The 288358-nt window shown below is 42.9% G+C and overlaps 1 protein-coding gene across 1 annotated transcript; it reads right to left on the reverse strand.

Annotated features, from left to right (window-relative positions):
- Positions 1 to 33890: 33890 nt before the first annotated feature.
- Positions 33891 to 162071, reverse strand: SEMA3A (semaphorin 3A). Its single transcript, XM_087969182.1, has 17 exons — positions 161258 to 162071; positions 111747 to 111904; positions 108281 to 108343; positions 96916 to 97035; positions 73809 to 73902; positions 68779 to 68898; positions 54069 to 54211; positions 53551 to 53665; positions 53373 to 53442; positions 52474 to 52618; positions 49209 to 49428; positions 46819 to 46910; positions 45409 to 45450; positions 42802 to 42959; positions 40121 to 40188; positions 36815 to 36957; positions 33891 to 35000 (listed from the first exon to the last, which is right to left on the reverse strand). Exons 1-17 carry the CDS (start codon positions 161370 to 161372, stop codon positions 34545 to 34547), a joined length of 2322 nt encoding a protein of 773 aa, XP_087825308.1. The 5' UTR covers positions 161373 to 162071; the 3' UTR covers positions 33891 to 34544.
- Between the last annotated feature and the right edge of the window lie 126287 nt (positions 162072 to 288358).

The following is a 288358-nucleotide window of genomic DNA, read 5'->3' on the forward strand; positions in this document are numbered from 1 at the left end:
CAACGTCTCCTTTCAACATTTTAAATTCTTGGCAAGTTAGCTTGATAATGATACCAATGACAGAAATTACAATCAATGTATCGATGATTATTTCTTCATGATATTAACTGCGATGTCATTTCTTATTATTGAAGATGAAATCTGGGTCTATGTATTGGATCAGCAGACCGTTCTTCCCAGACAGATCTGGGGTTTTCTTTCACTTGTGCGATATAAGGAAGTCGTATATCATGCATATTTTGACTTCCATTATCTGCAAAACGTACAGATTGTCATGGCCTGCTACGGTCATGTATATTAGGAGTCAGCACTAAGTGGCTTTTTATTTGTCTTGGCTGGAAGTTAGGTATTTCTGAAATTTATTCAATAAAAATGTCAACCGACAGTTCAAACATTACACCTGCTGGAAAACCCGGCAGTGGAAGAAGAGCAGCTGTGGTGACCAGGTCTGTCTGGTGGCAGAAACAAGGGGGCTTTTCTGACTGGAGGTTAGATCAGATTAGCAGAGTTGGAAGGAGGGACCTTGTAGGTCATCTAGTCCAACCCCCCGCCCCAGCAGGAGACCCTACACCATTTCTGACAAATGGCAGTCCAGTCTCTTCTTCAGTAATCTTACGACTCAGATGCCAGGAGCATTGCTTGCTCTTGGAGAAGAAACAAGGCCGGGTTTTAGAAGGGAAAGTCTGCAAATGGAACACTCTTCTTCTTCTTCTTCTTCTTCTTCTTCTTCTTCTTCTTCTTCTTCTTCTTCTTCTTCTTCTTCTTCTTCTTCTTCTTCTTCTTCTTCTTCTTCTTCTTCTTCTTCTTCTTCTTCTTCTTCTTCTTCTTCTTCTTCTTCTTCTTCTTCTCCTCCTCCTCCTCCTCCTCCTCCTCCTCCTCCTCCTCCTCCTCCTCCTCCTCCTCCTCCTCCTCCTCCTCCTCCTCCTTCAAAGGACATATTGGCAGAGCTTGTGAGCTGATTCCTTCAACAGCCTTGGTGGGTTGCTGCTCCTCCAGCTATCCTTGGTGCTGGCAAAGGAGGTGCCCCTCTTGGCCAAGGAAACTCACAGCCGGAGCAAGGGTGAAGGAGGAGCTGGCTGGGCAGTCAAGTGCCTCCAGCCGCAGGTTCATCTGAATGGGAGGAGGCCTTTCAAGTGTCTTGAAAAGAGTCACCTTATTATTTCCAGAGGGCCCAGAAAGTTTTCTGCCCCTCTGAAGTCGAGAGATACCAAATGGGTAAAATCTTTCCATCTCCCTCCCTCCCCTCCTCCTCCCCGCAGCAGGGCGTTCCTCTGATCTTTGCTGATGTCTTCAAGCAAATCAATTCAGTCGTTACTCATTGGCAGCATTTTCTCCCCCTGGACTCAAGGATGGCTCAGCTCTCTCTGCTTACCTAACAGTTCTTGTTTTTCACCCACTCAAGGTCCTACAGTGGCTTAGCATCATGCGTGAATTCTGTTTGTGCGCAAGGTCTCATTTCTTGCCTTTGTGCATCCACAAATAGTTTTACTGGAAGAGACAAAATGGACTGTAACTGTACCAGGGGTGTTTTAGCCAAAGGTATGACCGGTGATGTGCTGATACACATACAACTGGCTTTGCTGGCTCTGTTGCCACTGCCTCCCCATGCTGGTGGCTGCGGAAGAGTTGATTGGCCCACTGAGGATCGGGGCCCAGCTCTCCTCTCAACCGGCATGCATAATTCCAGAAAATCGGCTTTTGCGAGCACACCAGAGGGCCCAAGCAGCATCGCCCTGTGCAGGCAGGCAGCTTCAGAGTTTGGAGCACAAGGGAATCATTCGTGACGGTGCGTGATGCCCATTGAGGCTGCCTTCCATTGCTACGCTCCTCAGAGGAGTTGCTTCACAGAGCCCCCTCTTTATGCTAACAAACTCCCTCAGCAACTGGTCCATCCTTACCCCAGGACTGTAAAGGACGGAGTCATTTATCCCCTTCCCGTTGCTGATCTCCATTCCACAGAAGCAGCAGGTTCGCCTCTGGAGTTTTGGCTCCGTTGTTTGCAGTGCATTCAATTTTCCGAACCTTTCAGGCAAAGAAGTGGGGGAGGGGGGGCAGGTTTGGGAGACGTGGAGATTAAACTGGAACCGCCTGCAGAAAAGCAAGCAAGCAAACCAGCTCTGTGTTCGGTCAGTCTCTTTGGCTTCCCTCCCGGGTTTGATTTGAGAACTTTTTATCAGGCAGAACTGAAGTAAATTGACAGAGAAGAAAAATAATTGTAGACCTCCAAGCCATGCCGCTGCCATGTCATCTTAATGAAATGAAGGATTAAAACTCCCAACAAACCAACAGGGATCATTTTTAGAAAACTTATTAACTGAGCAAGCAATAACTACCCAACCAACCAGTGTGTCTGCCAGAGCAGGGCTGGCTTCAGGGTAAGGATAAGGCCTCATCGACAGAAACAGCCACAACCAAGGAAATCCACAGCAGGGCTGGCTTAGATGCTGGCCGAAATGCCTGACGCCTAACGCTTGGCTGACTTCCTTCCTTCCTTCCTTCCTTCCTTCCTTCCTTCCTTCCTTCCTGTTTCAAATGCCACCTGCTCCTCCTGGAAAAATAAGGAATCCCGTTCTGGGGGTAGCATGTAATGATAGCCCCCCCCCCCCCACTTTCTCTAACTGACTAACCGTGGGGTGCTAGGCCCCGCATCTGCAGGGAAGCCAGGCCTGTCGAGCTGAAAGGTGCAAGGTTGCTGCTGGGGGTGGGGAGATGTGCGAGGACCCCGGCCTGGCCTGGCCTGGTTTGTGTCCTGGAAAGCTCTTCACAATCCGCTCTCCCCTTTTTTTCTCTTTGGCCTCGTTTTCGGGAACCACCTGACAAAACCTCTGTGTTCTCAAAGAAGCCCTTTCCCCCCGCTTGCCTTCCCATCGCCCTTCTGGGAAAAGGCCTTAAAGGTCCATAAAGAATCAAAGGCGGCCAGGAGCGGGCTCGGCTCGGTCCTCCTCCATCGTTTTTAACTGCCTTCTGAAAGACATTTCAGGAGGAACAGCGACTGCCGCTCAAGAGTCCGGCCTCTGCTACAAAAGCCCGGACACCAGAGTCATCTTGGCAGAGCTCAGGGGGGGGGGGGATTTGAAAAACTCCCCGCAAAATTGTTTCTAAAAACATTCCATCCTTTAAGGCTAAAAATCTTGTAAAAACCAATGCGGACCAAAAGAAACGGTCTGTCCAAATTATAGGGAATGTTGCACATCCATTCTTGGATTGTGCGCCATTGTTGTTATTTCACAAGTACACTAATTATTGAATGCCCAGGGTGGATATTGAGTTCAATAAATCATTTTAAACAATTGTCAATAACATAACTTGATCTCATATTATTTCTGAATCCGTTCATTGTTTGTTTGCTTTACAAACACTCCAATCTATACAACTCTGTATGGATTCTTTTATTTTCCTTTAGTAATATTTAGTATTACCTGATAACATAACACCTCTCCATCCAATTTTCTAGGTTTTTTTTAACTCTTTAAATCTGATTTTAAAAAAAGTAAGTTCACCCATCATCTTAAAAACAAACACATTTTGGTTGGTTTATAGGAAATGTTTTCTCAGCCTTCTTCATCATATATTTGACTGATCTTCTTCTTCTTCTTTTTCTTCAGCGTTTGTCTCGCGCTCTGGCGAGGTCCGCTAATGTCCTTGAGTACTGCTTCCACGCCTCTCTGTCTGCCACGTATGTCGGGTCTGCCTTCGTGATCTCTAGATCGGCCTTGATCGTGTCCATCCAGCGTTGCTTAGGTCTACCACGCGGTCTCGCTCCTCCGACAGTCACCTTCATCGCAGATTTGATGATGATATATAAATATTATATATTACTTTAAAATATTAAAACTGATGAATTTGGAATCGATGTGGATATGAAACTTTGGGTCTCCTCAGAGGTTGAAGGGCCGACTTTGGAAGAGTTGTGGTTCAAAGCAAGTGAACATGTCAGTGAATTCAAGGGGTAGATTTGGCTAAAGAAAAGCCTCTCGCTGGTTAGGGCGAATTTCTTTTTGGCAGGTGGAACTAAGCAGAGTCAGTCCTAATTAGGGTTAGATATTCCATTTAAGCATCCAAGTGGTAAAGTAGAAGATACACCGCTGCTCCCTTTTCTACGATCCACCTGCCTGCAGGGGAGCCACGATCTATTATTCATGGTTCTACTGACTCTTTGCAGCTGCAACTGCATCTTCAGTCGCTTCCAGTTCCAGTCCTTTCGCTTCCCAGCAGAGCAATGTTTCAGAGAAACACCATCAGCAGCAGTTCCCCCACCCGCTCCATGCCCAGTTCTCTGCACCAGTTTCCATTCGTAACAGAATCACAATGTGTGTGTGCGTGTAAAACAGGAAGGACATGGCAGGCAGGTCCTCTCATGTACATTTCCTTTGTGGCGTGCTTGCCAGAAGATTTATAGGGTTGCACAGCCCACCCACCCACCCCCGATCCAGAAGGTATTTGGTCACCACGATCCCTTGTGCTAGAAGTCAGTGATCTTTCCTGTTGACGTGGGCTTTGGCTCAGGGAAGGCCCATCCTTTGTCTTCCACGAATAACTTCCAGCTCTTGTCACTTCTCCTTTGCTTTAAATCATTGCAATAGCAGCCAGCTGAGGAAGGTTTGTTTTAGGAACAGCTGAAAGGAGATGGTAAATGTCTCTGAACTCTGTAACTGTGCCAGAGAGAGAGGGAGGGGGAGGGAGGGAGGGAGGGAGGGGAGCCCTGCCACGGGATGCATTTTTATCAAGAGAGACTTTGAGAGAGCTTCAAACGAGAGAGCTCGACTCCTTCTTGGATGGATTTCCCTCCAAAATAACCAGGCAGCGCTTTGATCGCCCCAAACACCCAGCATTTTGCCTCCCCCCCAAGCCACAACTCTTGAAAAGGCCACATCTGCCTTCAGGCTTGGCTCTACCAAAACAACAGACCTTTTATGACCGTACACCATATAACAGAATATCTAGAATAATGTGATCCTAATTATTTTCAAAGATTTGAAACACTTCTGAACACATGATCTTTGTAAAGATCCCATAACTCAGACATCTCTAGCGTGTGCCTTTCTCTCCCAGCTGGCTAAAAAAATGTTAATTTTTGTTTATAATAGAATGGACAGAAAATTAGTAGGTGTGCATTAATGTGTAAGGAAATACCTTGATCCTCAACTTTCTTTTGTCAAACTTGGTTGGCAAGCAAATTATTCCGCAGAGGAAAGAAAGGATAATCACCGAGTTTTAAAAAAGAGCAGCTGAGACGGCAAAGTTGAGGAAAACCCAGATAATTAGGTTTCTTCCTTTCCATGGAGATAAAGCAGCTGCTGGCTTAGCTGCTGTTCCAGTTATATCAGCCCTGCTTTATACGCAAAGGCAAAATAGGCCATTGTGTGTTGTTGTTCTTGGGGAAAAGCAATTAAGAAAATGCTCCCAAAATAGAAGGCACCACCACAAGCTCAGCAAAGTCATCTCTAGCTTCTTTCCCCCCCCGAAGATGGCATTCAGAATCGATCCGTCCCAGAAATAATGACTTTCCTCGCTGTTTACAGGAAAGCTGCACCGTTTTCTGGATCCGCCAGACAATTTGCTTTCTCTTGCAAAATGTTCATTTCAAGGCTTTGGCTGGACCATGAAGTGCAAAGGCCTGAATTGATTCTGGTGGAACTCAAGACTGGGAAGTAAAAGCTGTCCGTAGCACAGAGCCCTCCTAGAGAAGACGGGGGAGAGGAGCCCCCCAACTAGACAGCTGGGTTAGATGTCAGGGCATCCAGGTCGTGGGTGTAGCACCTGGGCAAGTCGTGTAGCACCTGGGCAAGCCTCTCAGGACATCCCAGCAAAGGATGGATTCCCATCTCCCTGCCATTTTGCATCATGGGTGGAAAGTCACAGATTTCTGACGTCTAAAATGTTCCAAGAGATCAAGAGGTGGAGCCCAAAGTCCTTAAAATCCAAAGCCGGTTGAACTTTTTATTTTATTTTTTATTTGTTTTGATTTGTCAATCGCTTACAAGATAATAGGTATAAGTATATACCTAGTTACGAATACATGAAATGGGTACGTATAAGAAAAATAAAAGAAACAATAGGACACAGGGACGGTAGGCACGTTGGTGCGCTTATGCTTGTGCTTCTCCGAATGTTGACAAGAACCGATTGCCAGGGTAAAAGAGAACGGGGAGAGGTAGGGGTTCCTCTCTCTTGAGAATTGCCCTTTTGCTTCTGGATCTATGAGTGGATCTGAAAAGAGGAATGACCAGGGCAGCCGGTGAGAAGGTGGGGGGGCTGGAAAGGGGGCAGAGCAGAGAAATGCAGGTGAAGAAATGGAAGCAGAAGAAAAGGGTGGGGGGGGAGAGAGAGAAACCTGGAAGGAGACGTGAGACCAGCTGGACAGGAAGCGAAATCTTGCAACTGTATTTCATGGGCGGGGGGAGAAACTGCACAGGCTACCCAGGTAATAACGCCAGGAGAGAGCTGGAATTTTATCTGCCTCTCCTCCTCCCTGTCCTGGCTTGTATCCTTTGATCTTATCTTTTGGGAGGACAAATTCTCGCTTTTCGCAGAAGCTCTGGCACGGTGCAAGCCTAAGTGATTAAAACTGTCCTCTGGTTGGCCCTGCTTTCTCCTTCCTGGGAAATGCAAAACAAACTCCCCCAGGAGAGTCTTAAGTTCCCTGGCATTTATGGTCCTCCTGGGGTTGCTTTCTTTCTTTCACAACAATGGCTTTGCCCAGCCTTCTTTTTCTGTCTGTCACTTTCATGAACCTTCAAGCTTGTTGCCAATGAATACTTCCTGTTCCTCTACATACCCAACTTCTTCAGCTTGTACTGTTTATGCAGAAAGGTGGCTATAAATCAGACTGAAGGCCTAAGGCTGCAGGCCGATGGACATTGGCCTGAGAAGAGGCTCTTTTAATAAGATGTTAACCTCGACAGAACCAAAGTGCATCATGGAATATGAATGATGGGGTGTTAAAACCAATCGTGAAAACAGCAGCCAGAAACTCTTCCAACTCTAATGGAAGCTACCCCACACCATTCCTGGTCTCACTGCAGTGTGACTTTATGACAAAGGAAGGATATACGGACTTTCTCTCCCACCCAGATGGTTAAAGTCGCAACTAGCTAACATACGGATGAGCTACTCTAACATTCTGGGCTACCCTGGCTGAAGGAAAACTCCCTGGGAGGACTAGCAAAGGCACCCATTGAGCATACCTGACTCGCTGGTCAGATGCAGCCAGGGAAACCCCTTGCAGCATCCTATTTTGAGCGGGGAAATAGATGTATTTTCAGACTAGAAATGTGCCTTCTTGCCTGCTCAGCACTTATGGAAATTCATTGCAATAAAGGAAAACAGGCTAATCAAGGCTAGGCCCATCTTATCCTAATGGAAAAGACTGCAAAAGCCTCTCTCCTCTCTATGGGTTTTTGAAAAAAGAAACATTTTCTCGTTTTGGAGCCCCGTGGAAATTAATTTCACTCAGGAGCCAAATTAATCCCCGGCCAGGACTTGGACTGGAGGAATCCCAGGAAATCCCAAGGCTGTGGCTAGACTGGAAGTTGGAAAATTTCCCAGACGGCAACAGAAAAGCATCTCCAAGTCGCTGCCAAGAATTTCGCATGGATTTCACCCGTCCGTGGAGTTCCCCAGGAGCCGAGCTCACTTCCAATGAAATGGTGTTTCGTTCCCTAAACAAATGAAATGGAGCAAGCCAGATGTGTGGCTTGAATCCAGTGCTGATAGGAGGGGGCCTAGGGTGGCATCACAATACAACTTTCTGGAGAAAACATGAATTTGATGCATAGCAATTGATATTCTATTCACCCTAATATTTATTGATCAATTAAATCCATACTAAATGTGTACACCAAAAGATCAACGCCAAGTTATTCATCTTTGTTCCTTTGCAACCAGCCTCAACCGGGGACCATCATGCCAGTTAGTTCCAGAATATGGCCCCAAACAGCTTCCCTACAACCAGCCGTATCCAATCATACCCTCACAGTTACAGCTACAACACCCACAATTCATGACATGCACCCTTTCAATTGACACAACCCCCCAAACTCTACTGCAACCTAATGGTCCTCAGGTTGTTATCCCCTTTTCCTTGGGGCTCTAAGTCAGCACCCCCCAAACTTTCTGACATCAGGGGCCGATTTGAAGGAGACCATGAGGGGGAACTGGGGGAGAGGGGGGCAGACGAGCACTCAACCTGGATCCAGGGCACGCACAGCTCTGCACACGCACCGCTCACCTCCAGCTGTGCCGTCCAGTTTTTAATGGGCCACAGACTGGTTACCAGTCTCTTTCCTAGGGATTGGAGAGCCTTTCTCCAAGGCATGGCCATCTATAAGCTATAGCCATACTGCTCTCCTAAACACAGCAGGGAATGTGTAGGTGAAGCACCTATATTAGCTGTCAGTTTGGATCTGCGTGGTTTTCTACCTTTTCATGTCACTTCTGCTGACTTTTAAATGGGCCTCATCCATGTGAAACGGCACGAATGCTGGTCCTGGATGAAGGCTTTGTTCATACCCCCAATTACATGCTATTAATAACATTCTACGGTTTCCTCCCGCACAGTGCTGAGTGTTCCGTGATCTCCTTGAATAAGGCCCACGTATAACTCTCCTTTGTATCTTTGCCTGCAGGGAACGTGTAATGAAAGAAGCCCTGGGTTCTGGCTGGGTGCGCATCGCGTGTCCCACCCTCTGCATCCTGCCCGCCCTCACAAGCATGGCGGCAGGAGCCTCTTCCTCCGACTCACCTCAGAAAAGCCGCTTGCTTGGCCTGCAGTTCTAAACCTTCAGAGTCACCGGGGCTCTGAATCGGATTTCACAAGGACCCTCCCGCTCTCATCATCCTGCAAGTTCAGACAATAATAAGATACAGAGATAGAAAAGCCCCCTTTTTTTAAAAAAAAACAGGCAGGTTCATAATCCTCCCCTAAGGAACGTCCTGGCTTGCAAGCAGCTTCTAAGGTTTTCTTGCCGCCCTGACCAGCTCTCAGCACAGAGCAGGCTTCTGATCCTAAATCCAGAAAGCCTCACATGACTTTGAAAGGAATCAAAGAAAGATCAAAAAGGGCGAGGAAAGAAAAAAAAGTTGAAAAATAGAGGGGGAAAAAAAAGACGAAAGAAGTGGCATCTCATATTCCTCACGGAAGTCATAAGGGCGCATATTTTCAAAGTCTCTCTCTGAAGAGGGGCAGAAGCCGCTGGCTCAAACTCGGTCCGCTTTGGCAGAGTCAGGACAGAGTTCACCACCTTCCCGGCCCAGCGGTCAAAACGTTCTGGAATGTTCCGCCTTGGTCTAGAACCTTGTTCCTGAACCCTCCAGGCTGCCTTTCCAGGGCTGATCCCCTCCTGGCCCAGGCAGGATAGGACAAGCAGTTGTGAAACTGGAAAAAAGAGTCCTTTTCCATCGTGCATGTGATTTTTTTTTAAATACTCAGTATCTACACATACACACCAGTTAATATACAGACAGTTTTCATTTAGTGACTGCCTTGTACACAATGACCTTTTGCAGTGAGGGAAAAGTAGCTTTGTGAGCAATCCCAGCATTTGCAACCTTCACAGCTCGGGAAAGGAAAGGAAAGCTGGAGGGACGTTGTAAGCACCTTCATGGGTTTCACTGAGTAAATGCTTTGCTTAGCAACCAAGTGGCCGGTCCCAATTGCGGTCACTAAATGAGGACTGCTGGCACTCGGCTGAAGACACTTCCAGCTCCCAGTGTCACAAAGCTGAGTGAGGGCCCTAAGCAAAGTTTCTCTTGCCTCGCCAAGGAATAAAGTGCCTCAGAGAGAAAGATTTTCTTGAAACCTTGACTTTTCTGTAACTGAAAATCACAAAGGGACTGAAAACCATGATGATGATGACGATGATGATGATGGAGAGGATAACAACAACAGCAACATAACTGGCAAATTATGCTCAGGACAAAGAGGCAAATAGCAATTGTTTCTCTTTTTTTTTGCCATCTTTTGCTGTTTTCTACCCTAGAATCAGGGGTCAGAAAAGGCATGTAAATCCCACCCAGATTAGCTTTTGACCTGTCAGTTAGTCCTTCGGCTGGGAAGCAGCTCTGATGTGAAAGATGGCTGGTTTCTCCTTTGACGGACATCAAAAAAGGCCCCTCAGATTCTGGTCTTAAGCAAAAGCCGCCTGCCTCTCCGCTCCGGCACAAAGCAGAGCTGGATTCCCACCAGGCTTTTAAAAGCAGGGGAACCAGGGCTGGCTCTCCCGTCCAGTTGCTGGGCTCAGTAATGGATGTCATGAGGATGGGTCTCCTTCTTCAGGGTCTGGCTGCACTGGCAGCACCGGTGTTTGTGTCAGCAGGCGGGAAAGGCCACCCCATGGCAGTGGAGAAGTGGGGCAGGGAGGGTCCTGAGGCCGCCCAGGGCTATTTTTCTTCTGTTTTGTGGCTGTTTCTGATTTCATGCATGATATTATGATGTGCTTACTACAAGTGCTAAAGCAATTCAGTGACGTACAAAGCAATTTAACAAGTTATTACGGTGATATTTATTATTAATAATAATACGTTTTGTGCCACTGTTTTCAGTGTCAGATAGAAGATAATGTCAAAGCTGCTCACTGCAGGGGGACAGTGGAACATAACTTAATCCTTTCCTTTTTCCCTCACTCCCCTGATAATAAGTGATTTAATAATTCATGAATTTTATATTATTTCTAACAATGTATTTCTCTGCAATAATGCAATACTTGGCAACTTGTCAGATATGGTGCAGCTGAATAAAAAAAGCACAAGATATAGGATAACTGCATCCATTTCCTTTTATTGCATTTTTACTATTTTATGAAATTATAAAAGCTTCCCATAAAATTTACTAGAAGATTATTGGTTTACATGTATACTGATAATATCTTAATATATTAGCATGTTGGAAGGTAATTATTTAGTGTTACAGTGCTCAGATAAGTGTTAATTTTACCACTGTTGAACACTGTACAATGTCAATGCTTAGCTGCTACATTTCTTAATTGTGTATATTTGTATTATTTTAAGGCCCATTTTATGCATATTTCATGTGCTTAGTATTTTATCCTTCCCCTCCTCTTAATTCCCTAATCCTTTGTGTTTTAAATATTTGCTATGAAACTGTAGAAAGTGCTGGTCAGGGACCAAGGACTTGATGTCACTGTTTATTCAAAGTATTTAAATACTGTCCTTCACCAACCATCTAATATAAAGATTATTCCACATAATATCAGAGTGCAAAACCAGCACTTAAACAAAACCACCTGACACGGAGACAAGAAAGAAGAGGAACATCTCCAGTTGTGTCTCAGCAGAGCCACACGATCTCTGTCTTCTGGTAAGCGGCTCTCTTGGTTCTGACCAGGTTATTGGAAAACAGGCACCGTGAATCTGCCCTTTGTTAGGCCTCATTTAGGGGCAAGCCTGGCGTGACAACCGGGGGTCCAACTGCTGAATCAGGTTGACCACGGCGGAGGGCCCGGCAGGCGGGCAGAAGTAGGGAACTGTTTTAAATGAAAGAGGGAACCTTTCCCCTTCTGCATGGCAGCCCTCCAGGTATTTGGAGGCTTCTATCGTATCTCCCGGCATCTTTTGTGAAGAAAAAAGAAAGAAAGAAAGAAAGAAAGAAAGAAAGAAAGAAAGAAAGAAAGAAAGAAAGAAAGAAAGAAAGAAAGAAAGAAAGAAAGAAAGAAAGAAAGAAAGAAAGAAAGAAAGAAAGAAAGAAAGAAAGAAAGAAAGAAAGAAAGAAAGAAAGAAAGAAAGAAAGAAAGAAAGAAAGAAAGGGGGAAAATACCATGATACCCAGATCCTCCAACTGGCCTTGCAGGGCTGGGGCAGGGGGCCACTTCTGACCGAGCGAGCGGTCGCTCTGACCCCAAGTGCAGGAAAGATGAGGCCAAGGCTTCCGGGGAAGAGATTTCCAGGCTGACAGCCACGTGGCATGGAGGGCTTCAAGGGCTGGACCAGGACTGGGGAAACCCTCCCTCAGCTCCCCCTCCGGAGGGAGGGAGGGAGGGAGGGAGAAAACCTCTGATGAGATGCTGGGGGGGGCACTTTGCCCCCCCCTTCTCTGAGCCCAGCCTTCCTCACAGGCTCCTCTGAGCCTGGGAGACCCACAAGCAGACAGAGAGAGGCCTCTAGGACAGAGCCCTTGGGGACTTTGGTTCACTGGCTTTAGAATATTGTATTTATTTGGGAAACGGAGCTATGTAATCCTTGTCGACAGGAGCTGGCTGTAAGCTGCCCTACGGGAAACAAAATGCCAGGGGTGCCTACTTCGAAAATGACACGGAATATTGCATTTGGTAGCTTGGGGCATTATTTTTTATTACGAGGCATATTTTTCATTCCTATTAAGATATTCTGTTTTATTTGGAAGCTTTATATGCCGAGTTTATGTTAAAATACAAAGTTGACTGATATGAGAAATGTTAATTGTGAGAACGAAAGATCCCTATACTTATTTCTAGGCTGTTCAAGTTTTTTTCCACATGGCTTATTCCATAATAAGAAGGTTGACCCTTCTATGACGAGTCTATTTAATGACTGGAAAAAGCACCCAGGTTGGATAATATCAAGACTCATTCTCACCAGGCCCTCCTTATACCGCTCTATAGTTGGGAAATAATTACAGATATCATAAGCTTTGGCCAGGATGGCCCTTCTTGTTGGCGTTGTGGTTTGCCCGGGTTCTCTCTTTGTGGTGTGGAAAGGGTGCCCTGTTTCTTAAGAGGGACATTTGCACATCCTGATTATGAAGTACTTGGATGATCTCATTCTGAAGACCCAACATGACACATTATTGTCAATGTCTATTGTCACCCTGTTTAAATAACACCCATTTTTTGGGGTGTGTGTGGGGGCTGATTTTGTAGACAGTTTTCTTCTTTCCAAGCAACTGGGAGGTATCCAAGCTTTTTGTTACATTGCTTTTCAGGCGGGGTCTACAACAACTCACTGCAGCCAATTCGCCATGCCCAACTCGCTGCGGGACAAGAGTTACATTAATATGGAAGAAATCGTGGAATAGAATCATTAAAAAAAAGATGCCAAAGGAGAGACAAAATGAAACCTGAATGACAAAAGTTAAAATATATTTTAAAAATTATTTTAAATAATTAAATTGAATTGTTGCATTGTCCTGCAGGGAGCTGGCCACGTCAAGTTCTCCCACTTCAAGTCAGCTGCCCTGAGTTGTCCTGTTCTGTTCAGGTGGGCCGTCTTCTAAAAACTCCCCTCTGTATCTTAAAGCAGCAATAAAGGGAGATGCTAAACTGCCTGGCAGATTTGATTAACGGGCAGCTGTCCTTTGCTCTGAACCACACCGGATGCCTTTTCTGCTTTCTCCCTCCACTTTTTGGCCTGCCTTACTTAAGGGGAAGACAGAAACAGGAAACGGGAGAAAAGGATTTTTTTTTGCTTCAGTAAGTATTCTAGGAAATGCAAAAGGCAAGAGCTTTAGTTTCCTGGAAGACAGATCAATGGCCAACCAGCCCTTGGACATGCAACGGACGCAGCCTCAGAGTCCATCAAGGCTTCCCAATGCAGCCCTGTGCGCTGTACTCAGACAGAATTTATTTGGGGGAGGATTAAAGTCTAATAATGGGCATATTAGCCCCAAGGCCATTGGTTGCTGCACCGCACTGCAGCCTCAGAACTCAGCGGGACAGGATCCCAGGAAACGAATAGAAGAGGAATCCTATCGTGTGTGCCACAAAACCACCCCCAGGCCCCCAACCTTCCCTCGTCCCAATCCCTGGGAGAGAGCCAGTTCCATAGGGCTAAATTTGGGTGGGGTGGCGGGAGAGTTTTCCATGGGGCAGAAGTCACTCGGGAAAAGGTGGGCCTCCAAGAAAAGGGAGCTCAGAGGTGTGTCGGTCCCTTCCCAAGGACTTGCCCAGCTGGAGCCCAACTGAAGCTGGGCAACTTTTTTGTCTGTCAGGGGCTGAGAACATTCCTCAAAGCATCCCTGGAAAGGATCCCCCGGCCTCCTCCTTACCCAGGGGAGCCACCAATTGGCCTCCTGCAGATGCACCGAGTGGTGAAGGGGCTTCACGAAGGCTCTAGAGACGGGTCAGCAGCTTCACTCTTCCTCCTTCCCCTGTGGGGCCTTCCCCTTGGGTGCTCTTGTGGGGCTTCACCTCCGGAAGCCCCTCAGTTCCTCCTTGGAGCTGCGCAATCCCAGAGCCACCTCAGAGGCACACAAGGGCCCCAGCCAGACAGGGGACGGCGTGTGGCGGAGCCCCTGGGCCAATCGATAGGGGCCTGTGGAGGATGCCCTTCCCCTGTGGATCTCGTGGTCAACAAGGGCCTCCTGCGTCTGGCCTCCATGGACCTCCTCCCTGACGCCCGCAGGCCAATAATTCCATGGGGACAGCTTCACAAAATACGTGTGGATTGTTTAGCCTTAGGAATGCAAGGTACACGAATATGTAACTACAATAATATTGAAATGTTACCAAAATGACATTATTATTAAAGCAATATAAAACACATGCAAAAGAAAGAAAGAAGGAAAGATCTTGTGAGACCAAGGATTCTGTTCCTCAAAGAACAAATGCTAGAAGCTTGTCTTCCCTTCCATTTCTGATATCAGAAGAAAGCAGGAAAGAGAGAGAGAGAAAAAAATAATAATCTTGCTGATTAGAACCAGAAAGAGCCTGGGAAACGCAAGGGCTTAATTTGAGTTTTTAGAAGCTGCATCACTCCCCTTGGGAGTAAACAGAGGCGATGTGCCCTTCTTTATTCTTTGACTTTGTTTACTAGCTGTTTATTTTTCGGGCACTCTCTCTCTTCAGCCAATTGCTTAGATTATTTTCATGTTTAGGGGGATGAGTACATTGAAGGCAATTCTTCTCCAAGCAAAACAAACAAAGATGGAATTTTCAATTCGCTACCTTTCCATCTTTATTTTAAGAAAGGGCTGGAACTAAGCAAATATTAGGGTAGCAGAATGGGTTTCTCTCCCCCCGTGGCTTAAGGGGAAACGGACCTTTTTTTAAAAACATCTCCTCTAAACTGAAGCTCGTTGCCCAGTCTGCTTTCTGTTTTCTCATCTTCAGGGGCCGTGGCTGTGGGGCAGCTTGTTTCTTTTCCTACTTTGAAGCCTAAAGCTGTTTTCATGAAATATTTTTATAATACCCAGAGACAATTAGGCAAGTGATAATGCCCTAGATTTATATAACACTGTGCTGGAGAGTGGAATTGTGCAAAGACGCGTTTATAGGCCTTGCCTATAAAATGAACCTAACCCCAAGGAGGAGCCTCTCCTAGCACCCTGAAGGCCTTGGGAGGGAAACCCACCTCAGTGAAATACGCGCAGACTTGCCTAGTGGGCAGTAAGAAAGGAGGCGAAATCAAATGGACTCTTCCAAATGGTGGTTTAAGTTCGGTGTGTTAAGTGGAGCCGTGAGGCCTGAACTTCCTCCCTGAATGGAAAACAGATTAGGGCATCTTATTAAGCCAAAGCCACTGGGATAAAAGAAGACATGGACGGGGGGCATTTATGGGATATTTGCATCACAGGCTTTCCCCCAAATACACGACAATGCCTACTGTTCGTTTTCCAAATGCCTTGAATTCAGTGCTGTATATCAGATCGCAGTTCCAGGTCACTTGCCAAAAGTTAACCAACGATGTGGCCCTGATAAGGATTAATTACGCGATATCCAAACCAAACCGAAACCTACGAGCTCTCAGAAGCTCTCAGTGCAGAGAATGCCAAAGGGCCAAGGGCATGAAGCCTTTTTTCGGTGGTCCTGAGTCAAAATGAAATGGGTCGAACCGGGCAAGTCTTCCTCCTCTTCAGGAGGAAGACAGAGATGCACAGCTGCTATCATGCTATCATGTCTCCCCTGGTCCTTCTCTTCCCTAGACTAGCCAGGCCCAGTTCCTGCAACCGTTCTTCATATGTTTTAGCCTCCAGTCCCCTCATCATCCTGGTTGCTCTTCTCTGCACTTTTTCTAGAGTCTCAACATCTTTTTTATAATGTGGTGACCAAAACTGGATGCAGGACTCTAGGTGTGGTCTTACTAAGGCTTTATAGAGTGATATTAGTACTTCCCTTGATCTTGATTGTATCCCTCTGTTAATGCAACTGAGGATTGCATTGGCTTTTTTGGCTGCTGCTGCACACGGCTGGCACCTATTTAGATGGTTGTCCACTAAGACTCCAGGATCCCTCTCACAGTTACTGCTATTGAGCCTGGTTTCATCCAGTCTATAGGTGTCCTTTGGGTTTTTCTTGCCTAAGTGTAGGACTTTACTTTTCTCTACATTGAATTTCATTTAGTTAGATATGGCCCAGTGTTCTAGTCCATCAAGATCCATCTGAATCTCGAGCCGATCTTCTTGGGTGTTGGCTATTCCTACCAACTTTGTATCATCTGCAAATTTGGTAAGTTCCCCTTCTATTCCCTCATCTAAGTCATTAATGAAGATATTGAAGAGTACTGGGCCTAAGACGGAACCTTGTGGCACCCCACTGCTTACTTCCCTCCATGTAGACTTAGACCCATTAAGGACTACTCGTTGAGTACGGTTTGCCAGCCAGTTGTGAGTCCATCTAGTGGTGGTGCTATCTATTTCACTTTTTTTCTAGCTTACTAAGAAGTAGGTTGTGGTCTACTTTGTTGAATGCCTTGCTGAAATCTAAATATATTATCTCCACAGTATTTTGCTGGTCTACTAATTTAGCCTCAGACCCTTTCCTTGTCTGGCAGGATTACCCTGAAGAGCTTGTTCAATCAAAGTCTCACCGTTTAGCCGCGCAGCATGGGTCTTTAGCGCATGCCTCGAACACGAGAATGATAACAGCGTTCAGAAGCTTTGGAGTTGTGCTCCGGATGGCACAGGACGCATTTCCTACCCTAAATGAGATCTTGTCCCTAACGGCACTGGAGTTCCCTCCCTTCAGCTGGCTTGGGAATTTCTGCCTCTTCACATTGGGCAAAAACGTGAAAATGGATCTGATTTCTAGCTACTTGTTATTAAAATAATGCCTGCGCACTTATCCCACTGTTCAACATTTGGCTTTCATTATTATAGTTGGAAACAAATAGGAATTTTAGAGGGTTCTTTCAAGCAGGTAATTTCACATTTGTTTTTTTTTCTCTCCTGCATGTAGCAGAAAATATAAGCGTAATTTATGGGCAGCACTGCAGAACTAAATTTCAGCCTGCAAAGTTTCCAGAAGGAAATAATCCACCAGTCTTCATCGCTTAAATTCCATTTCATTTATTACATTAATGAAATTGTAAGCAAATATAGAAAAGTCTGCATTGGACTGAACCTGATCCAAAAATGCCAGATTTCTAAGATATTTATATGTTTGTGTAAGTGATGAGAGTAAGAGAGAGAGGTGGTGGGAGGAGAAGATGTGGACAATATGTGCTGCTAGGATCAGTTCTTGTGTGTGTGTTTGATTGGACCGAAGCCAGTTTGGTGTTCATCAGGCTAGAAAGCAGGAGGCCATTAGTTTAATCCCCTCTTAGGCACAAAGCCAAGTGGGTGACCTTGGGCCAGTCACTCCCTCTCAGCCCCAATAAGCAGGCAAGGGCAAACCGTTTCTGAAAAGCCTTGCCAAGAAAACCACAGGGACTCATCCAGATAGTTGTCAGAAGTCAGCACTGACTCAATAGAAAGAAAGAAAGAAAGAAAGAAAGAAAGAAAGAAAGAAAGAGAAAGAAAGAAAGAAAGAAAGAAAGAAAGAAAGAAGAAAGAAAGAAAGAAAGAAAGAAAGAAAGAAAGAAAGAAAGAAAGAAAGAAAGAAAGAAAGAAGAAAGGAAGAAAGAATTTAAAAGAATAAGATTAATCTGTTACAAAAAATATCTGGTGTTCTACACATTCCTTTAAAACAACCATTATTTGGTCAATTTTTGAAATACAAAGTGTATATTATACTGGAATCTTGGACATTCAAGAAAATGCCACACAAGTCAGGATGAAGGCCACAAAGCTACCCACCCATGTAAAAAAGAGTGAATAGATGAAAGTCAGATTGGTGCACATGAAAAAGAGAGGGAAGGGAGTCAGCAATGCAGTCAGACTTAATTTCCGATGAGAAAAACAAGGAGGAAATTAGCATTTCCCCCTTAATCTATGGGGAAAACTCTCTTCTGGAAAGGACATTATATTAATAGCTCCGTCCTGATTGACCTGGTTCAAGGAATTAATTTATTGCGCCCCCTTTTCTGCTCACTTAGATTTATGCTCCTACCCAGGGAACCTTTCGGTTGAATTCAGGTAGTTCCAAGCTTCACTTATTTGGGGAGCCTAAGTTTCCAGAAGGGTTAAGGTAGAAGCTGAGACATGTTTGCTCATTCACTACAAACCACCAGAGATCTAGAAAACGACATGAATTAGATGTTTGCTCTCCACCCCTTGACTCCTGTCAACTACTTGGACACATTCATGGCGTGCTCTAATAACCCAGAGTGGGCAGAACTGGTTTGCCACTGCCTGCCCCCACCCACCCTCTGTGTGTATTGTGTGTGTGTGTGTTTGTGTGCGTGTTCGGTGTCAAGATCCAAGCCCTGGAATCCTCTGGTGGCCTCCGATCCCAGACCAGGCTGGCTGAGCATTTTCAAGACAGGTGAAATTCGGCAAAGTGCTGCCACCTAGCTGACAAAATATGAAAGCTTACGTACATACAGCCATGTCACAAATACCTTGGCCCTTGGCTTCCGAAGCAGAGTAAGCCATGCTCCAGCATATTGTCCGTTTAACAACAGTCCAGGATTATGGTGGCCTCAAAAAGGCTGCTTTGCGGGGGGGGCCCTGAGCCTCTGCCCCCCGAGACAGGAGGGAGCTGAGCTCTGCACAGAGGGTGGAGGGTCTTTGAGCTGAGAGGAGGAGCTGAGGGGGACTTGGGCAAGTGGGGGAGGCCCCGGGAGGCCAGGCAGAGAGCCCAAGGGAGCCTCCTGCTTGGGCTTCATCCCAGGGCCCCCCCAGCCCCACTTGGATTGTCCCCCCACTCCTCAGCTGCTGGGACGGTCTGCTTGCCAGCCAGCACTTCCACAACTGGGAGGGCCAGGATTGCGGTTGCTGGGAGACACAGGCGGGTGAGCTTCACTCAGTGCCTGAGAGTCTAGTTCCAACTCTGGTCGTAAGTCGAGGACCACCTCTGTGTCACACATATTGCTGGACAAACTGTTAAAGGACTGAGACACACACACACACACACACACTATGCTAAGCAATAATGCGTGTTATTACATCTGGTATAATGAACGTTCATTTTGTGAGCCCAGCATAAGTGAAGCTGATTGAGGATGAATGGCTGAAAATCTTAAGAGAGCCGCCACCCTCTCCCGGAGTTCAGCCGAGGGGGAGATGGACTTCCTCCTCCTCTTTGAATGAGGGTGAGACAGATTTTAACCCAGGTGGTGTTTCCAGGCGGGTCTTGAGACCTGATGAATAGGCACGAAAATACCTTTCACGGAATCTATTTTATCTGAGTTGAACCCAATGATTCAGACATGATTTCTTCCATTCAAGCCTCAAACAAGATTTGAATCTGTTTCTCACTGTAGATGAAACATATCAAAACCATAAAATCACGAATTGCCAGCTCACATCAATGGTTTTGTCTCAAGTGAGAAGCAACTTCTAAGAGGAACTGAAGGCTCAGGCCTCCCTCCTTCCCCTCGGCTGGCTTTTTCCTTGGACATTTGTAAGGGTAGATGTTTTGAAGAATCAAATGGATGCGATTTTCAACACTGAGGAAGGGCCATAATCCTTTCCCCATTCACTTATGTGCTCTAAAGGACAGCCTTGACCTTGTGAAGTCCTCTCACATATGACCCATGCTGTGTGTGTGTGTGTGTGTGTGTGTGTGCAGGAAATGTTATTGCGGTGCAGGTATCAGGGTCAAGTGAGAGGCTGTAGGGAGCCTGATAAGGGCAGACTTCAGCAAAGACACAAAACTTGAATGAAAGAGGATTTGGACATGAATTGGTGGATCTTTTTTGTGGGGGGCTTGGCAAGACCTTCCTATCCCATAGCTGCTTCCCAAAGATCGAGGCTGAATATGCTTGTTTTGTCCCCCTTTAAGCAGCAGAGGATTCTGAAATTGGGTAGAGCACCTCACCACCATGAAGGTATTTCTGTGTTCTGTGTGGAAATGTTAAAACATCTGCAACTTTTTAGTTCTAAAAGCAAGTGGCCAATTCACAGGGTAATTTAATTCAGACCAATCTTTGGAAAAGACTGAAAGAATGAGTGTCCAGACCAATCTCTTCAGAAAACATTTTGGGAGCTAAGTGGCATCTGATAAAGGCTCCCTGCTTCCAAGTGTTCATAATATTGACCATCTTTCTAAATGACGTGCAGTTCCAGGCTAGTTTTTTTGGCATAAATTATAGAAATAGAGGCTATTAACTATATGAGCCCGTGGTGTTTGTGTACTGCATGTGTTGTTCTTATGTAATAATGTGTTAATTGAAGGCAAGATTAGGTACATGAATCACCCAAGATCTGCTTTGCACTGTTGATTAAATTCAAATCAGCTTCAACTCACCAAATCAAGTTTGATTCAGGCCATTGGTTTGGTCCATAAAATGTGCCCCGGGCAGAGGTCTATATCAACCCACACGGAAGAATTCTGAATTCAGGTCACCAGATCAATCAGAAGACCAGTTGATCCTCAACAGATAAGCCAGGACTAACTTTAACCAAGTTACTTTAACTTTAACTGAGTTCCAAGACAGTTCCTGGTTCTGATGGGGATTCAGCCAGATGGAGATCAAGAAGCCCTGTCAGGCGGTGTCTGCATGGGGTCTGTTTCGACTGATTTCCCTCTAAATCAACCAAGCGGTGCCTGGTCAGCCTGTCCCCTGACAGAGAAGGTGGGAGTCCTAGAGGAACCCTTACCATTCAGCTGCTCTCTCCTGGGTTCCCCCCGACCCCGTGGTTGGAATGGTCGGCCATGGAGGAGATTTCAAGGGGTGGAATCACTGGTCAGAAGACAAGAAGAAGAAGAAGAAGAAGAAGAAGAAGAAGAAGAAGAAGAAGAAGAAGAAGAAGAAGAAGAAGAAGAAGAAGAAGAAGAAGAAGAAGAGGAGGAGGAGGAGGAGGAGGAGGAGGAGGAGGAGGAGGAGGAGGAGGAGGAGGAGGAAGAAGAAGAAGAAGAAGAAGAAGAAGAAGAAGAAGAAGAAGAAGAAGAAGAAGAAGAAGAAGAAGAAGAAGAAGAAGAAGAAGAAGAAGAAGAAGAAGGAAGAAGGAAGAAGAAGAAGAAGAAGAAGAAGAAGAAGAAGAAGAAGAAGAAGAAGAAGAAGAAGAAGAAGAAGAAGAAGAAGAAGAAGAAGAAGAAGAAGAAGAAAGGGACTCACAGATCTTAAAATAACCCTCCAGTCATTTCGGAAAAGTTCCTGGTATTCATCACTCACCCATTTATCGGGATCCAAGTAGCTCAGCTAATTCATTTTGATCCCTGCAAGGGGAGGAATATTCTGTTTTTCTGTGGTGTTTTATTATGTTTCTGTACCATAGTAAATATTGTTGTAAGCTGGGCGGAGTGCCTAAGCTGTGGGAGAAGAGAAATATTTTACATGAACACTCAAACAAAACAGTTGCCGGCTTTGCCTGTGCAAGCTGTCTTTCCAAGGGATGTGGAAATGTCTGGCCAAGGGGAAGAAAACAGGGCCAGCGGTTCAGAGAGGAAAGAAGCAGTCGGGGAATCGATCTAGGCAGACGGAGAAGATTCAGAAACAAGAACCCAGCTAGGAAATGTAGAGTTGAGATGCTTTACAGGTATGAATTTCCGCCTGTAGGAATACTTGTGAGTAAAAAGCCCACAGGACTTGTGGTGGTTTCATTTTTCCTCTTTCCATCCCCTTCATTTTCACTCCTGTCTTTGCCATCTGTTACCTGCAGCCTCCTCTGACAGGGTCTTCATCTCAGCCAGGACATCTGTGGGGAGGCGGTGAAAAATTCAAGATGGCAGCCGTGACCCTTGCCCGTCAAAGCCCTGCCCGTTTTCTTTGGCCTTCTTTGGACAATCCCACCCTCCTAGCTAGAGAAGGGCTTGTTCAGGAGGGTCCGTCAGCAGCCCCCTGAATGAAGCTGCAAGGGGCTTTTTTATGCAAAACAATGCCCCTCCCCCCCCAAGATGATGGGTGGGAGCAACAATAGGGATTTTGGGGTGGGGGCTTAGGACTGGCACCTGAGAACCTGCCTCCCCCCTATCCATGCAGGTGTGGTGAGTTCGTGCTCCTTTCCTTTCCGTAGGTCCTCTGGGCCAGGCCAGGCCAGGAAACAGGCCCTGCAAGGATTCCTCTACTGCTATGGAGTAGGACAATCGCCTCCTGGGCATCTTCCAGAACGTCTTCCTTTGCTCTCCTCCCCTCCCCCTTTCCCAGGGCTGAGCTGTCCTTTTCTTCTTTCCTGCCTCCCGGGTGTCTCTTGCATTCCTTCCTCCACGTAGCTCTGAAGGCCTCTGCATTAGCCTGCATTTTGCCATTTTCACTTGGAGGGCAGGGACCCTCAAGGCGAACCCTGGGCTCTAATTGGCCCCTTCTGACCTCTGTCTCCCGGTGTGCCCTGCAGTCCCCCGGGTATATGTGTGTGTGGGGGGGGGCAACACTTGCATGTTCAAGGGGGAAGAAGTCAAGGACTGGGATTGGCAGGTGTTGGGAGGGTTTTGTGCAGCGGGAGAGCATCTGATTGCTTTTCCTGGGATGAATTAAAAACCTGCAATGAAATTAGCCTTATTCGTCCATGGCAGCTTTTGTATACTTGCTGTCTCAGACCACTAAGAAATTGCACCACCGATTTGCAGTCACAAAAAAATCCTGGGAAACCCCCCAGAGTGAAGGCCAGAGTTATCCACTCCGATCTGCAGAAAGAAACGTTTTTGGACCGGACACGGATGAGCCCTGGAAGCCGGCCCAGGGGCTGTGGGAGGCTTAGGCTGGGAGCCTATGGGCACAACAGAGCCCTCAGCTCCCCGTTCCCCCTCTCAAGGCAGCAGAGGTTGGAGGAGGGAATGCATTTCTCCCCATATGTTACTTCAGAGTATCTGAGAAGGGCTACAAGAGAAGCAGAAAGTCTTCTGTGCTAAACGTTGATTTTCTTCTTAGACAAAGCTACATTTTAAAAAAAAGATTATGGGCAAAGCCGAAGAAAGCTGAGGATTTTAATGCACTGAGGCTATCTGGCTTACATCTGAATGATTTTCATTCTGTCTTGGTGGATTTCTGCCAATTTCAAAGTCTGATAGACCCAGACTAAATAAATATAACAGACCATGTAAAGTGGGCAGTTATGAAAACGAATTAAGAAATAGCTCCCCTATTACATCATAATAGAGGCTAGACCAGGAAGGATTTGGGTTTTGCTCTTCTCTGTGCCTTCATACAGTTCACTTCTTCCCCAAAGTGTAACTGTATAGTATCATCTATGTTGAAATCTTGCAACCCAAAAACAAGATTTGAGAGATGGGAGGAAGGCTAAAACTTAACATTCCCTTAGATCTCAGAGGGCAACCTAGTTTTCTTAAGAGAGTTGGCTTCAAATTCTTTCAGCTGCAGGTTGAAACCTAAAGCTAATATAAACTAAAGTCACTTTTTTGTTTCTGTTAAATCAATTTCAATTTAACAATACTAGCTTTATAACTCGCTCATGCATTTCCACAAGGGAAACCATCTTTGTACAGTGATGTCCCCTGGCGGGGGGGAAAGGTATTTTGGGGTGTCCGTTCTACTCCAAATGTTGGTGTGTTGAGCTCTCCCACCACGAAGGGGCCTTCGACACCTGCTGTCTCAGACCGATTTCCCCTAGTTAGGTGAACCTCTCTCTGCTCAACGTTTAACATTTATTTTCAGTGAAAAATTTAATTTAAAGCACTTTACTTATTCCCTCAGGTTCCATGCTTCTGAATTTATGTAGGAATTTATAGAGGGAAGGTATATTAGTATAATAATCTAAGTTATATGATGATTTACTGCTTTGTTTTTGAATCTTTTGTTTTCCTGAATGCTTTGTTTTTGAATCCTTCTTAAGAAAATTATTTTATCCTCCAACTTAATCCAGCCCCCTGGACCTCTTCCAGCCAGCAGGTCTTTCCTAGCTTCCCCAATTATTCATGCTATATACGGTAGGAGAAGTGAAAAATTGGTTCTGAAATATCTCCACAGATATGTCCAAAAAGGGTACAATTTAAAGGGATATGAAAGGGCTGAAAAAGGATCCCATGTTGGTGGAGAAAATAGACATAGATGGATAATGCCGGATTAAAGTGGAAAGCTGCTGAACTATTGATCTGTGTAAAAACCTGTAAGTTTAATATATCAACTAGATTTTGTTTGCTAAATTTCTCTTCCTCTCGTTTTTCTTCTCCCCCTTTCTCCTATCATTTTTTAATCATTTTTATTTGTATAGATTGCTTAATTTAAATTTGTTCTTGATGTGCATCTTGGAAGATTGCTTATGTTTTGCACTTTTTTTGAAATAAAGAATAAGGAAAAATAAAGCTAACCTTCTGCTCTATTTTCCCATGAAATCCCAAGGATTTCTTCATGGACAACCTATATACATGGACAGCTGGCTTTAGCATAGAATAGAACAGAACGGAATTCTTTTATTGGCCAAATGTGATTGGACACACAAGGAATTTGTCTTTGGTGCAAATGCTCTCAGTGTCCATAAAAGAAAAGATACATTCGTCAAGAGTCAAGAATCATCAGGTGCAACACTTAATGATGGTCATAGGGAACAATAAGCCATCGAAACATACTAGGAAACAGTCAATATAGATCGTAAGGATACAAGCGACAAAAGTTACAGTCATACAGTCACAAGTGGGAAGGGATGGGTGAGAAGGAGTGGTGAGAAGATTAACAGTAATAGTAGTGTACACTTTGTAAATAGTTTAAGAGTGTTGAGGGAATTATTTGTTTAGCAGAGTGATGGCTTTCGGGGAAAAACTGTCCTTGTGTCTAGTTGTTCTGGTGTGCAGGGCTCTATAGCGTCGTTTTGAGGGAAGGAGTTGAAACAGGTTATGTCCGGGATGTGAGGGATCTGTAGATATTTTCCCAGACCTCTTTTTGACTCATGCAGTATTCAGGTCCTCCATGGAAGGCAGGTTGGTAGTAATCTTTAAAGGAGGTAAGAGAAGTAAATCAGCCCCTATGTCAGCCATGTGTTCGTTGCATTTTAAATTCCTTAACCAAAGCTTGCCATTTATTGCTAGGGAGAAGAGAAAACCCCGAGGAGCTTTGGGGTCACAACAACCCTGCTGGGAAATGGGTCTGGATCTGGGGTAGGAGCATGGGGGGGGGTGGTGGTCTTGGCAGTCCACAGATGTTCACGCTGCAGGAGGGCTTTCTCTTCTCTTGAGGCCCATCCTTGCTATTTGAAGTCGTTAAGGAGGACTTAATGGAAATGAAGGAAGTCCTTCAATTGCCAAATCGAATTAAACCCTCTAGAGCCACAGGGAAGCCAATGTCTTCCTTTAGCCTCTTCAGCCTTGTTAAATAGAAAGAAGGAAGGTAAAGAAGAACCAATCTCTATGAGGGCTTACTTGTTTTAAATGCTCGAGGATGCGCATGACAGACAGAATTAAACCTCTGAGGATCCAGTTCATGTGGCCATTTCATTCAGTCCAGTAAGCCGTAGTAGAAAGAACATCTGGAAATGCCCAAAGCTGCACGGCGGAACTGCTGGACCCAATGTTTTTATTTCCAAATGTTGGAAATGTTTTAAAACTGCTTTGTTTCCAACCTCAAAGTTAAATTTGCTGCTGGCTAGAACCACGAGATGGCAGGCAAGCACTTCTCAGGCGAGCTCTTCCTTGCTGGCGCCTGAGGAAATGCCTGCTTGCCCTCCGGAGGGAGAGGGACGGTGGCCCGAGGTGCAGGTGGCCCAAAATCTCTTCGGAACTCACAAAAAAAACACCCGCTCAGATTTGCTGCTTATGGGAGTGGCACAAACGTCAGCACTGAATGTTCATCTGACCCAAAGGTGGTGAAGAAAGGGGAGCTTGTATCCTGCAGAAGCAAAGACGATTCTACATTGTCTTCCAAAGTCTGACAGCCTGAAATGTCCTTTTTTCTCTTAGGGTTGGAAAGGAAGAGGCAGAAGAATTGATGGGATGCTTCTCCACCCACCACCATCATGCGTATATTAAAGACTTAACTAACCTTTAACCTATTTTACTGCCGCTCCGTGGCATATTTTAGATACTGCCATCCTTTTTTTGTGAGGCAAGTTTTATCATTCCCCTTTTACTGGCAGACGAAAGGGAAGACAAAGGCACTTCTGAAAGAAGCAGGAAAGGTTGCCTCTCAAAGGCTGGCCGGGAGTGGCTGCCCACCACTTGAGCGGGGGACGGGGACTTTCAGGTCTAGGAGGCGCCACACTTTTTTTTTTCCTATTTATTCCCTTTTATTTATTTATTTTTTATTTATTTATTTGATTTGCCAATTGTTTACAAGATAATAAGTATAAGTGTATACATAGTTGTGAATACATGAAATGGGTACATATAAGAAAAATAAAAGAAGAATAAGAGAAACAAAAGGACAGGGACGGTAGGCACGTTGGTGCGCTTATGCACGCCCCCTACAGACCTCTTAGGAAAGGGGTGAGGTCAATAGTAGACAGTCTAAGGTTAAAGTTTTTTGGGGTTTGGGGAAGAAACCACAGAGTCGGGTAGAGTATTCCAGACATTGACCACTCTATTGCTGAAGTCGTATTTCCTGCAATCAAGTTTGGTGAGGTTAACTTTGAGTTTGTATCTATTGTGTGCTCTTGTGTTGTTATGGTTGAAGCTGAAGTATTCATTGACAGGTAGGACATTGCAATGTATGATTTTATATACCATGCTTAAGTCAGACCGAAGATGGCGTAATTCAAGGTTTTCTAGTTCTAGAATTTCAAGTCTGGTGGCATAAGGTATTCTACAACGAGTAGAGGAGTGGAGAACTCTTCTTGTGAAATATTTCTGGACTTTCTCAATTGTGCTAATATCAGATACGTAATGTGGGTTCCAGACTGATGAACTGTATTCGAGTATTGGTCTAGCAAATGTTTTGTATGCTCTAGTTAGTAGTGTGATATTACCAGAGAAAAAGCTACGTAGGATTAGGTTAACAACTCTTAATGCCTTTTTGGCTATGTAGTTGCAGTGGGCTCTAGCACTTAGATCATTAGAGGTGAGTATTCCAAGGTCCTTTACAGAGCTTGGGTCATCAACAAGGTCTTGACTATTCAGCTTGTATTTTATTTTCTGATTTTTTTTGCCAATATGTAAGACAGAGCATTTATTTGTTGAGATTTGGAGTTGCCATTTGTTTGACCATTCAGATACATAGTCAAGGTCTTTTTGTAAGGTAGCAGTATTGTCTGTGGTATTGAACAGCTTTACATCATCAGCGAAGAGAACGCAATTGCTCTTAATATGATCACTCTTAATATGATCACTTCCCTGTGACCAGAGATGAAGGGCCATCTGAAAGGCTCAGGGAAAACTCTGGTCTCTACCAAAGATGGCGTCTCTGATCAGTGACATTTACAAATAAGAGTTTTGTAAAACAAGACGTGTTTGTATTTATGAGGTTCCCTTCAGAGGTTCCCTTCTGTTCATAAGCAATCATTCAGAGCACTGAATTTAACACCCAGGTTTTCAGTTCACATTTTTCACAGATCTCATTCGAAAACAGGGAAATGCTGCTCAATGTCAAAATGTTGTTGAACTCTTTCAGAGCTCTTTTGATTCAAAGAGAGAATTGTCTGGAGGAACAACCGAGCGCGAAAGGGCAATCGATAATGGCCAGTTGCTTGTCTTTAGTGCCAATGAATCCAGCATCCTGGTGAAAGCTGGAGCCCCCGAAGTCTCATTCATTTCCCAGTTGCCTTCAGCAACGTTTCGTTCTTTCCATAGCAACTCACAGCTTCCTTTCAGGGTCTTCTGTTCGTTTCCCTCCAAGGGCAAAGGCAAAGTACAATCAGCAACACGCAGCATGTGTGTGTGCGTGTATGTTGTAGCCTTTGGAAACGTGCAGTGATGATATACACTTCCCTCCAGAAGTTGTGGAGGCTTTTAAGAAGAGGTTGGGCAGCCCCATTGTCTGGAATGGTAGAGGGTCTCATGCTTGAGCAGTAACTTATTTTAATACATTCCCCCCACCACGGGGAGGTACGTAGCAGCCGCCTGAGAATGCGGGAACTCTCTCTTCCTGGTTTGGGCACCCAAAAGAGCCACCAGAGAGGCTGGAGGAGGCCCCTCCGGCTGTATGGAGTTAAGGGCAAAGCCTCCCCCCCCATTCTATAGGCTTTCATGCACTGCAGGCTCCCATTAGGTTTACAGGGAACATTTCTAGGTAAGCAGTCCAGACAGCCAACTTCAAATATTTTGAAGACATGTTTATTTAACAACCAAATACATGCTAAAAGAAATAATTTACAGCAGCAATTTCATAATATTCTCCCTGCCCTTCCTGGATTCTTTGCTCCCATCTGAAATGGAGCAAAATAAATACAGAAGTGAAATTGTTTGTTGGCTGATGAGGAATGCACTTTGTGCCCTGGTACAAAACAACTGGAAAAACCTTTATACGACTTTCCCACCACAGCTGTCCTACGCTGAAAGGCTAAGCCCTGCCTACCTCTCTCTTTAGGAAATCCATTTGCAGCTCCAGGGGCATAAGGCCGGCTGGCTGCAGGAGGCCGAACTGGTCAGCTGGCACTGCTGGCTGTTACCATCCCTGCCAGAAAGCATTCTTACTTAAAGGAGGCGGAATTCACTTTATTTCCACTGAAGAAAATGGACCCAATCTGCTTCTACAGCCTCAAACGAGCATAAGCAAGATTGAGAGCTACTCAATATATATGCAATTTTACTTGATGGCAAGTTTTGAAGAAAACGTAATTTTTCTATAGTTGATTCTAGAATGCTGCCACCCTGCAGATCTGCACCTATTTTTTCTTTGCAGGAGGCCTCAGGGAGGAACCCCCAGTGGAGGCAACAATTTTTAGGACAAATCAAGTCCACTAAGATGTTTTCAGATCTCCATTGTGTCTGGGAGCACTTTGTGGGCCAAGGATTAAAGCCTGTTGCTTTTTAGGAGAACGTGGACGGTGTGAAGCCACAGGGAACTATTCTGGACTCTCTAAAAAGTGAACCTTGTTCAGATACGCACTCATTAGGGGTTGTGAGAGTGTAAATAAGGAGCCCCATGCAGTCAAAATGAAACATTTTTAAAGACTGATGCACACTTACCTGGGAGCGAGACCTTTTGAACTCAATAGGAAGCGACACACATCATAAATCCCACTGACTGCAGCGACCCAAGTTTTCTGTAGGAAGACATAACTAGAGTTGTGTGTTGCAATCCGTAAAACCTTAGCAATCGTCTCAGCCTGGGTCTGGGACAGCCTCCAGGGCCTTCAAACTCTCCTCCACAAACCAAACAAAAAGTCTAGTGACTTTAAAAGGGGAACGTAAATTAAGCAAGAAATTATCTCCATATGGACGGGTTCCACATCTCCAGAGGGGATTCTTGTTCTCTTTTATAACGTGAAAATAACGCCAGTATTGTTTTCCAAGAGCAGAACATGTTTTGCTGTGATTAAGGGAGGGGAAAGTTCCATTGTGTCCTCTCTGGTGCCGCCTGGTATCATGGATACAGAGACAAGGAAGGCCATGGCTGCTCAGAAACCACTTTGGGGCATGGATTAATTTCCTGGACCTGCACTCGACCCAGTGTGGTTAGGAGGGGCAAGGAGAGGCGAGCCTGTCTGGCCTCAAGACAAGGTTTTCTTCCCTCCAAGAGCAAGCAGGGGTCCGGAAGGCATGTGGGCACCCTTGGGCAGCTCCATCTTGGGTGCCAATGGCGCCCATCCCTGAATCAAGGGGGGGGGCTGCTCAGGAGCACTGGCGCCTTAGATCCTTGAACTATTGCGATACACTCTACGTGGGGCTGCCCTTGATAGCCACTGGGAAGCTGTCAATTGGTCCAGAAGGGGGTGGCACAGGTGGCCATGGACATTCTTCGTTCTGCCCACGGAGTAACTCTGGGAGTCGTTTGGGCTCCCGTGAGGCTCCTGGGTGTGATTCAAGCCGCTGGTTGTGACCTTAAAGCCCTCAGAAGTGGGACACTTGCAGGTGGGCTGCTCCGACTGACAGGTCCTGCCCTTCCCATCCATTCTCAGAGGGAGGATGCAGCTCAGATCGCTTTGTTGAAACAAGGCCATCCTATGCAACCCAGAAAGTGTGTGTGGGGGGGTCTTCTCCATGGCAGCCCCTGCCCTTCGGAAGGAGGAGGTTCCCCGGGACATGTGGATGCCCCAAACCTGGAAGCCCTTAGGAAGGCAGCGAAGGCCTGGCTCTTCTCCCTTTGGGCTTTGGGATCACAGTGTAATTATTTAATTTAATTTTTTATTATTATTTTATTATTTTATTTTATTGCTTTATGTGTTTTAAAGTGCTATCTTATTGTGTATTAATTATTCCTGAGTTTTTATACGTCACCCAGTCACAGAATCTGAGTTGGAGGATTATATGAATGAATGAATGAATGAATGAATGAATGAATGAATGAATGAGTCAGTTTTGGAGGATATGAGTGCCAATGAGGATATGACAACCCTTACCCCACTATGGTTTTTTTTAATGTTATGTTTCAAGCCTCTACTGGAAAATCTATGAAGTAACAGTAATATAGTGTTCAATATTTATTTAAAATTAAAAATACGGAATTTATATCTCTTAAGAATTAAGTTATCACTTGAATGATAAAATCACTGTAAAAATGGAAAGGAAGTGAAGGAACCTGGGTACGTCAGACTATCACAGAACCCTAAGCACTGTGGTATTTCAAATATGCAGGCTAAGAATTACGACAGTGAAGTTTTAATTTGGAGAGAAAGAATGTATATGTTTTTGTAAAAATTCCAGCAAAATCCAGATGAATTAATGCCGGTGGCTGAACTTCCTGCTAGTGCAATGGAAAGACCCAGCAAAAGATGGATGAGGCCACACAAATAACACTCTGGCAGCTTGGAAAGGAAATGAAAACAAGTTAGGAGTCTTTAAGAAAGTATGAGAAAATTGCAGAAATGTGCCAGGCAAAAGTCAGAAATGAAAAGTCAGAGAATAAATGAAGGTTAGAAAAAGAACTTTTAGGAAGACTATGAGAGGTACGAGATCATTCTTTGTTTAATGTCTGTACTTCAGAAAGTTAATTTCCAATTGGCTGTACTATTTTCTTTACACCATTTTAATAGAATGTAAATGGTTTTAGAATTAGCCCATTTGGAAAATGCTACATTTGGCTGTTATTTATTTTCAAATGACTTCAGAAGCACACCGGTCAATAAGTAGTTCAACAACCACAACCACAACAGTCCCAGTGCTGACATGAGCCATGGGCATTGGGTCTAGGATCCTCATTGGACTAATACACAGGGAGCCACCAATGCCTTCTCTTCTCTTCCCGATACGAGTCCAAATTATGTATTAGGCATGGCCATGAGATCCATCTGTTGCTAATGGCCATTCTACCTGGGGAATCAAAGGTTGTCCCATTTGCACACTTTTCCCCATGATGGCTTGCCATTGAGTCAGTACGCTCAGCTCCACCATCTGGGGAGTCTGCCTTGGCCAGCTGAGGTTTCCCCTTCCCCTCAATTGGAGGAAGGGAACTTCCTTCCAAGGGGGTGGGTGAGGCCCTGAAGAATGTGTCCGTGTCTCTAAGGGGGACAGGATCCAGCCCATGCTGAGGGTCTGGGACAGATCCCACAATGCCCTTGTGCCCAGCAGGATGGGATCCTCATGAAAGGGCCTCTTTCCCATGTTAGGAACAGTGCCCTGAACCGGGGAAGGAGCATTTGATCCAAGTGAGAAGACTGATGCCCACGGAGACATCTAAGCCAAGAAGCCAAACTTAGGTGTTCATGTTAGGGATTGTGGTTCTCCAGCCAGCCAGGAGATCTTGCTGAGTCCCCCCTTGCAGGTTCTTGGGGGTTTCTAGCTGAGCAGTAAGTTCACAGGAATCATCATTTCACCTCATGGCCCACCAGTACATTATACAAGGACGAAGTTCACAGGTTGACATAACTACCGCACCTGTGGCTCATTTGGCTGGCAAGGAGTGAAACAGGCACTCATTGAGTAAGACAGACGCTCTTCAGCAGACACAAAACCTCAGCCCACGGGGAGCTCAGGCTGCTGCTTTGCATGATTCTGCTGCAGTTCAGTCCAACATGTGCATGAATTGCAAGCTATTTTATAAAGAGAACTATAGCTGACTTCAAATATTGAGTTAAGGTACAATCAAGTTTCCGTAGCTTATTGTGTTTACTGTGGTTTAAACAACAAGCCACCATTAAAACCATGACTGAGGGCGATGGGTGAACTCACAACATTTCATCCACACAATCAAATGTCTGCCTTCTCGAATCTGCTCCTGGGACCACATTTCTAATCCTGTTTAATCCAGTAAATTCATTGCAAACTCTGCCAAAATAAATTGGTTAGGTTAGGACTGCAGAATAGTCGTGTACACACACACACCACACACACACACACACAAAATAATATTCACATTCAGATTTAATTACTGCAACTTAAAATGCCTGCTGAAGAATAAAAAATATGGTGCATTTTGTCATTTTTTTAAAAAGCTCATTACTGGAAGATACATCAAGATTTGTAGAGTTAGCCCTCCTGTTCAAAAACTGCTGATAGAAGTTATTTGTTATCATGAGAAGTGCAGAGCAAAATCTTAATAACTTTTGAAATTCTCAGTACACTTTAAATAATCCAAACAGGTTTGCAAGTTCAAGCATTAATACAGATGCTTCCTGTATTCAAAATGTATGAGATTCTGGGAACACTATTTTTGGAAGATCCAAAAGAGATGCCCAAGGAAAAAAGAGTATACTGGGTTTGGTTCAAAATGAGCAAAATTTGGATAGATCTACTGAAATCAGTGGAATTTTTATTAGTCATGATGAATTGATAGTAATTATAGAGAGGAGAAACCTTGCATCCATCAATGCAATAGTGCAGTTTCTAATTTTAATTCACTACAGGTCAGTGCATTACACACTGCACATTAGGGTAGATATGACATATGGGATGTTCATCATGTTTTACCTTTCTTAGGGTAGCTTGGACAGGATCCTAGTTTTGCTAACTCAGTGGTTTACAGATTTTTAATCTTCAGGGAATTCACCTTTGACCCCGTGTCACATCCCAAGACATAGGATGTGTCCCGTTTGCAATGATTATTTCAGATCAAATTTTCACGCATTAACTTGGATTTGTGTCTTATCGCAAATATGACACAATATTGCCTGCTTCGTAGTGTGGGCAAGCAAGTCTGGTGCTTTATTAACTTGAGGGATATTTTGCTTCTCTAGACCAACTGAAAGCCACCGCTATAATCTGTCAACAAATCAAGGATTTTTCATCCGACGGTGTTCTATTTTTCCCATCCATATAACAAGATCATGAGCAGAAGAAATATTTTAATGCTATTCACAGTCTTTCAAAAAATTTAAAAAAGAAAATATACAGCTTAAGTCATTTGAGTTTCCCTTCATTGTTTCAATCGGTTTCTCTTTGTATCAAAGCATAAGATAAGACGAAGAAGCACAGGCTGAACATGGGAGAAATGAGGGAAGAGAAATATTCCACGAGGCAAAACCCTTGTCAGAATAGCTCTGCTAAGGAACTAGATAAAAGGTACTTATAATATAAATCACCTGCAATTTAGTTGAGTTTGCTTATTGTTTGTCTCAATTTCATAAACGGGGAATTAAAACTGAGCAAAAGTAAACCTGGAGCTTTTTTCCTAATTAAAAAAACAACAAAAAAAAACAACAATTAGAATATCAGAATATTATCAGACAAAAAGCCTATTCTATTCCCCACCCCCCAAAAGAGCTATCTTTGACTGCATATTGGTTGTGGTATATTTAAATAGTTGTTTAATAAAATACATCTTTAAGTCAAAGGTTAGGGAAGTCATCAGTAGTAGGGCCAGAGTAATCCCTCTGCTGTTGCCACGGCTTCAGGTAATGAATGGTTGAGGTCCATGTGACTCTAATTGCATACAGTATTAATTCCATTCTTCCAGCACATTTATAAACAAGACAAAAAGGGTGTATAAGTCTTGCATACAACCAAGTGTGAAGGTTCTGTCTCTTAGCTTTCCAAAACCCATGCAGTTCTTCAGTCAAGTTCAAGGGAAGGTCCCAGAGAGCATTTTCTCTCCACATAATCCCTTTTCAAAATGGCGGCCTGACCGATGATAGCCCTTTTCACTTCAGTCCAAAGAGAAATGCCAAGTTCATCTCACTGCACAACCACAAAACCATACGCTGGTTTCGGAGTCAGCGTATGTTCCAGAAATGTCAGGGGTCAACGAGACGAGCCCAATGGGAAATGTTTCAGCAAACTGGGCCCATTTTCAACCAAGCAGAAATCATTCAAGCTTCCCAGCTCTTTGTAAACATCCACGTCAATGCCATAGAAAACGTTCGTCTGTATTGCATCTCATTTCCAGTTATGCAAGGCTTCACTTGGATCAAAGGGTTTGTTTTTGGAGGTAATTGTCGCTCAGACACTTCGTGGTGCCCTCTCAAACTCGTGGGTCCTTCTGTTCCTACCTTTCTTATTTTCCTGTAGATGCTTCCACTTGTTTGGGTTCACCTGGGCATTAGCAGGTCTCTGCCGGCGTTGTTTGCGGTCCCGTTTCCACACCTGCTCACAGAATTCATCCATTGTGTTTAGGTTGGGATGGTTGATGAGCTGCATGAAGTCTCTATACCACACTTTCTGGATGGGCGTCATGCCGTTGGAGGCCTCCTTGACCTTGGCGCTGTCTCCTTCTTCTTCCCTATGAAGAAGCTCTTCCAGGTGTTCCGTGTCTATGATCTCCAAGGTGACCTTGAGGAGGGTTTGCATGAAGCCATGCTCCACAGCGTAGCAGAAGTAGAGCCCCGAGTCCTTCCGCTGCAAGCTCCGGAGCAGAAGACCTTGCTCGGTCCGGATCAAGCGGTCACTTGCTTTGATCTGTGGAGAAAGAAAGAAGAATGTTCCTGTTCAAGCAGGGAACCCCCGTTCTGTCTGAGTCTGAAAAGAAGGGCCTGGAACTATGTTCGGCCGTGATGGGCTCATTGGATGAGGCTTTCTACCGCTCTAGGCTACTTCTCAGGCTTTTTTGAACAGAAGAAGAAGGAGGAGGAGGAGGTAGAGAAGAAAGAAAGGAAGGAAGGAAGGAAGGAAGAAAGAAAGGAAGAAAGAAAGGAAGGAAGGAAGGAAGGAAGGAAGGAAGGAAGGAAGGAAGGAAGGAAGGAAGGAAGAAAGAAAGGAAGGAAGGAAGGAAGGAAGGTACTTGGATAGTTCAAAAAATGAATGCACACTAGTGTTAGAAATACGTTTCACTTATTCTATATTTATGGACACGTTTAAACAATAAATAAACCAAATTCATTAGTAACATTGTTGTGATGCTGTTCTGCATACACAATAAATGATCAGAACTACCTTATTTAACCCACTGAATGTTACAACATCCATCTTTAATGCGAAAAGAACATTTGAAAGCAATAAAAGCATGGTGTCAAACTAGAGACAAACAATCATGGTAATAAATGGATGCATTTATTCCTCCATATGAAGTCAGAGGAGACCTAATAATCAAAACAATCCCTCTGAGTGACTTTCAAGCTGGGCTTGCAACCTCGCAACTCCTACTCCTGGGTTCCCCAAATAAGGACATTCCAGGACGGTGGATTCCTACTGATCTCAGCTATTGTGGAGAATTATTTTTCTTCCTCTTTCCTCCTTTTATTAACAGTATATAAAACAAACGAACAAACAAACCCTACAACGTTATAAAAGAAGGGAGTGAAATGCTCAGAATTCTTGAAGTCCTCGCATTGGGAAAGTTACTCACCCTGCAAAACACCATTTCTCTCCCTTTTTGTTCCCACTGTTTCATAAGCAAAATTAAATTGGCAAGGAGATACGTCTGTGTATTTGGATTAAAGCAGCTACAGTGTGTATTTGAATCAATATATTCCATCATGTTAAGATTTATGAATAGAACACATTCAATCCATGTTTTCCTTATGGTTCAGAACAAAATCGATGTTCTGTGATTGATGTTAATCGTTGATGCCATCCAGACTGATGGGATTCTGAGTTCCATCTTGAGTCAACACGGAACGTCTGTGGTTGATGGGAGCCTTGCCCAACACATGGAGCGGAAACAGAAAGACGGCCTATTTTTCCCCATGGTTTATAAAATGAATCTGAGAAGACTTTGGGAATCTAGTCCCACAAAAAGCGTAGCTATTGCCAAGCAATGAATGAACTATGAATCCTTCATATAAAATAGGGGTTTCTGCCTTTTACAATTGTTTCCTTTCTTCTTGCCTCCGCCTACTTCCCCAGCTCAGGCAAAGCTCTCTAGCTTGCTTGGAAAAGGGGCTTCCCCTCTACCAGTGAGGTGATGGATGATGGGACCTTCCGGGCTGCTCAGCCCCCTGCATTCTCACTAAGCCCCCTTGGAACACACAGAGCCCACCCGTATTCTGTGGGCAACCGGTCTGTGGGGAGACGCGTCAGAGACGACTGCCGAGCAGCTTCCATCACCCAGGAGGAGAACTTCCTTCCCCAGTGGGAACTTCTCACTGGACGTTGGAATGGACGAAATGAGCAGCTTTTATCGCTGCCCTTGCAGGATGCAGGATAAGCTGGTCTCGGGCTAAATGGAAGTTCTCAGAGGGAGATGAGATAAGGGATGGTGATGATGATGATGATGAAGAAGACCATCAGAATTCATGGGCCGAGGGACACAACCTTTGAGCACCTGCTCTTACCTCTTCTTTCCGCTCCTCATTTGGCTTCTGAAACTGCCAGTAGACCAAAGCACGTTGGGATTTTGGGCTGCACTCCAGGAAAGTACTGCTGTTCTCTACTCCATAGATAATCTTCTCTTCCAGCCCGGTCCCGCTTGGGTTATCTGCAAAAAGCAGTAAGAAGAGGCGTTATTTAAGCTGCAAGATGGCCACCTGAGGTCCTCCAGAGCCCTCTGTACGTGGAAGAGGACTCTGCCATCCAGGGAATGTGGCTGGAAAAAGAGCAAATTTGGGTCTTGCAAAGCAGTGATTCTTTGCAACAATTATGTACATCTGACTTGGAAAACGTGTGTGTGTGTGTGCTTGTGGGTACATTTCTTCTTTAAAAAATAAACAATCAGCTCCTGGTGGCTTCATAAAAAGCCCAGAGACACTTTGCCACTACCTTATCCTGGGATGTTTTTCAATGTCTGTGCTAGGAGCTGACTAGATGCCACAGAGGCTGCGGCAAATAAAATCTAGGGTTTATGTTACTTACCTCATCCCTGGAATAACATAAATCCAGGACTTGTGCTACTCTTGTCAGCCAGGAGCTGCCACAGCTATAACTTGATGCTGTTTGTAGAAGGAGCGACCTTGATTGCTACCCACTCTGGACAAGGAAGAGAGGCATGCAGCAGGCCGGGATCCGGGATTAGCTCTAAGCAACCAGTTTCAGTTGCTCTGGCCAATCTCCTCTGGCCCATCGTGGACATTTGGCTTGCTTTTCAGGGCAGATGGGACACCAGAATTAATTTGACCAGGTATTGTCCCGCCAGTCCTTGTCACATCCTGAAAACAACAGGCCCAAGGATGTTCAGCTTGTTTTCCAAGCGTGGAGCAGATGCCCTTTGGAAACAATGCTGGTGCTGTGCTGCATAAGGACACAGGGCCTTGGTTGCTTCGGTGGCCCCTGGGGACATTATGGTGCTCCCACTGCTTCTACTGACCCGTTTTGCATGGCTGAACCTTCCCCCCATTCGTACTTTCAGGAACCACAGGACCACTTGGGCATTTGCCTCCCGTTGCCCATCATCCCACCTGCCAGGATCACCCGTAGCGGGAGAGCCAGAGGAGCCCACGGGAGGTGAAGATCAGAAGGTGCCCTGTGGGGTCTTCTCAGACCCTGGAGACTCTCTTTGATAAAGACGGCAGGAGCTCCGGCTTCACCTCCGAGTGGTTAAAGCAAGCCCACCGCAGCCGAGGCAGAGCTGGAAGCTGAAGGCATCCAACAGAATGTGGGAGTCGGCCAAGAGGCTCCTTCAGCTGGATTCTCTTCTCATGGGAGGGAACAGCCCCAAAGCAACAGGGGCAGCGAGCAGGACATTCCTTCTGCTTCACCCTGAGTTTCCTCTTAAGCCTGTCCCTGGTTGCTTAGCTGGTCCTGATACAGGTGGCAAACCCGCCCTTCCAAGCACCCCCCGAACTCTCCCTACCTGCCCCCTTGCAGGCAGCACTCGTTCAAAGAGGCAACAAAGCCAGGGGGATCCCCAACCCCTTTCATCACCCGGCCTACAGTAGATGAGGCCAGCCCTATTCCCTGCCCTCAAAAGAGGTAGGAGAACAGCCGTTGATAAGTGGCAGGATTTAGGCCAGCCCTTTTCTGCCAGCTCCCAGGTGGACATGAGTTGTGTGTTTGTGTCTGCCACGAGGAAGAGCCCCCCAGCCAGCCTATTTCAATGGTCTGGGGTCGGCCATTTTGGAATGGCACCGAGGGCTCTTTCCGTTCCCCTGGTGCATCTTTGGCCACCCCCGAATCCTCCTTGGCCCCTGAAAGACTCCCGCCTCAATGTTACGCAGACTGAGGCACGTCTAAGCCCATTTGCTTGGCATGGCTGGCTTTGCATGGGCTGGGGCCACTTCCCTGTGGCACGTTTTCTGTGGCTGTCATTTGTCAGAGATGCTGGTGAATGCTAATCCCAAGATAAAATAGTTAACCTTTGCCCTGCCCCTTGGCTTCCACGGGGTCTTTCTTCTTCTTCTTCTTCTTCTTCTTCTTCTTCTTCTTCTTCTTCTTCTTCTTCTTCTTCTTCTTCTTCTTCTTCTTCTTCTTCTTCTTCTTCTTCTTCTTCTTCTTCTTCTTCTTCTTCTTCTTCTTCTTCTTCTTCTTCTTCTTCTTCCTCCTCCTCCTCCTCCTCCTCCTCCTCCTCCTCCTCCTCCTCCTCCTCCTCCTCCTCCTCCTCTTCCTTCTGAGTCCATGGCAGGGTCTGGATCCCAGATTATCTTTATTAATGGCAGTCTCCTGGGGGCTTTCAGGAGCCAAGAGCTTGGCAGTCAAGGCCTTTTCAGCCCTTACGTTCTCCGAGTGGAAGATAGGCTGCCTCCTACAGGGCCATCCATTGTAGACCCCATTGGCGGTGACCCACTTTGGCAAAGAAAACCTGTTTGTTACACTGCCGTCCCAGGAGGAAGCCAAGAAGCTGGCCGGCTGCTTTCATGTCGGTGACAGGCTAATCCAACGTATCACCTTAATGAGCTTCAGCTTTCAGAGCCCAAGGAGGGAGAGTCTCAGGGAAGAAACAGCTAAGCAAATCAGCCGATATTAAACCTTTAGGGAGTCAGCCATTCAGATGTCCTCACTGTTTGTTCCGGGATGCAAGTGGGATGACTTTTTTTGTTTAAAAAAGGCGGTTGTTTGGAGCAAAACTGATTCATTGGAGAGAGATGGGGAGGCGCTTGGAAATCACCAAGGGGGAAAAAGAGTTGAAAGGAAGAATTAGACACAGCGATGTTCAAAGGCAGCCGGCAGTCGACGTTCTAAATCTTGGACCAGAAGGATCCCTCTGTTCCCGGATGCTGTGACAAGCCTTTCCTCGACTTTTCTGCTCCCTGCCTTGTTTGCCTATTTGCCCACCTGCAAGCTTCCTCTCTCGGCTCCCCCAAACTCAAGTCCTGGCATTGGGATTGATCAGCAAAATGTGGCAATGGCCTCCTTTATCCGGCAGAGGGGGCTGCTGCATTTTGCAGAATGCTTTCCTTCTGAATTGGAAGGTGAGGACAGGGAAGAGAGAGCAGGAGGCCTCTCTTTATGCCTGGGATGACCTCAGGGAAGCAGGGAACACACACACACACACACACACACACACACACACACACACGAAAGAAATCAAGTCGGTTGGAGTTATATCAAGTTAAAATGCAGAGAATTGAGGGGGTGGGTGTGTCACTTTCCCCCCTATGGATTTCCAGGAGACCAAAGTGAAGAGTCCGGTCAGCTGTTTGGATCCAGCCTCGTCCAGCCTTGTGAGCTGTGTCCGTTGTGGGTTGACCTTACAAATCCGAACTCACCGGGATGCTGGAGGTCTGAGCAGTGGGTGAGAGGGTCTCCATTCCGGATGTCCTGTCTCCTGGTGCGCCTGCAGGAATCGGGGGTGGGGGGAAGAGAGAGAGAGAGAGAGAGAAAACCACACTGTTTCATCACATTCATGGCGTTTGTGGCACTTTTAAAAATGAAATTGACATTCTAGACTCTCTCTGCTCCAAAATGCAAATGGGCCACAGGATGAAGCCTCATTCGCCCAGTAAACGTGTCAAGATATTCAAACAAAGGACACATTCAGGAATCTGATCCAATGCCAAAAAACGGAAGAATTAATCCATCAACATTTGTGAAAAAGATATTATAAATAATGGCCAGGCAGGGCTGTGCTTAAAAATCAATGCTTCCGATTCATTATTTCTAGGAATATTCTAGCCAAGACTGTAAATGTGTTTTGTTTATCACAAAAGTTACAGGTGGATCTGTAGACAGTTGGATCAATAAGAGCACAACACGCACATTCGGTGTAACTTTTATGAATGTACAAATAAATCTAAAGTGCCTCTTCTTGCCTCTGAAAATAAGACCAGCCAAGCGTTCACTAACTCAAGTAATTTGATTTTCCCGCTAAAGGAAATTCCATTAATGTGTCCTAATGTCTCCTCTCTTTGGTTCTTGTTCTTCTCCACATGTCCCCTGTGAACTTCTGATGAAGGAAGATTTCCCAGTCATGGGTTTGCGCTTTCTTCTCTGGCAAGCATTCTCACACGAGGATCTAATCCAAGAGAGGCTCAACCAGGGTACCACCTTTTCCTATATTCATTTTAGTTTTAGGACCTAGTATGAACAGAACTAGATTGATAAGCATACTCCATCAAAAATGAAGGCGTGCTTATTTAAGAACTGTCCTGTTCATGGAACAGCCTTTTCTAACAGAGGTTTCTTTGGGCTTTTCTGAAACTCTAAACTCCCAATTTGAGGGCATCCTTTGCAAAATCTTTGTCTGTTAAAAGAAATTATTGGGAACATAGGAAGTCCTGAGCACAATGATGAGCTACAAGAGGCTTAATTAAGTTTTGTTTTGAAACTTCATATGTTATTATTGTTTTTGAAAGAGGATGTTGCAAAAATAATTTAAAAAACAACAACCACCAAACACTGTTCCTGTTCAGGCTGCCCCCTGTTGTGTTCCTATTGAAAAAGACCAGAGACACAAGATCCCCGTTCAGTCCCCACAAGTGGAACCTTGAGGAAAAGGAGAGAAAACAAGGAGGTTGCTAGAAGCTGAAGAAAAGGGAGACCGAGCATATTAGAAGGCAGTCAAAGGGAGGGGAGAGAAGAGAGGACCAAGAGGAGGTGGGGGGGGGGGGGACTGCAAAACCTTGAAATCACGTCAAGAGTCAAAGGCCAGGAAGAAAGGGGCACAGCTCAGGCATCCTTGCCTTTTTTTCTGGAAAGCTTAACAGATGTCAGAAAGAACATTTTGTCCCATTGTTTTAAATGGAACTAGAACATTCATTAATTGCTCTGGAAAATATTGACCAACATCCAATCCCCATGCCACTCCTTAAATTAGCAAAAAGGATCAAATTGGTTAACAAATAAGTGGTTGTTTTATGCCCATGCTTACTCCTGCCTTTTAAAGACAGGTTCTAGTTTTAAGTTGTGATTTTTTTAAAAACTTTTTTCTCTTCATCTTGGTGTAAGGTTTTTGTAAGGCTTTTCTCTGAACGGAGTGTATTGATTTCTGAAATAAATAAATGCAAAATTCCACTTCTCAGGACGGTTCCAGAAGAAGCCTCTTTTCCTTTATGAAAATAATTATATAACAATCGTAAATAAGGAAAGGCTTTGTCCGAAGGCTCTGATAAGCAGAAATTCATGGCATGAGTCATAGTTTGAGTTAGTGACACAGGAACAGGACTCAGAGCTTGGGGATCTTCCTAAGGAATCATGTGGATTGAGGCAGGCGGATTTTTCCATGGTTGGCCTAGCAAGGCCTGGTATGGACAAGCAGGATCTGCAAAGCCCAGGGCTGCAGGCCCAAGAAATGTCACGATGATGATGATGACCCTTTTGTGATGGAAGCCCCCCCCCTTAAACAGCACTTGGTTCCCACCCACCCCCCAGGAATAGGCCAAGCCTAACGGAGGGGAGAGGAGGGGACGGAGAGGCCTGCGAAGGATTTAAGGAGCCAGCAGAGGAAAGTCACCAGGCCTCCCTGCTTTCTCCCCTTTGCTGCTTTTTAGTTGCTTCAGTAAACAACAAACCCCCTTCAGCCCAGAAGCAAGGCGGCTCCAAAGAGACAGTCAAGGAGGGTGCGAGGACCTGGCCAAGGACCTTTGGGGGAAAAAACACGTCTGATGTGACATTTCCAAGTTGGCGCATCCCATGGCAAGTGGGGCTGTGGAGGGGCGGCCCACAAGAGTTTGCCTCGCCTCCACCGACTATAAAATGAGTTGTGTGTTTCTTTCCATCCACGTTGCCCAGTTTACTGATGTGCCAGGCAATGGCGCTCCTGGAAGAAACGAACCACCGAATCACCAGGTATTGGCACTAAAACTAAGGGAGGGTGAACTGGAGCCTTGGTGGTTTATGAACACCGCTCGTCACATGGGTGTCCCTGGCGCAGTCCCAGCGCTCCCAAAGCTGCCCAGAGCAGGCTGCCCGTGGGACCGAGGGAGCGTTGGGGTCAGATGGTCGGACTTGCCTCTTGGCCGTGGGAAAGTAGCGGGAGCAGGAAGCGCCATCCCAAGCGCAATAGGGGTCCCTGGCCAGGCAGCACTCTGCACAGGCTTTCCCGTAGACGTCGCAGCGGTGCAGAGGAAGCTGGGAGACTCCGACTGCCGAGCCGATGTAGAGCTGTTGCTGCAGGGTTGGAAAGAGAAGAAGGAGGCAACCGTAAAGTGCTCCGCGGGGCCAAGGGTTGCACTCAAGGCTGTGCAGGAGCAACTTCTACCACGGTTTCAGGCAACACAAACAATATATATTGTGGGACTTGTAGAATTATGCAGCTGCCCCTCCCTCCCAGAAAGAGAAGCTCCTAATTTTTTAATGGAAGTGGAACTCCACAAGGAATCTTTTTGCTCATTATTAGAGGCAGCAAACAAGGCAGTCGAGTCTACTTACAGAGGTCCTCCTCCCCATTTTTATTTCTCACCCATCAATCCATCCACTGACACGCCATCCTGCATGGTGCACCCAGTATCTTTTAATCTGCTTTATTGGGCTTCATTTGAATGTGTGAGCTCCGATATTCAGGTGCCAAATGCTTTGCAGGCTTCATTTCAAGCCAACCGCTGCCACCTGCAAATTACTTCATGGAACCAGAAATTCGGAGGGCTGTGCAGGAGCAGATTTGCAGAGATAACCTGCCAGAAGAGCTTCGGACTACTTGGGGGCACAAATCTTCCCCTGGTCTGCAGCTTTTTAAGTCAGCTGCTCCTCTCCCTGCCGAGGCTTACTTTGGAGAGGAAATCCAAGCCCTGCACAGCCCTGGAAACAAGGGAGGGAAAGGCCCTGGGCTCAGCCCAGATGCCTGGAAGCCCCTGCAGGGGACCCTTCACTGCTTCTTCCCTGACCACAAGGAGAAAAGCAACTCTTTCAGCCAGTGGGTGGAAATTCACCCTAATATTTTGCACACCACGAGATAATAAATTCATCATTTCATCATTTCATCCTAAGAAAGTTTCCTCCTTCCCGGAAGAGGAACGGCGATGCACCGAAGACTTTGAAACTTCGAAGGTTCTGGAACAGGAACCAACCTGCTCTCCAAGCCCCCTTCGGTGCAAGCGGCGGGTGAGGCCAGAAGCCTGTCAGAGCGCATTGCATGGCTGTGCGGCCAGACTGACACTTTATAGGCCCCGCTTTACACACATGACTTGGGCCTCCGTAGATGAAGGGCGCTTTAATGCTGGGGGGATTTGTTTGCCAGAGATGGGGGGGGGGAGAGCGTAATCCCTCCTGAATACACGGAGAGAACTTGGATCGGAAAAGCCGTCCTTAAATGCAGGGCTCCACGTTATACACGAAATCGGCTCTTTTAAAAAAGAATGTGGAAATAATCAAAAGCAGAGCACTCTGATATTCACACACGCACACACCCTTGGCACCTCAGCAAAGTCTGCAGCATAGTTTTTTTTTCTCTCACAATAGCACATTCATTTAAATCTCTCTCTCTCTCTCTCTCCCTTTCTGCAGTGGAAGAAATTCCAGACAAAATACTTCATGTCAAATACATTCATTTTAGACAGGTTCCTAATGTTGAATGGGGTTTCCAGCACATTTATGATCAATACATCATAAATCATTATAATCAAAGTCAATAAAAGAAAGACGTTCTTGCCTTCTTAAATTTAACACGGAAAAAAAGGATTTGTGGTAACACTAGAAAGGACTCTGCAGGCCCTCTGCCTTTGCCTGCCAAAGACCCCAGGATAACTCTCCAGCAACCAACCCTCAGCCGGCCTCCCGAGAGACGCTCCCAACCATTAGGGAATCCTGCCCTGCAGCGAGTCAGAAAACACCACCTTTTGGTGACCCAGAAAGCAACCCCTCAAGGACTAGCCTTGCCTTCTGGGAACACCCCGCATGGTGAAAGGTTGGCGTTCTTGAAAAAGTTAAACAGAATAACAGAGTGGGAAGGGACCCTGGTGGTCTTCTAGTCCAGCCCCCTGATCAAACAGGAGAATCTATGCCATTCCAGACAGCCTCTTCTTAAAAGCCTCCCGGGATGGAGCAGCCACACCTTCCGGAGGCCGTTCCACCGATCGATTGCCCTCACTCTCAGGACGTCTCTCCTTAGTTCTAGGCTGTTTCTCTCTTTTCTCATCTGCACTGAGAAGCAAGACCCTGATTCTGCTTGCAGGCCAGAGGGCCTGAACGAGCCCTGACCGCAAGGGTTGAATGTCTGACAGGGTTTGCTGAAAGGGGGCCCTTCCACATTCTGGCCTCGGTGCCCTGAACCTCATTGAAAGCGAGTCAATCGGGGGGCTGGGAAAGAGGGCCCCAATTTCAGCTGAAAGGCTCTAAGGTTCGTCTAGGACTGGGAAACCCTGATACATAAACAGCCTGGGGGGAAAGAGGATGCGGCTGCTTTAAGTACATTAAAGTTAGTGCAACCCTTACAAGAGAGAGAAGGCTTGTGGTTTCACTCTTAGGAAGGCATAGGAACGAACGCTGCGCTTTCTTGCTTATAGGGTTCCATGTGAGAAATCACAAATATTTATGAAGAGGAAACAGGGTGGGGCAGAATTCACAAGTAGGAAGCCAAATTAAGCCCTCTGAAAGTTCAATAAATACTTCAACAAATACCTACCTGCTTCGTGGAAATCTTCATGGCTGAAACAGGCGTGGGTTCCTGAAACAAAAAATAAGAGTTAACATCAAAGGTGATTTAAGGAGCTGCTCTACTTAATGGGATGCTATCTGGATGTCTTAAAACATTTGCATTGCATTTGTGGTTGCTATGGAGGTATTCAAAGGTTCCCACAGTGAAATTCAGTGTATCTTCTTAAGTTAGAGGGTGTCTTTACAAAGCAGGTAGGCAGATGCATCCCTGAGGCTTACAAACTGAGTTTCAGCAACATGGCCCTGCATGGCGATGTCTCCTCACATGGGAATTTATCTGCTTAGCTCACTGGTCCCGGCACAGGGTTCGTCACATGGGGGCTTCTGGCAGGAGCCCCCTGCTTGGACTGAATTGGCTTCTACCCTTTTAGCCTTCCAGAAATATGGAAAAGAGTCTGTGGGTAGGCATAATGTGGCTGCGAACCCCAGAGTTATGATGGGAAATAAAAGCAATCAATCAATAAACCAACAAATCAATACCATCTCCAGGGTAAAAATTCCCTCTTTCTTTCTTTGTTCACTGTGACTTAGCAAAAATAAGTTCCACCTTATTAGGATTTGTAAGCCTCTTGCAATGGTTGTTTCCCTCAATGCTACTGAAACTGGTAAGAGAAAAATGTAGAGGAGGAGGAGGAGGAAGGCTCAGGGTCACTTCTTTCTGGTAGAAATGCAGTGTTGAAATTTCAGGGCTAGTCTAAGTATTAAGTTCCTTAATTCCCTAATAGCATTAGGACGTAGACTTGATATGAGGCTTCATGTGGCTCTATAGCCCTCTCTGAGCTGTTTACAGAGTCAGCGTCTCCCTCCCCCGCCCCCAGACAATCTGTGTCCTCATTTTACCGACCTCAGAAGGAGGGAAGGCTGAGCCAACCTTGAGCCAGTCAGGATCGAACTGTCTGGCTGTGGGCAGAGTCAGCCTGCAGTGCTGCATTCCGGCCACTGCAATTGCAGCATAGATATATTTTATTCCCCTCCTTTTCTTGCCAAATCTTTCCAAGGACCTCGGGCCAGTTTATATAAATAAATCCATGTCTCAGTATTCAAACTGGGACTCTTAATTGCTCTGTCATGGGAGCCCTCCGACATCTGAACAACGGACCTTCCGCTGCACCCTGGCCTTAACATCACTCGCCCATCTGTAGAATAAATGTTGTATATTATTTTTGGGAGTGAAAAGATGGGCAATGAGACCTTCAGACATACAGATGATTTCAATTGCAAACAGTTGTATCTTCTGGCCTTTTTTACATTCCAGCAAACGGAGGGAAATAGTGTCAGCGCTAAATACCCTCGGTTGGGCCCGGCCTTCCTAAGCTCCACCTGCGGCTACCTGGGCAGGCAGGCAGCAGGGGTGGCAGCTCACAAAATTTCCCCTCACCCGAAAGACGGTGATCTCTTCCAGTAAGACTTCCTCCAGGTCATGCCAGGTTTCCTTTGGGATGGAGACCACTTTCAGAACAGTTCCAACATCTGAAAGAAAGAAATGAACATTTTTGTTTAAATAGGAGGACTTCTTAAAAATTCAATAGATATCTTGTTTTTCACATTACAATTAGCATCTTTCAGAAAATACAGTCATAAACTCTATGAGTTTGGCAGTTTGATCCTGACCGGCTCAAGGTTGACTCAGCCTTCCATCCTTCCAAGGTGGGTCAAATGAGGACCCAGATTGTTGGGGGCAAATAATGCTGACTCTGTAAAACAGCTGAGAGAGGGCTGGAAAGCACTGTGAAGCAGTGTATAAGTCTAAGGGCTCTTGCTAAGTACTGTTTACACTTTAGGCTTGATTCACAAGGCACATTAGCAAGTGATGTAAAGTATGGAAGAAATAAGAACATTTAATGGCATCTTCCAAAACATCTCAGGATCTACCAGCTAAAGAGGACAGAGGGAATTCTCTACAACCCAAAGCAGTAACTGACATCTAATTAACCACGACTCCCATTAAAATACAACAAATATGATGCATGTGGGGTACAACATTGCTGAATGCAGTCCCTGGGTTGTGCAACAGCACAAAATACAAATAATATTTAGGTAAAATATTTTTTTTAATTTAATACATTAGAATTTAGAAAACAACAACATAGCATTCCAGGGTAAAAATCTACCCGAATCTGTGGGAATCAGGGATGAAAAGACGATTCATTTTCTGAAATGAAGGAGCAGCAGGGAGAGAATCCTATTCTTATACTTGTAAAACATTTTCTGATAGCAGAAGGGATCGCGTTGGGATGTGTTCCTGCATATTTTAAGGAAATTCCGTGATGATTATTTTATAACGTCGGTCCAAATTACAACACATTACATATTAGAGCCCTGAGCATCTGAAATGAAACTTTATCTGCCTTCAGGATCAGCTTCTTCAGCTGAGTAATTTTTCAAGCAGTTTCATGCCACTGAATCAGTCCTTTCTTCTCAGACCAGAAAAGTGTTTGGTGCATAACTTAATTTACAGGAGAGACGTAGTGTGATGAACGCCCGTGTGCTGACAGCGGACGGACCCAGAGTGCACTAGATCAGGGATCTCCAACCTTAGCAACTTTAAGACTAGCGGACTTCAACTCCCAGAGTTCCTCAGCCAGCTTTGCTGGCTGAGGAACTCTGGGAGTTGAAGTCCACTAGTCTTAAAGTTGCCAAGGTTGGAGACCCCTGCACTAGATGATCTTTCTTTACTTCCCCATTAAGTTACAAGTGCAGATGGAGGGACTAAAAGGTGCATTTGCTGGAGAAGATGAAATGAACCTTTGTTTGTGTAAGAATTCATTTTAGCCTATTAATTTAGCCCGCAATTCTAAACCCAGATACCTAAGAGCACAAGGGCCCCTGCTTCAATATAAGCAAGTAAGGACTGAATGGAGTGGAAGAGAACAGAACGGAATTCTTTATTGGCCAAGTGTGACTGGACACATAAGGAATTTGTCTCCAGTGCAGAAGCTCGCAGTGTACATACAAACAACAAAGTGATAGGTGGTTTATCATAAATCATAGTTAAATCAGTAGGCCTACGGGGTCAACACGTATTCTGAAACCCTGATTTTGTTATGTAGTTGGCCACTGGGAATCTGTTTCCTGCAAAACCGCTCTGGAGAGCAACCCTTCCGGCCAGCCCTTGGACCCCATGAGGTCGGCCTCCATGCAGATCCCCGTGCAGGCGCTGTTGCCTTTCCCTGCCCCCAGAGGAGAGAGAAGCGGCCTCCCGTTTTCCTGGCTCGAAAGGCCTTTCTGGAGCCTCAGGGCTGGAAGGGAGCTCCAAGGCCTGCCAGGACAACCATCCAATTGATCTGGGCAGCAAAATCCAATTGACCTGATTCTATTCAGTTCTTTGAATGGAACTGGAGCATGAAATGAAATCAGTTAAAACAATCCCAATGATTTGTATCCATTTTCTGAGCCACATCACCACATAAATGACATTGCCCTAATAGACGTTTGATATTCATACACTTATGATGTAAGATGGTTTAGATCAGCGTTTTCTCAGGGGAAAAAAAACCCGCTTTGTGCGTTGAAATGTTTGCTTAGTTCTCATGCTTTATCACCCTTCCCTTTTAATTAACCCATTGCTCAAAGAACCTCCCTCCCCCCAAAAGTTTCATTGTAGGCACACGGGGCCCCTTCCAGAAGGAAGGACACAAGTGGGATCTTCCTCACTTTTCTGCTCCTCCCCCGGTTTTCTCACTGGGTGTGCAGACTTTGGTATTGTTTTTGCCTTTCACTTCCTAGCAGGTTTGCCAGATGAAACAGGTGAATATCAGTCAGCCTCACCTGTGCCAATGAACAGGACGTCGTACTGGCCGTCTTCTGCATCTACGCGATCAACCACGATTTGTGTGAACTGATAGTCCAAATCTGTCTTGATCATAATGGGCCGATGGTTGATGGGAAAGACAGGGTTATACATGGCCGGGTGGCTTCTTGCAAACGTGATGACTTCATCGGGCAAGTCCTTGGTTGAGTCAAAGCCTCCGAAAGTCTTACTTGGACACTAGTGGGAAGAACACGAGATCGTCAGCAGGAAGGCGGCACCCAGACCATGGGGGAGGGGGAGGGGGGAATGCCCCATTTTACTCTGCTTCTCCAGCTCTCCAGATGGCATCCAGCAGCAGCTCAGATGCTCAAGGAGCCCATTAACTATTGCGACTGCGTGCCAAGGTCTTTCTAAGAAGCCGAATCACTGTGGAGGCCAATTTGATTTAGTAATATGACTTGTGTTAGGGAAGTTAATCCAATTTGGAATTTGGATTCAATCAGTTTCAAACTAAATTGCTAGGCTTTCTCCCTTTATGAATTCAAATGTGCGACTCTTGCAACGTGCTTGGCAATTTCTGAATTCCTAATGTGTATATACCGCTTGAAAGGCAACATATAATTAAATACTTTTCCCCCTTTTGTTCAATCATGTCTGACTCTTGGATGCTTCTTGGACACAAGCCTGTAGATTTCTTGACAAAAGAAACTTTTTTGAAAATAGTTTGCCCTTGCCTCCTTCCTTGAGCTGAAAGAGAATGGCTGGCCCAAGGACACCCAGCAGGCTTTGCTGCCAAGGCAGGACTAGAACTCCCGGCCTCCTGGGTTCTAGACTGATGCCTCAACCACTACACCAAACTGACTCTTATAATTAGATAATAATCTTGATCAATTCAGAAAAAATATAACTACAGACATTGTCTTAGTTCATCGGAGATAAAATTAATCATACACATATTGACCTATATACCACCCACAAATACATATCTTCCTACATTTTATTTATTCCTTTATTTATTTATTCCTTGTCATGTTTATGTAGTGTATATTGAAGGGGGTGACCCCTTGAGAGCTATATGCAATGAAACTTCATTTTAATGTATGTGTTGTGGTTAGCTGGCAGTAGGTGTGGACAGCTGAGGAGAGCGAGGACTCAGATGAGGGGCCAGGACCATTAGGGAGTGCTGCCTTCAGAGATTGTGGGGGCTGGCAGCAGCGATGAGGAGGTTCCCGAGGAGCCTGTGCCAAGTGCAGGGCTGCTTGCAGGAAAGAGCAGTTGCAACAGCATGGGCGACTCGGGAGTAAGGCTGCAAGGTAATGGCCCCTCCTTCAAGAAGATAAAAGCCAGCTGTGAATCGGATGTTCTTTGCAGGAAGCAAAGATGTTTTGAAACTCAGCCTCGTGGACATTACAGTATCTCAAGTTGGTATTTGAAGACTCTTGTGTTGTGAAATATTTCTTATCTGTGATTCTTGGCAGTCTCGCACAGTTTTGGTGAGGTTTGTGCTTATCAAAGCTAATTAGTTTGCAGCAGTCTTTTAACTGGGGATTTGTAAGAATCATTAAAAGGTTTCTGTTCCCTTTGGTTATTGTTTGTCTTCTTGGAAAAGGGTTTGGGTCAGAACAGTATGCTGATAAGTGTATGTGTAAAGTGACAATAAAGTTATTCTAAGTCTAATTTCTAAGCCTTCTAACAAAAAGAAAAAGAGGTAGAAGAGTCCAGCAAGCCAGTTCTGTATGTTTTATTAAGTGTTGGGCATCAGTTCGTACTGAGATAGCCAATGTTTATTTTAGCAACATTGCAATGTTCCTATCCGTTGGTGACTATCAAAGCTGGGAGAACTTCAGACCAAATGCGGTTAAAGACACAGAGGCTGCCCTTCCTTGGAGAACTCGGGAGCCCCATTTCAGCACTTACGCAGCCAGAACAGGGGGAACAGCCCCTTTTTCCAGGCTTCTCCCTGCAGCTGTTTCCTGCTTAAGGGGATTCCACACGGCCTGTCCCCAAGGCAGACCCTAATTTTCCAGATGGAGTGCAACACGGATTGCTTGCATTAATTAGATAATGATTAATTGGAGTGGATTAATGTGCGTGGAGAGGATTGAACAAGGAAAGTCATTTAGAAGCACAAGGAGGTATTGACCAGGCAGTGGGAGAGCCACATGCAAGAGCATGTGTGGCTAATGTTCTGAATTTTTTTCATTTGTTCAATGACCCAATTTTGTAATTTAAATGATCCAGTTTTGTAATTTACAAGCAAGTAGATGCTCATTAAATGTTAAATTTATAATAAAAACACAGTGGGACTTCCCAAAGCGGGCATTTTCTCTTCCCATGCCTCATGTACAAGATGAAAACCGTCTGGCTGATACCCAACCTTGCTTCTGGTGTTTACCACAAGTGGCGCAACTGTTCTGGATTCACCTACTGACTGACTGATGGGATTGATAGGCAGCCTTTCTACTCTGCTGGCCAGTTTTCCAGCTGAGCTTAACTCTTTGCACCTGGATGCTCTGTCGAAGGGGTTCCCATTACTCAATGACTTAAAGGGGTCTAATAGTCTAATAGTAAGCAAACAACACTGTGGAACTTGGTCGTCTCCCACTGGGAAGCAGCTTTGTTTTGGGCTTAATAGAGAGACCACAACTAAGGAGCCTGGGAAGTTAAAAACAACAAAAACAACAACTCAGAAGAATACAGTAGCAAATCACTTCCATATTGCTGCCAGGACAATTTCTGATTAAGTCCATAAAGTACCTATGAGTCACGCTCAGCTCCAAAAGACGGCTTGCTTTCAACCTTTTCTATAGAGTCAAATTAAAACCTAAGTTGTCGACTGTCTTGTGCCAGCTGTCTGTCAACCCATTTTGAGGCACCAGGTGAGCACAACAACCCCGCTTCGTGCTCAGCTACAGACATTCTTGTTTCATCTAAATTTCAGGCTAGTTTTCCACAAAAAAAAATTTATTTTCTGGAAAAGTTGGCCCTAAAGGCTCCTCGAAAGCAAGGGGTGGGGGTAGAAATCTGATAAATGGGAGAGCAGCAAGAGTCGCACAGACCTTTTAAAAGGCCATCTCTTGCATAAAATATATAATTTGTAGGATTATTGCCTTCAAAAGGCTATCACCCTACCTTTAAGCAGAGGACTTCCTAAAGGCTATGGTTTAAATGTGGGGCTGATCCCCCCAATTCCATTTAGTTAAAGTTATTCCTGATGTCCCAACTCAACACCAAGTAACCCTTCTGCCCCCCCCCCGATTCTCCAGTAGGAAGCGCACTTACGGTTCCTGGCCGAGGGTATGGCACCCGTCCTTGGTAAGGGACCCACTGGTAGTTGGGGCCGTCTCTGTGGGCGTAGGGGCCCAGGAACACCCGCCTCACGTCGGCCATGCTGTACATACAGACAGCAGAGCCCTTGAAGATATTGCTAGCATTGGGGAAAAGCAGAAGAAAAAAAGTTGAGGCATTTCGTTTTCTAAATTAAGAAGGTTTCAGGAACGTCCCCGTGACCCGCATGGACACAGCATTATCCTCATTTCTGTCTGCCTGCTTGCTTGTTTGCCGTTGCTCTGGTTTTCCCCCCAGATTTCTTTTTCACTTAAACCAGTGAGCCTTACTGGTCCTGCTCCCATATCACTCTGGGTACATGGAAAGATGGCTTTCAGGTTCAGTTCCCTTGAGTCATGGAAAGCCACACAACCAATTGACCTCATGAATCTTAAAAAAAAACCTTTGGTGTTGCTTCTAGTGTACTGTATTCTCCCAACATCCCAAACATTTATTGGAAGTAAAAACTTACATTTACTCTACAGTGTATCTGTGTGCTGTTTGTGTGTTATTCTTCACTGCTCTCACTACGTCTCCCTGTATGCGCTCATTCTCCTAAGGGGGAATTACCTCAACAGGATGTATATCTTGGCAATGAAACAAGACAATGTGAAATTTGTGTGATACAACATCTGTCTATGAACCATGCACCCTTTTGTACTGTCCACACTCTTTTTATGACTTTCCATAAGAAAACTACAGTTCATGAACCTATCAACATTGCCTGGATTCTCTCAGTTCAAAGGTTAAGAAAATGCCTCCCTTTTTTCCCCAAGCCTCACCTAACAAAGGAAGGTTCCCAAAACAGCCAAACCCTGTAAGGTCCTGTATAAATAGAGCAGCAAGCAACATACCTGGAAGTGGTAAAGACTGCATAGATTATTGGGTTTTTAGGATCTTTTGAGTTCATTAGAAACACATCCTCTGTCAAGAAAAGGAAGAAGGAAAGGCAACTTGGTCAATTCTTAATAAAACAAATACAGTAGCTGACCAGAGAATAAATCTGTATTCACAACTGGCTCTGTCACTTACGGAGTTCGTCGAAATGGGTGTCAATGCCATTAGGTCCTGGCACAGAACACATCAACCGTGCTTTCAAAAAAGTTGTCCACTTGTTAACAAGGCTTCTATGTCCTCCAAAGTCATTCTATCAAATAAAAATTTCACACCAGAATTTTAAGAGCCTCCTGTTTGTCTCCCTCCTGATTGTGACACCTAAAATTACAGTTTTAAGACTTGACTTCTGCTTTGCCTAATGTCCATGTGGGAGACTCTCTACACTGGAGGAACGCCTCCAGAGTAAGGGCAAGCAGAACATCAGAGCACAAGTTACTCTGGAGTTCTTCATCACAGGAATTCTCCAATGGCTTTGCTACCACCAAGCCAAGATGAGCAGAATTAGTATAAAAATTGAATTGGGAGACCATATGAATTGAATAAAGGAATGAACAAATAAATAGTAGACAGATAAATTTATTTATTATGGCCATGAGATTTCAAAGGGGTACTTTATTTCAGACCTATTTTTTTGCACCTGACATGATTTATACCTTACAGATCTGTCCTATTCTGGCATGCGTGGCTTTTCCAGAATGTTCCCCATCGATTGCATTTTCTCGGAAGAAAAAATATATCTTGTCATCTTCTGGATTGTCACTTTCAGGGATCAAATGAGCAGTAATAAACCTGGGATCTGTAAAGGAAATGCAAAGTTTATATAGAGCATCAGGTGTTTTCACACAGAACCTTAGGATCTTTCAAACTCTGGTGATGAAGTTCACAATGACGTTTCTCCAAAACTCTAGAGTTTTCTGGAATTTACTGCTGTTGGCTTTCATGGCCAGTATCTCCAGGGTATTGCTGAGCTTCAGAGTTTAGTGATACTGGTCTAGATGAGAAGTTTCTATAGACCATTTGCCTCTGAGGATTTAGCTGATGAAACATCTGGAAATTTCTTCTCTAGAACTTGATTACCAAACTCAAAATCCCAGCACTAAGCACTAAAGCCCAACAGTGCCCAACTTCCTGGAGTTTGTTTATTCCCCTATATATTTAACTTTCACCATATTCTTGGACGTTATTTCAACCATGATTGATATAAATGACCTGGAAAGAAATGGATGAAGTTTTCAGGACTATGCAATGCTTCATATTCAGTTCTAAAATTGATCTTACATTTCCCTGGCCGAAGAGACAGCAAATACTGTAAGATAATTTCAAGTGTGTGGGAAAATAAACATTCTTTTTGAGGAGTTCACTTCTCATTAATTCAATTTTAAGTCTGAGAAGAATCTGACTATGATTTAAGCGCTAAGGAATTGAGGGGAAAAGTTTCTATGTACATAAGATTTTTAAAAAAACTATTCTAAATTGGACTGAATTCTCATAGTACGAATATAAATAATATGATTTTCATGGATTTATATGGGTTTCTTCAAGACATATAATGCATGTAAAAACATAAGTACAAATTATGGCGTTCTTGATGCTCTCTGAGCTTGGTTGTTTCCTTGCAGAGTTTTCGTTACCCAACTAGGTAACATCTTCAGGGCTGTATAAAAGCTTTTTGTAATGAGAATTACAAATAACACTTGGAATCTGCACAACAGAAGAAAACAAATGAGACACCAGGTAGGTTGCAAACCCATCTTTACAGTAGGTGAGTTTAATTCCCTTATGCACCATTTATTTTTGAGCACCTCTGTATAGGACGGCATTATTAAGCAGATGGGCTCCTTAGCTCTGATCTGGCTCTTCTCTTGAACTTACAGAAACTTAATGGCTCCAAATCTATATAGGGTGTTTCAGCCGGCACGCTTAGTGGCCCCATTTTTGCCCTGTTCTGTTTGATCTTGATGGGCTGTTGAGAGTTCTAAGCAACCTTCCTTCAACATTTGGGGTATGTGGTTTGTGGGAAAGATTGTTTTGTGCATTTCAGAGACTTTTAAGAATCTTCTCCACCATGAAAAGACTTATTTGGTTGTTTATTGAAGAGTTTCTATTGTACCCCTTTCACAAGATCACAAAAGCAATAGCCAGTCAAATAAAACCACAAAAGCAACATCCATATGAATAACATAAATCTTTAGTCATTAAAAAGTCAAACAGAAAAGTGAAATAAGGCTAAAAACAACAAAACTTCTTTTATCCAGACTTCTCTTTCATCAGGTCTCTTTTCTCTATATGGCCAATCAGATTATTTTGTGGGGTGGGAATCCCACTTCGGCTCTGTTTCCAGCAACTTTCCGTTTCACTCCCTTTAATCCTGATCTTGTTAAACTGTGTGTGTGTGTGTGTGTGTGTGTGTGTGTGAGAGAGAGAGAGAGAGAGAGAGAGAGAGAGAGAGAGAGATTTGTAGAACAATTTATCAAAGTAGACTACAGCAGGAGTAAGGAGCTGTCAATTATACATCAGCTTTCATCAACCACACTAGACTGCGGAGAAGACAATTGATTGATATGTATTAAAAAAGAACCAACCCAATAAAACAATGTTAGAATTACAGAGTTGACAAAATCTTTCCCCTCCCCAGTTTCAATCTGTGGTGAAGTGTGCTAAAAATAACAAAGGCGGTTTTTAAAGCAACACCAACCCTTCTTCGACATGATTAAGCCTGATCAAAGGAGGATGAAGCCACCAGTTGCTTTTAAGAGCAGGCTGGTGAGTTTTCTCAGCTCCAGCCGGCCTCTGATCTCAGGGCAGAGGCTGGAAATAGAACTCGGCTAAGTTTAAGGGAGAGAAAGAAATACTAAAAACAAAGGGGAGGGGGGGGAAGCAAGCAAGACGTAATTGTTTATCGTTGCAGTGGTGGTGATGATGATGATGGATGATGATGATGACGAAGATGGTCTTCTGGCCAGCAGATGCCATCTCTTCCGTCTCCTTGCCAGGGGTGGGCAGACCCCAGTTCCCACTCCCCATAACTAAATAGCCTATGAAAGAGAAGTTGCCTCCCAACAGTTTCTTGTCCAACATCAGTATCCTGTTGAACTCTTTGTTCTGCCCTGGAGCATTTCTTTTTCTGTTGCAATGATTAAAGAAAAAGCAAACAAAATACTCCTCTCAAAACTACGATGAGATATCCACACACATATATATCAGCATGTAAATCTCCCAAAACATTTTAATGAGGGAAAACTCTTTTATGGAAAGCTATCTGCCAGAAGGCTAAAACTTGTAGGTCACTACCAAAACAATTAAGATAATTCATTTTAAAATTATTAGCTCATGTGTTTTATATTATTTCAGTCCAATGGAGTGAATGTTTAAATGCTACAAACAAGTGTTGAAGTAATAAATCCAAATCCAAATCCAAATCCTAAAAAGCACATTAACAAGAAAGCTTGCATCTATTCATGAACTAGTGCAATATGAAACATCTGACTAAAATCAAAGACTGTCTCCAGGGAATATGAAGTTAAAGTGATATAGACCTTTAAAAATTCTCTTCAAACAAAGCAAGAAATAGTGTTGTAAAATAAAATGCCATTTAGAGGCTGTCTGAGTCCTGAGGGAAATACAAGGCAAGACGCAAATCCTGAGCAACCCAAAGTCAAACAGAAAAGCCACCCAACGCTCCAATCCTCAACCTATATTATGATCCGATCAAGTGGATCTTCTGTTAAAATGTCTCACCATTTCTGTTCAGAGTAACATGGCGTTACTCTTGAGGCAAATACTGGCTCAAAATATTCCACTATTCAGGAGCTATTTTCAGATTTATTCTTGAGAAAAGCCCTACTGAATTAGAAATTGCGAAAGACCAAAAATAGAATTAACAAGACCATATTTGTTTGCTTGGAACCAACGGTTGTAGCTGTTATCAGGGGGAGTGTCATTCATGTACAATTAGCCAAAACTCCTTGGTAAATGTATAGTGAAGGGAGATTGTATACATATTTCAAAGTAATATGAGCATCTTTTCTTTTGTTCTAATGCTTCTTATGAGAAGGAAAAAAAAACTTCTTTCCTTGGAAAATTGACAAACGCAAAGCTCCATATTCAGAAAAGCCCATTAAGAGGAAAGAAAGGCGAAAATGTTGAGCTGTGGTATAATTAGCAGTTTTCAAGGCCTTTGTTCTTAAGCAGAAAACAATAGTTTTGATTCTCGGTAATGACTAATTATACGATGAAGTGAAAAAAAATGAAGTGTGAAATTATATGTAATTCTCCAAGTAAATTAGATTCCTTACAAAATAGTTCTTCTCAGCTGCTCAGCCTGTTTAATTTTAAGGAGACAATTTTCTTTGCCACGTAGAGATCAGGAATCCAAACAAGAAAGGCAAAGAGGAAATCTGAATGTGTACACAGAACTTTAAAGAATTTGGCCAGGGCCAAGTTGATCTTCAGGAGTGAAAGGTCGCTGGATTTTTGCATGCAATTTGGCGAATTCAGTTATTGTAGCAAAGGTCCGTAACCTCCTTTGGTGGCTCAGGTGATGTTTCTCAGTGGGCACCACTGGATAGTTCACTTGTCGTCTTAAGAATTGAGAGTGTACACACAATATGAAACAGGCACCCCATATAGAGAGGAGTGCCCTGTGTATGATCTACTCGGTTGCCTCCCATATATGCCAACAATCTACCCCCAGCACTGACCATCTCCTTTTCCTTCAGCTCTGCATGCAATTATAGTGGCACAAAAAAGACAAGAATGCCCCAAAACAGACCAATAAAAGAGACATACAGAATTTAAAATTCAGAAATACCAATAGAACACAACTGTTAAATTTAAAATACAGAACAAAAAGAAAACAAAACGATCTGAAATAATTAATGACAAAAAAAAGGATGTCACCCAGCTTCTGCAAACCGTGGCCATTGCAGGAAACTTGGCAACCTATTCAGTGAGCCTGGGTAGCGCAGTATTACTGAGCCGGCTACTGCTGGCTCAGTAGCCACAGCCAGCAGTTCATTCCTGACCGGCTGAAGGTTGACTCAGCCTTCCGTCCTTCCAAGGTGGGTAAAATGAGGACCCAGATGGTTGGGAGAGCAAGAGGCTGACTCTGTAAGCCACTCAGAGAGGGCTGGAAAGCACCGTGAAACAGTATACACGTCTAAGTGCTTTGGAGCTATTGCTAATGGTTTGTCTGAATTAGGTGCTGTCGAAGGAAGATTCCAATTTCTTGATTGAAAGAAAACTAAGATTTCTGAAAATTGGGCTTATGAATGCCAGACGTCATGGGTGATACAATGGGAAGCCCAGCAATACACTGGCTATTGACCCTACCTCTGTATCCTAGCAGAAGCCCAGATAGTTTTTGTGTAGGAGGCCAGTATAGTCTCCATAATAGGTAGTTCGCCTGGGTGAGATATGCAGGATCTCACAGAAGTAGCTAGGAAGGGTCCACGGAGAAGCTGCCATTTTGGCCCTGTCGGTTTGGGAGCCTCAATCCCAGACCCTCCGTTGGAGTTCCATTAAGGTTTTGTCTGGGCCCAGAGGCACCAATACCTTGGGTGAGAGACTGTTAGATGCTAGACTGGAATCAAGAGGCCTGGTCATGCTCAGAGAGCCAGTTTGGGGTGACGCTGAAGGCGTCAGGCTAGAAACCGGGAGTTCTAGTTCCGCCATAGGCACGAAGCCAGTTGGGTGATCTTGAGCCAGTCTCTCTCTCTCTCTCACCTCTAGGAAGGAGGCAATGGCAAAGCCCCTTCCGAACTCTTGCCATGAAAACTGCAGGGACCTCTCCAGACAGATGTATGTGCACACGTTCTGTTGACTTCTTCACCCGGGTGTTCAGCCCTGGAAGATCATCGGTCATGGGAATGACTGGTGCTGCTCCTAAACAGACTGAAAGCTGGGTGGGGGGAAGCGTGGGGGGAAATGCACTTAACCCCTTCAACTTGAACAGGAGTACAAAAACTAAACTGGCTTTGCATCAATACCTGAGATCATGAAGGGTTTTCAGGCGAGGCGGAAGGTGGAAGGGAAGTTCTGCCCAGACAAGCAGACATGAAGTACTTCTACACCCGTCTAAGCACTGATTCTTTACTTCCCGATGTTTCGTTTCAGATATATTTCCTCCCTGTTCCTTGCTGCATTTTAAATGTTCAATACTTTGTAGAGACAAAGACAGCTACGAATCTGGGATCACATTGAATATATTTTTGTGGAGCTTATAATTAATTTTCGCAGCTAGTGTAGACAAATTTGACACAAAATCTATTAAAGGAAGATTAAATCCATGGCAGAGTAAAGTTTGAAATAAGCTCTGCTTGAACGATTTTGTTTTGCTTTCATTATTATTTTTTACACTAACTTGTCATGTAACTGAAATTCATCACAGCATAGAAACAACAGTTGGCAGAAATGAGCACAAAAAAATAATCTTCATTACCCTTCTTGGTATTCAGTGTTTTTGCATCAATTATGACAGCCCTGCTTGGTATTCATGTCGACAGAATGTGTAATTTCCAATTTAATTTAGCAGTAAAAATGTGAGGAATAAACCTCAGTGTTTTAGCTTGCAGTTTCATTATTTATGGATGGATCTCTTATATTGTTGACTCCCCCCCGCTAAATATATGTATGTATGTATGTATGTATGTATGTATGTATGTATGTATATGGGAGTGAGGTTAATTTGGGCAGAATTACCCTGAAAAAGAAGGAAAGAGAGTTGGGTGCCTGATCGCTCCATCCATCTTCCTGTCACTACAGGTGTGCTCTTCTTCTTTGTACTTTAAAGGTGAATTATAGTTCACAACAGTCTGTCTTGCACAAACCCTGCTGCATTCTTTGAAATCTTACCACTCTCACACCTTTGTAGATCCTCTAATATGGGTGAGTTTTCAGTGTTCGTAATCGGGGTACGTTGGCCTCCCGTTTCCCCAGAGGAAGAATCCCTGGGGCCTTGTCATTATTGAGGGAAGGCTGGCCCTGGTCTGCTTGTAAATCCAGGATGAACAGCTTAAGGGGGAAAATGATTTCAACAGATTCCCTTTGGAAAAATACATTTAGATCCAACAGATGGTGTTTGATTTCCAGAAGAAGAGAGAGGAACCTGCCCCACTTTACATCGAGGGGGGCTGTGTGGAAAGTTTCCTCCTTTAAATTCCTGGGAGTCTACCTTAACGAAGATCTCACCTGGAAAATCAACACAACCCAGGTGGCCAGAAAGGCCCAACAGAGACTCAATTTCCTCCGGGTCTTGCAAAAGAATAAAGTGCAGCAACGACTGATGGCCTCCTTCTACCGGTCCACAATAGAAAGCATCCTCCTACATTGCATGACGGAGGGGTATGCTGGCTTGACAGCCGCCGATAGAAAGACATTACAGAGGGTGGTGAGGACAGCACAAAACATCATGGGCTGTTCCCTGACACTCCTAGATGACCTTGCTAGGGCTCGCTGCCTTAGAAGAGCGAGGAAAATCCTCAGGGACGACTCACACCCCGGCCAGTCCTTCTTCACTCTCCTGCCATCAGCTGCACAAACAGGCTGAAGAACAGTTTCTACCCGCGGCTGTCAGACTCCTGGACGGAAAATACCTTCATGTCAACATAGTAGGATGGACTTGTGCAACAAGGTCACCTGGTGTAATGTGAATGGGACTGGGTTAGGGACTTCTGTCCTCGCTGGGAGTTGTGTTGGGGGGGTGCATGAAGAGAGCCTCAGCCAATCTCATTGTACACATGTTATACTCTGACAATAAAGGTAATAATAGTAACTTCTCTCCAGGTGAGGACCTGGGCGGTTCCCACAGAAGCGCCGTCCTGTCAGGCAGACCAGGGACTGTTGAGAAACTGCCTCTCATCATCCCTGGGAAGAGGCCTCTCTCAGCAACTTTACCTTCACTGACCAGCTGTCCGTCCTGGGTACATTTTGATGCCAGGGGGTTCTGCATTTCAGCCCCCCCCCCCATCGGAGGCAAGGGAAACAACGGAATGGAAAACAGGCAGCAGCCTGGCAGCCCCCACCCACTGTAGATCAAGTCCCCCTTTTTAAAGATGAGGGAGGGCAAATTGAGACTTAAGGATGGTTAAAAAAAAAGGAAGGGCAAAGCAGAGAGGGAAATATAAAATAAAATCGTTATTTAGATATAACTAGGAATCCCACCTCCCAGATAACACAACTAACAGGGAAGGTTTCTGCAAAACAACAACAACAACAACAACAACAACAACGAATCCGAATGTTGCAGCCCAGTTCTTTGGCTGTGTGGAAAAAGTAGCACTCTTACAGGCTAGAAATGAAGGGGTTATTTTTCTAAAGTGGAAATATTCCTCCAGATAGGTAATCACACTGTCCTCTTCTACTTCATTTATCTTGCCGTTAAAGTAATTGAAAATACGTTTTCTTTACAAAACTGAGACAAGCTGTGCAGGGAAGGAAATAAATCACCAGATGCCTCATCCTGACAGCGCCACTGTGGGTGAACTTCCTGGGCTGTGAAGTGCAGCAGCAGCGTAACTTCCAACCACTGTCAGACCATAATGGAAAAGTCTAGAGAGAGACGGGGCTCCCTGCCATCTTCCTCTTAGGCAGGACTCTGACTCTTCAAAGCTCACGCTATTTGCCTTTCCACTCCCATATCTTCTTTCTATCACTTCCCGCGATGTTTTCCATCCGATTCCTACTTCTTCTCTTCTCATTCCTGTCCTCTGATTTCCTGCATGGGACCCCGGTGGGAGCCTTTGATCTCCTTGCCAATCAAGATAAGTGTATTTGCACACAAGAGGGTTGGTGGAGCACATCCGGGACCTGCAAAGGATGCTGGGGCTTTCCAGGAACAAGCCACAGCTGCATCTAAGGTTCCTCTCCAGTATCATTGAAGAGGTGTGGACTTCAACTCCCAGAATTCCCCAGCCCTCCCCCGGGTCGGTGCTAAAGTACCATATAGAGCTTGGAAATTTTGTTTGGATTCACTCAGGAGAATTATGGGGAGACCCGAAGCATCTATATCTCTACTATCGGATAATAATCCATACTCCAAAGAAGAAACTATATTAAAAAACACCTTTCTTTCCATAAAATCACACCAACCTCAATACATTCAATGAAATTATGCAATAACAAAAGAACCCCTAAAAACACAAAAGAAATGAATGATATATACGCCTTTAACTAACTTGCAGAATGAATGATGTGTGGAATTATTTTCATAATTATTTTAATATAGCAGGTAGCTAGCAATTTGAGCAGTTGGGGAATACAGTATCTTCTCTTTAGTAAACCTCGCAACAGCCCCCAGAGCCTGAAGCTACGTTAGAATTGCAATTTTATGCCCACTGGTTTGCAGTCGGAAGCCACGGGGCTCTCCAAACCTGGGATTTCCCAGTGGGGAAGTGGGCTGCTGTTTGAACAGGACTGGCGGCTTAAGGGGGCTGCGTGTGTGCCCCATAACGGAGCTTCCTCAGTCAGGTGGTTTGATTTCTGGGCCTCCCCCCGGGAGCCAAGGGCTTTCCTCCTCACCCCTCTCCTTTGTGGCCCATGCGCTGTGGTCTGATCGCCCTTGACCTCCACCACGGCGCCTCCGAAGGAGCGTTTGCTTCCCTCCCTTCACACCCTGGTCTCTCTTGGGCAAACTCCCTCCCAAAGGCTCTCCCTGCGCCTTTGTGCCACATGCGCTAATCCGACTGTTGCCCTTCTACGCGCTCCGGGTTGATAATCAGGCTGTTGCCAGGAACGGATGAATTTGCAAACGGGCCCCAGTTTCCACAGAGGGAGAGCTCCAGTCCGGAGACTGGAGTCAGCAGGAGTGACCAGGCTGGGAGAGGAGTGGCATTCCTGGGACAGCCACCCTTCCAGACCCTTCTCTGTGCAATTCTCCTCCCTATTTCCCACCCCACACAGACCCTCAGCTGAGGCAGTCGGCTGTTCGATTCCCATGGCCACGAAGTCCTGGGAGCAGAAATCCTCCCGCGGAGGCTGGGTCAGGCCATGCCTCCTCCCTGAGAGGCCTGTCACAAGGGGGCAGAGAGAGCCTAAGGCCCATCAATGTCTCCTCCTCCTTTGCTCAGCTGGAAGACCAACCTCGGGGATCGGGAGAAGCTTCTGGAGGCTCTGTGGGCTCCCAGCCTCTCCTCCAAGGGAAACGCCTCCACTCTTCTGATAATCCCCTGGAAGGCTGATTGAGGCCTTCCTCTTTAGGAAAGGGCTCGTTCTGAGCAACCATTCTCTCTAGCTTAGTTAGCTTGATTAGCTGCAAGTTGTATTTTTCCATCACTGTGTTTATTTCTTTGTTCAGTTTATTTGCCACCTCCTTTGCCTTATTTGATAGAACCGGGAAAGGCAGGAGGGTCCCCACCCCCCTCGAACCACCTGGAGAGAAAAAGGAAAGAGGAGAAAGGTTGGGATAAAAAGAGAGGTGTCAGCGCACACACTTCTGAACCATTTGGGGGCAAAAAAAGATGAAGGTTTTTATCAACTATATATGTAGCTATAATTCTAATTACCTCTTGGCCCACTTCTACATCCAAATAAAGGGAGTGCACAATTCACAAGTAAGTTGCAGAAATGTTTTTGGACTTCTGCTATTCGTTAAAGCTTTGTACCGTTTTTTCCAGATTTCAGTTTGAAAACAAGATGTTGCAGCTGCTTTAAAGTTACATTTGTTGTTACTCGAACATAAACATCCTCCTGCGACAACAGTTTTCAGCCACAAAACTCTGAAAACTGGCAGAAAGTTGCCTTGTTGAGCTGCCCATTCCTCACACAAGGCTCAAAGCAATTTTTTCTGAATTAATTTTTTCAAGTCTGCACAACCTGCACTCTTGACATCTCAGATTTTTCAACTTCCAAACAATTTCCAGACATTAGGGGTGCTCAAAAGTTGTGACAGGCCTTGGGGATTGTAAATAATTTTTGGTTACTTTAATATAATTTAGATGTGCTTGGTAATTTTGTTTCTTTCATTTGAGTTCCAACCATCATTTGCTTCTTCTTCCCAGAAAGCTTTTGAGCAGGTCCCACGTGAGCCAAATTAGCACTGCACCGATTTTTAAAGCTATTTGAAAACTGCTAAAACTGTATTTTAAAATCTTTAACCTATGGCAATCAGCTATGTAGACAATACTAGCACTAGCATCCCATTTGTGTTTCTACTTATCTGTGTTTGTGTGTGAAAAGAAAATAGGTGAGCAGGGTGGCACAGAACCAAGCAGGGGACTTTATACTTAGCGAAACAGACAGAACAGAGGGCATAAAGGTTGTACCTAAAGCTAGAATTCTCACAGGGTACCAGCAAAGGATTGAAACCTAACCGCCCTCTTTCTACAGCTTCCTTCCTGGGGGGTTTGATAAACGGTGCATGAGGCTGGAAAAACAAAAAGCCCTTACTTTTCCCCCGGTGTGAATGGTATAATACCGGAAACCTTAATCTTACTAGGTATACTTTGCTTTTAAGGCTAGCCAAACCACCAGGAACACACAAACGGGATCCAGATTTAGATGGATGGATGGGTAATGTTTCTGAGCTGCCAGGCACCCGGGGCTGCACCCGTGGCTTCTCTGGGAGACAAAGCGCTTGTTGAATGAGGATCGTTGGGGAGAATGAATTCCAAATGTGGTAAAGGAAAATTTTTCCACTGAGCCTTTGGCTTTGTTCTGCAACGAGAGAACATGGCTGCAAAGTGGCTGGCCTGGCGAACTCAAGCCATGATCAAACTGGGTTTCCGGGCCCACTTGCCAACAGTCCAGATGTGACGGGGCCTTCTTTATCCCCCCCCTATTCTGTAGCTTCTGTTGCTGTTGCTTCTAGTCCTGCTTCTTCATGCACGTCATGAAATTAATGAAAAGCTGCAGGGTTTTTCCCAACATTTTCCCAGAAGGGCGGGATCTACTTTTTTCTGGTTAACTGAGAGTCGATCCATTGGTTGAAGCAGGTGTTGATTTACTCCCTTGTCACCTGAGCCTGGCATTGTGGTTTGAGAGAGAGAGACTGGCCCAAAGTCACCCAGCTGGCCCTCATACCTAAGGGGAGGGGGAACCAGAACTCACCGTCTCCTGCTTTCTAGCCCTGGTGCCTTACCCACCAGATCTAATTCATGTTTAATGAATTCAACGAGTGCTTATCCTTAGCTACTACTAAAAGATATTTTCTGTGCCCTGCACCTTCAACGTCCACTTGGACAGGGCTGCTCTCAGTACAGACCAGAGGTGGGATTCAGCGGGTTCTGACCAGTTCTGGAGAAACCAAGCAGAAATTTTGAGTAGTTCGTTGAACCGGCCAATCCCACCTCTGACTGGAGAGTTTGCAGTCTCCTTCCCCTGCCACGCCCACCAAGCCACGCCCACAGAACTGGTAGTAAAAAATTTTGATTCCCACCACTGGTACAGATGACTGTCATTGGAGCCTGCTGTAATTTAGCATTTATGCAGACCACAATAACAACAACAAAACTTTATTAAAGACCAGCAAACCACAGTAGTAAATTGCAGTAATATAATCATTAAATGAATCGTGCAAATCTCATCAGGCCCTTAGCAAATTGTCCTTCTGTGATGATGTCCAGGTTTCTGACAAAATTTCCACAAATTATTTCCCTTATGATAACAATCGCAGTGTGGGGCAGTTTGAAATGTGTAGGTGAGCATTGCCTGACTTCCTACCATGTATCACTACCTTCTTGAACATCAAACAGTGGGTGCTCTTTCTTGTTTGCCTGATGATGACCTGATGCTTTGAGGTTGGCTTAACCACCACAGCAACTGAGAGGAATAAGCTCATAATAAGCTCCCAAATGTCCCACGTGTCCTTTGGTAGGAAAAAAAATGGGGGGTGGCCCCCAAAAGACAGGGAGCTCTGGCACTTCCTGAAAGCTCCCGCCTTTTAATAAAATGATTTAGTCTGAAAAAGGTGCTACCAAACTCCTGGTTTCTGCCCCCACAGAAGATTCTCCTCCTAGGACGACCAACTGAAACAGCTAATTTGATTCACGCCTTATAGGGACTCTCCATGGCAGACAAACTGATGTAATTGCTGGCAACTCTGTTCTAGAATGGAAGCGGCAACCCAACCTCCCACCAGAGAAGCCAGGTAAGAACATTATTCAGATGACTACAAACAGCAACAATAGACAGGCCAGCCACACAACACCATCCATAATAAATAAATAAAAGTATACCTGTGCAACTTTATCAAAAAATGTTGACCATTCAACCCAACATAGCACAACCAACACAAGCTATGAAAAGGATGACACTGCCATACATCAAGAATGTCTCGGAAACAAACTATTGCAACCACAGGGCATCAGTGTAGCACACAAACCAACCAAAGCCCTCCAAAACATCTTAAACCAAAAGACCCACCAGCCCAAGAAGAAAAAACCAAGAGCTTCTACAACATTGTAAAGACTCTTACAGCCACTATGTAGGACATACTAACAGGGAAGGTCCATGTACACCAACCAGTACTCAGAAGATACGTCATAAAGTCCTTAATCTCACAACACATGGACAGAATCAACCATAATTTCACCTGGGAAACTGTGAGCACCCTAAGCCAAGCTAAATCCCAAAACAGTCGGGAATTCCTAGAAGTTCCTAGAACACTGACAAATCAGTGTTCAAGCTTACACACCAGAAGAGTCAAAAAGACCTCCTCACCAGCAACCAACACCCAGAGTAGCAAAGGTTTCCACTGGGAGCAACACCTGGCAAACAATCCAGCAAGCAGTAAACAGCAGCCTAATGAAGCAACCACGAATGAGAAGACAGTATCTCCACCTGCAAGAAAGCAAGGAAAAACCAGGAAACCACCAAGCTCAGAGAGCACCCTGGACCTCCCAGTTCACCTGAGCTGCAGAGAGTCTCTTCCATGGGTGCCCTAAAGCCTGCATTGATGATGATAAAAATTAAAATATCGGCAAAAAGGAATGGTTCTCCGATGCGTCTTACACACACACACACACACACACACACACACACAAACCTGCCCAGAACTGTTCTTTTTCAGACACCAAGCAGAGCCACATGTTTGGCAGAGATTCACCGTTGTTATTTATATTACATTAGCGCCTACAGGGCTCCCAATCAGTGGGTTTGTCATCTGGCTCAGGTGCTGATTTAATTAAAAGGCTTCCCAGCTTCTTTAGCTTTCTAAAAACAAAACTTTAGAGTACAAGTCCACAGCAATTGCAGACTTTCTTTGTAAGCACACGACAGCCAGGGGTTTTCAAAGATGTGGCTTTTATACTTTATAGACTATCAGCTGGAAATTTTGAGAAACCCAAGGGTGCCCAGACGAACTTGCACATAAAGATGTGGCTTAAAGCAAATAAAATTCACATGTTTGGAATGAAAAGGATCAGTTGCAAAATGTAATAAAAATGTCAGAATAGAGATGGCAGGTACTGAACATCCCACAAGACATAAAAACTCTCATGGAGTTGAACCTTCGTTTATTTCCTTTATTTTACTCATGTTTAAGGGTAAGTGTGTGTGTTGAGAGCGAGCGAGAACAGTCAACAGTTGTTGGCTGCAACTGTGTGGCAGCTGGTGGGGCTTTTTGAACTCCTGTTGGATGCCATCCTTCTAAACCTGATCTTCTCAGGGTGCCTGAAACAGGGAGCCTGCGGGGGAAGTGAAGCAGAAAGCAAAGAAAAGATATGAATTGAGAGGAATGGTGAAGTCTCCGGTCCTGGAGCTTAAAAGCCCCCTTCGCTCCCATCCTGAGGTGTGATTGAGTTACGTTCAGAAAAAAAGATCCCACTAATTCTGCTGTATGGACTTTCAGAACCAAATGTCCCCTCTATGCTCAGGCTGGAGCAGTTTTTGAGAGCTCCCCTTTCTCCCCTCCCTTTTGGCTGGACAGGAGGTCAGCTGTGCCCCTGGAAAGGCCTCTGTTGGGAGGACCTAGAGGCCTGTTCCTCCATCCTGCATGCAAATCCTCTTCCTCAAGAGCCTCAAGATGGAAACGGACTCCAGGTAGGTGACAATTCCTTCTGGCTGAAGAAGAAGAAGAAACGGACCTATTGGACCCATCCAATCTTTGCATGTCAATGAGAGTTTGTGTGCAATATACAATGGCTTTGGGCCTCATGATGGAAGGCAGGGAAACCAACGCATGTAAAGTCTACCTCCGGTTGCCAGGCCAACTTCTGAGACCAAAGCAGAGGTCCACAGCAATGATGCTTATGCGCTCTCTGGCACCAGAAACAGCCCTACAAAGAACATAGAGGCCACGATCTCCATCCACGGCTCCCATTAATTTCATGGACCGCTTTAATATTGCACCGCCGGTTGATGCCGAAAGGAAGTCAATAGTGCTAGAATTTGGGGAACATGAAGACGATATAGAGGAAAAAGGAGACTTACCGTTAAGCCACCGGGAATCGTGCTGCTCAGTCCGGATCGGGTGGTGGTGCCCCAAAGTGCGGAAGATGGCAAAGTCTCTCCCCATGAAGTCTGCCGCTGTTCCCGAGTAGAGCTCGCCATCTGCAACGTTTCATGGAATTGCACCAGGTCAGAGTCAGCAAAGGAGGGAAAAAGAGGCTCTTCTCGGGCGCTTCCCACTGAAAACCTCCGCCGGGGGGTGGAGGGGAAGCACCGGTCTAGCTAGAGAGGCACAAGCCCCTCTGGAAAGGGAGAAAGGGACTCTGCCATGTCCGGCTTTACTTACAAATACTCACATTTATAGAGCAGAGAATGCATATTAATATGTATATTTATATTAGTGTAGCAAGCTAATGGCTACATCCTCTTTGCCTCCTCCCACAAAGCAAAGAGGGAAAACAAACTGGAACCGGAGTTGGTTCATTTTGTTTCGACCTTTGAGCATTAAAGAGGGGATAGAGTAGGGTAGTGTCTCTCTCTGTGTGTGTGTGTGTGCTTTCACGACGTACACTGTGAAGTGAATTGACTGCCTATTGAAGTCCAAGTAGTCAGTTTTCATGGCCATAATGAATGGCCTGGACAGCATTGGAGGTGCTTTGGGTGAACCAACCAGCACATGAACTCCAAGAGATGCTCATGTTTTCCATGCCAGTTTTAGAGGCTGGTGTGGCTGCCGTGCCTGAACAAGCGGCCGTCTCCTGGCTGGTTCAGTTTTCAGATAGTCTGCAAAATCCTATGAGAGGAGACGACACGATGATACAACGGGAAGAACAAGGAGGTCAAAGGCAGACAGAAGGCAGGATGATCAAACTGAGTCTGCATCAGCTCCCAATTCATCCTTTTGGTTTCTTTATCTGCCACTTGATGTTTTCAGAAGGAGAGACCGTCCCTTCATTGTAGCCCTCGTTAAGTGTGGCGCTCCAGCAAACACCTCCGAGGCCTCTCTTGGCCTTGACTTCACTTTGCCTCCATTCCCTCGTCAGCCTCTCTCTCTCTCTCTCTCAAGAGGTTTGGGACAAATCAATATAAATCAAGGGAAAGTCAAGAAGATTGCTTTTATCACAGAGCTGTCAAAAGTGGGGGAAAGGTCACTCGTGTGTGTGTGTGTGTGTGTGTGTGTGTGTGTGTGTGTGTAAAACTATCCTGCACAATCTTGGGCTGTTTTATTTGCTCTACCATCTGAGCAGGGTTTTCAAGGGCTCTCTGGCCATGGAAGGGGACAACTTGCCTGTGTCTGTCTGTCTGTCTGTCTGTCTGTCTGTCTGTCTGTCTGTCTGTCTGTCTCCCTTTGGCATCCTTTCTTCAAAGGTTCTGTTCCTCCATTTCTTTGGTATGAGGGTAACTCTCGTCCCATGGCGAGTTGGCCGTGGCGAGGGCTGGGCTGGGCTGGGCTGGGGAGTTTGAAGGCGTTGGTCCCCCTCATTTGCAGGCAGCAACCGGATTCAGCAGAGGGAGGCAGCTTCACTGGGGCCTCTGGGTGGTTCATTGGCTTCGTTAGCTATGGGGGAGGCAGGGAAAGGGACCGATCTGGGGCAGCCTTTCCCACCGAGGGTGCCAGTTCCCAGGTGGGTGAACCAACTCCCAGGCTGGGGAATTCTGGGAATCCTGTTGACTGGAGGACCTCCAGAGTAGGAAATCTTCTCAGTCTCTGTCTTCCCTTTTTATACACTTTTATGGGGCTCAAAAGTCCCAAACGGTGCCTGACTCAGCCAAGATCCCAACCGGATCGTTACTATGGATCTTTGTTTCCAATAATCCGAATGAATAGCTGGAAAGAAATGAAAAGCAGCCCCCTTTCTGCTACTTTTGTAGCAGAAAGAGTTTCAACATTATATTCTATAGTCTATTCGAGTTCTGGCCTGAGTTCCCTATAGATAACAGATAATCAGAGTTGGAAGGGACCTTGTAGGTCATCTAGTCCAACCCCTGCCCAAGCAGGAGACCCTACACCATTTCTGACAGATGGCAGCCCAGTCTCTTCTTGAAAGTCTCAAGCAATGGCGCTCCCACCACTTCTGAAGGCAGCTTCTGTTCCATGGGTGGATTGTTCTCCCTGTCAGAAAATTCCTCCTTATTTCCAGGTTGAATCTCTCCTTGTTCAGTTTCCATCCATTATTCCTTGTCTGGCCTACAGGCGCTTTAGAAAAATTCCCCTGCCCCTGTGGCTGGATTGGAGCATTTTAAAGGTTTTATTGGAAAATGCAAACAGAGACATTGGCATGCAAACGGTAGTGGTGCCTTTCCACAGCCCATCAATAATAAATGGCAGCTAAACAAGGCCTCCTAGCCATTTATTTCTCATCCCAAACTGGGGGTTTTATAGCACGGTTGAAATGAATGAAAATCAGTTGCAACTGCACCGAGGAACAGATATTTTGAATTAAATAAAAGCACTACAATTGCACTAATTATAACATATTTTTAAAAATACGTCTGCTCATTATATATTTTGAAAAGACTGCAGGGAACAAATCAGCGATTGACTTCTCATGAACTTAAAAGCAAATAAATCTCTGCTGAAGCCCATCCAGCTGTTCCCTGAGACACACAGACATGCCAAAGGGAGGCGTTGATAATCAAAGTGGGATTTTAATTAACTTCAAAATGTATCCCCAGATTACTGACTGGAGAATTCTGGCACTTGAACTCCAGACGTCTTCAAGGTTGAGGAGGCAAGCTATTTGTTAAGATTCATCATCTTTGCCTCTTTCTCATAACTCTTTGCCTTTTTTAAAACGAGGGAAATATTTCCAGATTTTTAAAAAAAATCAAAGCAGAAGGCCAGGCAACCACACTGCCGTATAAGTGTAAGTGCAGATGAAAAGCTAAACTCTGTGTACTTCACATGGCAAGGTGCCATAATGGGCTTTGTGCTGATTTTGCCATCCTATTTTTTGTTCAAAGTCAATCTTGCCTGAGAAACCACACCACAAATCTTTGCTGCTCCAGGCGCTCAATTATACACCTGTCTTTAAAGGAGTTTCTCCCTCCTACCTTGAGTAAATCCAAGCTGCAAGTTAATGCAAAGGGAAGGGCTGTATTTTAAAAAGCTCCCTCTGGGTAGTTCCCAGAAATCATTTAACCTTCTGAACGAAGGCAATCTGCTCCACACTTCCCCAGTGTCGTTTTTAAAAGCATGAAGGATTTGTTAAGACACAGAATTATTTCCTTTTCTTAAGTGCCACATTAAAAAAAAAAGCAAGCCTGAAATCCTTTTCATCTTTCAAATAACATCTGGAGGAGAGATACTTCAACTTTCCTCCTGATGCTTAAATAACATTCAACTATGAATCATTTCTGAATTTCCTGTGCCTTCATGGTAACCTCGTACCGGTTGGCAGTGGGCGCTCTCTTCCCACTTCCCTCTTAGAGGCTCCAGATCACAGCCGGCCTTTCCAGCAATGGAGGCAGTCAAGATCCTTACAGAGAGAAAGGAAACCCAAGGAGGCGCACGGCCTTAGGTCAGCCTGTGAAAAGCAACTTTCTGTTCGCCATTGTGAGCAGGGAGTTGGCTGACAGGCAGTCCTTGGCTCATGGCAACAATTTCCCTTGTTAAGTGATGCAATCCTAAAGCATGAGCACATCATTTGGCATTGTTTAGTGACGGCAGTTCCTGCAATCTTGGTTGCTGTTCTTAATCGAATCCCAGGGTTGTCAGGTAAGGCCTCCCGAATGACTTGCCTGCCGAAGTTGTGGGTGCTCCAACACTGGAGGAAGAGATTGGGCAAGGGATTGAAATGGTAGAGGGTCTCTGAGCAGGGGGCTGGACTAGAAGACCTCCAACTCTGTTTTTCTGCTATTCTGAGGCAACAGCCTGCCAGCTCCCCAGAACCAAAGACAGCGGGAGGCCGGCAGGAGCTTGCAAGTCGCAGGTGGTTTGCAAGCAAGCTGCCAAGGAAGCAAGAGGCCACGGAGGACCGATCCAGTTCAAGGCGGAAGACTTCCTGAAGGCTCCCATCCAAGCACCAACCAGCTCTGATCCTGCTTAGCTTTTCAAGATCAGCCAACTTTGAAGAGGGGCTGCCACGTAGGTGGGCTTAGAAGAAAACAGCCATGATGAACTAAAGTGAAGCTCTAGGCTGGGAACCAGCAGGGTGAAGTTGAACTTCCAAGCCCAGGTTTCTGATTGACAGGGTAGCTTAGTGCTCTCTGTTACTGTGAAGTTGGAGGCAGCTGTGAGGGAGCCAAAGAGGATGTGACGTAGCTGGCAGTTAGTATTGGAGCCTCCAGCATGGTTTTCTCCCGTAAGTTAGCTTTTGCTTTCATTGAACGGGGCCCTGTACTTGGGATACACTAGGGCTATACCTGTAAACACTGTGTTGCCTAAAAGGCCCTTTGGGAGGTGCAAAGCTCTGCAGGATGGCTGCTCACACTCTAGTTCAAACAGAGGATAACATTTGCACCCCATGATAAGAAACACACGCTCATCTGCAGAAACCACCGATTGCTGTGGTGGGGCATGTTTTAATTGGCAGCACAGGGCAGCTGAGGAATACGGCAGCCCAGCTCTCCCTGGGAGGCTCTAAGTCCAGGAAACAGACCCTTCTTCAGAACCTGCCTAAGATCCTCCCTTCTCCTTGCCGTTTTTATCCACTTCCATCAAAAGGCACTTGAGTATGGATGTGGTCTCTAGGCCAGGGGTCTCCAACCTTGGTAGCTGGCTGAGGAACTCTGGGAGTTGAAGTCCACAAGTTTTAAAGTGGCCAAGGTTGGAGACCCCTGCTCCAGGCACCCATTTATTCTCCAATACATGCATGTAGCAGAAAGGCATTTACTTCTCTTTTTTTTAACCCAACCTCAGATCTTGAAGGGGCTGTGAATGATCTGGTTTGTCTTCAGACACTGGATGTAAATCAAACTCATTTGTCCCTGTTCCAAAATCTGAAATCTGAATCAGATCAGAGCTGTCTTGCACCAACTGGGCCCAATAATTTGAAGGAACAGAGGTAGAAGTTTTGGTTTGTGAGTGTGTGTGTGTGTGTGTGTGTTTAAAACTACTTTATTCTACTTACCTATTAAAAGAGAAGCTGTCAGAAGTTTGGGGTCATAAGGGCTTTTTCCTCTGCCATTTTCAAAATGTGAATCTTCCAGCTTGAAAATGTTGTCCTGTTGAGAAGAAGGGAGAAGCAAATAATTGAGCTTAGCAGACTGATTACTGGAGATGTATAACTTATAAAAACATTTGTGCATTTATTTTTAATCCACCAGATAGCTATTGTTATTTTTCTTTCTTATTCTTTCTTTCTCATTTGATGTATAATGTACTAGATAACAAAGCAAACATGACTTCATAAAACTTGGTGAATTGCTTTCGGTGACATCTTTCTATTCCTTTTTAATTCTCTGTGAAACCTAAGTCTCTTTTCTTGCGTGTTTCTGCGAAGTGTTTTTTAAGTTTCTGTGAAGCAACCCTTCTTATATTGCTTTCATCATCAGTTAGGTTTGATGTGTCTTCAAACTCTATTTAGAGACTTTTCAATATCTACACAATTGCGCTAATGTGTCTATATCAGAAACGCATGTCTTTATTTCAAGGCCAATCCTGCTTTTGAGACCCAGGGTTGGGCGATGGAAAAGAAAAGTGAGTGGGAACTGGGGAGCCACTTTGGATCCCCTCAGAGCAGCCTACCTCATATGGTTGATGTGAGGGGTAGAAAAGGAAAGGAAATCCCCTTTTCAACTCACCAATTTTTACAAACAAATTTGAAGACACCCAGGGGGCACAACTCCAATAATGTGAAATGCCAAGATCCTCTTTGGGGCAAGGCGTGACTGAAGATGATTGAAGGCATGAAGAGGACGCAACAAGAGAGGAATGGGACCAAAACCTGGGGAAGTCCGAGTCCCCCTCTTGCAGGTGTGACCCTGTCACACCTCCATCCCTACTTTCCACTGTCACAAGGCAAGAGGGACGCCGGGATGGGGAATGAAGAGAAGAGCAGCAAAGAAGGAGAGGGGCTTGGAGGTGAATCCTATGAAGGCGAGAGGGAAGAATCGGCCGTGTTTATATTAAAGAAGGCACAAAGTCAGCCTTTCCATCCTTACAGGGCAGAGCCAGTGGATTCATTCTCCCAGCATTTATAGAGAGAGATCCACACTCAAAATAAGGAGGAATACAGAAAAATATTTTTGCATACAGAAAAAATAGATCTACAGAGGATGCTATAGCCACCACTCTTCACACTGCTCTGACTCATCTAGAACAGCAGGGGGGGCTATGGGAGGATGGTTTTTGTGGATTTTTAGTTCTGCGTTTAACACAATTCTTCCACGCAGACTAGTGTCTAAACTTCTGGACCTTGGACTTTCTAATTTAATCTGCCTTTGGATTATGGATTTCCTGTCTGGCCACTCACAGAGGGTCAGATTAGGTAATGATACCTCTTCAGCCCTTATTCTTAACACTGGTACACCACAGGGTTGCGTGTTGAGTCCCTTACTCTATACTCTTTATGTGCACGACTGCATTCCCACTCACGCTAGTAATACTATTGCTAAATTTGCAGATGATACAACAGTGGTGGGACTCATCTCCGGGGGGGGATGAGTCTGCCTACTGAGATGAAGTGAACTGGTTGCTTTCGTGGTGTGGAGACAATAACTTGGTCCTCAACACCAATAAGACCAAGGAGCTTATAGTGGACTATGGAAGGAGCAGATCAGACATCTAGTCCTTGCTTATCCATGGAGACCGAGTGGAGCAAGTGGCCTGTTTTAAGTTTCTAGGTGTTACTATAAAAGAGGACCTGACCTGGGGGGGCTCACATTGCAGCCCTGGTCAAAAGGGCCCATATACTACCCGAGACTTCTCAGAAAACAGCACCTGAATGAAAAACTGCTGGTGACCTTCTACTGCTGCACCATAGAGAGTATCTTAACTTGCTGCACCTGTGTAGGGCTTGCCAATTGCACAGTGGCAGATAGGACAGCATTCCAGAGAGTTAATGTCATTGCCTAGAGGATCCTGGGTTGCCCTCTCCCCTCTTTGGAAGAGATTTATAGCCCTCAATGCCTTAAGAAAGTTCAAAACATCCTCAAAGATCCATATCTCATCCTGGGCACCCTTTTTTTGGAACTATTACCATCTCGCAGATGGTACAGAATATTAAAAACAAGGACAAGTAGGCTGAAAAACAGCTTCTATCACAGGGCAGTAGCTCTTTTGAATTCTGCTGTATAGTGCAGTGTTGGTGTGGTGTTGGGATTGAATGTGTGGAGGGTGAAGGATGTGTGTTGCTAAATTTGGAGACCTCTGGTCTAGACTTAGGAGGATCTCCAAACATGTTTATGAAGTATCTAACAAAATGAAATTCAATGTAGAGAAAAGTAAAGTCCTACACTTAGGCAAGAAAAACCCAAAGGACACCTATAGACTGGGTGAAACCAGGCTCAATAGCAGGAACTGTGAGAGGGGTCTTGGAGTGTTAGTGGGCAACCAGCTAAATAGGAGCCAGCCGTGTGCAGCCGCCGCCAAAAAAGCTAATGCAATCCTAAATTGCATTAACAGAGGGATACAATCAAGATCAAGGGAGGTACTAATACTGCTCTATAAAGCCTTAGTAAGACCACACCTAGAGTCCTGCATCCAGTTCTGTTCACCACATTACAAAAAAGATGTTGAGACTCTAGAAAAAGTGCAGAGAAGAGCAACCAGGATGATGAGGGGACTGGAGACTAAAACATATGAAGAACGATTACAGGAACTGGGCCTGGCTAGTCTAGGGAAGAGAAAGACCAGGGGAAACAGGAGAGCATCTTCCAATATTTGAGGGAGGGGCTGCCCCAGAGAGGAGAAGCTATTTTCCAAGGGACTCAAAGGCCAGACAAGGAATAATGGATGGAAACTGAACAAGGAGAAGTTCAACCTGGAAATAAGGAGAAACTTTCTGACAGTCAGAACAATCAACCAACGGAATAGAAGTTGCCTTGTGGGAGCTTCAACCCTGGAGGCTTTCAAGAAGAGATTGGACTGACATCTGTCAGAAATGGTGTAGGGTCTCCCGCTTGGGCGGGGGGTTGGACTAGATGACCTACAAGGTCCCTTCCAACTCTGATTATGTGTAGAAGTAAACATCTAAGAAACAAAAAAGCGGGGAAGGCACACATAGAATCCATGGGCCAAAATAAAAGGGCCAGATTAAAGAAATTTGAATGAGAAGAACCAACCAAAGGATCTGGGACACCTTAAAGAGCCAAGGAACATAAGGGTGGGACACAAAATACATCCATCGAGAGAAAAGCCTCAGATTAAAGGTTACAGGATGAAAAGAAACCAAACCAAACTAACAAAGCCTCTTTTAAAATCTCAAAGACTAGCAAAACTATTTTGGTTCAATGATTTTGTGGATTGGAATCAACTTCAATAGATGAATCAAGTGCTTTGCTGAATTACAGCATAATTTTATATATCTATGTGGTTAGGGGCAAAGGATTTGCAATATTATTCATTTTCCTTCTCGTTCCTGTTTAAGGATGATCTTAAAATGTATTATTCTCTTTTCTTCCTTAAGACACATTTGGTAAAATCACAGGACACCCCTGGGACTGTGGTCTATTTCAGGCCAGAGATAATAGATTGCGTTTTTGAATATTTCCTAGAAAAACAAGTTGGAATGAGTTACTAAAAGCTCTCTTGTATGCATTTTTCCTCTCTTTCTCTCTGTATGTAAAAGATAAAAAAGAGGTGGGGGAAGCAAGGAAAAACGCAATGATGTCATCACAAAAATGGTAGAACTTTTATACTTGACAACTTTATCAGAAGTCATGACATAAATACACCACTGCACAATCTGGATGATAATGTCACAATGCACAACTTGTCACTGAGGCATTATCTTTTTTAGCTATACACACCCACACACCCCTACACACACACACACACACACACCACTCACACTGATTTGAGCAGCAGAATCTGAGCTTTTGGCTGCTGGAAGGGAAAGTAAAAGTTGGTAAGTTTGTTAGTAAAGAAAATATTTAGAGGAACAAAGAGGCACAAAGGTACAAACTTGCCTTATATTGTATCATCCCATTGGTTTATCTTACTCAACTTTCCCTAACTTGATATTCTACAAAGTAGTTGAAACTATATCTCCCGGAATTCCCAGCCAACTGGGTCGGACAATCTTTTACCCCTGACATCCACACTCTTTAAGTTATAGCCTTAGTGCTACCGTTCTTAATCACTGTCATCAATACAATGGTTCCCATTTTTCTTCTTCTGGAATAACCTTATGCCTTTCCCTTCCTTCCTTCCATACCATCAACCAATCTTTAAGACCTGATGCTTATCATTCAGCACATAGTCAACATCCAACTTTATTTGATTAATAGCAACTTTATTTTTAAAGTTTTATATTTACCAACTGTATCTAACAGGGTTGAAGCAGCTGAAAGATCAGATGAAGTTCTAGTCAAAATTAAGAAAAATCAATGTTCTTTGAATTCTTCATGGGTCAGGCCACACCTATGGTATTAGATCCAGGAGACCACAGCATGACCTGATCACTGTCTTCAAGCAAAGGGCTGGACTGTGTTATGTAGAAATAATGTGGAGTTTCCCCAGAAGATGGAAGAAGGAAGAATGGAGTTAAATTACAAGGGTTTCAGTTTATCTGAAGCTGTAACACTAAGAGTAATGGAGCTGCCTTGAGAGGCAATGGAGGGATTGAAAGACAGACCATAGGACCAGCTGCAGTAACATCTTCCTACATTGGTCCCAGGATTGGACTCCCAGGTCCTTAGAAGGAGCCTCTCCGATACTTCCATATCACAGTTCTGCGAAATTCTGAACTACCTTTCCTGCTCACTCAGAAACTGTAACCTATTTTATATGCTACCTATTTTCTGGAATACAAGAATATGGTTTCTAGTCTTGTTCAGCCCTGTCTCAATGAGAGCCTCACCACTGCACACACATGGATTTAATTTTGTAGTAAAATCTAGAAAAGAGTTTTTGTAGTTTAGTCAATTGCTCCTAGGGTAGTAAACTGAACACGATTACTTGACTAAGAGGCAGGATGCCCTAAGTAGAAAACGTGGCTTATCTCCACTTGATAAGCCATTGAAATCGGGTGAGAACAATGATAGCTGGCACCCCTCAGCTAGACCACCATTCTGTCTGGCCAGGGCTTCCTTGCTCACCTTTGGGTTAGTAGGCAACTAAAAGCATTACATTAGTGATTGAACTGAGTGGACGTCGGTGCCAGAAAACTCCACTTAAGACAGAAAGCAAGAAAATATTTTCCAGGCTCTCAGATTAATCATTCAGGGACCTGCACTTCTAGATAGGATGTTTTGGAACGAATTGCTTCTAGTAGATCTCTGCAAGTTTTCATAACATTTTGGCTCCTTTTAGAGCCATAAATGTCTTACGTCTTGATTCCAGAGTGTGCGCTTTAATACACTCAATACTCCTTTGGGACATGGAGGGAGATGCGCTGTTCTTTGGTTCCTGGCCAGTTTTGGGGAGGGGGGCTGCTTGGGGAGAGGAAGGAGCTATGCTTGGGAAGCGGAGGGAGGACTTGGCAAGCGGAGCTGATGAATGGGCCCTCTGACCCAGCAGGAGGGATAACTCACCAATTGGTATAATCAAAATATTTGATTGGTTTGAAATATTTCTGAGTCGTCATCACATTTCTTAGAATGAAGTGCTTACATTTAGGAGATCATATCCGAATAGAGGATCTCCTTCTCCTTGTACATGGATGCCCAAGGTGATCTCACAGAGGTGGAGTCCTCTAAAACTGCGGGAATGTCATGCTAGATTTGACTGATTACTAAGGACATCAAAAATGCCGTATCCCAGGCATCCCAGACATAAGATACCATCAAGAATATTGAACAATTCTCAGAGGACGCTGAGGATTGGAATCTCTTTGTGTAACAACATGCAGGCTTGTCATGTATAATCTATCACCTCCATTGCTTTCTGCTTCCACACAGGAAAAATCTCTGGAAAAATAAATGCTAGGCTGTAATGAAATGTCTGTTTTTTATGTGCAAGTTATTAAATAGATGGCAGATGCAAGCAATGAGATATGCAATCGTCTCTATGCCTGACTTATTAATCTTGTACTGTATTTTTCAAACTACATTTCGAGAATTTATAAAGTATAATTGTTTTACAGAGACTATTCTTATGTTAATCCTGCAGAATTGTAATGATTTTCAACTGTGATTCTAAACATTAATATCATTCTGTTCCTCTTTTGCCCTTTAGATTTCCTGCAACCATTAGTTTAGTTTAATTTGCTACAGTCAAATAGACCAGCCTACAGAAGTTTTATTCAAAGATACAATCAACTTTCTCAAAAGGAGAAAACTTCCAAATGATCATAAATCGTGCCTTTAAAATGTAGTTCTCCACCAGTATTAGATTAAGTCATGTTAACCAAATTTAGACATGCAGGATGGCTGATGGTGCAAATGTTGCCCTATGTTGCCCAGGTTTTGGATGGATAAAAAAATAAAATACAGGTTCCTTGTCTGATCACTTGGTTTTCTCTGAAAAATGGACAGGGCAGGAAGGTTGTCATTAGTCATCAAGGACAACTCACATGGCCAACTCGTCACAGAATAACTCTATGCAAGAGAATTCAACAAATGCAAAAGTTAAATGAATCTCAATGGTACCAACAATAACAAAGAAAGTCAATCCAGAAAAACAAGAGTTACAAGAGATAAGTTGGCCGTGGTGAATTGTCATACCTGCCTGTGAGCGTCACTTTAGGTAAAACTTTCAACCAAAACTTTCAACCAGGCCAGTGAAATATCCCATGTCCTCTTTCGTGTGTGAAGCCTTCAGAAATCACACTGTGATTTCCCCTTGGTCTCCATCTCTTCCATAAGCTTAATGTACCTAAATTGTTCAGCTGTTCCTCATGGGTCTTCATTTTGAAACATCTCCTTCTTGACCTGGACTTGCTCCAGTGTATTGTTGTCTTTTTTTCCAACTAGTGCTCAGAAGAGTAATTCCATCTCAATTCAAGGTGACACAGAATGGAGCAATTCTTTGCCAGGATTCATGGTCTCCATGGTTGTCCTAATGTACCACAACATAAGCATTTGCTTCTTTAGCTGCTAAGTCCCACTGCTAAGCGCATGGCCTTGCTAGAAGAATCCCAAGGATGTCGTTTTCACACATCCTTCTGTTCAGCCAGCTCTGCCCCATCCTAGCCCGTATCCTCTCCACATGCCTAACTTCACATTTCTCCTTGTAGATTCTGTCCTATCAGCCTGCCTTGTTCTTGTTTGAATAGTTTGTCTTCTAAAATGTTGGCTCCCAGAATTGGGTCATCTGAAAGCTTGACCATTTTCCTTCCAACAAGCTTGTCTAGGTCTTTGATAAAAGTGTTGACCCTCACAGGATCCACAACAGAGCCTGAAAATGCACATGACTCTGCTGTCTCCTCCACACTTAGGAGGAGCCATGACCAAGAATGTTGGGGGCCAAATGGGAGTCCATCTAACGTACGACCACTTAGCCATCATTTCACTCGATTATAAAGCAGAATGTCGCAAAAGACCTTCACTAAACCCTAGTAGCCTCATTCTCCTGATCCACTAAACTAATAACTCTATTAAAGATGAATCTGGCACAATTTATTGTGATAAATCCCTGGTGGCTCTTGATAACTGTAGCATGCATCTCCAAGTATTTAGAAAGATGCTGCTGCTCATCAGAAGGCCTCGCCTAGCCTAGCATGTCATTCCAACTAAGAGCAAATCAGATATAGCAAAAACGTGTCTTGTCTCCCACATTTAACTCATGACCACACTAATTTACACACAGTGTAATACATGAGCTACAACGATCCAAATAAGGGAAGTGCCAATGTAATTACTTTAATAACCTGCAATGCTAAAAAGCCATAAATCAGACTGCAGATTACTCAGTTCTTTGAACGGAGTGGCTCCAATTATATGCCCCCCAAGACTGACAAGCCTGCCTGGGAGGGAGGGGGGCTCTCAAGAGGGGCCCCAAGGACCTGTGAGTCACCAGGTCCACTTGAGTGCAAACCCATTTATCACTCCAGACACCCACTTGCACCGTTTGTGGCTCTGATGCTCTTACAGTTCTGTAGCAGAAATAATTTGTTTTTAACACAATATATTTAACAGCTTTTATAATATTTTGTACAAGAGCCAACCTAGTGCAGGAGTGAAGAAACCTGAATTCAGGTCTTGCCATAGGAGTTATTTTGGTTTAAATTTGGAAGTTGAATAAATTATGCATTTGCAATATGATCATCCTAAATTTTGTACATCAAGCCATCAAATGGGAATGGCTATGACTACCTGGTTTTTGTTGTCTGACTTAAATCTTAAATTGAGCTCCCTCTGAGTTGTAAAGAGAGATCTCTCCTTTTCTTTCCCCTTTTCAAAAAGAAATAATAACTTTCCACTAATAATTAGTATTGTTGAAGTAAAAAACGAGCTATGAAAAATTGACTGCATTGTACCCTTCGAGATGTATGTTCCAGCAGACATAATTACAATGTCTTATTTGACAAGTTAAAATTACTCTATAGAATTCGATTTTAAACAAGCTTATAGATTTTTTTCTAAGAACATATAAATGGTTCCCTTCTGAATAATAGAGCTGGCTTATGCAGTAAAAGATGTATTTTAGTGGACTCTGGACATATTATATTAGAGATTTGTTCCTGATTCAGAGGTCATATGAATAACTGTATGCATTGTAATAGATTTAGGTTATGAAATGAATTACAGATAGAGATTACAACTGACATTTGATAACACTCTCATGATAATCATAGTAAAAGTGGCCTGAAAGACATATTTCTAAAACGTTTAACCATATTATTATTATTCAAAAGTCTGTTTTTTCTTTTTGTCATCTTGTCAGAAAAAAAGTCTACTTATTCAAATTGTGAGAAACTATTATTAGTTTTCTGTTCTGGTTTATTTTGGTGATTGATGAGATGAATAACATTACATCTGCATTATTATTTTTGCTGAGCCCATTGTCATTGATTTAATCTTCTTCCAGTTTAATTGTAGTCCCATCTCACCCTTGGCTCTCTGAATTTCAGGACTCCGGATTCTCAGCTAACAAGGAAAAATTACCACCGTAATACAAGTTATTGAAGTTTCTTCACTTTTAAATCAAACTCATCTTCTTCCAGTCCAGTTTCATTCGAAATATGTTCTTCTGTGATAGATTGCGCAGCCTAGTCTTGTTTCTTTGCCAATCTTTGGCTTGATAAATATTGGCGATTTGCATGAATTTTGAAATACAGAGCTGGAACATCTGTTATGTCAAATCGATGCTCACTTGTGTTTTAATACATTTAAATATGTGTCTTGCAATCACATGTCTCTCACAGTCTTGTGTTTATGGGATGTCTCAAACAGTGTCAGCCTTTAAGAGTTGGAAATATAACATATTTGAGGTACCATTATACATATGATTTGAATTTGTTCTATGGTTGCCCTGTCTTGATGAAATACTGGCATGATTGTTACTACAATTTTTGCAAGAAAAATAAAGCTTGATGCAGTGTTTACGTAATTTTTATGTATCAAAATATGTAACTTATCAACTTAGGAAGGACTTTAGACATATCAAGCCAGAAACGTAGCAGAAATGATATATTGCATTGTCAGCAAGAAAATGGGACTTAAGTGCCTTTGAAGACATGTGTTTGAACAAGCTGATATTTATCAATGAAATGGAAAGACTAATAAACAGGGGTCTGTGTGGACACGGTTTAATTGGCTTTGCATATCAATCTGGGGAGGGGGGGGGAGGAATTTGTCTATGTTAATGTTGTTTTGTCATTTGCTGTAGTTCTTACTTTGTATATCTTTCCCTTTGGACAGTGAAGCAATAAAAACAAACAAGGGAGACGTACAATCAAGAGACCCTGAGAAGAATGTTTGGAACCGCAGCTGAAAAGACGCTTCCCACCCCTGGTCATTTGCTTCGGAGGCTCCTCTGTTGAAACAAACTGGGTAGCTGGATCACAATTATCTTTTTCTGCCTGTTTCATATTTTCCCCAGAAGTTTCTCATCTATCCTGTTTTGACAGTTGTCACTGATGTCAGAGGGAGGAAGAGGAGGAGGAAGGAGGAGGAAGATAGGAAGATAGAAGGGGGGCTGAAGTGGAAGATAAATCAAACCAAACACCCCCGTAACCCAGATAGAGGGAAAGTGGTGAAAACGAGATGCTCTGGCAGCAAAGCAAAGGCCGCCTTGGGTGACCCAAGGGCCGGTTGAATTTGTGTCGGTCCCCCTTCTCTCTGGACCAAGACTGCACCTCACCCCTCAGCCTTCCTCCCTTTGACAGGCAACTCTTTCCAGTATTCAACTACAGGAAGAGTCGATTATGAAGTGACAACCATGTTTTCTCTAGATAGCAGCCAGCTATTCTAATCTTATGGCCCAACTGTCTTTTTAACCAATTTGAAAAAACACCCAAATCCTCCACTCTCTAATCATTGTGGGAAAAGACCATCAATGGCCTTGGCCAGATTTTTCCATTCTTGAGAAGGCGCTTGCTATTTGGAACGTAACCCCCCCCACCCCAAAGCTACATCGTATTATTGCAAACTTTGTTTTCTTTCTCAGCAATGGTAACCATGGTGGTAGCAGAACACCACGCTTGTTGCCCCCTGGAAAGGTGTAGTAAAAACAAAGTCAGCACGAAGGCAGAGCTTTGATGGTGCTGCTGGGGCTGCCATCTTGATATCTGTTTATTTATCACGTTTCCAAACCGTCCATCTCTCCTAAGTGACTCTGCAACTGGCATCCATTATCCTCGCATTTGTTATCTTGTGAACATCCGCAGTGCATAACCAGCACACAGGAGAGCTGAGGACCCCAAAGAAGTTATTCTGCATATCTTGCTTGTATTGCTATCATTAAGTAGAAAATTACTCAGGACTTGCTCCAAAAAAGCACTTTAGTTTTAAACATAGCTGTAGAATTAAGTCACATTCATGAGTTCCTTGGCGAGTTACACAAACTGTTGGGTTAACTACTGCTCAAATTAAGCCTCATGGATAATTGTACTCACACAAAAAGTGACCCATCGGTCCTGTTTTCAACCATTCCACCATTCTTCACTGACCACCCAACCACATCGCTCAAATGGAAGTTGAGAATTTCAAAGCCCTTCAATGTCCTCAAAGTTTAACGCCAAAGAATTATTTTCCAGCTGGACTGCAGTCCTAACTGCACACCGCACAGAGGAAATTTCTCAAGGAAAGTGTAAGGGTGGCAGTTTTGGGAGAGCACAGAAGACTTTGCTGATCCAACAGGCTCTTGCAGCGATCCACCTATTCTTTTTTACTTCCGGTTGTTCTCCTACCTCTTCAGATCACCACCCGCTCCCCTGTGTCAAAACTTGAAGCAGGCGCTAGTCAATCCCACTGTCATCAGCTGTGTCATGATGCCACCCTCAAAACCAGGCAAGAAGGTCTTAGGCTCCCCTCCCCCCGTGGACACTTTTTCACGCTGTTTAAAAAAAAACCCTCCATACTTTCTCTGTCGCGAGACAGGCAGGAAGGACATTGGCCTGTAAAACGGATTCTGTACCAAGAAATATTCCTGGCAGATTTCAGAAAGAGAGCCCCATAAGGCTAGGGTTAGTGAGCAACACTTCTCCATGCAGAGAAGCTGCAGTGAGAAACATCTAAGATCCATTTCTTTCCATTTCTCTTAAAAGGAAATGGTGGTCCTTAAGCCAGTTTAAGGAGGTGACAGACACAAAAGCAGAAGGAAAACAGCGGGGGAACCCATTCACTGAAAGGAGATTTCTTTTAAATTCCTTTTCCTCCTGCAAGCTATTGTTGTGAGGAGAAGGAGAAGAGACAAGGATTGCAGTAATTCGAAAAGCAACATGTTACTTGTGAAATCCGATCTCCTTTTATAATAGCAAAAACATTATGGGGCATGTAGCAGCCATTTCCAAATGTCCTATCAGAGGCAGCGTTTCATTGTAGAGCTTGAGTTAGGGAGCAAGTTTCTTAGTCAACCATCTTTCCTACATTAAGTGAGTTAAACATTATCCAGATTGCTCCCAGTTCTCTCTCCATTGGCCTATGATCGTGGTTATCGGCAATAGTGGCCTGATCTTGACTAGTAAGATGTCTATATTGGATAGGAAAATGAAGTCCTTTTCCAGGATGCCAATTTTTTTTTTGTCCAAGAACCAGAAATTTGTTTGTCTCTTGACTATGTTCCATTCTAAAGTAGATATAGATTTTGCTTTTTCCTGGAATAATTATCAGAATTCTCACAGGATTTAATATGGTCAAGACTTCACCTTTGAAACAAATATCACTTTGGTTTTCCTTTTAGATACTTACTGAGTATCACAATTTAGGCAAAAGCAAGAACCCGTAGATGCCTCCAGTCCCCGAGGTGTTGCCTTACTGACACTCTTCAGACATCTGTTGAAACTATTTAGTATGTCTGACATTTTTTTGATACACACAGAACTCACAAAAATCACACAAGGGCTTATGTGAGAATTCAAGGTCAGCCATGTAACTTTGTTGGATTGTGTAACATATATGGCAGTATAAAAACACGTTGTATCATCTTCTTACTCCAACTGGACTTTATTCCTGTTAAAACTCCTTACGTGTCGATTCCATCACATTGTTATTTTTCTTGCATTATGTCAGCCTTAAGATCGGCAGTGGTGCTTTGGGGATAATTATATTACAATTAGATTTAAATTAGATGTAGACCACAAAAGTCCAGGCAGGCACTAGAGGGCACAAGATAACACTTAGAGATGTTGTTTTATTACCATCTCTTGTCATTTGGAGTTTGGCAGCTCTTTTCTTTTAGCCAACTTTGAGGCTATACTGTCAAAGAAAAAGAAAAGAGAAAAGACAATACCGACCATCTGGTCCAGGAAACATTAAAAACCTCCAATTCGCAGCTTTTATTGAGAGGGAGGGTCTTCAGGGCATTGGATAAAAAGTCACTTTGGGGCTTCAAGTGAACCATCCTGGCTGCCACCTTGACTTTTTAATCTGAATCAACATATTCCAATGAAGCCTTTCCCTTCTGAGCACCACAAAGCCATTTGAAATCCTCCTGCAGAGCTTGGCTGTATGGACATCCATTCTTGGCAAGGCACTTTATGTGTAAACCTTTTCCCCAGACTAAGACAAATAAAACAGGCCAGATCAAAACTCTAATGATGACATCACCAAATGCAACTCGCCAGCACATATTCCAGAGGCCTAACGTTTTAAAAGTGAAAGTCTCCCCCCCACCTCCACTGGCTGGGAAAAGTCACCTTCCTTGATTTACTTCTCTCCAAAACTGAACTTCATCTTTCTTCTCTTAGGGCTTTAATGCCCATTATCTCAAAACACACACACACACACACACACACACCCCTCAAGGAAATGAGCCTCGTCTTCAAAGACAGCTAAGCATCAATCATGGCCAAGGAGAGGGAAGGCATTCAGCCAAAGGAAGAGACCCCATAAAAATGATTCATGAGATCCTTTGGAGCAAGAACTCTCCACCCAAGTCAAAATATTAGGGCTGCCACATGGACATGTGCCGGTACACTGGCGGTGAAATAAAGGATCGGTGTTATTTCTCGGGGCAAAACTGGACATGATGGAAACCAATCCCTGAGCTGGGTTAACACAGGAGTCAATATGAGGCAAAGAACGCAGGCAAGTTCCAGCCTGAACAGTCTGGGAGACATGAATTCTCTCAGCTTTTCATTTTGCAACCAGGTGGGCTACGTTGCTCCCCTCCTGGGGCTATAAAACAGAAAATACCCCGGAAGGAGGCAAGTGGCTGAGACAAGGCCGTTTCCACAAGGGGCCCAGCTGGTGTCTTCCTCATATACATCTTTATCTCCGCCTCAAGATCTGCCTCTCTGCAGCTACGTGTTTCTCTCTGTAATTTATTTATTATTGAATCTAAAGCCCCACTTTTATGCTAATACTCAAGGCAGCTAAAATACACGGAGAAGATAGAATACAAAATACAGCCATGCAATCAATGCAGTTAAAGCCAAAATCTGAAATCATCTCATTCATTCATTCATTCTACATGGCTACCAATTCACCAATTCACCAATCAACAGATGAAAATAATTCATGGAAAAAATTGCCAATGCATTGAGTTATCATAATTGTTTCAGTTAACAATAATTATCTTGTTGTTATTAGCCAGGATACTGCCACTGAGAAAAACTATACCTGTAGAAATTTTCATGTGCCGATTTCATTTTCAAATGGCTTAATAAACTCTTCAGACAGTTCAGCTAAAAAGAAATATTCTAAATCTGCCATTGGTTAATACTGTTATTAGGACAATTCACTCTATCATATAAACTAAGTTCAAACTTTGACAAGATTTACCTCAATTACCAAAATAATAAATCTATGTAAATGTGCAGTATTTTATGCAAGATGATAATGGTGATTTTTAAAAATTTAATATAATGTTTTGATATTGTTAGATAAACTATCCTTTTCTAGAAATTGCATTATGTAAGAAAAATTACTGCTTCATTGTCTTAATATTCTTCTGACTGACTTCTAGGAAAAATGCATCTGGCTTATTTGATTCAATATTCGGATTAGACATTATATTGGTTTATATAACTGCTTCTTCCTTATGGCTATAAATGGGTATTATACACTGCTCAAAAAAATAAAGGGAACACTTAAACAACACAATGTAACTCCAAGTCAATCACACTTCTGTGAAATCAAACTGTCCACTTAGGTAGCAACACTGATTGACAATCAATTTCACATGCTGTTGTGCAAATGGAATAGACAACAGGTGGAAAGCATAGGCAGTTAGCAAGACATCCCCCATAAACCACAGACCACTTCTCAGTTCCTATGCTTTCTGGCTGATGGTTTGGTCACTTTTGAATGCTGGCGGTGCTTTCACTCTAGTGGTAGCATGAGATGGAGTCTACAACCCACACAAGTGGCTCAGGTAGTGCAGCTCATCCAGGATGGCACATCAATGCGAGCTGTGGCAAGAAGGTTTGCTGTGTCTGTCAGCGTAGTGTCCAGAGCATGGAGGCACTACCAGGAGACAGGCCAGTACATCAGGAGGCGTGGAGGAGGCTGGAGGAGGGCAACAACCCAGCATCAGGACTGCTATCTCCGCCTTTGTGCAAGGAGGGACAGGAGAAGCACTGCCAGAGCCCTGCAAAATGACCTCCAGCGGGCCACACATGTGCATGTTGCTGCTCAAAGGGTCAGAAACAGACTCCATGAGGGTGGTATGAGGGCCCGACGTCCACAGGTGGGGGTTGTGCTTACAGCCCAACACCGTGCAGGACATTTGGCATTTGCCAGAGAACACCAAGATTGGCAAATTCGCCACTGGCACCCTGTGCTCTTCACAGATGAAAGCAGGTTCACACTGAGCACATGTGACAGATGTGACAGGGTCTGGAGATGCCATGGAGAACATTCTGCTGCCTGCAACATCCTCCAGCATGACCGGTTTGGCAGTGGGTCAGTAATGGTGTGGGGTGGCATTTCTTTAGGGGGCTGCACAGCTCTCCATGTGCTTGCCAGAGGTAGCCTGATTGCCATTAGGTACCGAGATGAGATCCTCAGACCCCCTGTGAGACCATATGCTGGTGTGGTTGGCCCTGGGTTCCTCCTAATGCACAACAATGCTAGATCTCATATGGCTGGAGTGTGTCAGCAGTTCCTGCAAAGTGAAGGCATTGATGCTATGGACTGGCCCGCCCGTTCCCCAGACCTGAATCCAATTGAGCACATCTGGGACATCATGTCTTGCTCCATCCACCAACTCCACGTTGCACCACAGACTGTCCAGGAGTTGGGGGATGCTTTAGTCCAGGTGTGGGAGGAGATCCCTCAGGAGACCATCCACCACCTCATCAGGAGCATGCCCAGGTGTTGTAGGGAGGTCATACAGACACGTGGAGGCCACATACACTACTGAGCCTCATTTTGACTTGTTTTAAGGACATTACATCCAAGTTGGATCAGCCTGTAGTGTTTTTTTCCACTTTAATTTTGAGTGTAACTCCAAATCCAGACCTCCATGGGTTGCTGAATTTGATTTCCATTGATAATTTTTGTGTGATTTTGTTGTCAGCACATTCAACTATGTAATGAACAAAGCATTTAACAAGAATATTTCATTCATTCAGATCTAGGATGTCTTATTTTTGTGTTCCCTTTATTTTTTTGAGCAGTGTATTTCACCCTACAACAGCCTCTTCTAAAAGGCATCACGACTGAGTAGCTTTTTGGATAATAATCAGCACCATTTATCATTACTCTGAAATACTTTTTTCCCCTTTTTCTTTTGAAAAGCATAAAAGAAACACCACAGACATTTCATGGTTTTGGCTAAAACTACCTAAGGAAAAAGGAAAGTCCCTGCCATTAATCTGACAGGTCTTCTATCCAGTTAGTGTTGCTCTACAAAGTCTCCAGAAAGGTGAAGGCTGAGTCATCAAAGTGAGGACATGGAAAAGAGCACTTGTGTATGTGTGTGGGGCATCTGTCTGAATTATGTGGCCATTTGCTTTCCCCCTTTTTAAAAATACGCATCTGGTTTATATCGTCTTTTGCAGAACTCTTGAACACATTTTATTAAGGGGCTGATTACATAATCAAATTCCATTGATTAAAGTCATTCTGATTTAATCTGTGGAATTGAACATAGCCTTCCAGATTTAATCTGCTAAATCTCTTTATCTGGAATAAATCAGAAGAGACAAGCCAGGAATCTCCTGTAATTCTGTTCTAAGACTTCCTTGTGATTTACAACATGTTACATGTGGGCCTCTTTCACAAGACTACAGAGCTGTATGATAACACACCTTCCTTCTAAGGGGCGGTATGGCGAACATGGTATTTCAAGGAATGTTAAGTCATATTTGTGGTTCCTAGGGATCAGCATTTGATCTGTTGATTCACTAAATCTATTGTGTATACGTAGGAACTTGGCAGTTGAACAAGAGGATCACACCAAAGGATGCAAGGATAAAGGAGACAGGACTGGATTCCAAGGGTTGAGGCTTATTGGTGATTAAACCGTTTCTTTCATTTAAATAATCTATCAGAGTAATTGATGACCCATCAGATGGATAACCGAGTGTTGTAGAAAGACCCCCAAGTCACATTAATTTTCAGACTGCCCACTGGTCACCTGTTATTTCAAACTGTATAATTTCTCGAAATGTATTTGAATATTAATATAATTTCTTTCCATTTTGAGTTGAGAAATGCATAAACACTCTAATATAAGGCTTTAAACTATTTTTATGACAATTAAAGAGCAAAGAAAAGCCTCAAAATGAATCTGCATAAGTGATGTTGTCCTGCCTGCCCTTTGGTTCTCCACCGTCTGTAAGGGCCCCAAAATATCGCCCATTCATCCCAGAAGAAAAATAAACCTGGTGCCACCTATTCTGTATCCATGGGTGCTTTCCCCAGAAATAAGTCACAATCCATGAGTTAGCTCCATCAATAAACACAAAGAGAAAAGTCATTACTGAAAAAGTAACCGTTAAATAGCTAAGTAATCTTCAGTACTGTAATTATCCCATATCTGAGCCATGCATTGTTACCCTGCCCTTGGATACAACCTGAGTGAGTTAACCTGAAGGTGAAGGGCAAGGCAATCATTAGCATTTCACCCTGCAAGGGCTCTTCCAAGCCTCTGCAAAGAGCCCTGGACGGGGTTGATGAATTATAAATTTGCAGCAGGTTTTCCACTGAGCTCTACTGCAAGAGTTCAGAATGGAGTTACCTGTTGACTAAAATGTAGAGTTTTGAAAATAGGTACACCTGTTCTGAGTGTGAAAGCACAAAAGGTGGGGGGAACTCCCAACAGGGCTCATGAAGATGGCTTTAAGATGGGTTGCACTCAGCCTATTAAACAGACAGCTCAGTTTTTACTGCATATGATTATTCACTGACTTTATCTAGTTGTGCAACAAATGGCACCAGATTTCCAAAAAAAAAACCCTGTTGATATTTATTGATTATTGATTGCTTAGGGCTGAGCTTTGATCACATATTTGTGGCTGCCATCTTGACTTTTTTTTGTCCCCAATGAAATACTATCAATACACTCTATGTGTTTAAAGCACGAGAATTAAAATCCAGTGAATTATTTGCTGTTGTGCTTTTCATCTCTCTCTTGATTTGAACTCCCTAGTCTCTTTTCCCATTAACCTCCCACATAAAGGGATCCTATTGGGTTTATAAAAATCTCTTTTTCTGAAGTCCAAGGTAAATGCTTGCTTATGCTCAGCTGGGTTATTTTTGCCAAGAAATAAGCAAATCAATAATTGAATAAATCAATCCAGAGTTCTCCCTCAAGGCACAGATGAGAAAGCTCAAAACATTCCATTTTGGAGGCATGTTGTGAAGAGATCTGTAATGCTGGGAAAGATAAGAAAGGAAAGCAAATCAGAGGAAGGAGAACATCAAGGCGGATGGATTTCAGCCCATCCATGATGGGTGCGCCATTGGAAGAAGAGCTGAAGAGTCAATGCCCATCGCATGGCCTGTATGCCATCCATCACCCTCCGTTTCAGGCCGTCTTCCTTCTTCACAGGGAAGAATCAAGCCAAGGGCAGCTTGATTTGTGTTTTCATTTGCTCACTGAGGGAGAAACGTATTGGCAAGATAAGTCTAGGACTTTCTGCAGGAACCAGGCTTGGCAAGGTTTGTTGCTCAACAGATGTACTTAAAATCTCCGTCTTTCTGGCTCTTGGCTTTTCTGAATATCACTTAGACCAGAAAGTTCAGCTCCTCTTCTAAACGTTCCAGCAATTATTTCCCAGTCATGATCACTGAGATTACTGGATGTTGATCGGTACATAATCCTTTATGAATTATGAAAAGCAACATCCACCAGAAAATATGGTACTATCATTTAAACTCAACCAGGGTCAACAGGGATCAGTGAAACCTGGATGGGATTGTACCAACCTGGCTGTCCACTTCGGCTAATGGAATCGCATGAAAGTGCTGAGAAGGCGCTGTGTGAATATAGAAGTGAAGAAACCGGGAGACTGTGAATTCTAGCTCCATCCTAGGCACAAAGGCAGCCAGGCGACTTTGGGCCAGTCCCTCTCTCTCAGCCTGCGAAGGAGGCAAATCCCTTCTGAAAATCTTGCTATGAAAGCTGCAGTGGCCAGGAGTCAATACTGATTTGAAGGCACATGCATGCACACACCCACACACAGAGTAAGAAACGCTCAGCCTCCTTTAATAGCCAGAGTAAATATTCGGCTGTGAATCGTGGTGTGTCCAGCTACCACCAACCAATAAGCAGCTTCCATCCTGCTAAGGTCCCTTCCAACTCTGTTATTCGGTTCTATGAGTATACATTTTAACAAGGAAATGAAAATTAGCTGCATGTTAATGTGTGTTTGTGCGTGTGTGTGTGTGTGTGAGAGAGAGAGAGAGAGAGAGAGGAAGGAAGGAGTGAGACAGGATTAATTTCTTCCCTCTTTGTTACTATGGTGCCTTATAGACATCAGGGACTGAGAAGGCAAAGAGTACTTGACGGGTTTCTCTCTACAACGATTGATTGATCAATCGCCAGGAATTGCTTTCCTCATCAGTTCTGTGCTCTGTTATGTAGTTGCCAATTGGACCTGGACAACCACCCTCTATTCTCCTCCCTTCCCAAAATTCCTCCAAATGTGAATTTTGCATCAAAGCAAAGCTGGCTGGGGGTGTCACAAGAGAGCCCAGCATTATTTCAGAGTGGCCAGGGTCTTTTCCTCCCCGCCCCCTGCCAAGAGATGAGTTCAGGCCCAGGGGACCCTAATAGGAGACGGTTTATGATGATGCTTTGATAATTGGTGCTCAGTGGCTTCCTTCCTTTTATCAAGTCCGCTAAGACTCTGAAGATTATTCCTTATTTCGGCGACTGAATGAAAGCCACCCTGGAATTCTCTGACAACAATGAAAGATATGAAAGAGGATTCTTGGTTGCGCGATTGTGGTTCCCCTAAAGGAAGTGGGGAGAGCTGAATACCGTCAAAGAGGTAAGACAACAGGCCGAGCTTCAATGGCACCACTGAGGCTGCCATGCTGGCTTTTTCTGTTGACCTCAGGACAGCCCTGAGGCGTGTCACACCAAATATTTTATCTGTTTTCATTCAAAATAATCATTTTAATCTACGTAATGAGTTTGGACCGGTGTGTTCTTCATTTGTTGACCACGGGATCAGCCAGATACACATCTGTACACATTTGCCAATGCAGACACAACTTCCTGGTCAACATTTGGAGGCTCTTTGAAAAAAGTTGGCCAAATCGTAAAATATTTTCCTAAGAATTTCTACCTCAAATTAAAGGAAATTGCTAAAAAAAGACCATCCCAAATTCTATGGAGTAAAAAGACTTGATTTATTTTGCATGCAATCAATCTTTTTCTTTTTTTTTTTACTATTATTGCTTTTTCATATCCCAACTTCAGTCCTTCGTGAATGGCAGAGTTAACACTGGCACAATTTCCTCGCTAAAATTGGAACGTAAGGGAACAGTTGCAACCCCGGCTCTCCTTAAGCAATCTATAATTCTGAAGGATGTGAAAGACTTTTCGAAGCTGATGAATGTCATGGGGTTCATTTAATGGCATATAATTTATCTTGTCAGGCACACTGATACTTTCCCAGCTTCATTGCTAGAAATAGTTTCAGTACGTATAAAACCCTTAGGTATAATTTGAACAGCTTGTGCTATGTACAGATATGCCAGTTAGCACAACTGCACAAAACGGATGCAAGGATGGAGATATTTTGCAACAATAGCTGTCTTTTTATTTTTACCATTAATATAGAGGTGCTAATCGTCAAAACACCGAATATTTGAAGTGACAAATAGAACTTCTAATATATTCATTCGGAAAGATCCAGACCTGATCCAGAGATGGGAATGTGAATTGCATTAACTTCTGAGAACTGCTAAAAGATGTATTTCTGAGGGGTCAGTGGGGATTAGGAGAAACTTGCACCATTTTTGTGCTGTACTAAAAATAATTTGCCAACTTTTTCACCAATTATTTAACCCAACCTTAAGGGGAAAAATCATTCCAGACCAAACAGTATGGATAAATTAAAGATATAGGAGTAAATCTTCATGGATAATGTAATGCTAACATATGGAAACATTCTTCCTGCTTGGGAAAAAAATACTTTCTCTTCTCTAATATTTATTTCTATAAATTGTTGATTAATTATCAGCATTCATATATTCATTTATTGGATTTGCACACTCTCACACCTTAATTATCTCTGTTGAATTGTTTTAAATAGTTATTTTAGGCTTGGTTTTATTATTGGTTATGCAGTCACATATATGAGACAGGTGGCTATATAAATTTGATAAAGGAGAAGGAAGGGAAGGAAGGAAGGGGAAGGGAAGCAAGCCATTCCTTTGGGATCTTTTTTCTCTAAATTTTCTCACATAACTCAACATCCCTAAGGGGGTAGTTAGATGAGAAGGAGTGAGTGGCCATTGAGTGGCTGAGAGTGGGCTTAACCATAGCACCGTATACACCTCTACAGTAAACATAATGGTAGTTATATACATTGTGTATTTTGCATGCTCATAAAGTATAAAAAATAAATGATCTTAGCTTGTCATTTATCCATCAACAGACACTACACCTGTGATTGATGTGCATGTTAAGGAACTAAGTTAATTAATGTGTTTCCCAGATCCCAAATGAAGTACAAAGAATAAAATTCTATTTATGCAGCCATCAGCCACATTCTCAGGGTGTGTGTATGGGTGTGTGTGAGTTTGTCTGTGTGAGGGACAATTGATAATTAACAAATAAGTATTGAAGTAAAGCATTCAAGCATGTAACAAGAACTTTTGCTGAATTCCTATACAATAAAAGCCAACACCTAGAAATAAAGAGCCCTAAGGAAAAAAGGGTTTTAAAAAATAATAGTTTTTATATATATATATATATATATATATATATATATATATATATATATATATATATATATATATATATATATATATATATATATATATATATATATATATGGAAAAATAATCTTCACAGCTTTTAATATGTTAATTTTTCTGCCAGATGGTAATCTGATGTTTAAGTGATTAGGCACAGCCTTATTCGCTTGAATAATGATATTCTCTTTTTTTAAACATTAATTTGCAATCTTGAATGTCAAATCCATAAGATGGCTGCTAATATCTTAGCAAGTAACTGCTCCATAATCATTAGCTGAAAAACAGCTCCATAAATTAAATGGCAAGCCTTCCAATGAAAGATTAAACTAATACAGAATCTGAATTGTTCTTGAAGCCGTCACTGCAAAGGTTACATGGGAGAAAGGCGAAACCTTCCTTTTTTTGGTCATAACTGTCTTCCTGAGCTGTGATTAATCCTTACAGGAGACGCTCATGACTTAGTGGCAAGAATTCTTTGCAAAGTTTCCATCTTGTCCTCTTATTTAACTCCCCCGACAATAAGGACAGTTAAATAAACTAGAGCTTGTTTGTAGCTTGTTGAAAGAATAAGAAGCTGGAGTTCTTATTTTGAATTCCAAGTCAGATGAATGGATCCAGACATTTCTGTTGAGAGGACCAAGATGGGACGAAGCAGGATAGCAACAAGCATGAGAGGCTGGGGATACTTGATTGTGGAGCATGCTCAAATAGCTACGCGTGAATCGGAAATGGGGAAATGGACAGGCGGTTTGGCAAACCAGTTGGAAGGGTGAAACTTTTTAATGAGTTCTACATACAGACACTAAACCTGATATAAGAAAGTTGTCTCCTGGGTGCAGTTCAACCATGGACAAACTTTCACTGCCAAGGTTATAGATATTCTTAAATTGCTTGCATGGGGCTTAAAAGCCTTGAACTTGGGTTAAAATACAGAATTATATGGATGAAATAGGTATTATGAGCTTCCATGCTTGAAGACTCAACCCGCGTTTTTTCCAGTCCTGATTCAGCATTTCCACCAGGATTGCACTCTGATAGAACCAATAACAACGAAACAGATTGTACCTTTGCCAGTCATTAATCAAAACCATGTCTAAAATAACTGACTTGGGAAAAAAAAGGAAGACTAAATTTAGGTGTCCTCCTTACCTCAGGATGGCCCCCAAGCTCAATGTACGTGCACATAGGATGGAAAGCTCCAGTTCCACAGACGTACAAATGGGTCTGGTTGTAAGTTTTCAGCACCTTGATGAAGTTAGCACACTCTTTCTGCAGAAAAACAACAACAAAGCAACATAAAATGTTGATTGCTTTCTTTTACTTACATTAGTCACCCAGAGTAATTTTGAATTAGGTGCCCTTGTATATCAAAAAAGTGGTTCATATTAATTTGTAATATTGTAATTTAATATTTACTACTTAATACCATTTGGAGGCACTGTCATATCCCCTTTACACAAAACTCAAGCTGAATTTAAAAAAATCATCAACTGAAATAAAACAATATCATAAGGAACATTTATAGCTATGGTAACACAAGATATTTTGAAAGGGAATTTCCTATTGACCAATTAGGAGGTCTTGCAACTGCTTAGAAATGTCACAAGAACAGGGGATTTTTAGACCTCATCAAGTCCTTGGCCCTTTTAGACTTTTAAGAAAAACTGACAGCCCAACAACAGCCAGCATAAAGTTCCTCAGGCACACAAACATGGAAGACTTGAAGGCCTATAGAAGACATAAAGTTTGAGCCAACTCTTCCTCGGTCAAGTTGCTAGTGAAGCCACAGATTCCTGTTCCTTACTGGAGGAATGTCCACAGGCGAATGAGAGCTTACAGAACAAGCATTTTATACAGAGCTCTCTACTTCCTTTGGCATGTAAGGTAAATTGAGGTTTTGATACATTCATATATTCAGCTGTGAGTCCCAAAGAAAGTAAAATGAAGCCTGCACATCTGCAAATCAGGCTGTGGAGATTTCTTTTTGCATCTTCACCCCAAACCCCAAAACTATATAAAGGCGGAAATAGATCGTTCTCAAGTAAAGAAGCCGCTTTCCTCAAATATTGGACCCTGTAGACTTTCTCTGAAGTGACCCAGATGGCAATCAGAAAAAAGGGAGCTCAATCAATGTGTGGAACAACATTGTTTTTGCTGCTTCTTCCAGATATTTTAATAACCTTCACAGTTCTGTTCTAACTCTGATTTCACGTGGCCCTTTATCGAGGCAGGAAGAATAGAATTTGCATTCCCTGTATGATATTCTGATTGCATGTCATTGATTTGTTATTTTTCATCGCTTTCTGAAGGCCTTTAGAAAAAATAGTTACTCACGCTGTGATCTGTGTAGGGGAACATGTTATTAGATCGATTAAAGTTATAATTAAGAATAGTACCCAAAGATGTGGACTTCTTTTAAAAATAAGCCATAACCAAGGCCCTACCTGACCTTAGCTGACCTTGTAAAACAAAGTTTTGGAAGTCGGGAAAAACTCACATCCCAGAAAACAAGGCCCTGGCAAACTCCCTTTCCCATTAGTGCATTGCCAGGATCTGCCTTCAAGACCCTAGGCGTACAACTTAACCCAAAAGGGACAACACAAGTATGCACAAGGTTTGCTTTTCAAAAGGTCCTCACTGGTGTTTGGTTTGTTATCTGCATTCTGCCCCCTTTCCTGAAGGCTGAAATCCATGGCAATTCCACCCGCTTCCAGGGAGAAGCTGACTAGTTGGCTGCTTGCTTGCCTTCCCAATTCTTTGGTAGTGATTCATGGGCTCTTTCCATTTCCATAGCTACCACGAGGTCAACCAGATTACAAACAACGTTAGACAGCATGTGAATGGGGCCCCTGGCTAGCTACGTCCATCAATGTTCTTCTGTTACTGTCAACTCTTTGGACTCGGTTAATGCCAACACTTGACAGCAAAATATGCATCCCCACCCAAAATATGTCTCCCCTCTACGTTGCACCCTGTTTTGGCTATGGATTATAGGAATGAAAGAACTGATAAAGCTCTGAAAGGAACTGGTAAGAGGATCTAACTTTCTACAAATAAATGCATTTATTTACCATTGAAAGCTTCCGCTCAATCTCTCATGGATGAAATCGCTTTCCTGCGATTCCCAGATGCTGTTTTTGCACCCCGCCCCCATAAACTTTCAGCTCTACTGGAGCCAAATAATGACCAAAGTTAATAGATGCAGTTCTTTTAGTCGTGCTTTTGTAGAGCATTCAGAGGTTAACTGGTGAAAAAAGGTTATGGCAACTGTTTCCCCTCCACCATGGTAATAATTTGTTCAAAGGGACACTTCCCCAACTTCCTAGCCAAGTCCATACTAAATATCAGTAGTATAGATCTATAAAAGTCCATTCCTTCCAAGGACCCCATGCAATTCATCAGGAGGCCCTTTGTATGGTCTGTGGAAACCGAACTCAATGTGGGCGGGAGTTCAGTTCCGATCAAGGCGAACCTTTGCAGAGCCTCTATGTTGTCGCTTATGCACATCTCCAATAATACCTGAGTACAGATATTCTTATAAATGACAATGCACAAACGTCTCACCAACATGATTAACTATTTCACTTTGACCAACCATGTGATTTAGTGTTTTATAGTTATTAAGGGTTTTGTTTTTAATTTATAAGGATGTACATGGCTTCAACTGACTTGGGATCCAAGAACAGTTCCAGCCTTGTACAATGTGGTTGCCTTCTAGTTGGGCAGACCAGCTTCCCAGAACTCCCTGGCTAGCATGGTCAATTTGGGATTCTAGATGTGAAATCCGTTCTACGTATCTAGAGGACAATCTGGTTGGAAAATGCAAATTTGCATGGCCAGCACCCACCTTCTGCATATATGATTGAGCAGAGTGTGTGCAGAGAACCCCTCTTCCTTTAAGGTGCAGGAGGGAGAGATAGAAGTTGCGTTATTGTCAAGCCTCCATTTTTGAGGTTTTATGTGATCGTGACTTCTCTCCAGGTGGGGGAGGGGAACAAATTCTGTCTGTCTGTTATATTTTCCACCAGGATTAGTACATGTCTGCTTTCCTTCTTATTAGGAATCATCAGATGCACATAGCTAGATCCTATTCTGTGGCATTCAAATCTTCCACCACGGATTGAATTTGTGAATGATTGCACTGAAGTTACACAACGTTAGTTTTAACATTTATCTAAAAAGGATAATATAAGGATCCTAAGTATTACAATATAAATGGTTGTGGAGTTAATCAATGAAAGATGTTTCTCTACTTCCTGTTCTGTGAAAAGAGCAGGATTCACCTACAGAAATTATAGGATTTTTCTAATCAATTGGCAGGCGCCCAATTCAGTTTTATTCAAAGAAATAAATTGATTCAATAGTTCAGTTAGAGGATTTGATTGAAAGGAAGAGTCAGTTAAATCTACTTTAACCTGAGTTGCCAAATCATTTTTTTACAGCCATATTATCCATCTAGTGATTCAACAGTCATATTCATTGGGAGGCAGAGATCAAACTACATGGGTACAATAACCATTTAAATGCAGATGGATATTAAACCTAATTAAAATTGTGTTTGTTATGTGATTGCCAAGTGGTATAAGAAAGCCACTCAGTAAGCAGATATTTCATTAAGATATTTCAAAGACTCTGCCAATTTATTAGCATTCTTCCTTTCCCTCCATCAAATACTGCCATGATAATATTTAGGCATGTCTTAGCTGTGAAATTTGGCATTCAAAATTATTCTCAATACTTGGGACAAGGCATGTCAGCTTTAGTGCAAAGCATCCACTCAAGTTCTTGGCCCTGAGCCTGGAACAGCTCAGCCTGTCTCAAACTGGGTTTTTCCAACTGTTACTGCCTTACCTTCAAGGATATTTGTCCTTAATGGGAAAACCAGGGACAGCGGTACAGAGCAGTTGAAATAGGCAAAATGCTGGCCCAAATGCAGGCATCCAATGGGCAACACAAGCACAGAATTTGGAAGTGCAGGGATGCCTGACACGGTGCTGGTTTTGAGTGAGGGCCCTTCAAACTACCGCAGTTGTATAACTGAGGGATGCTACAACCCGTCATAAATGTGAGCTCTCTTCCAAGCCCCCGAAATGCAACTTCATCATCGCATGAGGTGACTGTGGCAATTGTAACTTCAAGGATAAGTTGTAAGTAACTTTTTGTGATTTGTAACTTCAAATGATTGTTAAACAGTTGGTCATAAAGTGATGGCTCAGTTCAAGAGTGTTGTTATATTTGAGGATAAGTTAATATGCCATCAAAAGGATGGATGGATTTGCCTCCTTCCAGCTGCAATTTAAAAGATGCTGGATGGTTCAAAAGTCATTAAATGATGTTAAAATGTCTACTGTAATTAATATTCAATAAGAAAGTAAAATAAACAAGAACACAGCTACCCAAAAATACAGTACCTTAAAACTGCCCAAGAACCCAGCATCTTAAAACCATAGACCGAACCCCAAATAATAGATTCAGTAAATATATGGCAACATTCACAGAGTATATTTAGAGCTGATCAGATATATTGGAGGAAATGTTTTCCAAAGAAGCAGAAAAACAATGCCTGAGAGATGGGGAGAAGGCATTCATTTCAGGGCAAGTACAGGCAGAGTCTCCAGAAAGGTGAAAAGTGGAGCTAGAGGGGCTTCTCATACAAGGCCATTCAAGCCCTCTGAGGAAGCAAATGGCACCCGGGGCCCACTGGGGGCTGTGGAAGAGGAAGCCACAGAAACCAGAGCTTCCTTCTTGCCTCACAGAAGCTCCTGGGAGTGAAGCTGATGTTTGGGGGGAGGGGGCGACAACTTGAGGAGGTATTTTTGGAGTCTGACACCTCTCATTTTAAGTCTCTCTCTCTCCCTCCCTCCCTCTCTCTGATTTAAGTGTTTCCTGAGCAAAATCACTCAGGTTTATCTTTCTGATTTCTTGACACAAAAGAGCTTATGGGAAGATTTTTCTTTCTAAGTATTGACTCTGCCCATTTTAAATTCTCCCAGATAAAGGGAGAAACAGAAAATATATATACAGGAGATAATCCACAAAGACCTACGTAAGAGAGACAATAGTTGATAACTTTGATGTCCAACATTTCCATTTACAGATCAATCAAATGAGCTTCACTGAACATCATGTTACAAAGTTAGAAATTGTCTGTAACCTCAACTGTGATGGACCCTCTCCAGAGAGAAAGAGAAATTCCTTTTGAAATCAAAGAAATTAAGCTATAAGGAAAAAAAAAAACTATAATTGCAGATAAATGCAATTCATGAAGGGAATAACAACTGCAATTTTGGCTTATTATATTGTGTGACTCCAGATATTAAGGTTCATTTAAAAAGCCATGATTGCCCAAATCTTAGGTGAATGCAACGAGCACCTTGACCTAAAGCCTGGCCCTTGAAAAAAAACCTGGGGTGTTGTGTATGAGTGTGGACAATGGGGTATTGGATGAGCCTTTGCCCGGGGAACAGCACAAGGCTTTGGGTCAATGCCTACCAGACACTGGTCTCCACCAAGCGACCTATCCAAGGGATCTGCACATGAGGTCACTTATGCCACTTCCATATCGCTGGCACTTCTATCCTCTAATCTCCAAATAGCCATTTGAAGCCAGGCCACAATTATCTTCACTTCCACTAAAAGCCTCTTTAAAAGGGGCCACTGTGGAACAATCTCTCCCGCTGAAACAGCGATTAGCAGGAAGGGCAAGGGAAGAGCACCAACCTGTCCACAAGTAACCTGCCTTTAAATGTCTACATCTAAGCAGAAAATAATAGTTCCCGTAGCTGCCTCAGAAACCGATCGCGTCAGTAGATGAATTCAACTAGCTTTGTGAGATGGGACAAGCTGGGCCCTGGTTTCTGTCAGGTAGAGGGGCACTTAGACAAAATCCACCTCCATGCCAGAAATTCAGAAGAAAAGAAAAACCCATTCTCCCCCTGTCTTCTACTTCCCCAAAGGAGCAAGTACGTTGCTTTGTTCCTTTGGATCCCTTCTTGTGACAGTTGATAGAACACAGGGCGACTCAAGGATGCAAGATCGGAAGATGTGGAGAGACCACCTGGCCTAGAGAATCGCCAAGAGTCGGATGTGACTGAATGGAAGATATCGATATCATCATCATCATCATCATCATCATCATCATCATCATCATCATCTTGATATTATGTAGGCATGGCATAATTAAGCAAAATTCTGCAGCCTCCTCCATAGAAGACAATGGGCTTGCTTTAACTTTATCCTCGTCTCCTCCCATGTTCTGCTTGGATCATGCCTGATGCCATGTTAAGGGATTCCCCTGGCAAAGTACATAAGGCAGTTTTTGCCAGCCTGACCAGGCTTATAAAACACTCAGGTTTTGCATCAATGAGCCAGTACTTTTAATCCCAAGGTGGTTTCTACATATCCGGTAAAGATTTCCAGATGCAGCCATTTGCGATAAACGCACTTCAAAGTTCTCAGTCCAAAAGGGAGGGGGGAATTCAGAGTGTTGAAAGAGAGCAACAGATTGTGAATCTCTGCGAAGCAGTTGCTTAGCAATGTCTGTATGTTTTCAACAAATACCTTACAGAAGCGCAACAATGAGCTTTGCATAGACTTCCCTACACAACTGTAGAATGTTTAAGGCAACTTTGATTTTGCCTTTCCTTATTTTCCCACAGGAAAAATTAGAACAAAACACCTTAATAGAAGGAAGTTTAAAGTTTCTCTTCAATTAAGATCTGGCATCAAGTCACATTTGTTTAAACAAGAGTTGCCAAGTTGCTCTTTCAAACATGCCTCTAAGATCCTCAGAGGTTCTAAAGCTGTGGAAATCAGTTAATCCAGGGGAGACTAAGCGAGGCCGGAACCAGAGGTAAGTTTTATTGCAACAGAGATGAGGTTACTTGGCCTCAAAATAGAAAGAGCATCAATTAACCCTTTGCTTGTATAAATCTACACATTTTCTTTTCTTCACAGTACAGTCAATGCTTTTAAAAGTTAAAGATACTATCTGAGACATCACCTGACTTCAGAAAAGTGGAGTGACCTTTGCAAAATCAATGGGATTTATTTCTGAGTAGACATGTACTTGTGCTCTAATTGTACAAAATTATGGAAACCTGCATCATGTTCACATCAGGAGCAATTGGGATTGAGGCCATGCCCTGTATGTGAATCAGGCTGGATGAAATAAGTAAAAGCATTAGCTTCTTATCTCACTAGAAGGACTATTGGAAGCTTCCTTCTGCCCAAGTGATACACAGACGACAGAAGACCAACAAGAACCGTCAAAGTGTTGGACACCATGTCATCCCTGGAGCATCCACGAAGCTGGGTCCTGTAGTCCAGGCTTCTTGTTGCACGAGAAATTTTACCCTTGTGGGTGCTACCTTACACATCTGGTCACCAAAAAGGGTATATAGGGCACATTCCTTTCAGTCCACGCGACCATCAAACAAAGGATCTCACCCACCCTGGCCAGTTCTCCAGGTGTGCTTAGATCTTCTCACACAAAGACAGACAGGATCCAAGAGGAACGCACATCAAGAAGGAGAATTATCCCCACAAATAGGGTTTGTGGTAGAAGTAGGATCACCAACATGATCACCAACGTCCATTGACGGATATGGCACAAGAAGAAGAAGGAGAAGAAGAAGGTAGAAGTTGACATGGGATTTTAGGGGTTGCTATGACATTGCAAAGGTAATCACTTTGATATCCTGAACTGAAAGATGTTTGAAGGTCCAGTGGAGTTTGTACAGATGGTGCACGGATAATTTTTACTTTATACTTAAGCCGAGTCACAAACTTGAATTGCGTCTTAGATAATCTGCACAGCCCATATATAGTTACAGTGCCTGCCATCATATATGGTGCAAGTCGTCCTTACTCTCTGATGCATCTCTCTTGTATCTTTTTCAACTTCTTTGCAAGCTGTGTGAGCCTCCTATTATGTAAACATCCTTTTGTAACAGTCAATTTTCTTGAACAGCAAAGTTAAACCTCCTAGTTACACTTTGGACAATTTAACCTATGATAATTGTTCTGGACAGAAACCCCGAGTGGGTCACTCAGCTGTACTGATTCTTCCCAGGCTGAAGCCTGTAAGGTTGGACATATTTTATATTTCTTTGTTTTTCTCTTCCTAACACTGAAAGAAGCCGCAGTCCTGAATTTTGTGATGACTCTTATTATTTAAGATGGAATTAGAAGAACATAGTTTCCTATGCAGGCATTGACATATTCTCATAACATTCTGAGCTTAGCACATTTTAGGGATTAAGAAGGCTGGCACTAAACCAGGGCTGACTTCATGGAAAGAACAATTATAGCCACTTCCCTGACATCACGTTCAGACAAGGGCCCTCCACTGACAATCTCAGAAAGGAAGCAGTGCATGTGTATTCGTGAAGCAGTAATGGATTTCAGCAATCACTTTATCATTTAAAAAGAAAAGCCTTCAGATCTTTAATACAAAGCCTTCTCTATGTATATTAGTTGGGTCAAGTCCAACTCCGTTTATGAAAAGCATCAATTTCCGTCACCCCCCCAACCATTTTGGGTGCAGTTGACTTGATGATGAACTGAATCAATCCATCAATTTGATTTCCTAAATCCGTTTGAAGCTTCGGATCTGATTCAGAGCATTCATCATCTGAAGAGCCCTAGTAGATATTGTAAACAATTGTTATAAAGCAATATTTATAAATGTTCCATAGAGGAACCCAGTAATCTTAGATTCAAATTTCTGTTCCACGTATCTGGGGAAACATTAGTTAAACATGAGGATTTTGGCAACTAAGTGCAAACATAGATTCAAAGAGATGAAAGACTCTTAATTTACAGTGGATTAAAGGGCAAGTGCTACATCTGAATTATTTGTTCTCATTTTATTTTGGAAGCAGGGTCTGCAAAGATCAGAAACAAAGACTGCGAGACGGCAAAGGTGAATATCTTGGCTTAACCCACAAACCAGTTCCCTACCCCCAAGGAAAAGCATTAAGATCGTCTGGCTTCTAATTCTTGGTGAAAGAAAGAAGCTCCACTTATTTTCCTTGCAAGAAAGCACAAGAAAGCAGGGGCCCAGGGGCTGTGGGTGTGTGATGGGTGTGTGAGTATGTGTGTATGTGTGTGATGAATTATGAACGATGACCAACTCTGAGGCCTATTAAATTGGAAGGCAGAATATAAATATGCATAAGATTTGTATGCATGATGCACAAGTTGATCAGTGCCAAAGTACCTCCAATTTTTCATTTCTGAATGGCCAATTCCAAGGTTTTCAGTGTGTGCCCACATGCACATGCACACTCACACAAACACACAAAGCATAGGAAAAAAAAACCTCATAAGCACTATAGATGCAGCAGAGGTTGGCCACTTCTCTATAAATAAGAAAGGATTTTATGAGTTGAAACCTATGCACTTTGAATGTTATGCATACATGATTTTTCTGATATTAATTCATTTATAGTCAACTCACAAGGCTGCTACTATAGAGAAAATGGGTATGTCTGCTGGGGTAGCATGAACTTAAGAGAGAGGGACTGGCCAAAGACCACTGGTGGGGCTCCCCTGGTTGACGGGTGACCAGGATTTAAGTCTCTCCAGTGCCCAGTCAACATCAAATCCTTTGGAAGGATTTGGGAGTGCCTGTTTGCACAGCCAGAAATGTTTCTTTCTCTTGGGCTGATTTGGTACAATGATCTGATTCAAGCATCTGGATCAGATTGGATCACTTTTTATGAATCAGATCGGAAATGTGGGTGAAATGGAATCAAATCAATGACTCAAACTGGAATGTTATTAGCACACACCCCAGTACAACACAAGGGAGCACACTGGATAACGTTTCCCACAGAGGTGAGCGGTTGTATTACAGAAATATGAGAAACGGGGTGGCCCATCCTCATTTTCATTTCCTCCCAACTGTTAACTCTCTTTTCTGGGGGAATAAAACCCTCCGTCTGCACTGTCGGGGAGCCTCCCTATTTATCAGTGTCTGGGGGGACCCTTGAAATGTTAGATCCCAACAATATCCATTTCATGGCACTCCGTGATTGACGTTAACGGGGAAGGCCTGAGATGGACTCCAGCAGAGGGAAACCACAGCCTGCTAGCCAGCATAGTTGCCTTTCAATCTCAGGTCACGACTGAGGTTACCCGTGGGGTTCATGCACCCTACGCACGTCGTTACAGTTAATATTTGTTTTGTATAAGCAATAGTACGGCTGCCAAGGGCTATGGCCGAGAAAGTGGTTCACTTTAGGACGGTTAATAATTGAGGTTCATAATGACTTCATTTAATTAAAAAAAACATTAACCCCCCCCAAACATCTGTGATGTATTAACTTCTAGACATTCAAACATATAGAATACTTATCATCATAAGAATACCTTCATTATATTAATTTAAATGTTCTTTAGGCCATATTTCCCGTTTTCTCCTTGATAGTAATGAAAGAGAAAGCCTATTGAATATTACTTTTTATTTTTTCCTTGGGGGCCAAAATGAAGAATTCATTTTCTTTATTCTTAAAACTTGACCTTGCAAAAGACATTGGCTCTTGCTTGTTCTAGGGAAAAGCAGTTGGTTTGGCTTAAGTATAAGGCTCATTCTTCTTTAGAAGTTAACCCAACGCGATCTTTAAAACAGGGGCCACTGCATTATTTATGATATCCTTCCTTCTTTATTCAAGGGATTTTTTGCAAATTCTTTCTGTAGATATAGATCAGCTTTGCCATCTTAAATACTGGACTCCTGATTCCGAACCACATTCTGATTAATGACTGTTTCACTTATGGCTTGAGACGGAGCAGAGATTTCTGCCAGCTGCTATTATGAATATTTTACCAAGCCACCTCTAAAGATTCACTCAGGACGACAAGCTCTAGGCTGCCTTTTGCTGTTGCAAACACAGTGATTTCCCCCCCTTTTGTTTTGAAAGGATGCGTTCTGTTTCTGTATAATTACAGTGAATTCCATCTCTTTATTTATTTATCATCCGCCAGCATGACAATCGCACCCAACAGCTGGACAATTTCCTGTATTATCTAATGGAAGGGTTGAAAAAATGGAGGAGGAAAGAGTGGTGGTATGAGAAAGAATGCGTAAAACAAATGTTTCCCCCCCCTCACACACTGGTTCCAACCACAACGGGAAGAAGGAAATTATCACGGGGAAGGCATTGTGTTCTTGTGTTCTTGTCCCGGGAGGCCCCCGAGGCCTTCAAAGCTGGCCTCACAAAGGCCAGTCTCTTCCAGGGTGGCAGATTGAGGGCCTCCGCTGGGCTACAGGAACCAGGTCAGGCTCCTAAGGCGTCTTAAATAAGGGGACAATTATATGCTCCTTCCCTCGCTCCATTACATGGTGAGAACAGCGAGACTGAACGGTGTCCAAGCTTGACCCAACATTTCATTTATTTATGGAAAAGGCAGCCAGGGAGAGCAACCCAAAGCTTTAAAAAGGCCACAAAATACTGACCAGCCTAACGGAGGAAAAAGTGGGAGAGTAAAGGTAAAGGTTTCTACTTACCAGAACATCTTTTCCAGCCCACTTGCATTCATCCCGCCGACTATGAGACACAGGCCAAGCAATCTAAGGGGGCAAAGTCAAAATGGCATCATGTCACTTAGCAATCCAGAGCTGTCATCTTGTCCCAGGAAACGCGGCTCTTTGGAGGGTTAGATTCCTTTCTCTAAAGGAAACTCCCTTTTATGGATTGGTTTACTTCATTACGATAGGCCTGCCCTGCTCATCTCCACATCCTACTTGGCAGGGTTTTATTTGGATTTTTATACGACTGTATACACAGATACAGATAGAGATGTTTTTCTTTCCTTAGAAAATGGTAGGTGGAACAACAGAGGGGGTGTTATTTTAAATCCAAGATTGTCTTGTTTTCCTCGATGGCCTAGAACACATCATGTCATGCATGACACACCGCATTTTGTACCTTAACAACCACAGTAATAATTTATTTATAGTTAGAGAGCAGATGGCCAGAATATAGTACACTCAGGTAAAAGAAAAGAAAATAGGAAAAGGAAAAATTATATAAAATGATGCAAGCAAGGAATAAAGTAAGTGGACTATTTTGTACATGGACAACATTCTCCCTCTCTCTCCCACTCCCTCTCTCACTCTCTCCATCCATCCATCCACCCAAAACCCACTACAACACAGTGATCCAATGAAATTTAGAAATGTCATTTCTAAATATGCTGGATATTTCTGAGTTGTGAATGGAAGATAAATACCAACATAAATAGAGGACAAATTAATTCTTTCTTGCTGGACTGGGAAAAAAAATCTGACAAATTTGGAAAGCGGAAGGTTAGAGGGGATGGGCGTCACTTGTCCTGTGGAAGAAACCGTTGTGGCACCAGCATCTCCCACTGGCTTGTCGGACTCCAGTTACCCTAAACTCAGCGGGCGTGGAAATAATGGAAGATGCCATTCAACAACAACAACAACAACAACAACAACAACAACAACAACAATAATAATAATAATAATAATAATAATAATAATAATAATAATAACCACTAGAAGTCAACTCCTGCATTAAAGATGCTCTGAGGTTGTTATCCTGATGGGTTTGTCCCAACTATTCTACAACGATTCAAGATTTCACTTCTGGTTATGTTTGGGATTAATTCTTAACAATCAATTTCATCTTCCAGTGCAAAAGCCCCCAAGCCCCTTTTAGTTAATTATTTATGTCTTCTGAAAAGCTTTTAAAATTGCACATAGAATAAAACATGATCAGATTTCAACGTCATGCAATATAAATGGGCTGTGTGGTTGGACTATCACCTTCATCTTAAATCAATGTGCAGATAAAGCAGGAAGAAGTTCATTTAAGGTCATTAGGCCAAAGGATAGCAAAGGCAGGGGCAGGTTTCATGGTGGATTTTGTGACTGCAGCATCGCTAACAAAATACCCGAATATTTTCAGGAAGGCCTGAAGCTCTGCTGAAGGAGGAGTCTAGGCATCTTGAACAACACTGTGTAAAAACTGCAAATGGGGCCAAGGACCAACGATCCCAATTGGTTTTCTTACATCCAGTATCTCAGTAAGGAACCAGGGCACCTTCCCCATCCAAGTCTATGGTCCATGCATTTATGATCTGGGACCACCACACAGGTGGGTGAACAGAGAACAGCGTCCATGTGTGAATTCACCCTAAATTGTTTATCCCCCCCTTTTTTTTACTTATAGCAGTAGTCTGTTTCTCTAATGATTCCAGATGTTTCTGCATGACATCCTGAGCCTCACAGAACATCCAAATAAACAACTCACTTCTTTTATGGCTGCTCTTGAGAGAATAGGAAATTGCCAATTTTATTTGGATCTTGATCTTCAGAAAACACAAATCTTCACTCAGGACTTGGAAAAAAAAACTTTATCATGCAAGGAATTAATGGGTCATGGATTAATGCAAAGCAGAACTTGCCAGTTTTAAAGCAATAATTCTTGATTGAGGATTCATGAAAATATAGTTATGCTATGCTTATTGTTAATGTTTTATTTACACGTATGCTTTCATAATGAAATGGCTATTAGGTTCCAACCTAAATCCCTGTTTTCAATCAAATCCAAATTGTCCATCATGTTGTTGCCACCAATATTCCATGTAAAATGATTTATTCATAGCTTTGATCCTCTGGATGGAAGCACCTGAAGTAATACAATGAAGAATTAAATCAGATTCGTTGTCTTTATACGATTTAGTGCTTTCAACTCTCTCTGGCCTTTATCATCCGTATTTTCCTTCTGTGTGTGAACAAACTGGGTTTTGAACTTTTGACAAATGATCACCATTCACTGGATTGGATGTACATAAATTAATCTGGTGCCCAACGTCAGGAGCTGATGAAGATTAAATCTATGAGATTCCCAGGATGCTGTTTGGAGGCTCCTGGTGGATGAAATGGTTCTTTCCTCTCCCTTGAAATTTTGTGTTTGTTTTCTCAATGGTTACAAAGGGAACCCCACTGTTCTGTCACCCTTTTTGCCTGAATCAACCAGGAGTAGATTCACATTTGCAATTTGATTCAAAGAGTCCATCTGAATGTTGTGATTCAGCAGTCAAGTAAACTCAGCTGAATAGCTTCAATTGTAGAGTTGGAAGAGTTCGCTTAGACATCACCTTTTCCCCAACCTCCACTTTGGTGTAGGATCCACTAGAACGTCCCTGGCAGGGCATCTATTTGCAGACCTCTCGTAATGGGAAACTTGTCTCTGTGGGGTGGCTGTTCCACTGGTTGACAGTGCAGGCAGTCCTGGAATCCTGGAAGGGGTCTTGGAGCTGTCCAAGGCAGCAGCCCCAACCCCACCCCAGGCAGACAGCTGTCCAGTATGTTCTGGAGCACCTGGAGCGATGGAGCACTCACAATGCTGGGGAGAAAGCTGTTCCCCTGGTGAATTTTTCTCACTGTCAGCACATTTTTCCTCAATTCCAGGTTGGATCTCCTCCTTCGGACAAATCTCTACCCAGCGAGAAAGTTCTGAGCCTTCTTCTTTGTAGTTTTAACCCACCAGTTCTTCTCTTGCCCTCTGCAGGGGGCAGAGAACGAGTCTTCTGAGCAATCTTCGGGTATTTGACTCTACAAGTGTTGGGGTATTTGGGCAAAAGTCCATCTAATCTCTGAATTACTTTGGATGCACTTTTTAAAATTCAACTCACCAAACCAATTCTGCAATTCGGTCTGAAGATCCTACTCAAACTTCAGGTGAAATTCCAACTACAGTGATATAAATGTAGAAGACCAAAGAGAAAAGGAAACTACTGCATATCCTGCTCAGCTTTTCCTTGTTCTGCATGTCTTGGAATGGGTTCACGCATTCTACCCACACCAAATCATTTTTTAATGAGCGTTTCTAATGTTGCAAATGGACCTGCGTAACCAAGTGGCTCAAAATTCAGCTTCATACCCCATCGGTCATCTTACCCCCATGGACATACATCTAAAGATGAAAAGAGATGAAAAGTACCGTTTGAAAATCCTTGAAGTTGACTAGGTTGAAAGAAAATATGTGGTCCTTTGCTCCCACGTAGAGTCTACTCCGTTCCTCATCCAAAAGGAATGTGTGGTAACTAGAACTATTGACCAGTCCATGGAAAGTAGCTATATTGCTGGATTCAAACATTTCTGTAGGACAAAAGAAAAAAAATATTGTTAATGTACAGAATAATGACCTGTTCTAATAAGTAAATAGATGAGTAAGAACCATATAGAGCTGCTTCATTTATTTATGCAGCATTTTTCAGACCTCTGTCCCTTGGTTAATAGCCATTCTAGAACCCAAAACTGGAAGAACAAACTCCAGTTTTAATGTGCCACTATATTAACTTTTCTAAAATGCATGACATTTATTGCTGACTGATGCACTGAATTTACAATTATCCTTTGATGCAACTTAAACTACTGCTAATGGGATAGAAACTGTTAGATCTGGAGGAGTGGGCACAAGGAACGGAGATGAGGCATCGAATAGTGACTCAACTCTTTATTAGTGACTTCAGAAAAGGAACGGGGCGCTTGGGCAGCAGCAGCTCCTTTTATAGAGCTGGCTGCTGTCACAATGTCCAATGATTTAAGTTTGCCGCGCTGGAAGCGTCCAATCAGCGGCGACCCGCTGTCAGCCAATCAGATTAGTCAGAGACGGCCAATCACGATCTGCTAACTGCGGGCCAATCAGAAGTGCAGGATTACGAGCCTGCTGTGGAAGTAAAACTGTTAGGATTCAAAACCAATGCGTTTGCTTAGTTCGTAACAGAAACATTCTCCACTTGCCCATCTAGGAGGGCAGGGAAATGCATGCCAAATCAAAAACAGAATTCTTTATTAAAATGAATGATTATTTATTTAAAATGAAGGAACGGTGGAAAAAGAGGAGGATACACTGCAGAATCCTTTGCAGTTGTTAGCCTTCCCAGGTGAATCAGAGAAGAAACATGACCGGATGTCCTAATTCTATCTCATTGTGAGAATACATTCATGGGATCTTGCAAGGACAAATCTCCTGCCTGCCTCTTTTACAGGCCGAGGCACTCTGTGTGTATGTGTGTGTGTGTGTGTGTGTGTCCCCCTTCTCAGCCTCTTTTTCCACCCGTTGTTCAGCTCTGGGCTCTGCTACCTCTTCCAGACTGTCTGAAATGCTGTCATTTCACTCATCCCTTGTCCGAAATGGTCTAGGGAGGCTGGACTAGAAGATCTCCAAGCCCCCTTCCAGCTCTATTCTGACTGACTGACTGACTGACCGACTGACCATTCCCTAAGCAGCATCTCCTCACCTGGTTTCTCGAAGTCTTTCCCACATATCATTGCATCAGTGATGCCAACAATAGAAGCACCACAAATTTGGTATATATCAGAGGTAGTATCCAGCAGGTTCTGACCAGTTCTGGAGAACCGGTAGTGGAAATTTTGAGTAATTCGGAAAACCAGTAAATCCCACCTCTGACTGGAAATTTCACAGTATCATTCCCCAGCCACACCCACCAAGCCACACCCACCAAGCCACACCCACAGAACTGGTAGTAAAAAAAAAATGGAATCCCACCACTGGTATAGAAGTCTGCAAGGGTCCTGCCTATACAGTTTCCTTCTGACCCAGAGATGGATCATCAAATGCTGTTCAGCTCAACGACAGAGGAACCTTAGTCTCTTCTGCCATTGGGACATAGGAAAGACCCAGAAAGAAACTATGCACAAATGAGCAGCAAATAAGCACAAGAACCTCTTCACTTCCAGAAGAGAAGATCACGAAGAAGCCTTGAGAGGCCGCTTCCATTCAAACGCCCATCTAAGCAAAGTGCAAAGATCTACACACTTCTTATTTACTGTACTTTTTGGTCTCTGTAAACTCCACATCCACAGCCCCCCCCCCCACCCCCACACACATACCTAGCAAAGTAGGACGCACAGTCACAGATCATGAACCAATGCCGTTTACATGTTTTGTTTTGAAACAAGAACTGGAATAATTCCAACTACTTAGAATAACAGGAGCCAATATTAGATGCCTGTGTTAGAACTTGCTTAATACCAGCAAGTGGTAGCTGCCAGTCACACTAATTTTTCCATCATCATTGCTTTGCCTCAAGATATAATACTTCTCAATAAATACGATTATGAAACTGCAATGGGGTTTTCTGAAACGATTCTTTCACAACATGTACTTTTTGAAATGTTCAGGGTTTATTTTACTTAAACTACAATATAGGTGCAGCCTTTCTACCTGTTGATGCTTCATTGAATGACAGGCTGCTCTTTTGCTTCAAGTTTCAATCTTGTTTCTGTCCATGTAAATTTGATTGTTACCATCTCTCTGAACATTTCTTTAATTCATCCGAGGGACCGTTTCCAAAAGACAAGCAGGTATAAAAATAAATCTTTTTTCAGTCAAGCTAATGCAGAAAGAAATTTGCTTGTGTGTTGACAATTCCTGAATCTTTTTAAAAATAATCCTTTCCCTAATGCTTTTTTCATCCACTGTTACATCCACTGTTACAAAAGTCGGAAGGCTCTCCTCCATCCTCTGTAGCCAGGTATTCTGCCAAAGCAAGCACGTCTAGTGACTACTAAAAAGTCAAATTTCACTTGAAATGTGAGATTCAAAGACAAGATAAATTTGATCAAATAGATTTAATGCAACCAAAACATGGGCATTGTTGTAATACAGAAATACCAAAACACCTATCTGTCTTACCCTTTAGACGAATGGGAGAACAACACAGATGGTGGATTCATTTGAAGGCAATAGAGAACATTTCAGATGGATAACACCCAAGGTTTCATTGCACAACTGTAAATATATATTTTAAAACGCTCTCCCTGAACCAAACCAAGACACATAGTACAATGGGGGGAAAAAACAGCATAGCACTTTTACTCCATCTTGTAAATAGTAACAGTTAAAAAATATTTCCAGAGTAAGTTCTTACTAAATATCAAGGAGTCCAGCACACCTGAAGATTTAATCTTTGGGCCAACAACTTAGTCTCTTTGGGAAAAATAACATGTTACCTGCAACTCTTCTCCCAAATGAGCCTGCTTAAGCACATTTTAGTAAAAGTGTGAGACATGAACACACAACAACAAGATTTGTAGAGGTGATATATAATTGTCTGAATGAATCCCGCGTTCAGTATCCAACCATGCACTGAGTAGCCATCCCTCCCGGCTTTGCCATTTACAGAAAACAAGTTACAACGATATTTCAAACCTACATTTGATGCATCAAATGGATCTGAAGATGGGATTTAACTGAATGTCCCTTGAGTCAAATTATCCCTTCGTGCTAGGAAGCTGAAAAAAGTGAATACCTCATTCTAAATAATGTTCTAAATGGCTACTGTTGTTGTTGTTGTTGTTGTTGTTGCTTGGTAACGTTGCTGTGTCATTTTTTTCCTGTATTCTGTTCAGTCCAAATGTGGCTCAAGCAAATAAAGGCAAAATTAAAATAGTAATAATGTGCATTTGTAAAATATCTCCAAGTATAGCTTCACAATTATCCTTGTGAAGCAGCTTGAGCTAAGGAAAATACTCTAGTATAGAGACCTTTGGTGAACTCCATGGTGGAAACCTAAATCTATCCCTATCCTAATCCCACATAATCCAGCCACTCCAGCCCAGCCCCCCGTGGACCCATCTAAGGTGAGCATCCATATGCAGAATATAGATTTTCATGGCCTCTTCCTACTTGCCCTGGTGGTCAGAACCGCCTGCCTCTGTGGCTGGATGGATTAGATAGCCCTCAAGGATCATAGCTTTAAATTGTCTTAGTGCTACGTATTTATTTTATTATTCTTTGAACATTGTTCCAATTGGGAGCACTGCTGAATCCTAGGATGGTGAAAGAATAAGTTAATTATGCACCAAGTGAACAAATGTTTCCTTTTATCTACTCTTACTTTTCCACAATTCAGTTTCATTGACTGGCCCTCGTTCAAGAGAAAGCCTTCTCCCTTATGAATTCGTCACCTAAACAGGATCATATAAATCCCCACTATGCAATGAAATCCCAGTGTTGGAAGCAACCGTAGAGTTTAACCCTCTGTAGAGTGCAAAATCCATTAGAGGTCTCTGGAAATAACCATCCAGCCTGTCTGTAGGTTTCCAGCAAAAAAAATATGTCACGTAGCAGCCTATTTCATGGAGTGGTAGGTTGTAGAGTAAGGAAATTCTTCCTGACAGTAACTTCCTTCCTTCTAGTTTTAACCCACTGGTTTTGTTCTCTGTCCACTTCCTGGAACAACCTTCTGGATATTGGAAAAGTTCTGTCGTATCTCCTCTCAGTTGTCTCTTTTGTAGACTAAACATGTTTGCAGCATTCCAAGGTCATGTGATTGAAATTTGTGACACTTTTTGGCAATTTCCAGCAAAAAATATTACAATGGTTTAAGCTGAATTTGCACTAACAATGGCACGACTCAACTTAGGGCAGCATGAGTCAACTTACCACTACATGACTCAACTTATGTCCACAATGACTTACAATGGTGTTACAGACTCTGCTCCCAGCTGTGATTGTAAGTCAAGGACCACCTGAGGAATCTAGCGATCCCTGGCATTTATTAGGACTGAGGGAGGGTGGAGATTCTGTGCCATTTCAGCAGGGTGACTGGAGAAAGATAGAAGGGGAGGTGAAGCTATAGTATATTTTAAGACTAATTCTACCATGGACAAATCCCAGATTTTTTGTCTCCTCATTGACTCCAACTGTCAATAATGAGAAAGCTGGTCCACCAGGCTGATATTTTTGAAAAAGGAAGTTTTGATCTAAAAAGCGCTATAAAAACTGTGAAAATGACGGAAGGGAATAGGAACACACTTTTCAGATCTGTGTATTTATGTACATGCATATCAGCTACAGTTTACCATTCATTATGATTCAAAAAAATCTCACCTGCATACCAGTTCATGGCTTAAAAGCAGATTAGAAAATCAGAACCAAACAGATGCTTGTCAAATAGAGGCAGTTGGATCAGGGCATCATAATTTCAGGGCCTCTGATCCCATCTCACGACCGGGATATTGGAGGCAACCTGATCCCAATCGGGGCAGGGCTTCAACTGAAGACTTGACACTAGAGAAACTCATCTTTGGCGCATGACCCTCCTTCTGGAAAATGGTGCAAATACCTCCGATAGCAGACTCAATGGCCAAAACCATGGATCCGAGCCAGAATCCCTCCCAACTTTACAAATTCTTAGCAATACTTAAGTCTCTCCTGGATATCCTGAGATAACTAAAATGACGTAACATCAGGCAAACCCTGAGAACAAGCAAATTAATCCGGACTGATGCTCTTCCCAGCTCTCCCCTCGGTGGGCTCTATTGTTCATTCGGGATAATCATCTCATCACTCATCTAATAAATGCAGGCAGGGGAGAGACCTTTTGCAGCTGTTCAATCCATCCCTGCTTTCATCCCACCTTATCATCACAACTGCCAATCATGAATTACTGAAAAGTAGAAAAGAAAAAAAAAGCTCACATCTGCACCGGACCAAATTGATATGTAAACTTGATTTTTAACTTTTGAGACAGGCAACCATGCTTTAAAAATTCATTTATCATTGATATTAGCACAAGAATAATTTTTGGTGTTGGTAAAACTATAGGTAAAATAACACATCTCAATACTGATCTGAGAAATCATGCAAAGTTATAAACAGGTAAGTTTTGTTGAAAGAAATACATGTAATATCAACATAAAACACAACTTTCCTCTGCTTAGCCAGACCCAGCCTCGAAAAAAATAAAGACAGAACAGGAAATGCAAAATGTGAGCAGGAATTTTAACCAAAAGTAGAAAATCAGGAAGGATGTCATCAGGCCCCCGAATTTACATCTAGCAAGTGCCAAAAAAAGGAGTTTTGCCATTGATGCTCAGAAAAAAACTATGTACCGTACAGTCATTTTCCAAGCCACAGCAATTTCCCAAAGAGAATGCAATTATTTAAAAAAAAATCCACAAAATGTAATCTTAGTAAAAGTCCCATAGACCGCAAGGAGCTAAACAGAGAGCAATGATACTTCATGTTGCAAGCATCTGTTGGATCAGGAACAAAGGATGCTGTTTGGCAGGGCTGGGGAAGTATTCATGGACAACCCCCCCGGGGGGGGTTTTCAAAGACATCGAGATCAATTGTGCTATTGAAGCCCCGCCCCCTTTTGTTGTGGGAGGGGCTTCCATCACCTGGTCACGTGGGTTTCTAACGCCCCCTCCAATTGCCTTGTCCTATAAAAATGGGTTCTACCCCCTGTCCAAGCTCTGCTTTATTTCAAGCTTCTTGTTAAAAATGATGCTGAGTCCAAGGTATGCATCATAAAATCCCTTTGAACAGAGAAGTTACGTTTCTCTACAATGTCAAATCCAACAACGATGGCACCGTTCAAGAACTGGCTTCCATTTTGACGTCAGCTCCTGAATTCGATGACTCTTAGGGTCTGAAGTGCTGTTTTTCCCACTGGCTATACTTCAAGGCAAAATTTAATTCTTTCTGGGTTTCTCTTCAACTTCTGGTCATTAGAAGAACATGTCTAGATTACGGTTTTTTGCAATAAAAAGAAAATGCTTCCCCCCCCAGTTTCCCAAGCTAACTCTGGGATTTGGTGGGCTCCAATTCAGGTCTGGCTCATTTCAAGATCAGTCCAAGTCAGCTAGAAGTTGACTGTACATATGTACGTATGTAGCAGGAAATATAACACGGGGATCAACTTCCTACTCATAGTGTAAAGATAGAGGGAAAAAAGGAGGAAAGGGGACTGGTGTCTATCAGGATAAGCCAGCATAGATCTGCTTCAAAGTATATTTTAAATAAATGCAAGGACACAAAATCTGAAGACCTCTAAAACAATAAGCAGAAATTAGAAGAAGCCATTCCATGCAAGATCTGTTAGATGCTTACAGACACCGGAGCCCCGTCTTTTTTGACTCTAATGAACTTCTCATCCACACCAATCTCAAGTAACAACAGGCCTATGTCAGAGTGAGGCACACCCTCAATGTGCCCCTGGAAGGTGGTAATAAACACATGACGTTAAACAATGACTGCATTCATATATTTCATTAGGCCATGGTTGTGTAATCATAACTTCTTGAAGAGAACACAAAGGGTGAGGTTTTCACAACATACTTAGCCATCGGCCATAATTTACAAGACAGGGCTGAGATTTATTCAAGCTGCTAAGCCATCTTCACGAACCAGACATTGTGTTACATAAATAATAGTTTAGCACACAATGAGCAGATGTGCTAAGATCCCAAGGTTTGCTGAGTAAACTAAGTCACATAATCTGCCAAACCATAAATTATGATTTGCAAGCCACAAGGACTGAATTTGGTGAAGTACACTAAGCCAGAATAAACAAACCATATTTCACTTAGCACAATGGGGGAACCAGGTGGTGTTTCCATACTGAGTAGACAATTTAATGTTTGCCTAAACCTTGTATTATTTACTTAATGAGTAAATACACTGGAATCTCTCTGGAATCTTAATCATGCCTTCAGAGTTCAACCATTCCTTCACTTTCCATGGATTTAAGAATGGATTTCTCACCTTTCACTCAGAAATTATGATTTCCTTTATTTTTAAAGCAAAGGATCAGATACAGGTGCATAACAGTGCTTAGGCATCAAAGAATTCATGCAAAGACAATAGCTATCAGTCATGGGACATAGCAGCCAATCTTGTCTGTCTGCCTGCCTGTCTGCCTGTCTCTCTCTCTCTCTCTCTGCCTGAGACCTCATATATCTTCAAGACTTCAGTAGCAACACCCTTTCTCAGGTTAGTATCTTCTTCAGCAAACTCCTCTCTCACCTACCCAGCAGGAATTACTGAATTACCCCAAAGGCCAGGTGAGACAGATCTCTTCAGAGGCTTTTATTATATTCTCCATTGCAGCAGAAAGGAAAAAAAAGGATGAAGGTCCATTGTGAAGAGACAGAGAGTTATGGCTAACGTTGAGATAGTTCTTTCTAAATCAACCCACTCTACTAATATATTTTACTTGCAATTTATGGAATTCTGTTTTCATTTATTGGAATACTTCCTCCTAAACATCTCTGGAGTTGGTCAGGGTGACCCCGTTTCCTTCCTTCTTGGTTGGTGCACCAGACAGACAGCAAAGAAAACCAGGGACACACAACTGGATGTAAAAAGGATCAAGGCCGAAGGACAATTATGGTAATCGCCTATTTGTGGTGATTTTCTGCCACATAGTGTTAACCGCATACTTCCTGCCTTGTGTACATCGTGGCTTTTAAAGAGGTTTCGGCTGAAAGCTTTTGTTTCTTTCTGGATCTGTATGCGATCAACATTCATCAGGCTACATATACATCAAATATTACTAACATCTGGACTTTTTTCCGTCTTTTTTCATAGACATGTAAAAGCCAAAACATATGATAAATAGACTCCTACAATACATCTGTTCTTGGCCTGCACCACTTCAGAATGAAAAGGAATCAAATCTTTGATTGCTTTCCCATATTTTTAAAAGCTCTTCACACAGGAAACTAGTACATTCTAAGTTATTATTATTTGCTATAACATGCTGGATTTTGTTTAGTATATGCAGGATCTTTTTAATGTTCAATCCATTTCCATGTCTACAGTCAGGTGAGGCAGAGCCCACATGTAACTCAATCACCCCCATCCACTGGAATCGTATTGATCAACTTTAAATCACTGCTAAGGTTCCAGTGAAAGCTGTATATTTGCAGAAAACATATTGTACCAGGGCATGAGAAAATATATGTTTCGTCCCACTGATCTGAATATATTTTGTTCTAAACATTAATAAAGCTTCCAGAATAGCAATTTGAAACTTTAGATTCACACTCCTCAAATTATTCTTGCACACCCAGGAGTGAGAAAATGAGCCTTCTTCAGACAACTTTGCTTCCAGACAAGCTTTAATTATACAATTTCCTTGTCTAGTTTACATAATTAGGTTGGGTGTGGAATATTTAGATAATTATGTTTTCCAAGTCCAAGGCTAAATATAACATACTCATATTGTTGACAAAATATAGGTCTGATATCATGGATCTGCAAATCACCTGAGCAGATTAGGGGCGTCTGGATTCTACATTCCTCAAACTCAGAATAACTCTGGTGATTTGGGGAGGTTTTGAGGCTTCGGAGAAAGGTGTATCCTGAGGTCAAAATGGAGCTGTTTCGAGTTCAGAACAATTCTGAAGTGATGGCAGCAGCTCATTTTCTGTATGATGAAGCAGCTGTTTTGAGATTGAAAAATGAGTTTTGAGCATACATTTTGAACTCAGAACATTTCACATTCTTCTAACATTATTAGGGGACTAGAGTCTAAAGGTTTTACGTAGGCAGTTGGGAGCTTTGTAGAAGCAACAAATGGTTAAACCCTTCCACCTCCACAAGTCATCCACCAGGGTTTTCCATAAAACAAACACTAGGATAACTCTATTGCCTCTTTGATGGCACATTGGAGACTTCTTTATCGAGAAGGGTCTTCAATATTTCTTTTCAGTGCTCTTCTGTTAAAGTGCAATGAGAAGACCTTGAGAGGATCTTCAGTTTCCCCTCGGTACCCTTTAAAGAGGATATTAAGTGCCCCCCACCCCTTCCATGTCTCTCCAGTGATCTGAGTTACCAAATATATTCTCCAGAATTGGTTACGCCTTTATCAAAGGATGCACCTTGCAGTGTTTTTCCTTTGACTGAGCATTCACTTCAATCTGTACTTCCATTGGGTGGAAGAAGAAAAGTCAAATGCTTTGTCTATGGAGGTTCTCAGCCTTTCAGGTCCTGGTTGCCACAAAGGGGTTTTTCAAAAGGCCACTGGACTTCCTTTCTTCTTTCCCTGAAGACGTTTTGCTTCTCCTCCCAGAAGCTTCATCCAATAACTGAAGCAGCTTCTTGGATGACAAGCAAAACGTCTTCAAGGAAGAACAAAGGAAGTCCAGTTTGCCTCTTGAAAAAAAGCACCTTTGGGACAGGTGAATGTTTCCTTCACTCTCCTTGGAAACTGACCCGAAAGCCAGTTGTCCATTTGGGGATAAATATCTTTTGGGTCTGCCCCCTCCCCCCAAAAATGTTTAAAACAAATTTCTTCCAGTTGAAATACTAACATTTCTCTTTCTCCCCTTTCCTCTCTATTAAAAGATCCATCAACCAAAACTTACTGAAAGAACGTACAGAGCTTTTACTCAGTATGAAATACAATTGATCAATGTTTCAACCACATGCACAATAATGCACTGAGAATAAGTAATCTAAAGCTCTTAGGATGTTTAAAATATACAAATCTTTCTGATGTTCAAAGCATTAATTGTATCTGAAACAACAACCTGATTTTCTCAATCTATAAATGTACCTCAACTTTACACAAAGCTGAGCATAAAAAATGGAACATTTTAACTGCTATTACAAGTTATCTAAGCAATTTAAACATTCCCTCCTTTTTTATATACTGAATGATATAGAATAAGGTAGCAAAGAATCCAAAAACCAATATTTAATTTGGAGGGTTCCAGCATTCAGTTTGGGGTGGCAAGAGAAGATTCATTCAATGTCATGTCTAAAACATGTCCATACCATTTGTAGGAAAGTTTAGCATCTCTTCTGTCAATTCCATTCTCTATAAAGATTTTCTCCTCCACCTCAAGCCCATTGCCTCCAATTGAAATATCCAGGATTTAGTAATAATGGACTCTGTTATTGATCCTAATTTTTAAATGTCCTATTAAAGCTACTGCGATGCAGTTTGGAATAAAAATATCCTTAAGAGGGTTGCAGATTTACAACAATATTTCATTTGTTTCCAGAAGTTGTTCCAGGAACATGGTACAACTAGAGAACTTGTGCCAATCTAACAGCACTTATGTATAGCCAGGAGGGAAAAATGGCTAAACAGAGTAAAGGTAAATAATACTAAAGGAATATACATATATAAAAAGTTTATATTATAGGATTAAGGTGAAATGTGATGACAGTAGCAGTTAGATTCAGAGTCAAAGAATTGCAGCTTTGTCATCACATTCCACCTTAATCCAATGAGATAAGCTTTCATAATTGGGTGAATTTGTATATTGGAAGAGAAACAAGCTAAATAAAAACATTTATTCCTGTCTCGGCCCCTCCCATGCCTTCATGAAAGCTAATCCACTTACTTAGCCTTTTTAAAAATACCTCCGTTCTGCATTTTGCGTGACTCTTATGGAAGGTGGGCTTCCCTCCCTCTTCCTTCCTCCTCATTCCACCTTCAGGCTTTTTGGAAAGGTGGGGGGGCCTCCAATTTATTAGGCAGGCTACATTCCCTTTGGGGCACGAAGCAGGAGTGGGTACTTGAAAGGAAGATGGCCAGGTCCAATCTCAGACTGTGGATTTAGGAACAAACTGAGATGCTGGCAAATGGGCTAAGATTCGTTTGTTGACTCAATCTGTCTATGGAGGTTCTCAGTCCTCCAGGTCCCAAAGGGTTTTCCCAAAGGGGCTTTTTTCCAAAAGGGAGCTGGACTTTCTTTGTTTTCCCTAAATAAAGTCCAGTTGCCCTTTGAAAAAAGCACCTTTGGGTTGAGTCCATCTGCTGTGCATCTATTTGATTCAGAAAAACCAGGTCAGGGGGAAGTTTGCAATGTAATTGTCACCTGGGACTACCTGACCTGAAGAAGCTGACTGCCAGCCTGACTAAAAACGTGATTGGGTTTGGACACTCTGCCGAACTATGTTTTAATCAAATTTCCAAATGCACAGCTTGGTAGGGCTTATTCGCATTAACCCTCCAGCCCCCCTTTGAAAGCCCTCCCCCTCCTCTCAGGCTCTCATGCTCCAGGTGTGATGGCCACCAGCAGAAGAATATCAGCACAAGCTTCAAAGAGCACCCAGAAGCCGCAGCCCTTGCAAAACTCGGGAGTGCAACATGTGGACAAACGTTAGGGTGTGTGTGTGGGGGGGCCACTCCAGGATTCCTTCTCCAGTTATCTAGAGGATACGGATTTACAGAAATAATTTTCAAAACATGACTTGTTCTGCAAATTGGCTGCCCGCTGACCAGCTTTGACCTCCCAGCCATTAAACTGACCCAATAGTTCACTGAAAGACATATATTAAAAAAAGCACAACAACATGTATCATCTCTTATGAATCAACATCCAGAGGAATTTTGTTGCTGCTGCTAATTACTGTGAATGGTTACAAATGTTGATGAAAAAGAAGTATTTTAAAGGACAAATAAAATGAGTGAAAAATGTAACAATGAGAAATTAAAAAACAAATTTATTTTAACACATGTATGATCTTTATAAATACCTTATGATGGGGTATAGTGCCCAACCAGACACTGAAACAAGTGAGGAAGATATTTTGTGAAACTGAAAGGCCAATGTAGAGTAGAGTAGAGTAGAATAGGGTAAGGACAGAACAGAACAGAAGAGAATAGAACAGAATTCTGTATTGGCCAAGTGTGATTGGACATGCAAACAAATTTGTTTCCAGCTGCAAAAGCTCTCAGTGTACATATAAACAACAAAGTGATAAGTCATGGATCATAAATCACAAGATACAAACAAGTGGTAATCATAATATACCAGTAGGACACTGAGAAGGCGAGAAAGATGAGAAGATCAGATGGATAGTAGCGATATAGCTCTACTACATGGGTAAATATCTTTAGGCATAAGACAACCCTGTGGGAACGAGGTGTTTAGCAGAGTGATGGCACAGGGGAAAACTCTCTTGGTGTCTAGCCCTATAAGTGGCTTCTTGAGGGGAGAAGTTCAAACAGTTTATGTCCAGGATGTGAGGGGTCTGTCTGAATTGGAGATGGATGGAGACTCGGCCCATCTGAAGAGCGGCAAATGAAATGTTGAGGGCCAATTCCTCCAAAAGTTCGGCCTCACTAACGTCTAGACAAGTTCCAAAGGGGGTTGCGAATTACAGTGAAACAAACCAGCTTTCCTGTTCGGAGGTTCTTGCCAATCTCCTCTTTCAAAAGGACACTGGGGCCTTTCCTGGATCAGGCCCCCACCAAAGGAATCCAATAGGAAATGTGTGGTTCCTATTTCCAATGCTCCGAGGTCCCATTCACACACCACATGAAGGCTGGACCCACCTAGCTAGTCTCTGCAGCTGTTTTGAAGAAGGGGCTTGCCTGCCACACAGGCCAAGTCACGACTGCACCATTAACATGTCAGCAACTGTAGCCTAGGCAGACACGTTACTGGCACACCCACCCTACAAACACCTGGAACATCAGTGCAGTCAAAGGAGATGGGAATCAGATGGGACAACTGCAGGGTTTTCATTCGTGAACTGAAGTGGAGAAACCTTTCCTATCAGATTTACACGAACAATTCCAACACTGTTATTCTGTTGATTGACAGGGTCATTACAGTTACGTCTACCTGACCCTTGTTTTGCCCCTCTTATTGGGAACTGAATTACAGATATGGTAGTTTTCTCTCTCTTCACTCCATGCTACTTAAAATGATTTAAACCTAAATTAGATGGGATTTTAATGCTGTCACACCAGCAACAGAGAATGATGTATCTAATACATATTGATTAATTAATAAACTAAAGGGGATACTTTTACACTAAAGATGTTTTTTTAGTGCAAACCTTTTCCACATTTCATTTCTACAGTTGCTGCAGAGCACAACTCCTGACAGGATGGGACTTGTAATCCAAAAATGAGCTAAGGGTAAGAAGGCTCATTTGGACAAAAGATAATGATAATTTTAGCAATCCAGGTAAGCAGCACTTCTGTAATCATTTTGGAATATTGTTCCTTGGGGATGTTTTTTATTTTTTATCCTACTATTTTACTCCTAATATCACAAAGGCAATCCAAATGCTTGCTAGATTTTGGAACCTATCTTGCAAAATGTTCCATCTCCAACTAAGGTCCAAATAACTTCTCCAAAGTATCTCTTTGGATATTTTTAATATTTTATTACAAGTATAAAAAGATATTAAGTACACCTGCAAAAGCAACTTTGGGGTACAGCCTGTTTTTTCAAGTTGGTTTGGATGTACCTCTTTTTGCTGGCTTTCAGAAAGAGGGTTCTTTTTTTACACATTTTGGGGATAGAGATGTTGAGTTGCTCTTTCCTGTAATCTGGAGATTTGCAAGTGCAGAGGTATTTTCACATCTGGTGCAATGCTTTCCATTTTAGAGTATGCGCTTTTTAATCTCATTTATATGTAATGTAAGCCACAGTTAGCCAATTTCCACTGAGTGGTATAGAAGCCCTGCAAATAAATAAACAATTATTCACAGAAATTATAGGTTGAATATTCCTGAATCAATTCATCTCCTGCTCCAATTTGAATCTCTTCCTCACTTCCTAATTTGAAACCATTATGTCTAATTTGACTCAAAATTGAGTCAGGCACACCTGCAATTCTCTTCAAGGGTTGTGAGGAATTCTGAAAAGAAATATTCAGAACAGTCACTTAAACCTCATTTCACACTTAAGACTTTAAGTGTCCACAAAAGCTGCTTAAGGGCTCAAGAGGAGATTCAACCACTACCCTAAAGTGCCTGGAATATTATAATGAAAGATTATCATCCCAGCTAACCTTTACAATCTTTACATGATCCACAGAATCATTACGCACAGCTTCAGGATACGAGACGCTCCCACCATTGGTTCTCACCTTTCCACGCAGGCTTTAAAAGCTTCACTGTCACACAACGCTGTTGCTCCTTCCAGTAAACAGGCTCTGCCTTAAGATACGAATTGCGTTACTGGCCATAATCACCTAGTTCCTCTCAAGAAAGCAGCTTGAATTTTGAATGCATGCGATCTCAGCCCCTCAAACTCACCGTGTAACCATGCTTAGTCCGACACGGCTGTCTGAAGAGGATGGGAGTCAAAAAAGTCAAGACCACCCTACCAAAGCCCCCCCCCTTTTTTTAATAAAACCTCACTTTTGGTAACAATGACAAAATCATAATAAAGATAAGGAGTATCTCTCAATCACCAGAAAATGGGCACCATTAAGATTAAAAAACCGACCTTCCTCCCCTGGCCCAGCAGATAGAAGGGCACAGAAACAACACGGGGTGAATGTAAGACTAGAAAGAAGCAAGATAACCACCATCCAACAAGGAATTCAAACTAGTATTTTACTAAAGAAATATATTTCAGGTTATTAAGTTGATTTTGATTATTTTACAAATTTGTACGTTGTACATTCACCTTGGAACAAAAGTTTCATTCATACAAAATGTATATTCAATATCAAAAGAAAACAGAAAATCTAAAGCCAACCGAAATGCTTGAAACAATCAAATATTTAAAATTGCAAATATAAATATAATCCATCTTTAAAATATAAATTCTATCTGCGCAGATAAGAAATTCTAATGCTTACTGAAAATAATACAATAATTGGCCAACTATTACTGACTTTCCCAAGTTCTCTAGTTTCCCTGGGATTGCTGCCATTTTTCTTGTTTATTTATTTGTTTATTGCATTTTAGGTCTAGATCTCCTCCAGAACCTGAAGCTCATCCTCCCCCCCAACAATAACAGCTTGCAATGTAGATTTTGGGTTGGGAGAGAGAGAAAGAGATTGTCTCAAAATCACCCAATGACATTCCAGGGCTGAACCCAGGTCTGTCTCATGTTATAACCACCCCCTAAGGGCTCTCCTGGCTGTTTAGAAGGGATCACAGAAGGGGCTTTAGCAGTACTTTTAGAAAGCTATTTGAGGAAGAAGCAAAGAAACAGCCAGGGAGAGGAGAGAATTAGCTGTTAAAATAGGTAATCCAATACACTGCAAAAAAAAAAAAAAAAAAAAAAGGGTTATAAATCACAGTGTCAGTACAAGAATAGAAAAGCAAGTATCAGTGAATATTAAACATCTTTTTCCTTGGCATATCAGGATTCCACTGCCGTTAATTATGCACACATACTCTTCAAACACCTTTTCGTTCCATTGGAAGCAAGAAGGTTTTGCATCTTTTTTTTGATCCAGAGCAACTTCCAAAATCAGTTCAGGATACTCTAGAAAAAGCAGAAGGACAGCGGCTTGACTGACGTGACTCTCCTCAAAAGAAAGTAGGCACAGTTGTTCTGGCTTTAGCTTTAATATGACAAAACGTTTCAGATGATGCAAGTGTTCGAAATAACTCTTGAAAATCCACATAGCGGCCAAATAAACTGCTAAACAAAGAAGCAAACACACTGGATTCATTTCCAAGCTGAGGATAAAAAAGTTGCCTTCTCCAACACTGAGAATAATACCCAGCAATATTTTGACTAATCCAGCATCCAATTTATGCACCTTACTTAACTTATCATCATGTAATCAACTTTCCTTTGATAATTTCAGTAGCTAGAGCTGAAACAATGTCACATCGGATTCTACAACAAGTTTATGTGTTGAAGCAACTTTCCTCCAACTCAGCTTCACTATATTTTACCAGTGAGGTGAAAATTGCCATTTCCTGCTCTTCATACTTTGGATTAAATCCATGCTATAACCGACTATGGACTACCTCTTTCTACAGGCCACAGACACAAAAGGATGTTTGCCAAGGCTGCCATCCTTGAACCAGAAAGCCAGAGGATGAAGATGTTTCCAATAGCTGGTCCTTTCTCTTGGTCTCATTCTTCTCCTTGTCAGTCCAATTCTTTGAAGCTGTCACCAAGCCCCCCACCCCCCCGCCCAGTTGTCAAACAGTCCCTCTTTAAGCACACCCAGTGGAGTTTGGTATCAAACTCCTAGGAACGAGCATCAAATATTCCTCCTTAATTGTTTGTTTTGCACCATGAAATTCAATGGAGGCCCAAGGCCTGAACATGGGACCAAGGAGACACGTGTCCTTCTCAAAGGGAAAATCCCTTCCCCTTCACAGTTATCATCCCAAGAAATTGTGGCTGGGCTTTCCCAACAGAGGGAGGCTGCTCGTTTGTTAAATGTTTGTGTGGATGCTGGCATCCAGAGAAATGGTTCATTTGAGTATATATTGTAACGTGCATTAAAGGGACATATTTATGTAATAAGTGAGGTTATCAAGACCTAAACTTGTATTGACTCATATGTCTTGCATTTCTTCTGCTACCACCATTACTTGGCCCCTCTTCTGCATATTTGGCCATAAACATATCAATTATCTCACCTATCTGCTATTTTCAGAAGAGGGCAGGACCTGGGCTCACCTGTCTTGGCTTTGGCTACCAGCCTGGCCAGTTCTTACATAGAGCTCCACCAGGAAATGCCCGGGCTCAGGGCTGGCTTAGAGAGTGGAAAAAACCATGGAAGCCTGTCATAGGCAACCTTCTTCTCTGCTGCTGCCAGGAAATTGCTTGGAGGTGTCCTTGAAGGCACCAGCAGTTCAATTCAAAGGAGAATTTATCTTCTTTATGTTTGTTAGTAGCTCTGTACCAAAAAAGGGCCCTGTCACTAACACACAACTGGAAAGAAAAGTGAATTCAGTATTTATGCCAGCCCTTTGAGACAATCCAGGCAGGGAAGTAAAACAGTATTCACTCATGCTACCTGGGTTTTGGTAAGTTTACAGTAAAAGAACCTTGCAAGCCTGAAAGCTGTAATGCCCCTCCCCCTACCTTTACTTTCCAAAAAACTAGGAAACCCCCCCCCCCAGACCCTGATCCTCCTTTGGGGCCAGCTTTTCTCTTCTTCTCTCTTCTCTTCTCTTCTCTTCTCTTCTCTTCTCTTCTCTTCTCTTCTCTTCTCTTCTCTTCTCTTCTCTTCTCTTCTCTTCCCTTCCCTTCCCTTCCCTTCCCTTCCCTTCTCTTGGCTGGAGGCCTCTTCTTCCTGCCTAGTCCCAAGGTTATTCTCATTGCAATGTATGAAAGGGCAATTCATGCAGGAGAAGAGCAGAGTCAAGGAGGCGCCAGAGAGGACAGCTTTGCCTCCTTCTGTGAGAACCAGCCAGGGGATGGGTCCCGTTACTTGGGCATAAATGCTACTCAAAAGCCAGAAGAATTGTGACTTGTGGAGTTGTGGATACATCTACACTTAGCAGGGATGCCTTACAACTGAACCCCAGCCAGGATACCTTAGATAGGGAAGGTGTCACTGAAGAAGATAATGGACAGGCTGTTAGATAAAGTTGTATTCTATTATAAGTGCTTATTTTATAAAGGCTGCAATTTTCTCACACCTGAAAAGGCAACTTTAGCTCTCTTTCTTCTATTTATGTGCAGCTCATTTATTTTCGAGAAAGATTTAGTTACCAATGCTGAACCCTATCCTCAATTGCTCCTAATGTGGGGCCTCTCTAGGTGCACTGAGATTAGTAACCTCAGATAATGGATACAATGAACCTCCTACAATTAACAAGAGAAGAATCACCTGAATTTATAACTGTGAACTTACTTTCTAGGTAGGTAATCTCTCTGCCTCTTTATGGATAGTATTAATCAAAGTGATTCCGCATATTACTGAGTTTTAACTACTGGAATTTTAGTCACACCCAAGGTGGGCAGTTAAAGTTTCACTGTTGGAAGTACAACTCCTCATCTGAGGGACAGAATATTACAGGGAACATAGAATAAACCCATTTTGATTCCAGACCATCTGTTCTTGGAGTCAGATCATGTCTGAAACATCCTGAACTGCTTCTGGTTCTGGAATGTTCACTTCTGGAAGATTCTGGATCACACAGAACAGCTGGATCAGAACTATGTTGGTCAGAAACATAAAATTCCCTTCCTGTCCCAGAAACTGGACATTTTCCACAGCCCTTGGGGCAGTCCTAACACTCCTGGATGTGAGGTATTTGGGATTCATTGGAAAAAAAGATGATTAGAATAATTTCTGGCTATCAAGAGTACCTCCTGTGACGGCGACATTGTCCAAATTCATGCTGCTTTAAAGAGACTAACGAGGCCGAGGAGGCCCAAACTGATCGGTGAGCACGGTGAAACGCCTCGTTTGGCCTCGGTGAACTTTCATGGGGAAGCCAGTTTGGCTGCTGAGCACATGTGGCTCACCGAGGTTTCTGCACACCCACCCTCCAAGCACAGGGGCTCGTGGATGATTGGAGCGAAGTATTGTGGTTGTTTGCAGCAACAAATACAAAGGGCCATCACTTCACTTTTGAGTGACACTTTAGCCAACCATAGGTGAACCCAACATAGAGAAAAGCTTATCTGTTTTCTGGCTGCCTGTTGAGCATCAGGTTTGTGAGCTAGATGGCAAAGTCCACGACACGCCCAAGAGCTGAGCTCAACTGAGGGAGGTTGGCCTGAGAACGTGTGTAAGGACAGCTGCTTTCTTGGTTTGCTTCTGGCCTGTCTGGAGACACCTGTTGGGTTCTGCTTCTTTAGCTGCTCCTCAACATTTAGCTGTGCTCCCTGATTTAGGTCCGATGAGATTTAACACCACAGAAGGGATGGTGGTGCAAATTTATATTCTGCTACCACTGCAGGGACACAGAGAAGTCCAAAGGAACCTTTTCAGGTTGTCAAAAGGCTGACTGCAGTTTGGCCTGTGGGCATGAAACTCCGGGTTACTTTTGCTTGAAACTTTCCTTTCAAGTCGCCCAGTTCTGCATCAACCTGAATGGAGTCTCAGGGCCTGTCCAGTTATAATGGACATTTTTCAGTTTGTATAGCCTGAAGGTATGGAAAGAGTCATTAAGAGGCATGAAACCTATAACTGGAGTTGGAGTGATGGAGTGAAAGTGTTACCTCAGGCAGCCTTGGGTAGCTAGTTTACTGATTGATTGTTCTTATGGCCAGATGAAAAAAAAAATGAATTAAAGGTGAAATGCAAGGTCTATTTTCAAGATAAAATAGATTAAAGAAAACACAGTAATGAAATACATATATACTAAACACAAAGTTCAATGTTCAGATACCTTCATCCCCTTTACATAATACCTCGAACTTCTTAGTGTAATGGATTTTTAGCTGAACTCCCTTTGTCTATAAACGTAGCAAGTTTCTGCTCACAAAGTAAATGTTACAGCCAAGGAGGAAATGGGATCTAATTCGCAGAGTGCCTCTAAGGTCTACTCCAGGCAGTGGATTTGCAGAAGAGACCAGCTAGTAGTGTTTTACTTAGTGTATTATTGTTTTTTTTTACAGTCAGGATAGAAGAGAAGAGTCATAATATTCTACCAGAATAAGTTAATTTGACATGGACTTCCTTAGACTTTGATGGAGTCTCAAACTAGGTGACCATATCTTGTGAACCTTGCCTAAGCTCAAAAACCTACAGTAAGGACCTATTAAGTATTTACCAGGGAATTCCAGAACTACAGGTTAGATCGTGAAGTTTAAAAAGTTTTGTTTAAAGAAAGGCCTCCTTCCCTAAAAGAAGTGCAAGGCCAGCCACTTCTGTGAGTCTTCCACAAAACCTCCACGGATCTGTCCCAATGGGCCAAGCTCAGCTGGACTCAGCCTATACATCTGCTCGGAAGGAAAATATTCTGCATTCTCCCCATCAATTTCCCATCGCTTAAGGAAGGAAAGATGCACATAAAATGCTGTTTTCCAAACGGTACAAAAGGCAACAAGGAATGCTGCTTGGGTCCCATCAAAGGATCACAGGAAGACTAAGGCAAAGGGAAAAAAATACATTTCAAATGCATGCTTTTAGTTTCGTGCAAATATTGACACTGGGATTAGATTCCCGTGGAGTAATAATCAGAGACACGCTCCTAATGCTCATTACCTTCATTGTTTGAAGCGAGACTGTGGGATAACACGAATATGACAGAAAAGAGAAAGCTCATTAAGAGCTCCGCATGAAATCATTTCCCTATGGATCATCTGATTACACGGACATTTCTATCATCCAATTCCCCATTAAGTGCTACCAGCTGTTTCAGGGACTAGTAAATATTATTTTGACACAAGGAACCCAGACCTTCCATTTAACCCCTGGACTTTGTCTGGATGTATTGAGCTTGACACACTTTTGCACAACTTCATATTTCTGCATGAATCCCTGCACTTGCAAAGCACGACTGGAACCCAAACACCTTTTGGAAACAGAAAGAGGCATTTCCAGGTGCAAACATAAATAGCTATCCAGCTCTCTCTGCCAGGTACATGTTGCAACCTGGGTTTATCATCACCTTTATAATTAAATATATCCCAGCATATGCCAGAGATACAAATTGTTAACTCACTGTTACAAGAAGGACTCATTTTTCATCGGTGATTATTTAACTGTAGGCCTGAATAAAAGTTTCATTTCCAGATTTTGTGCAAAACTTGTTAAACTAAGTTGAGCAAAAATAATGTTACACATTGCAAGGTGTGATAAAAGTGTTTTCAGCACCCACAATGTGTGTTCCGATCTTTTTATTTTCAGGGCAACTTTTTTAAAAAAATTGCTTTTCACTATTCTAAATATCTCATTGTCTATCAGCTAAGGAGTTGTTAAATAATTCTTGTATGTTTTGCCACCCAGATTAAATGACTGTCAAGGGGCCAGCCATCCTTTGGTCCCTCGACTGCACAGTCATAGCAGCCATTTTGTACCTCTGGATATTTCTACTAGCACAGCAGCTGAATCCTTGCTAACTATGCTTCTAGTCTTGGTTTAAGTTACTTTTTTTTCAGTTTTTCTGTGTCTTAACACGTTTACAAACCCAGTCTGTACTGCAGGAATCTAGAAAATGGGTAACTGGGTTATGTGTGATACGAATGTTGCCACTGAATAGTGTTTCTTGCAATTTTGGGCCCAGGAGAAGAAACCCAGGTCACCCAAGTCTTCAAGTGGCACATCCTGGTTCTAGGCGCCCATCACGGAGTCTAGGTAGGACAACTGAAACTATTTTGCACAGGCTCCAAACTTCAAAGTAGAAAAACTTTGAAGGAAGGAGGGAGAGGAGAAAGACAATCCACTGCAGGGTATTTTGAGTTGGTGCTCTTTTGGTCTGTTGGATATTCATCATCCAAATCCAATATATTTGAAGGACACCAGGCAAGAGGGCTTTCTTCTTACTTCTCCCTGAAACAAAGGACTAAAAATGCTAGAATAAGCCTGCAGAGAGAGAGAGAGAGAGAGAGAGAGATATGGTCCTGCCACCTGCTTCTGAAGGCCTGTGAAGGGCCACTGGGTTGCCTGTTGTTCACTACCGGGTTTTAGAAACTCTGCAGAGACTCTGTCTAGGGCACCCAACGTTATCCCTTCTTCATGTAATAATTAGCGCTGAATTTAAAAGCTAAATCTTCCTGTGCTGATTAAAACTGACATTTTAAAATCATAGTTACAGTAACCATGATATCATCCTTTTAACCAATCTTTCCACGGTCTAAATTATCTAAACATTAGATCATTAATAACCTCTAGTCAACACTGTATAAATTCCACTGTATCAAACTACCATAATATATTATGCACGTCTTATAACAACGTAATAAAACAAATTTAAAAGAAAGAGAGAGAAAAGAAACACAAAACCTCTTGGCAAGGGGCACTTGGAGCCCTCTTGATGAAAGTGAGCTCCAGGTCAGGCTTGCCTTCACTGTCAAGAAGCCTTCAGAAGTTTGTATGCTTTGTAAACTGACCTCGATTAAATTAAATTTAGCCTACGAAGAAAAGTCAAGAAAACTCTCCTGCTTTGTGCCTCAGATTCATAAATAGGCAGCCATATAAAAATCCCTCTGATCCTGGCAAGTCCAGAAAAACTATTACATTTCATAATTAATGTTGCCCCGCAGCTTCCCTGACATCCATCTGGCCTTTCAGAAAGACACCGAAGCTCATCTTATCAGGTACCTCCGTCATGACAGAGTGGCTTCCAAAGGACACACGTGATGATGACAGACGCACATCATCTTGTGAACCTCATCGGGAGGGCGGTAATTTAGGGCCGGTTCATTAACACACACACACACCCCCCCCGGAGTACCTCCTTCCTTCTGGCAGTTGTAGATCCTAGAGAAAACCCATGGCACTCAATCAAGAACAGGTGGCAATTGCAGAGGGGACAATCTACCCTCAGTCTGAAGCCAAGGAGGAACGGGAATCTATGGAGTGGAGTGGGCTATTAGTCAACCGTGGCCACTTGTGAAAAGATCAGATTAGAACCGGTTAGAGTTGGAAAAAAAAAATTAAAGTAGTCAAAAGAACATTTGGAATTGAACAACATTAAGTCAGAATTTGAAAGTAAATTGTGTGCTAATGATGATCCTGTAATTGCTAAAATGTATAAACTTTTATTAAAATTTAAAACGGAAGAAGAATAAGAGCGTATGACAAAGGGGGCTGCCAATTTTGGTCATGGTATAGTGATGGAACATGTATTTTTGGAAATTCCGTGCCACCACAGTCTGGATGAAAATGATGGCTCAAGGTGGAATGCTAAGCCCTGTTTTGGATGGTGGTTTTCAAAAGATACATCAGAGCACGTGAATGGGTGATGCTTGTCTGCAACTTGGCCTTCTAGCAACTGTTCCCACACGCTCTGAAGCACCAGTTGAGAATGAATCTGAAAGACTGCGCAGACTATCTTTCTACAGAGTTATTCTTTCAACACCTATTCTAGACCTTTTAACGGCTTCCACAAAAGCAAAATCACAGGCCTGATCCACAAAAACACACTGAGACATAATGGAGACCTAGAAGATGAACAGACCTATGGAACAGCTGTCCTGCCCTACATAAGAGGTACTACAGACAAAATCAGTAAGATACTACACAGGCATCACATCAAGACTGCCTTCAAAACAGACAGAAAAATAGCAGCCATCCTAAGAAACCCCAAAGATAAAATTGACCTGGAAAACCAAGGCATATATGAAGTCCCCTGTGCATCATGCCCTGCCACATACATTGGACAGACCAATAGAAGAATAAGTACCCGCCTGGATGAACACAAAAATGCAGTAAAAAAAAGCTGGAACACACTTCCTCACTAGTCCAACACATGAAAGCCACAGGTCATAGCACTGACTTCAATGGCACCAAAACCCTAGCCACTATAGAAAACCCCAGCTACAGAATTATCAGAGAAGCCATAGAGATTGAAAAAAGATCTGAAAGCATGAATAGAAGAGATGACTCCACCAGACTGTCAATTAACTGGAAGCCTGTACTCTCAAACAAAAAATCTCCACACCACAAGCCAGGCAAACACCTAGGCACAAACAGACACCCCCCCCCCCCATACCGCCAGCTCAAACACACCCCAACCAGGCACCCAGATGAAACCTAGCTTCCTAACAAATGATAGCCATCCATTTACTCGGAGCCAAGCTGCACTAAAAGCCTCCAATACAGCAAACACAATGTTGCCAGCCAATCAAGACAAAAATAAGCCACAAAACAGACAGAAGATATTAGAAACACCAATCAAGCAGAACACAGCAAACTCCAAGACCAATAAACACAGACCAAGACTCCCAACCAATCAGGATGAAGAAAAAACCATTCTGGCACAGCAGTAGGCTAGTCCCAAATTTAAAATTGAAACAACTGTGAAAGTCTGACTCACAGACGAACACTATACAGAAGCCTGATGATGGCAGATGAGATTCTGCCGAAACGTTGCTACAACTTTAAAAGCACAACTATAATGACGTGGGAAAATACCCGAACAAAGCTGAATACCATACATGTAAGTACTCGTGAAAACTTAAAAAAACATACACACACAGAGACATCTCTTTAAATAAAAGTATTTCCATAAGAACCTTTTTCATATCATCCATCAATATGAAAACCATCAGGCCCAAATTAACCTACTTTGGATATTTATGCAAAGATCTGGAAAAGGTGCTAATGCTGGGAAAGCTGGAAGGAAAAAGGAGAAGAAGGGCAGGGCAACCAGGAGCAGAGGGAATGGGCTCCGTTTCGGGCCCAGGAGGTCAAGGGACTTTTATTCCTGGAGAGGATCTATCCATGTGGTTGACCCTGACTTGACGAACCCAACCGATCAATCGAGGGTCCTGGCCCTGGTCTTCGGTACCTCCAGCTAAAGCTGTTGACCTTCCCAGTCTGCCATTTCTCTGCCATTTCCCATGGAGCACACGTGGACGCTTCTCCTCTCTTCACCTCTGGCAAGGAGAGCTGCAGGCAGGAAAGGACTCTTGTGCAACGCTGCCACATCTGCTTGCAATCGAGTTCTCCCTGGGAACAATCAAAGGACCCACAAGCAGGAGGCCAAAGGGATCGCCTGGGGCCAAATTACTGGGAAATGCCACCTGAAGAAGAGGAGCCAGAAGAGGAGGAGGCACTTGGTGGGTCTCTGCTCAAATGGGAGGCTTTGCAACCACAACATTTCTGTAAGCATTGTATGTCTATAGTAACTTTGGTTGGATGCCCAGGATTGCTCTTTGTTTTATATATATATTTACAGTGTGTATATATATATACTGCATATATAAAAACAACAATCCTGATCTGGCAATGTTAGTTGCAGCTCTGACCCCCGGACTTGTCACAATGAATGATTCAGGGAGGCCAGACATGCAACAGGTGAGCCTGCAACTGAGAAACTTCAAAGGATCCTCAGAGTATCTGTTTTGTTGCAAGGAACCAACAACAAAGCCCGGCCATATTTCTTGGGCGCTTCCAGTCACAAGAAGCTGGAGAAACAGACAGTCTGTCTTGGCAGCTTCCCATCCATGCCTGCAAAGTGCGAACTGTGCATGCACCCAACGGCACTTTATGTGTTCCCCTCCCAATTGCAACCAGAGTGGACTTCAAATAAAGACATTAAAACCCACCTCGCCCACTCCGAGAGAGGCACGTTTAAAACAGCTCAGTGACATCTTCTGCATTAGCTAACTCTGGTTACAGTTTCAGGACAAAGGTCACTTTTTCTAAGGCTTTTGTTTTTCTTGCCAGATCTGCAAAGCTTCCCTGTGCTGCCTTTCCAACTTGTTTGGTTGCCTGTTGATCCTCTTTTGCAGAATCTAGACTGGCTTGGTCAGCCTCTCAGTAGAATAATAGCACCCACTATTAGACAGACAGAAACAAGAAACTGAGCTGTAATTTTTTTAAAAAATGCAGAACACGGAGTGAAAGAAAGTGATGTTATTTTAGATTAGTACCTAAAAGCCATTCAGGAGAGTGAAAGAAAGCAAATACGGTTTCCTCAGCCTGGCTGCCAGTAATGAAAAGGTTTTCCTTAAGTTTATAAAACGTTGACCAGCTTTGTGGAGCTAAATGTGATTATCAATCTGCAGCTAAAAAGAAGCATATGTGGCAGAAAGAAGTTTGGCTTGTGTGATGAGGGGGCCAGTTGTGCTCATATCTTGATATTTAATTTATACTTCTCAGTGTAACCTAGAATGCACTTTTCTATTTTTTTTAAAGATATGATTAAATTCATGGGGGGTTTTTTTAGACACAAGAGCTTAAAAATGCACATGTTAAGAAAAAGTGCATTCAGAAGCTGTTAGGTCAAATTATGAACAAAAATTTATAATGCTAAGGAAGCATCATTTGCAAAAAAAAAAAAGTCCCATTCATGTCAGGAAACAATAAAGATATGCATTAAACCCAAATAAATGCTCTTATTATTATTTTTTAAATTTTGCAAATCAGTGCAGAAAAAGAGCAAATGTAGATGCAGAATTCAAGATTGAACAAAAAAAAGAAATAAATAAGCCAAAGTATTGTGCCTGTGAGAGCTGGGCTAAAGTGCTGTATGTCACCTGTGGTGAAAGCTCCCTTGGAAGGAAGAGCTTGCTCCTTCCCTAAATAGCTGCCCCAAATAAAAGCTGCTCCTTCCAGAATAGCTCGGCCTTAATGGAACGATTCCACCCCCACCTTCCTCACTGCTCCTTGCTCCTCCACAGACCGGATGGCCCAAGGAACAACCAAGCTGCCAGTTTCAGGAGACGGTCAAGTCCCAAACGGTGAAAGGACGGAGGCTTTTAAATAAGCCCCCCCCCCTCCTCCCCCCCCCCAGCACTGCGCTTGGTTGTGCCATCCTCTTTTTCCCTGGTAATATTGAACTTCTCCTGTGGGGTTTCTTTGCTGCTTCTTTGAGCCTTTGAGCCAAATTCTATTCCAGACAAAAACAGCCAGACTCCCAGACAGGGCTGCCCACTCTCACCCCTGCTCTTCTTATTATCACCAGAAGCATTATTAACGCGAATTAGACAGAACCCAGACATAAAAGGATTAAAGGTTAAGAAAGGAGAATATAAGTTGCAAGTGTTTGCGGATGATATGATTTTTTTTCATTGAAGAATCAATAGAAAGAGGACAAAAAATGATGAATGAATTAGAACAATTTGGAGCAGTAGCAGGACTAAAAATTAATAGGAAGAAAACAAAATTAATGACCAAAAATTTAACAGAAAAACAGAAATTAGAACTAGAAGAAGTTATAGGAATACAAGTGATAAAGAAAGTTAAATACTTAGGAATATGGTTGACAGCACATTGTAAGACACTTAAGGAAAATAATTATGATAAATTGATGCAACAGGTAAAGAAGGATTTAGAAACATGGGGCAAGCTGCAACTTTCATTATTAGGCAGGATCGCTGCTATTAAAATGAATATTCTTCTAAAATTCCTCTATATATTTCAGACGATCCCAATCAAAGTACACAATTTTTTTTTGAAGAACTTAATAAAATAACTGTAAAATTCATCTGGCAAGGGAAAAAACCTAGAATAAGCTTAAAGGCAATGCAGGATATGAAGAGCAGTGGAGGGCTGGCACTTCCAAATTGGGAGTTGTATTATAGTGCAGCCTCTTTAGTATGGTTGAAGGAATGGGTGAATTTAACCAATAAGAGAACATTATTCTTAGAAGGCCATGACTTACAGAGGGGGTGGCATGCTTTTTTATGGGATGTTGGGAAAACTAGCCAGAAATATTTTCACAGACACCTAATCAGAGATTCATTATTGACTAATTGGAAGAAAATACGGAAAAAACATTATTTAAAAATACCAATTTGGATCTCAACAATGGAGGCGATGATTCATCCAAATAATCTGGATATTACTAAAATGATTAAATATAAGGACCTATTGGATACGCAAGGAAATCTGAAATCGTGGCAAGACCTTCAAGATCAGGGATTAAAAATTGATCAGTGGGCATATCTTCAAATTCAAAGTAGATATAAACAGGACAAGAAAGAATTTGGAATTAACAATAAACTCCAGCAATTAGATAAAAATTTATTAGGATCAGGCAAAAAATATATAACAAAATTTTATAATTATTTATTAGAAGTAGAATTAGAATTAGAAGAAGAAATTGTAAAAGGGAACATGATAGCCTGGAGTAGGAATATAGGACGTAGTATCACCATAACAGAATGGGAAAAGGTCTGGGGTAGAAATAATAAAATTACAAAATTGGTAGCATACAAAGAAAATGCCTATAAAATGTTTCATAGATGGCACCTTCCACCTTTGAGATTAGCGAAGATGCACCCCAATATGAGTCCGAATTGGTGGAAATGCAAAAAAAAAAGAGGGAACTTTCTTCCATATGTGGTGGTCCTGTACAGAAGCTCAAAAATATTGGCAGAAAATTAGAAATTGGCTGGAGGAAATGACAAGAGAACAGATCGAATTCAAACCAGAGTCCTTTCTATTAGGGATCTGTAATAAACAAATCCCCCAAAAAGTGAAATATATAATAATACATATTTTGACAGCGGCCAGATTGGCTTTTACACAATGTTGGAAACAGCCTTATGTTCCATCAGAGGAGATGATTATTCAAAAAATTTCAAGTTGTGCAGAAATGGACAAATTAACCTTGGTGTTAAAAGATAAAGACATTTCAATATACTACAACAGCTGGAACTGCTGGTACAAATGGATAGACCAAAGATAGATTTCACACTAAAAGGCAAAAGAGGATAGGATAGAATTGTAGTAGTGATATACAGATATATGTAAGGATTAAGTGTGTATATGGCATAAAATAAGGATAAAAAGGAGGTCTCACAAACTGTTGAAGATGAAAATATTTTTAATTGTTTTCTATCTTTTTCTATTTTCTTCTTTTCTTTTCTTTTTCTCTCTTACATTTATGTATGTGTTGTTGGTCTGTTTTAATTGTAAAATCAATAAAATTTATTTTTTTTAAAAAACAAACTGCCAGATTCCAGCGTCTGTGGAAGAGCCACAGTGACATAAACTCCCATTCACTTAATGGACTTTTTATTTACACCCCATGAAGGCGCCCAGGAATGTCACACTGAGTGGAGAGACCTAGAGGTGGGCGAGGGACTTCAAAGAGGACACATCCATTCTGTGTGCACAATGGACTTCAATGACCACATGGCTCTCCATTAATGAAAGCCAAAACAATTAACTGTAGTCAGTCCCCACACCACACAATTTTTACAAACACAAGAAGAATTCTGAGAGCCAACGCCAAGAAAAAGCATAACCACAAATGTTTGAAGGCAGAACCACAAAGCTAAGTTGTCACAGAAAGTTTCCTCCTTCAGGTCCATCTGCAAATTTTCCTGGAGTTACTAAAAACTAGAAAAACTAGAAGCACAACCTGAACACACAGAGGGTTATCTTGGGTACCAAACTATGATTTGGGGGAGTCATCCATATCCACTGATATTATTCAAGGAGTAAAGTAAGATTGCAGTCTGCTTTTGCACACTATATATTCTCAAATTAGGATGTAAGATTTTCCTTTTTCTCTTTATGGGAGTTTTTTTTCTTGCTGGTTCAACTTGTAAAGTAATGTAATAACATAAAATTGCAATCCAGTGACAAAAAGAGACTTGGTTTGATTTGAAGCCAGCTAGAATTTTACTGGGTCACTTTGTCCAGTTATTCTTTTATTTGAACACTAAATGAATGAAGAAAAATATGACATTTATAGCCAATGGAACCTATCTTTATCTACGAGGCGACAGAAGAGGATTCTAGTTTCAGGAAACTATCTAGAATATCTGTTTAGTCAGAGAGAAGGCCGAAGCACTCCAGGAAGGAAGACTTCAGTTGCTTCTCTAAAAAAAATGTCGACTGGCATGTAGGGCAGGAAGAATCTAGCCATAACCAGGTCCCTTCACCACAACTAAAGTAGCATTGTGGACTCTCTGGGATAATTACTCATTGGCCTGCCAGCCAAGCAGAAAGATTCCCCTGGACCAAATAGAGGGGAAAGAAACTGCATAAGGCCCGTAGCTGAGGTCTCCTTTCCTCTGATGAGCAAGATTCCGGTCCAAAAGATGGAACCAAGCTTCTTGTAACATCTGGCTTACCAAATGGACCAGAAAACAACCACAGCTTTTCCAAAATACCATGTCTTACAGTTCTGAAGATGAATCCTACTCAGACTGTAACTTTTGTTCACCAAAAAGTGTGCCTGGCAAACTCCTCTGAGTGTGGATTGCATTAAAAAAAATGGGGAAATATTCCAGTCGTCTTAAAACTCTGGTTTTTACACCTACGGCTTAATTAAGGGAAGAAGGCTAAAAAAATTGCCTTGGCAACTGATTAATTTATGTGAGATCTTCCCTTCAAATTACTATTCTTGTGTTAGAAGTTTAATACAGATGATCATTCCGATCTTGGAAATACAGTAGAATATTTAGCATTTGTTTGTGCCGGGTTGCCTGGATAAGAAACCTGAAAGGTCAATAAAAGGTTGTGTGCAATGATCTTACAATGCAGGAATAACAGGCACACGCCACCATTTCTAACAAAAGAAATGCAGTAGCCAAGCACGACACAAATTCTAACTCATACGATATTCCTGGCGGTAGGAGCTTCACGTCCCTCAAGTCCCGAATGCCTTTCGAATGAACCAACTTCTGGAAAGCCAAGAAACTTGCCATGAGTTCAGGGGCCCCTCAGATTTAGAGCAGTTTTTAGTTATTTATGCATCCATGAAGAGAATTCACAATGGGATGCCCTCTGGTTTACCCCCCCCCCCCCCAGATTGAAGTTAACAGGCACATGGGAGTATTTAAAATGCATCATATTATGCCCAACCTCAGAGGTCTTTTGTCTGATATGTGCAACCTTCCTTAATGAGCCCTTGGTCTACATTTGTTGTTGTTGTTGTTATACAGGAAAAAAGTGTCCCACGTGAAGTCAGAGACATCAATTCGAGGCAATGGCCTCACTTGTTTTATTTCGCAGAAGACTTCAACACTCCATATCATATTCATGTATCTATGCAGGACCTGAAGTCTCCATAAACATCCACCGTATTTACAATGTCACCCAGACTAAGGATGACATGGTAGCAGTATTTGAGGGGCAGCCACAAAGAAGGGGGAGGTCAATCTATTCTCCAAAGTACCTGAAGACTGGACAAGAAACCATGGATGGAAACTAACCAAGGAGAGAAGCAACCTAGAACTAAGGAGGAATTCCCTGACAGTGAGGACAATCAACCAGTGGGATGGAAGTTGCCTGCAGAAGTTGTGGCTGCTCCAACACTGGAGGCTTTTAAGAAGAGGCTGGACAAGCGTTTGTCTGGAATGGCATAGGGTCTCTTGCTTTGAGCAGGGGGCTGGACTAGAAGACCTCCCAGGTCCCTTCCAACTCTGTTCTGATGGAATATGGCTACTGTATGGCAAGATCAAGCCTCCCTTGATGATTTATCCCATTAAAAATTACTCCGCTGTGAAGTGGCCAGGCATTGCCTTGACAAGGAGCTTGATGTTGCCACATTTTACTTTATTTTAGGATATTGTGCACTCTTTCCTCCTCTGGCAGCTCCCATGTGCAGCCACTTTCTACCGGGAGGGAGAGAGCAAAGAGCCACCTGAGGGACGCAGAACCCAAGCGCTGAGGCAGCCTTGATCTGCCCCTGGGTGGGTGTTGGGGGTGTGGGGCTTGGCAAAGCTGCTTCAAAGGAAGGATTCTCTTGAAGCAATGCGCCTGTTTGAAGTTTTGCCCGCCGCCTGCATCATCAGCTCTTCTAGAAGAGCCATTGTTCCAGCTGAAAATGCCCATGAGCCATTTCCATTCCTGGAAACCCTCATCCCAGCAGGACAAAGCTAAGCTGCACAAAAAGGCTGAAGCAGAGAGGAGAAATACGGACTTTACACTTCAAGCCCTCAAAATCTCCCTCGTCCCGTCTTTCATTCTGACATATCGTGTCAGAAGCATTTAATTGATCTCAGATCATTTTTTCCTTTCCCTCTTAGTGGTTCCCCCACCCCCGTCCACCGGTTCCATCCCCCCAAAACGTTTCTCACCGGGGGAGAAGCCGAAGAGATTTCTCCTCCAGATAGTTTGGGATTCTCCTCGGCAAGGCATCAAGCTTCATACGCCGCCTTTTATTTCCATGCATTGGGAGGGACACCCCGCTTGGGTCTCTGAAGGCTGGGGTGAACACACAGAACACGCAGCTTCCTTCCAAGCAACACACGGCTTGCCACTTATCGTTACTGCAAGGCTCCGTGTATCAGGAAAGGAGACAAATGGATGAATGCAGGCATTTCGGAAGGGGGAAAGCAAGTCTCAGCTGCGCCAGGTGGCCCACCTGAAGGGAATATTTCATAGCCCAGGTCCATTGCTCCAGCTCCAACTCCTGGAAAAGGTTAGATTCACCGGAACAAGCAGATGTGGCTTCACATGCAGCTGCTCACACAGCAGGGGATGTGAGCCTTACAGGATGGTTCCTATTTGTGTGCCTGTCTGATGCCTGTGTGTCACAGCCTGCACCCCTGAACCAAGGGAGCTACGGGCTCTGTTTTAGGAAACAGTGGGGTTCCTCTCCCCCCCCCCAACATCTTTGCTTGTCTGGAAAATGTGGAGAACTGAATTAAATGATATTTTGAAGAACACCCTAAAAAGAATTAGGATTTTTCTCCAGATAACCCCAACCTTCTGTTTTCTGGAAACTACGTTTTGAATTGTACCTTCCAAATGATGTATTCTTAGAAGCAGACTCATATGTTAAAATAGGACATTCTAGCTGTAAAATGACTAAAAGAGCATTTAAAAATCATGCATGTCAGATCCTGGCCTCTAGATGACCTCTTGGGTGGAATGTACCAGTTATTACGAGTGTCTGAATCATCCAACATCTGATTTGAATTGTGTGTTTGATGTAATGTCAAGTCCATTGGATTTCTATTATTGTTTCTGTTCTAAGCATTGAACCGATTCACATTTTTGAATCCATTTGAATGGTTAATCTCAAAAAAATATGCATGCATCTGAACAAAAGTCCACTAATTGGTGGAATTAGTGCAAAGGCAGCAGACTCAATTTGATGATTCACTTGAATTGTCTTCGCATCGGAGCTTTGAACTGAAGCTTTGCAGCCTCAGTTTACTCAAAACGTTCCCACAGCCACTTCTCCAACCACCGTGTCTTGGTTTTCTGCACTGATTTATAGTTGGACAGATGGATGTACGCATGGCGGAGAGCCACAGTTCTGTAGGTATTTATTATTCTGCCAGAAAGCTGAGTGTCAAGGCCTTTGATACTGCTACACGTCATGCTTTGATGAAAAGTGTTCTACTACTTGTTTGAAAGAGAACACGCCATATTTCACTCGGTAATTGAATTTCCAAACTCATCCAAACGTCTAAAACTGTAGTTATTTGAGCATGTTGGCAGGTTTCCTTGTTATTTTATAGAAAATGAAAAGTTGATTAAAACATCAAAAAGGCCAGAGAAATAGGAATGGCTTTACTAAAGGATTTTTAATATGATCATGTCACCAGAATACAGAGGAGAAAGTAGTTTAAAACAAGATTAACTGCCATTACTTCCTTTAACCCTGGCATTTAGAAGATGCTCACAGCTGCTGTTTGAGCTGTTCTGGTGCTGTGGTTTCATGTCAGTTTAAGCCTAAACCAGTTTAAGAAAGTCCTGCCTGGAATGAGACCTTTTGCCAGAGTCTTCCAAGGTATATAATGTTGGTTGCAGGCTAGCACATTTTCCCATGGGACAGTTTCTGCTACTCTGCCCGCCCAACTTTGTGTTCTGTAAACTCATTTTCCTTCTGTGGAAGGATTTTAATATACACGCAGACCTTTATAACAAAATAGATGGGAGATACTTCCAATGTAATCTACTGGATCCCCTCCAAGGATTGTCCTTGTGACTATGTAGGACAGATGAGGAGGAAACTAACCACCAGATTGCAAGGACACAAGCGAGTGCTCAGACAAGAAGACCCGAACTCATTGGTAGCCTCACACTGCAATGAACAAGGACATACATTCAATTTTGCAGCTACTAAGATTGTCGGATGAGCAGGGACAAAAACAGCCAGGGAAGTCATTGAAGCCTGGGAAACGGGTCCCTCAACACTCAGTCAACAGGAGTGCTGATGATTTACCACCAGCCTATCAAGTTCCTACTTAGGAAGCAAAGGCTTGGCAGCACAAGGAAACAACAGCCATCAACATCCCAAACAAGAACTAAAAAGCCACACACAACAGGCACCGTGTAAATGCCACACCCAGAATAGCTCAAAGCACACGCTTTGCTAGAGAGAAGTTCTCTGAGGATGGGCTCCAGCACGAGTCCGAAAGTTTGGAAGACTGAACCTCTCTGGTCCCAGTGACCAACCCAGATTGGATCCTGCTAGATGAACATGCATGCAATCGTGTGTGTGTGTAAGCGTATGTATATGTCTCACTGGCAAAACTAGCAGAATGAGACGGATGTTTCAGTACCTGTTCCACTTTGTGTTTTGATGCCTCCACCCTGCACACCTGCTTAGCAAAACCATTATTGTCCATGACATTTTAATGTCACCATTGCGAAATCTTCAGATAACTCAGGTGTGCCCTTCATAGAGCCAACACCAGCTTCTCTGAGATTCCATGGATATCTTTTTTCCTTTTTAAAGAAATAACTTCTAAGAAGGCAGACGGGGATATTCTGCATTCTTCTTTCAAACATTAGAGGTGATCGTGCTGAAAAATCAGAAGCCTGGTTTAATTGCTCCAGATATTAATTTAATTGCTCCTGGTTTAATTGCTCCAGGGGGCGTGCATAAGCGCACCAACGTGCCTACCGTCCCTGTCCTATTGTTTCTCTTATTCTTTTATTTTTCATATATGTACCCATTTCATGTATTCACAACTATGTATACTCTTATACTTATTATCTTGTAAACAATTGGCAAATCAAATAAATAAATAAATAAAATAAATACCATGGCACAGGATTCTGGAAGGGAGAGAGAGAGAGAGAGAGAGAGAGAGAGAGAAACCTGTCCCATTTCTAAGCCATTTAGACTCGGGTCTCTTTGCACAGACATTTCTATGAGTTACAGGTTTATTACAATTGATTTCACACAGGAGTGAACCACAACAGATCTCTTGCAATATTAAGTTTGATGGGTCATAAAACAATCAGGTTTTATGATAGGTAGAGATCCAAAGGATGACATGACATGAAAGGAATGTTTTCCATTAGGTATGGGGACCCAAATGAGCCACAACCTAAACCTGCATAAGAAACATACTTGCTCTGCACCTGATCTCTGTGACATCTGGAAGCCACATCTGAAAGGAGAGGGGGAAAATATTTTTGACTCCATATAAAGATCCATGACATTTTTAACCATTTAAACTGCTATAATTGAAATGAGTGACTTCCAGGGTTAAGAAAATGATAGATGTCATTTTCTACAATCACAATAACGAGTTGAAACTAGTCTTGGTCATGTGCAGATTCAGTGAAAACAAATTTATTTATTCGAAACAGAGATGATAGGATGGAAATAGCCTGATCTATTGCAGACAATGCCTCTTCCTAGATTCAATAATTCAAGCATTTCAAGTCAATTCGTCAAACTGGGTTGAATCAACTTGGAAAGTTGATTCAATGCAAAGCCTCATCTGAATGGTCAAATCAGTCTGGATCCTCTCCTTCAAAATGATTCTCCAGATCAAATCTTTGTGTGACCTTCATCACTTAAAGAAATCCTGCACATGAGAACGGTTTTATTCCATTGAGTCATCTCAACAGTTGAGACTCAAGGTCAGCCCTGGCTGATACCCGAATAGAAAATAATCCCAGAGATAGAGAGTTGACTACGAAACCGAAAAGAAAACTCAGAAAACAAAAAAAGAGCAAACAATTTCTTCACACAAACGGTCTCACCAGTATCGGCTGGAAAGCAACGTTGCCTTTTAAGTAAAACAAACATGACTTAGAGCCAATTTTAAATTTTGCTGCTCATCCCAAAGGACTTGACTGTCAGATGTGCTCCCATCTTTTTACACATATGTCAGAGTAATGTCTTGAAGAAGCTGTCCCAATATTGAAGAAGACCTTTCAGATTTGAAAGTACCAATCAAGAAGAAGATTTGTAGCTCAGGGCTGACATGAGGGGTCCTTGGTGCTCTCTGAGCTGGGTTGTTCCCTTGCAGACGTTTCATGAACCAACTAGGTAACATCATCAGTGCTAGGACCAGTGTTGCTTAGTTTGGGTCATGAAACACCTGCAAGAAAAGAACCCCGCTCAGAGATCATCAAGGATCCCCTCAGATTCAGAAGTGTGGACTACTTATAAATGGGAAATACTCGCTAAAGGCACAGCCCAGAAGCCTCTCAATGAGTGACTTTTAATATTTTAATTAATTTGAACATAGCTTGCCTCTTTGACATGTTTCATACTCTTTTTATGTGTCTAATGTTTTTTTGCATACCACTCTGTGAGGCAGATGGGAGGTTCTTAAATAGGATAAATAAATAAATGAGTGTGTGTGTATGTGTGTATGTATGACATTCTTCAGTAGTAAGCCACATGCTTTGCATGTATGAAATTTCTGGCTCCATTGGCAACGTTTTGGGTTAATGGATTTGTGCACAATGACATCGGTTGTTACCTGGAAATGTTGGGGACAGGCAGCCGTTACCATCTGATGGTGTTAAAAGTATTGTTACAGGATGTAAGCTGTGGCAACCAAAACTGCCTTTTGCAATTGACTTTGATTTTGTCAATGCCAATGGGTGTTCAAGAGGAGCTCCAGTTGCTCCAGGGTTGCACCCAAAGCGCCCATGACTGTTGCACCCAAAGCGCCCATGACTCTTTATCCTTCTATTTGCAGGTCTTTCAGAGAAGACAACACAATTCACCTGAAGAAGTTTCTTGGATGACAAGTGAAACATCTTCAAGGAAAATTGAAGTCCAGGTGCCTTTTGAAAAGGCACCTTTGGGGCAACCCTGACCTGGATGATGGAGAACCTCCATGGATATCTTCTCCAGTTCTCTCTCTTCTACTCCACCATCTCCAGGCATGGCCACATCCATTACCCAGAGTTTCTGCCTTCCTTATCAAGAGTTGCTAAGTCTGGGGTGTCGGGGGCCTGCCTGTTGAAGAAAGAAGAAGAAGAAGAAGAAGAAGAAGAAGAAGAAGAAGAAGAAGAAGAAGAAGAAGAAGAAGAAGAAGAAGAAGAAGAAGAAGAAGAAGAAGAAGAAGAAGAAGAAGAAGAAGAAGAAGAAGAAGAAGAAGAAGAAGAAGAAGAAGAAGAAGAAGAAGAAGAAGAAGAAGAAGAAGAAGAAGAAGAAGAAGAAGAAGCTCAGATCAGCCCAATATAGGTGAGAAGACGCTTACTGGCTCTACTAGCAACCTGTGCCAGAAGGACAAGCAGATAATTGTGCACTGGTGGCTTGCCAGGGAATCGAGGAAGCCTCAGTGGAAGCAGGCAGGCATCCCTTGGACACTCCTCCCACCTTCCCCTCCTTCACCTGAGGGAAACAAGATGCTGCCGGGTCTCCCACACGCAGAGAAGGAGGCTGTGCCTAGATTTACGGCCCTGCCATCCCCGAAAGGGAGACCCTCCTCAAGCTGAATGCAGCTGAATGGCCCTCCTGCACCTCACCTGCCTCCCGCTGGCATTTCCTCTGGGCCTCCACTTCACCACATCTGCTGGGGGGATGCCCTGAGGGGGCCTGCCTGCCTCAGGCCTGGAGAGCTCCAGGACCAGGGCCTTGTGTGGGAAACCTTAGCGGGGTGGGTGGATTTTCCATGTTCGCATTCAGAGAGCATTTGTCCATTTTTAACCTGTTCCAGGGACTTCTGGGATCCCTCAGGCGCTGAAGAAGACTGCCTCAGAGAGAAGGCCCCCCAGGGAAGTTATCCTTTGGCGGCTGCAAGGGGTTTCCCTCAAGTTTCAGCTCTTGTGGCCCCAGATAAAAGAATAAGAGAGAGCGGTGGACCAAGTTTCGTAAAAGTGGAAACATGAAATCGGGACAATCCCACCTGGCCCAAAGGCACCTTGCCACTCCCATTATCCTTTCTTTGGGTCGCATCTGGATTGCATCTAAGGCACCTCTGCCTTCTGCCCTGCGGATGTGCAACTGTGCAAAAGTGCTCTATTATTAATAATGCACACTATATCAAACATATTATTAACAGCCACTGAGTTATATTGCATGCACACACACACACACACACTCACGCACACACACAAATGTTCCTCTAAAGCCGAACATGCCTCTGGTCCCCCCAGCCTATAACAAATGCCATCTGGCCGTGATGGACTGGAAGCAGGCAAAAAGTACAGCCGTTCAGGAGCCTCTGCAAAGAAGGAACCCCCCAGCCCCCTCCCCGATGGCCTTGTTTGTGGAGGGTGTCCGTGGGTCTCCCGCCCTTTGCTCCTTGAGGGGGGAGCTGCCTTTGCCCCAGGCCTCTGGGGAGAGCAGCATAAGAGCAACCCAAGAGGCAGGAGGGACCTCGTGCTGACTAGGAAACCGCACAGACCTCCCCCCCCTCCCCTGGTAAGCCATGGGGAGGAACATGCAGGGGACCCAGGGCTGGGCTTACTGACACATGTCAATCACTTGTCACCCACTTCAATGGTGCTGGTGACCTGGAAGTTAGAACTGGTTCTGGGTCAGCACCAAAGAGGCAAAGCAGAGCACCAATGGCTTCAGCATGGAACTCAACGACAGCTATGCCAGCATTTGGGGTGGTAAGAAAGCATAATTAGACTATTCAACATCACAGGCAGAAATGGAGAGCAATGGGAGTTGTGTGTTTTCTTCTAAAGATCAGAACTTCAAGCACTGAATAAACCATATTAGCTAATTCTCACATTGAATGAAGCCATAAACTACGGAATTCGTGGGATTATGCATCATGCTGAGCTTCCTTCCTCTGCATCTCCCTCCCTCCCTCCCTCTCTCCCTTCCTTCCTTCCTTCCTTCCTTCCTCTCCATCTCCCTTCCTTCCTTCCCTTAGTGTGAGAACCATTTCACAGGATTAAAACACATACAAAAGAGATGAAATAGAAAAGAGCAGCTGGGAAAATGAAAAAAAAAAACACACCAATATTTTACATGCTCAAGAAAGGAGCTAATGTATAATTTTATACTGAATGGTTGTCATGTCCTCATGGATCCTTTTGAATATCCCTAAGTAGGGTGTACTCATAGCTCACAAAATTGTCCTGGCTGCATATTGGTAGCATTGCTGATAATGTTGGCAATTTATAAACCTTTTGAAAGTATTAGCATAATAAATCATAGGGTTTAAAATATTTTTTATTCTTACCAAAATTATATTTTATGCAGAGTCTGAACTGAATATAAAAGTGACTGACTTGTATGAAAAAAAGATGATTTGATTATACAGAAGGAATGAACGATGACTGAATTACAAAACCTGTCCATGGGGAAAGAACGAATGGGAGGAAGGGGGAGGCTGAGAAAATCGGGGCTGACGAGATCCTGGAAGGGGGAAAAAAAGAGCATTCAGAGGTTTGAAGGAAGGGCAACATGGTGAAGAAGAGCAGAAGGAAGGACAATTCTTCCTTCTTTAGAATACTTTAGAAGAAACCCTCCCATACTATCACCTCTTACAACACTAGACAACACCGTATCAGCAGTAGAGACCTTCACATTTTTAGGTTCTACTATATCACATGACCTAAAATGGACACCTAACATCAAAAACGTCATCAAAAAAGCACAACAAAGAATGTTCTTCCTGCACCAACTCAGGAAGCTCAAACTGCCCAAGGAGCTGCTGATCCAGTTCTACAGAGAAATGATGGAGTCTGTCATCTGCACCTCTATAACGGTCTGGTTTGGTTCTGCAACCCAACAGGACAGACACAGACTTCAGAGGAGAATTAGGACTGCAGAAAAAACAATTACTACCCATCTGCCTTCAATTGAGGACCTGTATATTGCACAAGTCAAAAAGAGGGCTGTGAAAATATTTACAGACCCCTCACAGCCCGGACATAACCTGTTCCAACTCCTTCCCTCAAAATGACACTATAGAGCACTGCACACCAGAACAACTAGACACAAGAACAGTTTTCCCCCGAAAGCCATCACTCTGCTAAACAAATAATTCCCTCAACACTGTTCAACTATTTACTAAGTCTGCATACTATTAATCTTCTCATCATTCCTTATCACCCCTCCCCTCCCACTTGTGACTGTAGGACTGTAATTTTGTCGCTTGTATCCTTACGATCTATATTGACTGTTTCCTAGTATGATTCAATGGCTTATTGTTCCTTATGACTATCATTAAGTGTTGCACCTGATGATTCTTGACAAATGTTTCTTTTATATATATTGAGAGTCTTTGCACCAAGACAAATTCCTTGTGTGTCCAACCACACTTGGCCAATAAAAAAATATATTCTTTAAAAAAAAATTCACAAGGACAGGAGGGTAAAGTTCAAAGGATGTTTTCTTTTTATCTTAGTTCTTTTGGCTTTTTACTTTACTCTTTTTCTGCATTTAGCTTTGTTTACCCCCAAAGTGAGCAGTATAATGGCCACATATGTACATTCATATTTGGGGTACAAAAATAGGGGTACATAACTCCTTAGATGGCAGGGTGAGAGTTCGAGTCTTCTACGTTTCTTCGCTGCCATCTGCTGGTCGCCTGGATTTCTGCAAAATGGACCTCTTGGCTCTCTGTCTCAGGGCCTTCAACGTGCCAAGTATGCTTTCCATTTGGAGCTGAAGCCCCCCCCAGATTATATTTCTATCCAAATGTTCTGGTATTAATAATATATATGTGTATATATACCTTTGGCCCAGTCACATCTTAAAGCAATAAACCTAGCGGTGTATTATGTCCTGGAAAACATCTGTCAAAATAGGTTTGCTGCAGAAAACAGTCACATTGGTTTGACTTCTATCTCATTAATATTCTTGAAGTACCAAGACTCTTTTGGGTATATGGGGACATATACATACATACATACATACATATATATACATATACATATACATATACATATACATATACATGTATGTATGTATGTATGTATCTTTGGTTATTCGGGTTTTCTCCCGCATAAAATTGGAAGTATCTAGGTGACTGTTTCGATGAAGTCTCATTCATCATCTTCAGGCTTGTGTCTTCGGCTTTGTGCTTCTCGGAGTAATGTGAGCTTGCAGCTGCTTCTTCCTTTTAACTGCTAGTGGGGGTGTGACTTGATTGGGTTGGGGCTTGGAAAAAGAAAATATAAACGCCCACACAGCATGAATAAACGAGATGATACCTCCTGCCTACCAGCCTTTTGGAAACCTGCCCTCATGAACAAATGAGTACCTAACATGAAGAATGACACCAGACCCACACCCATGAGGGCCACACAAGATGCTACCACCACACTTCCACGTAGAAAGCAGATTCACACCCACACAGAAGTTGAGACACAACCACGGACCAGAAGCCGTACCGCAGCAGCATCACTACCCGCTTCAAACCCCTCCGACCCATACATGAAGCAAACGGACACCCACCATGAAGATGTGGCACGACCACGAATGCGAAGCCAAACAACAGGATCACAGCTCACCAGCTCAAATCCCCCAGCAACTAAGACTAACCTGAGCACAACCAAGCCCCCACCTGAACAGAACACACCCCCAGTCAATCAGAACACAGCCAAGCCCCCACCCAATCAAGTCACACCCCCACTAGCAGTTAAAAGGAAGAAGCAGCTGCAAGCTCACATCACTCCCAGAAGCACAAAGCCGAAGACACAAGCCTGAAGATGATGAATGAGACTTTGTCGAAACGTCGCCTAGATATTTCCAATTTTATGCGGGAGAAAACCCAAATAACCAAAGATCCACATACAAATACCCGAAAACCTCAGAAAACAAATACACACACACACACATATATATGTTTTTGTATCTTTTTGTGTATGTATATGTATATGTATATGTATATGTGTATGTGTATGTGTATATGTATATGTATATATATATATATATATATATATATATATATATATATATATATATATATATATATATATATATATATATATATATATATATATATATATGAAGGAAGGGAAGAAGGAAGGAAGGAAGGAAGGAAGGAAGGAAGGAAGGAAGGAAGGAAGGAAGAAAGAAAGAAAGAAAGAAAGAAAGAAAGAAAGAAAGAAAGAAAGAAAGAAAGAAAGAAAGAAAGAAAGAAAAAGAAGAAAGAAAGAAAGAAAGAAAGAAAGAAAGAAAGAAAGAAAGAAAAAGAAAGAAAGAAAGAAAGAACCGATCTGGTACTCAACCAGCATATGCTGCCTTCCTATTTAAAGATCAGGAATGCTCAAAACAAGCTGTCAATGTCTAAATAGGGAGATGGCCCACAGCAGCTACGGGAAAGCCTGTGGCAACCTTCTCCCCCATATCAGCCTTTGGGAAAGGAAGAGAGAGTCCATCCAGCTGCATCTTCACCTGCCCGACCCTCCACCTGCTGCTTGGGGAGGCTGGCAAAGCCCCCAGTGACAGTCTCTGGGGGCTCTGCAGGAGAGGGCAGGAAGTGCTCGGGGTGATGCCATTGGGAGCCCTGTTGGAGCACCTGGCTACTCAGCATCCTCCCCTGGGCTTCTATGTCCCACTTGCCATTGACTCCCTCCTTCCATCTACAAGGCGGAACCCGCTCGGAAAGGCAGCGTTTCCCTGGTCCTCCCACCCCTTCCAGTCAAGCATCCAACCCAACTGTGGGAGAGACCTTGCAGGCTTGGCGCTCTCCCTGAACGAGGAGCTGTCTGCCTGCTGGCAGAGGAGGCCTCTCCCTCCACGGACGGGTTGGACCAGGGCTGCGGCTTCCCAAAGGGCGACTCAATGGAAGAGCCCCCCCTCCCGGGTTTCTCTGGGGATTATTCTCCCCCCGCCCCCCGTTTCGTAGTCTAGCCTCAACTCTGGTGGTCCCCCAGCCAAGCTGTACCGTCCCTGTGCCCATTTATTCATACCCATTTCCTGTATTCTTACTCATGCTTATACTTACATCTTGTAAGCGGTTGACAAATCAAATCATGAATCAATAAATAAGCTCCTGATGGGCTCCTCCTGAGCCTTGGAGGCCCGGCATGGTTGGTCAGGTGCTGCCCCCTGCTGTGGGGGATGCGGATATTACTCCACCGCCAAGCAGGGTCTCCCCGGAAGGGTTAAGGCTACCCCAGCTCCGCAGGAAGCACGGATCCTGTCGGGTAGGTAGCAATCGTGGAGAATATGGGCAGCTCTATTGGGATGAAATGTTGGGGTGAACAGGTGCATTTGTTGAGCTTACAAGTGTTTCATTGCCAGACGAAAACTCTGTGGAGTCTCTCTGTCCTTCAGGGCCTGCTTGTCCCAAGGTGCTTTTTTCAAGAGGCAACTGGACTTTCTGGTTTTTCTTTGAAGACGTTTTGCTTCTCATCCAAGGAGCTTCCTCAGCTCTGACTGGGTGGTGGGGAAGGGAAGGGTTGATATTACTTGCGGTGCTTTTAGAGACTTGTTGACTTCCAAGAGACCCCCAAGGACCCCTAGAAAGGATGCAAATGACCAGCTGTCTACTAGGAGTCAAAATCCTTCCATTCCCCACTGTCCAGTTGGACCTGAAGAACCTCCTTGGATGAGAAGCGAAAGGTCTTCAAAGAAAAACCGGGAAGTCCAGTGGCCTCCTGAAAAGGCACCTTTGGGCCGTTGCCAAACTAGCTAAAGTGGCCAGGGCTTTGACCCAAAGGAGAGGAGGGGCTGCTGGCTTTACAGGTGGCGGCTGGCCCAGCCAGAAAAAGTCACACGAATCACAGCATCCACCCTGATCAAGACAGATGGGACAAGCTGCCCCTTGTCTTTGCAAAAACACCCAATTTAGTGAGCAACAGGATTCTGACAACCTCGTAGGTAGGAAACTTTTCTGAAAAGGAAGAATCCAAAATTAGATCAATGAAACCTGCGGCTTTATGACGAGCCCTGTAAACGAAGTAACGGCTCTTGTTAAGGGAACTTGCTTTATTTTCACGGGCCTCTGCTGTCTCTCCCTGCTCTTGCTCCAAGAGTTTATTCTCTGAGGAAACCAGGACAGGTGAACGAAAGGCAACGGGGATAGAAAAGAGGCCTCCCTGCCCCCGTTTTCCAGTCAATTGTCCTGGAATTGGGCAATCAAGAGCAACAAAATGGCTATTCTCAATCATACATAAAACACAGGATAAATATACAAGAAATTAAAAAACAACAACACCCAGTTGAGTCAGGCAGACGTGAGGAAGCTTTTTGTTTATACATAGAGAATCTGAGCAAAAGTTTTTTTAAAAAAAGGACCAGAAATATTCTCCAGGCGGGAAGGGAGGAGGGATTTCAACCGAAATCATCTGAAGGGGATGCTTGGCTCCCTTTTTGTCCTGAGGAAAAAAAAAAAGGGAGGGGAAGCAGGCAGGCGGTTCTTCCTGGCTGGCTGTGGACAGAACTCCAGTTCTGCTGCCACTGGGGGTGGGGTGGAGTGGGCACCACCAGGGACGGGAGTTTGCAAAGCCAGGATGAGATCAGATGCAGCAGTGTGTGTGTGTGTGTGTGTGTGTGTGTGTGTGTGTGTGAGCCGTCCCACTTGGGCCCCGGCTAATCTGACCGGAACCCTCCCCCCAAAGGAAGGCCTCCGTCACAACAAGACGGGCTAATGGTTACGGGACAATGGTGGTTTGGCGACTGCTTCAGGCAGCAACTGCGTGAGGGGGGTGGGAGAGAGCGGGAGAGAGGGAGGGAGAGAGCTCCAGTGGGAAAGGAAAGGGCTTCCTTTAGCTCCCATCTAGCCATGGTTAAGGGGTGAGGATTAACAGAGGCGCCTGGGAACTCGCCTCCTTTGCTTTCCATCGTAACTACTTAGCCACCCACAGAGCCACATGTTGCAAGCTTTACGGGGGGCCTTTGAGCGCCTGATGGCATTTTTGCCATGCTGGTTACCCAGATTTGTTTCTAATGCCTTAAATAACCATGGAAGCCGCCCAGAGAATGTTGTTTCCTATTGGGCAACGAGGAAGATGGGCTGCACTTTAGCAGGGAGGCCATTCTGCACCTGAGGCAGAAAACTGAACGGCACAAGTGTGGAGTGGAGGAGACCTGGCTTGATAGGAGAAAATATGGGGGGACGGGGGGGGGGGGAGAAATCTGGTGTCCTTGTGGACCAAAATTAATCAGGCTATAAAGTAGCAGAAACAGCATTTTGGGATGCCTTGTCAGGAACACAGAGTGCCGATCCCAGGCCAGTGACAGTCCCCTTCTCCTCTGCCTTGTCTGACCCACCTTGGAGGGCTGGGTCCATTTCTGGTCACCGGAGTTCAAAAGGGACGGAGACGAAAGCGCAGCCGCTTCAGAAGGGGCTGCCAGGAGGGCGAGGGGATCAGGCGCTCTGGAGAACGGGCAAGAGGAGCAGGACAGCCGAAGGGCAGCCACCCAGGAGAGGAAGGTGGCTTGTCTCTGGCTTCCCCTGGAGGGCAAGACCAGCACCAAGAGCTTCAAACTACAAGAAAGGAAGTTCAGGTTGGGTGTCAAGAACTTCCCAACTCTACAAGCGATCAGATGAAAAGGCCAGGGGTTTCTAAGAGTGTCCAGTCAAGTGTCAGTGATGCTCAGGTGGAATCCTTCCTCAGAAGTTTCTCCTAAGCTCCATTCCAACTCCATTGTTCCCAGGGGTGGGATTCTACCAGTTCGCACCTATTCGCTAGAACCGGTTGTTAACATTCTAAGCAGTCCGGAGAACCGGTTGTTAGAAGAAATTACTGGCCTAATCCTGTAAGGAAGGCAGGATGGAAACATTCTGGTGTTGCTTACAGAAACTGCCTCTCCGTTAACCCTTATTACGTTCTTGACAGGACTAGACTTCCTGTCTCAGGAACTTCTCTGGAGTTTTTTTCCTCCTTTGCTGGTACTTTGCTTGTGTGGACTGACCATTCAAACTTACAATGGCACTGAAAAAAGTGACTTATGACCATTTTTCACACTTATGACTGTTGCAGCATCCCCACAGGCATGAGAGGCCAGACGAGGAGATGCGTGCCTCGATGTGAGTGATATTGAGTTGGCCATGCCCAGTCAATAACATGACCACCAAGCCACGCCCACCAACTAAGCCACGCCCACAAAACCAGTTGTTAAAAAATTGGAATCCCACCCGATTGTTCCGTCATGACCTTGTTTCCTGGAGGGGAGGATGGTGATAATTATGGTTCCCTTATTTCTTCCCTTCTATTATAGCTGCAGATTCACAATTCTGGCCTTTACCTCAGTGGGTTAAAAGCAAAAATGCTAAAAACCCCTTCAAGTGAAGCTCATGCTGATGCTTTCACAGACGTCCCACGGGGTTTTCTTGGCAGAAACCCAAAAATATTGGGAACCCTCACCCAAAATACTTGCCTGCATATAAAATGCTGTAGTAAGAAAGCAGTAACTGAGATAATGATGGTTTGGCATAGTTCTAGCATACACATGTACAGCATATGGATGTGCCCACACATACATGTGTTGGATTCACTGTTTATTAAACCCACAGGCCAAAAGCATCCTGCCAGTAGCCAAAGGGCCGTGTTTTCCTATTGTGAGTAGCAACCCAGGAAGCCAAATGCCACAGTTGTCCCCAGGGGTGGGAGCCCACTTGGCCGAGTTGTCGTGCTAAAACTCACCATGATGCCTTCAGCACATGAATCTGTTGCTCAACATCTCTCGGCTAACATGCAGGCTGCTCAGAGAGAGAGAGAGAGACGGAGAGAAGGCTGGGCTTGTTCCACACAGAAAGTATTCACAGTACGAAGCATGAGGACTATTCATTACCCCGTTTTATTAGCCAGTGTTGCTTAGATTCTCATCCCCCAGGAACTCCATATTTATGGCACTTTGACACGGCTTCCCTGGACACCCAACCTCATCTCCGAATAACAAAACCAGGACAACGGGATGTGATGCGCTAATCAAACCACCACATGCTTAGCATTAGCCCCCCAGGCGCCCTCCTTGCCAAAGCCTCTCTTGCGCTGGATCTGAACCTGCGCAGACCAGGTGTGCTCCCAGGCAGGTGCCATTACAAGCCCCAGCTGGCCATCCTGCTTGATAATGACGGATGCCCCTCTCCTCCAGGAATGTCCCAGGGAAGCAGAAGGTCACACGGTCTTCTACTAACCTGTGTACAGTTAAAGCTTTTGTTTGGGGACTCGATCAGGGGATCAGGTAGAGCCCAGGATCTCATTTGTGCTGTGACAGAGTCAGACTGAAGAGGTTGGGCAGAGTCAGAGTCAGCCTGGAAACTCAGCAGGCATCAGTAGACTTTATAACGCTGCCACCATTATTAAGCTCACTGCTTGGGGGAGGGGGGGGGGGTTACCCAACTGGTAGTCATCCAGTTTTAATCTACCTCACAGGGATGTTGTTGACCGTCCAATACTAAGGAACGTGCCGGGTCCAGTTTATTCCATTTAAAATATTTTGTATGCGCTTCTTTCCAAGAACTTCGAAGTGGTTTAAAATAAAAGCACAGCTGGGAGGGCTTAAAAGATTGAAAAAAGGGAAAATAAGTAAACCAGGTAATGTAATTGTAAGCTCATATTTGGGGGAGCAAATCCAACTGGATGTAACTCAACTGTTTCAACTGGAATGTGGTTAGCAGCAGACTGCACACTTCCAGCTAGATGTGGAAGTTGATCAATATTAAAATATAATGGCGGAAGCCGTTATAAAAAGTCTTTTAAAAAGTCTTCAAAAAGTAATAAAAACGAGCGCTATTGTGTCGGGCATCAAAACCGAGCTTAAATCGCAGCAGAGCAACCCTGGTCCGTTTTAAATGGGGCTTAACCCCAGATAGCGGCTCCTGCATCCCCTCACCTGAGAAGGCCGCCCCTTCCTCCACCTGCCCGAAGCGCTTGGGCGGAATCGCACTGCAGCAGCGGCAGCGGCGGCGGCGGCGTTAAACAGAGGCGGCAGCTCCGCAGCAGCCGCGGTTCTTGTTAACAGATTGTTTTTAAATCGACAACTTTAATCCCCTGTCTGTGTAATTGCATTTCAATAGGAACATGAAAGTTAATTAGATGAGAAGCAATTAAGTGTCTCTTTAGAGGAACTTAGGAGTTTGAACATCGGGCAGCAAAAGGTAACTTGCTGAATTCATTTCTAGGGTATACTTAGCCGCCTCTTCGTGGCACTTTAATTCTCCTTCTTCCAACAAGGACAGGAGGCCGTTTTACGCAGAGACGTTCGCGTGTAACGCGGCGACACACTCTCGCTAACCCCCGTTCCTCAAGTCGGGCACGATCCACGCGCTTTTTCCCTGCTCACACGCAACGACCACGCGCTCTTAGCGCTGCCTTCTCACCGGCAGCCCCGGCGCCCTTTTTGCACAGCCGGGACTGGAGCGTCGCCCCTCCCGCACCCTAGGAAAAGCACGCCCACGTGCACACCCCCCGCCCCCGTAAAAAGGCGGCGCGGAAAGCAACGGCGGAAGAATTGGGCAGGCGGCTCCCGAAAGCCGAAGCAGAGAGGGGCGACCCCAGCCTCAGCCGGCTCCCCTCGCCTGGACCCAGGGGGCCAAATAAAAAGGTCGCCCTTAAACCAACACCACCTCTCCACTCCGTAGGGCGACTCCCAGGTGCTCGTGCAGACAAGGGGGCGGTGGGGGGCAGGGACAGCCAGCACCCAGCCTTTTCAGCCCAGCAAGGAGGGCGGGCACAAGTGGGTGAGCCCCGAGCGGGGAACTTGTGCAACGGCGCCGCGTCAAGTTGACTGCAGGCTGCAGCCTCCCTCCCCTCCTCTTTCCCCGCCCGCTCCCCGCAACTTCGGCGCAATTCACACACACACACACACACCGCGCGCCGCTCCGTCCGACGAAGTGGGCGAGCGCGCAGCCCCCGCGCCCGCCTGTCCTTCGCCCTTTGGGAGTTGGGGGTCCAGCGCTTCTCTTCGGCCTCTGACCGAAGGCTCGCGCCGTTCCCATCGGCGCCCCTTCCCCACCAACTGCCCCCACGCCCCGCAACCGTCGTCGATCGGGACACCCGCGGGGAAGGCCGGCTGGGTGGGTGGGTGGGTGGGGGGACGGAGCCGCAGGGACAAAAGCGCAGGGAGGCCCCCTCCCTCCCGGCGGCTTCCAGCCCCGGCCTCTCTTGGTGGCCTCCCATCCCAGCGCTCATCAGCTCCCGCCCTGCTTGGCTCCCGGGAGCGGCCGAGCTCGGCCCGGTGCGGGAAGCCGCGTGGAGTTGCTCCGGCTGGGCAGCCGAGACTGCCCCGAGACGCGCCGGGATGCCAGGCAGGCGAGGGCTCCTTTGTCTGCCCCGGGTGCGCGCTGCTCGCCGCCTCCCGGCAGGGACCCCGCCAGCGCCGAAGCCGGACCAGGCGCCTGGCGAAGAGCAGCCCCGGAGAAGCCCCTGGGGATGTGGGGGGAAGGCTGGGGACCCACCGGACTTACCTTTGTAGGACAATCTCAGCCGCGGCCCGGTCTTCTTGGCCGCCTGGCCGCGCTCCCTGCCGGCCAGCATGAAGAGTCCCAGCAGCAGCGAGGCCACCTGGGCGGCCCGGCCCATGGTGAGGCGGCGGCTGCTGTCCGTCGGGCCGGTGCCGAAAGCCGCCGCCGCCGCCACCCACAACTTCTGCCCAGAGCCCCGAAGGCGGCCGGGAACAGGTGAGCCGCCAGGTGAGCGCGGGAAGACGGAGGCGCTCAGGGCCGGCCCATCGCCGCCGCCGCCGCCCGCCTTCCGCGCAGTCCCGGAGCGAGGCTCAGCGCCCCACCCGGAGGGGCTCCCGCCCGTCTCCTCCCCAGCGGCGGCGGGCGAGGAGCCCCCGGTGCCCAGCGGGGAAGGAGCGCAGCTCGCCCGGGGCTCAACCGCCCGCCTCGCTCGAGGCTCGCTCGCTTGGCGCTCCGGGGCTCCTCTCCGCCGGGGCTCGGCGGGCGCAAAGCCGCTGCCTCCTCCTCCTCCTCCTCTCCGGCTTGGGTGGCGGCGCAGAGCAGAGCCGGGCTGGCGAGGCGCGGCGCGTCGGGCCGGCAGAGCTGCAGCCCCGCGGAGAGACGGGCAGGCGCGAGGAAGCGCGGAGTTTCCCCGCCTCGCTGCTTCGGCTCCGGCCCCTTCCCGCGCGCCTTCTCGTCGCCTGCAGCCCCGCTCGCGGCTCACTAGGACGGCGGGCGGAGCGCAGCCCGCGGCTCCTTCCCCGGCTCCCCCGAGCAGATGCCGAGCGCAGCTGGCAGCGCAGAGCAGGGACCGCGCGGAGAGGCAGGCGGGCACCTCGGCGGTGGGTGGACCGGCGGGGACCCGGCCTTGCTCTGCCCTCCTTTCCCCTCCTCCTCCCCCCCCCTCGTCTCTCCCCTTTAAAACGGTGGGGGCTTCTCCTAGAAAATGAGCCGCCCTTCCGTGGCATCCATCGATCTATCCCTCTCTTTATCTATCTATCTATCTATCTATCTATCTATCTATCTATCTATCTATCTATCTATCATCTATCTATCTATCTATCTATCATCTATCTATCTATCTATCTATCTATCTATCTATCTATCCATCTATTATCTATCAATCTATCAATCAATCTATCTATCTATCTATCTATCTATCTATCTATCTATCTACCTACCTACCTACCTACCTACCTATCTATCATCTATCTATCTATCTATCTATCTATCTATCTATCTATCTATCTATCTATCATCTATCTATCTATCTATCTATCTATCTATCTATCTATCTATCTATCTACCTACCTATCATCTATCATCTATCTATCTATCTATCTATCTATCTATCTATCTATCTATCTATCTATCTATCTATCTCTCTCTCTCTCTCTCTCTATCTATCTATCTATCTATCATCTATCTATCTATCATCTATCTATCTGTTCTATCCATCCATCTATCTATCCATCATCTATCTATCTGTTCTATCCATCTATCTATCCATCCATCCATCCATCCATCCATCTATCCATCCATCCATCTATCTATCTATCTATCTATTCTATCTATCTATCCATCTATCTATCTATCTCCCATCTCTTAAAAGGCACAAGGCTTTTTAAGGAGGCTACAAACTCCAGCAGGGACAATCGGAGGGTGAGCTGAGTGAAGCCGCTGCTCCTTTCCTGAAGTCTCAGCCAGCCTTCCTGGCCAAAAGCCCGTCAAGACAGAGGAGGAATCCAGTTGGTCTAATAAGTTGGACAGGGAAGCCTCCAAGTTCTTCCCCTGCCCCGTTCAAGCCCCTCTCCCCCCATCCTTGGCTCCAAGCAGGAAAGGCAGAGCCAATCACCTCCTCCAGGCAGAGGCCCAGGCACACCCAGAGGTGCAGCAGGAAGAGGGGCTGCTGGGGGTCTTGCAGGGGTGGTGGAGGGGGTGGGCTGTGATGCACTAGCAGACCCAGGCTTCCTTGCCACCTGTTGCACTTGCGAGAAGCCTCATCGCTTCTCGATGGGAAATGCTGGGAAGGGGGTTTTCCTTTACTATTTTTGGTTTCCTAAGACAAGAATTGTGTTAAAGCACCACAGCAAACACCCAAAACTTTTTAAGGCAAGGCAACAGCTTTTAATGGCACTTCCTGGACTGTTTAGGGACTCCTGGTTGTGTGTTGCCCTCCTCTCACTAGGTGGCAGCACTGGGCTGGCCTCACCTGAGCCCAGACAGGCCAGTTAGGCCTGGTTATGGGGGGGCGCCAGGAAAAATCTCACAGCTGAAGTCGGGATGTCAAAAGGGAGGAGGAAGAGGAGGAGGAGGAGGAGGAGGAAGGTCTAGCTGGGTTTCTTGATCTTGGCAACATTAAACAATTAAGCTGGGGGATTCTGGGAGTTGAAGTCCACACAGCTTAAAGCTGCCCAAATGGAGAAATTCTGCTGGAGGGACTCCCAGGAAAAGAGCATCAGGTCGAATGCAGAATTTTCTACTTTTGGATCCCCAGTTTTTCTAAGTGATACACAGCATCATCAAGTATGCGAGAATACTATTTTCTTCTAAACATGTTTATTGTTCCAAAATCTACACATGTTTTACTCTAGTTACGTAGCGATTCCATTGGACAGAAGGTTACTCATATAAGCAGGCAACTTCTCCTGATTTAAAACATCTTTTTTCAACTTCCCTTCTCAAGGTTGCAAAGCTGTACAAACAATTTGATTTTTCTTAAAGAAAAGCCTACACAACAATGAGAATATTGTGACCAGCCTCTAAAGCTTGGCAGCCCACAAAACGTCAGGCCCTGATCTAGGTTTAGAAAGAGGCAAATATCGATGGGGTCCCAGGAAGAAATGATGTAGCAATCCAGCTCACGAAAAGATCGGGGTGCCCACTGTTGAAAGATTTGCAAAATAAAGCGTCTCTTGCAGCCACCTGTCACTCAATGGCCCTGATGCTCTGAAGGCTCACAACCTGGAAGCCTTCAACCATCACCCACCTGGGGCCTTCCAGAGGTTGGGCTTCAACACCAGCAGGCCAACCTGGTTAATGCCCCGTGGCTATTTAATCCGGGTGAGGATTACGGGGGATACCAGTCCGACTTGGGCTGTTTTGCACCATCCTAAAGGACGCCTGTCTTCTGCTTGATCCGTATTTTATCTTCTGTGGATGTCAGGCAGAAGGGAATGGCCAAAGTGGAGGAGCAGATGCCCAGGACGTGCTCAGAGACAACGGGGTGGATGTTCACTGCTCTTTAAAAACGTCCCTTGTTTTTAACCATGTAAAAGTCTATCCACTCTAGTTTACTTTAGTCTGGAGGCCAAACAAAGATGGAGCAGCTTTTTCAACTTCCCAGCAAGGACTTAATGGTTCATTTAGGAAGCAACAGCAAAGCATTTTCTCCCGGACACTTAAACTCTCTAACCAGGCACCCCCCAAGCATGGCAAAGGGCCCAAAGGCCCCTCCCTGCAGCCCCCCTTCTAATAAATCGGTAGCTCAGGGCAGACAGGAGGGGCCTGGGCACTTCCGGAACTGGGCTCTTTTCTGGCACAGGTGATGTTACCTAGTTTGGGTGACGAAATGTCTGCCAGGAAAGGACTCAGAGACCACCAAGGGCCCCTCAGACCTCCTGCTTCCGCAGCTGAATCCCCAGCTGACACACTGGGCAGGGTGAGCAAACAAGATCCCCAATGGGCCCACACATGGTAGTCTTGGCCATTCTCACCTGTGTTGCCTTTCTGGGCTTCCGTGCTCATCCTGCAGCCGGGCTTTAGCCCTGGCGAGTGACCAGAGGCGCTGCCCCCTTCTCTGCCAGGGACGCAGAGGGAGCCGCTCTCTGACCCAACGGAGACGGTGAAATGTAGCCTCTTCTTGTCATCCTTCCAAGAAAGCCCAAGGGAGACTTCAGCCCATTGTGACCGCAGCCTCTCTGATGGTGGGGGAGGGGCAGAGGGAATTCTACTGATTGGAGAAAAAAAAGGAGGACCCGGAGCATCTTTAGTGGGAGAGCCGCCCAAGCGTGAAGGGTTTTCTCCCGGACTCGTCTCCTCATGGCCTGCCAATTGCCTCTCCTCATCTTCTTTGGGGTGAGGAAGGATTGATGGGCGTTGCAGCCAGGCAACCTACTGCTGACTTTGGCTAATCTCAGGAAGCTAAGCAGGATCAGGCCTCTTTCACAGGCCAGGAGGACATTCGGGCGCCAGGCTAGATTGGGAAGTCAAAACAGAGAAGCCCAGAAGCAAAAACGTGACAGGAAATCGTTGCTGAGAAACCAGAGCGACCTGACAGAAGTTTTTACGTGTTCTTTAAGTTCAGCCTTCCTTGAAAAAGGAATAACCTGAACCACACCCAAAAGAAAGAGAGAGAGAGAGAGAGAGAGAGAGAGAGAGAGAGAGAGAGAGAGAGCTCCAAAGCACCCCACAGTTGACACACCTCTCTGGCTATTCTGTACAGGCCTCTCTCACACCTGTGCTGTCCATGACCGGGGTGGTGGTGGGGTTTAAGCACGGAGAAAATGCCTAAAACCACCCACTGGGTTCCTGGGAAACATAGTATATGAAGCAGAATCCCCCCCCCCCTTTGAGATATAAATAGCCGCATTCTGTGCAGGACTGAAGTCCCTGGTTGTGATACAGCCCTTCCACACACCTGGGCATTTGGGTTCATTTGCCTCAACAAAGGAACTGTAGAAGGTCCCTGGGTAAACCTCTCTCTCTCCTCCTCACGTGTTCCAAGGGCTCTTAGCTCTCCTTGCAAGCAAGTTACTGCCTCCTTGCAATCATTTGATCTTCTATGGGACACAACATAAGAAAAAAAAAAGGTTTTTTTTTTTTTTGAGGGGGGTGGAGGGGAAGCTTTCTTGCCTGTGTCATCTGGACACAATTTCTACCCAGTTTCAGCAACCAGACAAGTAGCTGTAAGTCGTTTTGGCTCATAATCCTGATGGTTCTAAGCAACTTATGCCAGACAATGTTTTTATTGTGTTTTTTCCCCCCTGAAGCCAGCGGGTTTGAGATCATAGTTGTTTTTAAAGGAAGATGTCGGAATTCTTTTAAAAGCCTTGCTCATAGTCTCTGTTTTCAGATGGCAACCGTGTCTTAAAACAAGGCTGTAAGATGAAGCAGAAGCTCCGGCGATCTCACCAACGGAAGGAAGCTCAGTGTTCTTCTAATGACCGAACCTCCTCAAAAGAGAAAGAAGGCAGCCGTTCACTTAGCTTTAAATAATTTAGACCACAGGGGGGCAGAAAGTTCCCTTCCTTCTGCCCCACGTCAGCGAAGTACTTAAGCAGATGCTTGGCATTCAAAACCAGGCAAGGGCCCTTCGGCCGCGAAGCGTTTCCCAAGGTGACCCGTTGAGCGAAGGGCAGAGAGAGAGGAAGGGAAGCCTGGCTGGGCTCGGAAAACGATCCTGGCCATGGATCCACTTTGGAACGGGACACAAGAGGAAACCACCAACCGGTGGAAGGAAGGCCTAGTGAGAAGAGCAGGGACCGGGCTGGCCTACGTTCAGGGAAGACGGACGTTGCAGGTTGAAGTTCATTGAAATTAAAGTCCCCTCTGGCTCGGCTGCCAGCACTGAAATAAGTACATTCGCGTTGCCTCCGAAAATAAAGAGCTGGGTAGAACTTATTCCAGGAGTTCTGGAAGGATCCACCCACCACCTTCAAAGACTTTCGCCTTTGAAATACGGACACATCGATGCCTGCGGATTATTTAATGAAATGGCTGTTCCAACCCTTCCTGGGAACATACAATCAACGTGGATTTTCATGAGGACCAGGGGGATGAAAGATTAATAATCCCTTTCCTTCTCAGCTGCGGATCCAACCCCCACCACCACCCTGCCCCCCCCGTTTCCATTAGCATCAAGATCAGCTTGACAGCAGGAGGGGGGGCAGGGTCCCTTTTGAAGAAAGGGTTCAACCTGCTGTGGTTAATCTGCAGCCCCAATGAGCCTCTCCCCTTCTTACACCCCTGCTCTTGCTAGAAACTAGAGAACGGAAACCCTGGTTGCTGGTGATGTCTGAATGGCCTCTGAGTAATCCCTCTTGCCCAGGTCCTGCCTCAGCTTTTAGCTTGTTTCCGGTAGCAAGAAATTTCGTTCCCCGTTTCCCAAATATCTCTTTATCTTAAATACTTGGGAAGATGGAGAATCACCAATGGGTGTGCAATCCATCACTGTGTGACAAGCGGTTGGCCTAGAAACCAGGAGCTGTGAGTTCTAGTCCCGCTTTAGGCATGAAAGGGGCTGGGTGGCTTTGGACAGCCCCTCTCTCCCCAGCCCAACACACCTCACAGGGTTGTTGTTGTGGGGAAAAGGAGCAGCAGGAAGAGGAGGTGGTGGAGGGAGTACGAGGTATGTTTGGTGCCTTGTGTTATATAGGAAGTAATAAAGGCAGGATAAGAAATCCATCAGCTGAACTAAATAATAGTTAAATGCTCAACGTTGTTTCTGAACGAATCCATTTTCTGGACTGACAGGAATATTTGGAACCACGGGCTGGACTTGCGCAACATACACGGAGACACACACAGAGAAAGACCTGCTCTAGCCAGGCTTAGCCAGTGAAGCCACCTAATCAGCTCCATTCTCCATTCATCACAGTTAAGCCCGTTGGCCGAGAGGATTGCGGGCAAGAGCCTCGGAAAGGGCCAAGGGGGGGGGGGGCCTGGAGCGAAGTTGCCCCCATCGCTTCCCTCCTCCAGGCTCAGCCCAACAGCTGCACTTCACCGGGTGCCTCCCCTCCCCTTCCGGCCTCCTCCAGCTGCTCTCAGACGGCTGGTTCATGATGAGCATCTTGGAAAAAATCCGCAGAAAAATTATATAACAGCTTGTCGTTACCACAAGTGCTTTCTGTAGCTGATCTCTTTCCTAGGCATGATGGCGAGGGAGAAAATCTGTTTAATGAGGCCTTTTCTGGTGTGGAGTATTGGAAAGAGGGATTCCGTCACTTTAATTGTGTGTTTGTGTGTGTGTGTGGGGGGGTGGGCACAAGAGTGTGCAAACCAAAGGAGGCCATACAATGAGCTAAAGGCAGGTAATTGGCATAAATTAAATCTGAGGTCCCCAAACTGATCGGTCCCTAATTGAGGTGGGGGAACCTGGTAGGAACAGGTGTGGGGAGTAAAGGGAGATTGTTCAGGAAAATCGTTCAGAGCAAACTTTTAATAACGTGAGGTTTTCTTGAGCCAGTTTAAACCAAAATAAAAACAAATGTGTAGGTTGGCAGTGTGAGGTGTCATTAAAAAAAAACTTTAGACTGAAATGATATTTCTATACATATTTCCATCTTATCCTATCTCTTTATGAGAAGCTTTTTTAAAAAAAAAAATATCCCCCATGCTGAACAGTTTCTGCAACCAACTGGGGGAGAGAGACTTCTGTTCCTTTGTCTCCAAACAACCTGTGAAATGGAGGTTTTCAAGGGAAACCCAGGCAAGAGGACGGAAGCCTCTCCAGGGAAGTTATATAACAGCAAGGGGAACAGGTGGATGGGCTGAATTAGTCATAAAATGACGAAAACGCAAAGGACGTATAAGCTTTGTATCAGACCAGTCACTGTTGTGTAGTGTTTTGCAATTACACTACCCAAAAGGGGTAACAATGAGGCTACAACTTGGAACTAGCATCTTCATCAGGAAGGCAATAGACAGTTTCCTCTTAGGGCTTTGAGGTCAGTGAGGATCACAGCTGAATAGCTTTAACTTTTAAAAGTTGGAACCCCCCAAAACATCTGAGGAGGCATTTAAAGAACAGCTCATTATTTCCACCTTGGGGTTGGTTGAGGTTTTGGATGCCAAGGCATGTAGATGCTCCAGAGAACTTCAGGTTGAATGATCTGCCCATCCGCCATACCATGAAGCATCTATTTTCCCCACCCAGAAGCCCAAAATGGGGATCTGCAGCCGAATTTTGCGATAAGACACATTTGGTTTAAGGGGACCAGGGATGTCCACAAAGAGAAGGTCAAGATGGGTGGCCACCATCATGCAACTAAAGCTTTGCCTTTTAAAAATATATATTACAATAGAGCTGCAAAAGAGCAGAGCTTGGTCCACATGGTTTGGTCACCATCTGGACATTTTTGACTTCTCCAACACTCCTAGCTGGCTCTGTGTGGGGGGCCCTTTTACTAGGGGTACCAAATGCTACCAAGAGTTTATGGCAGCCTCTGGAATATTGAGAGTGTTCATTTCAGGAAAGAGCCCGAAGAACTCAAAGTGATCCAGAAAAGGGCAACTTAGGTGGCAGATCATTTGGTAACTGAATTCTAGAAGAAACAATGAGATAAGCAGAGTGAGAAGTGGAGATGATTTAAGACGGAGGACAAGAGTTACTTTCAAAATTCAGAAGGGCTGCCGTGGAGAAGAAAGTCCCTCGGTCTAAAAACCGTGGTCCCTGGCTGGGAATAGCGTGAGCAGAATTATCAAGAAAATGGAATTTTGGGAAACATTAGGAAACAATTCTTAGGAATAAAAGTTATCCGGGGTAGAGGTGATTCAGAATACTTGTAGAATTGTCCAGACATGGGTGAATTATAGTTCCTAGATAGCATTCTCCTGACCTTGGCAGAGTCCTTTCTGTTGAGTTGAGAGAACTTAGGAAGGAATCTCACAGATCCTTCAAACACCTAAAATTATTGCTTTTTTACTTTTCCTATTTTCTCTTGCCCAGATGGACATCACAACATGTGAGTACAAAAACAGTGGTTTGGGGATTCAGTTTGTGTGCAACACGTCCACAATACATAAGGATACTCTACAGGTATAGATGTTTTACCTGAAAAGGTAGAGTCTTTTTTTGTGTGTGTAGACTGACTCCATAGCAACTGGTTTCCTGGCAACCAACCATGCTGATTTTGGTCTGCTCTCACCTATTTCTGGGGTGTTCTCTGGTTTCCTAACTTTCTCACCTGGAATATGTTGATGGTCTCCCATCCAAGCCAGAGGCAAATGTTAAACATATATTCCTATGAAATAATCTTTTGAAGTGTTTCTCTTCCACAGTCATACCCTTTAACTGGGTTTCTCCAGGTTGAAGGTAATTTTCAGTCATTTGATTAGCATTCTCTCCCTGTGTTAAACTTTTGATTGTTTTTGATCGAGAACTGTGAAGGGTCATTTCTAAGAAAAACCAAAAAGGATTTCCACAGTCATAGACCAAGATCTTAATCTGCATATGTTGGCCATCAACCTAAGTTTCTTTAAACTCATTTCATAGATAATACCAGGAGATACCATCGAATCATATTAGATTACACAGGCCTGGAACCAAAGAGAGCATTAGAGCTACTTGTTCTGCTTGCCACACAAAGTTATCCCAGGGAAACCACCATAATAAGGCTTATTGGTCACAAATTACAGGGAATGTGAAAACAGTCAGAGTCGGAGAAAGCAGCCCTGTCTTTATGGCTTTCCCTGCCTTAGGGACTGAGAGTAAAAAAGAGCAAAGCCATCCAGTCCAAGCTCAACCAAATCATTAGTGGCTGTGTAGTTATGGTGTAAAACAGAATGTTTTCCACGCAGCCCTTAAATTTATCCCAACTGGATTCATTTTCCCCAACATGCTGCTTTTGATACGTGTTGAATCCCCAAAACATCTAGGGAAAAGGCTGAAAGAGAATCAGAGGTTGAAACTTTCCCTGCAAATCACAAACTAGCCTTCTGTGCAAGTGGTCCCGGTGAAGCCGGCCTAAAGAAACGGGACAGCAACTCCATCTTGCAAAAACAGCCTCTTGCAATCCAGTCTGGGATGCAGACAAGAAAAAACTGAATCGTGTTTTGAGGAGATTTCTCAAGGGCCATCCCAATGGACTTGACTTACTTTAAATTCATTCATCCAGCTAGCCGTGTTTGTATTATGCATGAGATACAAATGGACTGGTTGATCCCATCACCTAAAGAGGAAGGTGCTGTGGGACACAATTTGAAGAGTTACCAAGGGATGGGGGCCAGAATAAATGATTCATCGTGGGCTTGAAGAAGGTGACATCCACAGTGAGGTGAGGGAGACATTTCTCCATCAAAACCTGAAAACAGATTGGCTGTTGGTGTCCAAAGGCCATTTCAAATGTTACATATTCTGACCAGACACAGAGAGAGAGAGGGGGGGGAGAGAGAGAGAGAGAGAGAGGGGTGGGTGGGGGGAATACCAGAATACTTTTCAGAGAAGCAATACAGAATCTGGATAGAGAATAAAGCATGAGGAAAAACTGCAAGATTTCCCCACCTCACCTATCTTTGGTTAGGGTCAATAGTGGGATTCAAAAATTTTTACTACTGGTTCTGTGGGTGTGGCTTGGTGGGCATGGCATGACTTGGTGGGTGTGGCTTGGTGGGCGTGGCAGGGAAAGGATATTATAAAGTCACCATTCCCTCCCCACTCCAGGGGAAGGTTACCACCAGTTCTCTGAACTACTCAAAATTTCCGCTACCAGTTCTCCAGAATTGGTCAGAACCTACTGAAGGCCCCCTCTGGTTAGGGTTATCTATAGAAGTGCAAGGTAGTGTGTGAATGGCCTTGGGGATGGAGGGGAAGAGGTCCTGCCCTAGGAAACAATCTGAAAAGAGCGGAAGGAGTCCCCAAAGCATCCATGGCCAGAAGGAGGCGTGTAGAAAGGACACGGCCTAAGGAGTCAGGTGTTTAATGTAATAGTTGCCAGTCTGTACGCCTTGCAAAATTCTGTAAATGTAGCCTTACAATAAAGTGAATTTAGTGGAGGGTGGAGCTGGCGTCGTGACGATACGGCATGCGATCTTGGAGGTCTGAGATCGCTGCCAATATCTTTGCTCCTGGACAGGCCAAATGGATCTAAACCGTCCCGAAGAGTTGGTGAATGTAAAGAGCGCATCCTGTCGATCCCAGGGACACTGCAAAGTCCCTGGTAGATCCAGGAGAAGCTCTTTTTGCCAGCAGCAAAGAGGCAGCCATTAAAGCTGCTGAAGTTGGAACAGCTCTGAAACGAAAGAGAATGGAAAGAGAAAGTGTGCCAGTTTGGTGAGAACTTTTTCTTTACTTTAAGATTTGAAAGGACACCCTAAGGAAAAGAAAGAATCTGTAAAAGTTTTGACAGAAGTGATTTAGCAGCAATTTTAAACAGGAAATCAAAGTAATATTTTTATTTATTTATTTTTCTCATTGCTGGATTTTCTACACATGATTTTACATTTTGAAACTGGACTGGTTTTTTTCTTCTTCTTCCACCTATTCTTTCTCTGCTTTTTGACTTTATAATATTCTAGGCTAGTCATCTTTTTTAAATATCTTTTTCCCTTTTTAATTAATTTTTATTATATCTTGTTTGGAAAAGGAGGGGGAAAGTGAAAGCAGAAGAAACTTTGTAACACTGCCAACTAGAGGCTTGGAAATATTCTATTTCTTTTTCTTGACCAGACAAAGCTGAGAAAGAACTGAGACTTTTTTTTCAAGGACTTTGAGCCTGTTTGATAAGATAGAGGGAAGAGCATGGGAGAGTATTATTGCAGGTGCTCTTCTGGGTTTCTATCAACAGCTGGAGTCTGGTGTTGAAGCTTATAGAAAAAAAAGATGATAAGACTCTGGAGAAGAGAGTTATAAACTTTAACAAAAGCCTTGGATAACCAAACAAGGTGCAGTGTGCTCTTTCTACTTTTTTTTAAAGCTGGGCTATTTCTTACTTTAACAAACCCCCTCCTTACTAGCTTACTTTTTGTAATAGCTGTTTGGATTTTTGGCTTTTTGGAACTTGTTTTTGTTTTTTAAGTCTAATTTTTATGTTCTTATTTTATTTTAAAGGAAAAGCTTTAGTATTAATGATTTCCTTCCTTTTTTTCTTCTTTTTAAGGGAGTAGTCTCTTTTTTCTCTCTCCCTCCCTTGTATTTTTTTTTCTATTTATCTTCCACATTGGTTTTTTTTGTGGCTTTCTTTTTTTTCTTATGCATTCTTTTATACCTGAGACTTTTTAATTGGATTAAGGTGTTGAAGAACCTGAAGAACTTTTCTTTTATCTTCTTTAGTTTTTTATTTTCTACTTTTCCGCCTTTTCCAGGATTAACAATTTTTTCTTTTTTGTGAACGCTCAATACAAACAATGTTACAGCAAAAAGAACAGGAAAAAGTGACCCTGCTGATGATTATGCAAAGAATTCAAAATATTCAAATAAGAACAGAGAATATTGAAAAGAGAACAGAGAACATTGAACAAAGAACAAAGAACAGGAAAAACTGATGAAAAGGTGGAGAACATCCAACAAATGATGATGAAGTATGATGAGAGATTCCAAAAAATTGAAGAAGAAGATAAACAAAGAGACAAGAAGATTGGAGATATTGATAGCAGATTAATTGTGGTTGAACAAGATAAAAGTGGGATGTCGAGATGGGAGATGGACAGATCAGAATTTTATCTGATTCCAAAACATAGAGGAAGAAAAGGGACAAAACCTAGCTGAGACAATGATAGAAATTTTGGCTGAAGCTTTGGAAATAACTAAAGAGAAGATGATGGATGGAATAGATGAGGTTTATCGAGTCTTCACAAGATATGCAATGAGAAATAGCTTACCAAGAGAAGTTCACATCAGATTTACAAAGAAAGCCATTAAAACGCAAATATTGCAAGTGGCAAGAGAGAAAATATTGAAATATAAAGACAAGGAGATTTCTGACCAAAATGCTACTTAAAAAAGAGGTGAATTATAGATGGCTGATTCCAGAAGGTTTAATGTTCACATGGCAAGAACAGAGACATAGAATTGACTCAATTGAGAAAGCTGAATTATTTTACACAGAATATTTTGGAAGGAAAGAGGAGGAGGCAGAAAAAGAAATGTCACTAATTGAATTCCAAGAGGACTGCCAAATGGCGACTGCAAAAGAAGAAGGTGCAGTAGGCGGAAAGGTGGAAGTCAAAGAACAACGTGAACCAAGATCTACGAGAGATGCTAAACCTAACTACAAAATATAACCATGGAAGAGAAAAAACTGATTACAATTAACATAAATGGACTTAGCTGTTAAAAGAAGGAAAACTTTCCATAAATTAGAGAAATTAAAATTTGATATAATCTGCCTACAAGAAGTACATATCAAAAAGCAACATGAACAATTGCTGATACAGCCAAAATTAGGGAAAATATTTACTTCTTTGACACAATGCAAGAAAAGAGGAGTGGTTTTATACATTAAAGATATTATCCCAGCGAAATTGATCTATACCGATGACGATGGAAGAATATTAATGGTGGAAACAATGGGCAATAATATGAAAACACTTCTGATTGCAATCTATGCCCCGAATGACAATCAAGAAGAATTTTATAAAAAATTACATATGAAAATAATTGAACTGGACTATGCTAATATAGTTATGAGGGAGATTTTAATGGAATTGTAGATAATAAACTGGACTATACAGCACAGAAAACAACAAAGCATAACAGAAAGACTCTCCCTAAATCTTTTTTAAAAATGATAGATGAAATAATTTTTTTTTTCTGAAAAATTTATTTGGGTTTTCACAAAAACAAAATACAAATAAAACATCTTTTTTGAAAATAGCATGGTCCCAGGTTATTACTTCTTCATACAGACACAAAACTCAATTTCATGCTCATTTTTATATTCTATTCCATATCTTATTACCATTTTATATTTTCTACATAGTTTTTCCCCTCTTCTAATTTTCTCAACTTTGTTTTGATTATCTCAATTCAAATCATTATATTTATACTTTTGCCTGTCCTGTTACAATTTCACGTTATCTTTTCTTATTAAACAATTTTTTCCCTGTAGTTACCAATTAGAGTATGATACCTTTATATCCTTTAATTTTATCCATTCAAGCTCTTATTTAAGCTTCAATGTATAGCTTTAAGATTATAGCATTCAATATAATACATAACTTCCAATCAAATTCTGCTTGGTACATTCTTAAAATAGACACTATATTCTTAAAAAAGAAAAAAATTATATATATATGTAAATAAAACACATTCCATTCCAATTCTATCACTAATATGCATTAAAATCTTAACATCTTTAACATTTCTTTTCAATTGAATATCATACTTCCTTGGGAACACTTATAAACTTTCCATAGTTAATTCTTCCCCTCCCCCCATATTTCTCACTTATATTTTTATAAATATAAATAATAATTAAAAATGTTCCCTTTTAATTCTCTCAGTCATTTTAATTCATTTATTTATTAACAAACATTCCACTGCATTACAATAAATATTTTATCCATCATCATATTTTCTAAAGTTATTTCTATTTGTAATATAACAAAGCTATCTTATGTACCTTTGCAGAATCCCTTTTACAATTAAATTTTCACCCATTATCTCTAAACAAACTTATAGTTACAAACCTTATATCTTTTCCCTGTTTCTCCATTTCTTGCTTCTGTCTTTTACAACTTCTTTTCCCTGCCTTCTTCCCCCTCTTCGTCTCCCTCCCCTTTTTACCCCCTCGTCTCTCTACTTCTAACTCTCTCATCTGTAATCCCCTCTTCTGTTGCTTTCTAATATTATACTTATCTTTCAAATTGTTCTTCTTTTTGGTTGTTTTTTCTAATCTTAAACCTTTCACTCCCTTTTCTCCCCCCCCCACTTAAAATTATTTGATCATTAAAGATGGCTTCTTCTTTGTCCCAATCTTCTTGTTCTGCAAGCGTTTCTTGTTGCTTCTCATAGTTCCAGATCTCCATTTCTAAGAATTGAAACACGAAGCCAAAAGGACTTCTCCCTTCTTGTGCGTCTTCTTTCCATTTTTTAAGTTCTGTTTTCAGTTCTTCTAAGAGTGATACCATTTTAAAAACTTTTAAACAACCACCCAGTTAATTTTAGTCATCTAGATGCAAAAACCAAAAATCACCAAGTAATCCAAATAATCCAAGGCTGTTTCTGCTTGCTTCTTTTTTCCACTTTCTCTTCCTGGGGTTCTATTATTTTGTTAACAAGTTTCCATTAAAATGTATCTTTGAGGAATCTTGTTAAAATTTCACTGTAAGTTCCTTTTAATTACAGTTCCATTCCTTAATTCCAGGCAGTCTCCTCCATTTTTCCAGATCCTGCCCTTCTATTCTTGACAAAGAACATGCTATCAAGACAAAAGGAAGAACTAGTGGATCTATTGAAAATTCAAGTCACGAATAAGATCAAGTACTTGGGGATACATTTGACAGCAAGATGTAGTACACTAAAAGCAAATAATTATATCAAACTTAAGCAGCAGATAGCGCTAATCTGGCGAAATGGGAAAATTTACAACTGTCATTAATGGGGAGAATATCAACAATAAAGATGAATATACTACCCAGAATTTTATATTTGTTCCAGACAATTCCAGTTTTAAGGAATGGATAACATTAAGAAATACTAGATTGTTGACATTAGAAGGTCATGATCTGTTGTTGGGGTGGCATGCTTTTCTATGGTATAAAGGAACTAAAACACAGCAGTATTTTAGAAGACATTATATACGGGAGTCTCTGTGGTTAAACTGGGAGAAGACTAAAAGACAATGTTATTTGAAAATTCCAGTCTGGCTATCGACTATTGAAGCATTTTCTTATCCTATAATATATAAAAAGGAACAAACGGTTAGATATGGGGAAATATTGAATGAAAAGGGTGAACTTAAATCTATGCAAAAATTAGAGGAACAAGGTATAAAGATGAATTGGTTTTCATATGTGCAAATACATTCAAGGTATGATAAAGATTCTGAAACAGAAGGTTTCTATGATAAGCTGACTGACTTAGATAAGATTTTGACAGGTACTGATGAAAAGGTAATTAAAAAATTGTATGGATATTTATTAGAAATTAAACTAGAAGAAGAACAAGTTAAAGAAACAATGATTGCTTGGGGGAAGAATTTTGGATATGGGATTGATCTAGAGAAATGGCAAAAATTGTGGTCTCAAAATTATAAAATGACAATGTCAACAGCATATAAAGAAAATTTGTATAAGATGTTTTACAGGTGGCATTTTCCCCCAACAAGAATAGCAAGAATGTTCAAGAACAAATCGGAAAAATGTTGGAAATGTCATCAGACACCTGCCTCATATTACCATATGTGGTGGACTTGTGTGGATGCTAAAAATATTGGACTAAAATCCACACGTGGTTGGAAAAAATGACAAAAAAGCAGATAGATTTGAAACCAGAGATATTTTTATTGGGAATTTTACCTGAAATATATAGTAAAGAATTGAAATACCTGATTGTAAATGTATTAACAGCGGTTAGGATTGTATTTGCCAAAAACTGGAAAAATGAGAAAATACCATTACAGGAGGAAATCATTAAGAAAATATTGGAATGTGCTGAAATGAGTAGATTGACATTTGAAATCAGAGAACAAGATGATAAACAATTTTATAAAATTTGGGATCTATTCCACCAATGATTAGACAATAAAACATGGTAATGAAATATGTAGATTCTTAGAAAATAATAAATATATAAAGATGTATTCTTTTCTTATTATATCTACAAAATGATTGTAGGATAGATTTGGGATGATAATATGAACTGTCATAAAACAAATTAAGTGAAATATGATTATTTCGTAAAACATGAACGAATAAAAGTATAGTCAAATGATTGATTAACAATGATATTAATGTATTTAATACTTGATTGAAAATATGAGAATATATACAATGTAATTGTAATTGAAGACTACGAAATGGAAGCACAAAACAATTTGTAAACCAACTGACACACTGTATGTATATATATATGGAAGATGGCTTGATGTTTTTATGTTTTGTTTGTCTATGTTTGTCTTAAAAACCAATAAAAAATTATAAAAAATGAATAAATAAAGTGAATTTAGTGCATCTGGTCGTGTTGCCTGTCTGGTTTACCTGGCTGAGAGGGACGGAAGGGGAAACACTTCCAGATTTCTGCTATTGCAGTAAAGGAGAACATTTCATGTGGCCTCTGTCTTTTGACTGGCCAACCTTGAAGGATGGACAGAATGAAAGACGGTGTCATTGTCGTTGTTGTTTGGAGCTTCCTTGCCCATTTCTGTCTGATCGAGCCTTTCCCGCGACAAGCGCCTCATTCCCACCACTGTTTGGGGGCTTCCGCCTTCCCCCCTTCTGTGGTTCATCCCTTTGTTCGCCTGGATGCCTGGGAGACGCTCTGGGAGGGGCTTTCTGGAATCTGTTTTAGGGGGAAACAGCAGCCATCTGAAACATTTACCTAAAATCGCTGTCATTCAAATAAATAATGCAGACCAAACGGTTTGAAATAGGAGAGTAAAATGTTGAGGATAAATGTTGCGGTGATGTACAATTACCACTCAAGCCATAGCAGGTACCCCTTTTCCTCTCTTCACTTATGCAGCTGACAATAGTTATGCATCGTTAGTGCTAAAATAAGAGGTCTTGAACTAATTTGCTTCCATAAGAAAAAAAACAACTTTTAGAGTCAGAGTTCAGGCTCATGTGCTTTTTGAGTTAATTTTTTTTTTAAATGGCCATGATCTGCTTCCTCTGAGTTTTATGTACATCTAATTGCTGATTATACTTATTTGCTCCTGCTAGTTGTTATCTGGACAGACTCTCTAAATATAAAAATTGAGTACCAATTTCCTTACAAATTCCATTTTTTCCAGATTGTTTTTTTAAAAAAATAAAAATACATCTGCAGAGATACTATTCAGGTTATGGCAAAGTTTACACTGAACCCCCTCAATGATGATTGCCAAAAACTGCAACAGCATTTTTATTGCATTAAAAATGTCAGACATTATTAGTTGTATTATTAGCAGAGCATATTGAATGAAGTGAATTTTTGCATCCAAATGTGATGTTCAACAGTGAGAATCCTTGTTTATTATTAGAATTCATATGTATGGGATATAGTCATTCTAATCTACCTTTTTGTAATTCTGCAGTTTTCCTATTGTCTTATTGCTTCTTTATATTTGATAGTTGAGTACTATAAAGTATAATTTTAGTATACACTAAATTTAGTAACTTTACTATAAAGATGTATCTTCTGATAGATCTTGCTGTATCAAAAACTACACATACTGTTGTATTTCTTGCCTCTTTGCACAGCTCTTGTGTGCACCAACACCTACAGAAACTGAGTTATTCATATTTTGCTACAGCTACCCTTATGGGATAGAAATCCATGCAGAATATAGTAAGAGGCACAATTGTTTTGTTGCTACTTCAGAAACTGAGGAAGGACTGCAACTGAGCCCCTGCAAACCACAAATTTTCTCTGAGCATCTCATGACTTCAATCCAAGGTTGCTCTAGGCCTACCTAAGAAGCCACTAGGATGCCAGGGGGCAACAGGCCATCATCTGGCAGCTTGATGTGAGGGCATAGAGATTCTGCAATGAGCTAACCGGCAGTGCTTTTCTTTAATAACTGCCCATCCTAAGAACTGAGTCTTCTCTTGTTAGGTCCTTGGATAGCTTCCTGAGAAATGGGGATAAGGAATCAAAACATTTAACAGAATAACAGAGCGGGAAGGGACCTTGGAGGTCTTCTAGTCCAACCACTGCTCAGGCAAGAAACCCCATACCATTTCAGACAAATGACTGTCCAATCTCTTCTTGGAGCACCCACAACTTCTGAAGGAAAGCTTTCCCACTGATTAATTGTTCTAATTATCAGGAAATTTCTCCTTAGTTTGAGGTATTTTCCACCCATTGCTTCTTGTCCTGCCCTCAGGTGCTTTGGAGAATAGTTTGACCCCCTCTTCTTCTTTGTGGCATCCCCTGAGATATTGGAACACTGCTATCATGTCTCCCCTAGTCCTTCTTTTCACTAGACTTGGCAGACCCAATTCCAGCAAATGTTCTTCAAATGTTTTAGTCTCCAGCCATCCACTCATCATCCTGGTTGCTCTTCTCTGCACTCTTTCTAGAGTCTCAACGTCTGTCTTTTCCAAACCCAGCCACCTTAGAACTACCATCAGTCTATCCAGGCAGGAACGAAGGCAAAGAGTCTGAATTATAAGCGGGCACCTTGGAAAAGCAACAGCTTTAAACCTTGGATGGTATGCAGTGCAGCAGATATAGATATATCCACCGGTCAGTTGGCTCCAAGTGCAGGAGCAGAAACACAAAGGCACTTTTACAATAGAAAAGGGTGTAATAAGAACCAGCCGTGTTTTAGTTTCTCTGCAGAAATGGAACCGTCCCCTCCCTACACAGTAATATAATAAATCTGAAACCTCCCCAGACATGGTGGGACTTCTCCATCCCCTCCCCACTTTATTTAATTTTCAGGATGTTTAAATCACCTTCAATATTTTTTTAAAGAATCCCTTAAGAAGAGATGCACTTCAGTGGAGAGCTTTGGACAGGAAAAAAATACAAGGGCTAACTTATATTAGAGGAAAATGTTGCCCACAGTAGAGAGACGTCTACGTGCCTAATAATAATTTTAAATATATGAAAAATGTGGCCCAAAGGATCAGATCTAATTAACTATCCTTTATCATCACCAGAGATCATGATTTCAGAAACAGAATCCTGGTTGAGGTCATCATAAATTTCAAATATCATTTCATGGTTAAACTGGATGTTAACCCTAACCCCTCCCCGGTTCCTCAGTCCATCTGCACAGCTGCCCCTGGTTTGGATCTAAAGAGAAGCAACGGACCCTGGGCCCTGGCCATCACACTTCACTAGATCCCACCGCATCATAGTTTGTGATCTGTACAGGAAAATGCAGCCTATCCACCTTCTAGTGGGGAGGTCTTTATCCTTCCCGAAACAGGAGGCTGCATGTGCCTCCTGTCTGCCCCCCACTCCATCCCCCCAAAACAACTTTTGGTACGATGTTGTAAAGAGAGCATTCGGCCAGTGTCTCCAGTGCCTGGTTCTGTGTAATCTGGCTCAATCGCTTTGTTTATTTGTTTGATTTACATAACTGCCCACCCGCCATAGCTGACTCTGGGGAGCTTGCAAGGTTGAAATGCAGACGATACCAGAAACCAAGGCAATAATTGTGCAAGTGTTAAAACATGAAAATCCTAACCTTGGGAAAGTCCATTTGGGCTACTGGATCCACTCTTCTGCTCACTTCAGGAGACAAAACACAGCAGGGCTAACAGGTAGCTCAGGGACGTGGAGGCTCAGTGGCTAAGATGCTGAGCTTGTCAATCAGAAACGTTGGCAGTTCAGTGGTTCGAATCCCTTGCGCCGCATAATGGAGGGAGCTCCCATTCCTTGTCTCAGCAGCTTCTGCCAACCTAGCAGTTCAAAAGCACATAAAAAAATGCAAGTAGAAAAACAGGGGGCCCTTTGGTGGGAAGGAAACAACAACATTCCATGCACCTTCGAAGGTGTTCAGTCCTGCCGGCCACATGACCACGGAGACGTCTTCGGACAGCGCTGGCTCTTTTGGCGGAGATGACCCTGAGAGCCGGAAAGGACTAGCAAGGATGTGCGAGGGGAACCTTTGCCTTTACCTTTAACAGGAGGCTCTCCTTCGCTTGAGGACACCCAAGGGGTGTCAGCTCTCTAAGGTAAACCAGGCGGGAACCACGAGTAGTTAGACTAATGCTACTTTATTGTGAGGCTCCATGAACAGAGACCCCCGCAAGCCTGAAGGTACGGACATCCTCCATTGCTTTTAACTGCTTGCTCCGTTACGGAGGGTCCTTCCTGAGCCTCTTTCTCTGACTGTCTTTGGGGCGTCCTAGGCAACACCTCTTCCCCCTCGTCTCCCTCCCCCGAGGTCATTCTGTTACACCAGGGGACTCCCCCACATCTCTTTGGGCACTTTAGCCCCAAAGCCTCAAACTGCTTGCGCTCTGAAGACTCTTCCCAGCGTTTTCTGCAACCTGCCCTCCATTATCCTGCAATCTGATGGAGGAGAACAGGAGAACCCCCACTATGCGCCCCCCTTCGAGGTTTGACATTGTCCTTCATCTTCTCAGAGGTTAAAGAGGCCCACAGTCACTCAGTCTCTTTTTGTAAGACGCAGCTTCTAGTTTGGATATAAATTTAACCAATCACTCCGTCTTGTCGATGGCATCATATTAAATGGCTGGCATGACACCCATCCCTCTAAGGGTGATCAGTGCTGTCAGTGGCCTTTGGCAAACCCATTTGTTATTTCAAGGACTTTAGTCACTGGTGACCTTCCCAAAGACTGACAGGTGACGGGGGATCAAAGTCCTTGGAAGCCAATCGTTGCCACTCCTCTGCTGTCAGAGGGGACCATGAAGTCACCCAGGGCTGAGCTCATCTTGAAAAAGATGGTTTCAGAAAAAAAACTATCCTGTAATCTGCAACTCTTACACTGCAAAAACACATGGACTACACAACTCGATCAGGGCAAAGCAATAGACACAATCTACATAGACTTCTGTAAAGCCTTTGATTCAATGGTACATGACAAACTACTCCTAAAACTAAAATCTTATGGTATCTCTGGACATCTGCATAATTGGATAGAAGCATTCCTGTCAAACAGACAACAAACGGTCAAAATTGGGAGTGTCCTATCAGATTCTGTACCTGTCAACAGTGGTGTCCCCCAAGGCAGTGTTCTAGGACCAACTCTTTTCATACACTACATAAATGACCTCTGTGATCATATCAAGAGCAACTGCGTTCTCTTCGCTGATGATGTAAAGCTATTCAACACCACAGACAATACTGCTACCCTTCAAAAAGATCTTGACTATGTATCAGAATGGTCAAACAAATGGCAACTTCAAATCTCAACAAATAAATACTCTGTCCTACATATTTTGGCAAAAAAAAATCAGAAAATAAAATACAGGCTGAATAGTCAAGACCTTGTTGATGATCCAAACTCTGTCCAGGATCTTGGAATACTCATCTCAAATGACCTAAGTGCTAGAGCCCACTGTAACTACATAGCCAAAAAGGCATTAAGAGTTGTTAACCTAATCCTACGTAGCTTTTTCTCTGGTAATATCACACTACTAACTAGAGCATACAAAACATTTGCTAGACCAATACTCGAATACAGCTCATCAGTCTGGAACCCACATTACGTATCTGACATTAGCACAGTTGAGAAAGTCCAGAAATATTTCCACAAGAAGAGTTCTCCACTCTTCTACTCATTACAGAATACCTTATGCCACCAGGCTTGAAATTCTAGACCTAGAAAACCTTGAATTACGCCGTCTTCGGTCTGATCTAAGTATGGTATATAAAATCATACATTGCAATGTCCTACCTGTCAATGAATACTTCAGTTTCAACCATAACAATACAAGAGCAAACAATAGATACAAACTCAAGGTTAATCGCACCAAACTTAATTGCAGGAAATACGACTTCAGCAACAGAGTGGTCAATGTCTGGAATACTCTACCCGACTCTGTGGTTTCTTCCCCAAACCCCAAAAACTTTAACTTTATAGACTGTCTACTATCGACCTCACCCCTTTCCTAAGAGGTATGTACATAAGCACACCAATCGTGCCTACCGTCCCTGTCCTATTGTTTCTTTTATTTTCTTATATGTATCCATTTCATGTATTCATAACTATGTTTATACTTATACCTGTTATCTTATAATTGCTTGACAAATCAAATCAATCAATCAATCAATAAGATGGGAGCTTTGCTGAGCTCTTAACAGGGGAAAGTCTGTGGCATCTCCCAACAAAAGCCCCTGAATGAGCCAAGCTCTTCTAATGAAGTGGATTGGAATGGGCCTCTCTGAAGGAGCTTAGGAGTCAATTGCCTTTGAAGGCCCAGATCAGGAGACCAAACACCCCCAAAATCTGACTGACCATTGTTAGAAAACTTAATTCTGGGTTAAGCAGACTTTTGCCCGCTGGACAAAGAGGGCTGCCCATTTTCCCTTCAGTTTTTCTTTCTTACAGATGCACAGAGAAAGAGAGGCCCAGCATATGTGTGTGTGTGTGTGTGTGTGTGTGTGTGTGTGTGTGTGTGTGTGTCCTGACTACATGGGGTGTGTTCTTCTGATCCAGCGGTTAACTGAAAACAAAGACAAGTGGGCTTCTTTTGCTAGAAGTTTGACTGTGTCAGGATTTATTAGAAAATTGACAATATATTTGAAAACAAATACCAAGACTGGATTCAAAATGTAAGTAACGAAAAATTCTGAGGTTTTTGGTTGTTTTTTAATGAATAGGGCAAAAAAATGGTACAGTGTGGCTATGATTTAAGTAACCTCCTAAAACTGAAATCAAACATGGGTTCCAGGGCTACGTTGACTAAGATCAGCAATGGTGGTTACTTGGTATTAATGAAAGCTTTGCTTTACTTATACTGGGAACTTAAGGATGCTTATGCTTAACTTTGTGTTTTAAATTTATGTGCCAACCATCTGACTGTCAGGTGCCTCTGGGCAGCCCACTCCATCCAGCAAAAATACAAAACATATTGTGTGCAAAAGCAATGGCCACAAGCAAGCCATGATATGTTCTTTATGAGTCTGGCCATATTAACCCTCATTGCATTTTCTGATGAGACAATGGAAGAAACATAAATTTTCACATTCACGATTAAGCATCTGATTCATATTTCGTTACGTCAGAAGAGCAGTGGCATAAATGCCAAACTATTTGCTATATTCACAAAGAAAACGATGGGGACCTTTTGAAATATTGCAACAGAAATGGCTGCAGCTGCATTGAATTTCCACTTGCACAAAAAGAGACCATAATGAGGTGGCGAAGCAGAGTTTCTTTGATGGCACAAAGTCTGGAATTCACTTATAATCCATCTTGCCTTAAGTGTGCTGGCAAGATTAAGAGCTTTGAGGTCATTTGTGAGATAAACACAGGCCATGATTGCATTGTCGGAGTAACTGACAAAGGAGGAACATGAGCTGCAAGGGCGGAGACGCCAGCTTCAATGGACCAGCACGTGGTGTCAAGAGAAAATGACAAGGCCACCACTGACCAAATTCATCTCGCTCCAGTACAACCTCTGGGTGGACATCAGGGTCCCATTATGTGGCTTTGGTCTTTTCTGTCCAGCCCATGAAGCACTTCGGAAATGACTGCCAAGAGAACCTCAAGGGCTTGTCTCTGCACCCACCAAGATTCACGACTAACTCAAAGGCACCAAGAAGGAAAAAGAAAGAACAAAAAATAAACAAATGAACAGCTGTTCAGAACAATGTCAAGATGACTAACACTGACAGTAAAAGAAAGGTCTAAATTAAAAGAAAATGATAATAGCAACATTATTTTTAGTGCTCTGGATTGATCTAAACTGTGTTTTCTCCCAGGAGTCTTTGTCAGTAAATTCAGGGAAAATATTAGACTTGTGACCTCCTTCTGTTAACTACCATAAGCCAAACGTCTGAGAAATATTGAATAATGAACTTTGTTTCTCCATGCAATGGGCTGTTACAGCCAGCGTTTGGAAGTATGGAAGCAATGCCCACAGTTTCCAAATCTTCTGATCCAATTCTCTGGCCCCATTCAAGCAAGTGGGATTTATTGGGGATTTTCAAAGAAGTGAATTAATGGGAGGGGGTTACAATGTGAAAGCAAGGACCCCCTCAGAGTAACAGGTTTTAACAGGTAGCAAGCCTGCCCACGTTTAGCACAGCCACCAAGAGCTTCTGCCGTAAACTATGTAGGAGGAGGGCAAGGTTAGCAGTGGTGGGATTCCAATGTTTTTTTTTACCACCGGTTCTATGGCTTGGTGGGCGTGGCAGGGGAAGGAGACTGCAAAATCTCCAGTCAGAGGTGGGATTGGCCGGTTCTCCAAACTACTGAAAATTTCTGCTACCGGTTCTCCAGAACTGGTTAGAACCGGCTGAATATACCACCTCTGTATGTTAGGCTATGGTAGCCAAAAGGCCACCATCAAAGCTGACACCAGCCAGAGCATAGAACAACTCAAGGAAGAAGAGCAAGATCGAAAGAGGTGGACAGCCCTGGCCCAGAGAATCGCCAAAAGTCAGGCACAATTCAATGGATAACACAATCAGCCAAAATTCAGAAGGAATCTGGTAACTCCTGCATTGGAGTGGATTTAATCATTCCATTGGATGAAGTGGATGGACTGAAACGCACAAAAGCTTTTAATTTTCTGTTCTTTTTTTAAGTTGGAATAGAGGCTACCAAATTCCTTCTGCTGTAAATAAGAAATTGCTTGGCTTCAGGTTGTGAGTCTTTCAGAAATTCAGAACTGTAAGCAAGGAGGGTCTTTCTTTCACTGTTCTGACCTCTGTAACATTTGATTTACAATGCTTTCTCTGCATATACTGTATATATTCAGTGAATGTCAATACTGGTTTTCTTCCACAAATTCTGGCCAGATAAAACGGTTCAAACTGAAAAAGCATTTATGGGCAATGTGGACTGCCTGCCAAATATTGTAGCAAACTATAAATAATTGATATTATTTTATCTTTCGATATTTTTAATGACAGATTTTGGGTTGTTTGGTGTTTTTTCTGGCAAAACAATAGTATTGATAAAATAATATTTTGCTTAAGTGCAGCTGACATTTATACTGCATTCTGTACATACTGAGCCAAAATATAAACTGGGCAAGAGAAAAACATGTTTCCAAAAGCGAAGAATTCTGCCATTCCTACTTTAAAGTGATGGAGTTAAGCAGAAGGTAATTTTTAGGCCTGGTTCATGTGTGTTACGACTGCCAGATAGCAATAGCACTTAGACTTACTGTATATACTGTTTCACGGAGCTTTTACAGCCCTCTCTAAGCGGTTTACAGATTCAGCCTCTTGCCCCCAACAATCTGGGTCCTCATTTGCCCACCTCGGAAGGACGGAAGGCGGAGTCAACCTCGAGCCGGCCAGGATCGAACTGCTGGCAGTGGGCAGAGTTAGCCTGCAATGCTGCACTCTCACCACTGTGCCACCACAGCTCTTATAATCAGGATGAAGATATTGAACATAATGAATGATAAGAATAATAATGAAATAACAAAGTCTTATAAGAACAAATATAAACACTGAATGGATGGCCAGTTCATCCAGTCACAAATACCTTACTTTATTGCTTAATATAATAATATAATCAATATGAGATGATATATAATATATAGAAGAAAAGAAAAAAGAAAAGAAAAGAAAGGAAGAAAAGGAGAGAAAAAGGACCTCACAAAAACAAAGGAAGATGGGACAAGAGAAATCACAAAAACATATTGTGGTATATATCACTCAGCTTCATTTTCAAACACATCTTGTCAGCCTGGCAAAACATTGGTCAGCCCGTCTGTTGCGCTGACAGAGAAGCAGCTCAGAGGGAGCAAATATTGGCAATTCAAGACTGTAAATCTAAGGTGGCCTTGAGGCTTTTTTTGCTGCCTGCCTCCATGTTCGACACATTTATAATCCTCCGTCTAGCAATAAATTCCAAATGTTGGGTACATAATCACGTCTTTAAAATATATCGATCTTTGCAATGCCACATTAAGCCAATTTAAGCCCAAATGGGACAATAATAAGGTCCATGTGAATCCCATCATCCATTTCACTCTTGCAAAATAATGAGGCTGCTGGCCAGAAGTTTTCAATCCTTTCCTGAGAAATGAGATTTTCTCTGGATGGGACGTTGCGGAATTGAATTGCAAAGCCAATTTTGGTCTCATGGTTGAAGGTGCTGGCCTGGAAACCAGGGAGTTCGACTCCTGCCTCAAGCATGAAAGCCGTGGGTGATGTTGGCCCAGCCCAGCCCACCTCACAGGGGTGTTGTTGTGGGGAAAATAGAAGGAGGGCTGAGTTTTAGGTATGCTTGAGTTACTTATAAAGTAATGAAGGTGGGATAAAAATCACATAATAAACATATAAGTCCAGTTTAAGTTTGGAGAAATATACTTTATATCCTTTAAGAGTTTTAGATATTAATGTATGAATATGAGATATTTCTACTATTTCTTTCAAAATTCTGGCAAATAATTGATATTCAGCTTAGTAATACTCTATTTGTTTAAAAATACTGGGCATTTAGAGTAACCCAAATCACCTTACAATACTGATAGGCACTTTTGGGTTACTTTAATAGATTTTTTTTTTAAAAAAAACAGATTTTATGAGATTTACCTCCCCGCCTTACATAAATGAATTAGAAATGGTTCTAAGACGCATATATAAGAGGATGGACTCAGGAATTATTACCCTATGTAGGACCTAATCTATTGTGAGTTCTTCAGCTAGAATATAAAATATAATTGAAAATATACTGAATTGTAGTAACTACAATAACCTCTGAATTTTTTTTTAACTGATGGAAAAGAATGAAATTTAACAGGAAAAACTAGTTGACTGGTGAAGAACTCAGCAAGAAAATGAGTAGTTTTGAAAATGACTGAGCTAGCAAATCTGCATTCTTCTTAAAACCCAAATGCAAATGGCGCATAATCTCACGGACTCCTGTTCTCTTGTCCAACGAATCCACCTGTATTGAAATCCAACCTTTTGCTGCATTGTATTTCATGCAACTCCCTCCCCTCCATCCCCAGGTGCTTAATGTAACCCAGAGTCTAAGTGAAAGATGAAGAGAATCAGTCCTTTGATCCTGGCGATATCACTTGAGGTACTTTCTGATTCTCTTGTCAGGCTGAAGATTGGGCTGCTTTTATAGATTACCCTAAACTAATCCAAATAATGACTTTAACACTTCCATATCTCACATAACTCAGGCATTGGATAAGCACAGCCCAGATGGTGGATGCTTTTTCCTTAATTCCTGCACTTAAAACATTATCTTGGTCAGAAGCCACTTTCCTATTATGGGAAAATACTTCCAGTTAACTATGCACAGTCCCGGGCAGCAAAGTCAAGCAAGACAAATGAAAATATCTGTCTGCACCGTATTGCAAATATGTCAGCAGCAGCTCCATTGCATGCAAATAATCAAGGAGTTTTCAGCCGCAAACAACGGGGGCGGCTCTGCCAAGCACCCTGAGTTAGCCAGGCCAGGAACTCCTCCGAACACGCTGCTAAAAGAAGACAGAAGAAGATGGAAATTGGCTCAGGGAAAGTCCTGAGTTCTGCAAGGTAAAGCCTGGAGTGTCAAAGGAAATCAGGAACTCGGAGTGTGGGCATCCGATGGCTTGGGAATGTTTACAGTGTTGGGACCTGGGCAAAGGAAGTCTCCAGACGAGGAAGGAGGCAGAGCTCATTCAAGCTTGTAAGTTCCTCTTGTCAACAGCCAGAAGTATCTCCAGTCTAACAACGTCCTATCCTATGCTGTTTTGACTCCAGCCTGTCCAAATGTCACCATTGAAGCCTTGCCCCAATGTCTGGAGATTGGGTGGGTTTGGACAGGGAAAAATCCATTTCAATAAATGTTCAATGTTCAAAGCCTTTATTGTCATTGTACATCATGTATAAATCTTGAGTGCCTGTGGCTGTTGGGACAGCCCAAAGCTATCTTTACTCCTGGGTTGGAGATCCTCAGCTTCTGCTTGGGGAGGGGATTGCAGTTGTGCTCAAGAAGGCCTTTGCACAGATCCATTCTGTGCGCCAGTTGGGCCCTGTCCTGGACTGATTGGCCCTCCAAAGGGCCACTTACATCCCTTGTCACCTCACAGCTCAATTGTTGTAATGCGCTCTACATGGGGCTGCCCTTGGAGACTCCTCAGAGGAATCTACTGATCTAGAATAGGGTGACACAAGCATTGATGGAGTTCATGTTTGTGATACATGATGTTGGGATACTACAACATCAAAAGTGAAAAAAGATGTTCCAGAAACAGAAAGAAACAAATAGGCTGTGGGTCTGTTGACAGGAGGAAAGGTGAACCAATCATATGTAATGGTGAGAATGCAGAATTTCTTAACTCATCTTTTGCATCCTTTTTTTTCCTCTTGGGAGAGAAAAAAAACTTAGCTGACCTTTGCTCTATGAACGATGGAAGGGGAAACCCGCATCTTGAAAGAAACAAGGAGAGAAAAGTGGCTGATCTAAACCAACCCATGTCTCCAGGGCCAGATGAAAGACACCCAAGGGAATTAGAGATCCACGAAGACCCTGCAGGAGGGTGTTGCGTTGTGGGAAAAGAGACTCGAGACCCAGTTGATTTTTGTTTCCTTTTATTTTCTTCTAGGAACTGTTTGCGGAGAAACCGCGGCAGCCTTCTTTATAGCCGGCTGCTCACGGCTCGTGTCCAATGACGGCTCTTCAAATCTCCTGCCGCCTCGGACCAACCTATAATAGGTACGTATGCAAATATATAACACCCCTCCCCATGTGGTCCAGTCTAACCAATCTGGGCCCCACCTATCTTACATAGTCTCGTAGGTAGGTGGGGCTCTTATGGTTCTGACTGGACCTGCGCAATTCAGTCATGAGTTTGCCTCTGGACTGTTCGGACGGGGTTGCTTTTTCTCCCGTCCTTTTCTGTGGGGCCTCCTGGAAGGTAGAGTTGGCCATGTCGCTCCCGCCAGGCCTTTCCTGGCTGGTTGAGTCAGCTCGGCCGCTCCCACCAGGCATGGCTTCCTGATGGTTCTTTGAAGCCTGCTCCGGTGTCCCCAAGTTGTTTTCTTCTTCTATAGTTTCAGGTATGTGTTTGCGATTTCCGATCAGGGCTAATGTTAGTATTGGTTGTTATGTCATTGTTAGGGTTTGTTTTGTCAATTCTTTTATTTGTGGAGGGTCTCCCCCTCCCCTTCTGTTTGTGTTTGAGGGGTCTCCCCCCTCTCTGGTTTGGCTATTTTTGCTTAATGTTTGTGGCAATTCTTTTATTTGTGGAGGTTCTCCCCCCTCTCTGGTTGAGTTGTTTTTGTTAGAGGTTGGCAGAGGGTCTCCCCCTTCTTCTTCCTGATTGTTAGTGTTTCTCAGTGTGGTCCTCAATCTGATTTGGTCTATGTGTCTCCTCCAGCTCCTCCTGTCCTCTGTGTCTACCCTGTATGACCGGGGTCCTGTTATTTGGGTTATTTTTGCTGGTGTCCACAATGGTTCCCCCGTGAGGTTTTTTGCATAGACTAGGTCCCCTGTTTTGAATGTGCGGCACTTACTGGAGGAGTCTGCTGGCTTTTCTGGGCTATATGTGGGGTGTAGTCTGTCTAGGTTTGATCTTAGTTTTCTTCCCATTAATAATTCTGCTGGGCTTTTATTTGTTGTGGTGTTTGGTGTAATGTGTTGTATACTTAGTAGTTTGTCTAGCTTTTCCTGTATATCTCCAGGTCCCAATTTTTGTAGTGTTTCCTTAGTGTAACGGACCATGCGTTCCACCCGTCTGTTTGTAGCCGGACGTCCCGGCGCTGTTAGTGCATGCCTTATCCCTTGTTCTGCTAGGAACCTTTCGAATGTTATCACCGTGAATTGTGGTCCGTTGTCAGATACAACTAAATCCAGCAATCCATGTGTCGTAAAAAGTTTTCTTAGTTGTCTAATAACAGCTTCTGTTGTGGTTGAGTGCATGATGCTTACCTCCAGCCAATTTGAGTGAGCATCTACCACTATTAAGAATGTGTGTCCTTTAGTTGGTCCTGCGAAATCAATGTGTATTCTAGACCATGGTCCCCTAGGTGTTTCCCATTCATGTATAGGTGCAGAAGGGGGTGTACGTCTAGATTCTTGGCATCGTTTGCACGTTGCTACCCATTCTCCAATGTCTTTATCCATCCTCGGCCACCATACATAACTTCTAGCCAGGGACTTTATTCTGACAATACCCGGGTGACCCTCATGCAATAATTCAAGTATTCGTTTCCTTAATATGTCCAGTATGTTCACCCTATCCCCCCATAGTATACACCCCTTTAAAATTGATAGTTCTGTTTGTCTATTCCGAAATGGTTTAACAGTCTCATCACTTGCAGTCTCTGGCCACCCTTTACCTACCCAATTTAAAATCCGTGCCAGGTTTTTGTCCCTCATGGTTTCCATAGCAATGTCTGTCACTGTGATTGGTATGTTTGCCATCATCTCGATTTGAAGGGTTGATGTGGTTGGTGCAGGATCATTGTCTAAGTCAGGTAGGGGGGAACGGCTCAGGGCGTCAGCATGTGTTATGTTCTTTCCTGGTCGGTAGATCAAGTTGTAGTTATAGGCAGCTAGGAATTCCGACCACCTCATCATTCGCAGTGACAGTATGTTTATTGTAGCTTTGTTTCCTGCGAGGAGTCCTAGAAGAGGTTTATGGTCTGTGACAAGTGAAAAGGGTCTGCCATAGATATACTCATGGAAACATTTTATTCCTGTTATTGCGGCCAATGCCTCCCTATCTAGTTGGCTGTAATTCCGCTCTGGTTTAGATAGAGTTTTTGAATAGAATGTGATAGGTGCTTCTCTTCCATCGGGTAATACGTGGCTGAGTATGGCACCAATGCCGAATGTTAATGATGCATCGCATGTTAGTGTTATTGGAAGGGTCTCACTGTATTGTATTAGCACACAGTCTGATGTAAGTAAGTTTTTTATTTCCTGGAATGCTGTTTCCTCTCGTCGCCCCCAGGTCCAGGTAGCTTTTTTGTCAAGCAACCTGTGTAGTGGTTCCACTATTGTTGCTTTCTGTGGCAAGAATACATTGTAAAAATTAATAAGTCCCAAGAAGGCTTGCAAGTCTGTTTTATTTTTGGGTCTGGGAGCTTCCTTTATTGCTCTGATTTTGTTTTCAGTGGGGTGGATCCCTTCTTTGTCTATGAGGTATCCCAGGAATTCGACTTTGTAGGTGGCTAATTGCCATTTCTCTTTTTTTACTTTAAGTTCTGCCTCTTAAAACTTTTTTAAGACCTCCGTTAGGCGGTCTTTCAGTTGTTCTTTGTCCTTGGCTGATCCTAATACATTGTCAAAGTATGGTACCACCCCCTTTATTCCTTGCAATAGGCGTTCCATTAAACTCTGGAATACCCCTGGGGCCACGCTAACTCCGAATTGCAGTCTGTTGCATTTGAATGCCCCCCTGTGTGTCACAATTGTTCGTGCTTCCGCTGTTTCTGGATCAACTGGTAATTGTTGGTAGGCTTGCGCAAGATCCAATTTCGCGAAGATTTTACCTCCCCCCAAAGAATGTAATAGGTACTGTACCACCGGAACTGGGTATGCGCTTTGCTGTAGCGCGTGGTTAAGGGTTGCTTTGTAGTGCCCGCAGATACATACCGACCCATCTGGTTTAATAGGGGTAACAATTGGGGTTTCCCACCTTGCGTGGTCTATTGGTTCTAATTCCTCCTGTGCGATAAGTTTATCTAATTGTTCATCAATTTTTGGTTTTAACGCGAAAGGGACTCGCCTCGCCTTTAGTCTTATAGGGGCTATATTTGGATTTAAACTAAATGAGATAGGGGACCCCCGGTACTTGCCCAGTTCTCCGTTGAAGACGTCCTGGAATTCTTTCATCAGGTCCTCTTCCCAGTCTGTCTCAGTAATGCTGTTTATTCCTGTTACTTCGATTCCTAATGGTGCAAACCATTCAAGTCCCAATAGGCTGGGTCGATCCTGGTCGACTATTGTTAATGGAAGGACTTTAGTGTGTTTTTTGAATTCAACTTTGAAATGTCTGGTACCAACTACAGGAATTCTGTTTACCTGGTAGTCCTTTAGTGTGAGCTTTTGTATTTTGAGCTCTCCCTTGTTTATATCAGGTATTAGTCCTTTTAGGGTATCCCATGATACCATTGATAAATACGAGCCTGAGTCCACCTCCATCTCGCAGGGTTGGCCTTCTATGGTAACTTGTACATGTACCTTTTTTGCGTTGGTTGAGTTTGAGTGCCTGATGGTTATTGTTTGATGTGTTTCCTCTTTTCTGTTTGCTTCTTTCCATCACTTGTTTCTGTTTTCTTGACTCCAACGGCTCTCTATTTGCTTTTCTTCCATCTTTGTCTAGGGCCATAGTTATTTCTAGTTCGGCATGCCCTAGCTATGTGTCCCTGGCCATTCACAATACTTGCAAATAGCATCGAAGAAACGGCATCTGGAATGTGGATGGTTTCCTCCGCACCCGGCACAACGGAATTCTGACTTTCTTTCATTCCGCTCTCGTCTACCTTTTTCTGACCGGAGTTGATTTACCTCTTCCTCTTCGTCTTCTGATAGGGATTCGATGTCCTCATGGTGTGTTGTGGTGGTGGGTTTTCTTGTTTCTTCTGGTGTCTTATTGTGTGTTTGACTAGTGTCTTTTGGGGTTTCCTTTGGTAATTTATTCATTTGTCGCATGGTGGCTGCCGATTTTTGTGTGGCTTCTGCTGCGGTGGCTTCTTCTATTGCCTCCTTCAGTGTTATCTTAGGTCTTGTTAGTAGTCGACCCTGTAGTGTAAGGTCCTTTAATCCAAGGACCACGCGGTCCCTCATGGCTTCATCCATGTTTAGAAATTCGCATGCTCTGCCAATGTCTCTTAGTGCTGCAACAAAATCTCCGATGCTCTCGTCTTCCTTTTGATCGCACTGATAAAATTTGTGTTTTTTGATGAGGCATGAAACGGTCGGTGCGTAGTGGGCTCGCAGTAATTTATCTAGGTCCGTCCACACCATCGTCTTTACATCGTTGGGTGCTGCTAATGCCTTTGCCATTTTGAATACTGCGGGACCGCAATGGGTGAGGAAAATGGCTCTCTTCCTATTTTTGGATACTCCTTGGAGGTTGCTCCCTTCTAGGAACATGAGGAATCAGTCGATGTAGGATTCCCAGTCTTCGGTTGTTGGGTTGAATGGTGCGGGTGGCGAGTTGTTCCCGACCATTTCATCTCGCTTGGTCCTCGTTGCCACATGCTCAACTGGGCTCCTTTGTCTCAGTATCCCACCTTCGTCACCAGTGTTGCATTGTGGGAAAAGAGACTCAAGACCCAGTTGATTTTTGTTTCCTTTTATTTTCTTCTAGGAACTGTTTGCGGAGAAACTGCGGCAGCCTTCTTTATAGCCGGCTGCTCACGGCTCGTGTCCAATGACGGCTCTTCAAATCTCCCGCCGCCTTGGACCAACCTATAATAGGTACGTATGCAAATATATAACAAGGGTAAGCATCAACTGCCCCCCCCCCAAGAAGAGGCTGCAGGATCACAGAAAGTGAGAGGAGAGTAAATGCCATCCCTGTCTTCAAATCAGGGGAACAGGAGAATTCTGGATCTCTTGACATCTATACTGGGTGAGCAGGGACCCCAAACAGATGATTAAACAGAATTCATTGAATGGAATATGGATAGGAATGCAATTAACAAGAGCCAAGCATGTGTTTGTCATCAACAAGTCATGCTAGATGAAGCTTCTCATTCTCTCTCTCATTCCCTCGCTCTCTCATTCTGTCTCTCTCTCTCTCTCTCTCCTCCCCCACCCGCAAGACTGAGACGATATCATGGTCACAGTGAACTCTGATCTTGGCAAAGCATTTCATAAAGTCTCTAATAATATCCTCATTAATGAAATGGTAACTAAAATGGTAACTAGAGAATCCAGTGGTTAGATTGGTTCATAAATGGCTAAGCAGCCTCATCCCAATAGCGCTCATGAATGGCTGCACGTTGGCTTGGAAAATATTACTGAACAGATGATGGTGCTGTTCAACATTTTGATTAAATGCGGATAAACATTTGAGAGTATCTGTGAAAACAATCTAGACAGCAGAGGAGAGCCAACCGAGCCAACAGTGTGATGCAGCTGCTAAAAAAGCAGATGCTATGTTGGCTTCTGTTAACCATAGTCTATGCCTCTATGAGACCTTCTCCCAGTCTTCTTTTCTGCAGACTAAGCTCATCCATTTGGTGTCTGGACTCCCAACCACCTTTATACTTATATAGCACTTTATACTCCTCTGAACTCGCCCCGCAGGGTGTGGGTGTCGTTTTAGTCCAGAAGTCATGATTTGTTGTATCCAGAAATGGCAGAGCAAAATGAAAATAATCCTGGATACGAAGTGGGTATTAGTGAGTAGCGCAACACGCTGGTTATTAGAAGGGGGGGGAAGAAAGGGGTGAATTATTGTACAAATTTGAATTATTAGTGAAGACATGTGGAATTGCCCACCTAAAAACGAGACGCACATTTTACAGAATCAGATCTTAAATATACATTCAGAGCATTCCAGGAAGTATTTCATGGAAGCTATCATTAGAGTAAATCCCCAAAGGAAAGCATTTACAAATCAAAAGCCGTAATGAAAATTACATGTTGTAATACAAGCCCAAGACAGGAAACGAGGAATTCCGATGCCACGGCAGCCTCCGCTTTCAGCCCTCTCGGCTTTTCTCCACAATGCCAGGAGACAAGAGAGGCGAACACGAGCTTTGATCAGCCTTAATTTGCTCTGAATCCTGCCCGGTGTGTGTGCAAATTGTTTATAATAGAGTGACTGCACCCAAAAGAGCTAAACCAACATGTTTAGCCAAGGCCAGTGCAAACACATTTCATTCACCGGATGAGGGTTTTGTCAGCCGCCCTCCCCAAACTCCAGATGAGATCTTTGGTGGGGGGGGCACTGACATAATTTCCCAAACAAGACCCTTCCTCATGAATAGTCACGGCACTGCCATCCATTTGTAGTGCTTCCCCCCACTCAAACAAGAGAGGGATTCGCAGCCCCCTCCTTCCCCCTGCAGTTGGGAGAGGGAGGCGTGTAGTGGATTCAGACAACGACCACCGTCAGATCCTGGAAATTCTGGCTTGTTCAGAAACTATTTGTGGATTTGTAGGCGGTTTTCCTGGCTGGTTTCTTTGGTTGTGGCTGGAGACATTTCAGTTTATGGGTCATACAAGAGGTTTTCTCAGGTTGAGAAAAAAAAATTTTTTTTGGATTAGTATGTTCTTCCACTTATTTTCAACTCATGGGTTTGTTTTTGTTTTTGTTTTGTCCAGCTGTAGATCAAATTTTTAGTCCTGTATTGAGTGCTGAAACCGACTTCCAGGGGTATCTGCAGGAGAAGAGGTCAAAAAAGAAATGAGGGCAGAGACAATTGTGTAATCAAAGCTCTCACCTTCTTAATTTGTGTTATCTATAGGCACTTTGCTTCTAATTAAAGAAGTTTAAAACTAGAAGGAAGGAAGGAAGATCAGAGCATGGAAGGAGAATAGAAAAAGAAATTGAAAGAAGGAAGGATGGACAGAGGAAAGGAAGGAAGGAAGGAGCTTATCCTAATCTTCCTTCCTTCCTTCCTTCCTTCCTTCCTTCCTTCCTTCCTTCCTTCCTTCCTTCCTTCCTTCCTTCCTTCCTTCCTTCCTTCCTTCCTTCCTTCCTTCCTTCCTTCCTTCCTTCCTTCCTTCTTTTCAGAAATCCCTGGGAAAAGTGACATAGATCCACTTGAGATGCCCTGATTCTGATGCTTCCAGGGCCAAAGGTTAGAAACATGGCAAGACTACTTGCACTTGTGAGCTTGTGGGGCAAACGTCACATGCCGGTCAACATTGTCACACAAACATTCCAGCTCTCTACTTATATGAGATGTTAGGACACAAACACACCTGGTTGGCATTTATGTGATGATGTCCAATTTCTCAGTAATTGTGTTTATATCCAGGCCTTTTAAAGACGTCATGTCAGCTGTTAATAGGCCTTGATTTGCCAGTAAGCCCATCTGGGAAGGGCTGCTAGAGGAACCTGAATTTTTGTCTGCCGATTTATAGTGGGATTCTCTTGCAAAGAGGGAGTAGCAGACTGTCAGGGGCTCTCCACAGTTCCTGCTCCACAGTTCCTTCAGAGGCACTAAAAGGCTCAAATGGGCTCATTACAATAACCATCTACGTTTCCTGGTGTAAAGTCAGATCCAGGGATGAGTTCATGGATCCTTACCCATTTCAGAGCTTTCTTGCCGGTCTAAAGTTCATTTGAGTCCTTGTTATCTTCTTGACCATTAAAGAAACAGTAACTGAAAAGCTTTCTTAAAAACAAAACCCCCTGGTGAAGTGGTCCAAATGAACAACCATCTAATTCAAAACCAAAGATAAATAAATGCTGATTAGAAAAGTCAGAGGAAGCAGAATAAGAAGTCCTACTGCATTGCTCCACCATCATGGACCAAAAATAATAATTGCACAAATGACACACTTGCTCGCTGTATGATATGTTGGGACACAAGCATGTAAACTTAGCATTTGTACAATGATGTCACAGTGTGAGTGTCCTCATTTCTCCATAGTTACAGAAGCTGTTAACTTGTAGGAAGTGGTTGGGAGTTCCGTGCTCAAGTTTGACTAGAAGGTCAACCAGCTCCATAAACCTCTTTGGTGACACAATCTTTGTCATGGCCAATCATCTCTTCTCTGGTTATTAATAAAATATTTATTTTAAGTTTTTTGATACTCTGTAGGTTGTAGCACTGAATACATTCTGTTTATTTTTCATGCATCCCCTCCCCCGTGGTATAAACTAAGCATTTGTAACAGTTATTCAGAAATAATATTTATGCCTCCCTCTCTAAAGCTGCCTTCCAGATTTCACTTACAGAGATAAGACTAAAGAAGAATTCTTAGCAATATAATGCACTATATGAAGGTCAGCTGCTCAGGCTTGCTTTGGAAAGGGAATGACTTATTAATTAATTAATATCTAAAAATGTGATTTTTAAAAAAATACTGGTGGAAAAAAGCAAGAAAGCATATGTTGTAAAACATGAAATGTGCACGAAATCTACACATCAGCATCTCAAACTGGCAGAAAAGTTTCAGCAACACTACAAACTACATCACAACTCCAAACACACAAAGCATACAAGATGTCCTTTCGCTCCTTGGACAGCTGATGGCTGGGCACTTCCTTTCTGAGTTACAAAGCAGTTTATTCGAACTAGAGCACGTAAAGCTGGGCAGAAACCGAAGGCTTTTTAGATGGCTCCTGCTTCTCGGCTTAGAGGGCAGCCCAACTCTGTGAAGTTGGAGTGTCTACTCAAAGCAGCAACAAAAAAAGGTAGGGCTGCCTCGGAGGACCATCTAATTCTTGATCTAGATGGCAGAAAGGGCCTCCAAGTGCCCGGGGGCTGCTTTAAAGGGCTGCTTTGAAAGAGTTGCACAAAGCCTCTGTGTGCAACTTTTTAAAGCAGCTGCATCTTTTCACCAGGGCTCCCTAGAAGAGACAGAAAGCAATGAGATACTTGACACCACAAACTCCATGTTGCTTGTCACAAACTCTACTTTGTTCCACGATTAATTAGAGGCAAATTTGTGAAAATAAGACCCACAGTTGCACAGCTTCCATTTCAAATTAGGATTGGATTATGACAAATTCCACTTACGGCCCTTCCAGTAGCCATTCCCTAGAAGTGGGTTTGCCAGAGAAGTTTTTCTGCATAAACATTTCTTTTCTGGAAACAGAAGGTCATAATAACATGCAAGGCTCTCTGTCCTGCTAAAGGTGGGAATCGGGAACTCAGTTCCTTTTCAAGGAAGGGGGAAGTGAAGAGAATTTGCAATGCACCGAGGGTCCCAGGAGAGTGTCTGTCCTCCAAGAGGGATGAAATTATTCCCCCCCCCACCTTAATGCCAACAGAAGCATGGCCTCACTTATGAATGTTGGACTATGCAATCCACTGACTAGATTTCTTTCCCCATTACATTCCCGGTTTACATTTGCAGAGGAGCTGTAGGTCATGGCGGGAGAACCAGATCCAGGGCCAGGTTCAGTCAGAAAGTGGGAAAGGTGTTTTTTTCCTCAATATCTCCCTTGCCAAACGCAGAGCAGGACAGAGATGGGAAATAAGAGGATGTGAATTTAAACTGCACAATAAGGAAGAAACTTCAAGCCAAGGGTTGTGGATTCCACTCAGGGTTTTAACAGTACTCTGTCATTTTGCTGTGGTTACTTCCGCTCATATATTTTCCTTGTAGGCAAAAAATGTGCGTCAAGGGCAGCTTTAGGTCAAATATACCCAAACAGAGAGTCTTAAGGTTATAACAGGGAGAGCCGAGAAGAGGCTTCTCTTGAACCCAATGATAGACGATTGTGCAGCTAAGGTCCACATGTGTCCATTGAGCAAGAATTAAGTGGAAAGGCTGGATGGCTACGGTGGGCCTTGGCTTTCCGCATCCAAGAGGATCAGAAATCCCAACCTTTACCACATTCCTACACCTCAGCCAGCGTTTCATAGAACTAACAAGAATAAGTGAGCACACAATGCTAATTTACGAAGAAGGCAAGGCTGGAACCCAGAGTCACAAAGGCAATTTTCATTTTGCAGCCCTCCGGCAGGCTTTTTGTCATGGAGTCTGCCCTGGATGGCGGATGGGAAAGAAGGGACTCCATTCATAGATCTGCCCACCTCTGAACAGCCTCTGGCAATGGAAAATGCTGAAGAGCTTCCTTCTCTGGACCAAGTTGATCCAGAAGCCTTGCGGTTATGATCCCAACAGTCCTCCAGACAGGAAGGGAGCCTTCTGAAGTTTCTGGAGTATCTTTTTCAGGGCAATAGACTTTTGCCTCTCTCATCAAATTTATTTATTTATTTATTTATTTGATTTGTCAATTGTTTCCAAGATAATAAGTATAAGTGTATACATAGTTGTGAATACATGAAATGGGTATATATAAGAAAAAATAAAAGAATAGAGAAACAATAGGACAGGGACGGTAGGCATGTTGGTGCGCTTATGCACGCCCCTACAGACCTCTTAGGAAAGGGGTGAGGTCAATAGTAGACAGTCTAAGGTTAAAGTTTTTGGGGTTTGGGGAAGAGACTACAGAGTCGGGTAGAGTATTCCAGACATTGACCACTCTATTGCTGAAGTCGTATTTCCTGCAATCAAGTTTGTGCGGTTTACTTTGAGTTTGTATCTGTTGTGTGCTCTTGTGTTGTTATGGTTAAAGCTGAAGTATTCATTGACAGGTAGGACATTGCAATGTATGATTTTATATACCATGCTTAAGTCAGACCGAAGACGGCGTAATTCAAGGTTTTCTAGTTCTAGAATTTCAAGTCTGGTGGCATAAGGTATTCTACAACGAGTAGAAGAGTGGAGAACTCTTCTTGTGAAATATTTCTGGACTTTCTCAATTGTGCTAATATCAGATACGTAATGAGGGTTCCAGACTGATGAACTGTATTCGAGTATTGGTCTAGCAAATGTTTTGTATGCTCTGGTTAGTAGTGTGATATTACCAGAGAAAAAGCTACGTAGGATCAAAAAAAAAAAAAAAGAGACAAAAGAGAATAAACTTTTGTCAATGTTCTGGTTATTTCCCATCCTACCCATAAAAATTCTGAAATCATCCAACACATGGAGACTCTCAGTCATTCAGGTCACGGTTGTACCAAAGGTGCTTTTTCAAGAGGCAACTGGACTTTCTGAAATCCAGTTGCCTCTTGAAGAACTGAAGAAGCTTCTTGGATGAGATGCGAAGCGTCTTCAAGGAAAAACAAAGAAAGTCCAGTTGCCTCTTGAGAAAAGCACCTTTGGGACATCCAACTCAGTCATCCTTTAGAGAAGTCGAAAGAGGCAATCTTGTTAGAGTTTCCCTAAGATTCTGACTATTCTTGTGAAAGCAAGACTCAAACAATCTCTTTGGCCCTTGAATCCTAAAAGTCCTGGTCCCAGACAACTTCATCTGAAAAAAAATATGGCTCTTAAGGGAACGCAGACATTTGCATTTCATTTGAAAAGGAGTCTCCCTTTCAGAAAGCTTTAATTGACGGGTGCTTGTGATCTGCCCATCTTATGACGGGATCCCATGCAGAAATCTTTAGGAAGGCTGAATTCTTTTTCCTGGTACAGGGAACTGATCATTACCTTTCAAAGTGATTTGCAATTGGGAAGCCTTATCTTTTTGATTTCACGCTTCTCTGAAGTCACTGTCTTTAAATTAAAAGCACTGCAAAACTGCTCCAAATGGTACATTATAAATTAAAGGGCGCATGAAGTGATACTGCACGCTAAAAATAAAACACATTTTTGTAAAATGTTTGCAAAAGACATGAAAATTAATGAAACTTTATGAATGAGTCCATGCAAAATGATATCCATCAGAAAATGACTGAATGATTCTAGAGTTGAATTTCAACTGTTCTAGAACTGAACTTGTTATTTAAGAATATGATCACTCGTGAAATAATGATATAATTAATATCATTATTTTTGAAATAGACACTTCAGAAAATAAAAATAGTTCATTTAAAGCAAATAGAAATACAGGTTACCAGATTAGCATGCAAATTGTGTGAGTGTGAGTGTATGTGTGTATTTCCACAATACTCCCTAGAGAAAGCTACATTTGCTCATCAAGAAAGGAAAAAATATTTGCAACAATTATCTTTTTAAACGTAGTGTCTGTTACACTCTTATTCTTTGGACTCATGTAATTAGATCAGTGTTAAAATCAAGTTAAGGCATATGTTAACAAGAAAATGATGAACTGCAGAGAGAGAAATTTATTTTTTCCTCATTGAAATCACTGTTCAGATTTCCCAAAATAAATACACATTTTCTTGAGGCTGAATAGATAGCTATATATAAATGAAGGAATGCATCCGCAATCTGAAATGCCTGGCCAGACACTGTGCTGAAAACAGAAAGCAAAGCATCTCATTATTAAGATGAATATTTATTATGGCAAACCACCTCCGTTTATGGTGACTTTCTCGGCAAAGATTAGCCTTGCCAGGCCCACATTTCAAAATAAAGAAATAAGGATAAAAGCATTCCTCCATGAATTTTCTAGAGCTGAAGTGGCTGTTTAAAACAAAACAAAAGTGGCCGGTTTACCCTCCCAGTCTGCAGAATTTGGATGTAAGGGATGATCACTGAAAATATGTGACATTCTGTAAATGAGAAACATATGTTGACACCAGCAAAAAAAGATTTTAAGCCGACACATTTCTTAGAAACCTGTCAGTGATGACTTTGCTAATGTGCTAGTTTCATCTTGTATCCAGTTCAGGTTAATATTCTTGGATAAACACATGCTTACCTCACCACTCACTCTTTTAGTCATTTTGAATTTTCTTATCTGGATCTTTTTTTCTTCCAGTGGTATCCTTTTGAAACGGCAACAGGCAGGACTCTAGACCAGATCCTGGATCTGTTCATCCCATCATTGACCCCCAAAAGTGCATTTGTTACTGACTTTGCAATCATGGATCCATCTCAGGATTGAATCTAAATCTAATGTGGTTGTTGGACAGAATGTGTCAGAACGGATAGTTTCCCTGACTAAGAGGCTTAAAAAAAGCTAGGCCAGGTGCCTGTTTTTTGAAGATCCACCTCATATTAAGGGATACACGGAGAGCCTTGTGGTGGTCACTGAAACTCAAGAGGTGGGGAGATACATATAGGAATTCACTTCATTTCTGGAAAAAAAAACACCAAATTATATATTACTTCCTGGATTGCAGAAAGATTTACAACAGGATAAATCATTTTACATCATTTCTAAAAGAAATATATTACAACACTCAAGAGATCAGCTTTTCCGGAAATAATCTTGGTTTTGGAATTATAATTGCTTTCAAAAAATAAGCAAGAAGTCCAATGCATAAGAACTTTAATACATGTTAAAAGCTTATAATATATAATGCAATAATATATACTCAAATTATAATTAAGGCTGGAGGGAGGAGAAAAGCAGAAAAATCACTGAAAAATCTCCAGGATGTATATCAAAACAAGCAAACAGCCAACTAGCACATTCTTAAGGATGCAAAAGAAAGAAAAAAGAAAGTGCATTAGCAAGCCAATGTATACACGGTAGCCTTTAACACCTTTAAAAAAAACACCTGTTTTAACACCTTTAAAAAAACAGTGAAGACCCTGGAACTGTGTAGAAACCGTAGCAAGATAAGGAAAGTACCGAGGAGAATTCATCAGATCCCCCTCGTATGAAAAAACTCCCTGGCCTATCACCAATCCCTCAGAATGGTTCATTAAGGTGTTGGGCATTTAAGCACTTCGTTGCATATAATTTCTCACATTTGTCTTTCCTCCATTTAAAGCACGTCTGAAGCATATCTTGGACTTCCCTTCCGTCCCTGAAGGAAACCTCCCATCATGCCTCTCTCCTTCTTCTGGCTTCCTCGTCCCGGAGGCCTCCTTCCAGGGTTCACGAGGCTGCCCATTTCATGCCAATTGCTTAGCCTCCGCCCAGGACACGGTCCACCCCTTTCTCCTCCATGAGCTTCTCTGGCCGGCTGAAGGAACTCTGCAGCCTGTGAGTTTCTGCACCGAAGAAGTTTCTCCTCTCGTCTGCCAAAGTCATGGAGCAGCCCTGCCTGGGAGGCTTTCTTCGGGAGTGCCTTTCCAGGCTATCTGGAACCCCCGCTGAAGGCCATGGCCTTTATTTTCAAATTTAAAACCGAACCGAGTAACAGGGATGGAAGGGATCTTGGAGGTCTTCTAGTCCAGCCCCTGCTCAAGCAGGGGACCCTATGCCACCCCAGGAAGTGCTTGTCCAATGTCTTCTTAAAACACATTAAAAAAAAAAAAAAACAAATCACAAAACGTTTAAAGCCATTTTCTTCTTTGAAAAATGTAAGGAAAAGGAAAGAGGAAGTTCCGGGGAGTTTGGGATGAGGAAACGTCCACTCAAGGGCCCCGGTAGAGCATGACGGCCAGGAAACGGGGCATTTTGCTTGGAAGGAGAAACCTTGTTGAAGGCCCCTTTGCTTGCATCCTGTCTAAGGGGTGGTGGGGTTTCCACCTTTGAGCTGATCTCCTCTTCCTCTTCCTCCGGCTGAGCTGGACAATGTGGCAGAATCTTTGGTCCCGTTTCTTTCCCTGGAAGTTCAGGGAAAAGAGAAAGGCAAAAGGGGCTGTTTCAAAGGACAGAAATTCTACAAACCATATATATATATATCAAGGCCAGTCCTTGAGTGATCTAGATCATATTCTGGGACGAGGTTTTTTTTTCCTTCCCCCATAGAATTTATTCCCCCCCTTTTTTTTTCCTTCCTAGCTAGAAATGGAAGTAGCTTTTATTTGAAGTTGGGACGTTGCTGCATGATGGTTCCAAAAGGAGGTTTTGCTGAATTCCCTCCAAGGCCTTCGCTGCTTGGCAGAGGGGACGGTCGGAGGTGGTGGAGGGAGACATCAAAGGGCTTTGATGCAGAAAGCGGGATGTTTAAAGGGGGAATAAAATGGACATTCTTTCAATTCTATAAACAGTACCTGACAGGGTGTTTATTGAAACTTGTCTATCTGAAGCAGGACTGCAGCTTCTCCAGAGATAACTCTTGGGCTCAAGGCTTCCATGTTCAATTTTATCATGAGGTAGAATCACTGCCATCTGTAGGATGCAGAGGTAGCGGGACGAACGGATGCTCAAGCAATTTTGTGTCCAAAACCCCTCGGCCTTTTTTGAAACTTTCATTTCCTTCTTCAATTCCCATCCAGGCCAGTTAACTTGAAAGAGTCATTACAGACTTACCAACCTCCTCCTCCTTCACAAAAAAACACACCCAGCCATAAACTGCTCTCCAGGTTTGAACTGTAATTTTCTCCAGGCCTCCTGAGCCTCCTTAGGTCTGGCTGCACATGAGAAGTTTTGGGGGAAGTTTGTGAAGGGGGTAGCGAGGAGTCTGTTACAGGCTGTCTTAGAAGAAGCAAAGGGTCTGGATCCCATCCAGTCTGTGGAATTGGGCAGAAAGAGTTTGGGTTTCTGGGAAAGGCCCCTTGTTGGGAGCTGGACAGTGGATGGCACCCCTTGTGGCTTCCTGGGCCTCTCAAAAGCCTTTGACGCCATCCCTGGTATCTTCCTAAGCCAGTTACAGATGGAAGGAATTGTTCTGCCCCTTACTTGGTGGGAAGTCTCAATTTATGGTTATGGAGGAGGAGAAGCCAGCTACTTCTTTCCCCCCTACTATATCATATCTACAAGAGGCTGTTGAAAGAGGTCTTCCATGAGTCTGCAGCATGGCCTCGGCCGACGGTATTCAGCCTGCTGTCATCACCCTGGACATTCCAGCGATGTGGAAGCCTCAACGTTGTGTCTAGATGCTGTGCAGCTCCAGGCTGCAGGAACCATGTTTAAATTGAATTCGAGGAGGTCAGATTGGGAGTTGGTTGGATGAAATGACTGGGTGAAGCCAGCCAACTCTGGTGATACGTTATACTCTGGGCTGAACAGAAGATGCGTTTCTCAGCCTTGGCAATTTTGAGACTTTCAATCAGAATTCCCTCCAGCAAGGAATTCTGGGAGTTGAAGTCCACACATCTGGAATATGCCATTCCCTGAAATGCAGATGGCTCCAACAATTCTAAAATTCTGTGAAGCAATGAGGACCTGCATAGGAAATCCTTGTGATGTGGGGCCATCATAACTCTTCTTGGCTAATCCTGGGGCCTCCTCACTAAATCAAATACTGGCCAAATCATTGTGTTGACTTAGCTGGCTATGAATCTAATATATTCTAAAATAACTTCAATGCTGTTAAAACAGTGTTGTCACCAGGAAGTGAATAAATGATGTAAACAAAGAAGCAAAGATACAGGCACACCTCTCCGTCCACAAATGCAGTTCCTCCTGATTCCTCCTGATACTGGCCATCCAACATTGCACACTGCAGGAACATAGAATATCAATGCCCAGCATTGATCGGACACATCTGCCTCAGCTCTCTTCTTCCACGTTGTCTCATTGGACACAAGTGACAGTAAGCTCTTCCGGAATGGCCTGTCCAGAGAAAAGCAGCTGTCAGGAGAAGACCAAAGAAGACTTCTCCTCCCTCCCCTTTAGTTTTCTATGGGGCAGGATTTCTTTCAAGCTGTCTGGAGGAACTTTCTGTCTTCTTGCCATCTGAAATGACACCATCTAAATAGGCTAAATTAAATCTTGGCCACCATGGAGCAAAAGCATCCTAGACTTGGAGTTTAGATATCTAATATTTTAGTTAATCCCTGCACTTAACCTCTTCTAATCTAGCCTATGACTACAAATCGTTGGATTTATTTATTTCCTTATTATAAGAAACTTTAAGCTAGCTCACTCAAAAATGAATTCCAATGTTTTAATTTCATCAATGATAAAAAATACAGAGTTAAGAGGAGGAAGAAGAAGAATTTGAACCCTGCCTGATCAATTTTAGTGGGTTGTCAGAGAGTACACCATTCTGCACGGGTGACACTCAGGCACAGGACAATGTTCCTTGCAAGAGTCCAACTCCTTGCAAACATGTTAATACCACTTAACCTCTTTTGAACCCTCCACCTACTGTGTGCAGCAGAGACAAAAGAAGTCTTTGAAAATCCTTCCTGTTGCATGGATGGCAATAAACACTGTTGGTATTTTAATCTTCTTCCCTTTCAAGACAGAATATTGAGGGCCCTTGCAAGGTGGTTTTCCTTTTGTGATGGAAAATAGGCAGCACGAATCTTCTCCTGCATGAACAGAGGGAGGCCGTCAACACTTGAGAGATGAATGGGGTGTCTCCAGGCAGGGTTAAACCGAGGGTTGGGCAGAACAAACACAGAGGGCACCTTTAGGGGAAATGACTCCTGCTTGGCAGCTCCTACAGGCCTCAGCTGGGATGTGAGGAGATGTAAACAAGGCAGATCTGGAAGGGCTCAGAGACCCACATTGCATTGAGATGGCTGGGCACCCCTTCCCAAACACAAGTGGGAAAAGTGCAGAGAAGACCAAGGAAGAGGATCAAAGGCCCCTGGAGACTAAAACATTACAAAGGACAGTTGCAGGAATTGGGTAGGGCCAGCCTAGAGAAAAGAAGGACCGGGAGGGGACGACGACAGGATAGCCGTCTTCCAGTATTTGAGGGGCTGCCCCAAAGAAGAGAGGGAGTCAAGCTATTCTCCAAAGCATCTGAAAGCAGGACAAGAAGCAACGGATGGAAACCTAATCAAGGAGAGAAGCAACCTAGAACTAAAGAGAAATTTCCTAACAGGGAGGACAATTCACCAGTGGAACAGAAATTGCCTCCAGAAATTGTGGCAGCTCCATCACTGGAGGCTCTTAAGAAGAGATTGGACAGTCACTTGTCTCAGATTGGATAGGTTCTCCTGCTTGAGCAGGGAGATGGACTAGAAGACCTCCATGGCTCCTTCCAGCTCTATTCTGATTGATTATTAAATTTCTGGATGAATAATGAACACGACTAACCCAAATAAAGAGAGGGAAATTACACAGATGTGTATTGGAAAAAACACTTGACCCCCCCAGAATGAAACCTCTGTTTGATGGGCACTCACCCTTGCGGCTGTCATGGAAGTGCCGTTTTCTGCCCCTGTGCATGGCCTGCATCTGGCGCAGCCCCGTCTTCTGCATCACTGCAGCATTGCAGTGAAGGCTTCGTCCCAGCGGCAGCAGGCAAAATGCTGCTTTCCATCTCAAAGGATCCCGGTAACCACAACAGCCTTGAAACCACCGACTGGATGATGACAGGGGGTGAACCTCTTTGGGCGACGGTTTTAGACATAGCAACACATAAGCACAATAGTCTGAACTCTGTAAAATGTACAAATTTAAAAATATACAGCTTGAGAATCAGTTGGGAATAAAAGACAGATGGGTGATGTGATAGAATAACCTCGACTCCCAGAATTTCCCAACCAGCTGTCTGGGGATGGAAGTCCAGGCATCTTCAACTTGCCACGGTTGAGGAAGCCCACTTGAGATCCTGGGCAGGATGCGACCCAGAGATCTCTCCCTCTTCTCTTTGGCTCCAGGGTGCAGGGCAGGGAATCGGGGCCTGAGGTTCAGGAATGAGGATCCCCCCCAAAATCTAAAAAGCTCCCTAAGAGAAAACAGGTGTTTGACTGTAGAATTATTGATGCAGAAAGAGGTTGGGCTTCTTCACTGAATCTCTTCAAAGGGAAGTAAGGCATCCTCCCCCGAGCGTTTAATTTAGATCTTTGCTCAGAAGGGGAGGTGGGACTGGATGGCCTCAGTGGGCGCATCCAGGATTCCAGCAGGGCTGGCCAAACTATTCTGTCTCCTGAGCTATACCAAGACATGATTTCCCTCGGCCCCTACGGAGTGGAAGCGCTTCATACAGAAGACGAAGTTCCGAGATCTGAAGGAGAGTCCATCTCCTTAAGAGCCTCACCAGTCACTGCCTGGCGCTCAGAGACCAAACTCTAGAGCAGGGGTCCCCAGGTACCGGTCAGTGGAACAAGTCCTACCAGGCCGCTGGTTTGCTGGGCGCCGCCATCTTGTTTTGATGAAAAAGTGCTTCCGGTGAGCTTTTCCGGGTAGAAAGCTCACCGGAAGCACTTTTTCATCAAAACAAGATGGCGGCACCCAGCTGATGCCGGTACCGGGCCGCGCCATAAAAAAGGTTGGAGATACCGGGCCGCGGCATAAAAAAGGTTGGGGATCACTGCTCTAGAGAAAGGGTGGAACGGGGGGAGGGGGGGGAGAATTTGAAATACAAGGCTGAAAAGTTTCCACAGCCTTCTGCAAGGTTGACGTGAGGCCAATTCCACCCTTCATTTTCTTCCCGGCTGGGTTGCTCTACAGAAGCCACCAAAGGCCCGGGAGCCCCCTTCCCCCTTTTGCGTCTCAGTTAAAGAAAGGGTCACATCGAGAGCCTCAGCTGACTGAATGTTTAGGAGTGTGACCAGGCTGTAGAGAGATGTGATTGGCCTCTGGGCGAGGTTCGCCATGGCTCTGCTAATGCAAAACAGAGTGAGAGAGAGAGAGAGAGAGAGACAGACAGACAGAGAGAGAGATAGAGCAGGGCACCTGAGACAGGCACTTGTCCATGTGGCCGAAGGGGGGGAGCAGCACTCATCTTCATATCCTTCTTTTTACGATCTTATGACGCGTTCCTGATGAACGGCTGTCAGAAATAAAACACTGGACATTGAATGGTTGCATGGGTTCATTTTAAAGAAGGGAGAACAGGTTCTGTAGAGCAAAGGTGGCCTCCCTATCCAGGTATTGCTATGCATAAAATCTCGGCAGGTTTTCCAAGGATTCTTCTTGAAACAGAATCGCTGGGCTGATCCAGTTGGCACAGAAAGATTTGCGTGCAAACATGCTCCAGTGCTCAGATGATTTGTCCCTGCGCATTGCACAAAATACAACGACCCCCTTGCAAGTGATGCCGCAGGAGAACCGGAAGGGCTGCAGGGGTTTGTGATCTGTACGAATCATCCGCACGCTTGCAAGATTTTTGTTTGCATTGTTTATTCCGTGGTTTGCAAGTCCTTGGTGGTAAAGGACTAATGAGCACCATGGAAATGTTTCCCATCCCCGACGTTTCTGAGACAGGCTCCCCCCAAATTGCACCCTCCTTGCCTCTGCTGAGCTCAGATTAGCTGAGGTCTTGTAGGCTTTGCGTTTTCTTTTTAAGCCTTGATTCAAGGGGACATTCTTGGTAACAACTGAGCATTAAGTAAACGCATAAGTATGCCTGAACTGGAGCATAACTAAATTGGAGCCTTGAGAGAATCGCTCTTTTGGCACAAAGGAACCGGAGAGCGGGGTTTCCAAAGGGCCCAAACATACGGCTGAGCTGCCTTTCCCTTCACTTTCCTCTCGGCTGCTGCTGCGTCCCCCAAGGCCCAGCCGGCCAAGCACAAACAGGATGTTTAGCCTTTCATGGTTACTTGCATCTGGGGCTCCTACAATATGGATGAACTAAGCAGCAACAGGAGGACATCAACATTGAGACATTGTTCTCAAATCGGAGTCTCTCCCAATATCAGGACAAGCTTTTCAGCCTCAGGTTTCCTTCTTCACGCTGAGAGTCCTCCCTGGTCTCCGTCATGGGTGGAATCACGCCCTAAAGGGGTTTTGTTTTAAATGTAGCTTGAGGAGACAAAAGTGAAACCAACATCACCCCCACTGTCTTCTGCCATCCTGCCATCCTGCTTGGAAATTAAGGGCCCTGAGTCCAATGGGTTGGACTAGAAGACCTCCAAAGGACCCTTCCACCCCTATGCTATACGATGATATTCCTTCTAGCCTGTTCAGTCTTTTTTGAAAATTGTGAGAAAGGGGCTCGATCTGATAGAGCCTGATACTTGCTAACATATTAGTGCCTCTATGAAATAAATATTACAGAGTTAGAAAGTTAATAACACTGGCTGATTTTGAAAAAAAACATCTTTTGCAGAAAAATCAGGATTATTATAAATTTGATGGTAAGTTTGAATTCTGGACTCTGCAGTTTTGAACTACTAATCAAATTTGCTCTCTGTAGACAAAGTAAAAAGTGAGGAAGCAGGAAAGAGGCAGGAAAGGATTTTGGAAATTAATTAAAGCCAAACAAAAGCTAAATAAGTTAGAGATTAATCCCATTCAGATGTAATACAAATGGCATCAATAACACTAACAAAATTTGGGAGGTTAGAAAACAGAAATTGGAAAAAAAGAAAATTGCCTACTGAGTTACCAAATGTGGAGGGGAGACTTTGCCCCCATTCACAGAGAGAGGCGTTTTAGAGAAGGACCGACCTCACAAGACAGTAAAAAAAAAAAGTAGGGTTGTCTGAAAAGCCTTGGAAAGCCTGCTGCTGTGTAAGTCCTGAGTGGAGAAGAGCCTTGGAGGAGCTCCTGCCTGGAGGTCTGGGTGATGTTCCAAGTCCTGAACCCGTTGCCAGGAAAGGGATCGCACGTGTGGCCTGGACAACTGAACACAGGCGATGCTTGTCACCTGATGAAGGTCCCTGGAGGAAGCGGAGAGTCTCCTTATGTCAGCACCTCTGACACAACATTTGGACGGCTGTCCCCCATTTTGGAGACACTTCAGCTCCCCTCCTGGCACGTCCCGTGCTGGGACTTGGCTGCCACAGCAAGCCTGCTATTTTCCTGCTGCTGCTGCTGCTGCTGCTGCTGCTGCTTGAGAGGCAGAGCAGCTGCCTCCATCTTGATGGAGAGATACGTCGGCCAGAGCCTCCTTTCAAAAGCCTGGCTCTGGGTCCTGCCTGTCAGCACTCCTTCACCGAGAGCCACGGAGGAATCGCGCTCGCCTCCCTTATCGTGCGGACTTGTATGTAGCACTTCATTTGCTCAGGGCACCTCCTGTGGGCAGGAAGCGGCGGATGACCCACTCTCAGAAGTTTAGGCCACCGCCTCACCTTTCTCCTTAAGGGTCAGGTGCAGCGTGCGCAGCCCTGTTATGTTGTGACAGGCCCTTGGATTTCCTGACGAAATGGACTTTTGGTGACGGATGCTTTCCACCAGAGACTCTGGCTGCCCTCCGTCCTTCTTGCCCCCTCGCAAGAGTTCAAAGCAGAGGGATGAGGTGGTTTGACCCTCTATTGATCTGTCTAGTATGTTAGGCATCCCAGGATCTTACAATTCAACACAATTCTTTAATTAAACTTCGATAGAGAACTAGAGAAGTCGTGTTAACTTTATTTTCCTTCCTACTGTTTTCCCACAAGGGCAGGGTCCACTTTTGTGGATTGACCAAGTGTTGATCCATTGGTTGCAACAGGAATTGGTTGACCTCTTGGTCACTCAATGGGTCTCATGAGCTAGTTTAGAGTAAGTGGTCTAAAGCCACTCAATCGGCTTCCCTGGTTAAGGTAAGACTAGAATTCACCATCTCCTGGTTTCTAGCTTGGCCCTCATCCACAACCCCAAACTGGCTTTCCAGAGAAGTTGTGTTAACTAGTGAGTTCAAAGTCAGATTCCCTCATCTGCTGAGCATTTAAACTACTATAAATAGACCTGCCTAGATGTTCTGGCAGCCTCCTAGTTATATGCTCCTGTCAGTGCGTCATTCATGCCAATCGGAAGAGGCTGGAATTCCACCTATCACTTTGCACCTTAAAGCTATGCGGGCAGCAGCTCTGCGCAAGCATGTTTCAGATGCGGGTGAAGAGCACTCTGGAAGAGCAGGAAGATCCAGGGCACCAAGATTTCCTGGAAGTAGGAGAGGAGCACCACAGCTGCAGTATGCGGACATGTCCTAAATGAAGCGCTTCTCCAGGCTTTGTATCACAAGGGGATTTCCAGTTTCTGCAGTATGGAGAAGGTTAGCATGAGGACCACAAAGCCCAGCTTCTGTTGTGCAATTTGTTTCTCCTTGCAAGATTGAGCCAGTGATTGCCAAATTCCTGGTGAGTAAACTGATCACTATGTTTCCAGTATATTTCTGTGAAAATATATTACATGCCAGAAGCCCAACTCTTACATTTCATGGAAAGCCCAGAGGAGGCTGGGTGTTCTGTGTCAGCCGATATTGTTTTATAAGTGGAAAACTCAACCCTCCTATTCTTGGTGAGTGAATCATTCTACAAATCCTGGTTCTGCTTCATGGAGCAAAAAAAGGCAATCATCTTGTGACTTCGTCTTCACAAACATCCTCCCTGAAAAAGGCACATGAAGATGTCAAGAAAACGGATTGTGCAGAAGTCAATAGCAAACACATCCCCTGGCAGAAAATCTCTATAAAATGTGACCGTATTTCTTTAGAAGTCCTGACCAGTAGCCGGAGAAATTCCAAAAGGTGACAAAGGCCAGTTATAATCTAGGAGCCTGAGTTCTTCTTTTTTATTGCTGAAAGGGCAATTCCGTGTCTTTCTGGAAAGCAGTCGGAAGGGTCAGGGCCATAGATTCAGAGCTTCTGGGTAGGCTGTCAACAGAAGTATTATAAGTTAAGTGCAACGGGGTTCAGTCTTGGCTTCTATGTCAATAAACCCAAAATACTTCTTTTCCCTCATGTGAAATATTTCTGAGAACCGTTTGCAGACCATTCTTTGCTGATCTCTGTGGAAATTAATGTAGTAAGGAAGAAATATTCCCTTACTTCAAAACTTGCATTAAAAAATAGCATTTCACTTTTTATTTATAAATAAGCATAATCAAATAAACAGTGATCAACCATTTGACTTCTATTTTGGGTATTTCCTAGCTGTTTTCCAGGACTGTTTTCTTCCAATGCAGCTTATGCTATAAAATTTTGCTTTTCAAGATTGAAAAAAAAAAGCGTATAGTCAACAGCCGTTGATTAAAACCAGTGTAACTACCTAAATCCAAAAGGAGAAGATCAAAAGCAGATTTTTCAGTCACAGAATCAAAGAATGTCATAAAGTAAACATCACAGAAAGCATTTGAAAACCTAAATTAAAATGTCACCAACCCCATCTCTCTCTATGTAGAGAGACAACTCCACTGAGAAGACTTTTAGAACGTATATCCCAATCCTTTCATATTGTTATTGTTTAAACGTTACAGGCTCAGAAACACATCAATAGCTGATGTAAGAAATTGGTAACCCATCTTTTAATCTCCTTTAGTTCTTCAGAATATGGGGAGATGACTCTTCAATTCAGCTGAGGATGTTTAACAATGTGATGGAGTAGATCAGTGATCTGATCCTAGAAACAGTGGCTTCGTACCTCGGAAGAACCAACAGGCCCTACCAGTAGACATGGGGAATAGAATAGAATGTAGAATAGAAATAGAAATAGAATAGGATAGAATTCTTTATTGGCCAAGTATGATTGGACACACAAGGAATTTGTCTTGGTGCAAATGCTCTCAGTATTTGAGAGTCCTTTGACCTCTCCATGCCTTGCTAAAGACTGACCAAGAATTGTATAAGAAAACAAACAGGGTTTCACAAAGACAAGCTGGGTATTCCACGGTCCATCTGCATGGCAAATTTCTGTCTAAATCATCTCATTCTCTCTCCTTCAAACACCCATAAAATTAATCTGGACGTATTTCCAAGCTGATTCACATTCTTCTAACGTGTTCTTGCAGGAATGCGAACAACCAAGAAGTGACAGAGGAGCTGGATGAGGATTCCTTCATTCATCATGGGTGGGCTAAATTTGTTCTGTGCATTTCTGTGAACCATCCAAATGAGACTGCCAAAAAGTCTTGATTGCCATCTGAAAGTGGGAAGGAAACAGCCAGGCAAGGCATCAAATATTCAAACACTTTCCAGCAGATATGCAGAGTCATACATAACTGTTGGGGCAGGGTGGTTCTTAGAGAAGGACTCAGAATTAATGGAACAAAAGGTTAAACGTGTATTCTTCCCTTCCCCACCATCGCCATGTAAAAAGAATGATGGTGGTTCAAATTTCTGGATGATTCTTCTTTTGAACGGAAAACAAGCCGGAGATGGTATGGGTGTGTGAATCTTTCAAGGTTTGTTCTGAAGATAATTCCAATGGAGCCTTTGAATCTAGAGCTGAACTGATTCGTTGGACTGAATCAATGCCCTTGACTTCGTTCAGTGGACTTTTGCTCATGGACGGGTTTATTGAATCAAAACTTTGAAGTGAATTACAAGTTCATAACTTTTGAGTTGCGGTGCTAATGAATCAAATCCCAGCTTTGAATTACGCTGCACAGGGATGGATTGGGACAACTCACTGTGGCCAATTCACCACAGGCAACTCGCCATGGGACAACTTGTGGGACAATTCAACAAATAAAAGGTGAAATTAATTCAAAATGCAACTGTGGCCAAAAATAATAAAATAAAGAAAGTCAATCCAGTAATACAAAAGTTAAAATAATGTTGTGCATTTGGAAGTAATGTGGATGACCTTGGACCAGTCACTTTCCCTCAACCCTAAAAAGGAGGCAACGGCAAACCATTTCTGAAAAACTTTCCCCCAAAAAACTGCAGGGATTTTTCTAGGCAATTGCCAAGAATAATAATAATAAAAAAAACTAACTCAAAGGCACATACACACACACCAGCAGGTTCTGACCAGTTCTGGAGAACTGGTAGTGGAAATTTTGAGTAGTTCAGAGAACCAGCAAATCCCACCTCTGACTGGAGATTTTACAGTGTCCTTCCCCTGCCACAGAACCGGTAGTAAAAAAAAAATGAATCCCACCACTGACACACCCACACAATGTATCAGCACACCTACAGACACAAAGTCTGAAAGTCAAACATTTTGATAAGCGCTCTTTTCCAAACAGATGGCCCAGATCCTGAAGTGCAGGCAATATTCTTGCAATACTAAAAAGAAGAGAGAACCTCGTGTACTTTTAGACGTAGCTGTCAAAGCCATTGGCATTTGTGGTATCGATTTACCACAAACAGAGCTCTTAGTGCAGAGCAAATCAGCGGTCACATAAGAGACAAAAAGCAGCCGTGTGGGCATCTGGGTGCCCTCAGTCTATCCAGTGGCTACCAAGTAAACCTGAAGATACTCCTAAGCTGAGGTCAATGCCATGGACATTTCCGTGCAATTTTCTTGGCAATAATAGGGAAATGCTTTGCTATTTGTCTTCTTCTGAGATTTTTCAAAGTCTGCTACAGTGTTAAAAATTCTTGGTAGATTCCCCCCCTTTCTAAATATTAACAAGGTCTCATTTTGCAGGCAAAGACACGGTGGCCCAGTCCTGTTGCTTATAAGGCAGTAGGAAGCTATATTTCTCCATGAAAAATGTTATCATATTTTACTACTTTTTGCTGATTTTTTTTTTTAAAAAAATAGCGGGTGGGGAGATTAATCTCCACTGAAGCAAATTCTTTCCAGTTGTCTTGATTGCACTTGGTAACTGATTGCAAATGTTAAAGGAACAATGTTTTAATATCTTACATTTCCTGCCAAGTTACTTTAGATCAATTTAGAGCTTGAAGTTGGGATTGTAATAGAGTGAAAACTAGACAGAGAGGGACCTTTGATATTCTGTATGAATTTTGTCAGAATTCACCAATTCTCTAGCAGTTTTCAGAACCTCAAGGTTTTGATGCCAGAGAAGATGAACATGACAACCCAGAACCACATTTCATGTGCTGAAATTAAATATACACAACTGAAGTTAAAAGTTTCTACATTATAAATGGAGCAGCCTCTTGCATCAGAAGCCAAAACGCAAAGCTCTGCTTCCCAAAACTTTCTTTTTTGTTCCCTGTTCTGTCTGGTGTCCAGGATGATCAGCTCACTGTGACCCAAGGACATATTTTTTTTATAGAAAAAATAAAAAAGAACTATCTGGAATAAATTCACACCCCCAATTTTCCCTCTCTGCTCATCAGAGATCTTAGGGGGAAAAGTAAACCTGAACTGGGATGGGATTTATTAAGTAGCTTGTGAGATAGCACAACATCCAATCAATATGCAATTTAGGATAAGGTGATACTCCCAGGACCCTTCTTGGACATTTGGATCCATTTGATATTATGCAATTAAGCTGAAATAACCTCAGTGAACATTTCTTCAATTCTGTATCATATCTGCGATTTTTTAAAAAAAGCTTCTTCCAAGGCGCCCTGAAGCTATCTATTGAGTTAATAAGTGCTGCCGGAGGTTTCTAATTTACAGAAGTTCTGTAATTCCCACAGTTCCATTCTTGCAATATTCATGAATAAATTAAAAACCAGAATAAATACTATGGTGCTATCTCCACTGGGTCCGGTGAGAGATTAACTCTTATATTACAGATTCTGATTGTTATTATTCTTATTTTGAGAGGAAAGGCTACCGAGAGATTAATATTTATATTGTACACTCCAAGTTAGGAGGAGGGGAGACTTCAGGTTGATGCAATCCCATTGGACAGACCAGGGCAGGAAACCAACTCCTCCAGAAGGCTCAATGGAGCTTTTGATGGAGATGGGTCGTAAACGTTTCGTCCCCTTTGGCCAAGGTCATGGGTTCTGCCTATTTCCACCAGGATCATCTTTGCTGCTACAGATTCCCGCACATCTATACAACACAATGGACTGAGGGGCTCCCCCTCACTCTGTACCCTGTGCCATAAAAGGGACTCTACGGCTCTTCCCCCTTTTGCCACAGCAATCTCACTTCAAAGCCAGTTTTCACCCAACTCATATGTGAAAATCCCTTCTGCGTTAATCGTGATATAACAAAACCTGCCTTAAACATCACAGTTGAGGAGTCAGGGGAAAGTCTCTCTTTCTTTCAGGAATGGCCTTAACCTACCTGCCTTTTTAGGTGAAGAGGGGTGTTAACTCCTCCATCCAAATTGGAAATCAGGATGGGCTTCTTTAAATTTCCCATCAAGTTTCCATTGGGAAGGCCTTTTTTCCAATCTGTCTCCTGCTGTTCCTGAAGACCTTGTAGCAGGGGGAGATTTGCAGGGCAGGGGTGGCATTTGTTTCACTTACTGTTGGTCTGTAAAGGCAAATGGCTCCTTCAACCTATTCCTAGAAAAAAACCTACTATGTGTCACATTTGTGAGCAGAGAATGCAACAGGCTTTCCATAAAGCATCTAACTGCCCTGGGCTCTTCCTAAGCTGAACAACCAGCACTTCCAAAGGAGGGTCACCTTGGCTCCTTCAGCTGCTGGAAATGGAAGAAGATGGAGGGACTTGGATTTATAGGGAATTTATTAGTCATGACTGAACTATGTCCCTTTAATTCTGTGTGCGAGTGCAAGAAAATAATGATTATTCAATTCTTGAGAGGTTTCTGGACAGGGAAACGGCTCGGCTGAAAGTGCCCAGATGGCAATTTAAACGGAAAAACAAAAACAAAAAACACCTATCATGAAGGGGAGCTTAGACAGTAACACCTTGCAGGGTGAAGGATACAGATGCCCCCAGGTGGTTGCAAAGCCATAATGGACAGAGCCAAAGGTATTGTGGTGGTTGTTTTTAGGCTAAAGTCCCTTTACATTCAGCTTGTACCTCCCAAGATCTGAAGAGCTGGTGCCACCAACACCAGGAATTCTAAGATGATGATTAGGGGGCCTAATGAAGATACTGGCCTGCTGCCTCTTTCCCTTTTTCTTCTTTTTGTTAACCTGAAGACAGGAAATTACACCTTTCCCTCATTTGCAAAGTAATAACCATAAAGTCTTATCTTCTTTATTAACCAGGTGTTGACCTTTGGGGAGGGGCTCTGAAAGGAGGCTACAAAGCCCCAAAGGCCAACATCCACTTAGAGGGCAGAAGGGCCTGGAGAGCAACAGGTGGGCAGCCATGGAATTGGGCTGCTGCCTGGAGCTACAGAGACCCATTTGGGCAGCGGCTGGATGTCCCTCTGATTCGCCCTCCGTTAAATCAGAATCTTCTCCAAGGAATTACGAAGAGCTCCTTCCTCTTATTTCACACTCTTGGGCCTCCTCTGGGGCCACTTAAGGCTCATGTTTATGGCTCTCAGGAAGGTCGGCGTTGGCGGCATTTTGCACCTGAACCTGAACTGCTTGGGCGGAGGGCTGGACTATAAGACCTCCAAGGTCCCTTCCCATGCTCTGTCAACCTTCGGGAATGATTGTCTTTTGCACAGATACGTGGCAGTCTAATAAATGAGCAACCTAATGAAGGTCCAAGGAGAGGAGGGACATCCCCTAATGCAGGTCGTCCTTGGTGTTGAGGTAATTCCCCGTTAGGAGAATGAGCGCATTCAGGGAGACGTATTTGAGAGAAGTGTTTGAATAATACACACAAAGCACACAGATACACTGTACAGTAAATGTTGGTTTTTACTTCCAATAAAGGTTTTAAGCAAAGTTCAAGATAAGATAAGCAGTCCAAAAGTCATTCACAGGTAAGATCAGTCAGTTTTTAGTCCAGGGATAATCCAGTAACAAAGTCCAGTGTCAAAAACAGTTCAGTATCAGACTTACATTAAATCCATGAATAGCAGTCAATTAGGAAAAGTGGAGGAATAGCAATACTCTCCAACAGAAGGAAAACAGAGATAGACTCACACTCTCTTCTGAGACTCAGACTAAGACAACCCAGGTTTCTGGCTCCATCTTATGACCTTTTGAGAAACCACACCCAATTGCAGTTTTTAGCATGCTCTTAAAGAGACAGTATTAAAATGTCTATCCTGGTTTATATATTTCTAACCCAAATACCTGTTAGGTGACTTACATTCCTAACACTTGGCTCACAATTGAGCCCAGAATGTCTCTTGCTAAGCGAGACCCTTGCTAAGTGAACCTCGTCCCATTTTATGACCTTTCTTAGGATAGTTGCTAAGCGATTCGCTGCAGTTGTTAAGTGAGTAACATGGTCATTAAGTGAATCCAGCTTCCCCATTGACTTTGCTAATCAGGAGGTCACAAAAGGGGATCAGGTGACCCCAAGGGATGCTGCGGCCGTCATAAATGTGAATCAGTTGCCAAGCTCTCCTGCAACGGTTGTAAGTGGGAAAACTAAGCCCCTTTTTTCAGTGTTGTTGTAATTCAGTCACTACATGACCTGTTGTCAGTCAAGGACTACCTGCACACGTGTTCCTTTGCCTTCTGCACCTGAAAAGGTACACAAGAAAATAGTTCTATTTGTAACACTTTCCCACCCCCTGCCTAAGTTTGCTCCAAACCAGAAGTTTTTCCCTGCACAGGTGAGAGACTTTTCCGGCCCTCAGCTGCAGAAATGCCATCACTTAATTCCGGGGACAAGTTTCACTTGGAGGCCTGGCTTTTATCTCTCAGGGACGGATGGATGGGCCGTGAAATACTTTTGCACCTGAATTGGGCGGACGGGGCTAGAGATAAAGAACTCCGATCAGGATGCACTAAGTGAAATCCCAGTCCGATAGTCCTGATTTACCCCCGTTGTGTTTTCCCCCTTTCTCTGAAATTTATCTCACGCTGTCCCTTTGGTAGGATCTGTAAGGGTGATGTATATGCAGTCATACGGCTAAAGGGAGCGTTTGCATTGTCATCCATCTTGCAAAGATAGCTTAGGCTGAAATGTCTTCGGTTAATGTATCATGCCTCACCCCTGAATTGCAGTAGACACATTTACACGGCTCTCTCTGCAGCTTCCCTCTTAAACTGCCTGCAAAAGAGGTTTGCAAAACTCACCTATTGTACCTGGAGTGCTTCCCCGAAAGTAAATGGCCAGTGGGTTAAAGCTTGCCTTTGTGAGTAGTGTCTATTGATGCCATTCCTATAAGGTTGGATTTGAAAGGTTTCTGAAGTGTTGGGCTTGGGCTTCAATTAATACAGTTGTAAGAACAGTTATTTATTGACAGAGCCATTCCCAGGGGAGCTGCATTTGACCTCTCTTCTCAACAACGCCAGCAAACACACATCGGCTCAACTTTGATATTAACTTTGTGACGTTAACTTTTCATACTGCTTTTTTTTTTTAAAAAAAAAATTTCATTCGCCACTTGGGTTCCTATCAGAATGGAAAGGCAATCTATATAAGGGAATAAATGAAAATAAACAGAGACACCACAATCCCATACTTACAAGCAATTGATACATTAACTCCATTGATTTGCACAAGACCGAGGCTGGAATTAATCCCGTTTGAAAGGGATTAATTTGAAAGACCAAAACGTCTGAGAATCCATGTCTTCAGACTGGTCTGATGGAGGTAGATGAATAAATAAAAAGGAGCTCCAAAGAGTAAAGAAGACAGGCAGGAATAAATGCATTGCCGTCAGCGGTCAGTAGATAGTGGCACTTCAGGTGAACCCCAGAATCTCCCTCAGATTGTGGGCTCCTTAGCAGTCCTGGATCACATTTGTGAGACGCCCACAGGGCCACAGGTATGGCCACCTCAGACGGATCTATTTTCAAATTACTCTCCAATTCTGATGGATGACCTCACTGCTCAGTCCGCTTTCCCACCTGCATCACTTAATCAAGGCAGAGAGATCGATCTTTCTTGCCTTTCACTTGGCACTTTTTATTTTAATCCTTTCAGGGTGTCCTTGGTAACCTTCTCCGCTGCTACAGTTTGGATGTCGAGCTTCATCAGCAAAATGAAGGCTGCTTTCATTTGCTTTAATGCACCTCAATTCCAGCGGAGGGAAAGGCTGGAAAACAGCCACCTCACTGGAGGCTGCAGGAAATTCATAAGGCACCTGGGCAGAGTTTCAAATCAGAAACAAGATGCAACACCAAGTATTTTATAGGGGCAACTCTCCTCTCCCTGTAACCTTAGCCCATAGGAACTAGCCGGTGATTTTTATGTATTGATTTGCTTGTTTATTTGGTTTATTTATCTGGCTAGAGACCAGGAGACGGTGAGTTCTAGTCCTGCCTTAGGCACAAAGCCAGCTGGATTACCTTGAGCCACTCACTTTCTCTCGGTTGTTTAAACTGCTGGCTGTATCCCAATGTTTGTTGGTTTGCCGTCGGACTGTAAATTAATAAATAGCAACAACAACGTTGGGCTTATACAGTATTTCAGCCTCCCCACCTCGCCAATATCCTGCCAAGCACCTCAGCTGAACCTATTTTCTCATTGCAAGCTGCAAAACTGGGCACTGGCTACTCCCCCCCCCCACCACCCAAAGCATCTCAGTAGAATTCAATTAAAAAGGGGGAGGGGGCTGGCATTATTCTCTCCTATCAGAAGCCAAATCCGAGGAAGAAGACCAAGAAAAAAATAGAAACGTGGCTGAATGGATCGTGGTGGGTGGGTGGCTAAGGCTGAAGGCAAAATGAAAAGGAAAGAAGACAATTTGTAGAGCATTTGTGGCAGGGATCAAAAGCGAGATGTCGACCTCAAAATATTCACAGATGAACTGAAATATGCACTAGAAAACTGGATCCTACATATATTTCCAGCCCTGATGCCTATTTTAGCCTGGTGGGACCAAATCCATGGAAAACAGAACTCAACCCAAGCAACTCCGCATGCGGGTGGGGTCAACTTCTACACTCAGGAGGTTTACGGAAGTGCAAAGAATGTCATCAGTGAAGACGTTTTTCCCCCATAGATGAAGTGAGATGCTTCCCTTGGGTGGTGGATCAGGGGGGCTGAGTGCCATCATTTCCTCTCCTTTATCCCCCCCCCATTAAAATGGATGGCTACCATGGGCTGCTACCATGGCCGCCATCCAGAAGTGAGAATGACTGCAGAGAAGGCAGCAATCCTGTCACCCTCAAGGAAGCCAAAGGTCCAGGCCCCAGAGGGCTCCCCAGATTCTCTCCAACTCCCCTAAAAGCAGGGAAGCAGTGAGGATGGGGTCTCTCTGGAAGCTCCCTCTCAGAACAAGGGCTTGCTACACAGAAGTAATCGACTGCAGATTGTGAAGTTGAGAAGATATGCGAAAGACACGATTTCGGGGATGAAACAGCTGTAAGCTCCAAGCTGTAGCTCCAAGCTGTAGGGGTTTGTACAGGGTGGGGTCATGTCGGGGTGGGGGGCGGAATATTCTTGTACCACATGGAACATCCTGTCATTTCCACAGCCTGAATGAAAATCTCTCACGCTACTCCACAACGTACCACATCTGCTAGAGAGCCTCATAAAGTGACGTTCCCCTGTGACATAAATAAGTAAACACAACAAAACACAACAACATGAAAAGCATTCCAATTATGCAAAAAGAGGGAGCTTGAACACGTCGTAAACTTCTGCCCTAGTTGTGTATGTTGTTTAGTGCTGTTCTTGTTTTAAATGCCTACTCCAAAAGTTGTGGGCTTTATCGGGGAGCAAAGAGTGCGTTCTCGCCCTTGGCTAAATCGCTCCTTGCTTCTGCCGTCTGGCGGCCGTGGAACTGACCACAAATGAAAAATTGCAGGGCTGCCGAATTCTTCCCGGCCGGTTCATGGAGTTTTGACATCAAGAAAATTGGCTTGTATACAGAATATAAACCAACCAGGCCTGGCGTATTTCAAGCCTTTTCCATTTTGATTAGAATTAGCAGGAGAAAGAACTTCAAACATGTTCCTGGTGAGATTATCCTTTGGCATCAAGTTCAGATCAAAAATGGCTAAACGAACTGACTTTGCTCAAAATGTTCTCTTCTTATCAGTTCTGTCCTGGGCCCAACTTGTTAGGAAGGACTACAAAAGCAACTATTGGGCATAGTAACAACCTTAATTAGTTTATTCCCCATTGACAGTCTCTAGTTACAAAATATTTAAATTCAATTTATCCAGGAGGTCGGGAATATTTCTGTTTCTTGGTTAAACATAATTTCATGTCTACATAATGAGAACACAAACACAATGGCCAGAATCTGGAGAATGTTTAGACGTTTTTCTTCAAAAGCAGATCCTCATTGTTCAGTTACAATACTGATAAACTGAACCAGGCCAAAGAACAAGCAGGAAAAACAAAACACAAAGAATGCTAAATCCAAGCCATGAGTCAGAATAGAGCTGGAAGGGACCTTGGAGGTCTTCTAGTCCAGCCCCCCTGCTCAATCAGGAAACCCCGTACCATTTCAGACAAGTGACCGTCCAATCTCTTCTCAAAAACCGCCTGATTGTAGACATAGGCAGTGAAGCCTAAAATCTTCATATAGATGAGTTTGAAGAAATGGTAACTAAAATCCAAAAGCTTGGATAAACTGCTAGATCTTTGCTTGGCACTCAAATGAAACCTATGTTTGGCACCTGTTTACCCTTCCGTGTGGGGACTTTCTCCAGTCAGGGTGATAAAAATGGTGGTTTTATTGGTTTGTTTCATTTTTGGTGGCCCAGAGGGCGTTGGGCTCAGCTATTCAACTAACCAGGTCCAAATGTCAGCAGACTAGCCATAATTCTTGGGATTAGTGGCACTTCCCTCTTTTTCATGTACAGTTGAATTCTGGTCCCACGCTAAAAAGTAGGAAGAGCTGGAGCTTCTCTGGCACCTTCAAATCATGGCAAAAAAGAGCCCAAGTCCTTCCGTTTTCCTTGGCCAATTTGTTTTGGAAGTGGTTTGCCATTGCCTCCTTTCTGGGGCTGAAAGAGAATGACTGGCCCAAGGTCACCCAGGTGGCTATATGTCTCAGGCAGGATAACAACACTTTCTCCTGTTCTCTAGCCCAATGCCTTTGCCACTACACCCACCTGGCTCTTGTACTTTATACTATTAAGTAAATAATAATAATGATAATAATAATAATAATAATAATAATAATAATAATAATAATAATAATATCTCATCTTTGGTACACAGAAGTGAAATGCAGAGGAAAAAAAGAGGGAGGAGGAGGAGGAAAGAGAAACAGAAAGGGAAAAAGTTGAGCACTCATCATTTATTACATTTTATTTATTTCTTTTTCACAGTTTTACACCTCCAGAATCCGAAGGCTTCTTTGATTGCATCCACAGTTGCTTTGGGGGACTCTGAAAGGCCTGTAACCCCTGACAGGTTAAGGGAGAAATAAACTGGCTGTCAGGCAAAAAAAATAATAATAATAAAATCATGTGTTTCCCTACCAGGGCTGTATGACTTTCCAAATCAAGTCCATGGATGAAAGGCCGGGGGAAAAATAATGAGAATGTTCAGGAAATGGGATAAGGCAGAGTTTATTTTCCTTTCTGCTCCTCAGCCAGCTTCAGTGTCCAAATCAGGTTCCAAAACATTTGAACCCCTACCGAAATAAGTGGCGACTGTAGCATGAACCCAAAGGCCCAGGTGACCTCAGAACCATTTTTCATTTTCCAAAAGTATTACTTTGAGTTATCCAAGACTTTCGAAGTTATCTTTGGAGGATTGTTTTGTGCTGTCGGGTGAACTGTGGGCTTTACTCTCCAAGCCAGAGGTCACCGTTTGGTGAACCAGTCAGTTTTTACAAGGCTAATTTAATTTTAGTAATTAAGAAAGGTGTTTGCTCTGGAGATTGAGTTTGTTTCTCTACCAACACTCGAAAGTCAAGGTTTTTTATGTCCACGGTGAGGATGGGAGCCTGTTTCCTCCTGGAGCTCTTCCATGGGCTGTGTGACAATCCAAATTCAAGGGGAAGGGGGGCGATGGGGGAGGGGCTCTTCTGTCAAAGAAATCCTTAAAAAGTTACATCTTCTCATGTGGTTAGAAAGCTATCCCTGCCTGATTCTGAAAGGAATTGCCTTGGATTTAAGGTCTGCTTCAATCCCGCCAGTTCATTCCCTGTTGGACTAAGAGGCATCATTTAATCCACATGAAGAGCACACATTAAATTTGTGTAGAATTTTCACCATCCCACATTCGTGAGTCCTGTGTGGGATCGAAAGCGTCTTGCAATGAAAGCTCATCGAGCACTTCCGACTCAGTGTGGAAGCAACATAAGTAGGATCCTTGCAAGATACTCCTATTGTAAACATTATAGGCCAATCTTTGGGAGTTTTTAATTCACCAATAGAATAAGAACTGCAGGCTATCAACCTCAGGGTTACACAGAAATAATTTTATGACTTCTCTGCATTCTTAATAGCTTCTTAATAGTTCATAGTCAAGATGGCACTAAAACAATATTCACCCATTACTACTTGCAGTTTCTTGCGGACCAAATATATTCTTTTGACAATCATCTTAATTGTATCATTGTGATTTTCAAAAGTCCCTGAAAACTGTAGTCTAGTGTTTCAACATTTCTGTGTCTTTGAACAGGAAGGCAGAAAAGCACCTGGTAGACTTTTTCTGATTGGGACGTTAGGCACGCAAAGAAACCAGCCCAGATAATTTTGTAACCCTAACTAAAAGCATCCATGTTACGTCTTCATTTCTGCTACAATAAGAGATGGATGGAGAACAAATGGCCTTCTGTCTTCTGAGGTTGGAGGAGACGGCTTGAAACTGTTAGGAAGCTTCATGCAAAAGTCTTGATAGATTTCGAAGGGCAGCAGCTTCAAACTTCCTGAAGGTCTGCATGAGCCACAAGGCACAAAGCCCTCTTATGCGCTTTTCCCCAGCCCTGCTAAGTCCTTCCTCATCTGGAGCAATTCAAACTGCATTCTGAATTCCAGATGCAAATTCACTACAGATTTGTACAATGGCTCCCTATGCTGGCGGGTTTATTTTCAGTCTCTAGCATGCCAACCTGCCCTGGGGAAGCTTCCTTTGTAGACATAACTTAATCAACAAAATAAACCCAGCCCGAAGGGGAGCCTGTCCACCACCTGACTTAATTCCCAAGGAGATCTGAGCATGCTCAGTGGGCAGGGAGTCTGACGTGACGGGTGGGTGGAAGCAGAGAAGGGAAGGGGCTGGCAAAGGGACGCTGGGACTCTAGCGACGTGGACTTGAGGCTGCCAGCTTTCTCTATGCCAATCCCTTGACTGAAAGCAGCGGCAGGTTAACAGAATAACAGAGTTGGAAGGGATCTTGGAGGACTTCTAGTCTAACCCCTATTATGAAACCCTATTATGCCATTTCCAACAAATCGTTGTCCAATATCTTTAAAAAAAAAAAAAAACTCCAGTGTTGGAGCACCACAAATTCTGGAGGCAAGTTAAGAGTTTAAAAGGGTTGTGAGGTATGGAAAGTTTCAACCAGGTAGAGAAAATGCATTCAGTCTCCAAACTTATTCAGAAATGGATCGTTTGGATCCTTATTAAGATGCGATATGAGTTTGTGTCACAAATGAAGAAGGGGAGAATCCCTCAGGAAGAGCTGTGGCTTCCAACTATGTTTCAACATGAGATAGTATAGGTAGTCCTTGACTTACAATCATTCATTTAGTGACCATTCGACATTCGAACAGCATAGGCATTCTTGACCCAACCTGGAGAGCCTTCAGGGACACCCTGGATGCGTTGCTGCCTAATGACACCATCTCGGCATGCAGAAGGCTGCTGCGTGGGCTGCCATGGGGCTCCCGCACCTTATTGGCCCTGTAAGATGTCACAGCTGAAGGAAGTCAAGTGGGGGAGAAGCAATGCTCCCCATCAGTGCTCTGAAGCAAGCATGGATGGCCCTCAGCCATTCATCTCAGTTTCCTTAGCGCAGGAGGCCTCTCCCGGAGCCGGGATAAACAAGGATTAAACAGAGGCTCTGTTCACTTAATGAGTGTCATCGTTATTGATCCATTCGTTCATTTCATCTCTATGCTGCCTAATCCCCAGGGCTCTCTGCAGCTACGAAGCACTCTGTGAGATAAAAGCATGCATTAAAAAAAAAAGGAAGGTAAGCAAATATATACCACACATTGCTCAGAGAAATGGAAATGGAAAGATAAAACTAGGAACGTGGTGCACTCGTGGAGCCGCTTCCAATCGGAGCCTTCTTTTCCTTTCTCCTCTGCTGGGCAGGGCAGGTGGGCCCTGAAACTTCTCCTAAGGCCCAGCAAGGACTGATCTGGCAGTCTCTGTGGGAAAAGAACCATAGAGTTGGAGGGGACCTTGAAGGCCTTCTAGTCTGACCTCCTGCCCAAGGCAGGACTCCGGAAGCCGTCTCAGACGATTGGCCCTTCGACCTCCTTCAGGCACAGCTGCCACCTGCCCACTGAGCAGGAGTCTGGGAGAACCCCTGAGTAGTGGACCACCTCAGAGCAGGAGGATATGAATCCACTCAACATTTCTCTGGAATCCCCAGGCATTCAAACCCAAACCTTTCTGTCTTGGAAAGAGTCCATCCTATTCCTCTCTTCCCCTCCGCGCAGGCAGTTTTCCTATCAATCTCCTATTTAATTCCCATTTCGGCCTGAGCTGCATAACTGCACGTCTCCAGAGGTTCATAATGACAAACCCTGTGCTGAAGGACATGCGATAGTTTAATTTAGATATTATAGAGGAAAGAAGGAAGATTTGTGAAGATTCACACCGATTGGAATCTTCTCCTCTAGAAAGAGGAGAACCAAGGGGAAGCCACCTTTCCATGGAAGAGGTCCAGAAAAGCACCATGACTGAGGGTCCTGAAAGCCTCAGAGAATTGGAGGACCAGGAAGATTGCACTCTTTGTCTCTCTCTCTGTCTCCCTCTCTCTCTTTCTCCCTCTCTCATAGATCTCTCTGTAAGTCATCTACAAGCACAACTAAGGTAGCTTCCATGTTGTGTCCCAGCTGCTATGGGGCCAAATAATTTGCTTCCTCGAGGGCTTTCTGAAATGGCGAGGCTGCCATTTAATAAATAATAATGGCATAGCCTTTGAGAGGGGTGGGAGGCTCATAAATGGTTCATAAATGTGAAAAGTAAACAAACCCATCGGATTGAACTATTGGTGAGGACTGATGCTGAAGCAGGAAACACACATGGCAAAATCGTTAAGAAAAATCTGCTTCGGAGACGAAACAACAAAGTGACAATTATTGTCAAGGGGCTGCCATGAAGAGCTGCATGGCAAAGAGATTAATTATTATTAATGACTGATTGTCAAAGCAAGCGGAAGATAAAATAAGGTCAACGTTTGCCCTTGGCCCCTCCAGTTCCTCATGATAATTAATGGCTACAGTAGAACGGGAGCTTAGGAAGGGCTCCTAAAATTCCCAGATGATACAAAAATTAGACACTTCTGGGCTCAGCCATAAGTTTTAAAGGAATTCAGTGGTTTGAAGAGCCCAAAGGTGCTTTTCCAAAAGGCAGCTGGACTCTCTTTGTTTGTCCTTGAAGACATTTCATTCTCATCCAAGAAGCTTCTTCGGTTCTGAAGTAAGACAGTTTCTTGGAAGAGAAACAAAACGTCTTCAAGACAAAACAAAGAAAGTCCAGCTGCCTTTTGAAAAAGCACCTCCGGGACAGCCCTGACCTGGATAACTGAGAATCTCTATAGAGGGTTTGAAGAGCATTACAGGGGTCAAAAAAGAGTGTTTCAACAGCGAGAGTCGCTGAGCAGAAGACAACAAACTGGAACATTTTGAAGCAAAGTTGCAAAGTCAGAAAGAGAAGCTGATGAGGGATTGAAGTATAGGTTTTCCATATTTTCAATTTTCTATTGAGAATAGAATGGGGGTTTGTTGCATGAAAATTTATGCCACAATAAATTTGCTGGTCTTGTATCTGCCACAAGACTCTGCCAACCCCAGTGGATTCTGGCCTGTTTAGTCTGATCCAGTCAATCCTGCAGTAAGTCTGAAAACTGCTTGTTTTAGCCAAGTGCCACAGAGCTTGATAGGCGCAGAGCGTTGTATTTCACTTTTGAACGATACGCCTAATGGAGTGGGATATATTAGATTGATTTATACTTAAGGATGCCCCTTATATTATTATTATTATTATTATTATTATTATTATTATTATTATTATTATTATTATTATTATTATTATTATTATTATTAAAATCTGTCATATTAAAATTTACAATTCCTTGGCTGTTGTTAGGATGGTTCTAAGGCCTCTTCTAAGTTTCTGGGGTAAACAACACAACCATTTTAGTGCCAGGGTTAGCACTAAAAGGTCTGCAAATTCTTCTCAGGGTTCTAGCTCTATTCCTGGAGTCTGAACCTGTCATAGATCTCAAGGGCTCATCCGAACCCCTGGGAGTGTGTGGACATGCCTACACAACAAACCAGGCAGCACAGAGACAGAATGTGGGACTACTTGCATTCTTGGTCTACTCAGGGTAGTGAACTTCATGGGAGTAGAGTATTATACTCATGCATTCCAGATCCAGTAATTAATTTTGAGCCACACCAGATGTATTCAAATGAAGACCAGAAGGTTTTCTTTCTTCTGTCTTTACCTGAGCATAATTAAAGGTTGAAATAATTTTTACGATAATCTGACATGGTTCTGAGTTTGACGTTTGAATGATCCTGACAATATTTTGCTAATAATACTGGACAGCGTTGACCTGAATGCTGGATTAGGCATGTCTTGCAGATAGCTGTACTTGCTGATTCTTTCTGACTTTACAGCTGCACTTATTACCCTGCTGGGTGACCTTTGGATGGTGAAAATTGACATACATACATATTTTAAAAAATTCTCCCATTTTTAGCAAGCTCCTGTCTCACAACTGTAGAAGTATTATCCAAATTAAGTTTTAGTTTCAAAAACGAACATGAGATGGAAAGTTGTTTTCAGCCAGCGAAGAGCTGGAGAAAGCAATGAGTTGACTTTCGAAGCCTCAGTAAACGGATCCAGGGCTTGGGTTTTTATTCCTCCCCTCCCCCTCCCAATACCCCCTGGGATCTGCTTAAATCTGACAGATCTCCAAACTAAGCAGATGGTAAACAAAACTATCAGGACCCCTTACGCCTGTCGGTCAGCCTGGGAATTCAGAAACAAAAACACCGGTGCCCACACGGGCACAAACCACAAAATGTGTGAAGGGATGTCACAGTGTGATTTATGTACTCGATCAAATGGAAGCAACTCACCATGACCAACTCAATTAAATCAAGTTAATTGTTTTACAATAGTTAAAAAACTATTTTAATTATTGTCATTCACATTTCGTTTTGTCCTTCCTTTGGCATCTGTTTTTTAATGATTCTATTCCACTATTTCTTCATATTAGTGTAAATCTTGTCCTGTGCTGAGTTGTTGTTCCTACACTTGTTTCCAAGTTGCCACCAGGGGTGTCAAACTTGATTTTGTTGAGGGCCACATCAGGGCTGTGTTTGACCTCGGGGGCCGGAGTGGGCGTGGCCGGCTCGATGTCACTCATGTCAGGGCGTCTGTGGTGGCTGAGAACTCTGCCAGCGAAAACGGGCTCCCAAAGTCCATTTTCAGCTGCAATGGCCTCCTGCCACCCTCTGCCAGCAAAAATGGAGCTGGGGGTGGGCTGCGTGTGTCACTCCCAAACTCCGTTTTTGTTGGCAGAGTCACCAAACCTAGCCTGGTCCTTTACTGTTTCCAAGGTGGCCCCTCGGGCTGGATCTGAGCTTCCCACAGGCCAGAACCAGCCTGCGGGCCTTGAGTTGGACATCCCTGTTGTAGACGCTTTGCAGGGTGAAGTCACCATACATGCATTGGCAGCCTGATACCCTCATAGTTTACTGGGGAGGCCACCACTGCCCAGAAGAAGGCTGCATTCGTCTTTCCTCCTCCCCCCCCCCCTTAGAAATGTTGCCCCAATCAATTCAGGTTTATAAATTCTGTCTCGTCTTTTTTTACCCGGCCTTGGAATGGGCTCAAAACGGAAGGCAATCAGAATATCAATCTCTGCACAAATAAAGCACCTGCCTCCAAGTGATTGTGGACTTCATGGCAGCCATTAACCAGCACAAGAGAATTGGTATTCAGATATTCCAAAAAACCCAAAAATAAATTAACAACGTCAGGATGGCTAAGAAATGTACTTACAGACAAAACATTTTGGGTAAAAGACAATATCAAATCAAATATGGATAAAAATAAATAAACTTGGAATACCAGTATAAAAAGAAATACATATACATATATACATACACACAGAGACATATGTGCACACAAAAATATGTGTATGTATGTAAATAAAAGACTAGCGTTATCCAAAAGGGATTTAAGAATTACAAACTTCTCTTACAGACGCCCCTGTCAAACCTGAGAATTATAGAATATCATACAATGGCTGAGGCAGCCTGCTCCGTCCTAGGCCAATGCTTAATGCTGAGCCAGTCCCATTTCTTTGTGTTATCCAGATTGCTAATTTTAGTTCCTTCTTGTTCAATGGTTGAGCCTGCATCTCTGACTCAACACGGTCTTTCTGGCTTTGTCAGTTGGATCTTTTGAATACTTGAATACCAATTCTGTTGTGTTGGTCAATGACCACAATGAAACTAAGTTAAATCTCTAAATTAGTAAAACATCCATGATTTTAGCCAGGTTCAGGGACTCGCAGCTCTTCACTATCTTCTGCCTAGGGAAGTGTCATTTGTGCACACCCATCCGCGCTTAGGAAATGGAGGGGAGCTGCTTCCAAGCCTTGCAGAGACACAGCTAGTTTTCAGAGTTAGAGAGAGATGTCCGATTCATGCTAACCCTGGTAGCCACCTCCTCTTTCAAATGCTTTGCACAGTCTTATCAGAAAGGACAGCTGCCTTGTGCAGGGAGATCCCTCATCTATTTGTGTCTCTGTTAAACACGTTTGTAAAAAGTTTTAAATGTATCATAACCTATTTGACCAAAAACTAGGAAAGTAAAAGAAAAAAAAAAGTATGTCTGTGCTTAAAAATTTTCACTCTTCTTTCAACTGAACCAAATGTACTTCTTGGCGTCCATCCAGATTTCTAGCTTATTGTTGGAAGTACTGTCGTGTGGTCTTTTCTGTGTGATTGACAAGAAGGAACTCTATGAGACGGAGGCGAGTTGCCTTGTCTTCAAATCCCTTCAACTTTCAAGGAGTTGGAAAAACTCCTCCAAGAATCACAGTCAAGACTCAGAGATGGAGAAAGAAAAGGTAAATGGACAGATTTCCACTCTTTGCCCAGCAGGCGAGGGAGACCAGGGACTGTGCTGGGAGTCTCTATGAAAAGCCCCTGTGGAGGCAAGGTGGGCCAGGCCCCGCTGGGGATGCCTGCCGTGGGTGTCTTCCTCTTTAGTCTCCAGGTGACACTTTTCATTTTTACCAGCTTTGTAATTGTAGTGTATTTTCCCTGATTTTGTTCCCTTTCACAGCGGGTGCTCCTCTTATTCTTTTAATTAATGCAAGTTGAGAAAATCTTGATTGTAATTAGAGTGTTTCTATCTTCAAGGTCTCCAGGTTGCACTGTCGGAAGGGAAAGGCCCATGAATTAAGTTTCGCTTCTCAGGTGGAATTCTCTAGGCCGTGATGTGGAAGGGGCTCGCCATGGCCAGCTGCTGGAAGCTTTTCAGTCCGGCTTAAAAGCCTGGGCTTTTGGATGGTCTTCTGGGCAAGCACTTGATGATCAACACACACAACATCCCTCTCTCTGGACATCTTTCTTGGGAAATCTCCTTGTTTGTTCAGCAAACAATCTGTCAAAATCCCCGAATATCAGATTCCTGTTTAAAAGCAACAAGAACTAGACTGTTTCTTCAAGGGAACAAATGCCATCAATTTGATGGACTCAAGAAAAAAGAATGAAGATCCCTCACGGCTTCTTGCCATGGATAACTGATCCATAAAAGGACTAATAAAATTCAAGGGTTCATAATCATAAAGACAACTCAGGTGAAGCGATGGTCGCAGCGTGAGAGTTATTTAATTTAAGTGCAGAATGGTAGATGAAACCATCTGTTTGTTAGTTAAAGATTCTATGGGATCATTCTGTGTTGTAATTTAACCTTATTTCAGTTAACTTTGTGGGCTGTGTATCTTCCTGTGATAAAAGAATGATGAATCCCGACATTTCCCTAAAGATTAGTATTGTAAGTCACCTCCATCATCCAGCAGCCTAGAAAATACAACTTTCTGTAATCTTTGAGGGATCTCGGAGGGTGGGAATAATGCCAGGGACTGGTAAGGAGCAAAGGTTGCTCAACTTTTATAAAAAAGAAGACATGCCTAACTACAGAGTGGTCAGTTTGCCATCTATACTGAGCAAAAGTAGAACAGGTTACTAAACACTTGGGCTGTGAACATTTGGGGGAGAAAGGCTGTTGTTTGGCTGCAGCCAGCTTGAATTTATCAAGAACAAGTCATGCCAAACCAACCTGATCTCCTTTTTGGACAGAGCAGACAATTGGTCTCTGTGTGAGTGTGTGTGTGCCTGGGTGTATGGTTTATTTTTAAAGACTGAAGGATCATGGGACAGGGGACAGAGTAGTGGCAGTGTATTTACACAGACTAGTAGAGCTACACATGCTTAAAAATGACTTGGAGGAAGTGCTTTAGACCTCACACAAATGCAAGTACACAACTTCTCTGGTATTCATTATAGGAGCCCCACTTTCTTCAGATTTCTGGGCAAGGCTGAAAAAAGTGCAGCTGTTTCAGGGATTCAGAACATGAAAGTTAATGTTCAGGAGCCTTAAAAAAAGTCGTGCTTGCTTTAACAAAGAGCAGAGGGATGCTGTGTGCATGTGGGGTCTCGGGAGATCTTCCAAGGACTTTCTGGATTGGGCACAGCTATGCTGACTCTCAGGTTTTTTCTGGAGTTTCTGACGGGGGGTGGTAAACACCTTGGAGTCTTAAGGAGTTAAGGACAAAGGTAAGTTAATGAGTCAACTCATGAAAGTAGCCACGTCTTTTGTCATGCTCACCCAACTCCTTCAGAGAGATACTTATTAAAAGAGAAGATGGTGCACTTATGTTGCTGTAGTCATTTTTGGAGTTTAGAAAATATGTGTGTTGAATCTTGGTCTCTACCAGTGAGATCACAGGGTACGAACCCTGGTTGTTAAACCTTGACATCCCCTTTTGACTTGCACCAGGGGACAGGAGCTCTCCCCGGGATGGCCGCTCACATAAGACAAATCTTTGGGAAGCGGGAAACAGATCGACAAGGCTGATCTGACTAGGCCTGTTACGATTAGCCACAGCTGGCATGCAGACATGATTAGCATGCTGTTCTCCAACATTTCTATTAGGTAGAGCTCAGATCTGACATTAGCTACGGTTATAAAGGACATTCAGAGACTCCCTTGGAATTCCATTATCTGCCAGATCCAATGAACGTCGGAAAACAAGAAGCCATTGTGCCTGAAGAGCCATGGAAGATAAAGAACAAGGAAGGCCTGGCTGCAGCCTCAACAGAAGAGGGTTCAGCATTCCTCCTCAACATTTGTTAGTGCACCAAAGTAGATCTTTTCCCCAGGAAAGCATATATAATTACTGTTTGGTCTGCAATTACACGACCAGTTTGTATCATGGGCAGAGTGCAATCTGATATCTCGTAATGAAGCCATCAGGCATCCTTTAAACACAGCCACTAATACGCAAGTATACTGCTGAAACACCTCTGAGAAGGAGATGCCTGTCTAATTGTGGGAATGAGGCATTTTTGAACTGGTTTTACTCTGCAGTTAGCTAATCTACAGTTAGGTTCAGCATCTAAGACTTGCAGAAACTTAATAATTCAAGTCATAACCAAGAATTATTAAGGCAGCCTCTGAGAATATAGGCAGTTCCGACCAGGGTGATTTATTTGTAAAATTTGAGTATTCAATCCAATCCAATGATCAATCCAATATTTTGAGATATCAAGGAAATCTAAACTCACATGATACATTTGACAGAAATATTTTTTTTACTTGGTTCTGTAATAAATTGGAAGCTTTCAAAATTCCCACGTATTTGCAACCTTCTGCTGATGCTATGGCCTCTATCAAGTCTTCCCTGTTTCTTCCAAGGGTTCTTCAGAGAGGGACTGATTTGGTATCACCAGCTAGCTTTGTGCACTAAACAGGACTAGAACTCACAGTCTTCTGGTTTCTAGTACAGAGCCTTTTAACTCCTACATCAAACTGGCTCTTGGCATGAGATAATCTGTTGGTACTCAAAACAAGTTTGTCAAGGTGATTGTGGATGAAGGTGGGAACTACAGAAGAAGAAACCCAGATGATTAGCAGTTTGTGGACAGGGAAGGGAAGCTCAAGGAAACAGGTAGGAAAGCCAAAGGAGGAAACATCTCCATTATAATCCAGCCGCCCAGAACATATCCTCCCTTGAGAATAAATTTACAGCCTATGTGTTCATGCAGCCGTGAGTGTGCTGTTCTCAAAGTTGAAAACTCTACCTGGGACCGTTAAAAAAAATTCAGTTATTTTTGAGTCCTCAGCAGTCACAGAGGAAGTAGTTGAACCATTTGTGAAGTCTCTGTCCACCACATACAGCAGAAACTCAACAAGGAGTTGCAAGAATTGCTTAAAAATCAGCTTCTTAGCTATGTTTATGCCTACGAGGATCTGTCTTTTGTCTCAAATACGCACTTGTACTCTGAGTATCTGTGGCATGAAGGGAATGCAATTTTAGGAAATGTGAGCTTATTAAGAAGTGCTTGTGGTCAGAGACTGGAGAATAGGCTGAACTATTCATTCCTCCTGATACTTGCAAAGGAAATAAATGACAATGATGTCATGGATGACTCTGCAGCCTTGGAAGCGAGAAACAAACACTCTACACAGAGATTCAACCATGCTGGCCAGCTTAAATTTAAAAAAAAAGTCTGTAGTAGAACGGTTGCTTCAAATAGTCTCTGCATGATGGTTCAAAAATGTAAATTAAATAACTTTGTTTAATAAATTCACCAAAGAAAGAGAAACTTTCATATCTGGAGAAGAACTAGACATAGCAGACCACTACGTATACCTTGATCTCAAGAGGATACAATGAAGGAAATGGAAAGGCATGTTAAATGTGGTTGGGAGACATTTGACAAGCTAAGCATAATCTTCAAGAACAACCTCCCTCCCACTATGCCTGAAGAGAAAGGTTTTCAATCCCTGTGTGCTACCTGCTCTAGCACATGCCGGTGAAACATGGACCCTAACCTCACAATCGGTACAAAAGCTATGAGAGGCTCCAAGAGCCATAGAAAGATGCATGCTCGGCATCACGAGGCAAGAGAGAAAAACCTGCAGATGGATTAGAGGACAAACGGAAATATACGATGCCATCAAAAGAGTCAAAGAATTGAGATGGAAATGGGCTGGTTGCAGAGCGAGAAGAGGTGGACCAAGGCAGTCACAGAATAGATCCCACTGGATCAAAAGCATCCACGAAAGAGACCTAAAACGAGAGGGATCGGCCACATCAGCAAGTCTTGACAAAAGAAAGCTCAGGAGCATCTGGGGTGGAAACAGGAGGAAGAGGCCTTCATCGCGCAGCGGATAGATCAGGGCTAGAATGAGGAAATAACTTTTCAAACATTAAAATTTGATCGCTCTTAACCTTGTTCTTGGTCAAGGGTTCTCCTCTGCCCCCTGGCACATGAAGCCTGCGTTTTTCCTGTCCTCCTTCAACGTCTAATAGAAGAGACTCCAGGCCACTGCTTCCACCTTCTATTGCAATCTATTTTTTATGAGCCCAATAAAACCGAGAGGCTGGCGTTTGCTTTCTGCAGAATGAAAGGAAGAGGGGCCTTTATTCTCCTGGAGAGCCCTCAGTTTCCGCGTTCCTTCCCACGGAGATGAGCCTATGAAGGGGGAAGGGCCATGAATGGAACGGACATTTGGACACTCCGGAGGCTCTCCAGAAACTGCACAGCGAAGCAGATTTCTTGCAGCCATTCTGGATGTGCCCCTGGCCCCTCGGAAAGCACTGTAATGGCCTCGGATAAAATGCCTTTCATTACTTTGTGAAGAACATTATTCACAAAGAGCTGGCTGGTTGGGCTTTGCCCCTTTTACCTTTTGGTGCATATTCCAGCAGAGATTTTTTTTTCATAAATAAAACACGAGGCACCGAGGGAAGAAAGAGACGTCGCCTCTCCCTTTTGCTTTGACCCCGAAGAAACATCAAGGAACAAGTTCTGGATCCAAGCCCGTTTCCCTCTTGATTCTTCCTTTCCTTCAGTTGCCTCAAGGAGCTACTGACTCTGGGTCAGCAGAGGCAGTCCTCGACCTACAAGGGTTCGTGTAGTGACCGTTCAATGGCATTTAATAAAGCGACTTATTTTCCACACTCACAAGTGTTGCAGCACCCCCCTGGTCACGGGATCAAAATTCAGATCCTTGGCAACTGGTCAGTATTTACGATGGCTGCGGTGTCCCACTTTTGTGAACTTCTGTGACCTTCTGACAAGCAAAATCAATGGGGAAGCCAGATTCACTTAACAACCGGGTTACTCACTTAACAACAATGGCAAGAAAGATGATAAAACGGGGCAAAATTCACTTAACATATTGTCTCACTTAGCAACAAAAATGTTGAGCTCAATGGTGGTCGTAAGTCAAGGACTACCTGTAGAGCAAGAGTTCCTTGCTCTCTTTTCCCGCATTCCCTTCCCTTGTCCTATAAAACAACTTTTCATTTGGAGATCTCAAGAACTGACTGCTAAATCTCCTGTCCTGACGACTCTTCCTTGCAGAGGATGTTTCCACAAAGTAGGCAACCCATCGTGTCTTCTTAGATATGCTGCAGGTTTGCTCAGTATCTGATTCAGGAGCACCATTCAACAAGGCCCAGGGGGGCCCGATGGACAGGAGGTGGCATGCAAATCCCATTAATAAACTATTGAGGATAAACAATATTGTAGAGTTAACCACCACAACAAAAATGAAACATTTGCACAAAGTGTAATTGCCAAACTCTACTTGATTTAAAAACAACAACCCAGTCATCTGGTATCCCACAACAAGGTTTCTTGATTTATGAAGACCAAGAAACATGTATAACTCAATATAAAGTTCTTCCCTTGCCTCGAACTATTCTATTGACAGTTCTACTAGAAATGTTGGGTTAATTGTGCGGAAATCTGCTGGGCAGAATTGTCTGCTGGATGTGGTGAGATAAGTTAAGAGGGCAGCCGTGATGTTGCAATCGAAGCGCCTCCTGTTCTTTTTAATGCGCAATGCCGCCATCTTGACTTTTTCATCATATCCCAAAGGCAGCCTTACCCTTGGATGGTCTGGAAACTAACCTAGGCACGCTCAATTTTCCCCATTTGTAATCCCACCCATAGATGGGACATGCAAATATATCCTGCCCCTGTTTGTATTGCTCTTGATCTAAAGTTGATTTTGTGAAGTAGCTTAAAAAATGAGTGACAGGAATTACAACAATGGAGGACAGCAAGCCGGCATTTCGTGTGCCAAATCGTGTGCCAAATCTGGAGTATAAAACATCTCAATAACTAGCAATTACTTATCCTTCCAATTTGTAATTTATATGGAACTTGTAAACCACTTTAGGGTCAGATTTGATAAAGTGCTCCTTGCCCGTTCCAGAGATTTGTCTGGATGGGTAAGATTTCAGAGATGGGATCTCACGCAGTGTGCAAAAGTAGATCAGCCCATGAACAAAACTCTTCTACCAGTGGCTGCCCTCAGCTTCCAGCTGCTCAGAACAATGGCTCTCCCTTCGGTGTGTGTAGATCAAAAAGCACACTCTGCAAAGGGTGCCATTGATGGTGACCACATGAGCTGTGTGATAAAACTGATATCCAAACCTTTATTTGCTGAGAGAAACTAAACAAAGGACTGACGTCACTGCAGAGGGACTTGCACATGAGAAATAGATGGAGAAAAACCACACGTCAACGGAGGGGAAATTGAGAGGACTCGGATCAAATCAGGGGTTGTTTTTGTTTCCTGAACATCACAGTTCAGAAGATCCATCCTTCTGGAGAGCAGCTCACAACATCACCGGCATGTGGTTGTGTGTTTGTGTGCATGGATTTGTTCCAAGAACAGATTGTAATCTTATTCGGCACTATCAGCAACAGGAAAAGGAAATTACCCCAGCAGGCTGCTAGGCCTCCTTTTCTAGCATTATGACAAAAGGCAAATAATTGATATTTCAGAAACGATTGAGAAAAGCTGCGTAACACATGCCTGCTTTGAATGTCACGCGGAAGTGTGTGCATGAAACAAGCCGGGTCTCACACAGTAGAGTTAGCACCAGTAGACAATTGAAATAAAAGTGGAAAGTTGTGAAGCTCTGCACATCATGGCACTCAGTTACTTTGCTTTTGGTAGCCTGCTGTTCATAGACAGCAGAAAGCAAACAAATGTTGAAATCTGGAGCTACAGAATAAGCTGTCCATCTTATTTAATATATAAATTACTCTTCCTATTCTGTCTGATAAAGATGGAAAACCCAGTCAGTTCCAATTATCACAATCCAGGTAGATTGGTAGGCACGATCTAAGATTCTTCAACATAACAAGTGAAGATAGCCAGTCCACAATTCTGGGAAAGTTGAAGTCCACACATCTTAAGATGGCTAAAGTGGAGAAATACTGCTGTGGAACATAGCAATGGAGGAAGGTGTCGGTTCAACAACCTTCATGGGCTTAGACAAAATGGTGGGGGGGGGGTGTCTCTCAGGAAGAAATGTTGATTAAGTCCTTTCTCGTACCTGTGGCCCAGACTTTGAATGCTTTGCCACTGAGGACATCTGGCTGTCTCAATGCAGATGAAGAAGGGTCAAAATATTACAATGCCCCAAATCCTGGTGCTGCACAATGCATCTTGCAAGGATGCTCTTCATAATGCAGAAGCCGAAGTCTTATTCCAGGTGGTCAGAGAGCAAAGCTGGACAAAGTCTTCAATTCCAGCAGGGCACACAAGTACAAGGGTGGACAAAGGTTAGCATGAACCTCCCCTGGAAAGCAATGTCCCCTAAATTTATTTCTCTTATGAAAGTTTCAGGCTCAGCTTTTTCTGAGCCTGGCTATGTGGATGACTTTATTTAATTACAGCACTGCCAGAATGGCCTGGTTTTCCTCATTCCCTGTTTTTTTAGCTCTCAAAAGGCAGCTTTCCTAGGACTGCATGGCAATTACTATGCTACAATATGATTACCTGTTAGCCGAAGAAGAGTTGGATGGTTTAATTTAAGTGAGAAATGCAATGTAAGGCTATTTACCCACATCACATTTGGTTAACATGGCATTGAGACGAAGCAGTTGGCTTTGTCAGGCTACACAACCAAGGAAGTGGCTGGTAGGAGTGCAGAGTCCTTCCAGGAAAACCTCTTCCTTTGGGAAGAGGCTCATTCCGTTGACTAGAACTGAGGGGCTCTTCTGACCCTGAGCCAATATGGTGGGAATCACTGGAACGTTACCTTGTTTTTTAAAACTAGCACTCTACTTTCAAAGGTTTGATCTGAAGAGGAAAAGCCTGAGATTCTGTGACTGTCTGTGTTTGTGATTATTGCCTGAACTATGAGATGGATGTTACCTCTAAGTCTGCTTTGGAAGAGTTTCTGTATTCTTGCTCTTTTAAAAGGAGAGGGTCACGGATGGAGCTGGTTGTGTGGTTGATTGTGTTGGGATCAGAGTGCCGGATTAGCCAGATTCATGCTCTGACTTCTTCCTGTTAGGTTCTCGTGGATAAAGAGGTGAAAAGGAGAAGCCAGGGAGTCCTAAGCCTCCCCTCCTCTTTAAAGGGAGCCAGATGACTTTTTGAGTTCACAAAATTACTGACATCTTCACTTATGTCAAGTATACCCAGGTAAGGCTTTCTGCTGGTGGTCACATGACTGCAGACAGATGTTATTCCCATCCATAACATTGTCTGCAACAGCCTGTCAAATTGTAAGAGCAACAGCAGGCTATTCAACATGAATGCAACATCTGTTAATCATTTATTAACCTCTGAAAAACCACGGAACCTCCGTATCAAGTGTGTCCATATTTATAAATCAATGCTTGGATTTTCCTGATTAGACAGATAATAACCATTGGAAAAAAAATGAAAAAATAAAAGTGATTTATTCACCACAAAAAGAAGAGTGAAACTAAGCCAAAGAAAATGCTATGCAATCGTTACCCAGCTACTCGTTCCCCAAGGAATATATATATGTATATGTATATATGTATGTATGTATATATGTATGTATGTGTATATGTATGTATCTGTAGCAGCAGTGATATGCAAGATCATGTCACTGTTTGTAAAACTACTCAGAAAAACAAAAGTTGATTTCATGCATAATTCATAAAGCACAATTGCAATAATGAAAATCATTTTAAATTTGCCTGGAAGTAAACTTTATTAAATCATGTTGTGATTTAAAGCATAATAAACTTATTTAGCACTGTATGATTAATAAAATTGAAATTTTATTAGATCTCACAGGCACATTTGTCACACTGTAATTCCTTTTACATCAATAGGTAGGGTCAGTCCAAGATACTTATATCCAATGGTATAGAGCCCATTTGGTGTGGTGGTTAAGGCATCAGGCTGGAAACTGGGAGCCTGGGAGTTCTAGTCCTGCCTTAGGCATGAAGCCAGCTGGGTGACCTTGGGCCAGTCCCTTTCTCTCATCCCTAAGAAGGAAGCAATAGCAAATCACTTTTGAAAAATCTTGCCAAGAAAATTATAGAGACTTATCTAGCAGTCTCTAAGAATCGGATACGATTGAAGAGGTGGAAAAATTCAGTGAAGGTTGGAACTTATATCAAGAAGCAACCAGACAGATCTGTACAAAACAACCACTTCACAAACCCAGGGCACAACATAGGAGGACAAACCCATCAGGACGAGATTCAGCAGTCCACCTGCATTTGAAAGCCAAAGGCTGTTCCTTTGAAGACGGAAAAGCCCCCAGTTTGGACAGAGAGGACCAGTGGTTTGAAGTCCTCCCTCAACAGAGGGGGAGTGATATGGCATCATCTATCGCCAGTCTACAACACGGTCCTTTCAGCAGTTCCAGAAGGTTCCAAGTCCATTTGCACTACTCAGGTGGCCCTGACATAAATCCCCAGGTGGCCTCAATGACTCTAAAAAGAATGCAGATGACCAACTGTCTACAAGGAGTGTAAATCCTTCCATTTCCCATGAATGAATGAATGAATAGATGGGTGGGTAGATGAATGGATGGATGGCTGAATAAATAAATAAACAAACAAACAAATAAATACAGAATAATATAGTTGGAAAGGACCTCAGAGATCTTCTAGCCCAGCTCTTTGCTCAAGCAGGGAACCCCATGCCATTTCTCCCACCTCTTCTTAAAAACCTTTGAAGCTCCTAGAGGCATGGATGCATTTGTTCAGGGGTTCAGGACTGTGGGCACTTTTCACATTCATCCATCTTTCTGCAGTGAACTTCTGCATATTCTGAATATTAAATGCCTTGAAATCAGAAAGCTGAACAAATAGCCAGAAGTAAAGTTCTATGCTGTCTTTTTCAGAAGATTACTCCTTGTTTCAATTTCATATAGATGAGTCAGACACCACCATAAGGCACTTAGGCAAACATCTCATTACCTTTCTGGATACAAATACAGTATATTTATGTCACACATGTGGAAATGTAAGCATACGTCTATTTTATCAGAAAGAACCTGAAAAAAAAGAAGACTTGGTTTCCAGACGCAAAAGGGTGTGAAATGGTTCTACCATCATAACTGATACATTTGTTTAACTCAGAAGGTTGTCGTAATTTCCCCTGGATAAGGATCATGAGTTTCACTGGATAAGTGAAATGCAAGACAATGATGTACTTCATGATTGGAACCAGACCTGACAATATGGGCTAAGATTTGCAAGACCAGGGACAATGGGACAATATCTATGATACAGAAGCAAGTGCCACTAGCTCCTGTCAACAGATCCTGGATGTCAGGTTGTGGTCAGTCATGGTTGGAAACCCCCACTCTGGAAAGAAAACTCCAAAAAGCTAAACCACACAGCCCAACATCTGCAGTACATAAAAATAGATGGTAAAAAGAGCAACCTGACCTTTCATTGCATCCTAAAAAAATCCCCCTGGGACATAGCCTGGCTTCTACCCCGCCCCGGTGCCAACACCTGAGGCTATGGGGTTGTCCACTCCCCAACGATGAGCCAACAAAGACAGTCATCATCTGTGGAGGAAAGCCATAGATAAAAGCATGGTGGGTAATCCAGATGTTTTATATCTACAATTCCCCAATTTTTGGCAACTGTTGAAGACAGAAAGTATTGATGTCCAAATTGTTTGAAGGATAGCAAGCAACCCGACTCTTGGCTCAAAAGCAAAATTAAATTTTTTGGTCTCCATGTATTTTAAAATATTTGTATAAGGTTGCTACATTTTCAAGATCTATATATATGTGCATAAAGAGCCCACAATTATATTGATGCCTGTATTTAATGGATTGAAACAGACGGTGCCTTTTCAAAAGCATTTCATAAATACGGGTTCTATGTATCTTGTTCATCTAGGACCATTAAGTAGTTTTAAAAAAAGTATGAAAATTGAGATTCCTTTTACACAGTTAGATCGTGTAGATGAGGCTGGCAGACACACAATGATTATAGAGATGTTTTCCTTCCCTTTCCTCTCGTTAAATGTTAATGAGGATGTTTTAAGATCATAAAATGCATCTGCTGAATCTACAGAACAAATATGGAAGAAATTAGAAAGAGAATGTTATAGCAATGTACAGAGTGGAGGAAAATGGGTGGTTCAACTGAAGGATGTTATAAGAGACGAGTGTAAAAATTTACAGAGGCTGGTTTGTAAGAGACCATCGAAAATAGTTGATCTCACAGCTTTTCATTTATTTTATAAACTGTTTGATATTGAAATAGTTCAAGTGTACCTGCTCTTATAGTGGATCATGAAAGCAAAAATTCATTTATGTGGATTGCATAGGAGTAGGAAATCACAAGGTTTTCCCCAGAGAAGAGAGAGCATTTGTTATTTTAAATATGACAACAAGAAAGTTTAATTGGTATTGTATATTGACCTGGCTTTTGAGTTAAGTAAACTTTAGCTGGACTGAAATTCTGTACTAATTTAATTTGCCTTCTAAATTTACCTGTTTGGGACCCCATTACGTATGTGTCTGTGAGTTTTGTATGCGAATGCATCACTTTGTATCAGTTCCCTCATCTAGAATGTATATATGAGCTTTGAAATAGCTGCAGCATCGCAGCTCTGAAAGCCACGGATACACTTGTTTGGAAAATTCTGACCCCCCCCACCCGCCCCACTCCCCTATATTGTTAACATGTTGGCGGCTGTTATTTCTATTTGAGTTAACTGGGGCAGTGAAAGAGAAGGAAAAAGAGAGAGAGAGATTCCTAATGTGGAACAGCTGTTTTCTCCAGCATTTTGTTCAATATTTCAACATCATCATTTAATGGATATTAACCAAAGTAGCTAATCACTTAGTTGTGGAGTGAAATTGTCCCCTACATTCCTCCAAAATATATTTTCCCACGCAAAAAGAGGTGGGATATTCCACCTCAAATGCCAGCAAAATACCTTCTCCCGGGGTGATTAAACTCATTACTCCAGGAGACAGAGATGGCCGGATGGATGGGACGCCTCCTTGGTCTCAATCTGGTAGAACATCTACGGCCTAAGGAGCATCTAGTGGAGCTTCAACATCTTCTGGGATGCACAGGGTTAAGTTCCAGGCCATCATTTTTCATGATAAAAAGCTTGGTTGTGTCCGGGGTAATAACAAAAATAACAACAACAACAACAACAACAACAACAACAACAACAACAATAATAATAATAATAATAATAATAATAATAATAATAATAATAATAATAATAATACCAACCACGTGGCACACCCTGCCATATATCCAAAACATTCAGGAATCAGTAGAACGCAGCTTCCGAGATCTGCAAGTGGGCATCGCACACCGACCAGAGGCTACCATACAAGGACAAATTATGCATTGCAAAGATCACTTGGAGGTGGGAGATACTTCCAATGTAATCTACTGGATCCCCTGCATGGATTGTCCCTGTGACTACGTAGGGCAGACGGATAGGAAGCTAAGCACCAGATTGCAAGAACACAAGTGAGCGGCCAGACGAGGAGACCCGAACTCATTGGTGGCCTCACACTGCAATGGAGAAGGGCACACATTCAATTTCTCGGATAAGGCACCGTATAACTACCATGCAGAGAAGATCCTGAAGCGCACATTCCAGTAGAGAGCAGTTCCCTGAGGATAGGCTCCAGCACCAGTCCAAAACTTGGGAAGACAAAACCTTTGGTGCCAGTGACCAACCGAGACTGGATCCTGCAACATTATTCTGCATTATTCACGTAGATTTGGCTTTATTTGTGGGGGACAAAAACGGTCAGATAAAACCCCATTGGCCTGACAGGGACTTGTGCCTTCCAGAAAGGACCTGAAAAGCTGAGATATCTGGAGGCCAGGAAGGGAGAAACGACAGAGGAACCACAGCAGAGCCCAAGGGTTGCTGGGAGCAGATTGCATCACAAAGGAAGAATCGGTGCATTCTGAGGACAACCCAGATTGGGAGGGAGGGAGGGAGGACAAATGCAGGAGAAACCGAAAGGTGAAATGATGATACAGAAAGAAGCCCTGGAGGAGGTTAAGAAAACCAAAGAAAAGCTGGGCTTATGGAATAAGGGAGAAGATCCATTAATTAATTTATTTTATTTAAAAAGTTATTTTATTTATTTTTTGCCATATATACATGGGGAAAAAAAAACTGAACTTGTGTGTTACCTAATATTTGTATTTTTCTTCTGTGCTGAAAAGCAGGTCTCTGATGGGGAATGAATGTGTGTGTGTGTGTGTGTGTGTGTGTGTGTATTTTGTTTGAAAATTACTTAGAAATAGTTAATAATTTCCATGGAACAAAGTGCTACAGAAAAGTTATTCCTGTTGTGTTATTTGCATGAAAACAAAAGTCATTGCTTTACCTGGCTTATTTTCCTTGTCTTGGAAAAATCCAGATCCAAAAGCAAACAGCAAATTCAGATAAGTGACCTGGTCACTGGTTGCCTGATTAGACACGAAAGCCAAAAAAGTCATTCTGAAGGAAGGTAAAGGCCTCTGCTACAACATTATTGCCAGGAAAACGACATGGGAACGTCCACGAAGCCACCAGAAGTTGAAGGAAACGTTGCCTTTTAAAAAACAAAAACAATTGAAACACACAGATTAATGTTGCTCAACCTTAGAAAGTTTAAGCTGAAGTTCAAAATCCTCAAGTTGCCAAGGTTGAGAAACACTGACATACTGTAGGTGAATAATTCTCTCAGAAAAATGTTTTATTCCAGTGTAACATCGGCTGATGTTCAGTTGAAGTAAAGTAGAAGCAGGCCTCTCATCCTGTCCTTCCATGTTGGCCAAGGCAAACAGAAAGACATAAGCCCAGAGTTTCCCTTCTGGTCATCCAAAGCCTCCATCTTTGTGAATTCTCTCATAATATATGAGGTACTGATTAATGGCAGCCTGTCAGGCCTCCACAAGCAGCAGCCAAAATAAAAACCACAAGTGCAGCTTTGGACGGAGTCCTGATTAGGAGACGGTTCAACATCACCAAGTAATCGTCCCAAATGATACAGATTATTACACAAAATCTTCACTTATAAAGAGAGCAATCCATATTTATGCAATGCTAAAGGCATTATCAAGGCAAAAATCTCTGCTTATATTCTGGCCAGGGTAGGTTTAGGGAGAAGAAATACAGGAGAGTGAAGGTTTGGAAAGGAAACATTATTAATCTCTTCTTTGTATTTAGGACAACTGTCGAAGTCCTTTCTTTACTTCGCTGTCTTTCTTTGACAAATGAAATGGAGACTGGAAACTTTTATAAAAATGAGAGAATCTCAAAGAAGATCCACACTCATTCAGGCTACAAAAGAGGAGAAAAAGACAGGATCTGCAGCTGTGCACCAATGTTTCTTTAACAAATTAGCTCTTTTTTGCTGATGCCAGAAGTTCTTTATTGCTGTCCTTTGATTTGTGTACCAACCTTGTGCAAATGTAATTTAGATCCACTGAAAAATATCTCACTGTTACTCAAATCAGATGTACAGTCCGGCCTTGATTGCCATTCAGCTAAGGAAAACAAAGCCAGTTCTGTGGATATTGAAAAGGATCATTCGAGGAGACAAAATGGCAGCAAAATCCTGCAAAAATATTATTTCAACTTCATGCCAAGTGCCAACGTCCTGTGTGGGCAAGATCTTCCAAAGCCTTTGGAAGTGCCTGCATATTCCTTGCTCGCCCATTGAGCTGAAGAAACTTTCTCAGGTACAGGTGGCATTAAAAATGAACCGGGACTTCATAAATCATTCTTGAAATGGGGCATATTCAGTCATCTGTGGAGCATATGAAGACCAGCTGCTTGCCTGGAGAATTGGCATTGAAAACCACTTTAATGTGGAGAAAAATATGGATGTGGGGAAAATATTGTTCCTCATAAGGAACTCTATTATGTTCTAGAACATAAAACACCCATTGGCATATCCAGATCAGTCAAGGACATCCACTTCTAGGGTCATTTCCCCCATATGAGGCTGGTGGCAACTTATGTGCAAGAAAAGACTGTCTTGGCATTGAGATTTTCCTGACAAAGAGCCATCTAAGTCGGAAAACAGTTATGGATTTATTTAAAAATATTAATGCTGCATCTTGGCTTACCCTGTGTTGGTTTTTTTCTTCTGTTATAGTATCTGAGCAAGATTTTCCATGCATGATCTCATATGAGTTTCAAAACAACTGGAAATATCCGTCTGATTTGCAAACATTCCAGCGCTAATGAAGAGCTACCCAAGAAATTAAGATGATGGATGTACCCAAATTCCAAACATACGAAAAAGTTCTGGGATCTCACATCTCCTGCTGTGTAAACCATGTGATGCGTGAGAAAACAAACAAGCGTGCACCCATTTGTGGGTGAGTATCTCTGGAGGGTTTCCTTTGTTTTAAAAAGAGGGGGAGAAACAGAGCAGCCCCTCCATAAATGCATAGGCTCTGTCATATATCCTTGATTATAAAATTGTGTTCTCAGGAATGAATAGTTTTCTGTGCTGATCTCAGGCCAAATAGATACATTTGAAGAGGAGTTGCACACATATCTGCACTAAAATGTGCACACTGGGGGAAATGGCCTGTAACAGTGTGTATATATTACTCTGTGCATAACAAGGGGTGGGAATATAAACGTGCGGGAATTTTTATCTGGTCATTTTCCCAAGAAAACTCAAAGTGGCGGACAAATGAGGCAGGGTAAACTTTAAACAAAGCTTTTGAAATGCACCCCCAAGGTTGTGGGTGGGGATATTGGGTACATAATTTCTCCAGATAGATTTTTTTTCCTTCCCTCTTAGCAGCGATAATAATATCACTATCATTATTTTGTAGAAAAGAAAAGGCTCCTAATGAGAAGAGCAGCAGTTCATGCATGATAGGATTGAATTAAAGTCTTGGAAGCCAGGAAGAATTCAGTCTGCTGGAAAGACGAGAATAATGAAAAATAGGACAGTCACACACAGTTCTTGGCCATCTGCTACCTAAACAAGTGCTGGAATTTCTCCAAACTTCTCTTCTCCTTGGAAAGAATTCCCAAGGCAAATTCCATCTGATCAAATAGGGAAAAAAAACGAGTAAAATGGAAAAAACACTTCCCTTAGGCCAGTGCTAGTTGTAAAAGTTGTAAAAAGACACTTAGATTGTACTTGGGCCTAGTTTGGAGCTCCAGCACAAAGAATCATACTTAACTCATAAGAATGGAAACTTTTTTTAAAAAACATGTTTATTAATAAGAATGGAAACTTACACGTGGATGAACCTTTTCTTAGGAATCTGTTGTACGGGTTTGCTTACTAAACATAAGTCAGTTCCAGCATACTTTTGTGTAAAAGTGATACCAGGACAAGTTACGGCAATATTTGTGGCTTAGTCCCCAGTTCAAGCACCTCGGCTCCCTCGTAGGCAGCGAGGGCATTAGCTTTCCGGATGCCAGCGCCACTCTCAACGCCGCCTGGATGGAGTGGCGCCTGAGTCCTGTGTGACCCTTGGCTGCCCCCATGCCTCGGGTCAAGGACTTTGCAGAACGGAAGTGCGCCCAGTCGCCCTCTGCGGATCAAAGTGCTGGCCAGCGATGGCAAAGCACGAGCAGGCCACATGTGTGATGGAAATGCGAATGCTCCGATGGTGCCGTGGACTATGCGATTCGGCCACATCCAACATCGGCGGGGAGTCGTGTCAATCATAGCAAAAATGTGGGAAGGAAGACTTAGATGGCACGGAGACATACCATCGGTGGCAAGGACAGCCCCCTGTCTGGGCCCTGAAGGCCAGCGACCCCAGGACAGACCCAAGGAGAGGTGGATGGGTCACATCAAAGAGGGATGTTGTGTTAGTGCGGGAATAATGCTAGGAAGAAGAAGATTTATGGCTTAGTCCCTGAAATTGGCCTCATTTACACTTTCTTGCAGATACTGTAGATAAAACTTATATTGTCTAAATAATATATCTGAAAGAAGCCGATTAATGGCTTCCATAAGATGGAATGAAGCATCATATATAATTTTCTAGCCAGACTTTCACTTTAGATAACAAAGTGTTGACATGGAGATGTCAAGCTTTAGACTTATTTGGTGTTTGGGAAATAATTATCTCTTTTCTTTTTTTCATCTCTCTCTCCAGCAATTCCCACCACACAAAGTTTACTGATCCCACATCGGTATGTCTTCCATGACATCCTTGCAAGACAGAAACTTTCCATGACTAAAGTTGAAGGCCAGATGAAGGTGTAAATTTAATCAAATCAATTTTATAAGAACTAGAATAAAAATTTAAAATCTAAATTATGATTTGCTTATGAGGGTGAATAAACTCTTGTGCCATAATTGCTTCAACACTCAAAGCAAGGTGGTTTATGCCAGAGAACTATAAGGTTCCTTCCTGCACTATCAGAATAAAGTAGCACCTGGTATGGAATAGAATAGAATAGAATAGAATAGAATAGAATAGAATAGAATAGAATAGAATAGAATAGAATAGAATTCTTTTTATTGGCCAAGTGTGATTGGACACACAAGGAATTTGTCTTGGTGCAAATGTTCTCAGTGTACATAAAAGAAAAGATACATTCGTCAAGAGTCAAGAATCATCAGGTATCACTATATTATCCAGCAAGATTTTGGCTTTGTAACCAGAACAATAAGTTGACGGTTTTTTCAGGGAATTAAAGAGAAACCACTACATTGTTTCAGTCTATGTTGTCAAATAACACAACAGGAATGTCGGCCTTAAGACATTTTACAGGGTTGATAACACAAAAAAGGAGACAGACACACTAACTGGGACCTTGTCAAGTTTAATGGAGCAAGTGTTTAAATGGGGCTGATTTGTTTAATGGCATTTAACACTAACATTAACACTTCTGATTTGACCATGAAAACAGTCAGCTTTCAAATGGCTTGCTCATGCTCACTGTTAATTCAGAAAGCATTTGTTTGCTTTGTTCCCTTTGCGAATGTAATTCTCATGACTCAGTGTGTGTGCCTGGAATTAATAGCACCGACAGCTATTTAAGTCTCTTCCATTCCAGTTGTCTGTTTTTAATGTTACATTTACTGCACATTGTTTCCTAGCAGGTTTTATCATTATTAGTTGTATACAAACTTGGAAACTGAACCCATTTTTTTTTGCATGGAATTAGGGCTAAAAGGCTATAAAGCAACCCAACCTTGGTTGATACAAGGGTTTCCAGGGCCTGGGCAGGCCAGAGCTCCAGAGCCTATTCACTGACATAAACACATTGTAATTTCCATCTATATTTGGCCCTCAGCTTTTAGTCTAATGATAAGATGGACACACAGGTTGCTTCTGACATCAGGAAATAAGGAAAACACTTAACAACAATGATATCATCCCAATTTTTTAATGGGATCAAGATTCCCTTTTTGGTCTAGAGAGAAAACAGTTGGGAATGTTTTGCTTGTTCAAACAAACCTTTTGGCTTTAGGCCAAAATAATAAGTATGAACAATATGTATTTTTCCACAAGCCATTTTGTTTTCATTATTATTGTTTACCAATGCGGCCATAAACCTGCTGCCTTGAGCAGAGGAGCTGCTTAAACATCTTCATTTTGGCTATTTCCCCCATGAATGTATGTTTTTACTTCAGGGAAAAAAATATGCAGTACAGGTAGTCCTTGACTTACAATCATTCGTTTAGTGACCATTCAAAGCTCCAACAACATTGAAAAAGGTGATTTATGACCGGTCCCCAAAAAACTGTCACAATATCCTCATGGTCATATGATCAAATTTCAGGTGCCTGGCAACCAGCTTACCGTCTGCATGATTGTCATTTGCAAACTTCCCAGCTGGCTTCCAACCACAAGATTAGTTGGAGAAGCTGGATTCTCTTAATGACTCTTAATTCACTTAAAAACTCCACTGATTTGCTTAACCACAGTAGCCAAAAAAAAAAAAAAGTTGGTAAACTTCGGCACAACTCACGTAACACAACTGTCTTGCTTAGCAACAGGAGGATTTAAGTTGAGGGTTACCTGTATGGGCTTCAAATAATGGATCCATTTCATGCATCCGGTGAAGTGGACGATGGTATCCCAAACGTACACACTGTTCTAGAAAGGCTTTCTCCCTTGGGAGGTGGCCTCTCTGCCCTCTAACAGGCCGACTTTAAGGCACATAAAACTGCTAGACATCTGTGAATTGGCCAGAGGTAGTTTATCTTAATGACCTCAAAAGCCATTTTGCCTTAGTGAATATAATTTTAATTAAAAGTAGCGATAACACCAGGAAGAAATGTTCTGAATTCAATTAAAGGAGTTTCATTGGACAATGAATACTTTTTAAAGTTTTGGCTTTTTCTTATTCTTTTGCATGGACCAGTGAGAGCAAAGTACATGAAATGAAGCAAGAGGAACAATATTCAGAGCATGAAGTAAGAATTATTAAAAGATAATGCAGAAATGGATTCTTGGCCATTTAACTGCTCGTTTGCCATTCAGATGAGGGTATTAATTAAAATTGTTTTCAAATATAGACCAGATTTGTGCTGTGTGCTAATAATATTATTTGTAGATCAAGATCAACTCACGTAACTTTTTATAAAATCAAATTTATGTTGAAAATGTGAGCAACCTGGAGGGACATTTTACTATGTCTAGTAGATGTGTAAAAAAGCCAAAAAACGTTGGACCCAAACACATAGACTAATTCAGATGATTTAAAAGACTAATACACAATTGAAACCAGAGGCTTTTCTTTCGGAACTAATGGACAGACAGCTAGAAAAAAACATGTGGATTTTTGTTTTTATATACAACAACTGTAGCAAGATTATTATACTCGCAACATGGAAAGGTTCTTCTCTCTCCACAATGGAGGAATAGTTGGGGAAGATGAGAGAATTGCAGAGACGGATGAATTAACTAACCCCTTGACTGAAGAGAAAACACCAACTACACTTATGGGTGACTGGAAACCTCTTATGGACTTTTTGCACGACACAGAAAGAATGTCCTTAGAACTTGGAGTTCTGATGATTAGGAAAAAAAAAATAGAAAATAGAAAAAACAACTATAGAATAAGAGATAACTTGGTAATCATGCTTGTATTTGCTGCAAAGGAAGTTGGAAGCTTCTTCTATTTCTTTCTGCCTTTTGTCTTTGTTTTCTTTATTCTGAATTAGTTCGTTAGTTTTTAATCCTTAAAACTTTTAATAAAATTTATGCATAAGAATAACATCCACTTAAATAATCTTTCAGCTGAGTGGCTGAAAGCTGTTTAATTAAACAATTGATCAACTAAAGGCCAGGCTGCTACTCAGTTTCCACTCCAGGATGGAGGTTAAAGTCATTCTGACATTTACTCTCATCCACTCCTTCTCTCTGCACAGAAGTTGCCTTTCCTGGCTATGATAGAATTCATGCAACCTTGACAATATTAATAAGAATGACAATGTGCCAGCAATAAATATTTATGGGCAACATAATATAAATATTTATCAGGCAGAGCAAAAATCAATGAAAGAAAAAGCAGTTGCAGAAGAACTGGGACAAAACTCAGCTTTAAATGAGCTTTTGTTTAATTGGGAGGGAGCAGTAGGGCCAACCCTGCTACATCTGGCCGGCCTTCCTAGTCCCTCCCCGCCACTACATATCCAAGCGAAGCACAAGGCTGAATCTAGTAACAAGCTTTGCCAAGCCACTGTTTTCCAACAGTGCTAACAAACCGGAGTACCCAACATGTAGTATGGGTAGCAGGCAGTTCGTTGAGTTTAGTGACAGCTGATTTCAGGGAGCAGAAATTAGGGCACTGTAAGAATTGCTGAATGGTGGTCTTCGCTGGCCCCAAGGAGGGGCCATTCCATGAGATTGGGAAGTATTCCAAGTCAGTTTTATACATCTAAAAACTTAGTGGCTACAAAACAATTTATATCAGGGCTCTCCAACCTTGGCAACTTTAAGACTTGTGGACTTCAACTCCCAGAATTCCTCAGCCAGCAAAGGTTGGAGACCCCTGATTTATATAATCTATGATCTGGCACAAATGTATAGTCTGTCATTGCTTCCAACAATGACTTCTGAGATCAGAAATGACACATGTGTTCAGGTTCTCTTGTATGAAGACTTCCTTTATTTATTTATTTTTAAAAGACCCCCATGGGCTATGGCATCTTTCCCACATTAGTCCCTATAAGGTATATACGTATTAATATAAGCTATAAGGCATTGATTTCTATAAGAAATCTTGAAGTGCGCAAATATGTTTCAAACCATCCTTTTTCATCCTCCGAATCTAAATATAGACAAATGGAAAGAAACAAAAAAGAATTTGTACCATAATCAGGAAAATGGAAAATTTTTCAATATTTCTCCCTGGATGCCAAACTTCATAGCAAGCCGTCTTTATAAATATTCTCTGCCACTTTGTTTCCCTTGCCCTTTGAAGTTTTCTTGGCAACAGTTTTGCAAGCGGTTAGTCATCGTCCCTTTCTGGAAAAACTTGGCTTCTCTGCCTAAGTGAGGATCGGAGTCGAAGTTGCTCCACTCCTGGTCCAGCATCTTAAGCGCTGGAGAAAACTGGAGCTCCTGCTTTGTTCTTAAGGTTGGCTTATTGGCTTTTATTTGTTGTGAATTTAAAATGTTCTGATGGAAAAGAATATTTGTAGCCCCGAGTTGAATGTTGGCGTTCTGGAGCTCTTTGAGCTTGACAATTGCAAAATGAGGATTATCTATATGCCTGTGAGGTTAATCATACAATGCAGTCTCATAACAAATAATTATGGAAATAACCAGAAAAATGCATAGATTCTAGGGATACTATGGATCTTTTAACACCCAGTGATATATATATGCAGATTCAGATCAATAAATCCTCTTGATTTCAGTCCAAAATGGATGATAGGAATCGAAGCCATCTAAGTTTCCATTTTCATCCTGAGTTGCATCTCCAACAGGTCAAGGGTCACCGGAAGTCTAGTCGGTCTTCTTCAGTCCAAGGACAACAGATGAGGAACTCTAGATGAGGAATTTTGAGAATGGGGGTCCCAAACCCCTTGAGACCCTCAGGCTGGGGAAGGGCTCCTTAGAGGTCTGTGGAGATTCTCAGTCATCCCCAGTCATGGTTGCCCCAAACACTGAACTGAAGAAGCTTCTTGGACGAGAAGCGAAATGCCTTCAAGGAGAAACAAAGAAAGCCCAGCATCCTTTTGGGGAAAGCATGTCTGGGGCACCTTAGAAGGCAAACCGGCCTTGGGTTAGGATTCCCAGGGCTCGGTTGGAAGAAGAAATGGACGTAAATGGGTGCCTGGTCGTCTGAAGGGCGACATTATCCAGGGCGATGTCATTTCACAGGGCAGAGTAAACAATCCCTGGGAGGCCGTCAGTTAGTCTGTAAACAAAGAGGAACCTTTATAGATGAGACCCAAAGGCCATCAGATGGGCCTGCATAGACATTACACACAGCAGCTGCCAAGCGCTGTGTATTTCCCTGCCTCCGCTGGGCTTGCTGGGTGTTTTCTGCGAGTGACACTCGATGCAACGCACACAGGGAAAGTCTGGAGGAAGACGGGTGTGTGTGTGGGGGGAGCCCAGGTCCAATCAAGGGGAACAAGGGCAGCCCCGAGATCCGATCCATCCTCTGGCTCTTTTATAGCTGCTACCCAGGCTCTGCAGGGAAAGCGATCTTCTTGCAAACAGAACTCTGAACCCTCCTGTTTTTGATCATAACCAACCATCCAAATGCATATGGGCTGAGAGAAAGCATGCCCCTGCCACCCCCAACACCCCCTCCCCCCATGCACACCGTCAGTTTAATGACACCATTACATGCTGCTTGCCAAGACTCACAAGGGGGGAGAGAGAGAGAGAAGAGAGAGAGAGAGAGAGAAAGAAAAAGAAAGAGAAAAAGAGAGAAAGAAAGAGAAAGAGAGAAAGAGAATGAGGGTGGTGGAAGAGAGAGGTAGGTACCACCTGTGCAGGCAAAGGCAGCTCATTGTAAGGAATAATGCCAAGGCCATACGTCATAGAAAGGATTGTTTTCCTAAGGCTAACTGCAGACCCGCAATTACATTTGCTTAAAAAAATAATGTACAGCATTTTTGTGCCCCAGCTTATATTTTTTTTTAAAGCTGTTCTTTGCTTCTTTTCTTTTGTCCTCCCCCCCCCCTCCTCCAAGTCATGGCTAGACTTACCATTAGCAGAAGCTGGTAGGAAAACGCTTTCAGGACAAGCCCCCTTTCAAGCTCAGCCACTTTCTGAAAGTTTGGGAGGTGACAGGTGGGCTTAAGGGCTTGGATGGGATTTCAGGGGGGAAAGGGGGCTCCAGCCTCCCCTCCTTGCAGGTTAAGCTTCTGGAGGGTTAAATGTTCTGAGCAAACTTTGAAAGTCCCTATTGAGTTTCTGCTGAAGTCACATCGCATAACATCGCACCAAAATGTTCAAAATTAATCATCATGATTGGCTACAACTCTCTACGTTGAACCTACACTAAACTTTATTGTCACTTGGATGAAAGGAGTCATCCCCATGGTCATAAAGGTATTTGAATAGAACCTGTAAATACACATCCAATAGAATCCAGGGGAAAATGTTCCAAATTCTTATTTAGCCTCCCTAAAGAATAAGTACTAGCTACCTCATATTTACTCTTATAGAAATAATCACAGCGGGAAAGCTCTTCGTGCATGTTCTTTTCCTATCAGCTTGTGCTGATTTTAAGTCTAGCCATAACTTAAATAGAAAGAGAAGAAACCTAAAAACAAAACAATTAATTAAATCCATGCAAGCATCGGCCAGGAAGTTGTATATAACTGGGAGCAGATGGCCAAGAAAGTTCATCAGATTTTATCATCAGGTAAAAATGACGGTTAATGAGAGAAAAGCAGAAATAAAGAAGAAGAAGAAACATTCCTTTAAACAAACGTTTAAGAACAGAAAGATGACCCAGACTCACCAATCAGCATGACCTTTGCATCACATGACCTGCTGACCACATGCCCAACTGACCACCGAGCCACCTAAAAGCCCATAAAAAGCAGAGGAGAACTGAAAGAAGACGAGTCAACCGAAGTCCCCCTGGTGATCAGAGGTGGCATTCAGCAGGTTCTGACCCGTTCTGGAGAACCGGTAGTGGAAATTTTGAGTAGTTTGGAGAACCGGCCAATCCCACCTCTGGCTGGAGAGTTTGCAGTCTCCTTCCCCTGCCACGCCCACCAAGCCACAGAACCGGTGGTAAAAAAAAACATTGGAATCCCACCACTGATGGTGATGTTACCTAACCAGGTGATGAAACATTTGGAAGCCAAACATCTGGCTCGGAGAACAAACCACCAGCACCATCTGCCACCTGAGTTACCAATATTTTCCATGATCTCCAAGAGAAAGAGCTCTAATAGGAAGAGCCCGTTGGTAGCCACACCAGAATATCTGAGAAGTGTTTTAGAAATATAGGAAGCTGCTCTATCCTGCCCCAGAGGAGAAGCCACCCACCCACCAGAGGCAGCCTGGCTTCTCCATGGGATGCCCCACTAACCCAAGCGTGTTGGCAATTTCCCCAGATATCATAGCACATGCTGCTTACCTCTGACAATTTTAAGATGTGGGTGGACTTCAACCAGTTCCCAGAGTCCCAGTGGTGGGATTTCAATGTTGTTGTTTTTACTACCGGTTCTGTGGGCATGGCTTGGTGGGCGTGGCAGGGGAAGGAGACTACAAAATCCCCAGTCAGAGGTGGGATTGGCTGGCTCTCCGAACTACTCAACATTTCCACTATTGGTTCTCCAGGACTGGCCAGAACTGGCTGAATTCACCACCTCTGCCCCATACAGTCTCTCTTTATATTTTCAAACAAAAAATGTGCATTGAAACCCCCTGTTCCTAACTTTTACAATATTGCTCTATAATCCAAATACATAAAAAACCCTCAAGAATTCTGTGTTATAGGAAACTATATAGTGTATCTTACAAAAATGTGATTGCTTTCAGACCTCTTCATCTTGAACCAACCACTATTAAATTCTCAATGAGCTCAATAGGGCTTACAGAAAGCACAAACAGGACAAAGTTTTACATGAAGGGGGTTCTAGATTTAAAAAAAGGCTTAAAAATGATTTGGAAATGCTTGGGAGGGCAGGACCTTTTTAAAATACAGTACATAATACTAGAAATAGATATAGTTGTAGGAGATGTTTAAAACAGCTGTGGCTTTTTTGAGGCTGGAAAAATATGGTTGCTTTAAAAGGAGCTGAATTGTTACAGCAACTGCATCTTTAAAGCAACTTCTTCAAGTAGCTGCATCTGTTTCTATGCTCATGTAAAAGACAAGAGAGAGAAAGAGAGGGAGAGAGAGGAGATTATCTCATAAATTATGGACATTTTTCAAAGGATGAACATCTGTACTAAAATCTGCATTCTCAGGCGCTGGGTTTGAATTATTGAATTAATGTATGCTCAGTTGCATACATTTGGACTGCCTGTGAGTTTAGCAATACTTACCTTTCTGGGGCAACCCCTGAGCTCTATTTACTTAGCCTTACTTTTTACTGAGTTCAGAGAGATTGTCTTGCAGTATGTATGGATTGGCTTAATTCAGTTGCAAGCCAAACGCTTACCCTGTGAAGCCTTGCAACCTAACACCGTCCTGTCTAGTTTGCAACAAACCTTCCCATTATAGAATTATGCTTTTTTCTTAGGCTTCTCGCATTCCACAAAATCTGCCCCATTTTGCCTTGAATGTCTCCCCCACCCCTGCCATCTACCTTTAAACCATAATAGTCCCTTTTCCCTCAGCCCCCACCTCCCTTCAACTGTTCCTGGCAAATGTTGAAAGGCATCTTCTAAGATTTCAGTTTGGGATAGGTCAAAAAATGTGCATCTCGCTAGGATTACAAAGGGAGTTAATGGTTTTAAAAGCCCAGCGATGAAAAGAACGGTGAGGGGAGAGGCTGAGCAGCTACTACATGCGTGGATCATGGAAGGAGACCAACTGCTCTTCCCCAACACACCAGATCATCCGGGGTCACTTTTGTTACAGAGACTTGCACAGTGCCATTGCCATTCCCTCTCGCCCAAGACCCCTAATTATACCTACCACCCAACTGGATCTTCAAGGGCTATGGGAGGGGTGCCCAGCCAGCCCTTGGCTAAAAGGCAGGAATCCAATCCGGGGTGACAGTTTGCAAACAAGGAACTGCAGATGAAATCGGGGAGGGAGGTTGGTTCTGCCTTCTCAGACGATTCCTTCAGAACAATGGCGTGGCTTAGAAATCCCCCTCAAGCCAGGAACTCACCCTGGATTATCTGAAGGGAGGTTTTGCTGAAAGGAGCCCATGAGAAACGAGGGGGAAATCCCCAGTTGGAGGCATAACTTTGCATCCTTCGCTTTCTCCCTCCGTGATTAGCTCCTCCCTTAAAGTACATTTACCCGCATGGTATGGCTGTAGTGTATTATTATTATTATTATTATTATTATTATTATTATTATTATTATTATTATTATTATTATTATTATTATTATTATTATTATTATTACCCTTCACATCTTTTCAACTACCTTTTCTTATTGGTATCATTATTGTGAGTATTATTACTCTGTTGCTTTGCTTGTACAGTGAGAGCTTCTGCACCAGAGACCAATTCCTTGTGTGTCTAATAACACTTGGCCAAATAAAGTATTCCTATCCTATCCTATCCTAAAGGGAATAAAGTTAAGATACTTAAAAGAGCACTGAAGTTCTATTGTTTTGAAAGAGAAGGACGAGCAGAAGAAAGTCAAATCAAGTCACACAATCCTAATGTAATTTGAAAATTATCTACGTTTCTTTGCAAGCAACGTCTCTTTATCTGCTTGCTAGGAAGGCTTATGATTTCCAATGCATTTGCTAGGCCTTGTTCCAAAGACAAACATACATGGCTTTATCCTCTGTAAAAATAGCAAGTGATTTTTTTTTTTTGGGGGGTTGGGCAGATTTTGGACTGAGTTCAGTGTAGCTAATTTATTATTTCCTAATGAGAAACAGCCCCGCCTTCTGCCATAAGACACAAACACAGCCTTCTCTTTCAAAGGAGATGTTCCCATTTCTATATTTCATTTAGAGTATGCAAAATCCAAACGATTGTTCAGCAGCAGCAAAGAAATATCCAGAATGCTCATTTGAGTGGTTATTGGGAACAGTGGCCCAACTTTACAGACAAACCCAAACAAAATTATGTTGAAATTCATGGTCTTAGATTAGAAAGGGAGTATAGTTACAACTAAAGATATAATAATGTAATATTTTTTAGGTTGGATTTAAACTAGTATTTCTACTGTTCTGGTCTGTAAACCACGGTTTATAGTTTTTGCATTATTAAGGTATGAATCCATTAACTGGGTTTATACATCATGCTAAGCCATTTACAGTTTATTTGACTTTGACATAATATCTTGTGTGAAGACAACACTGTGGTTCATAAATCTTGCTTTATTGCCTTAGCGCTATATGTGAACTTATCCAATGACATAGCACAACAGATGGTATAGAACTACATTAAATGAACAAACAAACATAAAACTCTTGACATAGGTTGCAAACCATGAGTAGACAAGTAATGAATTAGAGAAATTCAGTGAATGCAGTCGTTAATATCTATAACATGAGCAGATTTAGGACTTGTTCAAAATATGCTTTTCTCTAAGATCTGAAAGCACAAGATTTATCTTCTTTTTATTGCATGACAGTTTGATTAATGGGTTATGTGCCATCATAACAGACCACATAGATAGATATCCTCCATAGATGGATGCCCCTAACTTCCAATGGTCTTCTCTGCCCTCTAAATGTGTCCATCCACCCTGCAGCTGGTCATCCTCTCCTATCCTTCCATCCGCCTGTCACCCCTTCAGTATCTTCCTTATCAATTCCAAAACTGCTTGTTTCACCTGCCATCATTAGTCCCAAAGGAGCTTTTTTCAAAAGGCAACTGGGCTTCGTTTTTTCCTTGAAGACATTTTGCTTCTCCAAGAAGCAAAGAAGCACCTTGATCTGGATGAATGAGAATCTTAATTTTAGTCATTTATTGCAGATCCTTTACATTTTTGGCAGAACCGATTCAGCGTATAGGTTGAATTCTTTTAAAGAAGGGAAGTGGACATAGCCTCCCCATAGAATGAGAAAACATGAGTTTGTGTGTTAATCCCTGGTGAGAGCAGTCCATCCTACACTGTGAGGGATGAAACATGGAAAATCCGTTGGCTCCCAGCTCCTGGTTCAAATGTTGCAACCTTTCCTGTATGGAGTTTTATTATTTCTCTCCCTTGCTTGTTATCAAAACAAAGATTTTACTCAAAAGCAAGGAGTAAAGGAGTCTGAAGGGAGAGAATTGAACTTCCTTTTATCCCTTGTTTGGCCTGTCAGTTCCTGTATGGTAGACAATTATGACTGATAAGCCACTGCAGGTCATTAAGGTTTTGCCACTTAAATTAAATGTAATAGGCAGAAAATTAAATTTGCTCATCCACATGGCTGAATGAAGATTCCAGCAAGGTAAAAAATGTCCCAGGTTCTGGGGACCAGCTGAAGAAGGGGCAGTGGCCCATGCCACTATCAGCCAAAACTATCAAGTTGGCTGCCATCTTCATTCTTGTGATCTGCTTCTGATTTTTTTAATTTTCATGTCACCTTTTGGCTTTTTGCAAGACCCCCACCACCACCTGTACTGGTGTTTGTAACCCCTCCCCATGGCCAGCCAATGGGATCCGACACAGGCAGGCTGCATAACCTGAGTTGAGATGGATGGCAAACAAATATAATGAATAATTTAATAATAACCAAATCACAATTTTTAAATCAATAATGACAACATCAAGTTGAGTGTGAGGAATAAACTACACTGACCCTCATTTTTCCAAACCTTAATCCCCACACAATAGTATCTATGGTGTAAAGACAGTAATCATCAAAACTTTACGGCAAGAATTTTAAACAGATTTACAAGTGTTAAAGTTACTTATATGTGTGCAAGCTTTATGGTGGTCTATAAATCTTTCCGTTTGCATAATCATGCTTTATAGGGTTTTACAGAAAAGGTGAAGGATTTTTTTCCACATCAGACAGCTATAAACATGCCTGTTTTATTACTATCTGGTTCTGGTTAGAATATTATAGATCATATTTTGTGCCATGGCTTTAATTTTACCTCTCAGATAAAGGTTAGAATAAAGGTTATTTTCCAATTTTCTGCAATGTGTTCCTTACTTGACGTGGCAGGAACATATAAAACTTTCCTCTCTTTCTTCAACAGGAAATTCTATTAGAAAAATACAAGATTAAAATATTTCCAGGCTCTAGAAAATATGCATTTGTTCTGTATCAGGTAAGAAAAGTTTCCCAGTTCAGAGCAAGCAATGTCCTGGGTCCTTCTTACTTCTGAAAGACATAATTAGGCACTGGTGTTCTAAATGCCGCAGTTTGGATTCATTGAACTGCCACTGGTTTTCATCTAAACAAGTCACTTCAAATCACAGCAAGTCAACATTATGAGATAATCAGCAGTCTAGTTTTGAGCTGCACAAAACTAATTAGTGCAGCTTCAACAAGGCAGTTTTCAAACTTGGGAAAAACCTTTTAAGCAAGCCAGAGCTTTGTCAGTGTCTTAGGTAGGTCTATTGATTCTGTACGTCAAAATGGATAAACTGGCCAATATGTATTCTTTTTCTTATCTTACTTGATTATTTTATGTGAGATCTTATAAGAAACTATATTGTGCATAATGACAGAATGCTCTCCCTATATAAGGAGGGGCAGCTAGAAGGGTGGGGTGAAAATGTCAATCATATTTGTGATTGTTAATGGCATAATTGGGATATATTTGATTAGTCATTTGTGACAGAATCAAAGGTCTTCAGATGTCTCATTTAATTTAATAATTGTCATATTTCTAGAGTCTCTAACTCTGGATGCCCCCTCTTCCGATATAATGGGTGTTCAGGGTGCATTCAACCCACCACTGGACTGATGCTCTCTCCTACATTATTCCTGGGTACCTAAATGGATTTTTGATTCTTTAATCCATAAATATTTGTAAACTTTACTTAGTACCAAGGAAAGGCCAAGTGGGAATTGCATGAGAAAAGTTTCTTGAGTCTTCTTTTTTCTCTCCACTCTCTCTCTTTTTAACAAAGAATTTATCATCCATCCTGTTTACAAATAATTGTTATTCTCTATACATTCTTCAGGCCCAGTGACAAGAGAACATAAATAATTTAGCCACTCTCAGACTAGACTTTTTTTTTTTTGCTGCTGTTACTATAAACATGCTGCTTAACTTTAGCTTAATAAAAGTTATTTTTATTGATATTATTACTTATGGATAATGTTTCCTCAAAGCAAATATGCCAAAGGAGAGTTGGATCCAGATGTTGAGTGGAGAAAGAGTTTAAGGCCAGCTGTTCTCTTCGGTGTGATGGATTATTATTGTCACAGTTTATGTAGGCCTCTCCACTTTACTTTCTTTAGCTTGCCTTCTTTTTCAAGCTTCAAGCACAATTTTTCTAGCTCATTCTGAGATAAAAATGTATAGATATGTGGATATAGATCACACAAACACACATAAAGAGACATAAATACATTTGTATAGATAAAATGTACTGTGTATATAAAGACATTTATATATATATATATATATATATATATATATATATATATATATATATATATATATATATATATATATATATATCAAGTCACACACCCACTAGCAATTAAAAGGAAGAAGCAGCTGCAAGCTCACATTACTCCGAGAAGCACAAAGCCGAAGACACAAGCCTGAAGATGATGAATGAGACTTCATCGGAATGTCGCCTAGATACTTCCAATTTTACATGGGAGAAAACCCGAATAACCAAAGATCCACATACAAATACCCGCGAAAACCTCAGAAAACAAATATTGCACCTCTACGGGGAGGAAACCCACCATCTGACCAGGACTTATGAAAAACTTGAAGTCCAAAGAGCTTCCATTTTATGTGACCTCGCATTCCTATGCAACTGCCGAGATCAAAATTTAATCCCCATAAGCTTCCAATTGAAATTCCACACCAATACAGCAACCACCAAACGCATCCTAAAAAGAACAGAATTGGCCCTAATTAGAAATGAACTTCACGCAAAAAGATTCCTCCTAGACCAAATCAACAAAGATCTCCTCACACTTCACCTCAGACTCAGCAACAAGATTCACCCCACACTTTGGGACAAATCCAAACAACTCGCTGTCTGGAGAGCCGAAACACAGACCACCCTCAAGACAGACACACACACCAACAAACTCAGAAAACTACAACAATGACAGAAACAAACTCATCCCCCCTCACAGCCACACATGAAACAAACAGTGCACAACATCTCAGACAAGATCCTCACCGAAGCCGAAACCAATGTCCTTTTGAAAGGATTCAACTTTGCTGTCGCTCCCAAACACATCCCCACAGAAACCATCATATGCGGAGTTGAAACCAGCATGACCAAAACCAACCCTGATGATGCTAACAAAATCAGACTCAAAATCACCAACATCCTCTGCACTAGCGAACCACCCAAAAGCAACTTATCCAAAGAAGAACAAACTGCACTACTTAACCTGAAAGAAGACACCAGCATAGTAATCCTACCAGCAGACAAGGGCAACACGACAGTGGTTATGAACACATCTGACTACCAAACCAAGTTAACCAACCTACTCCAAGACCCCACGTACAAACCCCTAAACACAGACCCCACCACCTACCTAGAAAAAAACACCAGATCCAAAATAAAATCCTCCCCCATCAGCGAAGAAATCCAGCAAAGAATCATACCCAGAGAGAAATCATCCAGATGCCCTAAGCTTTATGGTCTCCCCAAGATACACAAAGAAGGAACCCCACTTAGACCAATAGTCAGCTCCATAGGCTCACCTCTACAAAACCTAGCCAAATTTCTCGCCAAACAACTACAGCCCTATGCAGAATCCATCAACTCACACGTAAGAAACTCATTCCAGTTCATCGAGATCATAAAGAAACAAAACTTACAACCCAGCGACCTACTAGTGAGCTTCGATGTCATATCCCTCTTCACCCAAGTGCCTATAAAAGAAGCCTTGACAGCCATCCAAAACAAATACAACCCCCCAAGCACATCCTAGATCTGACCAACCACTGCCTATCCAATACATACTTCACCTACAATGGACAAAAATACAAACAAATAGAAGGAGCACCCATGGGATCACCCCTCTCACCTGTCATTGCAAACCTCTACATGGAACACTTTGAAACACAAGCTCTAGAAAAATATGATCACAAACCCAAACTCTGGCTCAGATACGTAGATGACACCTTCATAATCTGGCCACACGGGAAAGAAAAGCTGAACAACTTCCTCACACACCTCAACAGCCTACACCCCAAAATACAATTCACCATGGAAACAGAAGCTAACAATCAACTTCCCTCCCTAGATATCTTAGTATACAAAAAATCCAATGGCTCCCTAGGACACACCATCCACCAGAAGAAAACACATACAAACCGCTATCTACACGCACTCTCACACCACTACCCAGCACAGATCAATTCTGTAGCCAAGACACTCATCTCTAGAACAAAATGCTTAGCCGATGAACAACACCTAAAAACCGAACTATACACTCTCACTAATGTACTAACAGCCAATGGATTCCAAAGAAAGAAGATTATCCACCTAATCCAAAAAGAAACCCCAACCAAAATCCAAGACAGAGAACAAGAGAACAGCAAAGCCCTCCTCCCATATATAAAAGGCACTACAGACAAAATCAGCAAGATCCTCCAAAAACACAACATTAAAACAGCATTCTGCACAAACAGAAAATATCCACCATCCTAAGAAACCCTAAAGACAAAATTGAGTTAGAAAACCAAGGAGTATACGAAATCCCTTGCACAGCCTGTCCCACCACATACATTGGACAAACTAACAGAAGAATAAGTGCATGCATTGAAGAACACAAGAACTCAATCAAAAAAGAAGAACCGACCTCTTCCCTGGTCCAACACCTCAAAGCCACAGGACATGAGATTGACTTTAAAAATACCAGAACTATCGCCAAAACCAAACACTTCAACAACAAAATAATCAGAGAAGCCATAGAGATAGAAAAACTGCCACACAGCATGAATAAACGAGATGATACCTCCCACCTACCAGCCATTTGGAAACCCGCCCTCATTAACAAACGAGTACCTAACATGAAGAATGACACCAGACCCACACCCACGAGGGCCACACAAGATGCTACCACCACACTTCCACGTAGAAAGCAGACTCACACCCACACAGAAGATGAGACACGACCACGGACCAGAAGCCGTACCACAGCAGCATCACTACCCGCTTCAAACCCCTCTGACCCATACATGAAGCGAACGGACACCTTCCATGAAGATGTGGCATGACCACGAATGCGAAGCCAAACAACAGGATCACAGCTCACCAGCTCAAATCCCCCAGCAACTAAGACTAACCTGAGCACAACCAAGCCCCCACCTGAACAGAACACACCCCCAGCCAATCAGAACACAGCCAACCTCCCTACCAATCAGAACACAGCCAAACCCCCAACCAATGAGAACACCCCCCACCCAATCAGAACACAGCCAAGCCCCCACCCAATCAAGTCACACCCCCACTAGCAGTTAAAAGGAAGAAGCAGCTGCAAGCTCACATTACTCCGAGAAGCACAAAGCCGAAGACACAAGCCTGAAGATGATGAATGAGACTTCATCGAAACAGTCACCTAGATACTTCCAATTTTACGCGGGAGAAAACCCAAATAACCAAAGATCCACATACATATATATATATACACACATACCTATAAAGGCATACATGCACACATACCCACACAAATATAAATAGCATAATATCTGTTTCAAAGGTCATTTTTTTAAAAAACAAAAATACCAATTGTTGGCAACCAATCTATGTTTCTTTTTCCTTAGTACACAGGGTCTTGTATGTGGGAACTGCATCTTAACATAAAACAAATGTGACAGCTAAATGAAAAATGTGCTCTGTTTTATAAGAACATGCATATCAAATTAATTTCTCCCCCATTTTTAAAAACATAGATGCAAAATGGAGGCTGAAGGAGGACTGGAGCTATTGGCCTGTGGGATGGGAATGCCTAGGTGAGACTCATACTGAGGAATCCTCACTTCCCACCCTACTCACTCCTCACCCACGTGATGCCCTGCCTGTGGGCAGCCCTTTGGGGCTAATTCCCCCCACCCCATATATGCATTCAGAAAAACCAGATGGAAGCCAGCAGGCAGAACTTGTGCACACCAGGGCCAGCCATATTTGATTCTGGCCATTCCACACACGATTGTCCATATGTCCTTCAGACATCTGCTTTAAACTTCCCAATGGGCATTAACCAATTTCCTGGTTTATGTGTGCCCTTGCAGCTTGACTGCAGTTGTCATGGGCAATTCTCTTCCTTCAGAAATTAGGTCAGGCCTGGAGAGCCACATCGCTCCAACAGGCAGCACGAAGCCTTTCTGCTGCAGGACTTCCGTTCCTCCAAAGCAGAACTCTGCATGAACCCCATGGCTCTTGATGAGCGATAAGCAGAGAGAAAACATGGTCCTACATTCCACATGGTTCCTATATTCAGAGGCCACTGACAATGGGAAATTCTTAAAGTAGAGCTCTAGCAAGGCCATCATTTCTGAAATAATCAATTTGGGGAACACGTAGGACTCAACTTGTAACTATACTATCAACACTATCATTCCCAACGTTGTGGAACCACAAGACTCACATTTTTCAACTTTAGCAACATTAAGATGTGTGGACTTCAACTCCCAGAATTCCCCTGATGGTATTCTGAAAGTTCAAGTCCAGACATCTTAAAGTTGCTAAGGTTGAGAAACACTTTGACTCTTGGTGTGAAGTTAAGAGGTTTTACCTTGGATGGTTCCAATTTGGCCTTCAAATCCCAATTCTATTGAACATCCCAATTAGAATTTATCAGAGAGGTCTATAATTGCTGGCTCAAATGTAGGATAGCAAAGTAGGATTCTAAATCATGGGGAAGCTTATGCCCATATGAAGATGTAGGCATGCTTGAACAAATCAAGTTGGCAGTCACCAGGGCACAATCAAAACTCACCTGGTTTTATTGCACATAAGAACAGACCAACTTTACATGACATACATAAAGCAGACAGAACTACAATCATACTGCTTGTAGCTGACATTTTCTTGTTGTTGCCTTTTACTACGCTTTGCAGACATCCTAGCAAACATGCACTGTAGACACACTGAAGAATCTTCTAGGCTCCTTGTCCCACCTAGTAATAACTTGTGGTGTCATCAGTTCAGAAACCAGTAATTCTCAGTCATGATTGTACTAGGAAGTTTACTTTTTATGCGACACCTTTATATCCTGAACTGTTTTTCTGAAGGTTCCCTAATATGTAGTAAGCAAAGAATGAGCACGTAGATGATTTTTCCTGTCAAAAAGATAAATGTGTTGCCAGAGTTTCATTAATAAAAAATAAAATAAAAAATGGAATACAAAGATTCTACAAGCTGGGGTGCTCTGTTACAAATACATTACTGTGGTGATTTTAGGTAAAGATACACTCCTGGAGCTGGTTGGGATAACAGGTGAAAGAAACAACAGAATCAAAATAGAAAAACAATATATTTCATTTATGAATAAAAACCGTGTTTTCCAGATTGAAAGCAAAATAAATCATGTATTCTTGGGTGCCTATTTGGATACAAAACACTGTATATCATACCTCTGTCATGAGTAACTACATAGCTGTTTGAAAAGCAGCAGCTCCTGGAGTTGTACAAGAGAATGTTTTTGTTTTTCTAAATGTTCCTCTAAACCTCCTGAGCTCCACCATCAAAATGAATAACTAGGATTTGATGCTAAGACTTGATATTTTGCAACATCTGCATTGCAGCATTTGTGCCTTTCACCCATGGTCAAATGTCTGGGTTCAAATTATCCTAATTAGATACCTGATGTAAAGACCCAGCTCTCTGGAGAAGGCTCTCAGGCTGGGAAAGGTAGAAGGAAAAACAAGAGGAGGAGGAGGAGGAATTCCAGTTCCAACATACTCCAACACCACTCATCTTCTCTACCTGTCCACCAGAAAGCCCCAAATGATTCCAAATGATTCTTGAAACATTGAAGGCTGATGACTAGTCTTCTAGTTCTAGCTTTAACTTTGGTTCCATTCTAGTTCTAGTTCCATCCAATTCCAGTTCCAATGCCCAAGCCTAAAATCTCTAATCTAGTCTTCTTGTTCTAAATGAAACAGAACAGACAGAACAGAACGGAACAGAATAACAGAGCTGGAAGGAACCTTGGAGGTCTTCTAGTCCAACCCCCTGCTCAGGCAGGAGACCCTATAGCATTTCAAACAAAGGGTCATCCAATCTCTTTCTTAAAACTTCCAGTGTTGGAGCTTTCAACTTCTGGTTCTGGTTCTGATTGATTCTGGTTCCGGTTCAAGATTCTATTCTGTTCTGTTCTGTTCTGTTCCTACTTAGATCTAACCCTTCTTAACTTCTTAGTTAAGAGTCAGTCGGGCAAGCACAGAGTACCTAAGGGAAAAGAAAAGCATTCACCAAGACTCCTTAAGCTTACAGAACGTTCCCTATTCTACTCTCAGTGTATTTGCAACCTTTAGATAACTTCCTTTCTGTGAAATCGCATCTTGAAAAGAAATGCTTAAAGAAGTCTGCTGTAAGATATATATATATATTTGTTTTCGTAGGTACTTACATGTATGGTATTCAGCTTTGTTCGGGTATTTTCCCACATCATTATAGTTGTGCTTTTAAAGTTGTAGCAACGTTTCGGCAGAATCTCATCTGCCATTATCAGGCTTCTGTATTGTGTTCGTCTGTGAGTCAGACTTTCACAGCCGTTTCTGTTTTAAATTTGGGGCTCTCCTACTGCTGTGCCAGAATGGTTTTTTCTTCATCCTGATTGGTTGGGAGTCTTGGTCTGTGTTTATTGGTCTTGGAGTTTGCTGTGTTCTGCTTGATTGGTGTTTCTAATATCTTCTGTCTGTTTTGTCGCTTTTTTTGTCTTGATTGGCTGGCAACATTGTGTTTCCTGTATTGGAGGAAAAACCCTAGCCACTATAGAAAACCCCAGCTACAGAATTATCAGAGAAGCCATAGAGATTGAAAAAAGACCTGAAAGCATGAATAGAAGAGATGACTCCACCACTGTCAATTATCTGGAAGCCTGCACTCACAAACAAAAAAAATCTCCACACCACAAGCCAGGCAAACACCTGGGCACAGACTCCCCCTGATACCTCCAGCTCAAACACACCCCAACCAGGCACCCAGACAAAACCTAGCTTCCTAACAAATGATAGACATCTGTTTACTCAGAGCCAAGCTGCACTAAAAGCCTCCAATACAGGAACACAATGTTGCCAGCCAATCAAGACAAGCTGAATACCATACATATAAATACTCGCGAAAACTTAAGAAAACACACACACACACACACACACACACACACACACACACAACATATATATATATATATATATATATATATATATATATATATATATATATATATATATATATATATATATATTTTCTTAAGTTTTCGGTACTTACATGTATGGCCTTGGCTTTGTTCGGGTATTTTCCCACGTCATTGTAGTTGTTCTTTTTAAAGTTGTAGCAACGTTGGCAGAATCTCATCTGCCATCATCAGGCTTCTGTATTGTGTCCGTCTGTGAGTCAAACCACTGTAAAAGTCTGACTCACAGACGGACACAATACAGAAGCCTGATGATGGCAGATGAGATTCTGCCAAACGTTGCTATATGAAAATTTAAGAGCAATGTTTCTTCAAAAGGTTTCATTTTAAGCAATGGTTGGATATGACAGCAGATTTGACAACTGCAAATTAACGAGCTACATATCCAATTCTGAAGCTCCAATGAGGACAAAGACAGAGAAAATGATGAGTTTGTTAAGAGGTTACTAGAGGGTAACTGCTACCTCTGAAAGAAGATTTAGATGCAGGCTCTTAAAGTAAGGAATCCAGTCATACAAGTTCGCTAAATGGTGGGAAAATTGAATGGGTTACGGCCCAGGAGTTCCACTGGAACGAATCCAGTCTGAGTCTGTACAGACTGTGCTCTTGTCACAAAACTTTCACGAGCCAGCTTTTTACTTACAAATAATAATTTTAAAAAACATGTGCATGACAGCATCTCTTTTTTTACTACAGTCAATAAATAGATAATGCAACTCCTCCCAATCGAATTATGAAAAAATGGGCCATAATTATTAGTTATATTCTGCAGATTTAAGTATATTATACATTCACTGCAGGTTATTATACATTCACTGCAACAGACTGGAGAAAAGAAGAATTAAGCTGTCTCCTAAAGATCATTCTGCTCCCATAGCTGTTGTTGGGTGTGTGCCAGAGAAGAATATTTTTTGGAAGTGCATTTGCACACTTCTGCTCCAGGCTGTGGAATTAATCCTCTGAACAGGCCATATGCTCATAAAGAGCATGAGTTGGGTCCATGAGCTCATCCTGGTTTGGCATTGGGCCATTCGGGGTTATCTGCAGAATATGGTCCAAAAAAGGTAAGACGGCCACCATGACTGAACGACTGAAGGTCCACATCAAAAATGGACATTCAGGGATGACATCTTGACTGTTTCGACCAGGTTCTGCTCATCCTTCCTTGATCCTATGAGTAACTAAATAGAGAAGAAAACAATACAGTTCGTTCTTCCTTGGAACTGAATTTATGTCCTTTCTTAACACATTCAAATGCAATTTATTCCAGAAAAGTATAATGCTATTATATTGTGGTGTATGACTCCCGATTTGCCAGAATGAAAAAAAAAAATCTCTTCTGTCAAAATAAGGCCAATCTTTTATGCCTGTTGGGGAGCAGAACAGCCGCCGGGAGTTACAGTGCATGCGGAAAGGACGTGTAAAGCAGGTAGGTAAAGATTCCACGAAGTAGATTCTTTCTTCTGAAAATTGTAATCGAGGAACATTTGGAAAGGTCGTAACTATTGTTATTTAAAGGATGTAAATTATTTTGATTAGGGAACTTGGAAGAGTATTGAAACGCAAACGTTCAGAGCCAAGGTCATTAGCCACCTGTTATAAATTATTTGCAGATTTGTTTTTGAGATTTAGAGACCAAAGAGGCAACTTTATAAATCTTCCAGAGCTTCACTTGTGAGTGCCCTATGGCGTCCATATTTTCCCAATTTAAAATATTGCAGTTTTTTGTCCAGGCTGCCTCTTGCTCTCTGTATTTTAGGGAAACCCAGAACTGTTCACATGTTTTTCTTCATGGCTTGGGTCTTGGGAGGTGGGCAAAAAAGTCAAAATGGTGTCTGTAATCAAAATCCAGCCTCTTGTTTTACATGAATTGTGATTCACTTCAGAAGATGGTGAGGCGCCATTTTGACTTTCTTTTAACCCCTTCCTTCATTGTTACGGTTGTCTCTCTGTCATCCTAGCTCTTCTTCAGTGTATCCAACTCACCGGAAAATGAAATTTTCTCCTGCAGAATTGCCTAAAACACTTAACATAAAAGATTCAAAGCCATGACATAATAACGGCCCTCAGCTCTACAAGTTTAATGAAGCCAAATCATCTCTAAAGTGGATAAATGCACTCTTGTTCGACTGAACTAAATCCTGCTAAAGTGTTAACTGACAGAAGAATTGTCGGCTAGCTTTTTCCCCTTTCAAAATTAAGCTAAACACTAAAAATAGGCCTTGCTTGTGATTTATTAATTCCAGAGATTAATGATTTAAGGTAGCTATTAAAAAAAAAAAACCTCCTCTCATGCATATGCATGCTGCTGTTAGAAAAACTGCTGCTGCGTACAGTAAAGTCTTGTTTTTCTCTGTCTTATGGCCGCTGTTATTTAGGTAACAGGAGCAAACCCATCTCTCTCTTCCTCCTTCCACGTGGTGAATGCTAAAATTCATCAGGCAGCAATTGGGGTGCCATTTCTCTTCCCTCCATTGGCAACTCCATTGGCACTCCCCCACAGCAAGCAGACAAGGGCCGGTGCTGGAGAAGTAAATCTTTGCCAACCATCCTGGCTCCTTTTCCTTTGTTGATGTTAGTATTGGAGCCTGTCAGACTACTATATCATGCTTGTATGACCACTCAGCTGGGACGTTCATGGCCATTTGGAATTCTTCACAGGACTTCAAACCAGCAGTGATCAGAAGTCAGGTTTCAATCACCAGCCTACCCTGCGGAATAGCTTGACCCGGAGAAGCAAGTGGCTCCTTCCATAGGTATGGAGAACACCTGAATGAACCACCAGCATGCATTAAGAGAACTCACTGAGAAAGGAGATGTTGACTTCTTTAAGTTCATTTTGTTAGCTTCCCAGTCCTTACACCACTATCCCATCCTACACAAAGGTTTCAGGGAGACAATTCCCTAATTTTATATTGATAAAACCAAGCCATGTAAGTTGAACAAGGCTTTGAACCTTCCACCCTTCAGTAGTTCAATTGTTCCTCCCACGCTGGTCTTTCCCAAGAACTGGCATTAGAGGGAATGTTGCAATACTGCCTGAAAAGAAAACCAGGCTATCAGATATGACTTTACAAGGAATGCCACAGAACAGCCCTTCCTGCTTTTTCTGGCCTTGTTATCCAGGAAGAAAGGGACAAAAAAAAAAAATCAATAGTGTACCCATGAAATAAATAAATAAATAAATAAATAAATAAATAAATAAATAAATAAATAAATAAATAGCCTAATTAAAGAGCTACATCAGCATGTGTTAATCCTTCAATTTCCCTAAACTACTGCCCAGGGGTTACCAAAATAGCACCTTTGGGTACCAAAATTTAACCAAATTAAATGAAAGCCAAAATAAAATGGGTATTTTTAAGTGCCCAAATGGTTGGAATATGATGACATTTGCAAAATCGCCTGCAAGGATCTTGCAAAATGTTCAGGGTTTGATGACATCACATAAGTGTTTGGATGATGATGATGATGATGATGATGAATTGAATTTTCAGGTCTCCTAACTCCAAAATGGACTCTGGGTGGCTTGTAATAATAATAAAAATGTGTGATTTAAGGAAATGTGCTCTTGAAACAAACTTAGCCAAGCAGCATTCAAAATAATGATGAGGATAATTTTGCCGTACTCTAGAAAAAGTGCAGAGAAGAGCAACAAAGATAATTAGTGGACTGGAGGCTAAAATACATAAAGAACGGTTGCTGGAGTTGGGTGTGTCTACTTTATTAAAAGAAGGACTAGGGGTGGCTTGATAGCAGTCTTCCAATATCTGAAGGGTTGCCGCCAAGAAGAGGAGGTCAACCTATTTTCCAAAGTACCTGAAAGCAACACAAGAAACAACAGATGGAAACTAACTAAGGAGAGAACCAGCCTAGAACTAAGGAGAAATTTCTTGAGAGTTAGAACAATTAATCAGTGGAACAACTCCAGAAGTTGTAGAGTGGAGGTTTTTAAGAAGAGAATGGACAACCATTTGTCTGTATTAGTATAAGGTCTCCTGTCTGAGCAGAAGGTTGGACTAGAAGGCCTCCAAGGTCCCTTCCAACTTTATTATTCTATTATTGGACAAGCTATCGGACAAGATAACCAACTGGGCTCAAGGGTCTGAAGAGGCTGCCAGTCCTCTCAATGGCTCGATGGAAGGATTCCCTCTGGAGGAGCCCTGAATCATGTCACCACTCCTGACAAATTCCACTCCAGCCAATAATGCTTCAATGATGACAGTTCTGACTACCCGCCTGAGTAGGAATCTGTCTTACTGAGTGATGTTTGCAGGCGCAGACTTTATCAGAAGCATTCACGTGGAAAAAATGTTGATCCTGGAACTGCTGAACAAGAGCTAATCCACTTCCCCTGTATGCCTGGGCTTGTACATTGGTTTAAGGAACTCCCGTGTATACAAAACAATGGCATTTCAGTGAAAAAGAAAGGGCATGCAAAGCCAAGAATCCATCATGCCATTTCAGTTTTTAGATACTTTTTCACCTGGAAGACCTCCAGATGTTTCCTTGAGAGTCAATTATTTCATTTGCAGTAATAAAGTAAATTATGAGTTTATCATTCCTAGATTTGCCCTTTAGCTGAAACCTCCTCAGGTGTTTTGTGTGACAGACAGAGAGATAATAATAACAGATAATAACAGAATAACAGAGTTGGAAGGGACCTTGCAGGTCTTTTAGTCCAATCCCAAGCAGGAGACCTTATACCATTTCAAAAAAAATGACTGTCCAGTCTCTTCTTGAAAGCCTCCAGTGATGGAGCTCACACAACTTCTGGAGGGAAGCCGTTCCACTGATTGATTGTTCTCACTGTCAAGAAATTTCTCCTTAGTTCTAGGCTGGATGTCTCCTTGATTAGTTCCATTGCTTCTTATCCCGCCTTCAGGTGCTGTGGAGAGTAGGTTTACCCCCTCTTCTTTTGGGGAGCCCCTCAAAACTCTCCCTCTCCCTCTCCCTCCGTCTATTTTTCTATCTATCTATCTATCTATCTATCTATCTATCTATCTATCTATCTATCTATCTATCTATCTATCTATCTATCTATCTGTCAGCCTTCAAGATCTTCTACTACTGCTTTGCATCTTTTGGCTGCCACAAGTAACGGGGGGAGGAGGGGGCAACGTCTGGGAAGAGAGCTGAAGGTGTTACATTCTTGTGTTGTGTAAATGAGGAGAGGGGGGAGTATAAATTCCTGCTCTTAGGTTTCTATTTCTCGCTTAGCTTTCTTTTCTCTGCGCAACTGCAAATCTTTATCAAAATATGCCATGGTCAATGGACAGAGGCCTCATCACCACCTGAAGATGTCCACATGATCATATTAACAACTTTTAATTGGAAGAATCATTTGAACTATGGGGGGTGGGAACATTTCCATCACTTTGTATATGTGATCTGCGTGCCTAATTTCTCAGTTTCAGAATTCTACTGATGCTACCACTTCATTTTCAGTAAAAGATATCTTTCCTCTAATCTAAAGAGTCTAAGTATTTCTTTCTTGAATTTTGAATGGAGCACCACCTGACTCTATCTATCTATCTATCTATCTATCTATCTATCTATCTATCTATCTATCTATCTATCTATCTATCTATTCGTCTATCTATATCTATCTGTTTGTCTCTGTCTGTCTGTCTCTCTCTCTGTCTGCCTCTCTCTCATCTATCTATACAATATATTTATTTATTTAGAAAGAACTTCAACTATATTAATCTTCTGTAATTCATAAAGCCCAAAGGGTTGACCTGCTAAGTGAATTGACATTATAGCCATACCTTCAGCTAAGGTGGGATTTATACTGAAGGTTCATTGTATCCTGTTCTTTAAGAACAAATCCTCTTTGGGGTTATTAGCAAGGACACCTTCAAGCACTTGTTCTAATGGGAAACATAAGGGATTAAGCCCTAGAAGGTTGTCCCTAAGAGCCATGTAAATAGAAGAAGGTGCGCAAAGAGACAGATCTACATAACAATGTTCATATCCATTCCGGATGGTCAACAGCATCAAAGAAAGTCCTCCCAGAAGGAACACTCTTCCTCACGTAAAGGAATCAAAGTTACAAGAAAGAAGATTTTTCCTGAAAGTCCTACCAAGCTACCTGTTCTTCTAAGTTGCTGAGAGTTCAGGTCAGTTTTAGAGGTTATCTCACTTTCTCAATGTGTACATTTGCATCAATGAGGTACCAAGGCTGGTAGAAGGATGTGATTGCTATTTTGATGTAAATCATAATCCAATTTGTTAAAATAAATCTTTAGATTACATTTCTAAGAACTTTCCTTTATGGCTCACCCAGAAAGCAAATCAAATGCAGTTTTTCCTACCATTCTTGTATATGCTGTCTTGGTTTTCAACAGTACACAACCTCATTGTTTAAGTGACCTCATTTATGGATCTAAAGACTGGTTTGAATATAATGTGTTCCTGGAAAAAAAAAAAAAAGGGCCAGTATCTGCTTGCAGTTAGTCTTTTGTACTCATCTACATATTGAAAATTAAGGGAAAGTATCATCTGGAATAAGTCAAATTTTGGGGCTGGATAAATGGCAACCAATCTTTCTGTTTTGATAAGTATTTTCTATGTGTTTATGAAATATTTTTGGGAAGAATAATCTTACATAGAAAACACATGTGAAACTTTGAACACACAAGAGAAAGAGAAGGATGCTCAAGAAACGAGCCCATTCAACGAACATCCATTTCATCCGCTTTGCTAGGCCAAATCTATGAAGGTTCCCCAGGAGCCCTCCTGCTTCCCCTGCTTCAGCTGGAAAGTGGCACCTCCCCACCCCTTGACATGTGCAAAATGAATATGTCCAAGAGATCTTTCATCGCAGCTCTCCCAGAACCCTCAAGCAGAACCCTCCTTGTAGGACCTGAAGCACAGAAAGTGGCAGGAGGCGGAAGCAGAGTTATGGGATGGCTGAATGGGATGGCTGAACTTCCTGGATGTTATATCACCAAAACAGGTCAATAATGGGGAGGTCAAGGACAGGTGACATCATTCTGTGGGACTGACCTCTCTGCCATTACAAATGGGACCCCCAGGGATGGTTTCATGGAGCCCTTTGTGTTGCTAAAGGCTTAACCCAGGCAATTCATTGCTACTTTGTCCCCAAGGTGCTTTTTCAAGAGGCAACTGGACCTTTCTTGTTTTGCTTTGAAGATGTTTCTCTTCTTATCCAAGAATGTCTCTGGAGGTTTTCAGTCATCCAGGTCCTGGTGGTCCCAAAGGTGCTTTTTCAAGAGGCAGCTGGACTTTCTGGGTTTTTCATTGAAGACATTTTGCTTTTCATCTAAGAGCTGAAGAAGCTTCTTGGATGAGAAGAGAAACATGTTCAAAGAAAAACCAGAAAGTCCATCTGCCTCTTGAAAAAAAAAACCACCTTTGGACCTCATCCAAGAAGCTTCTTCAGCTGAAGAAGACTTGAAGAAGCTTCTTGGATGATAAGTCTTCAAGAAAAAAGAAAGGCCAGGTGCCTCTTGAAAAAGCACCTTTGGGACAATTGCTACTAGTATTCCTAGTATTTAAAGTATTTCAATTCTTGCTTATATCCGTCTGCTTGATATTTGGCAAAACAGTACATTTAATAAATAAGAAAGTGAATAAATACTTCACATAACAGTTGCCAGAAGCTAACAGAATAATATATTTCTAACCAAGTACTAGGACTCTGCCGGACTCCCCATGCCATTCCTCTCGCTCATTCCAAAACGTCCTTACCTTTGACCATTATTTGAATGTCTCTTGAAAGTCTGTCCCCATCTATTTCAAAAGCTTCTCTGGGCCACCTAAAGATATTTGAGGATCATCATGTTTGCTAGTGTGATTGTGTCTTAATGCTATTTTTGTTTGTTTTTCACTTTTTGTAGACTTATGAGTGAACTTTGCAAGATGTTTTCTGCAGTCATCTGTTTGCCAAGCTGGGAGGATAATGATGATGACAATGATCCATCCGATGTTAAGAACTCTGCTGTACTGGGTCACACAGGCTGCTGTACGACGGCAATCCAGTATAATTTCATTTTCAGCATGGACCAAACATTGTCCTTGGGAAGATGACGAATCCTCCCAGGTTCTCTGCAGTATGATTTTGAGAGGGATTGGCTTTGCCTAAATGCCTTCTGGAATCAGAGGCGGAGAGCGTCTCACTTTCTCTTTGCGGATTTAACCTGTTTAATGGGGAGTGTCAACCTTCTATTGATAGGCAGCTGAATAGAAGCTGGTGTTTTGTGGGCCCTTTGCGGCTCATTAGTTCTACTCATTGGCTAGATATAAAAGGGCTTTTCACAGCTCACTGTGTTCATTTCATCTCCTGCTGAAAGGTAGCATTGAGTCAACTTACCACAATGACTCCATAAAGCATCTCTGAAAGGCTATGGAAGTAGTGATTCTGTCTTGCTTCACTAAGTTGACTGATTGGTTGTGACCCTACCCCAGGAATAAAGAGGGAATCCACAGCAGCTATGACAATCTGATGAACCTTAACTAATGGAGGAAGCCTGACATAGCTGGATTTTAATGCTTTCCATGTTAAGAACTTCCATTCTGGGACCCAAATTTCCAGCTTTCCCCTATTCAGGTCCTACAAAGGGATCTTTCCCCAACCCAAAGCTCAGGGCCCAATTAGCAAGTCCTAGAAATTAGGATTGTTTGGAGCTTTGGATTCAGTTCCAAAAAGTGATTTGGGGCTGTGAATGTAACATCTGTTACAGGAGCTATTTAAAGCAGCTGCATCATTCCTCAGGATCTCTAGAGCTTGGAAAAACATAGGTCCCTTAAAAGGTCTGAGAGAAGTAACCCCCTGCTTTCAAACTTTCTGAAGAACCTTCTGGAATTAAGTCTGGAATATTGGACAAGTCTTTTTGTTTTAAGCCTTATTAACCTAAATCCAGACATTACTTTTTCAATTATTATACCACAAGTAGCCCTCCTCTTTTAGATCTAGGGTTGAAATTTAATTTTTTAAAATAAAAATCAGCTCTACCTACATAAATTTAAATGGGCTCCCAGAAACACCACAAACCTTGTTGGAAACATAACTCTGGATTCAAGGTCATACAAGCTGGACTTGCATGTGCTTGAGATACCTGCTCTGTTTGGATACCAATCACCTGCTGAAAGGTCACTTCATGAAACAAAGCCATGCTGAGTAGCAAACGATTCAGCACACCCAAAATGTGAGCTATGTCACTGATACGTAGAAGGCAACATACAAAGCCTGCTTGTATACAGTAAAACATCCAGAACAGAGAGAGATCATTCAGAGAGGACTTAAGCAGGTGTCTCCTCAATTTGCTGGAGTTTAAAAAAGAGGAGGAGGTGTGGTACAGCAAAATCAGACTTGCAATATTCTGTTGTTATAACCAGTCTGAATAAATGCAGCTTCAGCCTTCCCGTGGAGCTTTGTTCCTGCTCTGGTGAACCTAGTGGGACTTGGACATTAATCACAGAATTCTTCTCAAGTGCTTGAGGGAGGGAGGAGTGCAAGGGAGGTGCCATCTTGTGGTCATATTGTTCCTGTGCTTCCTGTAGGGCCCAGCCTTCTGGTGGCATCTCAGAACATGGCAGTGGGAGAATCCTGCTTGGCCTTGGGAGAAACCTTCTCCAAAGTCCCACCTTCTCTCCCCTGTCAATTAATATATATCAGAATAGAGCTGGAAGGGACCTTGGAGGTCTTCTAGTCCAGCCCCATGCTCAAACAGGAGACCCTATAGCATTTCAGATAGGTGGATGTCCAGTCTCTTCTTAAAAACCTTCCATGATGGGGCACCCACAACTTCTGGTGGCAAGCTGTTCCACTGGTGAATTGTCCTCCCTTTTGGGAAGTTTCTCCTTAATTCCAGGCTGCTTCTCTCCTGGATGAGTTTCCATCCGTTGTTTCTTCTTCTGCTTTCTGGTGCTTTGGAGGATAGGTGGACCCCCCCTCTTCTTCATGGCAGCCCCTCAAATACTGGAATACTGTGATCCTGTCAGTCCTTCTTTTCTCTAGACTGGCCACACCCAAATTCATATAAACCCAAATATGTATGTGAAGTTGATTAATTAATGATTTGGAACTAATTGGAAGCAATAAATCAATGACACCTAATCATATTTCTTTCTTTTAATTCAGGCTCTCGGAATCCTAGTGTCTAGACTTCACAGTTGGAGATCCTAAGTTTCTGGAGGATCATCTTTTCCCTTATGGATGAGGTTCTTTTCTGATGTGTATCATGATTACAACAAGCTCCTCATTTAAATGATGTGTGGTATGATTTTCCAAATTCAGCAGGAACAACTAGCAATAAAACAGTCTGTGGGTGCTTGACCCCTGGAGGTTTTCAAGAAAAAGCTGGCAGCCATTTGCCTCGGATGGTAGAGGGACTCCTGCCTTGAGCAAGGAGTGGACTAGAAGACCTCCAAGGTCCCTTCCAGCCCTAGGGTTCCATATCCAAAAGTCTCTAGCTGAAGCTTGCATTCAGTGCAGGTAGCTCACTGTTTTCACCGCTCCTTAACCAGTTTCTCACCGGCTTTGGGAGAATCCGAATGGTTCCTCACGTAAGAGTCTGGATGGTGTAATATTGCTCCTCTGACTCTGGAGAACTTGGCTCCTCTGTTAGTGTGGTTCTAGCCCTTAGCTACAACCTTGTGTAATCTGGAAGGAATGTTTCCAGTCTTCGACCTTTCACCTTGACGTGATTTCTCCCAGATATAATTCCCACCAGCTTTACTAGCCTGAAATAAAGGCCAGGGCCATCTGAATGAAATAAAAATTTGCCATTAAATTGCATTTTTGTAGCTTAAGGTATAATGTAATGATGTTTCCCATCCTGCCAACAGCTGCTTTCAGTTGGGCTTGGAGTTTGGGAAACTCCGGTGTGTCCGATACAAAATAATAAAATGCAGGTTGCGTTACTTCCTCCTTCTGTGTCCTATACAATGAGTAAAACCCCAAACATTTTACATGACAACGAATGACCATTAAGGATTCTTGCTGCATGTTCCCCTTAATCACTGCATGCACTCATGGGTAAATGAAGCACCAACGAGAATCTTCAAAAAGCCTCTAGCTGTGCAATTAAAAAAGATGTTTAAAATAATAACATCGAACATAAAGAGAGGAACAATCCTCCCTAGTAAACAGTAGAATTGAAGTGGGACAGGGGTTGTCTATGTCTTGTCTATGACAATGCCAGCAGCAGCTTCATGAGGAGAGAGTCAGGCTTTAGAAGATATCAGTCTGGTGAATGTTGACCTCTTCTGAGTGGAATTGAGTTGTCAATCAAGTTTGTGGCTTGCTGGCACCAATTAATGATTACCAAATAGCCATGTCAGCAGTACCATCCAAGATGGCACCCAGAATGCCAATGACCACTGATGCCACCATGGCCTTAATAATCTTTATGACATAATCGTATTTCAATTTCAGTTTTAATTTTCAGATCTTTATACTTTATTATTATAGTTATTATTTGGTTGTTATCAGAGTAAATCTTATTATGGTCATTGCAGTATCTTTACCAAATCCTTTTGAAGAGAATGGTTGAATGCTACTGCTATGCAAAGTTTCAGGTTGCAATTTTGATTCAAGGTTGGTTTGACTGAATCTGTATATTATATCAACTTTCCAGAGCTAATCAGATGCCCTTGATTGGATCTGACCATTCAGAAGAGATTTACATGGGAAACTCTTTTGGATGCTGATTTGGAAAATAGAAGTGAATCAAATCATATTTATTTTACAACATGATCTAATTTCTGAATGAAACAGCTAATTGGAAATATATCAGAACTTAAAAACTTAAATCATTAAACAAATCCAATCTGTTCCTTTCTCTTTCCAACTGTAGGACTAATTTGCTTAAGCAAAAACCAGCCTTTCAAGAATTCAGTGATATTTAGACGAGCATCCAAACATCCGTTCCTTTCCAATTCTCACACAGACAGCCAGCGGCTCAGAAGAGATCTGAAGCAGCACCTGATCCAGGAATTCATTCTAGGCAGTTGGTTTCATTGTCAAGAGGATTAATAATGTTCTGCTTTATATGTAATGAAACTCCCTTTCTTTAATTACAAGCCATTGGTCAGTGCTAAGCAGGTATATTAAGAGGGGCACATAGTCAAGATTAAAGGAAGTAATTGTCTCTCTCTGCCTTGGTCAGGCTCCATTTGAATTACTCTGTCCAGCTGGAACTAGGCACCACAATGTGAAAAAGACACTGACAAACTGGAGTGAGTTCCTAGGAAGCCTCTCAAGAAGGCGAAGGGGTCCAAGTCCAATATGGAATCATTAAAAGAAGTGGGTATATTTAGCCTACGGAAGAGAAGACTGAGAAGAAGCACAATAAAGTGCCTACAGAGATTCTCATCCATTCAGGTCCTGCTTGTCCCAAAAGTGCTTTTTTCCAAAAGACAACTGGAGTTTCTTGGGTTTTCTCATCCAACAAGTGAAGAAACTGAAGAATTGAACTGAAGAAGCTTCTTGGATGGGAAGCAAAACATTTTCAAAGAAAAAAAGCAAGAAAATCCAGTTGCCTTTTGTAATATCAGAGCTTGTCTGGTATCTGAAGGATTGTCATACCTGTCACCTGGGGGGCAGGACCAGAAATCACAGGTTGGAGCTATAGGAAAGCACATCCGGATTATATTTTAGGAGGAACTTCTTCTTAGGAGGAACTTCTTGCTCATATCAGTTGTCAAAGAGAGGAATAATTTGCTTCAGGAAGGAATGCATTTCATGGGAGGCTGTGTTGCTTTAACAGATTGTGCCTGTAGGGGTTGAACCTGATAGTATTTCCCATGACTATGTGATTCAATGGAGAATGCAACAACCAACAGTTAAATAGTTAGTCACAATGAAGAAGGAAATTGCTTATCAGATAGAAATATGTCTATGTCTCCCTTCCTCCTTCCATAGTTTTAATTCCATCATATTAATTAAGCAAAGGTGCTCGGATCATGACCTAGCAGGTATAGAAAACCATCCCCTTCCAATAAAAATAAAGCAGGGTGGGGCAGGGACATTCAAACTAGATGAACAAAATGAGGACAAATGAAAGTGGATGAAAACTGTTTCTTTAAGGCTGTTTTCTGCACCGATCAAAGCAACTAGACTGGAATTGCAGGATCGCATACTGATGTCCACAACATCCATTGTTTTGGCCCTTTGAAGCTCCAGTTATGAAGGCTGGAGCTCATAGAGACGTCGGTAACACAAGTGAGAGCGTCCCATCCAGGTTATCATTTGGATCTGGCCGTTTCCAGCTAAGGTGGGGGGACTGAGAAGTACATAGAGGCTCCTGTTTTGATACCACTCAATTATTATTAAGAGTGAAATCAGCATCAATATTTCATCTTACAACATCCAAATGTGAATCATGCATGAGGAAAAAAAAAGGGGGGGGATTTCGCTATCACTTCTTTGCCAAGAGGTCTAAAAACAGAGGTTTATGACCAGAGTAGGTGATGCCAAAAGATTTCATTGTGGGGGTGAAGTAGGTTGAATTTCAGGGAAGACAAGGGGGTGGGTAAGAGGAAGAGAGGGCTCTTTAAGACTTGCAGAGGTTTAAGGTCTCCTTTCAGCCCTTCAAATTTTCAAAACTGAGCCCACTTTAGATCTTCATCCTTCTGTTGTTGGGATGCAGCTTCAACTGGCTGTGCAAAGTTTAACCAAGCCTCCCCATTACAGAAGTTGGGTTCTAGAGGCATCTTCATAAGCCTAATAAGCCTCTGGAGTGTTCCAGTGACTGACGTAAGGCTTCAATGCTTGGAGCCCAACTGCGCTTTTTCCTGATTAAGAACCAGATCCAACAATAACACTCCCAAGTGGATTATCTGTTGCAGTGCTTATCTGCCACAGCAAATATGTCATGTATCGCCTGGGAAGAAACATATCTCGGTTACTAGTAGCATCTCTCAATTTCCCTCGTAAGAAAAGCAGCCCCTTTGTGGTATTTTTCCAAATGACAAAGAACAAAACCCAGAAAAGGGTGTTGATGCTACAGCCTGCAGACACATTTATTTATAGCAAGCATGAAAGGAAAGATCAGAGCATCCTGCAGGCATCCATCCTCTGCCAAGTCCTTCCTTCTCAATGGCCTCTCTCCTCCTTCTCCACACAAAAACCCCATCCTTCCCTCCCATCTAAGAGCAATGGAGCATTAATGCTTTCTAGATTAAACAAAACTCAATAAAAACCTTCCTCAGCCATGCTTTGGGTCAAGGGCCTCCCCTCCCGCGATGTAATGCCCTTACATGGATTGGCAGCTCTTCATACTCTCCATCTTTACACCTGTCATAATCAATGGGAACACCAGACTTTAAGGATCCTGCCTGGAGATCCTGGAAAGGAAGCCTCTGAGAAATTTCCCCTGGATGGTGGCTTCTTAAGATGCCCTTAAGTTGTGGGGAGGAAGGGTTTTAACTGAGGCTTTAGTTGCAGGAAAAGAAGCAGAGGTCAAAGACTAGGACAGAAATGTCTTTAAAGGCTTCTGGACTCACACAGGAAACCTTCTATTAAAATTGCATGCTTGACCCTAAAGTCCAGCATCATTTATTTCCTTAATAAGAGAACTATTAGGTTTACTTTGCCTTTCTCTTTGCTATCAATTCTGACTGCCATGCCATGAATCACAGGGTTCTGTAGCAGAAGAGCTTACTTTGCTTATTGGGTCTAAGAAGGATTGGAAGCAGAATTCTCTCAAATGCTGGTTGGAGTGTGAATAAGGCTACCCATTCCCCACTTTAAGAGCATCGGGATGCTCCAGCTTAATCCCACTCAGTTTAGTGTAGACTGTGTGAAGAGCAACAAAACACTGACAATTAGGGCAACACTTGTGCTGTAGGTAATGGGAAAGGAGAGAGAGGGAGGGAGGGAGGGAGGGAGGGAGGGAGGGAGGGAGAGATGCCCAACAGATTCTCCAGAGAGATTTGGGCTGGAATCCCAGAATAATTGAACTCCATTCTGGCTTCCATTCTTCTTCTGTAACTCCCCAAAGGCTCTTGTTCAGCACACAAAGACAGACTTCATCCTGTTCTTCCAGCTGGTTTGCCTCACTTTCTGATGGGTATAAATTAATGTATCGCAATGAGTTCAAATTGATGAGCCATCAACTGACAAAGGATTATTAACTAAAAAAAAAATGATGAGGAGCTAGCAGCTACATTAAAATATCTGTTCGTGCATCTGCATTACTAAAGAGAAAGTCATGGAATTTTTTATCTGGGATCTTCTCTCGGAGATGCTGCTAACAAAACTTGACAGGGATATTATACTGTACTGGAATATATTGGATTCCTCTAAGCTCCCAGTCCCGAGACCGAAGGGAGTATTTCAAAATAATATTTATTTCTCTAACGAGAGAGAAGCTTTTGATTCTGGATCTCACCAAACACCCCATCTGTTTCTCTAGTGTCTCTTAGAATCAGAGAAGAGGAAGCAGGGAAGTAACCTCAGAGATCATCAAGTACACCCCTTGCAGCTCAATTCAGGAATCTCTTACTACAATATCTCCCCCAAAACCATCCAGTTTCTCTTACCTTCTGAGGCAGGCTGCTCTGTTGTTGAGCATCTTTTTCCTGAGGTCCTGTTATCCCTCTCCTGCTTCTGGAACAATTCTAAAGAAGTCTGCCCAAGCCTCAGAAGTACACAAAGATATTTGAAGACCTCCCCATGAGCTCCACTCCTCAGACTAAATGTTCCCAGTAATACTTCTTCAAAGATCTTTCTTTCTAGGTTCCTTATCTTCTGGTATCTTCTGGTTGCTGTCCTTTGGATACATTCAATTTCAACTACTGCAGGTTGTTCCTAACTATTTATTTGTTCATGTAAAATGATAACTTTATGAAAGAGAAAGAGATTGTTGAAGTTCGTTGATTAGGGGGCGTGGCATCAAATCAAACAGGTTCTTACAGCGAAGCTCCCAGCCCAATCCCAGTTAGTGGAGGAGGAAGAAGTGTTGGGATCGTGAGCTCTTCAGTGCAATTTTAGCACTGGCTCCATATTGTTCTGCCTCGCTGCTGATGCCGCCATCTTGTCTTCAGTACTTCCTGAATTTTGTTCCATAGCTGAGCTGGTTTCTGCTTTGCTTCACAAGGTTTAATTCAGAAACTCCAGCCATCTCTTCCATCCTTTTCTATTGTGTTCTGATGAGTACATAAGGAAAGGATTAACGTCAGCAATTCAACTGTTATTTTTCTACCAGAACTCACAAGGAAAGTAGCTCTAATCATATATTATTCCTTAGGGACACCCCCTCCCCCTTCTTTTTCCATGCTGCCATTGACTTTGATTGGACTAACTTTGGAGTAATGGCGCTTCAGCTGCTTCTGAAGTTTTCGATTTGGCCCTGGAGAGATTCTGTGGGCTCTGCTCATTCCTAATATAAAGGAACACTATATAGAATATGATTCATTTGGCAAGTTATTTTTAGTTTACTTTATTGGAACTTTTTTTTCTTTTGGGTGCATATGTGACATTAAACAGCCCTTCCTGCATTTTCCATTATTACTGTTGGGGTTAGACTACAGAGAATAGATGAAAAAAGAAATTCAAGAAATGGCTTCATTGGGGTGAGTTGTGTCTTCTTTGCTTCAGGAAAGCAACTGTCCTCTTCACGGTGCAGATCTCTTTCTCCAACTAAGATGAGTCACACTGCATAGGCCTATTTTCAACACCTTTAGATCCAGACAAGAATCAGACGGAGACTTAATAGAATTGTCCATATCTTCCAGGAATTTGGCCTCTGTGTACAGAGAGCATTTGAGTCTAATCAAAATCTGGATGGGATTTGGTCCAAATTCTGAGATTCCCAAGCTGCTGGACCTGCATTACACCTCTGAGCACTTCATTCTCCATCTTCCCCCAGAGAAAACCTTTCACGTGAAATACGTCTACACAAAGCGAAAGACAAATGTTGCCACTGAAATTCTGCATATCCCAAATCAATAATGGGAAGGGTAACAAAAAGTAATTCCTTTAAAAGCCGCATTATCTGCTTCTTCTTGTTTATAAAATACTAAGACCAGTAAAATTACGGTTGATTGACAAATTATGCCTGGGAGGGCCTTTTACTGAGCAAACAAAACTTACTCTGTGGTGGAGCCAAATTTTCATACGAATTGTGGAATGTTGAGCTAAGCCATTCTAGTTATTGTTTTATGTTCAGATTTTTCAATATCTGTTTTGGATTTTTGTTGCTGTGATTTTCAGCATATGTTTATAATATTTCCCCCCAGTGATCAGAACAGAATTTCTATATTTAATTTACAATGGTTTTAATCCCTGTATATTATGTTGTCTTTTCTTTGTTGCTGTTCTGTTTGCACCAAGTGCTTGAAGCAACTTCCAAGAATATGAAAGAGGTTTACAAGAATAAAGTGATTCAATAATAACTTCTGAAGTTAACATGTATTTTATTACAATCATTTATTTATGAAAATAACTCTACTCCACCTATTGCTTCAGTGGATACTCTAGGGCAACAAACATCGTCATTGTGGATCAACAATAAGATGAGTAACAATGGCTGAAAACCAAAGAAGAAAGACGCAGCTTCAAAATCCAAGTGAAATGAAATGAAACCATCAAAGCATCATGAAATCAAGAGCAGCAGAAGAGGGGATCCACTCCTCAGTCTGG

This window comes from Notechis scutatus, chromosome 6 (genome assembly GCF_049901735.1).
Source record: "Notechis scutatus isolate UNSWTSFEM ecotype Mainland chromosome 6, rNotScu1.2, whole genome shotgun sequence".
NCBI lineage: Eukaryota > Metazoa > Chordata > Lepidosauria > Squamata > Elapidae > Notechis > Notechis scutatus.

Excerpts from the sequence above, each read along its gene's own strand:
- SEMA3A (XM_087969182.1), bottom strand. The coding sequence starts at position 161,372 with ATGGGCCGGGCCGCCCAGGTGGCCTCGCTGCTGCTGGGACTCTTCATG. Across the intron at positions 108,344-111,746 it reads ACTTCAAGGATTTTCAAACG|ATTGCTTGGCCTGTGTCTCA; the intron begins GTACTTTTCATC and ends TTGCCCCCTTAG. Across the intron at positions 36,958-40,120 it reads CTCAGACCTCCAGCATCCCG|ATAACCCAAGCGGGACCGGG; the intron begins GTGAGTTCGGAT and ends TGCTTTTTGCAG.